This window comes from Passer domesticus, chromosome 1 (genome assembly GCF_036417665.1).
Source record: "Passer domesticus isolate bPasDom1 chromosome 1, bPasDom1.hap1, whole genome shotgun sequence".
NCBI lineage: Eukaryota > Metazoa > Chordata > Aves > Passeriformes > Passeridae > Passer > Passer domesticus.
Window position 1 is genome coordinate 46,253,630 of NC_087474.1, and position 234,624 is coordinate 46,488,253.

A 234,624-nucleotide genomic window follows, 5' to 3' on the forward strand; every position below is an offset into this window, starting at 1 on the left:
GGCCTCGCTCGCTCTGCCCATCCCGGTGCCGCTCTCCCACCGGCCTCTCCCTGTGCCGCCTGTGTGGGCGGCCGCAGGGCCCCGCTCCGGGCACGGCCCGGCGCAAGGCGGGGGCGGCGCGACCGCCGCGCCCCGCGCGTCAAGCCCGGCGGACATCTTTGATGCGGGCAGAGCCCGGCCCGCCCGCCGTGCGGCTTCGCGCTCCCGCAGCGGGCGCCCGGTTCCAAAATGGCCTCCGAGCGGCGCCTCAGTTCTCCGGCGCGGCGCGGGAGGAAATAACAGCGTGACCGACCCCGGGCTGGGAGGGGCGGGGGAGAGACGTGGGGACAGCGCCGGGCGGAGGGGCTGAGCCGGAAGCCGCCGTGTGCTCGGAGAGGCGGGCGGGGAGCGTGTGAGGAGCTGGGCGGAGGCGGCGAGGGAGAAGGAGGAGGAGCAGGCAGAGGCGGCGGCGGGAGCGGAGCCGCTAAGTCCGTCCGGCCGCGGGAGCGCGTAGGCGCTGTGTGCGGAAGGGCCGCGGCCTCTCGGCGGAATCGGCGTAGGGGGCGTTGGAGAATCGCCGCCGGGTTGGCTGGCGGGAGGCGCTCGGGGAGGAGGGGGCGGCCCGCTCGGTGCCGCCGCGGCTGAGGGAGGCAGGGCGGGAGGACGAGCAGCCAGCCGGAGCCCAGCGTCAGCAGCGGCAGCCGCACCGCCGCCGGCCAGCGCCATGGGTGAGTCTCTAGCCCGGGGCCGAGGCGTGGCGGGGGGGCCGTGACAGTGCGAGCCTGCGGCCGTGGGGTCTCCGCGATGGGTGGGCTGAGAGGCGGCGCGGGGGGGATGCAGAGGGCACCGCCGAGGCTCCCATCGCCGCGGCCCCGCCGCGGGGCCCCCCGTCCCTCTGGCCGCCCCCCGCCTTCCTCGTCCTCCTGCTCAGATGCGGCTCCAGCCCCCCTCACCGCCGCCTCTCCCTCCCACCCCCCCCAGTCACTTCCTGCCTCGCCGAAATTGTATAATGCCTGCGCGGGGCTGGGGGAGCCGGGCGGCCAGAATGCCGGAGATATTTCTTCTCCCTCGCTTTTCTCCCCTTCCCCCTCCATCCCGGTCCCTCCTCCCCTTTTTTTCCTTTTGCGCCCAAATTTGGGAGGGAGGAATTTGCTGCTGCAGGAATTAAAGCAGCCTTTCAAATATGCGGGAGAGGAGCGGGTGGGACTGGAATCGCGGGAGGAGGGGGAAGGAAGGAAGGGGGCGCCCGTGCGCGGGTGGGAGCGAGTGTGGCAGCGGGAGCCCGCCAGCCGCCTGCCCGCCTCGCTCGCTGCCTTCTGCCCCTTTCCCCCCCACTTTTTTCCTTTTTTTTTTTTTTTTTTTTTTTTTCCCTTCTTCTGTAGGGCATTTTTGGAGGGCTGTATCTCGCTTGGGTCTGGCTTTTGTGGGCGCGCTGCCCCGCCGTGCCCCTGCAGCCCCAGGGCTCCTCGGCCGGGCGTTTGTATAAAGGGAGAAAAAGTAGAAATTGCAATTTTCGCACAGCTGCCCCGGGGGTCTGTGTGAAACGCCTTCTTGAGCGGTTTCTGTTTGATCCGCTCGCTTAGCGAACCAGTATTGCAGAATAAATTGGAGGGGTGCTTAGTGTTTCAGGAGGGTGGCTGGGAAAAGGGGCGATTATGCACGAAGGTTGTTTTAATGGGCGACTTAAGGAAAAGCAGCTAAACTTATTTCAGCGTGGAGTTGTTGGCTTCATGCTGAACCAGTTATGTGCAAATGTAATTCCAAGAAAAGACAGCGTTCAGGAATCTTCTGCGTGCAGTTTGTGTGCCGCCTCCTGCAGATGAAATATCGCTGAACAGAAGACTGTCAGAACTACCCATTCACTGAATGTTTTTCGTGGCCATTGTGATCTCCCTCTGACTGACAGTGGTTTCAGGTTGTGCTCAGTGAAAGGAATGCTTCTATATGCAGAAATACCTATGGTCTGTATTAATATCATGACCAAAAAAATGTCAGTTTATGTAAAATATGCAGGTTTAGTTCCCATGAAAGTTAGATGGGCCACTGCTGTATATCTGGGCTTAAAAGGTAGACCATACCTTCTTATGGAAGTGAGATTTTTTTTTTGGTAGTAATAGCTCTTCAGTGCTAAATGATAATTTATGTCTAGAACTTTCACTGAGGTATCAAACTGGTATTATTTCTTGTTATGATTCTATATCTATAATACAGTTTTTACTTGCTGAAATGTTAGGAAATATGGGAAGATGTATTTTTGTGTAGTGTTTAGCATCTTTCACTTGATACCTTCTTAGTTTGTGGGATTACTAGCATTTTTAGCTGTTGATTTGTGAACACAAGAGCAGTAATTAAATCTGACTTTGGATGACTGCATTTTTTTTTAAGCTGACTCGTGAAAAACAAAAATCAATAAATAGAAATTTTTACCTTAGGAGTATGGGTTTCAAGAAGCCATTGATTTAAATGTTAATTACTACCTTGTCTGTGTTGAAACCTGAATTGGAATCCAAGAGTGTCACCTGTTCTGTGTTTGCTACTATGGAAGAAAGGGTTGTTACTTAAGTCATTTTGAAATTGAAGCAAATGTAACAAGAACTGTGCATGCCATCCATGCACTGCTAATAACTCACAGCATTTCCTTCTGCTTACCCATAAGGACAAGTAACTGGTCTCAGTTAAAACAGTTCTTTAGATACTGCTCAGTGCATGTGTGTTTCTGTGTATGTGGATACAAACCTGATTGTTTATCTTGTGCAGAAATTAAAGGTCAGTTTTGTCTGCTTTGTAGGCTAAAATACAAGAGGTTTTGCTTTTTTCTTGCATAGAAGTATTTAAATGTGTGCAGCAGAATTTTTTTTCTTTAACTGGCTGTCAAGTTAGTGGTATTTGGTCTCTTTTGTAGGGCAGGCTCATACTTCATGTGCTTTATTTTCTTCAGTTCTAGTAACTCAGTGCTGCTGTGGTAGTTTTTATTATTACTACCTTAAAATACCCATTAAGACAACAAATAGTTACAAAATACAATGGCTGCAGTTTCAAAACCTCAATTTAAGCATAAAGTCAGTGAAGGAAAATGTGGCTCAGAGAGAAAGTGTAGGAGAGAGGACTGTAGTATGACACACATTTTTAGCTTCAGTTTATTGCTAGACTACTCACTTAACCTGTCTAGACCAGAGATGTATGTGTATGTATGAGTGACGTTCTGTTTTCTGTAAGTTGATGCTCCAGCTCCTGAAATGAGCTAGTTAATTGCAAATGTGCGCTCTGTAATTAGGATGGCATTTAGTCACCATTTAAGTAGTTTAGTTAAGCCTCGTTTAAATTAGTAATTCAAATTTGGGGTAGTGTTAAACTGTAGGCGGTCACAAACTATTCCCTGGGAGGGTTTGAGCGTCTTGAGCTGATGTTTGTGGAGTAGTTGTCTTGCAGAGGTGGGGATGGTGGCACAAGTGAGGTGAAGGCATTTCTCAACTGCAGGGGCCAGGAACTCAGCTCTCAGAAACCAGGGATTTCCTGTTCACCTTGCCAGAGTGAGTTTCATGCATGTCAGGGATGAGTCAATTTTTTTTTTCAGCTCTGGTTTAATGGCTGCATACTGATGCCTCTGTAATGTCATCACGTGGCTCCTTTCTATTCTGTGGGGTTTTTACATAGGAAACAATTAGGTCAGTATTTACTTTCATAACTTTAGTTTAATGAAGCAGCCATGTGAAATCAGGTATTGGTTTCATGGCGTGGACGTGGCTGTGAAATTCCATGGCCTCCTTACTTGGCGTTAAAAGTCAAAAAGTAGCTGGTAGATTCATAAGCACTTCAGAAGCCAGTATGTATCCACTTACCTTTTGACACAGTTTGAGTTAGAGCAATGTAAAACACCCGCCTGACTAAACCTTGTTCTGGTGCATTTCCTGGACTTCCTTCTCCCAAAAGCCACTTAATCTTCTGCTTCTTGTGCATCAGTGCAATTCCATGCTTCAGATGTGCCTCACAGGAACCTGCTGGTCTCACGGGCTGGCAGGGCTGCTGCTCACAGTCACTGCCCAGCAGCCCTTCTTAAAGCCACTCACGGGGAACAGAATACTTCTGTATCTTATGTTCAAATGGCTCTTTGTGTGGCTGTTTTCATGCCACGTTTCTGTCATTTAACGCAGTGATAGCTCAGTATGCATTTGAAAATAATTTTGGAAGCAGTATTGCTGAACAATATCACTGGGTGTTACATTCAGAAGCACTTAAACTAAAATGGAACTGAATTATTTCTTAGTGGCACAGAAGATTTAGACATTTTTTTGGTCAGCATTGAAAATAACATCTCCAGATACAAATTTTCTTAATTGCCTTTTTTCTTTTTTTGGTTATTATTATTACTGTTCTTATTACTTAAAGCTATTAATAATTGTGTGCTTCGTATTTTTTAATCTGAATACTTAAGGTATTGACTTACAAACCAGGGGTAGGGTTGATTAAAACGTTAGGTAGATTGCTTCCTCCCATGACCCATTGTCCTCTGGGGGATTGATATTAAGATACAGCACATAGTTTTGGTCTGACACTTTTAGAGCTTTTTAAATGGAAAGATTGCATCATACTCACAAAACATGTGAGACCCGAAGAAAAATTGCTTTAGACTGCTCTTTTATTTGACGAAAAGGATCAAAGGATGGCAGTGGTCTTTAGAAGTGTGCTCTTAAAGTAGAGAATAGCCCATATGAGGCTTCTTTACAGTGCTGTGGGGTAAAGCACAACAGGAGAATGACCAGAAAAATAGAAATACAAACTAGGTTTATGAGATGTGCTCTTCAACATTGTTGGTGAATGTTGAACTATGAAGTAGTAGTTTATCAAATTCTAATCAAAGCAATCTCAGTATATGCAGAAATCAGCCTATCATGCTTACATGATGTTATTGCAAAGAAACCTTTCAGAAAGGCAGCTGAAGTCCTTGATGGCAGAATTTCTGGAGTGACATTTGTCTGAAAAAGCATTGTAGGTCATCAGAGTTGATTCTGAGAAAAATGTAAGATGGTATGAAGTTTGGTACTATTACCAATGATTGTCACTGAATTATGGGCAGGTAGATTCTTGGAAGAATAGTGCATTAAATATTGCCTCATATTGTAATTGTACATTTAAAAGACCACTCATGTAATAATTCATACTGAATTTTAAATAAAATGAAACTTGACCTAGTGAGGTGGTCAAAATTGCCAAGACTATTTAACATAAAGCTTAAATCAAACCTTTTCCAGTGTTGGCCAGTTGCAGTTTATGAATTTCGTTTATGTGTAATTCTGTTACAGTGTGCAGGAAGTTCTAGTGTGCCCAGCAGTGTCCTCTGCTTTCCTTTTTGTTCTTTTGTAAGAACCTTACCATATGATTCTGTAGCCTAGGCTAATATGTAACTGCACTGCAGTTGAAAAATCCTGGCTTGATTGTATGTGTTTTCTGTGCACAGCGTAGGAAAACTTAGTGTTCATGTGGTGGTGTGATTAGATGAGCTTGCTGATGTAATGGAAAGTTAACCTTACAGTAGTTTTCAGCTGGGTGTGTGAGCTATCTCACTTGTTCGATGTGCAGTTATCAGAACTGATATGAGGGCAGCCTGGTGGTGCAGTTCCTGGTGAATCCTGGCCAGCTGCTTGAAAGGAGGCAGTTCTGCTGCTCTGCCCAACCTGGTGCCTCTTCAACCCGATAGTGAGTCAGTTCAGGGAGCTCAGATCACAGGGTCTGCCTGTTTTTTCTTCCTCAAGATGGTTTTTCTTTCTTTTAGTTGAGCTCCCTGAACCTTTCATACCAGGTGATCACAGAAGTGTTGGCATGTAAAAAGAAATGCTAGTGAGGTTGAGGCAAGAGCTGGAACTTCAGCCGAGCACTTGGGCAGTAGAGAGCTACGTGCAGCCTTGGTTTGGTGTGTGCTTTAGGCTGGTGTAACACGGCGCTGCTGCAAAGAGAAGAGAGCTTGATTTGCTGTTCCCACCCAAACACTGAATCTTAACGTAGGCCAGCAGTTGCTGTGTTAGTGTGCCCAAGGCAGCAGAGATACGTGCTAGTTGATCTAGTTGTACAACTTGTTTATTTCCACTCTGCCCGTGGTTGAGATAGGGAAGGAGGAAGACTGTATCCTGTTGGAGGAATTAGTGCTAGTGGTTGAGAATGTAGTACCCTCCCTTTGGTGAGAGCTGGTGACTTAACCTGAGGATAAACACAAGTGGGCAAAGTTTAATGGCTTTTGTTTCAGATCCTGTCGCTCACTCCTTGATCACTGAATGGGTGAGGTGAGGCTTTTTATTACAGGCTGTTGAATCATTGCCTGTGACATTTATGGTAATGTTATATTAGCATCAGGACTTTTCTAGAGTGATTGGCAAAACTAAGGCCCTCATTAATGATGGCTGCAGAAATTTCACAGGGCAGAGGGTCTTGTAGTCATGACCAGATCCTGACTGTGTGGTATCGCAGTTTTAGCTGGCTTCCTGTTATAAAAGAAAAAAAAAAAAAGGCAGTTTTGAGGCATTAAAAGCTGTTGCTGGAGAAGTGTAATTCTTTGGAAGCTTTCTGACAGCAGAGGCTTTTCTGAATGTGTGATCTTACCAATATGCACTGTAGTGAAATTCCAGATGCTGGTTTAAATGTAATTTAATGTTTTCACATTTGGGACAGCATTTTTGAAATGAAATTTGAAAATTTCTAAAGTAGAGATGCCAAGAAACCCATCCCGTTATTTCTCTCCATTCCTTGCTTCTGGGAACAAACATGTCCCAATTGTAGTTAGTAAAGGTGTATTAACAAACCAAAAGATTCAAGATTATCTGTTTGTTCTTGGGAGGCTTTGCCAGATGGTGTGAAATCAAGGTCTGAGTAATCCCTTGATGGTGGGTAAAGGGAAGCCATCCTGTTGCCTTCTGTGGTCTTTATTTTTGTAGCACTTAGTTGAGGGAGAACTTAGAGGTGAATAGACTGCAAACTGCTGCAGAATGGTACTGAAGTTTGGAGTCACCTCCTACTGTGCAGCTGTGCCAAATATTGACCTTCAGTGCTCTTATTTGCAATTCTGTGGGCATCTGCAAACCAGTAAGTTCTCAGAGCAATGGAAAGAACCTGCAGTTTCTGTCTGAGAGACTGAAACAATGAGGAACAAGACCTTAAAGAGACTGGGGCAAAAACCATCATATGTGGTTGTTGTACAGTTGAGGATTGTGAATAAAAAGAATCTCCTTTTCAATCAGTTAAAGAAGAAATGGCTAAATGTTACAAGTTCAAAACAATGCTGAAGACTAGGTGCTTGAAGGGAGGAGAAGGTAGGGGTTATGAGCCCCCATCCCATAAAAATTTGGAAAAAGGAAAGCTAGGAATTTCAGCAGGGAGTTTTTCCTTACCAGTGTTTTCAAATTTAGCAAGTTAATTTTTGTGCTGGGTAGTGGTGTTCCTTGTCATGTCTTTAATAACAGGGACTCTGTAAAAGGTCTTTCGAGGTTCATTCTGTTCAGAATTCTTGAACAGTTGAAATTTTCAGCTGGGGAGGTCAAAATCATATTGGCACGCAGTATTTTGTGCAGACCAAGTTAAGTTATTTGAATGTCAGTATATTAGGAGTGAAGCGTCGCTGATGTGTTGTTTGTCCAAATGCATGCAAGAGTTAATTTGAAGAAGACTTTGATAGTGATTAAGACACAGCTTCTGCAAAGAAGTATTAATCGATGGCCTCTAACCTGGTTGCTGCATGATTTTCACTTGCTCCTGGCCTTGTGATCTGCCTGCAAGGCATCCAGTGTACCCCCAGGTAAAAGTGACTGTTTTTGGTATGTTCAATTCTGATGTTCAATGCTGTGGGCATCAGGAATGATCCTGGGTTTCCTGTGCTTTGAATTGTGTTTCTGGCTGTGCATCTTGCCTGCTGAGTACTCTGGTGTGGCAGCAAGGTGTGGGGAGGATTTAACTCCCACTTGAAAATTTGTCAGAGCTAATCATGCAGGATAGCTGCTCAGCTGGTGTACATGTTGGACCATGTAGTGCAGGCTCTTCACAGCCAGCTTCCTCCCTAAAGCCAAAACCAAAAGGGTTTGGAAAGTTGAGAAACCAACAGCTTTGGTGCTGTTAATCACTGGGATGGTTTACAATCCAGCTGTGGCTTCACTCCTTAGTCTTTAGTTTTGTCATCCAAAGCAGTTTGACTGCTGGTGATTTGGTTGCTCTCAGATGTGTTGCCTTCCTCTTTGAAAAACATGTGCAGAAAACACCAAGTTAAAAATTAAATCTTTGAGGTAGAGTAAATGAAATAAATCTTTAGGATTTTAAAATGCCAAACTATTTTACAGATGAATGGTAGTTTTATCAACTATATATTTTCATAGTCTTAATATTAAACATGGATGGTAAATTTTACTGTAGACATGGACCATTCTTTGTATCAGTTGCCATTGCAACTCACAGAGAAACAATCTTAACTTTTTCTTATTATCTTCCTTATACAGTAATTATAATGGGAGCTATCTTTCTGTGGTATCTCTCTAGCTTAAAAATAAACATAATTAAAAACAATGCAGCCAGCCAGCTGTGTTTCATAACATCTAAATTTAACACATGGAGTGGTTTTTAATACTTGACTTGGCATAATTCTTTGAAATAGCACCTGGGTCTTTTTTAAATCATCTTGGTCTCATTAGAATTCTTTATATTCTAAATAGAGAACTCAGTGTGGAAATAGTTAAAAGGTAAAATTCTCCAAGTATTAGTAATGTAACAATATCCCTATGGATCCCTTTCAAGGTTTGATGAACCTTGTAGTAGTAGTATTGAAACACAAAAATATGATTTGATGAAATAATGAAAATTGTTATTAAAAAGCATAAATTCTGTGTTTTGGTATCATGAAAATATGCTCTTATAGGGGGAACAGGGACATGTGCCTTAAAATTTTAGCTCAAAATATCTGTCATGGTGAAACCAGCAGGACTTTGGAAAGCTTCTCTGTGGCAGAGGGTAAGGAGTTCAGCATAGAAACTAGTACAGGAAAATATGAATATACAGAAAACCTGATGACTTCCATACTGGAATGATTTGTATCCACCATACAGAAATGGATGGTAAAAGCCCTTCACCCTAGTTACTTTTCAAATGAGAATTGTCCACGTTAACAGAAGAATCAGGATGAAATAGTGTAATTTCTCTCTTTAAGGGGAGCACACTTCATTTAGACTGTGTTGAATGTGCTTGAGTATTTTTGCATGAATGATTCACCTCTCATTAGCATTTCTGCACCTACATGTTCAAGAAATTTTACTAGATCTGATAGTAACCCTTTGGGCTAGAACTGTAGTAATGCTATTTCTTGTCCTGCTATCCTTACAGCTGCTTGATGAGGAGGCAGAATGGGATGTGCTGCTGGGGAGTTCACTTCTGTGGGGATTCCAGGCATGGAACAGAAGGAAGTGCAAAGTGCACACCTGCAAATGCCTTTTTCACAGTCCCTTGGCTGAAATACTGCCAGCTGGATGGCAGCAATCTATTCTGCTTGAGAAATTGACTTTTGTGCTTGGGTGCTGTTGCTGCTGCTTCACCCAGAGATTTGGTGTGGGAATCAGTTGGCTTGGGTTTGTTCTTGGGGGTTTTTTTTAGTTTGTGGTTTTTTGGGGTTTTTTTAAATTTTGGGATTTTTTTTTAATCATCTCCAGCTGAATCTTTCAGTTAACTCATCAGTCTGTATGCAAATTTGGAAGGAATATGCAATGTTAGAGTGAAAATGAAGGAACTGAAAAAGGATATGACAAAGGAATGAAATGATACATTGCAGCATGACATGTTAGTTTGTTTCTTAATACTTACTGAGCTTTTTTCCTTTTCAGTGCTAAGTGAGACTCTGGAAATGGACGCCACTTCGAGGCACTGACCTACATGGGGGAGAATTTCCATTTCCCTAAAACAGTCTCTTTTCAAACCCATAGTGTTGTTGATGTCATAGGAGATGAAAGTAGTGTGAGATAAAACTGTCTGAAAGATGCCTCCATTTTGGTATTGGTTGGTAGGGGTTTTTTGGGCATTTAAAAAATTATTTAAAAATCTTTTATTTACATGTCTTTTGAGAAATATCCACAAGGTAAATAGACATGAGGCATGTTAAATATGAAGTGGAATAACAGATAGTTTGTTTTCATTCTTGTTTGAGTTGTTTGTTTGTGTTTAGTGGTTTTTTTTTTCCCTTGGAGGCTTTGTATCCAGGGATCTTCCATACTTGGGTTTGATTTTTTTGATGTTTAATTTTTTTTTTTTTTCTTTTGTATCTTTCATCTTCAGCCCTTGGTTCAGTGTTTGTATTGGAATAAACATTCAAGGGCAGCCAAACTGAGGAAGAAGAGTTAGGGAGGTTAATGGTGGTGATCGACACACCAAGTGATGTGTGGTTGATGCTGCTCTTGACACGAGGTCCCCAGCTGCCATTTCATTTCGACCCTGACTTTATAGAGTGGAAGATAATCGGTCACTTCACTGTCAAATGTGATTTCTAGTTGGTCATTTTGGTTGGATGCAAGTTGCTATGTGATGGTGGTTTGTGTGCTGCTCTCTGCAGGCAGACTAAGGGGTTTTTAAAAGCCAGAATAAAGGGGGAAATGCACAAACACTCAAGCAGCTTTAAAATAGTATTCTTGTCCTTTAAAATTTCATCTAAAATGCAAAACATGTTTACTTTGTTGTTAATTAGGAATTAATTGGCTAGCTAATTCTAGTGGAGGTTGAACTAATACAAAAAATTGTCAATGTGTGTGGCTGGCCTGAATTATTCTGTAGAGTCATCATGGGTAGAACTTTTTAATATTGTATGTTTTAGTTATACAGGCCTGCTTTTATAGTTTGACAACTTTCCTCCCTCTCTGCCCCTTCTGTAACTATAATTAGTTACTACTTAACTGGCTTCGTTTTCCTGTAGTTGTCTGCTTTCTTGCACTGTGGCTGCTCGAAGAAGTGCAGCAGTGGCTGTGTTGGCTATAGCTGCTGTGTGTATTTACTGTACACTGGCTCTGAAGTCTCTCAGATTTCTTTTTACTAGAGAACTTAAGCTTAGTAGTGTGCCTACTACATCCTGTTTGTTTTTCTTTGGAGTTTTCTGCTTTCCTCCTGGACATGCTTCCTGTAGCTTAACAGACAGATTATGTTGTCTACTCTTTCTAGTAGAGTCCTTTTGCTCTTTGACATCACATGTATTTCAGCACTATTTTTAATAAGCCAGACAATGGTGTCTGGTATGGGAAAAAAGAGGGAAAGCCTAAAGCTGATTCTCCACCTGCTCACTCACTATGCCTAGTGTGATTTTGAGGAATTAGTACATACACTGGATCAGTGTTTGAAATTAGCACTTATTGACTTCTTCAGCTTGCTATTAGAGACTGAAAAAAGATCCTAATTTCTTAGGATCTTTCTTCTTTCAATGCATAATTGTGGTTATGCATAGAAAGGATTTTCTTTTTTTTCAATCCTTTATGAAAATATTGTTTATTTTTCTAATGTAGGCCATACCTTCAGTCCTTCAGTTCACGCTTGGAAATAAAGTTGTTGTCTTGTCTTCCAAGCAAAGAAAGGCTGAAGCTGATGTCTGTTTGAGGGAAGAGAAGTGCTCATTTCCTGTCCATCAGTGCAAGACTTCTGTCATGCAGATTACAGCAGATGTTACTGACCCAGCAAATATTTTTACTTTACTTTGAATAGTGAAAGGACAAATGTGTTCAGAGATGCTCAGCTTAAGTTTAACTTCGTAAATGGATCTGAGGAGTTTCCCTTTTATGTTATTTCCATACTTTGTTGTTTTGTTCTTTGTTTTTTTTCCTGTTTGTTTTTTTTTAATATGCATTGTGTTTATCTTAAGAGGTTTTGCAGAGAAAAAAGTCAATGCTGAGGTACTGCATATTATCTTAACACATGCTCATGGATTGTAGAAGCATTATTACACTAAATACTGCTACCTGAAGCATCTATTTTAAGAATGGAGTAACAAAAACTCTTAAGTTGCAAGATGTGCAGTTGTGTCTCTGAGATGTGGGAAGACAAGATGGGGAGATGTCTTACTTGTTTTCTTTATGTATTGCCTCTCAATTGACAAGTTGAAAAAATGCAAGATTAGATAAACTGTAGAAAATTTAAAGGGATTTTGAAGATGTTGATAAGGTCTTCTTGCAAGTTTTGGAGGCTTCTCTGTATTGATGCGGAGACTTCAAATAACTAGCAGTGTTCAGAAAGAAGAAAATAAAAAGTTGCCAGTCAGGGATAATGGATGAAATAGAAGTAAACAGTGCTTATAGACCAGTTGTTATGCACAGAACCAGCAACTGTCAAACTTGTCATACTCGCAGCATGGGGGTAGGATATTGCATGGCTAAAGGGTTTTGCAGAAATACAGCTAAAAGTTCTAAAAATGCTATGTTAATTATTGAAATAATTGTTAGAGCAGGAGCAAATTCTTGAGTTTTAGCAGCACTGAGTAAAGTAAATTGTGTATAAAGAACATTTGCCCTGTGTCTGGTTACTTTACCAAAGTAAATTGAGACCATAGCAAATGCAGATTGTAGAAAAAAAATACTGTGCTCAGAGGGTGCTCCTGGTTCCAGCTGTGTGAAATACATGAAGAATGATCAGCTTTTCATTGTTGATGACAACAAGCATTGCTATCATATGCCAAATGCAGAGGGTATCTGCCCTTTCTAGTATCACTTTGTGTTGTGGTCAGATTTCAACAACTTTTGGGTTTTCTGTGATATTACTGGGTACTTTTAAAAGCAGTATTTCCTAGGAGGTGACTAGAGGAAAAATAAGTATTTCTTTCTCTTAGAGTAAGTTTGATTGAGAAGCGCTAAAACCAACTTTGATTGGAAAGGACAGTGACTCCTTGATGTCACACTGCTTTTCTGTTTGGTCTTCTATTTTCTCTCCAGCTGTCTTCATTGATATTTGCTGCTAGTTTGGCTATGTCATAAATCTCCAAAGAGTTTTCATAACCTCATATTACAGGCTGTTGGTTGGTACCAGTGCACAGAAGCTGCACTTACCCGTGTTCAGTGTGAGCTGAACTCTCAGGTTGCACATCGTAGAGGTAAAAAATGGCTTTAGGTCACCTTGGACTTCTGTCTTCTTTTAGTCAGAGGGATAAGATGTGCCCTTTTGTCAGGCACTAGACCTTAGGCCAGAGACTCATCTTTTGGCTCAGATGGTAATATCTGAAGAATGACTTCAAATTTCATTCCTGAACACAGTCATCCCAGAATAAAGGAGAAATGTGAATTACAGTGTCTGGGCAATAACAAAGATGATAGACTTATTTAAAAAGAAACTACTTTTTTTTTTTTTAATCGGTGATCTTAGAGCTTTAGAACTGCTTGGGAAGCCACTAGTGCCTCGTTTCTCTTTTCACTCATTTGCATAGTTAAAGCAGTTTGCTGCTGGCTATTAATTCATTGATTCAGATGATGGATCCAAAAACACAAGCTCTGCAGCTGGTTTATGTGGGCTGTGACATTTTGCTTGAGGGAGATGTACATTAAAGCAACATTGAGTACGCAGAGTGGATGCACTGAAAGTCATCTAAGGCCAGACTTATAATTGTATGGCTTGCCTTCATTTGTGCCGAGTTAGATTGGAGATAGCTGACAACTACAAGAACATGAAAATATTAGAAGGCTTGATATGCAGTGATAACTGGAATGCATCATGGGTGAATGTAAAGTGATACACGTGGACTGCTGTGCTGTAGGCTCAGTGACAAGCTGTGAACATTTTTTAGAGCTCAGGAGTGAGGTCTTGTGTACAGTTCACAGTGTCATCAGCTCACTGCTTGAAAGGAATCACATAAGTTGCATGTTGGGAATTGGTAAAAGGATGAGAGAGTAGGAAGTAGCACATGGTCAGACTTTGGATCGGTGTTTTGCTTCTTGGATACTGTGTAGCTCTTGCCCTGGCTTCTTCAGAAGAGTACAGAGCTAGAGCAGAATTGTGTAAGAGCATCAGGAGCAATCAGAGACATGAAATGGCTTTTTTGAATGCAGTATGTTAGATGATTGGGGCTGTTTTCCAATGAAGATACTACTGTGCTAACAGGAGGTAATTTTGAAATTATAAAGTCATCCTTTTAACAATGTACAGAGGGAGTCCTTCCTACAGGGACTTTTGTGGATGCTGTTTTTGTGGTTATAAGAAGAGTGTGTGGGGAAGAGAAATTGTTCAAATGCTGTTTAAGTGAAGAAATACCCCATCCTAAATGCTTGGGAGGTGGGTCTTTGGTGACTGTGGAGGTGTTAAGAGAAACACTGCTCTGTTTATTCTGCTGTAAGTGCTACCTATGGATGTATGTTTCCAGCCACTGGTGAAGGCAGGAGCTTTGGTGTGGCCCATGTGGCTGTTCTTGCTGGATGATAGGATTTGAAATAGTACTGCTTTTGTCCTGGGAAGGAAGCCCCTGTGTGCGCTTGGTGAACTAGTGCTGATGATGTCAACTTCTTTCACAGTTGAAAGCAGTGATGTGCAACATGATACCTGATAGTAATGTAGTACTTAAGGTGGTTGATATTAAAATCTTGGAGTACTGGGACTGCTGTGGGATCTGCAGTATTAGTTATGTTCCAGCCTGCACTCTGGTTCTGCTGCATATGCATCTGTCTTCCTCCCAAAACAAAGGGAGCTTCCTCCCAGAGCATCTTGTGCCACCTTTCTGCAAGGCACAGAGAAGGGCTGGCATTGATCAGCAGTGCTTTGCATTTTTGTCCTCTCAGAAGAGTACAGAGCAGCGTACCCAGTGTGCTGAGCTGGTATGGCTCTGGATGCTGATAGAACATGAAGGGGGTTGTAGAAACAGAAAGCTCATATTGCATTAGGTAGAAAAGCCAAAGGAGACTTCAGTGCCACTTTGAACTGCAGTTTCCATCACAGTGTAAAGTTTCTAAAAATAAATACAGACTCTGGAACTATGGGATTGATTAAAAATTAGATATTAAGGTGCAGAAGCATCTTAACTGCTGGCCTAGAATTTGCAATTAAGATTTTTTTTTTTACTTTTTTGGTATCAATATATTGAAATACTCAAGCATGGGAAGACGTTTAGTGACAAACAGGACCTTTGTGATACAGCTTTTAGTGAAGGTATTGTAAGTGGTGTGTTGGAGAGCTGTTGTAGACCTCTTGTCGCGCACAGAGTTAGATGTTGTTGAACAGACACTTAGCTTGTGCTCCCTGCTTTGTTCTTTATTTTCTGGCTGTTGAACCATGACAGTTGTGCCCAAGGTTGCAGCAGTGCTCTAATGCTCAGTGTTGCAAATGAAGTGAATTGAGACTGTTCACTGAATGTGTAAAGTGACTTAGAAATACAGAATCCTGGGAGACATTTGGGGGATGATGGCTTTGATCCTTGTACCTTTTCCACACTAATAAAGATGCTGTGCAGTAGTGTGGTGAAATGAGATTGCATATTCTAGTGAACACCTCAGAAGAAGAAACACCCCTGAACCCAGTACAGGTTTAGGTAGCATATGGCAAACAAAAAACATGCTGAATAACTGAAGTAAAAAGGGCTAGTGTATAGCCATCTGTATTGATCATTAAATGGCTGGAGTTCATGAAATTAGGTTGTCTTATGTATAATCCAAACTAAATTAAGGTTACTAACAAAGTAAATTAAGGAAGCCTTCGAGAAAGGTGAAGAGGGAATTTTAACAAGGGTGTGAAGTGAGAGGGCAAGGGGAAATGGCCTTCAACTCACAGAGGATAGGTGCAGATTAGCTATTAGGAAGAAGTTCTTTATTGTGAGGGTGGTGAGGGATTGGAACCAATTGTCCGGAGAAGTTGTGAATGCTGCATCCCTGGAAGTGTCCAAGTTCAGGTTCGATGGGGCTTAGAGCAAACTCACCTAGTGGAAGGTGTCCATGCCCATGACAGGGGGTTTAGAAGTTCCTCAGTACCCCTTCCATCCCAAACCATTCTGTGATTCTGCTTAAAGTGCTGCATCCTGAGCATACCAGATGGGAAATACTGTGAGTTACTTTGATCAAATGTAAGTAACTTTTTCTACTTTTCTTTTCTTTCTCACATTTCCCCTGTTCCTCTCTCTGGATTGCGGCTGCACCTGTATGGACTCGTTACTGCAATGGTTGAAATTCATCTTTTTACTGGACTACTTCTGGATGTGTTCTCCTGATATCTTCAATCGTGAAAATGATGGAAATGTGTTGTTTACAAAGTAGCTGTAAGTATTACCTTGATGCAGATGTTTTACAGCTAATGTAGGAAGAGAAGCAGCATTATGTTTTTAGTAGATGAACTAAAATTTAGCTTAGATAACAGCTAGTTGAAAATCAGGAAGGGATGAAAATTAAGGGGAAGGTATCGTAAGCATTAGAAACATGAGATCTCATTTGGCACCATGTTGAAGACAGTGGAAGTCAACTCTTTTACAAAAAAAGTACTAAATTCTTTTAAAAGCTATTGCAGGAATTAAAGAAACTCAATTCCTAATTTGTTTTGGTCTCTTTAGATGTGGCAAGTTATGAACAAAGGCAACCATTAAAAAAACCAGTATGTTGAAATCTTCAGTTTTAATTGGTATACCAGAAATCTGAACCTGGCATCCAGCTGCAGTTTTTTAAAAGGCTCTTTCCCATTGAGGGCAAATGCTCACATTAAACACAACATTAATGACCATTGTAACATTTCATACATCTTCCTCTTTCTGGTTACTACCATTTTTATTTCATTAACTAAAATTGTAGGTGTAATTAATGTAGACCCACTTAATAAATCAAACAACCCAAAATTTGCCATCTATTCTTTTTTAGCATTTCATACTCGGTGATCTAAAAGTTCATAGGAGTAAAACTATCTGAAGTGTGGAGCTCTTTAAAAAGGGAAAGGGAAAAGAAATAACTTTAGTTCAAAACAAAAATTATACGGAAACCCTTTTAATTAAATTTGCTTAAATTTTTTTAAGCAAAAGAATTAGCTTATGGCAGGGTGAGCTGTTTCTGGTAAGCATAACACACATGAAAAGGTATGTAGATACTAAAAAATGCAGGTGACTGACAAGAAGAACTATTAGGAGTGTGTGACTGTGATTAGATATTTCATATCTGGCAGGATGAGTAGAGTTCCATGTCCTTAATGGTTACTAAGGACCTGCACTGTTAAGGAGCCCTTTAATATCTTAAACAGCACTGACCTGTGTGTCATGTAATATCTCTGAAGCATTGGCTCCAGCTCAGGGTTTCAGATTGTGATAAATTCCATTCCTTACATGTAGTAATAGATTGGAAAATGAAAACAAATATTTGGATTTTAAATTCCTGGCTGATTTTTAACATGCTTTAAAACTTTTCAGATGAGATTATAGCTGCACCAAAGGCTATATTGAAACAAAAAGCTTCTTTAAAGGAGTTCCTTGATAACACAGTGCAAAGATTCCTAAGTTTAGGGAAGTAATAATGTTTGTTGTGTTATGAGTATTGAAACTTGAGCCTCTAACTTAGTCTTTGCAATGGTGTAGTTTCATTTGAGATTATTAATAGTTTGTTTGCCAAATGGAGAAATCAGTTGGGCGACTTAAAACTGAGAGTCCATTTATTGACTAGTGCTGTTGGACTGCCAAGAAGTTAGTTCTTCTTGCATTCAGTACTTTAAAGGTGATAGTGGTTTTATAGCCTTGCTTCAATTAAAGAAATATTTTTAATTTTAAAATTCTGAATTATTACTGCATTGAACTTATTCTGCCAGTTTTAGAAAGAAAAAATGTCAAAATAAATGAGTCAACCACATACCAAACTTGAATTAACTGTACTGTATCCCATACAGAGAAGTTCTGACCAAGAGTGACTGCAGTAGAAAATTTTTTTACAAATTATTTTTTAGTGTTCCTCTCTGCTCACAAAGATAATTTTAGGGAGTAGAATTTGAACTTGTAGACAGCACTTGAGCTCTGTGGGTATATACAGCTCTCAGACCCTGAAAGTGAGGCAGTACCACCATCACATGACATCCTCTCAACTTTGCATGGACATAATGCCTAAAGACTGGAATCATTGCTCCATGACAAGCAGTGCCTTGTGTTGCTTTTAGAAGACTGTTGTCTCAAAGTGTTTTGAGAATCTTTATAAAATATCTAAATTATCCAGTCTCACAAGACAATCCTCAGAGCTGCTGCGTTAATAAACAAACAGTTGTAGGATTGTGCTGGAAGAGTAGTGTAAAGGTAGCACAGTTGAGCTTTGAAAGATTGCTGGATCTAGTACAATGAGGAGGAGGCATTTTAAGCACCTCCAGCATTTTCATTAATGTGGTGACAAGAAGTAATGGCTAACATCCAGAATTCTTCTCTTGTTTCACAGTAGGCACTATTTTGGGTACAAGAGTACAAGGCAACTGTAGTTTTGCCTATATGGAAAATTTATGCAAGGTGTGCTGCATTAGTGTAAATCTGGGTTTACCATGAAGGCCTCCAGTTGAGTGACACAGAAGCAGAGGTGTCAAGTTGGTCCCCATCATGTTGAGGCAGTACCACCATGACTTGGAAGTATAGGAAGGGTGCATTCATACTGCTGGCCTGTGTTTCAAATGGGCATTGGTACCAAGCTGATCATGTTTTAATTTGTTTGCACATGCTCACTGTTGTGTTTGTACAGTCATAATATGGCAATTGCATTTGCCCAAAATACTCCTAGTATGCCTGTGTTTCTGTGCCAGTTCTTTGGCCATCTAGTCAAAACAAATTTTTTTTTGCAATTTTTTTCTGTAGTCATTATACTGTCTTGAATGTAGACAGCTTGGGTTGTTGAGAGGTTGGGTAGATAGCACTTTTCTACAAAGGTCAAAATGAAGTGAACATTTCAATAACTAAGAAGACAAGTCTATTAAGAAATTACTTGCTTTCCTTTTAACTTTTTTTTCCTAAATATCTCTTGCTTTAGCAACAGAAGAACCTTGAAGGATATGTGGGGTTTGCAAATCTTCCAAATCAAGTTTACCGGAAGTCTGTGAAGAGAGGATTTGAGTTCACGCTCATGGTAGTAGGTAAGTTTCTTTGTTTTGAACGTTGATAGTTAGAAGTATTTTGATGTAGTTCTTAAAATCTGTGATGGTGATGTAAGTATGTTTTGCATGATCTCAGGAGAAAACATGGATCTTCTACTGCTGGACTGATAAATTTAGGTTGGTTAAAAAGAACATATCTGGTCCACAAGTTAATGAGGAGACAAATAAATGATGAGAACTGGGTAGTTATATCATCTTAGGAAAACAGTTTGGTGTGGATCTGGTCTAAAATGCTACTTGCAAGTATGACTGAAGTAATTTGAACTTGATTTTCATTTGAATAAAAAAGAAATTTTTATGGTTGAGTGCAACACGGCAAACCTTGTACATAACCAGGCAATAGGATCTTGTCTATCCTGCACTTCTGTGGCCACAAAACTATGCTGCAAAATCAAAGCTTTAATTTAAACAAACCTTTCTAGTTTGTATGGTTGCAAAGAAAACCAAATGTAAACAGTTTGTTCCCTGTGGACTACAGTAAATGGGAAATTATCGTTAGTTTGAATGAATAATTCCATTCAGAACAGTTCATTTAGTCTTCAGTCATGACCCAAATTTGTCATCTTTCCTGCTAGGGAATCTCATTTCTTTTTTTTTTTTTTTTGTCTCACTCTTGAGTACTTTTATCATAATAGACTGTTACTAAAGTTGGTTACATTGGTGTGTAACTGATGCTACTGGATATGTGACCCTGTTTTGGCATGCTAATCAGAAAAATAATAATAATAATTTAGAAATGTTTTATAATAGCCATCTGTCACTTTGTTATCTAGTTCTATCATATGTAATTTGGCTAGCTTGATAGTGCTTTGTTTTGTCATCAACACAATGGATTTCTTGAGCAGGCTTTATGTGCATGTAGCATGTAACATAACAGTATTATTGACAGAGTTAGAAATCAAGGGCAAATTGGTGCAAACTCATTGCATATATATATCATCTATGTTTTTCTTTTGATTACAAAAGTGAGCTAGAATTTTTCAAATTTGAGGGTTGTTTTTTTCTTTTGGAACTTGATGGCTGGTTCCTTTATAGTCTAGCATCCAAGTACATAATTATTTAGTACAAAACTGTTAAGTCTAAAGTAAAATTGGTTTTCTGCTATCTGCTGGTAATAAAAAGGAGGAAGGGATGAAACCATCCTCATAAGTGGTAGATGTAGGAATGTGATACAACTGGAGAATGAGGCAACTTTGCAGCCTGTGTTCTCTTGTTTCCTGGTAGTATAGTTTAAAGCAATTACATTTAGGAAAGCTGTAGAAGATGGAAGACTCTCAAGAAGAAAAATTGGTCCAAAATTAGATTGAAAATGAGATGTTGACTAGTTTTCTTATTTTTGTGCTTACTACTAAGACTTCATTTGTTTGCATGGAAATATGTGCCACTGTCTGGAAGCTTACTAGGAGAGGTGGCAGTATTTTGCTAAATTAAAAATGCCTCTGATTCTATTCTTTTGACTCCCAAGTATAGAAATCAGATACTTGATAGTGAGTGTTTAAACAAAATGATGGTTGATCTTTTAGTGTTCTGGGGACATTTGGGGAGGGGTGGGGTAGAGAAATTATTTTGTTTCAAAGTTGAGTGCCTGCTAATAGTATGCCCTGAAAAAATGTGTTTGTTTTTAAATATGAAGATGAAATCATTTGTGTATTACTGATCACTTGTGTTGGTAAACACTGTAATGCAATCTGCAAGTAAATTGTTAGGATTGTAATTATTTGTTGCTGTATTCATCCTGTGAGGTAGTGTACTGTAACTTGGTTTGAGGTCTTTAGCTGACATAATGATACAAATCTGTAATAGTAAATGGAATTATCTATAATCTACTTGGTAAAGTTTAAAAGTTAGAATGTAGTATTTATCTGTGTATGGTTAATGCTGGAAAAATAAGAATACTGGATGTATTATGTCTTGGAGATTATCTAAAATATTCTTTTGCTCTTTCTACTATTAAGAGTCATGTGTGCATGGCTACATTTTACTGCAGATTGCACAACTACTGATTTGCTGACTGCTTTATTTGGAGATAGTCAGTGTCAGTGTGTTACCCATTTGTTCTGAAAGGCAAAAAGAGAAAAACAATGCTTGTGGTTACTAAACAGGTATAACAAAGAAAACAAATCATATCTGGGATCCATGTCCAGCTATTTTCAGGTGTCCATGAAGTTTGATATCACAGCTAAGGCATTTGTGTAGAAACTGTTTTCCTGTTGTACATTAGTGTGGAATTACCAGTTAGACTTAATAGATGTGCATAGTGTTGTATATGGCTTTTTTGTCTTTGGAATGTGTAGTATGAAAATTGACCAGTGTTTGGGGGGAATGTAACACTATGGTTGTACTATTGTGTGTGCTTCTACTGCTGTAGAAACAATTCTGTTTTCAGTTTAACAGTGTAAGATTTTTGTGATTGAGCAAGTAGTAAGTACAGCACCAAACAGATCTGATGTTTCACTAAGAATTTTGCAGGGAAGTAGATTAATTTTGCTGAACATTTCCTGTGCCTGAAGTGTGAATGCGAGTACAGAAAATGCGTATTTCCCCAGTTATTATTGCCCTGGAATGATGGAGCTGCCCATAGCAGTGTGTGGTGGCTTCCTGCTCTTCTTTGTGCCAGTGAAGTTGGCCAGTGGGGTTGCATAAGGCCGAGTAGTTGTTGAAAAGCCTAGAGAATGGTTTCTGGAGCAGGTTTTCTCCTCCTGAGCTAAGTTGGTTGGTGGCATTGGTTTGGACCCATGTGGACAGTTTTCTGTCTGTAACTTGCTTTTTTGAGTCAGGACATGGTAGGATTGATGTATCTGATACTTATAATGTTAGTGAGCTGTTTTCTGTAAAGTATAGCTGCTGATTTCCAGGTGTTATGGTGTTTACATTAAACACAACTAATGGGTGAAGTAATTATGAACTACACACATACAAGTATAAAAAGAGGATGTCAAAATAACTTTTTTATATCAAATGTTTTAAGAATCATTGAAAAGTAAACTTTAATAGAAACTGGTGTTACTCTATAATATTTCGCCATAATACACATTTTGACATTTCTATCTCTGTTTCTTTTCTCCAAATTGTATTGATTTTTTTGTTAGTGTTTATAAACTTTTTTGAGAAACTGAAGACTGAGAAAGCCCTTTGTTTTCCTTATTAATCAGTTTTCATTGATTTGTCTTTCATCTTCATGAGAATTTCATATTAGTTATATTCTCAAAGCAGTAGTTTTCATCATGCTGCTTCTGCAGCAAGTTGATTTTGCAGAGTAAAAACTCACAAGCACCTCCTCTGAGGATATGACATAAAGTGAGCAGAAATACACATTTAACTGAGTTCCATTCTTGATGCTTTCAAAGTAAGACATATAAGTAGTGGTTTAAAGCAACTGATTCTACATCTGAAGCATTAAAGCTCAGCAGTGGAAAAAATGTCAAGTTTGCCTTGGTAGCCTGCTTCCTTCATAATCTTGTGTAATCTCTTCAAGTATAAGACATTTATTGAAACACTTGAGAACCCGACATAAATATTTAGTCTGTCTGAAATCCAAAGAGAATTCTCTGTACTTCTCTGCTGTATGGGTTTTTTTGGACTAAAGTATATGTTTAAGTCAGATGATTAAAAAAAGAAAACTTCCAGAAGTAATACCACTGTGGTTAGTAACTCCCAATTAAAGAAAGTCTTAATTGTGGAATTGTAGTTCTGTCTGTTTGTTAATATAATTACACTTGCTTAAGTAGTGGGTGTGTGTTTTTGCTTTAGTGTATGTGAGGTGTGGAACAAATAGTTATTTTTCAGTGTGTCTTCCTTCTAAACACTGAGTCAGGAAATCCCTCTTTTGTTGTATTGAAATGACGCTGGTAACGGGATTTAAACCAACACCCAAGTAGATGCAAAGTCATGATTCTTAAAAATTCCTTTCTTCTATAGACCTTATGTACTTAAGAACATGTGTTTGTGGTAACTTTTTGCTAGAGCTGTATATTTCAAAGTGTTCAGGCTTCATGAGTCACATTAGAAGTTGGACTTTCAAGTTTGGGGGTTTTTTAAGTCATCTGATTTCCAAATTACAGAACACTTGAGTTGTTTCCACAAGACCTTTCTAGTTCTTGAGCAACTGTTTGGTAGCTTTGATTTTGAAAGCTGTTTTGAAACCTCTCCCATAGTAAATTGCCTGTTTTGTTTCCAAATTGTTCCTTTAGCCTTGTAGATCACCTGTAGATTACAACTGGAAGGAAAATGCCATGCAATATTGTTGGAGTCCTTCATTTGTAATTATATGCACACTCAAGGGGTTTGTTTAAACATGGTTTTTTGGCATGGGTGCAAAGAGAAGGACTGTATTTTGTAAGACTTGAAGTTACATTAAAGAAGCAGCACACCCTGATTTTAAAATGCTTTTATTGTTCACTGAAGAAAGCTTGGACCAGTTTAATACTTGTATCTTCTGATCATGTTCTGACTGAAATTACCCCCTTCACTTGTTCCCTTTCTGAAGCAATTTATTTATCAAACCAGTCAGTGGTACTAAGACACTTAGCTACTCACAGATTAAAGATACTCTTTACTTGCTGTCAGTTTCAATGCCAGGAACAAAATCATTTATCACAGGATAGGAAGAATAATTAAATGAAAAGTAACCTGTGTGTGGGCAGTGCAACTAAGTAGGAGGAGTTTTGGGATGTTGCCAGTTCTTGTTGATCTGCTGTGATTTGAAATGCTCCTAGTTAAGGTTTCAGTCGTGTCTCTACCACAGTATCTGAGTAGGTGTTTGGCCTTTGGTGTGACCTTCATTGCCTGGCTGGTGAGGATCCTGCACTGCCATTGCTGAGTGTGCAGTGCCTGGTGCATGCGGTCAGGGGAGTGCAGGACTGGGGTAGAGTCCTGTTGTTTTTACAAAGAAGAAGCACTTGATGGAAAAGAACTAGCAAGATTTCTTGCAAGTATCCTGCCTCCATTCCCCCTGAAAGTTCTTTCTTCAGAATACCTGAATTCCTCTAGTTCTCTCACCCTCTGAAAACTGCCCTGTGTGCCATAGGACATCTTTGGCTGCAGCCCCTTTTGGGCTACTTGCATGGTGACTGCCTGGTAACAGCTGGATCTGGGTTAATAATCTTCCAGTTCTCAGGGTACTATTTCTATAAAGAAATGTTGAAGTCTGGGTTCAACTGTTGTGGTATGATGGAAATAGATCCTTTAGAAAACTAGATAAAAATAAAGTTAAGTTTCAGGGCTTTTGTTCACAGGATTACAAGGTTTCCCTGAAGAATAAATATAGCAAAGGTTGTTTTTAAGGTTACAGAATTCTTTAAAGAAGTAATTTATTGTATTCCACTGATGATGCCTACAAAGTATAAGAATGGATGGCTAAATACGTTAACATGTACCTGATGGGGGTGCTAAAGCAAAATAGGTTGAATGTAGGAGAGCTGGCAGAGGTAAAACCAAAGGAAATTGGTGAACTCAGAATGGAGCCAGGGTATGCCCACAGGTGACATGCTCCTCTGGAGAAACCTCTGTTTTGGAGTAATGCCTCATCAGTTGCCTGTTATTCCTTTTTGTGGAAAGAGGTTGATAAACATTTTTTGGGAGGGCAGAATAGATGAATTCTGAAAATATTTCATGGAGAAATAAGTGTCTCTTCAAGATGTGAAAGATCAGCAACTTAACAGTGAGTTCACTGGCTTGCATGATTTTCCAGTGAGTTACTTTCAGATGGGAGCTTGAAGTGCATATTCATGTGAGTACTTGGCTTCAGTTAGAAAATCTTCTCTCATACTTTTTTTTGGTTTATGGATGTGTTTTCTCTTATTTTTCCCCCTCTTTCTTTTGTAATGCAGTGAACTACAGCTGCCAACATACTTGCTGCTTTTGCCTCTTTTGTAGTATTTTGCTATTTCTTTTTTTGTTGCTGGGGAAAAAAAACCTGCACAAAGTGTACAACCTGATGGAAACTTTACGGTGGGTTATTGTGAAACTTATTGTCAGGGAAATTCAGTTAATCTACCTATTTGAGCTTATCTTAGAAACCATAGCTTTTCAAATACTTTCACAAGTTTCTTATAGCATAATGGCTTTTAATCGCTCAATAGGAAAAAGAAATTCTTAATTTTTGTTAAGCTCATTTTAAACATTTTCCTCTCTGTGCAGTAGCTTAAAGGTTCTAATGAACAGAACTAAAGTTGGCATTTAATAGGATTGGTCTTCAATTCTCATTTTTTAATTGTTTGCAATTACAACATTAATTGGAATTGAAGTGCTTACTGGATAACTTCTAAAGAGCCTTTGGATTTTTGTTTTCTTATTAAGTGTTTGGATGCAAAGCTTCTTGAGTAGATTATATGAAAGCCAACTGCAGTAAGGTCCTTCTTATTGGATGCTTACTATTACATGGCTCAAGTTCTGACAACTAACCTTAAGTACTAAGTATTAGTATATTAAGATATTACTTGGAAAAATAAAGAAAATGTTTTTGCAAAGCTTTGGTGATTGTGAGCATAACTGATCTATTTCTCATGTGACAGTATTTTGGTCAGATCCTAATTTTTCTATTCAAATTCTTTGTTTACTGGCAAAGTTTTTTATGGGAAGAGACTTGTATTTCCAAGTGTGTGGATGTGAACCCATAATTTGGCAAAAATCTGCCTGTAATCTAAATGGCTTTTACCTTTTTTTTAAAAAAGTGATGATTCTGGGGTTTTTTTTCTATTCCATAATTTTTCCAATTTTTTTTTTCTCTTCCATAAATTGTTTTCTTGTCAGTCTTATAAAAATTCTGTGAATTATTTCACTGGATCTTTAATAGATGAATTCAGAAAATTTCATAAAAACATCTAATGAGAGATTGTGCTCTGTATTGTTAGGTGTCATTTTCACTTTTGAAGCTTTGAGGATTGTTTTGGTGGTTCCCTGCATAATCAATCCTGTCACATTACTAGCTGTCTTCAGGCCATCTTTGCTGTATTTCTAACTGCATAAATATTTTTCCAGGTGTTTTTTTCTTTTCCTACCTTACCATTTTTTGTTTTATTTCTAAATAAAAATGTGTTTGCTGATTTTACACATCCAAATATGTGTGCACATGCACACAAACACACAATTACTCTGTTGATATTTAGGGTTTTGTAGTAAGCTTGTTCATTATGGTGAGATCAGCATTTGAACCTGGTCCTTGTTAGTGTTGATGACAGGTTTGTAGGTCACAATTTAGCTGCAATGAATGCAGTCTGGCATTTTGGTATTAGAATAAGGATAAATAGTAATGTGTGAACTTGAGCGCATCTTAGAGAAGGTACCAAACTAATGGATGTTTTATTTCTTAAACTGATTATCAGATGGCCAACACTTATTTTGTTGCTAGTCGACAGATTGTCCTGAGCTGTCACATGTATGAGCTGGGTGTGAATGAAATGTTGCCCATCTTGTAAGCAGTGACGTGTTAGAAGTCACATGAATACTGTTTCCAGTTCCTTAGCCCGGATAATCAGGTAACACCGTACTGCAGCACTGCTTTTTGAAGCTATCATTGCTACAAGCCCAGAGTGAGATTCAAAGTATGAGCCAGTTTTTTGTGCAGATAAATGTGCAGTATGAATTTAAAACTGCTTCTCATTTCTTGTTGGCTGAAAATGTTAGTCTTGCCTGCCGTATCAAGAAAAGCTGAAGACTTTTTTAAGGAATAGGTTCATTCTATCACCAAAGTGATATTCTTGGATGGAGTATTTGTGGTCTAAATATCCAGTTAGGATAGGTAGGAAAGCCCATATGACCCATTAAATGTGATTCAATATGATTGTTTTCCCTCTGGCTGATTTTACAACAGTCAGTTCACATCTTCCTTGTCAATCCATTTGAAACAGTTAGTTTTTCTTCCTTTTCCAGTATTTTTCTTTATGTAGTATGGCTGTTACGTGCAACTGTTTTGTTTTGGGGTTGGGATATTTTTCTGTTGAGGTTCTGAGCACATTTAAGAGTTTATACCATACTCTTGTCTTGAATTTCTGTTATTAAAGAGAATGAGCATCTTCTAATAATATTTTTTCTCACTTCTTATGGTGTATCTGTTGGTATTTTCCAGTAATTTTTGCCATAATGCAATTCTTAAGGCAGACTATTTAGATTTATCAGTGGCTGGAGGGGAGAAAGGCTGCTGAAGCTGACTGTTTAATCAAATAACTTTTTTCTGTTTGAGTTCCTGTCATCCTTTACTTTCATTCTGATTTTTCTCTATAGGTAGTTTACCAAGAGCATAAATTTGAGAACTCTCACACTCTGTCTTGGAATAGTGCTGATTTTCTGTCAGTGTTGATTTCAGCTATCTTAAATTTGTAATGCCATTTGATATAGTTCCTTCCCTCTGTTAAACTTGAAAGGTTTTTTTTGAGGTTTCCTGGTTTCCTAATTACACAGTTACTTCTAGCTTTTTGTCAGTGAAACTTTGGTTTGGGTCATAGATGGAACCTTAAGCCAGAATTGTTCTGTTATCTTCAGAGTGGAACCACGTGTCTGTCAGAGTTAATGCAAAATGCATCATTCTGGTTCTTCTCATGAAACTTCTGTGAAAACTAAACAAATTTGTTTCGTGGGACAGAGGCTTCCTCAGAAGGGCAGAAATGGTCTGTGATTCAAGGGGATTAAACTCAGCCTTCTGTGGAGAAGGAGGCAATGCAATGGAAGGACACAGATAAATGTGGGCTGAATAAAAACATCAAGTGTCAGTTCTAACAGCATCTGGCCATGCTGTTTTACTGCTTGGGATATGTGAAGTGGTGTTGCTTTCTCTATAAGGTGACAGCTTGTGTTTTTGAAAAGAATCTGGAGCATTCCCAGGTGACATCTTAGCTGCAAGCAGCAGTGCCTTTTAAAATAGCAGTCTGAGGTCATTATATGTTGAGTTTTGAATTTATGGGCAAATCTAGAATCGTGGGTCCCTTGTCTGTTGCTCAGATAGTGAAAAAATAGTAATTCAGTGGTCTGAAGTGGGAAGAAGTTATTGGATGTCTGTGGAACACTTTTCAGTGCAGGATCATGAGCACTGTGTTAAACTGAACAACTGTGAAACAAACCACTGCTGAAGTATATAATTATCAGATAAGCAGTTGCTGATGCTTGATCAGATCAAATGGCATGGAGGAGCAAAAGGCATTTTCTGCACAATTCCATCAGTTGTTCTTGCCTTCATGCACGTTGCCTGTGTCATCTGTCTTTCAAGACAGAAATATTATGTGCTGTATTCACAAGTATGGTAGGGAAGAATCTCGGGAATATTCCAAGTTTGGCTCATGAACCACTCATATGAGTGGTTCAACTGTGGTGTAATAATCTGGTAAAGAGCTGGCTGATATTTCATCTATAACTGTCTCCTTGGACCCTGTGATGTAAATCTGTAAAACATTTACTTTCTCTCTGTGTTAAACTCTGATCCATTAATTTGTCTTCACATCTACATGACTTTTCTGATGACAAGATATTGTTGAAGTTTCTGTCCCACGCTGCAGAGTTTAAAGGGAGCTGTAGGTTTTTGGGGAGACAATTTCTTTGTCTCAAAAGTCAGCAATTCTTTTACCATCTGTTCTTCCTTGGTTTGATGGATGGAGACAGTTTATTGTCAGTTTCCGGTTATTTTTTGCTCTGCTGTTTTCGTTATTAGCTATTTTCATCTGACATTGATGAAGATTATTTGGTTTGTTTTATTTTTGTCATCCAAGAAAATGCCTTACATGACGTTGGCACAGTCTGTCAAAGAAGCCTTTGAGCAATTAATGTAATACCCTGCAGTAAAAATACTCTCTCTTCACGTAGGACTGAATAACACAAATAACACAAGGGGGTTTTTAAGGACCTGAAGATGAGTTTTCTTGGCTCTCGGATGACGTGTGATGGTGCTTTGCTTGATAGGTTAGCAACATAATGTTCAAGTTTATTGCAATTATTTTAAAGAGGATGTCCCTTCCGAACATTTTGGTCATCAGATTCTAACCTTGTATCTCCAGACTTCTGGCCAAAAACTTGGGGAATGTGAAAACCTTTTTGATGTTTGTTCAGGTTTATGACTAACCATTCTTCAGTGCTCTCAGCAATGGTAGTTATGGAAAGAAATAATATAATTGCTTTGTATAGGTCAGTGTATGACACTCCCAGCTCTGAAAAAGCTGGAGGTAACCTTGTTAGTACAAATCTTCCAGTGCAGAAAAAAGTAGCTTCCAACAAAAACACAGCCACCTTGTTTCCATGTACTCTGAAGCCTGTGAGGGAACTGGTGCAGAGGTTGGTTTGAGCAGGATAAAAGAAGCCATTTGTCCCACACCCCACCTATGTTCCATGGCAGCATTTGTGATGCACTGGGTAACTTGAGTGAAACTCCAGCCAAGTCAAACCTTGAAGAGTATGATCTTAGTTGCTCTGTCAAAACTCCTCCTCTGTGTAGGTTACTGTATCAATAAAAATAGCATTTCACATTTGCTTATTCTGTAAAGGTGTGCCAGAATTTTTCGATTTTTATTCTATTACTATCTTAGAGTAAGTAAAATTTTTATTTGAATTATTATTTCAAGTATTTATATTGTCTCCTGTTTCTGAGTAACTGAAATAAAAAAACTGAACCAATTACTACGGCAGGGCAATGTCTTCTGTCAGTGATTTTGCAATGCCCACTTGTGCTTCAATACAGGTAGACCTTAATCCAATAATGCACGGTGTTTACTAATCCACTTAATAGACTAATACTGTCTAGTGGTTAAAAAACTGAATCCATGTTCTTAAGAAGAAAAACATGCTGTGTTTCTGAAATACTGTTCTTGATCTGTACAATTTGATCCTTTTAGCCACTGTTGTTTATTAGTAAAGTCATTCCCATCAGATATTTTTAGTGACTGAATGCAGAGAAATTAGTTGAGACTTGGATGATTTTAGCTTTAAATATTTGTCAGATTGAAACAGTTTGACTTGAATTATCACAGCTATTTCAGTCTACAATAAGTAAAAGAATGTGATTTTTATATACTGTTTGGCTGTGGTTTGAACTGAGAACAGTGTCCAGATTTTTATTTCACTGTGAATTTATCTGCTGTGGTTGATTTATGTCAAATGGCAAGCATTCAGATGGCTGAATAAAATAAGTGACTCAGAGGAAGTATTTTATGAGCTTTGCAGATACTTGGACGGTTTGAGGTTCTACTCAAAAACAGCTTCTGCTTTAAGTAACAGTAAATGCATTTATTCCACAACTAGTTGCATAACATTTTTATATACCTGCCTTATTAGAAAGGAGTTGAGACCTACCATTCAAGGCAGCAGCTGTGCTATGTAATCAACAGACAAACTTGTAGGCATTGTGTGTGTGTGTATGTATATATATATATATATATATATTCATTCTTGTTTCCTATTTTTGGCACTCAACTGAAGTTTTCTATTTGGTCTTTTTTTTCTATAAATAAACTTCATTTATAAGACGTAATTTGCTATTAGGACACAATGTAGAGTGCTCTAATTGTATTTCTAGTGCCTATTAAATGGTGTTGAGTGGCTAACTAAGACCAGGCAAAGATAGACACAGCAGGATAAGTAGGAAATCTGAAGGAGAATCATCATAATGACAGTAGCTGAAATCATGTCATGGTACTAATTTGGAGAAAACAGCTCTCGGCAGAGATGAAGACTTCTCCAATTTCGTGCCTCCTGCAGTTTCTTGAGTCTTCATCTATAGAGCTCTTTTAAAAGGCTGCAGAATAGCCCTCCTGCAAGTAAATGTTAAGCAGCCATTTTGTGCTTGAAGTTTGTGCCTTGCTGAACTCCATGCCTTTGGTTTTTGAGAAACAAATTTTGAATTTAATAGTGTGTGGGCCTGGCTGTTGATAGTTTCTTGTTTACTATTTATAACTTTTCAAAAACACATGTTGTGAAGAGGTCAAAATAAAGATTACTGTCAACTAGCACCATAAACTTTGGGAGGTAAGTGATATTTCAAGGAAGCACCACTGTTTGTTTGCATGACTTTTTACAGAATCATGGAATAGTTTGTTTGGATGGAATCTCTCAGAAATCATGTGGTCCAACCACTGTTCAAGGCACTTTCATGTGGTTTCTCTTGAACATCTGCTTTTGTCCTCTCTCAGGAAAAGGATGCTGGGTTGGATAAAATTAAGCACGATTCCATTTTGGAGTCACACTTGATGATAGTGGTCTGCTGTCAGTTGCCTTCTTGAACTTGTGGTGAAATGTAGGCCCTCTAGTCTGATTATTAAAATTACTTGACAAATGTTTCTCTCAAATCAGTTTAAGAACTCAGTAGTCCAAGCCTTTCCAGAGACAGCATTGTCATGTAGAGATCCATCATGATGGATGAGATGCTGCAAAGGTATCTTTGCCATTCACATTTTACCATTGAGGTGGTTTGTTTTGGCTCAAAAAGGCTGAACTGTGAAAATGCTTTTATACCATTTCAACCAGATACAGAGCTCAGGAAGATGGAAGATGTTGATAGTTTGATAGGACTCTAAAGTCTTTGTGAATCTAATACCTTTTAGAATCGGTCTGTGGTTCAATTTGTGTCCTGACATGCTTTGCAGGTGAAGTTAGGCTTCTCACAGTATTGGGTTAATGAGAAAGTGAAAATAGTTTAGCCAGAGAGTTGAGTTGCCTCAAAATAGATGGAAATTAATAACATTTGATTAAATGGCATAAAATGGCAGTTCTTATTTGAATTACACTAATTTCAGTATGCAGATTGTGAAGATCTTGGTGTTTGTCTTTTTTAATAAACTGCTACAGAAAAGATAATGCAGTTAGTGAGTAAAGCCATAGTTGATTATCTTATTCTTCTAGCATCTTAAAACTGACATGTTATTGCATCTTATCTTGGATTTTTTTTGTGTTGCTGAAAAGCAGGGAGACAAAGACTACCCTGTTTCTAGCAAGATTAACTGCTGGCAGATACAGAGAACTTTTTCTGCTTACTCAAATAAGGCTGTGTTTGTCAATATGTGTGCTTACCAGTTTCCTTAAAACTCCTGCTGTCAGCTTAAAAAAAAAAGTTTGATGCATGTTGAATGTGATTAATATTTAAATAAATAAATTATTACAATGAAATACTAATAATAGTGAAGCAGTGGCCATGCTTCACTACTTCACTAAACATGTTGTGTTTTTTTACTTGTTTACGTATTTCTTAGTGTTTTTTTACAGATATATCACACTAAGGTCATGATATCCTTAAGTTGCCAAATGCAAAAATAAGCACTCAGGTTAGACCTCTTGCCACAGTAAAGGTGATTTTTTTTATTACTGCATTTGATGGTTTTGGGGAGACTTTTCATAACTTCTATGTGCTCTTCATATTTGTGCTTTACAGAACACTTTTATGGATTGTGCTCCTTCTTGAGAAAGTACCATATCCAAACACTATTAAAGTGATGGGATTTTTTTTCTTTGCTTTTTTCATGTTGTTATTTGTAGATTTTTAATGTGGAGTGGGATACTGCTTCCTAATTCTCCAGCTGCTGGGAACTACACCTTTGCAAGTAAAGTAGAAGAGTCACATCCTAGAATTGTGTCACATCTTAACCTGCTTGTTTTTGTTCATGCAAAAAACCCCAAATGGTTCTAACAAACCTACTCTCCGTGCACTTCCGATGGAGCTTGAGGCTGGCTCTTCTTGGGTAAGAGGAGAGAGCCTCTTAGCACTTTTAACTCAACAGAAAGATAAAAGGTAAACTTTGACACAGAAATACTGCACATTGCAGTGTCTTTAAGAGAGGTGGGTGTATATGCCCAATTTAGATTGGCAGTAATTGCCTCATATTTCCCCATAAAGTATCTATCCTGTTAAACACCAGGGTTTTCCATGTCAGATATTGTTGTCACATATATGAATAGTATTATCTGAGTGACATGGACATCTCAGTTAATGTTACCTATTTATTACAAAGAAGCATAAACGTGCAGTTTCTTTTACTTGTAATAATCTGCAGACTCAATTTGCTGATTTGCCTTTTTTGGATTTTGTATAAGGCCTCTTTGTAGATGAAGTTCTATGTTAAATTCTGCTACGTGGAAGTGCAAAAAGATGTGAACTCAGATGGGTTTTCTCGATACAGTGAGAAGCTTTTAAATGAAGTGTCATTGAAATAATTATTAAAAATAAATGTAAAAAAACCCAGGAACTTTTATTTTTTAGCTAAGACTAAGATAAGTAGAAAGACTGGTTTTGTTTCTGTAGATATTCACGTGTGACTTCTTGATTAAATTGTATCTTGAATATGTTTGTGCTTCTGAGAGTTGAAGATGAAGGGCTGTCTCTTGTGTGCCTTTCTACCTGTTTAGTTCAAGCTGCTGTGTCATAGCAGTACTGTTGAGTATTTAGCATTCTTTCATGCCAAATAAATTGTAGTGCTCTTGTCTCTGATGTTTCTGGCTGCAGCTTTTTTGTTGATGCACTTTGAACCTTTTCTGGAAGGCTTTTTATTACTTACTGTTCAAAAACCATTTTTAGCTTTTTCCACATATTCTGGCAAAGTGACTGCATATGTCAAAACATATGTGTAGCTTCAGAGCTATCTGCTTCTAGCAGCAAGCAAAAGCTGTGGTTCTTTGAGCTATTCTTGGAGAAGGTGAGGACTTTTTATGCTGGGGGTGAAGGTGGGAATGTACCAAGGGGGAAGGTAAAAACAGGAGACATAGGAAACTTTTTGTATTGTTCTTAGTGTTGAGGTGTAAATTTTGATTTGCAAAAATAATTAGTAATCGAATTTCTATGGATAAAAAGGTGGAAAAATGTGACTGGGACAGATATACCTGCTGTGTGTTGCTCTCTTGTTTTGAATCCTGTGATTCAAATTTAGCACTGGGTGCTGCTGAAGAACTGGAAACCATGTGAGTGGCTGGTGATAAGGTGGGCAGGAGCAGCAGAGAGCTGTGGCTCATGGAGAGCCTTCTTCCTTGGCTGAATATGCTAACAGGTGAATTTCTGTTCAGCCTCTGGCAAAATGAGGTTGCCAGATGGTACCCCATGCCCCACAAGGATTTCTCTTATTTGAATCTGCTGAATACCACAGCATTTTTTCATCAGACTTTGAGGTGAGATTGCTTTGGAATCTCAAAATGGTGTGAAGTAGAGGTGGTATGTTCCATGTTTCCCTGAAAGATTAGGATAAGTGAGTTGCCACTTAACAGGTTGTTACAAAGCATATTTGTAAGGGGAGGCTCGTGACATCTTCAGTCAGGTGTGCCTGGGACATTGTGCGTAGACTGTTCAGAATTAATGCAATTCCCTATATTCTACTTGAGCTTTTTGGGAATGCTCTCAATATTGTATCACAGGGAATTTTTGAAAGCATGAATACTCTTTACCTCTTTTATCAGAAGCTTTTTTACTGTTTTTGTTACATGCAAGCTGGTGGGTGTTTGCTGTTGAAACCTTAGATGAGTTTTGGTCCTGCCCTTACTGCCATCAAGTACCACTAAATCCACGCAGTAATCCTCGAGGTAACTCTTCATCTGACTCGTGTGATTCATGTCCTACAAAGACAGGCACTGTAAAAGGTTAAGTGCAGAATTGTTTCTTGCACAGTGATCCATTGGCTCACGGCAATTCTGTGGGTGTGTTGGCCACTGCTGTTCTGAAGGGTTTTCTCACTTTTTGCCTTGTAACTCACTGAGAAGTTGATTCAGTTTACTGCTTCCAAAGGGTGCTTGAATCTGAAGTCTGTCTAAATCTACAGATGGCTGAAAAGAATGCAAAAGAATATATAGAAGCTATTCTGAAGCTCTTTGCCCTCATTAGCTCTCTTGACACGTGTAATCCCAATCTCATTTAGTTATAGAGACCTTTAGAGCAGGATCTGGATTTTGTATTTTTTTTAAATAAACAAAACCTGGATATGGAAATTATGGTTGTGTGTTTTGGCTGTTTTTTAAGAGTCTAATGAAGTAGCAAAGAAAATTTAGAATACTTGGTTGGTAAACCTTTTTAATACAAAGTATAAGTTTTGCTAAAATGCAGTAAAACTTTCCCTTTTTTACTTGCTTATATAAGTTGTTGTGTAATGCTGTTTTTGGGTGGTTTTTAGGATTTTTTTCAGCATGTCTCCATTTGCTCTTGGGCATATTTGAGTTTATGCATAATGACTATGACTTGTACTATGTTGATAATTTATCTACTCAAGCTTGTCGAAACTACTCTAGCTTGCCTTTCAGAACAGGCTTTTTAATATCTCTGTTCTAATCCTGCTAATTAGTAGTCAGCGTTGACCATAAATCAAAGCACTATTGTGTATGCTCTTAACAGGATGAAGTAAAAAAGCTTTCTGCCTTGTTAAAGGCATGTTTTTCTTGGCACTTTTTGTTTGAGGATATACAAAATGTAGTAGTTGTCTAATGTTGATCCTTCTCAGTTAAATGCACTGAAGTTGTAAAACAGTGTTTCTCCTGTGCTCTAAGTCCAACAGTGATCATGGAAAAAAGTAAGTGAAAAAGATAGATGACTTAATAGCTGCAATGTTGTGGGATTTTTTTTTTCAGTAGTACTGATGTATTTACTTTCATATAAAACTTGCATGCAAAAGGGTGCTCAAATATGTTGTTTTTTATGAAGTTTCCTGAGATCTGTTATATAACGACGCATTTCTTGTAGGAGTATGTTTGCTGTATACTCTGTCATCCTTCTTTTTCAGAATTTTATTATCCAGAGGTACTAAATTCAGTTTCTTTTAAGACACTCATGTATACTTGCCAAAATACTACTGAAAATAGTCTAACCATATTCTGCAGCATATTGCTGCCTGGGTCAATGGACTAATGTTAGAATTGTAAATAAAATGTATTCTGTAGACTATGAGATCTCTGAGGGTAGAAGTGTGGTTGCAAAAATTGCATAATTTTATGTAGACTCTTTCAGGTTTATTTTCTTGAGTGAGATTCATTAATAGAATGGAATATAACTAATTTCTCATCCCTCCCTAACAGCTGAATCAATTGGTTGCTCCCAGTAATTGCATTCCAAGGCACTAATGTTAGAGTTCTCAGCTTTGGCTCTGGAAGGGAGAACATCTCTGCTATTTTGTGTGAATGGTGCTGCTTAGTTTGGCAAACCAGCACTGTCTTTTGATGGGGTCAGTAAAGTATCTTTGGACTCACTGGTGGCTGCTTTAGGCTGTCTCTGAGGGGTTGAGGACTAAAAAGTACTGTTCTGCTGTAAATGAAACAATGCTTCTGAACCTGTAGGGAAAAGAAGTCAACAGCAACAGCAAGGCTCCATGTAAGGAAGCTGGAGTCAAAAGCATTAATACAGATATATATGAAATAGAATATAAGGAAAAAACTGTTTTGGGTGTGTTCCTGTTTGGTTGAATAAAGCTTACTTCCTCACTCCCAAGTCTGGGTGTGGGAAGACAGACCCTAAAGTTTTGCGGAAGAGGGGAGAAGGAAGGTTTGTTTCCTTTTTGGTTTGTATATAAATTATGCCCCTATAATTAGATACTTTATCTATGAAAAACTTTGAGATAGCTAAGGCCAGCAACAGTGGTCATGTAAAAAGCTCCTTGAGACTGGGGAAGTATTCTGCATTCAGGTTTTAAAATTACTGCTTTGATCACCAAATTCAGGATTAAAGATGTTTGTATGAAGTATTGGAGCTGTTTTCTCCCTATACCTTTTGTCTGGTACCAGAATACTTTTATTCCTTGTGGATGGAAGTCACTGGTCAAGCTGCCTGTTCTCAGATCCCTTCTATTCTACCACCTCTTGATGACTCTTAGTATTTAAAAAGGTGCTGAAGATTAGAAATGTCAGGTAATTCCACAGATGCTGTTACTGCACAGTTTTTTGTAGAATTGTGTGACTTTCTCTCTCTGGGAGAGAATATAAATAAGCTTTTTCTATTCTACATTTGGTGTTAGTTGGACAATTAGCACAAGTGTTACTGGCAAGTCTCACTCACGTGCTAGATGGTTCCGTGTGCAATTCATTTATAGCTAAGATTTAAATTTATTTTTTAAGTAGATCTCTCAGTTGTCCCCATTTACTGGGTTTTCATTCATATCATGGGGCAGCCTGGCAGCATGTGAACTAGATTTCTTTCAGAAAAAAAAAAAGTTAAATCAGAAGATCCCATCAAGGATTACAGGTAATAGTGTCAATTTGCTGGTTAGCATTCAGTCCATCTGCCTTGAGGCTTTCATCCAGAAAGAGAAAGAGTCAAGAGGGCTAAAAGAGGAACCTGGGCTAACTGCCTGGGAGGAAGGGATGGCCACTGGTGTCTAGAAAACCAAACTTGGTTTTGCAGCTGTGGAATAGCGTGAGCAATAATAGAATTTATAAACCTTTTTATAAGTCTATATTTGCAGTTAAGCCCATAATAACTGCTTACAAATGAGGGCAATTTTTCTGGGCATAGCTGTTTCCAGTAAAAGTGTAAGTGTGGCCTTAGGTGTAGTAGTAAAGTCTTAGTTCCTGTAGTACAACTTTCTATGCAAATATTGCAGTGTTTGGCTTTTCTTGTATGTAGGAAGTAGTTTGTATTTTCTGTTAGGTGAGGCTGATTTCTTTGAAAGTTTATGAGGAAATAAGATGTCTAGTACAAGCTTTAGAAGTCTGAGGGATTTTTATGTGTAAAAACTCTGAGAAACCATAAAAGCACATGACATGTTTACATGCAGGGTGTAAGCTACTTGAACAGTTCAAGTTAGATTGAATTGGCCAAAGCAGTTCTAATTGCATTTTATTGATAGATTACTTTGTCAAGTGTTGCAAATGTCTCAGTGGTAAAAGCTTCAAGCTTGTTCATCTTAATTCAATAAATGTCAAGGTGCTTAGCATAAAACAGGTTAACATTTCGAGGTTTGCTGGGGGTTTGCTGCAGGTTTGCTGCATTTGCTTTTCCTAGTGAGGAAATTAGCAGATAGTCTCCTCCAGATGGGTGGTTGGATTTTAATGATTCCCCCAATCCCAGGTTGTTCCCATTTGTGACAGTTGAGTAAGCATGAAGACGGATGCAGGAACATAGGTGTGGTGTGTCTGTAATAGACTAGAGAAGCTTACAAATATTTGTTAAGTAATATTTGTGTAGTCATAATGATCTTTAAGATAAGGAAATTGATTTTGACAGTAAAAAAAGCCAGTGACAAGCTCTTAAAAATGTAGTGGGTATTAAAAATAAGACCTGTTTTTTTGTGCTACTGTACAAGTGCTGTGAAATGAATGTCGCTTGGAGCAGATCAGACTTGCTTTGAAATAACAAATTTAATGCTAAAAGAGTATCTTGTATCAGAGTCACTATAGCAGAAAATGGCTTTTCTATTTCTTCCTGTGCTGCAGACATCACTGTTGTTTATCACATTAGAGATCTTAATGTAGCTCTTTGTGGGCTATTTATACTTAAATGAGAAGTTGAAAAAAGAGATGCTTTGGAACTGAAAGATGCCATCCAGGTCACTTTGTGGTTTCCCCCTGTCATGGTAATTATCTCTTTTAATCACTGAAATTAAGCTTTTCAAGTTAAAAAACACTGTGGACCCCTCTAACCAAGAAAAAAAACCAAAAAACAAAATACCCAGCCTGAGAAAGTGTATTTTGTTGGAGTACCTTTAGTATACTTGGTACAAGGACTTCAGGAGTGGTAGTTGAAGTATTTTATTTTTCAAGAAACATTTCTGTTTAAATCTCTATTATTTATCTTTGAAATGGCTCCTTTCAGAATGAGAGCTGGGTAAGTTTTAGGAAAAATTTTGACTCAGGAATATGCCAACATTGCATCCAGTCCTTCAGGACTGTTTCAAGCAGCAGAAAAGGCACAGCTTGTTGTCATGGTGGCAAGGACAGGAATACACATCTCATAGTGTTTTTACAGGGAGCTAGGGACCCCCTGAATACTTCTTTTCCAGTAATTGGGCAGTCAACTAACAGAGAAGGATAATTTTTACTTCTTTTTGAGTTAACTGGTATGGTTGAAAGAAACTGCAGCACCCTGGTAGAGATTACAGCCCTACATCTCCATTTGAAGGGGGTAGAACGTGTTGTGAAATGTAACTCTGGTGTGCAAGTAGCAAGTTGGGTCCAATTACAAAACTTCTGCCGGTCATTCAGTACCTGAATTTAGGCCTATAATTCAAATGAAGCATTATTACAGATGAGTGGGGAGGAAAAAATAAATCCTAATGGAAATTTGGAAAAAAAGATTGTTTTGCAGGGGTGATAGCGCCAACCTTGGTCTATATTTGACAGAATAGAAGAATTATGTTCAAACTGTGACAAGTAGTTAACCTGAAACACATTAGAGAAAGATTAAGTTTGTTGTGGTTGTTTATGGTGAATTTATTTTTGGAAAGAAAGCTATTGGGAGCAGAGGGCTTATTGATGTACACTGGTGTACACAGCTCAGCACAACATATTTTTGCTGAAGTTTGAATCTTGCCTAAAACCATTTTCCACAGCTTTCCAATTGATTTTTCTGCAGGACTGCCTCACTGCAGCGTATCACTGGCTGCTGGGTGACTGATGCTCATCTCCCAGTATTATATTCAATCTGGGACTCTGTCCATGTTTTTCCTCTGACCACTGTGCGTGACTTAGATGCTTCACTGTTGAGAAGTCTTGCTCAGAAGCAAATAGATTTGGGCTGCCTATGTGTAACTGCTGTTCTCAGATATATTTAACAGTTTATTTTTCAGTTTTATTCAAACTGTCTTGTACATTTTGGACACCTACCAACTTTCTCTTCTCATAGTTCTCCTCATTCCAGCCCCACGTTTTCTGTTGATTCTGGTATTTGCCTGCATGCTGGTTTACCTTTGGATGGGTATTGATGTTTGAGACACCTTGCAGTGCAGCATAATGATTGAATCTGCTGGCTTCATCCTTTTAATTGCCTATCCTTTAGGGTGCTTAGTTATATTTTCATTTTTGTTATGCTGACTTGGCAGTTGTTTTGCCTGGACTTTTGAGAACGGAGTTCCCAATAGCACTATAGGTATTCCAGTACAAAAAACCACACTATTGTTTTCATCATAGTAAATTTGAACAGTAGCTGATGTTACTGAAATTGTAAAAGCCTCTCTACTCCCCACTCTTTCTAAAAGGCTGTTATACTACTAGTTGATAGCATTTGGAAATGGCTAGGAAAACCCTAGAACTGGATCTTCCTTTTCAAAAGTATTAAATTCAGCAGAAAGTCCTTGTCAGTCAGTGCCTTAGATACAACTCTCTTTTGGAGTTCTATACGCCATCTGGCTGCTTTTTTATTTTTAATATCAATACCTGTGGATTTCTTTGACATGGCTGTTTTTTCCACCAGCTAATGGAATGGTGGCAAACTGTCTTTTTCTAGGCTTCCTTCAATCACTTCAACGTTGATAGATCTGTAATGTGACCAGCATAAAGTTACCACTGGAAAATAACCAGAGCTGCTGTCTCCAAGACTGCTAGGTCCTTTGAGAGGTTTCCCATCAGAACATGGCAAGGATGACGAACATCACAGATGTTAATGGATAAAACACTGTGAAAAAAGAAAACTATTTTATTGTGGCACTGGGCTTACTGTTAGACTTGTTTATTTCAAGGTCTGTGTTCTTCTCATTTTCTTCTAGCTTTTCAATAATTGCACATCTTAAAAACCTATAAAACCTGGATCCATATTTTTATTTAAGTATCATGTGCTTGTCAGCTGCTTTTCCTAGACCAGGTTATGGTGGCTTTTAGGAAAATGAGACTTGAGTACTTTCCCTTGCCAAAAGAACTACAAAACCAAAATGCAAACACAAAAAAATACAAACACACACAAAACAAAAACAAACGAACCCACATAAAACCACCCCAAAACATAAAAGGTTTGCTTGTTTAATGAAAAACAGAACAAAGTGAAGGGGGAAAAGATTTTACTGTGCATTCCATATGTGGTCAGCCTCCATTTGACTAGTTTTTCTGTAGAGCTTTTTCTTTAAAGTCCCTGATTTTTTTTACAGATGCTGGAATTCTCTTTTTGTGCCGTTTATTAATGTAGTGGGCAACTGTTTAAAGATGCTTGGATGGGAAAATTTAGTTGATGTAGAGGGTGTCAGTGGCATGAGTAAGAGAATGGAAATGATTCTTCATAATTTTTAAGTACTGGAAAAATCATAATATCCTCAGTGGCATTTATAGAGTGTCCTTCTGGTTTAATTAGAAAAACTGTGATCCAGCGATAGCAGCTGTTCCTCTAGGCTGAAGTTCAGATTTTAACCTGGCCTAAGTCTGTGCTGCTGCTGAAAGAACTAATAGCACTTGGCCTGAATTGGATTAGTGTGCAAATCCAGCTGGAGTGTTTTCTGGGAGCTGCAGGGAACGTTAGTCTTCAGTCTGCTTGCAGCACAGCAAAGGAAAATCTTGTGTCAGCACGAAGGAGGAATGCCTTAGAGGCTAAGATTTAATTTTTTTTTTTTGGTGGCAGTACTGGTTGATATGACAGTCATGAGGCATTTGTTTCAGAAAGTTGTCAAACTGAGACTTGGTTGCATTGAACTAATGTTTTGACTAAAAATCTTGAGCATTATGCAATGTTGTGGTTATAATGAAGGATCTGTGTTTATGTCTGAGATATTTTTCCTTGAAGAATTTTGACTTCTCTAATTGGAATAGTAGTGTATCCTATGGATAATGTCCTACTGAAAACACTTAAGTGAGGCTATGCAGAAGTCAGTCTTGTAGGGTGGAATTGGAAAATATTACTAGATACCTGTTTAAAAACTGTATTTTGTGAATTCTGTATGCATCTGAAATTTTTGAGATCTGAGGGGAAGAGCACAACCTGTAGCACTGCTCAGCTTAAGTCACACATAGATCAGCTGATATTAGTGGATGTACATAAGTTTGGCAACATCCTTTTGATTTGACACTTCTTTTAAGCGCTGGTTGTTGCAGCTGCTGCCCAGTGTGGTGTAGGATAAAGGCAAATATTTGTTCTTGGTTTTAAAAGTACAACTTGAATGTTTGTAAATGACACATCCTTTAGCATAGTGCAGTCTTGGCTTCAAATCAGTTGCCTGTTTCCAAATCAGGATGTATGTTTCCAAATGAAACATTTGTGGAATATGGAAATCTTAGTAGTATGCATTTTCAGATGGCTCCCCAAATGGGGAGCTTTCTCATATAAACTGTATGAGAAATAAATAAATAATAAATATAAACTGTAATTAAGTAGCTACATGTTTATCAGGTCTATCTCACTTGGACTTCCATGCCTCACTGAAGCTTAATTTCGTTTCCTTTTTTTTTTTTTAAGTCTCATTACTAAAATTACTATTTCAGGGGAAATGTGTATCTGATATAACATTTTGGACAACAAACTTGAATAGGAATATGATAATTGTTCAAATGAATTTTTAAGGATGGCACGTGAGGTGAGGGAAAACTTTTGCTGTGTGAGAGCTACATTAGACTTCAATTCAGATTTTGAAGTTCGGATAAAACAAATGCATAGCACTGCAAGGTTGGTATCTTATTATAATTTAAGGAATATAGAAATTATGAGACTGTTTCATGTCTTTCTAGTCCTATAGAGGCAAATAACTTTGAAATCCACAGTGCAGCTCAGCCTTAGTGTAGCATAAATATTGAAATAAAAGATGAGGTGAACTGATGTTTTATATAAAAAAGGGTAATTTAGAGAGATACCACTACAATGTGGTAAAGAAGAAATTGCAAGATTTCTTTATTTTTGAGGTCTTGGAGACATATAGTGCTGGTAAAAGTGTGGAATATATATGAAGTTGCTAACTTAAAGGAAATTGACTATTGACAAGTATTTGTTCGCCACTTTCCTGCTACATCAGTGCCAGGCAGAGCAGAAAACAATAACTGCAACTCAGCAGGCATTGAGACAGAAAAGAGTATGTCAGATTTTCACTTTCTTACATGTTAGGGGTTTTTTTGCATTGTATTTGACTGAATGATTTAATAATTTATGTGAAAAATATTTTAAGAATGATGATTTGTATCTCTTTTGACTAAACTCAATGTGTATCATTCTCACCTTCTGTAAAGGACAAGCCTATCACCAGATTCAGCGTCCTTGGCTCTGAGCTGTGTCCTCTGTAACTGGCAGGAATTCCAGAAGGATTCCTGGTCCACCTCCCATGTGTGTCCTTCAGACTTATCCACTGCAAAACATAGCAAGCATTCTAGACAGGTCCTAGGATATGACCTTATCAGACCTGTCTGTTTTCCTTTCCACTTTGTAAATGGATGCTTCTGTTGGCTACAAAAGCAGCTCAGTTTTCTTCTAAGTCATTATTGGAAAACTGAACAGTGGCGGCAGCAGTTTGGAAACAGTGGCTTAGCACTTAAGCAGAACAGTTACCATACTAAAAGGGGTGTTGTCTTGACAGCACAAGCTTATTCCACACCCTTTTTTAGAGCTAAAATACCCATTTTTACAATTCCAGAGGGGGCTGTCTTATGGAAACAAAAGCACATTTTGCCAAGCTTGCTTAAATGCAGCAGCAGTGTATCCAGGAGAGTGCATCTCTATGATCCTCTTGCTCCAGACCAAAGAAGCAGAATTACCCTAATTTGCAAACAACATTGCCCTAATTTCTCCTTCCTTATTGCCACAACAATCATATCACAGGGGAGTATTATCAGAATTCTATCTAGCTCTCTGTATCTTCCTCTGGCCACTTGTGCCAGTTAAGGGGTTTGTCGTAACATAGTTTCCTGCTATAAAAAGTCCTTCCAAGGATAATAAAGAGAGAAGGCATCAAGAGGGAAGGTATAAGGTATTGGAAGAATTTTTTCCTATCACAAGAAATGTTCTAAGTTAAGTCCTCTGACAAAGTTTTGTGAGTTTACTTAATAGCAGAGTGTCTCATTTCGGATATTTTGAGAGCACTCAATATACTTCCAGGAGCTTTCATTCTGTTATAGTGTAAATTTTCAGGGGAAGATATGGTGAAGAATTGAGTGAGTCAATCTAAGTGCTCTTTGTACCCTTCTGTAGAGACTCATTAGGTTCCATGTAAGTAAAAATAATTTTGGTCTTTTGTCCTTCTGAAATTTTCAGTGATAGTCATGCATTAGATATATCAGTTGGGTGGCGTTTGGAGGAAGATGCCTGAAGTGCTTCACCTTTCTCTCCTTTTGCTCAGGTTGATGTGTAGAGCTTCTTATGCATGCCACACTCAGATGTTGACCCTGTATCTGTACCAGGTGTTTTAATCTTAAAAATTAAGTGAACCCCGTCACTCTCTTATTTTTTCATTAGCATTTTGATAGCTGTGACAGTTTTGTTTCTGTCCAAGTAATGAAAGAGCCTACTGTGACTAATCTGCCATCTCTGTTCATTAATATACTGTTTATTCTTTAGTCAGCAAATGTAAGCAGTTATGTACTGGAAATGCTGTACAATTGTTGTCAGCAGCAATGTAGAGATGACAAATTTCATGTTCCTATAATCTTCTCTCTTTTTTTTTTTAATAATTCATATCATCAGGGAATTCAATTCTATTTATCCCTGTATTTGCCTCCAGAGAGTAAGTCCAGCTCTGCAGCAGTGGTGATCTCAGATGTTTGCTTTCTTGCCTTAAATAGAGCATTCTGCTTTATCATTTTTCACAACAGTTTCTGTTCCTCTTGATTTGATTTTTGAAGCAATAAGGTTTTTTTCTTCTCTTATGAAGGCTCTTTATTTTTGCTTTGTCAAAGCCTGTGAAAATTGAAGGTATATCCTTGTTATGAGGTTTCACTATAGAAGATTTGTCCTGTAACTCTGCAGCTTCTGTCATTTCCAGTTGAATTCTTTAACCCAGTTACTTCACAGAGAGCTTGTGTATTGACATTGCTCATGTAGGTCAGTTTTTACAACTTCGTGTTGCTTGTAGTGTCTCTAAAGCTGCATTGCAGTATGACTACAGCTTATTCAGATATAGGAGTTCTATTTCACCTAACACAGTAAACAAAGCAAGGTAAGCTTTGGTGAGCCTGGACTGCGGCTGTTAATGGTGGGCTTGTAACTCTGAAGCTCACATTGTTACATTTCAGCTGTTCTTGGTACTAGATAAGAGTGGACCAATGCCATGCTGTGTTTTTGTCATCTGCAGTAATGTTGAAGAACTGGAAGTGAAAAGAAACTTGTGGTTTTGGTTCCTTGGATTTACTGGGCTGCAAATTTTTGTCCAAAATGCTGAAAGATTGCTTTCCATGCCTCATGTTAAATTAGGTAACATGTCCTATTTTAAACGGCTGCTTTGCAGACATGCTGTTTATCAGGAACAAAGCCTGTATATGCAATTATAGCAAATAAAGCTTTCTTCAGGAAGTGCCGCAAATTCTTTGACTTGTGAATTGTTGATGATTCTTTTGTGAGAGAAGTCTGGTTTTAAATGCAGATTTTTAGACTTATCCTTGTTTCCAAAAAGAGAGGAGAATATTTGACTTGGCTCATCTATCTGGTGTCATCTCCCCCTCATTTTCCCATCCTGAAGCCCTGTGTGCCCTTGTTTGCTGGATTGCTTCTTGCTTCACATGCTGCATTGTGAATTCTGGTGCAAGAGTTGGATTGGGAGTCGGGGACCGTTTTTCTTGGTAGTAGCCAAAATTTCACCTTTGAAGTTAACCCACTGTTTCATGGCAGCTTTAATCTGTCAGTTGTAGACAGATTAAACCTGCTTCTGCTTTGAGAGGAAACAATAGTACTTGGAAAATGCCGTGTAGAATCTGTTGCAATATTCTTCTGAGGTATTTCCCATCCCTGCTAATGGCTTTTCTGAGTTATTTAAATGCCATCTCTGACAAGAATGATATACTAAGAGTCTGCCCTCCGTTATTGCACTTTAAATTCTGCTCTAAGAAAATTGATTAAGTTGTCTTGCTGTATCCTAAATGCTGAAATTATGCTGCTGTTGATGCAGTTGCTGACAGGCAGAAATGGATTTATTACTGCTAGACTTCCCTGTTCTTCTGTTTTGCTAGGAGCATCTTTATGCCTCTAACATATGTTGCTTCCATAATTTATGCTTCACATTCAAGTTATGAAATGGTGGAGCTTTGACTTTCTCCCCTTTATAAAAATCTGCAAAAGACAGTTGATGATTTGCAAGATTTCACATGACACCATCCTACATGGAAAAGTAGACTTGTGGTAGCAGCACGGTCCTGCTCCCATCCTTCTCCTGATGGGTTTCATTTGGATGTTCTTACGTGTTTATTGGACTGTTGGTTTGTATTTTGTAGAGCACTGAAGGCAGGAACTAGCCTTTACGAAAACTTCTAAAATCAGACTTGAAATTAAAAGCATCTTGTAGTCTCCATTTTTGTGGTTGTCTATAATGACATGGCAGAGCATCATTTCCCCTTGGCAAGAGGATGGCTCTGTCATACCACTCGCAGTAGTTCAGGCTCTCTGATTATTCCTGTAGCTTCCCTTCTGTATGAAAGCAAAAGCCTGCATGCTACAGTGCCATCAAAGCCATTGCACATTTGCATAAAGCTGCAGGTGCTGTCGTGCACATAAACTGTGAATTGTACAAGGATGAAAGAAGATTAAATGCATTATTTTTATGCCTTCTGACAAGCTTTTTACCCTTCTTTGAGTCATCAGCATCAAACTAATGGGATTATACTTTAAACAAGAACTTTCACAATAATTAGAATTTATAAAATTGAAAAAATCCATGAAAAAACTTGCTCACCAGCTAAAAATAAAATATGCTTTGATGTAAACATTCTGTGTAAGTAGGTTGTGGAGAAGTACAGCATTTTTCTGTTGAATTTGATCTCCTTGTAATAACTCTTTGTGGCTATCAAATGTGCTATCAAATGCACTTCATCACAGAAGAAATGTGTTGTTGGATATCTTCATTCTGAAAAATCAGTGAAGCATCTGCAGCTTATGCTTGACTGTATCAAGGAACTCGAAATACAAATGTCTACTTAAAATACTGTGGAAGCTTCCAAAAACCCTGTGCAAATTGTAGAAACCTGGCTACTACGAGACTTACTGGCAGCTTTTGTCTAATGAGCTACAAGTCCCACTGAGATGAGTTACCTTCTCTCAGCCATCAGAGCTAGCAGTTAATGCTTCTTTTCAATCTGCAGTTCTTGCTGTGTCTGGTTAATAGAGACAGTGGCAGAGAGACTGGGCCATCTTCTTGGTGATGGTATATGAAGCAAATCACTTTGAGCAGTTTAACTGAAGTCTTGGCTTCCAGTGCTGCAGAACATTTTTCTTGCTGGTGGGTGGTTCCTTGGCAGTCTTGTAGTCCCACCTGGAGCTTGGCAAAGCAACTTGAAATTCCTAAATACACGTAGTACTTGTGGTCATGTTCCCAGTGGTGCAGTTGACTGTCACAGGGCATAAGCATGAAATACTGTCTCACTGGTAGGTAGCCAAGTAATTGTTAGTGAAGAGTAGAAAACTTCTGGTTATTTCTGCAAGAGTAACTTATAATGAAGAGGTAGGAAGTCATGCAGAGAGCACGCTGAGCATGTTCAAGATTGGTTACTCACCTTGATCACTTGATCTGTTTAATGAGCTCTCTCACATGAGGTCATAAATCTAAGAAGGCAAGTCATGCTTTTTTGGGGCTTGAGTTATAGAAAACAAGATCCTAAGAATATAGAAGGAAACTGATCCTGGATTTTTAGAATGATGTTGTATCTAGAAGATGTAGTGTGATGCATTATTGAGAGGAGCAATATATGAATGAGAAAATGGAGGTCTCCACCAGAAATTACAAATAAAGCTGGAAGAAAGAAAGCTAGGTTGGACTTCTTGTCCATTTTTTTTTCATAGATACTTGAATATGAATGGCAGAGGCTAGAAAGTTGGAGGAGATTGGAAATATGCTACATTCTCAATGTGCCACAGCAATGAATGGTGAAAAAACATCATTAAGGGTAACAATTCACTTCTGTTATCACAGGGAGCAGATGCTGGCAATTTGAGGCTTTTTGTGGTAATAAAGTCATAGCAAGAACTGATGGAAACAAGCTAGCTGTGAGTAGATTTTCTAGCTGATTGTCACAGATTAAGATTTCTGGTTCATTTATAAGGAGGGATTTGGAAATTAAGGTGAAAGACTTATGTAGCTCAGTTGAGCTAGTTACTTTTTTTTTTTCCTGAGCACTGCTTTCCTCTAGTCACATACATTGTACACCATGGTTCCGGTTTTTTAGTTGTTAATTTCCTTTGCTTACTTGCTTTAGTACTATTTTAGAGACTATTTACATGGTTTGCAAACCATCCCAGTGGTGGCCAGTGGTCTCCTCTGACCCGCAGAAGTATGTTTGAGATCTATATTGTTGATATATAAAAGACGAGACTGAATGTGTTGTTTTTTGGTTTTTTTCCTTGGTGTTTCTTCTCATGTTTACAGCTAGTCTTAGATGTGTAGGAAAAAAGGAAGGTACTTGATCAATATTTTGTTCACAGAAGAAAATATTTTGCTATCAGAGGTTAGAGTGATGAGCTGTCTTTATAAATATGCTAATGGTCAAGAGGTAATCATTAACCCAAGTGTGGATAAGAAGAGTTCCTCTCTATTTGTACAGCCATTTAGAAATTCATGGACTTGAAAAGAGTTGGAACTTTTGCTAGTCCTCTGAGGGCTCACAGAAGGTATTCCTTCACAAAAGTATGTTAGTAAAAGTATGTTCTTATTTCTACCAGCAAGGGTGGCCAGCTCCATGTGTTTGAATGTGACTATAAAAACAGCTTGATAAAATGTTAGCATTTGGAAATGGTAAGTTGCTCATAAATATGGGACACAAAATGAAGAAAAAACCCAATATTCAGTAGAATTTGAAGCCTATGTGAAATATTTAGTGGGAGAGCAAGGGCAAGGTAAAAACAGTACCTGGATACCAGAAATAATTAGCATTGTGGATTAGGATTACCTTGCTAAATAAATGTTTTCTTTTACTTCTTCTTTTTAAAACAAATTTCTAAAAATTGCTCACTCTAAATTAGGCACCTAGGTCTAACCACATCATAATTAATTAAGTGATTAGAAGTTATTTCTGTTAAAGAGTTTCTATTACATTGCATCGTTTTGTCAGTTCATGCAATGGTCAAAGGGCAAAATCTCATCAGAAGTGCTCACTGAAAATGGGAAGATGCATTTTATTTGGGATGTATCATTTTGTTTCTGTAAAGGCAAATAAAATTGTTTTCCCTTCTCCCTTGCAGTTTTTTCAGTTGTATTCATAGCCTGTTGCATCCTTGCAAGCTAATTTCCCAGCCTTTACAGCAGGCAATCCTTTTTGGTAGTTCTGGGAAGGACAGAGGGTTTTGTTTGGCTGTGTAGTTAAGGGAGTTTTGTGTGTGTTTGGGGTGATTGTTTTGGTTGGGGTTTGGATTTTTTTTTTTTTTTTTACTTATCATATTTCTAATGAAAATCAGAATATTTTAGTGTGTCCACAAAGGCTGCTAAAATGTTCACTTACACTTGATCTCTCTAATTTTGCTTTCACTGTAATCATCAGAGAAAATCTTGTTTTATTACAGTGGAAGCAGCATGACTTCCTATAGTATAATACTAAATGTTCCAGTTAGATTTTTTACCCACAGTTTCAGTGTGATTGTTTTATTTGATATTATAGCCTCTTACTGCTGTTACAAATGTTGACCCTTACATGGTCTTAGGCACAACTGCATCGAGGGTTGGTGCATTGATGCAGACTCTTACATGTGATACCCCAATTACTGCTAGCAGTTAAGCAGTTTAAACTGTTGTAATCTGCACTGGCTGATTAAAGTTAGCATGATGGGTAAGGATATCCAGGATGCTGGGCACCTTTGGGAACAAGATTGAGCATAAATATCCTTAGCATACTTTCTTTTCACTAATTGCATCTCAAAATTGTCTTCACATCCTCGCAGCTGTGAGGGTGGTGAAGGGTGAGGAGGGGAACAAACCTCATCTCTCTCAGGGTGTAATGCTTCAGCAGTTCAGGGACTGCTTGGTATGGAGTGCCACAGCTGCCCAAGACGTCCAGGGGAAGATGCTGGTTTTCCATTACTCTCTTCTGAAGCTGAAAATCTTATTTCCATATGTTGAATTTCAATGACAACTTGACAGGTACTCATTTTCAGGAGAAGTGGTTGTTTTCAGTGTTTTTTCACCTGAAATTCCTCAGCATATTAAGACTGGCAGTAACCATAATAGAAAGAGGGAGAAAGAAGGGGCAAGCAACCCTTTTTGTATACTCAAGTAGAATCTGATGCTAATATCTGTCTTCAATACTGTAATAGGGCACCGTTTACAAGATTATGGTCAAGTTAAAAAGTGAAGGTCACTGAAAGGATATGAACTGTACATTTCAAAACCAGAGCCACCCTCTTGAGGGCTTCAGTAGGGTGGATAAAAACCTTCAGTTTAACTGGAATGCTGTCTATCTCTTGAGCAGGGTTGTGAGATGGAGGTTAAGCTTTAACCAGGATGAGATTTCTATGAGATTGGAAAGTTGGGCATTTCAGAAGCTTCTCTCTGTTGCTGAATTGGTGGGGAGGCCCCTCAGCTGCAGCTGACCCTGCCCTTTAAGTCTTGCAGATGCAGAGTAGAAAACCTGTGTCTTGTATGACCAGACTCGGAGGCATAGTTCGTAGGTGTCTCATGCATCTGACCATGGAAAAAGGCAAAATGTGGACAGCAGGGATGAAATCTTGTCAGCAAGCATGTCCCTGATTGCTTGCCTAAACCTGTCCTGGTGGGGTTAGTGTTCGTTCCCTTTTGACACCCATACCTTGAGTTCCTATCTCCCTTTCCATCAGCCTGGCCGTGGGCAGCTCCTGCAGCGCGGGTTAGCTCATCTGTCCGAGGCTGGGGTTTGAAGAGCAAGCCCTGCTGAGGGCGCAGACAGCCGGCAGGAGCTCTGGTTGCAGTGTTTCATCAGCTGCTAATCCGTTTCCAGTGCCGCTAATGAGATTGCTCTGCTCGGCGCTGCAGACACTCTGCTACACCACTGTAATCGAGATGGCTGCTGTGCGTGAGCCAGCTCGAGTAGGAAATCCAGATACCTATTACAGGGGGGACAGCTCCAAGCTGCTTTCTGCTACATAACTCTCTTGTATTAACCCAGGACATTTATCTCAAAACAGGGTTGGAAATTTTCTCAGTTCAGTCTCTAAATCAACACAATGTTTGTTGGGGCTGGAGTGATCAGTGCTTTAGTTAAGTTTTGCCTTTCAGTTATGGGCCCAGTTCAGCTCATTTTCCTCCCTCAGTGAAAGTACATGGTTTGCCTTTAAATTTGTTCGCTTGAAAGCAAATTTATCTGTGTTTGTTTCTGTTTAGGTCAAGGTACTGACAGACAGACTGCATATGAAACCTAAACAGAAAGAAAGCAGCATTTTTTAATACCTTTTTCCTTAGCTCTCATGCCAGTGTGAATTGTCATGTTGAAGTAGTTTCTTAACAAAAAAAAACCCAAAAACTAAGCAAAGGATTTTTCTTTTAAAATAATAAATAATTGATCTGAAATTCTTGCTCTTGTCTCTGTAGAACTGTAAATGGAGGGTAATCTTTGTTGTGGTGTGTATAGCTGTATTTGCTTGGATTGTCATGGCAGTAGTGGCTCCAGATTCTTCAGCAAAACTGATTTACTGTTGCTTGTGAAGAAATTATCAAAAAAAGCCTAATAAAATCCAGCCCCCTTCTGTACCCCAACAACAACAAAATTCCCAGGAAAATCCTGTAGTTTGAAACTTCATTTTATCTCTTTTGGCTTTAATAGTTACAGCAAGCTAATCTCAGTCTTTCTTCCTCCCCCTGCCCCCACTTCTTTTTTCCCTCCCTGATAATAAAAGACTCTCAAATAAATAATATTTGAAATAAAGGAGACAACTTAATCTACTTTGGCATTATGATGAGTTATACCAGGAAGATAGCTTGTGTATAAAATCCAATGTAATATCGTGTTGTAATGGGAGAAATGGACAGAAGTGCTGAACTCACTCAATACTTAATATGATCACAAAAATTAGTGTGTATAGAGCCCAACAGTGACAGTTGGGTTTGAAAAGTTTTCCTTGAAATTGGAAAAGATAGATTCTCAAAGTCTTAGAGTGCAGTGCATGTTTTCAGGTACTATGGTTAAAGAGTGTTTGAAATGTGGATCTAAATGTTTGTATTTGACATGATGGTCCTGGTTTTACTGAAACTGTTCTGTTTTCTTCTAGGTGAATCTGGACTGGGAAAATCAACATTAATCAACTCATTATTCTTAACAGAATTGTATTCCCCAGAGTATCCAGGTCCTTCACACAGAATTAAAAAGACCGTACAGGTATGTCTGGGGAAAAAAAGGTACAGCCTGAATATTGTAGCTTGCAATTTAGGTGATGTAAGTTGTCACATAAGATACATTTAGTCATGATATGAACCACTGAGAAATATTCAGCGTGTCTGAATAGCAAAACTTTCAGGTTATCAAACCTGTAGCCTGTTGAAATTTGAGAGCCCTGAATTGTTTTGTGTTTTGCCTGTATATTAAAAAGCACATATATGTGCAGAACGTTTTGAAAATGCAGTGTTTATTATCAGTTAAAATAGTGAGTAAATCTATAGAAATACATAGATGTGCAGTAAAACCTTTCTGTTAGGCTTTTAGAGATCAAATAGTAAATGATTTGGCAGAAGTGCAGGGACCTGGGTATAAAAGTATCTGCGAGTCTTCTGCTGGCAGTATCCTTAGTGGTACCTTGTTTACCTGTTACAAGTTGTTATTCTAAAACATCAGGGACTAGGGTGAACCTGCCTGACTTTAAGCACTAGATTTAGGCAAAGATGGTGTTCCTGCAAGTGCATGATGCAACTGAAGTATTAAAAGACTGGAAAGACTGGAAAACTTCTGCTGATCTTTTTTTTTGGTGCAATAACTTGCTACTTGCTACTTTCTCTTAAGAAAAGGAGCGTGTTTTCTGTGTTATAAAAAGATTGCTAAAAATAACAGCTACCTAATGCTAAGGAATAATAATGCTATGTGTAGTTTAGGAAATCATTGTGTTTTTGAGGTACTTCCTGCCTCCAGAGCTGTGCAGCTGAATAAGGATGCATGAGCTCTGCTTACCTCTCTTGATGTGCACTTGCTTAAGAATTTGGTGAAGATAGCTTGTGATAATCTAACTTTGTACAGGTGAGGACCAAGGGTGATCACCATTGCTTCTTTTGTCCAACGGAGTTCTCCAGCAGCAAAATTCCAACTGTGGCTGAAGGGACTGGGCAATTGCAGAGTTACTATAAAGTGATTAAACTGTGTTCAGTTAGGAGGGTGTGCAAGGTGCTAAACAGAAACTGTAAAATAGAGTGCTTTTTTACTCATTGGAATCAAGTAATTAAGCTCCAGTGTCATGAACCACTGTCCTTATTGCTTTGTGGGACCTCGGGGGTTTTTTTGTTTGGGGTTTTTCTTAAGACATTTTTTTTTATTCCAATGTCAGAATAATTAACCACAGTAGAAGAAAAAACTTAGTTACTATGTCCCTGTCAAGAAGCTTAAATTGCATTGCTAATCAGTTAGCTCAATATTAAAGTTTGAACACTATTACAAAATTAATTCATTGCAGAATATCACTTTTTCTTATTGGAGGAAAGCTTTTGAACATCCAGAGTTTGATTAACACTATATTAATAGTGTCTAAGCTTTGTTCATATCTGTTATGCTGCTTTATCGGTTTAATGTAAAACCAGTGACAAAATTGACTTGAAAGCTTGTTATCAGGAACATCAGACCATTTTTGAATAAGGTCATGAAATGGCTTACTTGTTTCAGAGATGTTAAGTGGGATGGAAGAGGAGTGCAGAGAGTTAAACTCTCATATAATATACTTATTACTGAGCCAGTCAGTGACTGTTGGAAAACTGAATAGATGGGTGACTTTTTTATTGGAAGAAAGATATAGCATGATTTCATTACTGATGATTACATTTTAGTTTAGCAGAAGCTAAACCAACTCAGGTTATGTTCATTGAATTTTAGTTTAAATAACTGTGGGATGGATTCCCTGTCATTGGAAGATTTTTGGTTTTTTCAGTTGGGAAAAATCTTTGGAAGAATTTGTATACAAGCTAACAGAAAAACCCAAAGCAAGACATCTTCCAGAGAAGTCACCCTCCCCCTAGTTAAAGGTGCATCAGTGTAAGAAAAAATATGAAAATATGTGTGGAATTTCTGGAATTTGAGTTAAGTACTTTCATCTGTTAGGGGGCAAGATTAGATCATCTGCTGTTAATTCTGACCATTGGAGTGGTTTGATTTGTATTGATTTACTAGTTTAAGAAAAAGACATACTTTGCAGAAATCCTCACTTAATGATTTTTTTTTCCTATGTAAAGCTGGAGAGGGAAAGAAAAGGGCTTGAACAGAGCTCAGGCTGAAAACCATTACATTTTTTTCTTACTTTTCCACTATGCGGGCTAAGCTTGAGGCCAAGAGTTTGCCAAAGCTATTTTCTATACTGAATTGGGATCTGACATGACTTAGAAAATAATATGGTGGAATGAAATAGATTTAAAGACTGTCTTCCCCTCTAGAAACAAATTTTGACTTTATCTAGTAAGTACTGCTTTTTAAATATACTTAAAATGCAGCTTTGCTTTCAGTTTCTTGGGATGAATGAAAAGTCAGTGTAGCATTTTAAGAAAGAAACTGAAACGATCTTATTTCATTGTCAGTGTAAGTAAGGATAAAATTGTTTCCCCCTACAAGCTTGAAAATTGTGTGTGGTAGCAACGTGTAAAATGTGGAGGTGTTTCCTGTCAAATATTAAAGAATAAGCAGTGGGAGTTGCTGTTTGGATCCACTGGATTTGTACTCCCTGCCAGTAAAAACCTTTTTAAGGATTGATAAAAGGGTTTTGTAGGGTAGGGATGAGAGACCACCTCACTTGAGCATCCTCAGATCTTGGTTGTAATAATCACCTTTTCTTATATGGTGGGGTCAACTTACTGGTCAGGAATTGTGTAGCAGGCTCTCAGATAAACTCAAACTGTGGTTTGGGCTTGAAAACCATTGCAGTTTGGAGTTGCTTTGTGAGGCAGCTCCTTTGCATTTCTCTCATAGAAAATGCAGAAGAATGGTTAAGAGTAAGTGATTTGGTGTCAGATGAATTCAAAGGAAACATATCAGAAATGAGAGGGTATTAAATGTGTTTTCTCTGATCATTACGTGATTGCCTTAAATGCAGGATGGCAAAGACATGTTTCATCCAATAAAAAGCAGTCGAGCTGTAACAAGCACCAAGTGATGAACACTGTGTAGTAACTGCCAAGGAGACCCGTGTGACCCAGCTGACTGGAGTGCATGGGAAAATGGCTGTTTGGAGGAGACTTTTCTTAAAAAGTCTTAAATTCCAAGACTTGAACTAATGTTTTCCATGAATCCCTTGGGAATACTTGTAAATCAGATGATGGGATGCAGTTGGATGCTTAACTGTGAATGACACTAGTTTACAGTGATTTTCTGGATCTTTTCCAGATGTTGCTGCTTTCTGTGCCTTTGACCATGTATGGACACATCCATTTAGGTTAGAAAAATGCAACTTTGTGGAGGCTTTGTGGCAGGGTCTTCGTCTACAGTTTCCTACCAGTAGAAACTACTGCTTACAGTATATCCTGCATGTGGTCTGATTGTCCACAGCACAAGCCTAGGACTTTTAATTCATCAGCTAATGTCTCTTGTTCTGTAGGTTTGTGAAAACCCTGCTCTGATAGCAGATACCTACATTAATTTATGAAAAGTAAGAAAAAAAATTAAATCCTCACAACCCCGTAATGTATTAGCACTGTCTGCAGATTCAGTTGCTGCAGACCATTTGTCTGAAGGTGACTTCACAAATTCAGTCACACTTAGATTTTTACAAGCATGCAGAATCAGAGAAAATGCTTGGCTTGACATTTCTGAGATCTCCTGACCTTTCTTTTCTTTTGTTATAAACAGATGTTCAAGATAATGTTTTATTAATTGCTTCTTTTGTAAAGGCATTCCACCATGAGCCCATAACAATTTAATGGTTCTTGCTGGGAATTTTTGTGCTGGAGAATAAAGCTGATACCTTATAGCTCTTGGCTAGAGTACATCTCTTAACATTATCATCTCTAGTATTTTGCAAGTGTTGTGGGTTTTGTATACTTGCAGAGAGCTTAGTAATAGGAGGGCTGTGTAATTACTATCTGCAAGATAGCCAAAAGAATGCAAGGAATCAGAAGTTAATCTCTTGTGTGCTAAAGCTTGTGAGTAGTAAACTCTTGGCTGAGTTGACTATGGCAAGGGATTACTGTCTTAAGTTCTGGTATCAACTGTGTACAATAAAATTTCTTGATAGAACTCTAGAGGCGGGGGGAAATACACTCACCATAATTAAAATGTACATTTCTGAAGCAGTGCATGTATTCCTAGGTTCTCATGGCTTTCAGCTGCACACTTTTGGAAGGATGAGAGTTGTATAGTTTGTGAAAGAGTAACTTGGTGGTGGTTTAGACTGTGTGTGTACAGTTTTGTTTGTTTGGTTTTGATTCCTGTTTTTTTTTTTTCACACCTTCCTACCCTTGCAGTTAGGCCTGTTCATGTTGGAGTTGGAATTGGGTGGTCTTGAAGTCCAGCCCAACCTGGATACTTCTGTGGCCAGTATCCTGGTAGCCATTAACTGTTTGAGAACTAGCAACAAAAGGGACTGATCCAACTTGGGTGGGATCCCTGCTGATGAGTAGATAAAAACAGCATCCTGCACATTCAGAGGTTAAATATGAAGCTTTCTTTATAGGTAGTTACTGTTTTCTGTGATTCTGGATAGTCTCTTCTGAATTGGAATCAGTGTTACACTTGTGCAAAAGGGATTTAGTTCAACTTTCTGTAGTGTTAGTTTATCTTGTGGGTTTACAGTGCATCACATAAGAATTGATTGCAGAGCATTTGCAACAATGTTCAGGTGTGGCTGTGAGAGTCTAGTTCACTTGCATAACAATTAGAGATGTGCAAGAGCTTAAGAAGCATTAATATATTTCTCAAATCTTGAACTGGTCAAGAGACCATCCAGGTAGGGTTTATTATAACTAGAACTTTCTTTTCTCTCCTGAGTTAGGGTTTGTGAGACTTAAGGAATGTTAAGCAATGAGCAACAAGGTGCTCATTCACCTTGAGTCTTCTGGCACTCGTGTGGTTCTGGATAAATTACTTACATGGGTGATAACTTGAATCCATATCAAGAAAACAGTGTCACTAGTGATTTAATAGCAATTGTTTTTATATCAAGGAAGAAAAGGTTGATTAAATGTCTGGGCAAGTGGAAAGAAGCCAAGCTGAGTTTGTCATTTCATACTGCTGTGCATCTCACTGATAGGACAGTGGTGTACAGCACCTTCTCAGGCAGATGGGCCTGACACTGGCAATATCAATAGTTACTGAAGTATTAGCAGGCAGAAGGGGTAGCAGTCCATGTGCTGCTTAGCCTGGTTCTTCTGTCATGACATGCCTGATCTGTTGGATGACATGTTCACTGCAAGCTGCCTGAGCTGTGCTGCAGATGGGTGGTCACAACTGGTGGCATGAAGTCCCACGCCCCAGTCTTGCATCATTCCTTGTGCTGATGCAGTTGCCTTCTGAGGCGGGTTTCCATCAGTGACTTGAGCTAACAGGAACCCAGTCCATTACAGTCACATGAAGTCTACTCAGCAGATTGCAGCCAGATTGTATCACTTTCCAGTATAATTCTGTTTGTAATAGTAAACCATCACTTTGTGATTCCATTCCCAACCATTATCCTAGCTGAAGTATAAATGTATTCTTAAAAATACATTGACAGGAGTAGAACTGTCTAAGGTGCTTGGGGGGAGGACTAGTTTTGAAAAGTGTCGTTTTCTTTGAAGTGACCAAGTTTGCAACTTTATCAAGTTTAATGCCTGGTTAAGGTTTTTCCTGTTTAATCAGGAATTTAAGTATTAAAATATCCCACATACTTAGAGGGTTCTTTTATGACTGACTTTATTTAAATAATGACCTTTTTCTTAAAAAAATTACTAATGGTTGTAAAATTAGTTGGATTTTATAAGCAAAACACAGACACGGTGTATTTTTCTGAAGCAGAAAAGGTAGCAATTCTTTGTCAGGCTTCTCAGTCATTGAATGCTTTTCCCAGTGTTTAAGACAGGTGACTAAACTGCTAAAAATTTAATCTTACTGTATTCATTTTGCAGGTTGAGCAGTCAAAAGTTTTAATCAAAGAGGGTGGTGTTCAGTTACTACTCACAATAGTTGATACACCAGGATTTGGAGATGCTGTGGATAATAGTAATTGGTAAGACTTTCTTTGTATGTTCTCCCAAGATAATTCTGCATTATGTTTTGTGTGTGAGACATACCTTGTGGCATATTTTAAAACGCAGGCTTCAATATTCAGTTAAAATATTAACACTTGTAAACTTTTCATTTAGCTGAAAACTTGTAACTACTGTAATTCCAAGTACCTGCATAACTTGACTGAAATGCTGTCAGCCTTTCCCCTTAAACTGAGTGGTGCATTTGGCTCTTTGTCCACACATGCAGTGTGCAGAACCATCTTCTGTGCTGTCACAAGATGTGATCAGTGAAGCATATTACTTTAGCTACAGTTCTTAAGTATTCTCTTTAATGCTTTTACAATGAAAGTGATTGTGTTAGAAAGGTTTTTTTCAGTGGACTCACACACTGTATCTTCAGAACTATGTAACTCAATTTTAGGTTGAGGAGTTGGTCAGTTGCAGTGTTGAAGTACCTTAATTTTAAAAAGGAAATGAAAAGCAAAAAAAGCCACCCCAAGCTGTGGGGAAATTGTGAACACCTATTTCTTAGCAGAACCAGGTTTCTTTATGTAAATAATGTAACTTACAGGTTTTTATTCATGTGATCTCTGCAGCTGGCAGCCAGTTATTGACTACATTGACAGTAAATTTGAGGACTACCTGAATGCAGAATCTCGAGTGAACAGACGCCAGATGCCAGATAATAGAGTGCAGTGTTGTTTATACTTCATTGCTCCTTCAGGACATGGGTTTGTATTAGTGTATTTTGTGTTTTCATTCTCTTATCTCGGATGAATATCCAGATTTGCCAATCTGAGTTCCAAATTGGATTTTCTCAATGGTCTGCAGATCATGCTTAATTTCAAAGATGAGTTTACTTTGGCTTGTCAAGCATTAACAAGCCAAACACCAGAAAATATGATTGCACATTAATTGCATGACAAAAGAAATAGAGTTCTAGCAATGAAAAATACAGAGATGTTCACAGGTGCCAGGTCTGTTTGTGATCTATATCTCTTTAGATCTTATTAGGAGAAACTGGTTCACATGTTAAGCAACAGGATTTTTCCTTTCCATTCTTCCTCCCTCCCATTAATGTAAAGTGAAGGTGGGAAGTTTCATGCATTGTTGTAAGCATACCATAATTCACTTGGTGTGTGGTATTTTGTCTGGTGGCAATTCCAGTATAGGCATTGCAGATGTTTTTTTAGTTATTAAATTGTCTTCCATCCCTGCTTAGTTTTTACTTGATCAGACTTCTATCTAGTGGTAGATAGGGAGAACTGCATTTCCAGGGTGTATTAGGTACAGATTAACTATCTGAAACTGGTTGTATTTCTTTTTATCATGGTATCATGATTAAATTTGTCAGAGACTCTTCAGTTATACTTTGAAAACCAGAAGGAGGCGAAGATAAGTATAAGCCTGTTCTATTATGTAGGTCAAAAGTAGTAAAACTTGTTGAAGGGAGTGATGAAGCAATTTAAAGAGTATTCCTCAGGCAGTAAAAAATGCCAGCTATTATACTTAGCTTCTGTAGCTAGAATTGGAATGGGTCTAATAATTTTGAACTGTACAGATACTTCCAAATATGGAAAGAAATGTCAGGGGGTGGAGGTTTTTTTATGTAGACTTGCCTTTATTAAGTATTTTATTGTCATTCAACAGGCACATTTGTAATGCCAGTTTTGCTCAAGATGCATGTCAGTTTTAAATGCAAAAACTTGAATTCTTGACGTACTGTTTTACTAGCATGCAAAATCCAAAATGTAATTTAAATAAAGGGAAGATGATTCCTTGTGTTAGTCAATTGTTTCTGAGCTAATTTTCCCATTTTTCAAAAAACAGTCTTCCCTGCACACCCCCATGTCTGTTAGAACTTCCTAAATCAGTGGGAGGTACAAGTTGTTCTTAAGGAAAAAGAAAAATATTGTTTCCAATGGATTAAGATTTGGTCGCTAAATTTGTGAGGCTAAAAGCTGTAAAAGTACATTCCTTGTACAGGTATTTCATGGTTTTTTTAGGGGAGAAAAAGGTGTACAGTTATGCTAGGTTTTCATAATGTTTTTCAATTATGGAATAAATGCTTAAAATTGTCATCTCAGTAAGGAAGTTAATGAAGCAAATTGGTGCTGCTTTTAGCATTCGTTTCCTCTTTTAAGATGCTGCCCTCTCTGAAAGGACAGAGCTCACTTCCTACCTGGTTTTTGTGGTGATGCAGTCTTTACTCCTGTTTCCTGTGCAGACAGCAGCACATCTAACCACCAAGTAGTGTCCTCTTTACTCTTAATACATGATTATATTTACGTTGAATTAAAGCATTTGTGGGTGAGCTTACTTCTACTTGTCTTTTTAATACATCTGTAAAAGCCTGCTTTAGAAATTTAGAAATTATAAAAAAACCATCAGTTAAAGCCCTTCCATGTAATGCATCCCACTGTTTTTAGCTAGTATTCCCATAAACACCTGAAATGATTGAATTGGTTTCTATGGAAGCAGGGGGAGAGAGTGGAGGGGCAGGAGGAGCCTTCCAGGTAAGTGAATGGGATGATGATGGAATTCACAATCTTTCTGCAATTTTGGAATCTTTATGTAAAGCTTTCCTGCTTCAGTCTCCACTGTAAACACTCAAGTCCTTAGGTGAGAAGACCTTTTGAATAACTCTGCTTTGGCAGCTGCCCTTCAACCCAGTGTTGCTGCCCTAGGTAGCTTTTTGAAGCAAGTAGGGGGAAAGCATAGTAAGGTGAATGGATAATCAAAAAAGTGCTTATAATACAGATGTGCTTTAATGTTAGCTATTTAATGGACAGATTTTGAGAACTGATGAAGTCAGTGACAGGTAGAAAATGTTAAAATGAAGTTAAATATGTCTTCTTGAACATTTTCTTCCTTCTTTTATGTATGGTTTTCAGAAATTTCAGTACCAAATTAATCTGTTTTTAATATTCCTAATACTAATTTAAGATGAAAAATAATCTTTTTAAAACCTCTAAGTGAATCCTTTAAGCCTAACTAAACTTGCTATCATTAATGCATCAAAACCTCTCTAGTTTTACTTCAGGAAACAGGAAATACTGACCACTTTGATCCACAAAGACAGTGAATATATTACCACACAGCCACTCTACCCATATGATGATTTAGTTTTTGTCACTGTCATCCACCTTCATAACTGTCTTTTTGTTTTACGTACCAATTTAGAGGTGAGATATTTCTAATTCATTTGTACATAGGCTACAGAGGTTGCCATCTTCAGCAACCTTAAGATCTTAAAAGAAAAGGTCTCCTAGCCCACTCTCAAGAGGAAGCATACTGAGACATGATTTTTTGAACCTGCAACTGTGTGTGTGAACAGAGCATAATCAGTATGTGTATGTGTGGACAGAGCTCTTATCAGTCAGGCTTTAATGTCTTCCAGCTAATAGCACAAACTTTATTACCTTCATAGAGTTCTTACGTCTTGCTTAAATGAGTGTACTTTCAGCTAGCAGAAGACTCATGACTGCTAGAAATACTAACTTACCACTTATTCCTCTTGTATTATACAATTTAGGGGATTTGCTGTAATAATTGCAGGTAACCTTTTCATTTTCAGTCATCTGTCACTCATAAATCAGTGTCTTAAGAGTAGTTGTCAGGACAAATCTCATCATTTGTACGATCTTGTTTAATTAATATAAATTGCAAAGCTCTAATGCTGTATTTCAGACTTAAGCCTTTGGATATAGAGTTTATGAAGCGCCTGCATGAAAAAGTGAATATTATTCCACTTATTGCCAAAGCAGACACACTTACACCCGAGGAATGCCAACAATTTAAAAAACAGGTGAGTTGAAAAATTAATATTTACAACATAGGATGATTTAGTAAGTTGGTCCCTATGGAAATGGTGAGATTTAACTTACATGCAGAGTTTAAACCCTGAAGCAATAACTTGAGACAGCAAAGCTAAGTAATTTATATCTCTAGATTTAATTATAATTCTTGGTGAAATAATCTTGTTTCTGTCCTCAGGGGAAGAGGTTTCAAGTATAGTATGTTTCTTGGCAAGTAAAATAATTCACTGCTGAGATAAAAATCAGTAAGGGAGGAAAGAAGCTTTCAGGATTTAGGTACCTAACAGAAGTGTGTTAAAAAAAATAAGGTGTTCAACTGATTCAACAGTATCACAGTTTTACAGATTGCATTGAGGTATCCACTTCTATGTTGATGCACTGTAATTATTAAAGATAGCTCAGGTATTATATGAGAATCAGTAAACTTGTTCACACTTGGGTGTGGTAATGCATTTTAAAGATGGTGAGATAATTCTAACATTGATACAACTGATACAATGTCTTTGTATTTGTAGAATGTATTTGCTGTGAGTGTCTACAAGTGGTTTATGTTTTATTTTCAGCTGCATTATCAGAGTAGAACAGTTAAGCTTTGTAGTCTTGTATAAAGAGGACAAGGAGGACCCAGAACAAGACAAGACTCAAAGTTTTTTTTATCAAACTCTGTCCAATCCTAGTTTAGAAGAACACCGAGTTCTGAAAAGAAGGTGGCATTAAGAGGTGTTGTGTGTAAAACTCTTGATTTAATTAGATAAGATTAAAAATTAGATGACAAAAAGAAAGGAAAAAATGGTAGAACACAGAATATTTCTAAATATATAAGCAGCTTTATCAATGAGTGGATATTAAAGAGGGGAGACTTTCCCAAACCAAACTTTGAAAATAAGTCCTTGCATGATTTGGAAATGTAACTTCTGTTAAGACGGGAAACCTGTGAGCCAGAAATATTCCCCAGGGCTCTGCAGTGCAGCTGTCAGCTAAATGGTCTGATGTTTTTCCATCCCAAAATTCTGCAAAACTAATCAGCTTGTTTTTAAAAATACCCTTCAGACAAATATAGCATCAAAACAGGACAGTCACTTTATTTTCATTATTGCTTGTGAGTGTTTTTCAGCAGTGCTAACTACTAGAGTTAGTCCATCAGTCACAAGCTCTATTAAAAGAGGCAGGTGATCCTGCTTCAAGCGAGTGATGCTCAGGTAAGATGGAAACAGAAAAGAATAGGAGTGACAGCAGTAGCTGTTGTGGGAACTCAAAGGGATAAAGTGTACTTGCAATTATTTGTTCAAGTACCTGGTTTTATAAAGAACCCAATTGCAAAACTGGTCTGACAGTTTGTTGTATTAAGTTTTGCACCTAATTCTACGCAGGCAGAATTACCATTAGAGTAAACCTCTTGTTTGTCCTGTTGTAGAAAACTAGTATTAATTTTTGCTGTCTTGTGTTGGTGGATAATATTCTGGTAGCTGGGAGGTTCTAGGAGAGATGGTCACACTCTGAACCCTTTGGGGGTTACCTGATGGTGTTAAATGTGCAAGTTGTGTTACAATTTAAGTCAGGGTAATCTAAAGGATTTTATGTATCTAACAAAAGGAGGAGAATCAGACTGTAGCAAAAAAAAAAAAAATCAGGCTGTTATAAAGTATGAAATCCACAAACAAATAATTATTTTGTTTCTAGATAATGAAAGAAATCCAAGAACACAAAATTAAAATATATGAATTTCCAGAAACAGATGATGAAGAAGAAAATAAGATTGTTAAAAAGATAAAGGTAAACTCATTTTCTTTTGAAAAAGTGCTTATGGAGGGGCAAGGGGGGATGTGATTAAAAAGCATTTTGTCATTAATGAAGAGCCCACCAAAGTGCTTAGAATATAGAAACCAGATGTAAAGCTCTCCTAAGGGTCAGTGTTCCTTATCAGAAGCAATTGAATGACATTATTAAGTCATCTAAATCCTTCAATGGCTAAAATTTGGAATGAGGGCACTAGATCACATGCTCATTAATAAACTCTTAAAGATCACCTTTTTAAAATTCATCCTTATTTGACTTCTATCCACCCTCCACAGCCTACCACTTTTTTTTTTTTTTTGTTCTGAGTTTTGAAGGAGTCAAGGGGTTTCTTTCAGACAGAGGTATGCTGTGGCATAAAGTGTGTGCATTACAGCTAATAGCTCTCTGGCTGATTGATACACTGAAACCCTAATGGAGATAAATGGCCAAAGAAAATCAAAAGCACTGTCAGGCTGTTGAAAGGCTTTTTCTTAGTTTACTCATGTTTTCAGATTGTTCTTTCATGTTGGAGTCCATCTTGTGTATGTTTCTTGAGCCTTGCTTCTGTTTGTTCAGTAGCTGTAACAGCTTGTAAGAGCTTTTAATTTTTTTTTTTACTGGGGAAGTCTCCTAGGATAGATAAACACAAATTGGACAAAAAATGGAAGACATTCTGGGACTAAGCCTAGAGAAGAACAGAATAAAAGCAAAGACAAAAGTGCAAAATACTGAGCTTGGTACTCTGTCCCTTTCTGCCCCTTGAAGCTGCTCTTGGCTCCTTTGTTGCTTGTTACACTGGAGGCATTCTCAGTTCAGCTGAAAACAAGAACTTGACGTAGTTCTTTGCCAAACCTTTGAAAATTGGGTACAAGATCCAGTCAAAGTAACAGCCCTTGTAGCCAGTGGGTATATGACTGGGTAAATAATTGTGCAGTTGAATAAATAGGAAATGGTTTGCCTCTTGCATAGCTTACTAAGTAACAGTAGTGTCTGTTCCTTAACTAGATTTACAGAATGCAGCAGCATAAGGAATTCAGAAGGAGTGTGTGTATATTTAAGTCATTAAACTGGGCAGAGGTCAATAAACATCACCATTCTTGCACTTTTTTTTTTTTGGGTTAGCTGCATTGCAGTGTTACAGCACTGACCTAGCTTATGTCAAGTTGATACATGGGCATGCTTTCAAGTATCTTTTGACAGCAGATTTTGATTTTTAAAGTCATACTTTATCTTGTAGGACCGTTTACCTCTTGCTGTGGTAGGTAGTAATACGATCATTGAAGTCAATGGCAAGAGAGTTAGAGGAAGGCAGTACCCATGGGGTGTTGCAGAAGGTAAGGCTTTCTTGTGATTTTTTAATCCATTTAAAACTTACTAGACATGAGTCTGTATTTGAAATGTTTGAAATGCTTAATTTCAACGATCTTTGGTCTGGATATTAATTGAATATATAATTTTGTTATTCTGACAATATTGGAACAAGGTAAAGGTTTTGGCAACATGTAACTTGGCAAGCAGATTTCTCTTTAAGCCTCAGTGAGAAATTGTAAAACCTGTGGTAATTTATTGCAGGTAATCATGTGACTTAAATTACAGTTGTTTTCTACCTTTTTTTCCTTAATTATCTTAATCTAAAACCTTTGTACTAAATTCTTCTTTCTAGAGCACTTACATTATAAATATTAATTTGATCAGTTGAATTGTCATAAATACAATTTTTCCCAAAACATTGAAGTGCTGGGGTATAGCAACGGAAAGGTACCTAGTAATGAATAGAGTACTTTTAAATTTTTTTAAAATTTATTTAAAACTTACTGTTTACTGCTATAGAGACTTGAAGATAACTGCATGTTCTTCTGGCAGCCATTTCTTGTGCTTTAATGCCTTTCATATATTTCAAATGCCACATGGCCTGACTTGCACCACACTTTGTAGTAAAGCAATCACTATTAGACTGTTTTTCCACATCACTGAGTTTTTTCCTTTGGTGTGCATGTATTGAATAAAGAGTAATTTTTTTTTCCCCTCACTATTTCTGCCTTCCGAGGGCAATGGACTATAAATTGGATGCAGTGTAAAACAGACAAAAAAACCCCAGCCAACAAGCAGTGTATAGACCAATACTTTAAAAAGGAATGCTGTAACACTTTGAAGTGCATGTCTGGCAGGAAATGAGGTTTGGCAGAAAGTAAAAACCAGCTGTATCAGAGAAGATCAAGCTTTATTTCAGGCTCTTCTGTTGGCATTTGGAGATGTGCAAAATCGTGCTGATTTTCTTTATTTTAAAACAAATTTCTGAACGGTTTCATCTTCGCAATTGTATGACTTTTGGAAAGGAAGAGCTAGCCTGACTAAAAGATGCCTCTTGGAGTGGCTTTCAGTCTGTTAGGACAGAGATGATGCTTTTTTGAGAGTATGACTTCATGTACCATCTGAGTGGAATTTACCAGTCTGTCTAAAACCATGGAATAAAATAATGCAGGAGTGCAGATACAAGAATCAACACACAAAGTGGCAATGTTCTGCATTTTTCTGTGGGATTCACTGAATTTACTTGGGCTATTTAATTCTGGCATCTTGGCTTTTTCCCTCCTTGCCATGACAATGTCTGTGTTTACTTCAGAGGCACATTGGAACCTGCCCTATGCCTTTATTTTGTGTGTGCTAAGAGCTTTGTGTGTTGCCTTCTCTGTCTGCACATCAGAGAGGTCTGGAGTATGCATTTTTCTCCAGTGTCATTTCATGATCTCTCAGGGAGATGCCACTCACAGCGTCAGCTACTTTAGCGGGGTGATAGGCACAGTGGAATAGGTGGCATTTATAATGACATCATAATGACAGCTGCCAGCTCTCTGATCTGTAGGTTGGTGCATCAAATTCATTGCGCAACCTTCCTTTACCTCATTAATGAAGAACTCAATCTATATTAAAATTAAAATGGAGATTTCTGCAACTTATTGGGCAGGGACAAACAGGTTGAGTCTGTCTTTGAAAGGTTTTTGGATATAGCTGGATCTAGACTGAAGTCTTCCCTTAGTGTCTGATCCTTACACAACTGTGCTATCAGGCAGCCAAAGGATGAAACAGTTAAACTGGCAAAACTGTGCTTCTGTTGTGGTAGTTTATTCTGCTGCACTGACTCAGTACAGTTTGCCAGTATGGCTTGGGGGAGCATAGGAACTCTGCAAGTAAGATGCATTATTATAGTTATGTTAATACTTTCCTTCTGCTAACACACATGTTGTTTGAGTAAGGAAAGGCTGTGGGAGTAATGTGTTGGAATGAATGTAGATGGGTGACATCTTACCTCTCTGTAAAGCACACATTTTGGTTGACATCTCAACAAAAGCTTACTTCTTCTTGCAGTTGAAAATGGTGAACACTGTGACTTCACAATTCTGAGGAACATGTTGATAAGGTAAGTAACTGATAGGTAACGTTAAGTTTTCTGGTATATCTGAGGGATTGGAAAGTCCTATATTGGAGAAGAAGAAATTTGAGATAGTGAGTTCATATGAATTTCCATATTTTTAATTGTAAGCAGTTATCTTGTTTAACCACATAGTTAGCAAGCAGTGGTGTTGGTAGTGAATTTTTTGTGATTACTTTTTCTGTTACTTGTTACTAGTCCATAGGAGCCTGAGTTATCTCTTAGTGCTGATGTCTGTGTAGTTGTAGGCATTTTCTAAAAACTTCATCACTGAAAATTTACCTAAAACAAGACTGCCTGTGCTTTGTTGTGTTAGGTGCTGAGTCCTGTGCTCCTAGCAGTCCACTAGCTGCCATCTGCTGTAAAAACTGTTAGTTTGATTCCTAAGCTTTGCTTTTCTCCCAGCTGACAATGGACAATTATGAAAAGAAGTGAATGCTTTCAGCTTAGTCTTCAACTTAACATTTAGCTTTTGTAGAATTAAAAGATAGAAACTGGGAAGTTTTGGCTTGTTGTTTCTTGCCTGACATGCTTTTTCTCACCTACTACAGTAATAATATATAGTTTCTTTATCTGCCTATCAAATACCTGCAAGTTTATCCAGAGAACTCAAACTTTCCAAAGACTGATCCTGTAAGTTAGTGTTTGGAATATTGCAAGCTTTAGATAGTTTGGTGCAAAATAACCTGGTGTTTCTGTGCCTTTGCTGTCTTGAGAGCTCCAGTTTCAATGGCAGAGTAAAAACATTGTGGGAAATGGAACATTGATGGAGGGATATAATTAAATTCAAGTCAATCTAAAAAATCAACAGGGACTGATTTTTCAGATAGTACATTGTATTTATCCACTAAGCTGATAAATTACACTTATTGACAGAACTCATATGCAGGACCTGAAGGATGTTACTAACAATGTACATTATGAGAACTACAGAAGCAGAAAACTGGCAGCTGTTACATACAACGGTGTTGACAACAACAAAAATAAAGGGCAGCTAACAAAGTAAGTTCCTGTTAAGGCTGTATTGCACTATAATCTTTTTACTTTCCTTTTTTTGGTTGACTGGTTTGGTGAATGTGTGGTGATATTTTCAGTTTTGGGTTTCTTGGGGAGGGATGCCGGTGGGTTTGTATGTACATAGCCTTCAGTCAGTTGTCTCATTGCTGTGTCTGAAAGGAGACAGCCTCTTGTTCACTTGTAATTTGGGATTTTTTCCTCTTTCACTAAGATTGACACCAGTTTCACTGAACATGCTAAATAGTAGATTCAGTTTTGAAGAGAATTGTTACATTTACTCAGTGTTCTATTTCACTGATACTGCAAAGTTCTCGTGCATTAATTTCTATTTTAGGTTAGAAGTTATTTGTGGAATTTTTGGTTCTTCTGCATGAATGATCAATACTACTGTGTCAGAGATGTTTTTGAGAAGAATGGGTTTATATTTATTTAGAAACTCTGAAAAAGCAGACCTGCTACTGTCATCTTTGAAATGCTGCTCTAGCAACTCATATGGCTGCTTATCGTGGCAGGGGGATTATTGCAACATCATTATCTTTTGTGAGAAGGGAGTTGCAATGCAGTGTTTGGGGGCTTTTGTAACTGGTTTTTTTGAACTCTGATATGTCATTTTTATTACCTCTGACAAGAAATTATTTGCCAACCTGATGAAGTTACTGAAAGATTTAAAACTAGGCTCTACTGTATTCTGAATTGTATAATGCAGTTTAAGAATAGCTACATTCAGATATTTGGCTCTGCATGTAGCAACTGCATCAACAGTAATTAGTGATTAAATAATTATTAATTAATGGTGCTCTTTTTTTGTACTATATTTAAGTACAAATTTCTCAATCAAAATATAGGGTACTGTTCTTTTCAGCTAATGGTATGCAAAACTACAGCTGTTCTTCCTGAAAAAGATCCCTGAAAATAGTTGGAAATACCTGCTATTTGCATCCATATGAGACCTACAAAGCCATTTTTCACTAAAGAAATGTCTATTCTACGTTCTCTTAATGGTTTAAAAGTTGTGAGGGAATGATTTACGTGGACATGATTTAGTTTCATCTAGTGTGAGTCTACATGAGACTTCCCTGCTCATAACTGACAAAAAATGTGATAGTTTATGTCAGTTATAGCAACTCTTTAGAAGTGTACTTGCACTTAAGATGTGTTTCTAATGAGGTCAAGTCTTGAAAATACTAGTTTTCAAATATATGTGTCCATAACACTGTGGTTACTTCTTCTCACTGTCATGTTTCTTGCCATCTTGTAATCCCTGACTCAAGGCTTCTGAGTGCACATTGCAAGTATGTCAGATGAAAATGTAGTAAGAGGAGTGCAGAAGAGAAAATTGTGAAATTGTGCATTTTCTCCAGGACTTCTAACTTGTTATTAGTGTGCTTTTTACTGTATTATTTGCTATTACTCTACTGAAAAGTGAAACTTTTCCCCCCTCCATTGTTATTTGGACTATCAAAGGAAGTTGTTCACATTTTTTTGTGTGTGTTGTTAAATGCTGGGGTTTCTTATATACCTTTCAAAATCTTAGTATGTTTTCCTTAGATTTGGAAAATTGAATTTTAGTGACAGCACTTTTACCATTTTTGTTTTGTGCCTGCTTAGATTTGTGTTAGTCTGCACCTACAAACTCAGTCTGTTACCTCATCCATGTAAGAGGACTGGTTATTCTGCATTCTTAAAAATAACAACAGAGTCACTATTTAAAATTATTTTTTGTTCCCATATTGCAGACACAGTAAGATGTTACTTTATACAAAAATACATATATGAGTAGGTTTCAAAACTCTTTGTGAACTTCATTCACCCCTCCATCCCACTCAGTTTCTGTTAGCATTCTTGATACTTCTCTTTGAGCCAGAACCTACACTACGAGGGTCTGGAATTACTTTGCTTTCTGAAGCATGCTCACTTTGCATCTCCTGTCACTTCAGATCACTGTGCTGTCCCACCTGACTATTTCCAGGTGAATGTGCCTTCTAGAACTATTTTCTCCTTTAGAAATCTGTTACTTGGAGCACTGCAGTACTGCAGCTCAGAGATGAATAAATACAATTGGTGCTCTTTGTTATCAGGGTTTTTTTTGTTCAAGAGAATGAGTAAATAATTGCAGTTTGATTCAGCCATCTGAAAGATGGCAAAGTATATTGCAAAGTTACTGCAAAGACTATTTTGGACATTTTGTTCCCCAGAGCACAGGGTGACTTAGTAAGTAAATGCATGAAATTTTTGATTGCATGTGCTGGTTATGAAGCAGCTGATGCTATTTTTCTGTTTTTACCTTAACCATATGTTGAGTTGCAGTTAGTTGTTTTTTGGGGTTTTTTTAAGCTTTAACATGCATTTTTTACTTCAGTGTGTTTTTGTAGCTTTTGGTTTTTTAATCTAGTGTAGTTCAAGCAGCATAGAAGAAATCTTCCTAATAACCATGTGCCTCCTGGAAACTGAGGGGGAGGAACAGATATTAACAGTTTATCTGTGCCTCCCTTAGGAATTTTATGCTTGCCTGCTGGCCTTTTGAAAGAAGTGTCTGTGTCTCAAATGGGGGCAACATCGATTCTTGCACGGGAGACAGATCCTGTATCTCTGTGTGAGAATGGAGACGTGCTCTGATGCTCTCTGGTGGTATTACAAACATATGGTTAAACACAGATACACCCCCTGGCTCTGGAAACTCCTAAGCTGCTGGTTTTTTGAGACTAGGAGGGCAGACATACCAGGGGACATGCAGTGGTGCTTGTACTTTTCCAAAAGTATCTCCTGCTGGCAGCTGCTGGAGCTGTTGGACTGACCTTTTGTAGCTTTAAAACAGCTGTATTTTTATGATCCTAGCAGATCTCAGTTTTTCATGCAGCTGTTAACATATTTCTTTAGACAAAAATGCTAAGTGAAAACAAATAGAAGTATGTGCTACAAGTTTTAATAATACTGTGCAGATTAATTGAAGCATTTTTCTGTCCAGTTAATAATCTTAACTCTGATTTGGTGAAACTTGACTGTTCTGTATCTCTGTGTGAGATACAGAAACTTTTGACTGTTCTGTAAGTAACTTGTTAACTTAGGAACAATCCAAAGCATGTATGGTTATGGAGGATTTTTTTGTATTTTAGGTTTAGTCTGATTTGTCAAAGTTTCAATATCATGCTAACCATTAAAAAATGAAATGTCAAGGTGGTCTTCATATATGTAGATAACTTCTCTTTAAATCACGTGGTAATTGGAGTTTTGCATGTGCACTATGTGACATGCGAGAAAATTGGCATTTGCTCTGAAATTCAGATGTTGTAAGTCGAGAAATCTTTTTGGTTTGCTGTATGAAGCTGCTATCTTCAGTGAATTTAAAAGTAAAATCTTATTTTTATTGAAAGTCATATTGTACATCGTAAAGATGGGTCTTATCCATCATTGATCCAGGGTAACAAAACACACAGTGCTCGAGTCCCTCTGACTGCTAAGCCTGGCCACTTCCAGCTCCTTTTGCTTGTATTCTTGGCGGGTTCTGTGACACAGCCCTGACGGCCTGAAGGCCATGTGAGAGGATGGTGAGCTCAGAGCTGGTTTCCAGCCCGTTTTCCGCTCGGCTGCAGCATCCCGGTGCCCGGGGAGGTGACGCTGCAGCCGGGCCGCCGCCGAGACCTCTGCTGGCCGTGGGAGCCAAGCGCTCCTCCTGCGGCCTCGGAGCGTTCCCGGCCCTTCCGTACTCGGGTCTCTGCTGGCTGACAAATTCTAAACGAGGAGATGAGCCTCCAGGTGGCATTGGTTTCCGAATGCTTGTATAGAGCAAGTGGTGGTTCGTGTCACTAAAATATATCAAATCTATTTAAAAGCATAGATGTTGTAGGAAAAGTGTTCCTGAAAGCATCTGCACATCAAACCTGCGTTAATACTGACATGATGTAGTGATGGACTAACTGAATTTGAAATCAATATAACAAGCTTTAACTAACAATTTTTTCCCTTTAGTAGGAAAAAATTTGCTTTTGGGGAGCACATAATTAGCTTTAGGAATCTAATAATATTGAATTTACTTTTTTAAATTATTGCTTTTTGGTTTTGTGGTTTTATTTAAGCATGCTAAGCTAAGCCTCTGTATTTTTTGTTTTTTAGATTTGACACAGTTGAAGGCATGTAAGTGGTGATTTAAATTTTTCCAAAAAATTTAAGACAAAAATTCTATAAACACAAAAAGGATTTCACTGTTTGATGTTTCAAATTTAAAACAGTTTCCTGGTGTCCCACTCTTGGCATTGTTTTTTCCACTAGCAGTTGGTTTGGGTTTTTTTTTTCCTAAAGCTGTGCTACTGTAAAGTTTAGGAATTTATAAATGCTTACAGTGATAAATACCTCTGTAAAAAGCCATCCTCTTTAGAAACCTTTTGGCTAAGATTCAAGTCAAATTTGGTCAAATTTCAAAAATCAGTAGAAGTGCATAAATTATGGAATTCCCCCAGTTTCTATCCATAGCTCAGTCATCTTTATATAGATGCTTATAAAGAATTAGTGGAATTTTTATCCTTACCTGTAAATTTGCAATTCTTCATTGAATTGGAGATTTAGTAACTTTAATAATTTTTGACCACAATTTTATCTTATTCCCTGCTTGCAGAGATTCTGTGCACATATCTAGAATAATTTTTAATTTTTGCAGAATAACTTAGAGGACTTATTAGAGCACATGTCCTCTGAAATCAGTTAAATGTTTTACATCTTTGTTTAGTGGTTTGTGGGGTTTTTTTTTCCTTCAGCTATTTTTTTTGTGTTTGTGTCTGGTTTTTTGTTTGTTTGTTTTTGTTTAAATCCCTTGTATCATTTTGTCCTGAAATACAGAGTGATGTGCTTTTATCTGTGTCACATACTTAGGACCTAATAAAACCAGTTGTGACCTATGTTGTAAAGTTCTCAGCTGTAGATGCTCACTTGTCAGTTAATCAGATTTTTTGTGCAGACTGATTTTTACCACTTTCTCAAAATACAGCTTGCATGGCATCCCCATTGGATTTACTGAGTTTTCAATCAAAGGACAGTTCTGCACCTCTTTCAAGTTAAAACTGCAGCAATGATTCCTCAATATTTATTCTCATTTGTAGATTGATTTTTGAAGAGCAGATGCATTTGAGAACTTTACATCTCTAGAAGAAAATAGTATTGTTTTGACAGATGCTTAGCTTCCACAAGTACTGCTACTCACCTCTTCTTTCACTTCCTTAGTAATTTTCTGCATTATTGTACCTCACCTGTGTTTAACCATTAATTTTTTCCTTGTAAAAGATTGCTAGCAGTTGGGCTTTTGAAGGACTAAAGTAAAAATTAAACTGAAGATCAATTTCAGTTCTGTATATTATACAGCATTTTACTCACAAGTCCAAGTGTTGCAACTATTAATTCACATTCAGTTTAATATATACATTAGATATCCTCTGCTGATTAATTGTAACCATTCTAAATATAGTCAGTTTTTTCCCCAACACAATAGCTAAAACTTTGTCCTTTTAAGCCATAGATACTCAAAACTGAAATAAGAGGCCAGTGATTTGGTATGATTGCTCTTTGTGGATCAGCAGAGTCTTAAGAAAACTGTATAGCAATCATCACTAGATCTCAATCATCCTGTTTTATTAGATGTTTACAGTGAAACTTACTGTTTAAAACCCGTATCACCACAACATGGATAGCAGGCTTATACAGCTTTAAAAATTCAATACAATCCAGGAAAGTATACCATGAAGTATACGGAAAAAATAAAAATAATGTACATTATTTTTGTACATTACATTTATTAGTAGCTTTCTAAAGGAAAACCTTCTAACTAACACTTTGAAATATTGATTTTCAGTTGCCCAGACTTTTTTTGCAAAGCTGATCTCTCTTTAAAAGTATGACCACAGCATTCAACACAGTTGCAATGTAAAGTGTTTCTTGGTCTCACTTGAGAATAATGAAGATCTAGAGAGAAAATAGAGCTTTAGTCTGCAGTGCTCCTAATTTTCTTATTATATCCATTAATTTTTTATATATTTGAATTATGGGGAAGAAAAAGATGCCTGAAGATAACTTGGAAGATGCTAATTTTCTTTTTCTTGTTTTAACATTGATTTCCTCTCTTCCCATGACCAGGTGGTTCTACATATAGAAAATCAAGAGTTTCTGTTAACCTAAATGTAGTATAAATCAATCATGGGGGAGGAAAAGACATTGTATGAAATATCTTTTTTGAGTAAAGCTTATCTAAACAGTTAGTATAATAATGTAAATTGAATTTAAGCTAGCAGTGCCTACAGCAGTGTGTTTATGTTACTGCTTCAGCATTTTTATCTTGCTTTTTCCAGATGTCCTAACGTAACAGACAGGGAAAAAAGTTCTTACTAGCTAACTGCTTCTTCTGGATTTATGGCAGGAGCCCATTGGCACAGATGGAGGAGGAAAGGAGGGAGCACGTAGCCAAAATGAAGAAAATGGAAATGGAAATGGAACAGGTGTTTGAGATGAAAGTCAAAGAAAAAGTTCAGAAACTGAAGGACTCTGAAGCTGAGGTAATCAAAATGTTTTAAACACCAATATAACTTGAGGCTGAACAAGTGTAGAGATGGGACTTTTTGCCAATACTTTGCAACATAATTGATTCCATAGTTGGTTTTTATGTGTAAATACAACACCGTTCTTCCTTCTCAGCTTTTTGCCTTTGCTGAAATGGTATCAGTCTAAACTTAAAATGTAATTTTAATGTTCACATGCATTCTATTTTTATTTTTAGTCATAGCATGTTAAAATACTCCTTAACTTCCTTTACCCTCTTCTTCTCCCTTTTCTTTGGAATATTTTGTGCTTATTCTTCCATGTGATTTTAAAAGTTCCTGAGACTTGTATGGCTTACATAAGCTAATGGAATAATGATTATTTGTTGTGTGTATTGAAAAAGCATTTCAGGAAGTGGACACAATGCCTATAGGCATCTCACCTAAATGAGAATTACTAGGCTAAGGAAGAGTCAGGGATTTGGTTTTGTCACTGTTCTGGTACCATTTGAACAAATTCTGTGGATACTTAACTCTAATTATTTCTGTCATCTCCAGGTGAAGTCCTCACAGTCAAACCAGTTCTTTTACAGGCTTCAGGGGGCTATGAAAATGATCTTTTAAAGGGACTGTTACAATTAGAGGTTTAGGTAAAACTTCTTAAGCAAAAAATTAAGTAATTTTTTAAGTTTTGGGAAAGCAGTTTCTCACAAGAAGCCTAATAGAGAAATTCAGAACTGTCGAAGTTCCTTAAGAAAGTTTGTCTCCAAATGTGAGGAAAAATGAGGATACTTGGAAGGGTAGCTGAAATGCTTGGCAGCCTAGGCTCTGTAAGGTGCCAAGGCATACTGGATCAAAGAAAAAAAATTAATCTAGATTTTTTATTTTTTTTTTGGAGAAGTGAATAGATAGGGATGTGAATAGTAAGATGTGCCAGTCAGCAGTTTGAGGATTTTAAAGCTTTATGTTCTATCTGGATCATGGTTTTTGTAGCCACTTGATTTATCCTTCCTTTGATTTCTGTCTTGAATCTTTTTGAATCCTTTAATACTTTTGGTGTCCACATTCTCCTTGTTATATGAAATAAAAAAATACTTCTGGATTTCTTATGATTTTTTGGCTGAATGTATCCTGTGATACCAGTTTTTTTATGTTCATGCAATTCATTCTTCTTTTTTCTTCACCATTCATGGCTTTGTAACTTCTGTTGTATTTATGTAAATGTAGAAAAGTAGGCAACAGACAGTGCCATATAAAAATGTGTAAAAGGAAATAGGTTTTCAAGGGCTGTGTAAAACAGGGTTATGCAAGAGAGTAAGGAAAGAGGAAGTTTTATATCACTTTCTCTGAAGTGTGGACATCGGGTTGAGGAGGGGAGGGGATTCTGCCTCTCTACTCTACTGTGGTGAGACCCCACCTGCAGGGCTGCATCCAGCTCTGGAGTCTCAGCACAGGAAGGACATGGACCTGTTGCAGTGAGTCCAGAGGAGGCCACCAAGACAATTAGAGGGATGGAGCACCTCTTCTAAGAGTGAAGGCTAAGAGAATTGGGGTTGTTCAGCCTGGAAAAGAGGAGGCTTTGTGGTGGCCTAATCGTGGCCTTCCAGGATTGAAGGGACCCAACAAGAAAGATGGAGAGGGATTATTTACAGGGGTATGGAGTGACAGTACTAGGGGAATGGCTCTAAATGGAAAGAAAGTAGGTTTAGATCAGATATTAGGAGAAAGTTCTTTATTATGAAAGTGGTGAGGCACTGGAACAGGTTGTCCAGAGAAGCTGTGGGTACCCCAATCCTGGACATGTTCAAGGCCAGGCCAGATGGGACTTTGAGCATCCAGGTCCCTGCCTTTGGCAAGAGGGATAAAGTTAAATGATCTTAAAGATCCCTTCCAGCCCAAACCATTCTATGATTTAACTCAATTCAAAAAAACACTACACCACACTAAAGGAATCACTTCTAACAACTGTTTCAATCCTCACATACAACACATTTGATTATCAGTCTGTCCCAACAACTTGCAGGAGAGAATTCTCATTCTGTTTTGAAATGTAGACAATTCACTTCCTCAATAATACTAATTCATTTAATTAGTGAATAAATTAATCTCCTTAATATTTTTTTTCTAAATAGATCCATTATATAGTTAATGCTGTAGGATGAAATCAATATTTTGGGATTTCCCCCCCCCCCCCCCCCCCCCAGAAAGTCAAAGATGCTGCTGTTTTATGCATTAGTGATACTGAAATGCTCTGCAATTTGCTGCTTAGTGTTTGTGTCAAATACCAAAGTATTTTTTTATTTTCTTTCATTTGCCAAGCATAGCTGCTTGCAAATTGTGTTTGTAAACTGGGTAGCATTTGGGGTATTTTCTGTTAACTGTAAAATGAAGCTATGGGATTAATAACCTTTTGGTTTCTGTTACTGGCAGTATATATCACCTTAGAGCTTTTAGCCTGAGCTACTTTCTCTAAAGAAAGATAGAATACATAATTTTGTTATATTAGTAAGTTTGGTTGCTGAGCTGATGTTTGTTAGTACAGTTCCAAAAGTTGCTGTGTTTTCTGCACCTACTGAATCTGTTCATAATCTTCTACAGCTGCAGCGACGCCATGAGCAAATGAAAAAGAATTTGGAGGCACAGCACAAAGAATTGGAGGAAAAGCGTCGTCAATTTGAGGATGAGAAAGCGAACTGGGAGGCTCAACAACGTATTTTGGAACAACAGAATTCTTCCAGGTAAATTGGATCTTGTCCTGCAGTTCACAGTAAAAATTCTGTAGCTTTTTGAGACAGTAATGGTCCATCCATGGTTGTTGAGCGCTATGGAGGTGTCACTTTAAAAGCAGTTCAAGATTTTTTTGGCTTTTGTTACAAATGACCATATTTCAGCAATTGTGGGAAGATTATTAGCCTCTGAAGCAGGTTTTAGCCTGCAAAAACATGGTACCTACACCTAGATATATTTATGTAAATAAATAAATGTTTATATTGATAGATTGCATCAGACTTCTGGGGGATGAGGAATTAAGGTTCTGAGAATTAAAATATTTAATTTCCTCAGTCCTCGGGAGGGGAAATCTAGTGATAACTGCACTGCTTGATTCACACAGTACAAGTACTGTGTACTCAGTAACTTTCATCCTTTGTGTTGTAACCAGTAAAAGCCTTGTTAAAATGTTGTTTTAAAAGGTGTATATAATTAAAAAAACCAAAACAACTTGTATGCATTATTTAACAAACTTTTTTAATGTCATTTTAGAACCTTGGAAAAGAATAAGAAGAAAGGGAAGATATTTTAAATGCATCTTTTTGGCCACCAGTTATGTATTAGTTGCCAATATGCCAGCCTGGACATCAGTGTTTGTTGGATCCGTTTGACCAATTTTGCACCAGTCGTATCCATAGTAATGGATTTAACAGCATGACAAATTTTTGTTAATTTTGATGGAGAATGAGATGCCTTGAATTGTCTAGGGTGTTGTGTACTTGGAAAAATAACAGCTCTAAGTACCTTTTTTCATTCTTTTTTTTTTAAACAGGTGTCATTTTAATGCAAAAGAAAACATTTTACTGTTGTACAATCATGTTCTGGTGGTTTGACGGTTTACAGGATATCAAAAAATGCAGGACTCTAGACGGTTTTTAGTGAGGATGAATTGCCATAATATGATGCAAACAATGCTTCTCTATTATTATAATAAAAATTCCATTCAGTGCAGCATATACAATAATGTAATTTAGTCTAACACAGTTGACCCTATTTTTGACACTTCCATTGTTTAAAAGGACACATGGAAAAACAAAAGTTGTAAGCTTACAGTGCACCTAAGCTTTTTATAACAACCCTTTTATGTTTTGGATTCTTTAAATATATGCTATTCTCATTTAGTAACTTCTTTAGCCAGAAGGATCTCATTACTGCTTCATTTTTTGTAATAACATTTAATTTAGATATTTTTCCATATATTGGCCCTCCTAAATAGAATATAGCTTCTTTCATATGGTAGGAACCAGTGAGTAAAACTTTCCTTTAACTCCCTTTTTACATTTTATGGTAAGTAGCAGGAAAACGCATTTATAGGTCATTTCTAGGCAAAATTGTGGAGTTAACTACCAACCTGTTTCTACCTGTGTGCAGTCTTTCTTTATTTTACTAGAAATGGGAATATGGCCTCGAGAAAAACATCACCATTTTGCATTTAGCTGTATTCATATACTGCATTTCTGTATTTTTGTTTGTATTGTAAAAAGTTACATAATAAACAATGTTGTGATGTAACATGCTGCTGTGTCAGGAATTGTGATGGAGTTGAACAGCTGAGTACTTCTCTGGAAATGTGTGAACTTTCTCTCTGTGCCTTTTATTTCATCTGAAGAATCAGTTTAAGATGTAGAAGACCCCATTTCCGTGGCCATGCTCTGAACTGGCTGTACAAGGATCTTTCTGTCGTGCCCAGGAGAGGGCACCAAGTGCCTGCAGAGCCTGTGCTGTTCCCACCAGCTCCCCTTCCGGCAGTCCTGCTTCTCCTGCTGTTCTTACTGCTTTCTGCAAGCTTTTAGGAGGATCTGGTGAATGGGTGGGAAACAGCACATTTGTAGGTTGTTAAAAATTTATGGGGATTTCTTATATTAGTTTGCCTATGGAATAATGAAGAATATCTTTGTTTTGCAGATGTTCCCTGTATTATCCCTGTTACCACTCTGTTTCTGCTCAATTTTTTTTTAACATGAGTTATGATTACAGAAATATGATTTATTCAGCTAGCTTCTCAAAGAAATTGCATTTTCAGTAGCCTGCCTAAAGGCCTCTTTGTAACTCATTTCAGATATTCTGTCTATCTCTTTTAGAGAAGACAACTGAGTATCAGTAAGTGGGCATTTCTTTCCCTTGCAAGTAAACAGAAATGTAAAATCTGGTCTGTGATACTTCTCAGAGGATGTACACTGCCTGCATCTGCCCCTCAAGTTTCAGTCTAATTCAATAAATTGAATAATTTAATAACTAGGTAAGAGTTACCATCTGGGACAGAATTCTGAACTGCTGTTTAGACTCATCAAAACTGAGGATGCACTCTATGTGGGTATATGCTGGTACTTCAACATCCCCATTTGCTCTGAAATAGAGATGTCATTCATCAGGAAACTTGGTTTCACTATGCTGGTCTTCATTCTCCTCACTGTTACACTCTAGCCTCTCACACTCGCGGTGATCTGAAACTTGTATAAGCTTGTTAGATCTTCTGTATTAATCGTAGAATCATGGAATGATTTGGGTTGGAAGGGTTCTTTAGGTTTAGTTCCAGCTCCCACATCATGGATTGGGACACCTTCCACTATACCAGGTTGCTCAAAGCTCCATCCAGTCTGGCCTTGAGCACTGCCAGGGATGGGGTATCCACAGCTTCTCTGGGCAATGTAATCCATTACACAACATTTGTATTTGAATGAAAAAGCAGAGCATGTGTTTGGTGTTCTCTTCTGAAACAGAGTATTGCCCTTTTGGGGAAGATTTCTGTCACCTCACCTTTTTTTTTTTAAATGCTTTGGCTTTTCTTGGTGAGTTTGGGCTGCACTAGGGCTTTTGTATCAAAAAAGTAAAATTGAGAATGATGTGTCAACCTCTGTAGTACAGTAGCTGTGTAGCCAGTACAAAATCTGTAAGCTAAAGAAGCACTATGAGACAGCCCAAGTTTGTAATTTTTTTTCTTCCACTGAACAAAACATAATTTAAATGTGATTTCTGCACAGCCAAAGCTCATTTTACTTGCTAATATCTGGGTACTAAAATTTCCCTGAATTAGTGTCAGAACTCCGAGCACATGCAGCAGAGGTTTTGTGGTGTGTATGTGGATCAGCCAGAAACCTGTAGCATCCAGGTGTCACTGGATAATACTGGACTTGTCTCCTGTTTCTTTTAAAGTGTGCAGGAAACACCACCTGCTCTGCAGAGGCACAGAACAAGAGCTGTTAAGGAGCAGTTCTGTGCATGTGTTGGATGTTTTGTATCAGGAGTTGCTTCAATAACAGTCTCAGGTAATTGTGGGACTGGAAATTTTGCTGCTTTCATATGAGAATGAAGATCTCCATTCAGCTTAATGTATGTTCTGTGAAAGAGGTAGTGAGGGAGAGAAAATAATCCTGCTCGTGCCAAGAGTGGCACTGGAAACTGCCCTGTTGAATGTGCAATTGCACTTAAATATGGGGGATAGGTATATTTCATTTTAGATAAATAGAGGTATGAAAATGCATTTATATTTTTATATATGAAGAAGTGAGTAAAGACTTCAAACTTAGGATTTTATTCTGGTATAAAATACATTCCCACATTGGGTAACTTATCTGGCTGACTGCAATGGATGGTTTTTTTTGTGCATTGCTGCTTCCAGCATGAAATACAAAGTTTTGAGGGAATGTTGTAGTTCTTTTGGCTTTCACTGCAGTTTTCCCATTTGATAGGCAGTGAGCTGCTGATGCCCTGACTCCTTGAAAGACCACATATTGTACTTCTTTGGTTCAGGTGACACTGTTTCACCAGAGTACTCTTGTAGTCAGGCTGCCAAAACCATTCCTCAATTGGGCACCTCAGGGAATGAGGCAAATCTACATTTCCTCTTTGTAATTTCCACAGGAAGCATAAGAGATTCATAATTGTTAGAGGATTGCTTTTGTCTTCATTGATTCAAGAAACCCCTCAATCCGATTGAAATATAAATGGCTTAAAATAATGCTTTTAAAGTTTCAATACAGATAAATCAATATAGAAGTCAAGAATTGGGCTGGATCACTGGTTCATGCTTTGACAATAAGGAGAAAATGTAGTTGAAGTTGTGGAGCAAGCCAATACATGAAGGGTTCATTTTCCTGTTTGTGCAACATGGTCAGGCCAATTTAGCTGTGGGTAGTAAGGGCAGGCTGTTAGTGCCCAAGGGAAGGATGTACTTTTCCCTGTGGACTACCTGATGAGGCTGGTTTTGCACACAGTTCTTGGGTTTCCAAGCCTTTCTCCATGCAGTTGATTTTTCTCCAGTGCCAACATCTCTGTTTCCTGACATTAAGCTGTTCAAGCCTCAGCAAAGGCAGTTGCTCCCTTCCCCACAACCCACACCCAACTCATCCCACATTCTGGTGAGTATCCTGTTCTGCTGGGTGCTGGTGGGTTTGGTGGCCAGCCATCAGGATAGCGTGCTCCTCACACCAGGTTCCGCTGTGCTACTCTTCCTGAAAATAGGCTGCCCCTGCCAGCACCTTCAGGAATGGAGCACTTCTGGAGCTTTGCTCCACGCTGTGGGTTTGCCCACCCTGCCTTCCCGTTGCCACATGGTTACTTCTCCCAGGATCTACTCAGCTTGTTCCTCTTGGCAGCTTCCCTTGCTTCTAACTAGTCACAAGTGTTCATCGTTAGAAGTGTGTGTTATATCCTGGTAAAAATGGCACAGGTCACCTTCAGTGGGATTCCTCCCCCACACCCAGATCTAACCGCCTTCTGGTGCTGGAAAGAAACATTGTTCCCATCCTATTGGCTTGATGGAGGTTATTGGCTGTCTTTGGCTCTGGGCTGCAGAGAGGAAGCCCAGTGAACAGAAGGCTTTCCCTTGCCGTGGTCCCAGGAATGTATAGCTGTGAGCCTGGAGAGTTTGGTCTGTTCATTGGGCATCCACAGCTGCCTGGGGTGTCTGCATGAGCAGGAGGGGATGCAGGAGGGCATCTGAGACCACAGGTGGGGACCCAGCAGCAGCACTGGGGGACCTGCAAGTGGCCTGGGGTGCCAGGCAGTGCTGCTGTGGTGGCTGCAGCTGCAGATAATTCCTTCATGCTGCACCTTGTTCTCTTCCCTTGCACTATTAAAAGGGGATGACCAGTGGAACAGATTTTTGAGCAGTATCATAAGGAACTGCTGACTGACCGGAATACAAGTCAAAATTTTTATCTATTCCCCTCCTGGTTGAAAAAGCAGCTCTGGTTCTGTAACATATCACTTCTGCACTGTCATCTGGAGAGGTTTCTGAGGCAGCCAAGATGTTTGCTTTGTGCAGACAGGGCAGTTTTTTAATGAAGGCGATCATATTTCTGCTCGCCCTGGGACAGCTCGACCACATAGGTCGAGATAAAACTCACGCTTTTGCTTTACTAAGGGAATATAATTCCTCTGGCTTCTCAGATACCCCCTGCCCCAGTCTGCCTTTCACAATGAAAGGAAATGGAAAAAGCAGTCATGTCACAGTGACCAGATTTTTGTAGTGTAGCAAAATTACAGAGGCAAGAGGAATCCTTTTTCTGCTCTCAAGACTTTCTCATTTGGAAATCTTAAGGATTTCCTTCTCTCCTTGGGGAGCTGCTGAATTACCTCTCCCCAGACTTGACTCATCTGAGGTCCTGCATGTGTTGCAGCAGTCCTAAGCAAAATACAGGCTGGGCAGATGAGCATCCCTAAGGAGAAGGATTTGGGGGTGCTGATGGATGAGGAGCTGGGTGTGATCCAGCAAAATGTGCCTTTGCAACCCAGAAAACAAGATGCAGATTTGGGCTGCATCCAAAGCAGCGTGGCCAGCAGGGAGAGGGAGAGGATTCTGACCCTTTGCTCTGGTGAGACCCCACCTGCAGTGCTGCATCCAGCTCTGGGGTGCCAGCAGAGGAAGGACATGGACCTGTTGGAGCGAGTCCAGAGGAGGCCACCAAGATGATTAGAGGGATGGAGCACCTCTCCTGTGAAGACAGGCTGAGGGAGTTGGGGATGCTGAGCCTGGAGGAGGTTCCAGGGAGACCTTAAGATCAACTTGCAGTACCCATGAGGGCCCTACAAGAGAGCTGGAGAGAGACTTTCAACAAGGACATGAAGGAGAAGGGAGAATAATGTTTTTTAACTGACAGTAAGTTTAGTTGAGGTATTAGGAAGAAATTCTTTGCTGTGAGGGTGGTGAGGCACTGGAGCAGGTTGCCCAGAAAAGTGCTCCATCTCTGGAAGTGTTCAAGGCCAGGCTGGATGGGGTTCTGAGCAACTTGGCCTAGTGGAAGGTGGCCCTTCCTGTGGAAGGCGGATGGAGCTAGATGGGCTTTAAGTTTCCTTCCAACCCAAACCATTCTACAGTTCCTGGTGAAGAGGAAGGCTTGCTTTGCATGTGCCAGGCCTGGGAACTGTGTTGACAGAATTCAGGCCTTCACATGACCAGTAAAGGCCTCTGAGAACTTTGGAAAGTCACCTAAAGTTGGCATTCTCCCTCTGGAAACAGAGATTTGTGCCTCCCTGCAGTAGCAAAGTTTTCTTTACTTGCAGGAGATGCAGGCAGGGCAATGGGTCTTGGCAAAGTAGATGAAGCTAATTTGGCCAGCTCCAGTGAATGAGTGTTGGGGTCACCTGGCATGGCATGAGCTCCCTTCCCTTTCTGCTGCTGTGTTGGTGATTTTAGATCCTGCATGGAACTGATTGAGCCCCCAGAAAACGAACCAATTGCAGAGTAATTTAATCATGTCTGGAAACCTTACAGAAATTAAATTCAGATTAAAACAGCATGGTTCCTGAGGCTTTGCATCTCAATTCCTGTGCACCGGACCCTGGTGGGGTTTCTCCCCTGTCCCCACAGATGGTGTAGCATAGTTCCTGCTGTTCCTTCCTGGACACGGCCACTGGTCTGGCTGCTCAGCCCTGTCCCCAGTATCCCAACTGCATCTGCAGCTGAGGCTCCCTTCCAGATGGTTGTGATTAATAGATTTTTCCCCAGAGGCATTTTACCAGGGGGAATAGAAATTCAGTGCTGCTGTTTCATCAGCTCTGACTGCAGAGCAACCCGGGCTCATTTTATTTCACTTCTCATTGTCTGCCAAGCTACTGTCTCACAGAAACATCAGCATTTTTATTTAATCCTGCACAAAGAATGTATGCTCTAATTCTCAATGTTACAACCTAATTCTTTGAATTGCAAATAAGGGCAGCAGTTTCACTCCTATTCCTAGTGTGTGTTGACCATACACTTTTTAACAGTTCTTTGAAAATAATTTTAGAAGTCCCTTCTGTCTTTAATTTGCTTTTGGGTGCTCAAGATTTGGCTCTCTCCAAAGGTTTGCACCAGGGAAAAAGTGGCAGCTAAGTACACAGCTGGGCTCATCTGAAGGCTTTTCAGGTGATATTTGCTTGCTGTGGTAACCCACCTGATGTGCAAACCTGATTACAGTGTAGAGTGCAGAGAAAGGAGTGTTTTGTGGTCTCTTGTGTTTGCCAGTAGTACAGTGAGCACCTGAGTTATGAGCAGAGAAAAATAACCCATTAGTCCCTGCACAAAATTAAAACCCCAGGAATGACCCAAACCGTAGGGAACTGATGTCTGCCCTTATTTAAGCAGCAGGTGGCAACATCCTCTGCCTGATGAAATTCATCTTAGGTATTTATGAAGGGTTGAATTTTCCTTCTTTTGGAACAAGAAAAACCTCAGGCTCTGTTTGCAGCCTCTGCCTTTCTTGGGAGCACCTTGCCAGTATCTCCAGAGGAAAACATCCAGAAACACAGTAGGAAAGTGTCTTGACTTTTGTGCTATAGTTCCTGTTTAGAGAAGGTGTTTCTTCCCCTGTGGGTTGAATGGCCTTCACTGAGCATAACCTGAAGTCAATCAGTGATGTGTGCAAGGGCAGACAGGAATGACTCCATGTGTACTGATAAATGCTTTCCCTACATGCTGGCTTTAGTAGGTTTGGGAAAGATGCAGAAAAAAAGATTTCCCTAAATACAAGGGTGTGAGCAGATATGTGTTTTTGTGGCTTCTCAAATCAGCAACCGAGAAAAACATCTCTACTTTCCTGTTCCCAGCATTTCCCTGCAGAGAAGCTTCGTGAGCCCCAGGACTTTTCCTCATCCTGCCCTTTTTTTCCCAGCCTCCTGCTGCCTTTCCTGTGGTCATGCCCTGATTCTCCTGCCCCAGCCTCTTCTTCTCCTGCTCCTACAGTGACTCTGTCTGTGGAAAAAGACCCCACTGAGCTGCCTCCTCCCCACCCGCTCTTCTCCTCCACCTCCCCACTGTCCTCTCCTGCCATTACCTCATCTTTCCTCAGTGTGCCTGCAAGAGCTCCTTGTACTGGGGGTTTTGTTGCTCCAGTGAGCAAGGGGATAATGAGGGAAAGCCACTTGGGAAAGGACTGCTGTGCTGGGCAAGCAGCACTCAGCCCTCATGTGCTCCTGTTCATGGCTCCTCATGCACTCCAGCTCTCCACCTCCTTTTTCCAGCTGCTGGACACAGGGACTGCTCAGCTGTCCCAAGGCTGGCCCTGGCCTGCAGGGAGAGGTGTCCTGAAGCTGAGATGGGAGGTAGCAGAGCTGTAGTCCCATGTGTTTGGGATGCATCTGATTGCAAGCTGGGCACCCATCCTGGATGATGTTTTAAAGCATGACTCCATGTGCCTTGTTCATACTGCCTTTAATGAGGCATCAAGTCTCTTGTTTAAAGGGTCTTGCTGCTGCTGCTGCTGTTCTTTCTGCTCCCACTGCTAAATCCCAGTATGCTCCTGAAGCCTTGTGTGGGCTTTAGTGGGCCACAAACAAAACACTTGTAAATATGAATTCAAGCCCTAACTTGAAATATCCTGGCACCACTCTGATATCACAGTGGTTAGGTCTGAGATATGGTGGCTTTATTGCAATCCTTGGAACCACAAACTCATAAATAGTTTACAGCCTAACTCAGGCACCTTTGAACTTCAGCTTCTGAAAAAAAGCTTCTGTAGACCCACTGACCCAATTCACTGTTTGTTTCTGTGAGCTTCATCCACCGCCTTGCTCAGTCTCAGTCTGGTGGGATGGGAAAGACATTTGGGGTTTATCTCCAAGTGGGGAAGGCTTAAGCTAATTTTTAAATGAAAGCTGCTTGAAGAAGCCTAAAATTATGATATTCCTGGAATAGGAGGGCCCAGAGTCCAGACCAAGTGGTTTAATTGTATGATTTCTAATGAATCAAAGAGAACCCCATTAATTTCTTCTATGTGATATCTTCATCTTACATCTGTGTTGTTATGAAGCATACTTAGTCTCTGCTCTCAAACTCTTCTTATTGACAGAGAATCTTGAGGGCCAGAGGTAAGGTTATATATTGTTTTAAACACAGAGGAGCTAACAAATGAAGTGAGTCTATTATGGAGAAAGAAGCAGCCAGAAAATTATGTCAGATCACAAGACTGTGGTACAACAAAGATTATGTCTGTAACTGTGCAGACAGTAAAGGCAGCCCAGAAATTCCTGGAAATTGCAGAAGAGACACACATGACACTGATTTAAGAGATACTAAAATATTTCTGTCTGTAAAGACAGATGATCAACAATAAATGCCTGGAAGCTCATGGGATTTCATTTGATCTGGGTGAGGAGGCCAGCTTATGAAGTCACAGAGTGATTGTAAGCAGTGAGGATTGCTATGGGCATTGGCAATAGACCTGCTTCCACTTTCTATTTCACCTTCTGCTCTTATTGTGGTTGCATTTCTGGTGTGTGATTCATACTGCTCTTTTCCATTTGCCTTAAACTTTTCCTTTCAGAAGCCTCTTCTAACCATTGTTCTTCCTAAATTCCAGGTTTATATGTCTTCCTGTCTTTCCATTTACAGGGACAATCCCTAGCCACATGAAGCTAGAGAAATGCAGTTGCATGGAGAAAGCATGCAAAAAAGTGGTCTTGTGTGCTTGGAAATCTAATTTTCACATTCAGAAAAGACAGCAGCAGGTGTTAAACCTCCTCCTTCCTACTTGCTGCAAGGGGGAAGGACCAACCCTTGAGAGCACACCTGGGGTGGGACTGGCCAGGGAGCAGCGCTGTGGAAAGTGCTGGGGGTGGGACAGGAGCTGAGTGTGAGCTCCCAGCGTGCCCTGGCAGCGATGGAGAGCAGCACCTATGGCCTGTAGGTCGAGAGAAGGGGTTCTCTGCCTCTGCTTGGCACTTTGTTAGACCACATGTGGATACCACATTTCACATTTTACTGATACCTGATGGGGGTCAATGAACTGCAGCAGGTTCAGGGAGGCCCCACTGTGGCTGTGCAGGTGCCCAGGGGACTGGGAGGGCTCCATTCCTGGAGGTTTTACAGCCCAGCTGGATGAGACCATCCCCAGTTCCCTGCTCTGAGCTTTGAGCAGGGGGTTGAAATACAATTATGATCCTTCTAACTCTGTGCCCCTCAGGGTGCTCCAATAGAAGTGGCAAAGACAAAACCCTGAACTAAACTGGCCACAGCCACACAGAGCAGCCCAAGCTGGCAAGAGCATTGCAGAATATCAAGAAGGGACCACACAGAAAACCTAATTGCCTTCTCATGGCTGAGAAACAAGGAAATTTGATGCTGCTTAAAATGTGAATCAAGAGCAATGTCCTCTATGTCTTTATTCATGTGAGTTTACATAGAGACACTGTGTTTATATACGGGATATAAAAAATTGGCCCTGATTTTGCATGGTGGATGGGAATGTCCCTCAGCAGCTGGTGTCCCCCCTGCCCATGGCCTTGTCCCATGACTAAGCCGGGTTTCCTGAGTTCCTGGGTAGCTCTTTTGGACAATGCCTCCTTTCTGGCAGTTTCTCCGCGTTTCCCGGGAATGTTTGCTCACGTTTGCAGCTCCTCCCATGCGCTGCGGTGGCTCGCAGGTGACTGACCCAGTGCCTCCGAGCAGCCGGGACAGCACAGGATCGTGGGACGGACGGACGCAGTCTGCCTGCTGGGAGGGAGCCCACAGCGGGGGCACAGATGTCAGAGCCCCGCAAATCTCGGGGTATTTGTGTCGCAGGGCCTGCGTGCAACTAATCCTGCGGGGCCAGATGTTTCATCTCCCCTGACCTAATTCGGGACCTGGGCTGGCGCCTGCCCTTGCTGCCACCCCTCCCAGCCTCCCGGACAGCGGCTGCCGGAGCAGGAGCGATCACCGCAGGCTCAGGGCCCTCAGGGCGCCTCGGCCCGGGGCAGCGCTGCTGGGCCCATCCCGGCCGCGGAGGACGGGCACACGCCGTGGTGTTCAGCGCCCTGAGCCGATTTGTGTGTGCCGTGGAAGGATGGATGGCCTGCTGGGCTTTCATTGAAGGCTGATTTCCCAGAGGAGGGATTTCTGTCAGGGATATTAACTCCCTGCTGCTTCAAGCTGAGTGCTTCAAGTGGCTCTCGCTGATGCCTTAGAAATAGAGATATCCTTATTAATATATCCCAAAGACGGAAATTTTCCAGCACAATATGTAGTCACTCTTGCATCAAGCGTTATCCTTCCTGCCACAGCCTTGCTGGCCTTTGGCTTTGTCCAAATGAGAGTCAGGAGGCTGCATCCTTTTCCTCAGGATCATTGCTTTGTCAAAGAAGGGTTTGGGCTCATTGAAACCCCAGGGGTTTTCACAGACCTTGGCTTTATTTTGATGCCTCTCAAGAAAGCCAGTGAGTTACACCCTTCTGCTCCCCCACATAGTCTGAATGAACTAGCATGCAGCGTGGGCTGGGCAGCACCTACCAGGAATAGGTGTGCAGAGAGACTCTCCCAGAATCACAGAATCATCACTGAGGTTGGAAGAGACCTTTAGGATCATCCAGTCCATGTGTCCATCCAGCACTGCCACTGTAACACCTAACCCACATCACCCAGAGCCAGATCCAGGTGCCCTGTAAACACCCCAGGGATGGTGACCCACCATCTCCCTGGGCAGCCTGTTTCAATGCCTGACCACACTAACACTGATTTTTTTTTTTTCTTTTTTTTTTTTTTTCCTAATATGTGACCTGAATCTCCCCTGTCTCATTTTAGGGCCATTCTCTCTCACCCTCTCACTGTAGGCCCAGTAGAAGAGACCAGTCCCAGCTGGCCACAGGCTCCTTCCAGGGGCTTGTAGAGAGCGATGAGCTGCCCCCTGAGCCTCCTCCTCTTGACACTACAGAAGCCCAGCTCCCTCAGCTCTTCCTCACAGACATATTTTCTAAACCTTTCAGAGCCTTCTTGCCCTTTACTGGACACGCTCCAGCCCCTCAGTGTCCTTTTTAAAGTGCGAGGCCCAGAAATGGACACAATGGTCGAGGTGTGGCTTCACCAGGTGGTGATTGCTGCCCTGGTCCTGCTGGCCTCACTATTCTGATTTTTCTGTGAGGAATTATCCTTGCAGGGACCCTTGCAATGCATGGCTTTCACTGTCACACCAAGGGCAGCAGCAGGGAGGCTGGATTTGCAGGATTTGGGGCGCTGAGTGCTGGCTGAGGTCTATCCCTCTGCCTCTCATTTGCTGTTTTATTGGCCAGCACTGCATCTGGAGGGGTCCATAAGAGCCCAGCTCTGGGTACAGGAGCTCAGGAATGTATGGGAAAGGGCTCTGCACAGCAGGAGAGCTGTGGCCAGCCTTCACCTACTGTTTGTCTGAAAAAAACCCACTCAATTTTGCACTGTTTTTGTCCTTAATTCACATTTGCCGTTCCTCCTAATCTTCTCTGGTGTTGTTTACAGAAGCACTGGGGAAGGATTTGAAGCACTGCCGTGCCTCTGACCCCAAAGGGGGTCATTTCCATGGGGAAATGGGGTGGTTGTTCAGCTGCAGGGTCCCGGGCTGCTGGGAGCTGCAAGTCTGCAATCCTGGCAGCGGGCCCAGCTGCTGGTCCTGGCTCACAGCAGCCACCATGACTGGCTCTCACTGCAGAGGCACCAGCTGTCCTGCCTGGAATGCCGAGGGAGGAAGGTAAAAATACCTCCTCAGTCACACGCTTGCGAGATTCTTGGATGGAAGATGCTAAAAACAGCACAATGGTTTTGGACATGTTGGGTTTCTTGGCAATGCTGTCAGCAATTAGTCTTCCTCCTGGCTTTGCACCGAAAGGGAGATGTGGGGGATTAGGGCTGGGAGAAAGCAGCGCTGCCCTGGGGTTGAGTGCTGGAGGATGCATGGGTGGAGCAGCCTTTTCTCAGCTTTCTTTCTGCCTTAATACATCCTGACAGAAGGCCTTCATGGCCAGAAAAAGGGTGCCCTGAAATCATAAGGCTAGCTGGAGCAGAACAGAGGCAGGGCTGGACCATCCCATACTGGTTTAGAGCATCATAGGAGAAAAGGCATTGTAATGGTCAGACATGGGCTGAACGGATTTGCCCCATGACTGTAGCAAAAGGAAATTCTCAAGGACATAACATAATGGGGAAAAAGCTGGGGTTTTTCTCCACAGCCCTGAAAACTCTGCCTGTGGCTGCTCACAGCCCTTCAGCTGGGATTCCCCACAGTACAAATACAAGCAGATTTGGTAGGTGTGCAGCCAAATAAGCCCTGAAGAAGCTGGGTTGTGCTGAGACCCCAGTGGCTGGGCCATGGGCTAGAGGGACCTCTTGACAGTGCTGCCCCACACCAGTGATGGCTGTTGAAGCCCTGCTGTGGTCACTTCCCAGGCTTGACAGGGAGCAGTGAGAAGTACTGGAAGGCTGAGCTATTAGTAGGCAGCTTCTCATCAGCTCCTGGAAGAGGAGTGTGTCCCTCTCCCCAGCCAGCAGGGCTGCAGCCAAAGGAATAATGTGGTGAATGCCATTTTCTTGGCAGCTCCGAATGCTGAGTTACTACCTCAGGGAGAAAACAGCCTGTGTAAAATGTCTTTGAAAACCAGTTGCTAGATAATCATGTGAAGCAAAATGTAGCTTGAGTCACCTGCCTTTGGGCTGAGTACCAGAGCTGCTCTCCACTGCTCATCCTCACCCAGAGGTGCACAGCTCCCCTTCCAATGAGCAGGGGACACAGCTGGCACTGCTGCGGGGTGTCCAGCTCCCAGCAGTGCTGCTTCTGCCCTCCATCAGCTCCTCAGGAGCCCAGCTCCCTGCTCCTCATGCAGGGAAAAGGGTCTCTTTGCCCAGTGGAGGCAGCTGAGATACCATCATGGATAAGAACACCACAGCCTTGCTCTGTGCTTATATATGAAGTTTCTCAGCAGTGCTCACCCTGGTTCTTTTAACTAGCAGGCATGGGCAGGGGAAGCCAAAGAGCTTTAAAAACATCCATCTACAGGCTGTGCAATGTCAGCTGGCTGCTGCCTTGGAACAGCTGCTACGGAAAGTTGTCCATCCCAGCTCTCACAGTGCAGGAATGAGCCTGGTGGATGGGAAGTCACAGGAAGGAATAATAAATCAGGAACCAGCACCATTCCCATCTATTTTTAGCAGCAGTATCCAGTACTGTTTATGGGAATTTCCTCCTCTTCCTCTTTGTTCCTGTTGACTTCCTTCTTGGTGGTGTTACAGCTTCAGTCAGTGTGACCTAAAAGCAGATGGAAAGCAATCAACAAGCCCTTGCCTGGCCATGGGGGGTGTGGGATGAGGGGTTCTGCCGTGGTTACTGCTGTGGGATGCTTCCATCTTTTATATGCCCATGCTTAGCCTGAATATCTGAATCCTTGGTGATGTTTTCCTCAAGTCAGATCTTGCTAAGGGTTCAAATCATCCCTCTGGAACTGTACATGTTCCCAAATTTCCATCCCCACCTGCCTGTAAGAGGGAGTGGGCCAAAGCAGTGCTGGTGGCAGGAGCTGCTCCTGCGCTGGCCCTCAGTCACTGGTGGCAGGTGGCCACAGGGAATGCTCCATAAAGGCGCTATTTCCAGGCAGAAATGGGAAAGCAATTGCAATTTTATGATGTGTTTGGCCCTGCTGGGTGTCTGTCATGCTGATCCAGATTGTGCAACTTCAGTACCATTTAGCAGCACAGCCTGTTTAATCAGCCCACCTGCTCAGCAGTGGGGAAGGGATGGCATTCACAAGCCTTGCACATCACCTCTTCTGGGCTCCACAAAGCCTTTGCACCCAAGAGCTGGCAGGGAGCACAGCAGCCAGCAGGATGATGTTCCTCTTTCCCTACACTGGCAGGCAATAGCCAGCCTTGCCTTCCCTCTCTACCAGCCCTTTCTGCTTCCCCTCTCCCTTTCTGGCAGGGCTTAGAAAATCCACGAACACCCATCCCTGGCATGACAAGACATTCAAATCCCTCCTCAACCCATGAGAGCAGCAGTAGGGCAGCCAGGCTCCCAGCCTAGCACACAGGTCTTTCAGAATATGATGTTAGTCATGACTTGCCCTTTTACCATCTACCTGGTTTTACAGATCAGGTAACACAGGCTGACCTTGCCTCCTGGTGGGCTTTGCTCTAGGGGCTACAGAGGGAATAGACAGACTTAGGGCACAGAGAAACCCAACCCCATTCCATCCTGGTGGAGCCAGGGTGTTCTCCTGCTGCTTTCTGGCTTAGTGCATCCATCCTCTCCTGGCACAGAGATCCCAGCACCTTCCTGGAGTGGTAATAGTGAGTTACTGCTGATCTCCTTCAGCTGGGGTTTAATCCCCAGCAGCTGCCAGTTGTGGGGCCAAGTTATACAGGGATCTTTCCCACGTAAGGAGTTTGAGAGGGTTTTTTTTTGTTGCTGTGTTTCTGGTCTTTTCCACATGCTGTTGTACCAGGGACCTGAGAAGCCATTTCAGCATTTGAGAGCAGCGATGGCAGGTAAGCCAGGCTCCGGAGAGGAAAAAAAATTAAGGTTTTAAACAAAGCATACTGTTTCCCATTTTTGTTTCCTATAGATTAAACCCTAAAATTTTAGGTGCTCATGCTCTTACTGTAAGTGCTTATTTGTAAGATAAGCTGTTATGTTAGAGCTCTTCTCACAGCATGCTTTACCTTCTAATTATGCCTGTGGGTTGTTATCGCTGCAGTGGAAGCAGTGATGGTTAAAGAAGAAGAAGGCTGGTGGAAAAATGAAGCAGTGAGGGTTAAGGTTTTAAATCCCCTCTGCTGTGGGTTAGGTGGCACATGGCTTAGAAGGGTTTGTTTGGGCAGGTATTGGGAGAGAGGACAGGATGGTGTGGTGAGATGCTTTGTGGCTCACCTGGAAAACATTTCAGAAAGATGTAAAGGGTGACAATTTTCTGCATGCAAAAGGGGTTGAAAATAACTTTTCAGAAAGCAGCCTTGGAAGATGTGTGGAACCCTAGGTATGCAGTTTGACTGGAGGAGCACTTGAAGGGTGCAGCACTCCTGAGTGAGGGGTGTGCAAGAGCTGTGTACCTGTGTGCTTAATTCTGTGCAGCTGAACTCAGGAAGCCACCACTTCACCTGAATTTGGCCCAGCTGATTCACGCAGCTGTGCAAACTCTTGGTGGCTTTTTGGCCTCTGAAGGCTTCATTATTCCCTTCTTTGTTTCTTTCCTCACATTAAACCAGTAAAAGAACATCTTCCAGCATAGTATTTTGAGTGGTGAAGTTGAGTTGATGGCTGTGACTCTGACTACTGAAGTTTTTGCTTACTAGCCTTGTGCACAGCACAGCTCCTAGACTTGGCTTGGGGTGATGGTTTTAAGCTGCTTTTGGAACAGCAACAGCTACCAGCTGCTTGGGGTGTTGTGCACAAGAGGAAAAAGTCCAGTCTTCATGGAGAGAAAAGGAAGCAGCAGTTTCTCTATTCAAACATTGCCATGGCAAAGCTTGGTGCTGCAGTAGGTGATGTCCGTGTGCCTGCCCATGGGGAACAAGGGCACATACACATTGTTTCATACATTTTTGGAGATGCTGGCCAGGTTACTGGCCCTTTCCTTCAAGTAATTTGGGATCACTGTATGGAAAGTTGTTACTGATTTGAGGACAAGGGACTTTGAAAGACCCCGTGTTGAGGTGAGTCACTTCCTGACTTGAGAGGGTGATGAAATGAGCTGCCCTCAAATCTGCTCAGGGAAACTCTGATCAAACATTGCCTCACCTGCTATGCCCACAGGATTTCTGCTGCTCTCCTCCCTACAAACACATGCAGGGCCCCAGAGGACCTTGCACCTGTTCTTAGGAGCAATAACAGTAAAATCAGCCCCCACTCCAAAAAGTTTTGTCTGGGCAAGAACCAGAGTCCTTTCACATCTGCCCTGCCCACTGGCTCCTGGCATCTTGTTGCCTCTCTCACAAGCGAGCTGCACAGCCTTGCTTTTCAGAAAACACTGGTGTTTTGTAATTTTTTTGGCAGCTGGGACAAGTTCTTTGCAACCATCTGAACTTTGCATTTGTTTAAGTAATTTACTGCCCTGTCGCTCAGAGGGGTCATTTGTTCAAAGCTGAATAGCTGCGGGGCTGGAGAATAAACATCAGTCTCCCCACTCTTGCCTCCACAGGGTATTGGCCAGCTGTGGGTGATGCAAGATGAGCTTAGCTTCACCCTGTTTAATGAGTCAATGAACCCTGTATCTCTCCTGACATACGGGGTGACTTCTAAAAAGAAAGCTGGTCGCTCTGTCCTGCCCATTCCCCAGGCATCAGGAGCTGTGCCTCCATGCCTGCCCTGCAGTAATGGGGCAGAGAGTTTGGCCTTGGGGTGCCAGGGAAGGACAATGGTTTTGTGGTGGTCTCCAGAAGCTCTGTAACAGTTGGGTGTTTTTATCCTAAATAAAGCTGCTTTAGAGATGGTGACAGCACCACTGGGAACTTGCAGGCAGGAGTGGCTCGTGCCAGAACCACAACTGGAGGATCTCTCTTCTTGTTCCCTAGCTGAGACTGATTCCTTCTGGGTCTTGTGGCTCTCCTTGTCTCACTCAGCAGCCTTTAAAATCTGGAGGAAGTCTCTCTTATCCCATTCTCCAGGACAGAAATAAAACCTCTGCTCAGGTCAGGGCTTTTTCTGAGACACAGGGTGAGAGACCAGATGAAACATCTTAATCCATGCAATGGAAATGTCCAACATGTTCACTCTATAGATGTATGATGTTGATGAGAACTCTTAACACTTCCTGGAGGTCAGGCAGCTTTAGGACTGGTGAGGTGTCCTGGTGTTTCACCCCAAAAAGAGCACAACAGCATCTCTCAGAGCACACAGTCCAGACTTCTGTTTGTTTCCAGTTTATAACTAGCAGAGCCCTGGTGATGATGACTTCTGGGATTCACCTGAAGCTAGCAGGCTCTGCTGGGCAGCCATCCCCACAGCTTTGCTGGTGCAGTAGAACTTGCTGGCTGACAAGAGGTGTTTGCCAGGTTGGCAGCCCCTGTGCACCCCAGCCACACTGCAGAGTCCAAACTTGGAGTTATGCTCCATGGCTGAAAAGTGAGACACTACCTGCCCTGACCACTGCCAGGCTGCTCAACTGATTTGCGTGACAAGAGAATGTTGGGCTTCCCAAAATTATCTTCAGTGCATCTCTAAGGTTTCATTTCCTTGTGGTGGCTGCTTTCTGAGACGCCTACACTTCCACATGCACACAAACACATCTGATGCAACAGTGAGCACCCCAGCAGCCTGGGCTCTTGAGGCCTGGAGCCAGACCTCTGGCTTTTGTTAGAGCAAGCCAAAATTTCTGCTTTGCACTGTGCCAGGTAGCACTGCTCTGCTGTCCTGCTCAGGGACCCAAAACGTGCAGTGCACAGCAAGGGAGGAACAAACCCAAAGCCTGTACAGCCCTCCTGGCTGGCCAATACTCTTTGCTCACAGCTTCCTTTTGGGCTCATGAAGCGGTGGAATGACAGCATCTTTGCAGGCACCTCTTTGTACCATCTGCAGTATTAGGGCCTATGTGATTTTAGGTTTTCCACATGGTGCAACACAAAAGCAGGGGCACAACTTTCTTAAGGATGTGTCAAAACAGGGCAGAAAATGCACAGGCCACTTTGGTCCCTGGAAGTGCCTGTAAGATGACTGTTATGGGCAAAGAAAAATTTGGGAGATGTTGCTGGCTCCTGTGGGATGGCCTTGACAGAGCTGGGGTGTGCACAGATCTCCCTATGCCGCCAGCGGCAGGATGAGAGCCCCCACCATAACCTGGGGCTGTGGAAAGAGTCCAGACCACTGGCTGGGTGGGAGCTCAGGCTGCACTGAGTCTTGCTAGGGCAAGAAGGAATCGACCTGAACACTCACCTCATGGAAAACCCCAGAAAAAGTCCGGGATTTTTTTTCTAGCAAGACTGAAACCCTAACATGCATAGCACAGCCCCAGCCTGGCACATTGCCCAGCACTGAACAGGCAGGGGAGCCCCTATCCCCGAGAGCATCCCTCCATGCAAGTTAGTCCAGCCAGCTTTCCTGCTGTCTCCATAGCATGTGCATGTACCTGCAGCACTTGACTCCAGACCTTCAGCCTCCCACATGCCAAGAACAGGACCACACTTGAGGAACCCTTGGCTTTGCCAAAGAAAGGATGTTCTGCTCTTGCATGTGGTAAACTGGGGTTTCTGTTCCAGCCTTGATGGGGCTGGTGACTCATGATCCTGCTTTGAAAACTATGGCTGGATTAGCAGCAATAGGCTAGTTGTAGTTCTCCCCTGGCCTTTGTGCCTCATTTACCAATTTATTGCCTGATCTGAGGCTTTCTCTTTATTCCCACAAAGACCTTTGTTCCTGTCTTCCTGGCTTGTCTTTTCTTTGACAAATCTCACTTACTTGTTTTGTTCACATTGACTCACATCATACCCTCAATCTTCCAGACAAAACTGAATTTGGGGGCTTCTAAAAACCTTTCTAGGAAAGGAGAGAGGGAGCTGGAGTGCACTTGTCTACCTCCAGGGAGTGTGGGGAGATGTATGGGGCAATGCACTGGCAGGGCTGTCAGCAAGGCTGCTTTGATTGTGTGGGGCTTAGCAGCAACCATCACCAGGCTGGCTGTGCTGAGGAAAACTTGCTATTTTTGTTTCCACCTGTCCCTCTCGTCACCGCCTCTGTGGCCGTGGTGGTGAAGTGAACCGTCATTGGATCCTTCAAATTTTCCTGTGTGTAAGGATATGGCAAACCCAAGTTACGATGTGGTTTGGGAAGAGGAATAAGGCATTTCTCAAGGGAGTATTGCAGCCCCTCTTCAAGAGCAGAGCTGCTTGTGTCCAGCCAAAATCATGGTGTGGTTTACTACTTCTGCAGAGTAGGAAAGGGAACAGCATCCCAAAGTGCTGCTTCAGAGAGGAAAAACTCGCATGACTTTAAGAGAGTAATAAAAGAAATTAAGTGCAATGATTCATCCGGGGGGTCTGGTTCCTGCAGAGACAGCAGCAAAAGCCAGCCCATGCTGTCCCCTCTCTCCAGGACCAGACTCCAGGTGTTGGGACTTGTTCCCCATCAATGGCTGAGTCAGGGAGCATGGAGGTGGTTGCTCAGGCTATCATTAGCACCCCAGGGCTTGCCAGGGATGTGCTTCCTACCTCCTACATACCCACACTTGAGGTACCCTACAGTGAACAGAGAGCTGGTGCTCTTGCAGTACCTCTTGCAGGGAGGTTGTTGTCCTTGGTCTGGAGCGTTGCCAGTGTTCAGCTGCAGCTGATGAATGAGCTGCTAGGGAGATAAATGTGCCATTTGGTGACTGGCCAGAGCATTATTTACCATTTATGCAGGGAAAGTTTAGCCCTGCACAAGGTGGTGCATGACTGGCATAACCAAAAGTGCAGGGACAGCCAGACCCAAAAGGCAGAGCTGCTGCCTTTGCCTGTAGGAAGTTTCTTTCTGAGCACAGCTGGCAGGGCTGGGACAGCTTGTGCTTCCCAACAGACTGGATCAGAAGCAATGGGATGCTAGATTTGCAAACATGATGCAGGGAAGCAAAGGCCCTTCTGAGCTGGCTTAAAGCTATGAGAGAAGCCAGATGCCCGTGGCAAGGTTTATCAAGATTGTGTTTCAGGTATCCTTATTTCAAAAAATGTATACTGTCTGAGAAATAAGCTAGGAACTCACCAGACCTACCTGTACTGTTGCTGCTACTACGGTGATCCTCCAGAGTTGCCAGCTCTGTGTAGCTCTGCAGCAGCTGAGCTCAGCGGTGCTGCAGCACACAGGAGCATCTCACAGATGGGAAGGCTGAAGCAAGCAGGAGTGCTGGTGCTCAAGGGCCACTAAACTCGTCCCTCCTGTGTCTCTCTACTCCACTGGGTGGGCTCCTCTGCTGGCTGCTGCTCTAGAGCCAGAGCAGCTGTTGCCTGTCATGGGAGCAAGAGAGTGGAGTTGGGTATTGATATTTCTTAATTAACAGGATTGTCTGAGTTTCTTTACTGGCATCAAAATGTATTCCTCGCATAGCTGTGCTCTCTGCATTGCAAAATGGACACTGCTGCTATTTTTATATGTGTTTTCCCAACTGTTTTTCATTTTTCTGTGCATCTGTTCCTTGCATGATCTTCTGGGTAGCCAGGAGTGAAGATGAAGTAAGAAAAGAGAAAACACTGCAGTTTCTCATTTGGGCAGCCATCTGGAGGCTTTCTCAAAACATTAAGAACCCCCTGAAACTTTGATCTTTTTGCAGTGTTTATGCTGGGCATCCCCTAAAACAGCATCGTCTTAAATCACAGCTCTCTTTGAAACATGCAGGCCAAGCTGTGGTGGTTGGCAGAGACAGCAGGCACAGTAACCAGCACCAGCCTTCCTCCAGAGCCCCTCTGTTTGTCCCACTTTCTCCTTGCTCTTCTCCACCAGCTTCTGCAGGGTGGTATGGAGGCAGGCAGAATTGGATGGGATCCATTTAATATTTTGTCCTTGCTCAGAGTGACTCTCTGAAGTGACAATTTGCTCCTGGCAAAAGGAAGAGCTGTGCAATGCAGGGCCTTTCTGTCCATGCACCATGTCCCTGTCCCACACCCCTGCACCCTATCCCAGCATGGATAGAACTGGGCTTTTGCTGGGCACAAGGTGCTGCAAAGCCCTTAAGTTGCCTCTTGTGGGGAAAAGCAACCCCGGCAAGGCTGTGCTACCTCTTTCTGGAAAGAATGGCAAAATTCAGAGGCCTTCTCCCTCCCTCTATGTTATTTTTCCCTTGTGAGGGATTTAGATAACAAACAGTATATATGGTATTCCTTCAGCGTGGTGGTGTTTTGTGGCTGGCAGATCTTGACCCCTTGGATGTGTGAGTGAATTGAGCTGCTCCTCATTCCATGCAAGCATTTACCAGAGAAATGGTTTTGTCTCAGGTTCCCTTCAGGTACAGGGCATTATTGAGGTGATCTCAGCAGCTGATGGAGAAATGTTCCCACTGAACATGATTCCTGCTCAAAATCACATTCTGGTCTATTTTCTATTCAGAAATTATGATCTTTAATAAATATAATGCTTAAAACCAATCTCTAGCAAGAGTGATTAAATCATTGCCTTGGTCTCCTTGACTGAATTCAGCCTCCATATATTCAGGAGGCTCCTCTCAGTAATTCCATCCTGGTGATGTGCTGGTGGGGAGCCATTGCAGCAGAGGATGTGGCACAGAGAGGAGCCACTTGGCTCCTTTGGTATGGGGTGGCAGAGATGCTGTTGTGCAGATAAAACTGCATGGCAAGAAAGGCTGAAGAAGCTGTAGGTGGAGATACAGGTTGTATGGCAGTAAACTCTGAAAACTGTGGAGTGCAGGGAAGTTTTGTTTTTAGGCACCAGTGATGACAGCTGGAGAGAAAGTGCTGGACTTTCTCTACAATTCTGTCACCCTCTGACATCTGGTAGAAAGCTATTTCTTCATTCTGTGTTGCTATACAGGCTTGGACTTCCAACTTAATTTAGAGTGAGTAGGAAACCTAGACAAAATGCTGAGAGGCGCCTTAGCAGAACCCCCATCACAGTAAGATCAGAGATGGACTTTTTCTCCCTGCTCTGCTTGATGTTTTTTGGGTTTTTTTGGCGTTTTTTGGGGTTTTTTTTTTGCATTCCCTGTGTGAAGAACACTGTTATGGAGTATGGAGCATGCTCAGGTTGCTTTCTTCCCTTGTCCCTTCAGAGCAGTGCACTAAGTCTGGCTTATTCCTTTAAGACGAAAGGACAAAGGAAGTAAAGTTCCTCAGCCACAGATCAGGTATAGTGTCTGTCAAACTCGGTTTTTCCCTTGCTGGTATTTCTAGTGCTGGGTTTGGGCTGGTTCATAAGCCAAAGCTTCAATCTAGGCTTTGGTCCCAGAGGAATTCAGCAGTTTAACTTCTTCCTGCCTTGGAGGGCAGGAATAAATCCCATCCTCTGAGTGCCATGCTGTGCAGAGTTCCCCATATTTGGGGTGTTAAGGCAGGAGGATAGCATGTTTCTAACCTCAAGGAAAGAGTTTGGAAAGCACAAGCCATTGGCAGGTTCCACCAGAGTCAGGCGAGTAACTCCAGCTGGAGACAGTGCTAGGCCAGTGCCCAGCAGTTTTTGGAAAATCCCGCTCCTTTAAAACTATCTCAGTTGTGGGTGTCTCTGTTCATAATGGAAAATCCTCCAAGCCTTCCCAATCTAAGAGCAGTGAGAAAGCTGTGGTCCCATGGTACAGGAATGCTTAAGGCTGGTGGGGTATGTGCTCCTCTCCATGAAGCATGGCAAGAGCTCAGCTCTGGATGCTGCAAGGCTGCTGGGGGTGAATAGGCTCTGCCAAAACTTCTGCTGAGGCTCTCTGTGTCCAAAAGAGCATGGAAGGCTTGCTGTTTGGCCGAAATCTTTTCAGTTAACATCAGGCTGTCATGGGCTGCTCTATAAGGTTGTTGAACATGCCCACCTTCATGTGGGCTGAGGAGGGTTTGAAGGTGTCCTTGAGCACGGCACTCCTGTTGGTAGGAAAGCAACCCAACTGTGCAACGTTTAAAGCAGGAAGGAGAAAAGGGGAAACCCTGCTGCTTTGCAAGGAAGGCAGGCTTTCACTGGGCTTTATTTAATTGGACATGATTAATATTCCCTTGTTGCTATAGCTCCTCTGGGGCTCTTCCTCCCTGTCAGGATTTTCATTTAACATGTTTTTAATGCACTCTTTGCATATCTGCTATCACATCTGAAAGTCACCTCTGCAATATAAAACAGGCAGGTGGAGGAGGAGGATGGAGAGGAATGAGCACAGATGCTTTTTCAGCATGCACTGAGTGCTGTCTCTGGAGAAGACCTGCTGGCAGGTATTGCTGGGAAGCTGGGAAGGCTGTGCCACAAGCCAGCAGGCAGGCAGTTGGGAGGATGGCAGGCGCTTCAGCATGTAGCAGTTGGCATCTGGTGCAGGGAATGAGTGGGAGGGGAGGAGGGGAAAAGGCAGCCTGATTTCTCAGAGTTAGCTGCCAGCTTCTTCACCCTCACCACCTTGCCAGCTCTTGGAGTTCAAAGTCGTGAGGCAGCCCATCCTTTGCCTGAAACTATGAGTTGTTGTTACACTATAAAAACATCCTAGTCTCCTCAGCAAGAAAGCAATACTAAATGCCTGGCTCTTTTTGGGGTGGGGGTAAGAGCAGGGTTTCAAGCACTGCTCTGCAAGCAGGTGGGTCAGAAATACAGGGCTGATGAGTGAGAACTGATGCCCTCCCACAGTGGTCATGGGGACTGAGCTGCCACTGCTGGGATGCTGCCTGTCAGCTGTGGAGGCAGCAGAAATTTCAGGCAGTATGTGTTCCATATGGATGTTTTGGTTTGGATGACCCCAACCCAAAAGTCTGGCATGGTGCTCCAAGCAGGGATTGAGTGGGAGAAATGTGGCCTCGCTTCTGTGTTAGTAACACCAACACAAGTTCTGACTGGGTTGTAGGTTTGTTTTTACATTAAAATTTGTCTTTGTTCTCAATGAAAGTTAAAGAGAAGACAATTAGGGTTTTCAAGTGTTTAGGCCTACCTACCCTATTGTATTTTGTTTCTAAGCAGTAAATACCACTTGATCAACTGTTCCTGACTGCTGCCACCTCCTCATCTTATGTTCCTAGCACCTGTCAGCTCGGCCAAAATCTGTCAGCAGAAGTCCAAGTGCACTTCCTGACTTGCCAGCCCACCCAAAACATCCTAGCCATCCCAGCTGGCTTTCCTTAACTTTCACACAGTGCTTACCAGATCAGATAAATCTTTCTCTATTGATGACAGGGTGTCTATGTCTATATGGCTCATCTGTGCACTCCTTCAAATTATTAGGAAAAACCCATAAACCCCTGTTGGCCACTGGGAGAAAAGGGGTTTCTTGGTAATTTTGGGAACAGTCGAGCATTGCAGCAGTCCCCAGTTGGAAGAGATGTGGATGGTCAAAATTGTGACCCCAGCACAGGGTTGTTAACAGTGTCTGTCATCACCCCTTCCCACTCCCTGCCAGCAGAGACAAGTCAGGAGGGTTCTCAACCCCCAAATGGAATGCGTCCCACTTGCACTTCTAAAACTTTTTTGATGTTATAACTGTTTCTGTGTGGATCTTTTCACCTTCGTCAATGTGTGCTGTATTTTAGCAGATGCATTTGCATGTTACAAACCACTCTTGCATACGGAACCAAGCAGCACACAATAAAACAGATCTGTTGAGCAGACCCTTGTACCACTAGAGTCCAAGGCAGATTTAGAGAGAGACCAAGAATATCTCAGTGATAAATCTCTTGTCAAAGGATTTGCAGCCACCTGTAAGAAAATCAGTGATAGCCTTATATTTGTCATCGATTTCTGGGCTGAAATACAGAGAGCAAAGACTTGGTTCAAGGGACCATGATGATTACAGTTGTTGACTACATACTGAAAAACAAGCCTATTTGGTCAGTCATTAACCAGAAAGAAGAAAACAGAAGATGGTTCGTTCAAGAGGCAGTTTGTGCTCACTGAGTTGAAACAAATGCCTTTATTTAATTTTGTGAAGTAATTTTCCAAGTAATTAGTTTCATCCTTACCCCTTGTAGTTGTGATATGCTGACAAATATTTTTCCACAGCCAAGGAAATTGCAAATGACTTTTCCATAAAAACTCAGCTGGTCTTCTGGAAATTTTGTTTTGAGAAGAGATGGCAGTCAAGTGAAATGGGTTTCCCCAACCCCTTTCTCCAGCTTTAGCTTGGTTGGACACCACTGCTGGAGACCAGAAGTTTGGTCATTGTGGTTTTAAGAATCTCTGCAGACTTGAGCTTGTGGGATAATGAGTCAGTTTAAGATGGTTGCACCCATAAGAACTACCTAATGCTATTTTTGTCAGAACGTTGAGGTGTAGGAAAATATTTGGGGTTTTCAACCTGAGTGTAACTCCTGCACTGAATAAGGCCTTCTAGTACTGAAGCACTTGAGCATACTCATAGACCCAAGTCTTATTAGTCAAAATATGTAAGGTTGTGTTTAGAGTCAAGGCTCCAAGAACTATTTATTTCTAAGAAACCTGATTATGGGGCTTTGGAAACCCAGAGTCCCTGTCACAGGGAGGCCACTTGCAGTCCTCTTGGTTGCAGTCTCTCAATAGAGCATTCTTAAAGGTAGCCTTGTGTTGAACTGTAGTCTTGCATCAGGGCTCAGGAAAACACAAAGGAAATAACATTTTTGTTACTGAAGACCGTTGCAGGAGGTGATGTGGGGAAGCTGCTTTCACTGAGAAATGTGTGTTGTATGAAAATCATGATTACGGCAAGGAAAATGTTAGTTCTTGCAGGCCAAGTGCTGGTGCCACCTTGTCACAGGCAGTCTGTTGAATATTGATTGTCTATTAGCTGAGGCTTCCTATTGATCCCACATATCTGTCTTTTAAAGAAGATTAGATGTGAGCAGCTTTCAATGGAGGAGAGAGCAGAAAAGAAAGGCTGGTTCCAGCACTAGCAGCATTTCTCTGTAAAGATTTTAATGTCCATGATTCTAGGAAACTATTAGTGCTTTAACACTGCCTCACCTAGAGGCTGGCAAAGACAGGATCTGTGTGTGAGGGGTTTGTAAGATTCCTGTCTTTTTAATTTTTTTTAAGGAGAAAAATTTACAAACAAGACAGTCTCTATTTCTTAAGTCTGTACCAATGTGAAAAACAGTCAAACATCTTGATCTCTTCCTGACATTTGTGGTGGGGAGTTCAAGGAACAAATCCAGCCCCATGTCAGCTAACCCTGCAGGGGTGGGCAACTGCTGGTAGCCAGCCAGGATGGATTTGTTCCAATTGCATGATGAGAGAAGGTAGCATGGACAGTGAAGTTTGGGCTCCTTGCTGAGGAAACCCTCCTGCACAGCTTGGCTATGGATGTGTCCCCCACCTCATTCCCCAGCCTTTCCCGCTGGCCACACTAACTGCAACCACTGAGTTACCCATCCCCACGTTCCTCCATGCCTGGGGATCTGTAATTAGACAATGACGGCTCTGTAAGGGTGATGAAGATCTATTTTGGGGAAGCAGGTCAGATCTGAGTGTGAGTGTGTTGGATCTCTGTGTGTGTCTGCCACAGCAGAGCCCACGGATGGGCTGACATTTCAGTGCATCCTGTTTACACTGCAGCCCAGACAGCAGGAGAAGTATTTTTAAACAAAAATGCAGATTGCATTGTAATCAGCCCATGTTAAGGAAACAAACATTTTTGCCACAATGCAAAACCAAACATTTGCTCAAGATTTAGGATTCCTTTCCCTTAAGCTATCTGCAAAACATAAACTCTGACTTTTTCTCCTTTCTTCCATTGATTTCCTCACCACTGTCCTGTGATACATTAAATGGAGAAATGTTTGTCATAGGTAACAGTTTCACATTTTTGCATTTCATAGCATGCCAGGAATTTGGTTGCTGAGCATTTTGTGTTTTGAAATGTCAGGCGTGTCTGTCTGAATCAACTGACTGCAGCTTGCACTGCGAGCAATGCCTGTATTTTGACAACATCTTTACACTGAAAGAGAGGGGGGAAAAAAACCAACAGAAAAGCACAGGCTAAAAATTACCCTGGTTGCTAAAAATACTGAGGACAGGAATAGAGAATACACCACACTGTTTTTCAGACTCACGTGTGCTTTGAGTTTATTACAGGATTAGAGCTTCCAAACTATGCCAAAGGCTGCGGTTGAGTTTCTATTATAAGTCTGCTTTTTTAGCTTCTCCCCGAGACTGTGAAAGGCTTCATATAAGGATGCACATTCCATAGGTAGGAAGCCTTTAGGATGAAGGGGTAGATATAAGGGAGTTGCTTTGCTTTCTCCAGCAAATTTTGAAGTAGGGTGTCTGGAGCAGCCTGGGAGCATCACCCTGCTGTGTGCTCTCCTGGTGGCCACTGGAATGGGGAGCAGCTGCTGTTGGCCACCTTGGCTTGGAAAGAGCTCGTTGTCACTGCAATGAAGGGTGGGTCTTTCCTGTCCCACATTACACCCATGGCTGTGCAGAGCCTCGATGGCAGAAACACTTGTCTGAAAACTGGGCTTTGTCCTAGTAAATCTTTTTGTCCTACCTTTGTCTTCCTACTGCTGGTGAAGAGGATTGAGAGGCAGGTGGGACAAAAGATGCTTTTGTAGAAGACACTTAATGAGGCATAGAAGTTTATGACAGCATTAGCATTTAACAAAAATCATATAGCAAAAAAACTCCACCCAATCCATTGCTGCTTTTTCATGTGATAGGAATTTGAAAGAATAAAAATTTCAATATGGGTTCCAAGCAGGAATCCTCTTGAGGTACTGCATTGGGCTGATGCTGCCTCATCATACATTCCTGCTTTCCCTTCTTTTTTAATTCTTTCATGTGGTTTTATTCTTCAACATGCAGAATACATTATTTTGGAGAGCTCAATCTATAAAAAGCAACAAGTAAGTTGGAGCCTTGACTCAGCTGGGAGCAGCTCTGCCACTCTGAGTTATCAAGCTCCGTTTGCAGTGTGTGCTGGGAAGGAGCAATACCTGAGGGGACTAACCCAGATAATTTAAACAGCACCAGTTCTTTTGCTTCTAGCAACAAGGAATGGCTGCTGCAGGTTGTTACTGTAAAGAACCAAGCAGGCAGACAGGTCCCAAAGCTGCACACAGGGGCCAGCTCGTCACCTGTGCTGGCACCATCATGTCTCTTGGTCAGGCCACATCTGCTACGCATGACAGAGTCGAAACACCTTGCAGCTGGCAGTAATGATAATAAGGCTAATAAATAGACTGGTTGCTTGTGAAATGATAATTTGTTCCAAAACAGCCCTTATTAATAGCCCACGGATGGCAGTGGCCATCTGGGGCCTAAGCTATGCAAACTGCTACAAGAATTTGCTCTGCAGCTGATGGGGAGCCACAACTGCTGCTGGTTCAGTCCTAGGTAAAATGAGTGTGAAAATGGGGAAATGTTTCTTTGGGGAAATCTATTTCCAGTCAAAATATCTATTTGTTGCCTTGAATATTTCATAACACAGTTACAAAATATGCAGAAAGAATATTGACCCCTAGAGTACAATATGGCTGACTTTGTGAGACTTACTCCCTTCACAAACTTGGCCTGCTTTATTTCTTAATGACATTTTTGAGCTAATTAAAACTCTCCCATGCAGATAGCTTGCTTTCCAAGCAAGAAGGAAAAAAAAAAAAAGGAAAGACAGTTCTTTGAAGCCTCCCCCAAAGGTCAAGCAATGCCACAAGCTGTGATGAATGTGTCCATTTATCGCCTCGGGTGTGAGGCTATCCAGAGCTGTGACATTTCCCTGGTAGAAGTCAATAGCAAGTCCTCAGTTTGTAGCACAGTGTGAAATTTGCTGGTTTTTCCTTTTTCCTTCTCCCATTTCTGTTTAAATGATGTGATGGTCTGTAGCAATGCCCATCTCTGTACCAGTGATACCAGCTGGTCTCAGGCATGCAAGAAGCTGCAGAACCATCCCAACAAGACCTGCTCTAGCTGGGAGATGATGGGACTGAGGGACCAGGTCCTGGGAGAGAGCAGATCCAAGTCTGCAGGAACTTTTATCTGCCCAAGCTGCATATTAGCAACAGTCCAGAGCCAGGCCTGCTGTCTTTGTACTCGACCCTCCTTTTCCTCCAGCACAGAGATGCAAATCTGAGTTTGTGCCTGTTGGCCTCCTGCTCACCTGGAACAGTTGTGTGCTGGGATGTCAGGGCTGGATGCACCTGCAGGGGACTTTGGCTTATTTGACCCAGGTGCCTGGGAAGGAAGCCAAACCAGAAGCTGCCTTCATGTGCACATCAAAACTGGTCTGGCTCCATCTGGGGTGGCCCAGACCAATTCTAAGTCCTTGTGACAGGGACACTGTTGGGGGGACCAGACTTCCTCTGAAATAACACCTTTGAACTGCTTATAGTGCAAGGGCAGCAGCTGCTTTGGTCCACTGATCCATTCCTAGCATGCTGAATGATTGCTAATTATAGCCAGGAGGCAGACCTTTCCCCCTGCCCTGCTGAGCTGTGCTGGCCTCCCAGTGAGCTGCAGGGAAGTTTTACCCCTATCTGTTACCATCAAGTGCCAGGACTTCATCCTAGCACACAGCTGGCTCTGGCTGCTCTCTGCCAGCAAGGGCCTGCTACATTGAAAGTTCTAGTTGCCAAGTTTTAGTTTTAGAAGCAAAGGCTGAAGCTGTGGTGTCCTCCTACACACCCTGCTTCTTCCTGGCTTGTGGCTTTTGGCATGTCTGAAGAGAATCACAGGGAAGCGATGGCAGAAGGGGAGACCATGTATCCCCACAGCACTGGTGCAGGCGAGGGAGAGGGGAAATTCAGTGGCAAGTGAGTCATGTGGAAGCTAATCCAGAGCTGTTTCACTGCCCTCCCCCCTTCTCTGTACTCTCAGTGACTTTTTTGGGAGATGTTAAAAGATACAAGCTCTTCTATAGCTAAAGTCAAACTGTCTGCCAATAATAGACATGTTCTTTCCCTTTACTTCACCCACGCAGGTTGATCTGTGTTTTTTATTAAAATTTTATGGAAGGCATTCAAACTTATAATGATTGAAAAAAAAACCCAAAAAAACAAACCCCGTTCCTTATGATGTTGTTGTTATATTTGGGAGTTTATTTGGTTCAACTGTATTTTTGGCTTGGCTTAGAAATTTCATGCTTGCCTGGTCTGCTTTTGTTGGCCTTTCTGTGAATATATGCTTTGTAGATAGGGAGAAAAAATAATAACAAAATGTAGTTTCCCCTAAGGGTTCTGAACCAGGTGGAAGAGCCTGTGTTTTGTTCCTAGCAGTGAGAAGTGGGTTAGCTGCTGCAGTGAGCTGGCAGGAGGCAATATCTTGATTTTCCCTTTCTTCTGTGGCTGCTGCCTGTGCCACAGGTGTAGAGAACTGCTTTGGGACCACACAGCACCCCTGGGAGTTGTATTCAGAGGGGTGTGAGAGGTGCCTAGGCAGGGAGGACAGGAATGAGAGAAACTGGGGAATGAGGATAGGCAGGTGAAGCAAAAGGGAAGAAGATGTGGGTAGGAGGATAAACAAAGAAAAAAAAAAAAGGGGAAGCTGGAGCTGCATACCATGCTTCTAAGGTGAGGCTAATGGAGGTGCCAAGTAGACAAATATATGCAGAGAACTACATATAGACACACCTGCAGATGCACACAGATAAAAATGTCTCTTAGGAGTTTAGAAATTATTTGAGCAAAATGTAGCTCTGTGTGTGTACATCATCTAAGAACAATTGTCTTCTGAATTTGGTACTCTTCACTGCTCATATCAGTAGTGATCTATAAACCCAGCACAACAGATCCATTGTTCTCTAAATAGACTCTTATTTTGAGTCTGCATAAGGTCTGCAAAAAACAGGAGGCAAAATGTAATGCATGTTAAGTGAAGTGAACAGAAAGAGAGGTAAATGGTGTCCTCTAGGGCATGCGCTGGAAGAAACTTGACACTTGCAACTCCTTTTAACTCTGGACATTCTGAGGATGAGGTTTCTAATTGCAATGACCACTTTGTAAGGAAAGGACCTATTGGGACATTAACTGGGCATTATTTTAGTCTTCCCTTCTGAAGTCTGTTCTCTAGCAGCACACCTTGTTCACCTGAGCATCCCTAGTACCTTTGAATTAGATAAATTAAAATCACTGGGGGAGAAAAATAGGAAAAAAAGGAAGTGTTAGCCACTTTTCAGATATTCTCTGGTGTTTGCTGACAAGGAGTTATGTTAGAAAAAGGGGAAACAAGGAGCACCAACACTGGTGTGGGGCACAGACTCTGCAGAGGGCCCTACAGTAGAGGCAAAGGCATCCCTCATGGGATGGGCATGCTACAGCTGACATCCATTCATAATCAAACAACTGCCAGTTCAGTAGCATTTGAGTCCTTTTCATAGGACCTGAGGAATCTCCCAAGCCAGTACTAAATTACCCCTTAAATTTTAAAGGTTTACTATTTATTTCATGTGTCACAGTAGGATGTGGGAACTGCACCAGAGCCCTCAGCAAGCAGGAAAAAAAAGATGGCTTGTACCTTATATCAAGATCTTATCTGGGGGTAAAAATTGATTGGTATATGCAGTGTGACCTGCAGAGAGCTATGAATGCCCTGAGAAGTTTGATCCCAGTAATTGCAGAGTAAATGCTATAGGAAATGGAAAAATTTTCTGTAAGTTTTCTTCAAGTACTGTGTTCTGGAGTACAGAAATTATGTGTCTTGGGGACTTGGTGGGTTCTTGGTTCTGGACAAATGGTTTCACAGCAGTTCCTGAAGCAAGGACTGGGGCTTAGGGCATACCCCACATCAAGATCCCCTACAGAGAGGGAAGTCAGTATGGAGGTAGAGGTATCATCTGCAGTCGAGTTTGCACTAAAAATTGCTTTGGTTTTCTTTTGTCAGCTTTCTTTCTTTGCAAAGAAACACTCAGATTGAGGACATTCTGTTTTGTTTTGTTTTGTTTTGTTACAAACCTGAGTTCTGATTCAATACCCACTTCTGTAGAGAAGGAACACAATTCTTGGATGATGCCTTTATCTCTTTACCAGCTGAAGGCAGGAGTAAAACACGAAATTAGACTGGAAATCACAGGGTATTCCTGACGCAGCAGCTGCCTGTTTATCACAAGAAAATATATTTAGAGTTTCAAATAAATATGAAAGACCCTAGTATCTCTAATACTGTACTTTAGGGCTTTTAATGTATTCTTTAAAAATGCTTTTTAATGCCTGTCCAACTCAATCTGTCCCTCTTGGTTTTTTTTTGGCCATGGGTCAGCATTTTCCTTTGGGCTTGAAAGACTGATGTCAAAAGCTGGGCTGCAGCCAGGTGATCAGGTCAGCAAGGCAAAATTCAATCAAGTGGTTTTTTGGCCGGTGTCACTGTGGCCTGGACAGCCCCTGGAGCCACAGCTGCCTGGCAGCCCTTGTCCCCTGATAAGCTCAGAGCTGATCTGCACACTGTTTTCAGCACCTGTTTAACTCTTTACATGAACTGTGTTCATCTTGGGGATGGGCTTGCCTTGCTCTCTTTGTGCCCACACCAGTGGCTGGCTACCCCCAGTGTGGTGCCCATTTTTGTGCCACCCTTCCCTGGTGTGAGTGCCTGCCAACAGGTATAAGGATGGGGCACTCACTGGTGTTTTCTGGGTAGGTCCTGGCTCTCAGGTGCTCTGTCTCCTGGGCTATCTCACCATCCTTGCCATCCTTGCCGTCCTTGTGAACTGATGGGGTTGGTGCCATGAGGTGACACAGCTTGATGAGGCTTTGCACAAAGGGCTACTTCTTTTTCTTCATTTTAAACCTGCCACCTTCACTTTATATCCAGAAAAGGTAGCAAAGGGGCTGCGAGGGTCCTGTGGCTCAACAGGTTTCAAAGCAATGCTTTCTTCTGCTGTCAGTGACCAAGCTTTGCTCTCCAGGCTGGCCCTATTGGGAAAATTAGCTTCTCCTGTTAGTGTCTAAGCCAAAGCTGAAAGATGAGACAAGTCGATTTTCCACTGGGTGCATCTTAATATTTCATTGCCAGCACTGCACAAGCAGCACTTCCCCTCCATTATAAAATGGCATAAGAAGGATGCAGAATCCCAGAAACAGGCATTGTTAATTTACATTTTACAAGTGTTGTTTGTCAAAGACAACCATTGTAATTGCTTGCTTTCCATTTCTAAAATGTGCTAGCAATAAACTGGAAAAAAATAATGGGATACACGTATTTGGCAAGCTCTTTTCGGGGTTTTATATCAGTCCACTGCTGGATTCAATTATAAGCGATTTGAATTTTTCACACAGTGTCTTTCTTCTTAAAAATGTCTCCTTTCAAATCAAAACCCTCAACATAATTTGTGAAAATGTTCAAGTTGTTTTAAGTTTTCATCCAAAATTTTTCCTGTAGTGTGAAATTGGATTTTTGTGTTATGTGGAAAACGTTGTTGTTCTTGAAATAAAACTTCTCCAGCAATTCTGTGTAAATGGGTATGTACTGAGCCAGAGCAAAACAGAATTAATTTTTTTAACATCTTTCTCCTCTGATGCATTGGGATAAAACTGCCAGTCTATATCCAACGGCCCTGTTCTTTGCAGCTTGAGCACTGTCCAGATTCCCCAAATTAATTCCTATGGTTCCCAACAGTGACACTAGAAAGCCAGGAACCTGTGGTGTAGGAAAGCTTCTCTAAGGTTTCAGGATCTTTCACTTACCAAAAACCCCAGTGGCTGCTGGGATTCTCAGAAGTATTATAGCTTCTTTTACTGAAATAGATGGCACCACTGGAATTGTGCAGTGGGCCACGTGGCTGTTTATCCCAATTCCCTGGGTGTGTCTTGGAGGACATCAGAAGCATTGCGATCTGCTTATCCTTCTGTTTTCCCTTCTTGGGCAGACTTTAAGTTCTTTTCCTAAAAAATGTGTTTCAATTGAATGAAGCAGCTGTTGCTCATCCTAATTGATTTTAGCTGAAGTTAACAGTGCTAATTATCTTACACTTCCTTCCTATTTTTATCCTCTGCTGCTGAAAACAGAGGAGAAGGCATTGGTGAAAATCCTGCAAGACGGTGAATTTCTGTTCCGTGCGACCAGGGGATTAATAGTATATGGTGTTATTAACTGTAAATCTCGGTCCCCAGGCTGGCTCCACTTCAGCACATGATTGAATGTTCCCTCTTCCCGCTCAATATTTTCTGCCTAATGCCACCCCACCCGTGTCTGATCCTCTTTTGTACCGGGCTCTCAGGCACAGCAGATGTGTCCAGCAGGCTGCAGGGTTGGGAATGCAGCCAGGCTGCTCCCCTCTGCCCCCGCAGGGCCAGTGCCAGGGTGTCCCTCCAGCCCTGGGCACACAGCACAGCTGCTCTTACCACTCGCCTTGGTAGCCCCTCCATGCAGGTGTGCCCCACAAGGCTGTGCTGCTGTGAAAGCCTGTGCTTCAAGCTGAGCACATTCCTGCTTTACCTTTTTCCTGTCACTGGCAGGTTATATTTTTAAAGGTCACAGAGGCACAGAGTGAAATACGAGCATCCTGCCTGTTGCAGCTCTGGGCAGGAGACCTGTAATTTCTCTCTGGGGAAGGGGAGGAGAAGGGAGAGTTGCAAACTTCCCTTGTAGAAGTGGAACTGCCTGGGAGAGAAAATGCAAGGAAAAGAGAAGAAAAATAACATAGCAAGATTGCAAAATATAGCAGTCCTGCAGAGGCAGTCAGTTCTTGTTCAGCCTTCATTTGCTGATTGATAGCACTAGTGCCTCCCAATGGGATATTTCAGTTTCCTACAGCTCTCCCTGCTCATATGCCATGTGTTTCTTCACAATTTATCTTCACAGATGTGGACGCAGAGCAGTAAAAGGTGAAATACCTTTGCTAAGGTCATGGAGCAGATGTAGGAATTGGGAACAGGTGTTTTCCCTGTTACTTTCTCCTCTTAAGCAGGACAAGGCAATGAATTTTGACCAGAGTCCTCTAGATGGTTTTAGTGGGGCCCACAAAGCAGCTACAGCTCTGTTAGATTCTTCTTGCTTCCATTGTGCAGCTTTCTGAGACATTGAAAGAAAGGGTAAGAATAAGGACAGTCCCACAGGCACTAAAAGGACTATCATGTGCACCTGGAAAATACAACCTTGGGCCAAGTGTTGCAGGGCTTCCTGCTCCCTCCTGAGCCTCATGCCAAGCAGGACACAGGATCCCATGCAGTACCTGGGGGCTCTGGGCATGGGACATATCCAGCATGGACCAAAATATTCTAATGAACAGATTTGGAGGAAAAAAGCTTTGAGTTTTCAGCCTCACAACAGCAGCAGTTTGCAATGTCACAGGCTTGGTCCTTTAACTTAGTCTGCAATAATTTAGGAATAATGTTTCAGGGAGTAAAATATATATGTCTGGGGGGAAGGATCACTCCATCAGCTCAAAGGGGATGGCCCATAAACCATGGGTTGTTCTGAAACACATAAAATAAGTGTTCTTTTACGGAAATAGGAGTAAAATGTCTATCATTAAATTAAGCATATTTAATAGAAGTGGCAAAACTTACTCAGAGAGATCAGCCCTTGGTGTAATTCTTCCCTGACCCTGTCCCTCAGTTTTGGGGTTTTTTGTGTGTATGATATTTTTGGTGGTGTTTTCTTTTTAATTCAAAGCTGACACATGTTTTGGGCCACCAGCAAAAAAGAAGGTGAAAAGAAGGACAACATGGAGAAACCCGGTTATCAAACTGACCTTTTTTGGCAGAGATTTGGAGTGACAGAGGCTGTAAGAACTGACCCCGTGACTTTGACCAGCTAACCTAAATAACTTGAAACTAGACTTTGTGCACCAGTTAGGGGAGTAAACTTCAGGTCAGCAAAGCCAGCAGGTACTTTTCAGTTCTGATGTCAAAGCAGCATTCAGGCATCTCATTAAGCACTGGAATATTTTTTGTGTAGTTTCTGGCAGATGTAAGGGAATTTTAAAAATCTAGTTCACAGATACATGGGGAAGTACTCAGGACATTAAACTTAAAAAAAAAAAATTAGAGTAGTTTTCTTGTCCTGTATCCCTTGTGATTACAAAATTGTGCATGGAAGAGCAGGAAGAAAGTTGACATAGGCACCCAGGGCTGTGAGGTTGGTTCCACAGTATCTTTTCCACGGTGTTGACATCAATGACTAAATTACTTTCCCCTTTCTTGTCTGGCTCCTAGTAGTACAAAGGGACCAATATCTGTCTTGAGAGGTCACTTGATGTGGCTTCATAGAAAAAAGGGCTGTAAAGACATCAGCAGTGTAGAGGTTTCCACCTTTTGGCATATTTCTGAGTCTGGTTCTTGGAGTTGCAGGAGGGAGAAATGCATGGTTGGAAATTTTGACCAACTCAGTATCTCTGGGTTGTCTTTCATCCCCTCATACTTCACCCTGAGGTTAAAGTCTGTGATTCCACAGTTTGTTGATCAGGTTCTCTTCAAAACAGTGTAAGCTGTAAAGAGTTTAAAAAGGAGAGAATCTGCCAAGTTGGGCAATGCCTGCAAAGATTTATTTCCTTTTGTCCCTATGTTAAATATTTTCCCTTTCAGTCACTTTCACTGGACTACCAGTGAAAGTGACTGAAATAATAGGAACAAAAATAATAGGAACACTGCAGGGAAATAACTGGCAATAGTTTGAGTCTTCCTTTACCTTGCACGTGCTGAGCTTAAGAAGTGGTGACTTTCCATCATGGACCTGCTGGCTCTTTCAGTTGGGTTCAGAAACTCATGTAAAGCTCAAAGAAGAATGCATGTCTGGAAGATATAAAACAAGCTGTGGAAAAATGGGAGTGAGGTGGATCATACCCAGCTCTCTATATTTAGAAGTCCAAGTATGTGTGCTCCCCCAGCAGCTGTGAGAAATAGTATTGTATGGGAGAAAACCTGGCCTGATGCGTTCCAGCCTGCCTGTGGTGGCATTTTGCTTTTGAACAGCTATGGTATAAATTACAGCAGTCCCAAAATTCCATCTATAACCCAGGGACCAGCTGGAAAATAGCAGGATGTACTGAAAATGTATAGCCATACATTACCAAACCCTAGTCACAGAGGAATGGCTCTGGGGTGGGGGGTAAAGGAACTTAAAAAACCCACAGAGAAGATCACTGATGGCAACAAGTCATCAAATTTCATAACTCTCTGTAAATGAGAATTTTTTATAACATGATAAATTGTATTTGACTAGGCTCCTTGGGGCTAAAGCAGCATCAGGAGCCCTTGTGCCTGCATAAGGATATGGGTTTCTGCAGGATTTAGCCATCAGAGCACCATGGGTCATTAGAAAAGACACCGTAGGTCTTCAAATATAGTGAAGCACAAATGTTGAGTGGCTTAAAATTAAAAGGGGTAAGCCCTGGGGAAATGAACTGTGTGATAAGGGAGGAATTTAAGACAGTCAGTGCTGGGAAGAGACCTGGAGAGGAGAATTTCCTACCTGCTTGAATGACACTTTACACAGTGACATCTGCCCAGGTAGACCCGTATTTCAGGCAAGTGTTAGAGCACAGATCTCCCTTTTAACTTCAATTTCTTTCATCAGAAACACAAGGCTCTAACAAAATATATTTTGGAGAAAAAGATTTCTGTCATGGAAGAACTGAAGCAAAATTACTTCAATCTTTTATGCCCTCTATTTCTAAAAATATAGATGACTAATCGAAATAATAAAATATTCACATAGTCAGGAATCTGTGTTTACAGTTAATGCTGAATTACATCCAAAGACATTTTAAAATGGGAATTTAATGTGTATCTTTGAACAGAATGAGATTTTTTTTTCTCCATTCACTCCTCAGAGGAGGCGCTTTGGGAAGTCACTTTGGAAAGCCCATCATTGGCAGCCTTGCCAAAAGCCACCTTGCAATCCTGGGCAGCACATCCCTCTGTGTCTGCAGAGCACTTCCCATGACAGGAGCAGGCTGCCTCCTGGGATGGCGCTGTACCATAGCAGTGATTTTGGCAGCATGCTCGTTTCCTGCTATCCAAGAACATAAAATAGCATTTTTGGTTTGTTTTTGTTTTTTTTGTAGATGAGAAGGGTTTTGTGCCAGGGACTCACCAGAGGAGAGACTGGGAGAAAGAAGTAGATCTGGGGTCCCTCTCCATCCTGTGTGGCCCCAGGATTGGTGTGAGATGGGAAGGGCTGTGCTGCTGAAGGGTCCCAAGCAGAAGGATGAGTACAGCTGGCTCTCCTGAATCAAGTTCCATTTTGGAGCAGAAAACACTGACCTGGTCTTGAAAAGCCTGGGATTTGACATCCACTTCTGTCCCTGACTAGCTGAATATCCTTAAGCAAAATGTTTCAGTTCCCCACAACTCAGTTTTCTACCTGAAAAACCTATCTGCCTGAGTTTTGCATTCCCTTGTCGGGGTGAAGGACTGCCCAGAAAGTACATGTGACTTTAGAGCAGCTAGGCAGGCAGCACTGCCATGGGTCAGCACACCCTGAGGGAGCAAGCTGGCCCAGGACTGCAGATATTGGTGAGCAATAGTCTCAGGAGGACTCTAAAAAATAACATCAATAAAAGGAAAAAAAGGAGTGAGTCTTCTGTGGTGAAAGCATGGTGTCATTTGCTGCGGTTTCCCAAAATTCTGGTACCAAAAGTAGATACTGAGGAACACAGAGCTTTACAAGCTGCTCAGTATGCTTTTTGAAGAGGTTTGCAAATCTACCCACCTTTCAAAATGTTACATTAGGGTTTCTAGGGTGGTCCATTAATCTAGATTGAAAGTGTGCTCTAGCTAGGGAGCAGATGATGATCCAAGGATGAAGTAATCTTCCCTCTTCCGAGATCCAATATATTTTCTATGAGACACAGCCTGCTAGGGACTTACTGAACTTTCTCTTTCCCATCTCAGCTTCTAATTTCATAATAATTTTTATATTGTTGGCATCATAGGCTGACTACCATTCCCTCCCTGCATTATTTTCTTCCCATTTACCTTTTTTTATTCCACCCCTAGAAATGCATGAATCTAAGACAAACGTTCCAATCCATAATACCTGAGGAGATCTGAAATGAGGTCAGAGAAATTCACCCATCCCTATAGGATAATCCTGATGCTCTACAGCGTTGTTTGATGTACTGCAAATGCTGCAGACACACTTGCAGGACTGATAAGAGAGCTGGGGGTGTATTAAATGGAGACAGTCCATGCACAGGAAAATCAGCAGAAGTCCTGTCTGGCCATCCCCTCTCTGCAAAGAATGGGGTGTTGGACTTCTCTGATTTCCTTGCAGTAAACCTGGAAATGACATTGCTGTAGCAGACCAGTCAGCTGGGTTGTCACACTGCTGCAGGCCAAGGTCATTTAGAAAGTCACCAGTGACTTTCTGGGAATAGCAGCTCTCACCACTTCAAAGGCTCAGGCAGCTGCCACCAGACCTAGTTTCCCTTCTTTATGCCGGGCCTTGGTGCTTGCTGCCAAGCATGAAGGAAAATCTGCAAAGTAAGTCAATGTTTGCAGTCTCAGAACATGAAGAATAATTTCCCTCACTGTTGCCAAGGCAGGACTGAAGGCAAGGAGCGGAACAGACTCCCCCCCCATCCCAAGGACAGCAGCAGGCATCCATCCCTCTTCATCCTTTGTCAGATGAGCCATCCCCATTCCTGATGATGGGTGCTCAAACCTTCTGGAAACACGATGTTAAAGGACATTTATTAGTATGCTAACATGGTCCTGTGCATCCCTTAAGAAAAAACATGGCACTGAGGAGAACTTCACATTGCACCCAAGGACGTGCACTGGCTGAAACAGACTTTGATCTTGGATTCAGACACAGAGTTAGGCCTGAGGCTGTCTCAGAGGACCCTGGTAGTTTCCAAAAACTTTCTGAAGGAGACATTTCCATCCACCTTTCGTCATCCCTCCTGGTGACTCAGCCTGACTTAAGTCAAGCTCAGCAGAATCCACCACCCCCTCTTCCTCTTCTGGGTCATGCTTTATCCATATCCTCTTGCTGGGGCAGGTAACACTTCTTGCAAGGATATGGGTTATCCATTCATAACTGTGGTGGGACTCTAAAATAATCCCCCAGAAAAGCCTCTGAGGAGAGGGAGGCTAAAGGAAGATCTGGCTTTGAGAACAGTTGTTATAAGTCAGTTCTTAATCACTCTTGGGAGCTGGAGAGTTCTCCCAGGCTTATTTTGGGAAAGTTAAAAAAATCTTTTTCTTCATTTTTTTCTTCCTCCATCCATTTGGATCTGGAGTGTTCACAAGAGGTAAGGCCATTTGGCCAACGAAAAAGCCCTGATGGGGTATACAAATGCATGTTGTTCCCATCCAAGAGACATCACTGGGATCAGGTAGGATGTTCCCCCTTCTCACGCAGGTCCCAAAACATCCTGGCTTCCCTGAGAAGGGGCATGGTTATGAACAAGACAAATGCATAGACACTACATGCAGCTCCTCTGGGTGAAACCAGAGATATTTTCCCCATTTTTGGAGCTGATCTGTGGAGCATGATGCTTCATCTGCTCTGGTGCATGGCCCTGCACAGGTCCAATCTCAGCCCCTGGCTGTTGAGGTGGGATCTGGCACACACAGATGTCACTGGAGCTTGCCAAACCTAAGTGGCACAGACTTGAACGCCAAGCAGAGGAAGGATGGTGGCTGCCATTTGGTTTAGAAAGCAGGATTCTGGTGCAGCAGCTCCACACAGTTGCTCTGATGAGCTATGTGGGAGTGCGTGTGTCAGGAGGAGGAATATACCACTCTTCCCCAAGTAAGGAAAGCTCTTAAGCTCTGAAATGCAGTTCTATGTCAAGCAGTGAAAAGATTAATCATTTTTGCTTTACAGCTGGGCTCAAGATACAATTCTAAACCAGTTTGGTCCAGCATACACTGACTGAGGAAATTACATCAACCAAGTTAAGCCTGAGGTTTGCTTTTTTAAAAAGGAGCTGTGCTTAAACACCACATCCTCAACCCCCTTCTAGTAGCAGGTTAGAGTCACTTTTCTTCAACTCAATCTGTTCTTGGATCTGTCAGCAAAAGAAGACCCTTTAACAAATGAACTGGGTGACAGTCTTTGGATATGATCCAACTTGCTTGTGAAGTTGAATGGAGAACAAATGACACCCTCTTGAGCCAGGGAATGCTGTGGGTGACAGAAAAACACCCTGTGGTAGATGACAACAGTGTTTTCATAACCAAGCCATAGCCTTGGGGTCACAGGAGAGGGAAGATGAGACGCTGCAGTGAAACCACAGGGAGGAAGAGCTCTGTGCCCTTGCCCTCAGAGATGCCACTGTGGCTGCACCTCTGGTCACAACAAACCCAAGAAGATGACAGTGATGTTCAGCACAAAACACTGCACCTCCACAGAGCACCCAGACTCACAGTGAATTTTTGCCCCAGACAGAAGGAAGATGGTCCCATGTGGAAACTCCAGCCTTACCTGACTATTTTGCATCATTCATCCTTCTGGTAGGAATAGTTCTGTACCTGGGACCTGTATTTGTGCCCCCTACTTCCACTGCTACAGGAAAGAGCATCAAAAGCTGGTTTCTACTTCAAAGCATTTGCTCTGACACTGTTTTGAGTCATCATAGATTTGGGTATTAAAGCATCATAGTTTCCAGTAATAGGTCACAACATATTTGCCAATTTTATTAATTTGGACAAAAATAAGATAAAACTTATTTAGCTTTCAGAGTGTATGCACCATGCAAATGCCAAGTGATCTGGGTTTTAAAACAATCTAAAGCTACAAAAAGAAAGGAAGATCATTATTTTTAGCTCTGATTCAATGCACAGCAGCAAGCCCCCTGAATATCATAACAAAGATCGTGGAATGATGCAGAGGCAGAGAAAAACAGCCTTAGAGAACAAAGCAAAACGAAAAAAAAAAAAAGAGAACAGGAAACTTCTTAAGCTATTATTGCCTTTGCAGTCTTCTTATCTGGAACTGAGTACAAGAAATAATTGAATTACAGTGTAATAATTACTCGGTTAATGAGGGCAGACAGGCAATTGCAATATTCCTAGTTTTCTTCCTTCCCTTTCCTGAAAATACTTAAAATAATTGGTAAACAAAGTGGGTTATTTATAAATACAGACAGACTATACATCCCAAACCAGTACAGCTAAGCAGGGAGAATGGAAAAAATTGTTTGCCTGAGATTTGGAGACATTTAAAGGAAAAGCTTCCCTTAAGGAAACAGCCAGCTGTGTACATTCAGAGCTAACTTCACAGCTGGCTGTTAAACACCCAAGCTGCTTTAAAACTCGACTTAGAGATGCTGAATACATAGTTTTAACTCCTAATGAGGTGTTAAGTGGCTCAGTAATTTATTTCCTTCCCAGGGGCTAATGATCATGTCAGAAGGGAAAGGGCAGCTATCAGCCTTGACATTTCGGTGATCCCCATCAGGACTGGTTGAATTATTATCGCCTCGTTCGCCACAAGGCACTGAGCTCTCCCGGAGTCAGCAGCCCAGTGGGATATATTTTTTTTCCTTATTCACGTTATAGCAGCCTGTGCTATTCCTGGCCAAGGGTAAACACCGCAGGAAGGATGACAAAGAAGTAGCCTGTGCCTGGGGAAGTTTGTCAGGCAATCTCGGGAAGATGAGGAGCTCCCACTGAAAGCCAGAGCTGTGCCAGCTCATTAGCGCTCTGTGGGGAAAGCATCTCCTAATGACATGGGATGCAGCTATTGCTGCCTTTTTTAAGCTTCAGGTTTTCTAACTCAGCACAGGTCAGCTCTAATCAGTGTGGGTTTCAAGCCTCAGCTGCCAGCTGCTTTTGAGCAGACCCTCTCAGAGCAAAACTGGGAATGGTTTGCAAAGGTTTCCTTTTCTGCTTTTTCAGACCAGCTAAAATCAGGAGGAAGTAAATATTTCATTTCATTTTGATTACTTTATGCCCCTGTAGGTGCTGCTTTGCTAAGGCACAGTCTATTGTGCCAAGCAGCAGTGTTTGTGGCCTTGTGTGGCTGCAGAGGTCTCACTTAAATATTCTGCTAGAATTGCTCATTGAGTGAAATGAGGCTAAATCTTAACAATTTCCGTGATGAGGCCAATGCAAGAAGTCAGTCGGTCTGCAAGTTGGGAAGCACTGTGAAAAAGTTACTATTTAAGCATACTAATAATGATGAAGTCCAGACAAATTCTTGCTCTTCTGGGGTATTGTTTGGCTCAGTAAAGATGAGCTGTGTGGGCTAACATAGAATCAGAGAATGGTTTGGGTGGGAAGGGACCTAAAAGATCAACTAATTCCAGTCCCCTGCTAAACTAAAGGCAGGGACACTTTTCACTAGACCAGGTTGCTCAAAAATCCCTACCTTGAACAGTGCCATGGTTGGGGCATCCACAACTTCTCTGGCCAACTTCATACATGTGGTAAGGTAAAGGAATGAAGGAATCCTATTGGGCTGACATGACATGTGCTGTGTATGGTCAGGTCTGCAGGTGGACTTTGAAGGTAAATGTGCAAACAAAAGCCAGCTGCCTGGGTCAAGAGCTTGCAGAAAGATGAATATTTAGATAAAAATATATTTTATTATATTTTCTCTTATTATTTTTTTTCTTCTCCTCTTTCTTCGTCCCTATTGCTCATGTCTTGTGTTTATAACTGTTTTTCAGGAAATGTCCAGTATGAAACATCACTACAGTTCTTGTCTTACAATAAGGTAGCTCTGGTGGAACTGGTGTTAGCTTCAGAGAAAGAAAAATGTGACCCCCTGATTGCCATGGATGAGGTAGGTAGGCTTGCTTTGTGCTGGGTTGTTTGTCAGAGACCTGTGTTTCAACTTCTCCTACAACAAAATTTCTGGCTCGGTGAAGATAAGATCACAGTAAAGGCTTGTCGTACCTGTTGTCCAATTATGTCAGTCTACAAAAACAGCTCCAAGTGAATAAAAATAGCTTTGACAGTGTGAATTACAGTGTTCTGTGGTGTGACTAATTTCAGTGCTTGGTGTGATAACTTAGTCGCTGTAACAAGACTATACAATGCCTTGGTAACAGATGTGAAACTCGGAGTTAGGCCCATCATTACTCTTTGTCTTAGCATGTTTTTGAAGTGGACTTTGCCAAATGTCTTTTCCACCCTCCAGTGTAAGCTAGGAGGAGGAATAACATTTTTCCTGCTCTACTATCATGGCCATTTTAAAGTTTTAATTTATATATTTCAATCCACCTGTCCTCCTGCTCCCGCTGCCTTTTGTAGCTGCAGCATAGAGCATCTTTTCCAGAGGACAGGGCCAACTGCTGAATGCATTGCTGGGCTTAAAGGACACTGCTGACAATCCCAGTTCCTGTAAGTCTGTAGGTCATGTTCCTGAGGTCAAGCAGCCTCTTAGAAGCCAGGCAAATGGGACATGGGAAGGGGACCTTTTCCAGCCAAAGAAATACAAGCATGCACGCAGGACCATTAGGCCACTAAAGGCAGCGGGGTTATGCACACACTGCAAAATGAGCAACTCTTGGAAACTTTATTGCATGGAGAGGGAGGTCTCAGCACAGGCAAGATCTTCCAGCTTACTCAGCTATACTGCATGATTTTGAATGAATTCATGAATAATGGCACAGGAAGGGAAGGGTGGTGTGTAGGGTGACCCTTTTTTCTTCTACAGAAAAACAAGCACTGCCACAGAACCAGACCAAAGTTCTCCTTGTTTGGACTTCTTCCCCTCACATTCTGCTGGATGGTTAGATGTGAGCACAAATGTTACTGAAGATTCAGCTTAGCTACTTAATCATGGGTTTGCAGCATGCCAGCTTCCAGGGGTATATTCCATTTTTAATTGCCTCTGCACTACTCCTTTGTACTCTGTAATTTGTCACACTGCAGGAGACTGTTTTGCAGTGTCTGTGCTCCATTCTGTTGCATGTCATCTCATCTAAAGTTAAACTCCAAAACAAAATAAATGTTATCCTATCTGTTGAGCATTAGATATTGAATAGGGGGTTTAGCTGAAGTTAGATGCTACAATTCATTCTGACATGGCAAAGGATAAAAGGGATAATGAGAAGTCCTTGCACAGCTAAGCTTTTTATCTAAGAAACCTTGTGGTATATAATTTTATCTTGTTAATATATTAATCTAAGAGTCAGGTGGCCAAGATTTCACAGTCCAGAAATAAAACCATCATGAGCAAGGATTCAAATGCAATATACGTCCATGCCACAAGCCATTACAGTACAGTGACACTTATTTTCACTGCATACAGAAATACCTTTCTAGTGATATTGTCTTAAAAATTGGTGAGCTGGCAGGAGAGGGTATTGAAGGAAGAAAATATTTGCTTTGACTCATGCAGGATAAATGCAGTGCCTAAATAGTGTTTCTCAAAACAAATTGCTGTTCCAATTTTCTGTTCTGCCCAGCTTGACTTCACAGGGTTGTCTGTATGTTGCGTATGTTCAGGGGCAAGGGGAAAACCTGGGACAGATCAGGCTCTGAGACTTCAGGCATTTTATTTTATTCTCCAGTTTTTCAGTGGTAAAAAGAGCTTAATGGCACTTCCATTGTAACAAAGGTGCTATGAGGAAAGATTTCTGTGATGTTCTTGGAGCATACAGATTAAAAAGTTTGGGGAAAGGACCTCAGCAAATTATTTCCAATCCCACATGGTTAGTTTTTCATTTTTCAGATCTGCTTCTTTTGCATCATGAAGAACAATTGCATCTGAGCAGTTTGTTAATGTGGCTTGGGATCATCAGAATCCTCCAGGAAAATAGCTTCACTGGTCATTTCCCAAAAGGTTTCTCCCTGCATGTCCTATCCTGGACATACAGGATATCCAAATATAATGTGTGAACCTTGCTGTTAGAAGAGAGGAGAGATTAAATGCTCTGTGCTGTGGCATTCACATTCTCTGAAAAATCCCTTCACCCAGGATTTTTCTCCTGGAAACAGAAAGAAGCCTCAGAGAAAAGGAACACAATTCTTATCTCATTTGCTTCTCCTGTGTGTGCTCATGTGTGGAATGTGTTTGGAGATTGTTTACCCACAGGTGATTGTGTCATTGGATTCTGGTGTGAGTTGTTTTGACTCATTGGCCAACCAGTGCCAAGCTGTGTCGGGACTATGGAGAGAGTCACGAGTTTTCATTATTATCTTCTTAGCCTTCTGTAACTATCCTTTCTGTATTCTTTAGTATAGTACAGTTTAGTATTCTTTAATAGAATATAGTATCATAAAATAATAAATTAGCCTTCTGAGAACATGGAGTCAGATTCATCATTCCTCCCTGCCACGAGGGTCCCTGCAAATACAACACTCTGTGATGCTCTACAACCCCTCTGGCTGTATTCAGAGATTCATGATCCTTTGCTTCATTTGCCTCAGACCTCAGGCTACTGCCCTGCTTGCCACAGTCTGAGAGAGAACCTCCTTAGGGTTTTATGTATGGTGAGAAGAATCATGACCCATACAGTCCTTGGCCCCACTCAGAAACATTTATGCTCAAATCTTTCAGGCAGTTTACTTTCATTATTATCCATTAGTGTAAAGTAATTTCTTAAATGAAGAGATCAAAACCCTGAAATCTCACCAGCAAAGAGACACTGAGGCATCTTTCTTCTTCACATACCTAGCCTTGGGATTATTCCAGTGGCAGTAGGCTGGGCACAGAAGTGAGGAGACAAAGCTCTGAGTGGTTTTTTAATGTTTTCATTAAAAATGAACATATTTTGTTAGCATTCTCTTTTAATGTGTATTTTCACTTTGCTATGAAGTCCCAAGTTCTTGGCAATGTGATCCCACTGGAGTATCATTCAGCAAATAACACAAAGTACAGGCTTCTACTGAACTTTCTAGGACTGCACAACTTATACTTTATAGGAATCCTCACTAATATTTAAGGGGATGAAAACTAAAAAAAAAACTGAAACAACAGCAAACAAAAAATCTCAAGTTACTCCTCAATAAGAGCTTGAAAAATACTCCATCTGGCTTTTATGAAGTAGATAACCAGGATCAGTCTGCTGTACAGCTGCTGATAGGAGAAATGTCACGACTGAAAGAATGGCAGCACAGAATCTCTTCCATTATCAGGGACTGTCCCTGTGTGCAGCTTGTGTACTCTCTCAGCTGGATGCACTGACTGTGTTCTCAGTCTCCCCTGAGTCTGACAGGCCACCAGCCTGCCAAAGGCACAAGGTTCTGAGCTACATGGCTCAAGAAACAAGGTGCTGAACAAGAGCAGCAGCTTTCTGGACTCACTCCTTGTTATGCAGGCACAGCATCAGTTGCCAAGTCAGCTCTGAGCACATCTACTCCCTGCAAAAACGATTGAAGCTCCTGCTCAGATGACTGCTAAAGTTAAATGGAGCATGGCTGATAGCCCTGAGACCTCAGAAGAGCATGATCTGTTTTATCCCCATCACAATTTTCATTATGAAACAACATTTCAGGGAACAAAATTATTTTGAAGTGGTAGTTCAATTTGATTAGCTTCAACTAGCTTAGCAAGCGGGAGGTGGGGGCATTTCAAGATTAAACACACTAAATTTTTGTTTACATTTTGGCATGAGGCAAAAATAATGGTAACAGTTCCTTGTTGGGAATCCAAATCCAGCATTTAAACTTGTGTGCATCTCATCTGTATCTGTCTCTGAATTCTGATTTGGTTTTCCCCCCTAGTCCTTTCCTGACATTTTTAAGCATTAAATGTTAATGTAATTAAGCTCTAATGTGACTGCAGCCTCTAAGAAACACAGCATGCATTTTTGTCATACTCAGAAAGTCTCACAGTAGTGTGGGAATTTCTTCTTTTCCTTCAATTTCCTCAAGTTTTGGAACCTCTGTTTCCAAAAGTGATGCCAGCAACCAGTGCCTGTGGCCCCAGCACATGATGAGAGTGTGACTATGGAATAAACATTAAAATAAACATTTTAAGCCTGAACACTTGACCAGAGTGGTATATATCATATCATATCAATCATCGTATCATATCATATCCACTGAGACCTGGGCTATCCTACTAATGCAACTAGTCATAATAAATACAACAAAAAAGAATTTTTTTTAGATGCTAACAAATGTAATGACCATGAGCTAGCAAGGACTGTTTCATGCAGTACTGGGCAGAGCTATAATGTGACTTAAGTGTTTGATATATTTCTTCTGAGGGATGGGAAATCCCATTTGTTGCTGCAGATGGAGATCCTTTTGTGCTGCTTCTCCTCTGGGCCATGCTCTCCAATGAAGAAAGTGTTTCTCTCCCAATCCCAGAGGTATCTGTCCCTTTCTGTTCCAATGTAATACAATCACACATCATGGTATTTGTGTCTGTAAGAGCAGTAAGTTACGGGAAAACATTCCCCTTGTCAATTATGGTAACTGCTACAAAGTAGTTGGCTGAAGTTAAACCTTCATATAATTGCTAGGGCTTCTAAGCACAAACATCCCCTTCACATAGTAATCATAGCAACAAAAAGCCCTCCAACTTTTTAGTAAGGAAATGTCCTATTGTTTCAATTTGCTGTAATTAAAGCCTGCTCTTCGCATTAGAAAATCAAATTCCATTTACAAGATGAATAATTCCCTTGAGTTCTCTTTGCTTCCATTGTTCTGAAGCGATCGAACTTCTCCCTCTTTGGCTAAGGAAGCCCTGCAGGTTTTTTTTCTCTCTTAAAATCAACCCCATATAACATGCAGAGTGAGAGCAGAATAAGAGCTCTGTGACGTTGCTGGTTGCAAGCTGCCTTGTTTCTCCTTTTCCAGAGAAGTACCTCTCCTGCCACAGAAGGTTGCCACAGAGATTCCCTTGACTAGAGAGTCTCTATGCTGGACCATTTCAACAGAGCTTTGGTTCAGAACTTGTGGATTTTATTCTTACAGTATTAACACTATATCTGTTCCTACAGAATAAGAAACAAATCTTAATTATTTGAGAGCAGATGGATGAGGATCTTTTGTTTGTTTCTTTTTTTTTTTTTGATCCAGCTTAGATCACATGTCTTCTTTAACTAAAAATCCCCCAAACCATAGAGCTGTAAGCTACTTTATAGTTGAAAATGGGATGGTAATCCCCATGAATCTGCAAAGAATGGATATGAAACTATCAGTGCCATACAACCCTTGCTCTACTCCCTTTTCTCTCTCTCAGCATCTGTGCTCTCTGCAGCTCACCAAATCCTCCCTCAGCTCCTATTTATCACGCCAACAAGTCCAAGACCACCATTTTCTACAAAGCTGCAGAATAGTTTAGGTTGAAAGGCAGATCATCTGGTCTGACCTGCTGGTCCAAGTTACTTTGAAGTGTGCTTCAAATATCTCCAGGGATGGCTATTACTCTGGACTCCTGCTCTTGGGCTGCACCACTGTCATGGGCACATTTGCAGGGGAAAGATCACTCAGAATTTTCTGCTGAAATTTAATACATTTCAAGAGTTTAATGCTATTAAAATTACTTCTATTACTCTTAATAGCCAGGCCAGGGTTAGCAGTAATGGATTTTCTACTCTTGTATCCAGGCATTAGGGACTCTCCTCCATCTTAGTAATCCAAGCACTGAATTTGAATCTTAACACAGCTTTAATGCTTCAGAGGCATAGGCAGGAGTCTCTTCCTTGTCAGGGAGAGCAAAAACGCTACAGCAGTGAGCTGGCACAGCCTTATGAGCAGAGATGAAGAGGAGATGAAAGTGGGAGCGTGCTGGGGTGTCCAGAGAAATCCTTATGCCATCCAATGCTTCCTCATGCAGCTCAGGCTTTGCTGCTGCTCCTCTGCCACTGCTAGCTCCAAGGCATAAACAGCTCTGAGGATTGGGGTGGATGCCAAGAGAAAGGTGAGTTGGTGGCACAGAAGGTGGGAAGCAAAGCAAATGGTTTCTCCTGGATAATTTACTCTTTGATATTAAATGGACCTAAGTATAAGTCTCTTGTGTTGACAACATATGAGTCAAGGTGTAAAATTAAGTCAGAGGCACATGGGAAGACATTCTGGAGAGTGTTGGATATCTTATCTGTGAGCAGTCTCTGGGCTTCGTCCAGAGATTAAAATATGTAAGCATTAAATATCTGACCATACAAAGTGACACACTATGATGAGTGAAGACCCTTACAGTTGATTCCTTTAACAAAATAAATCAGTCAAATATTACAAGTTTTTCATGCTGTTTTGAAAAAAAAAATCCTTAAAAGTTTGGGGTTTGTTTTTAACAATGAGCTTAGAGCAATTGTTTGGCATCACAAATGTCCAAAACTTTGAGCAAGAACAACAATGCTAATCAAGGAATTTTTGTTGGGATATTCCAATTTTCTAATGTGTTTGTTTGTTTGTTTTAAAGCTTAATTTAACATTTAAAACCATGATTATAGTTGATTTTTTATTGCATGTTCTAGCTCTGGAATTTGAAACTTTTTGATGCAATATTTTGGAACATTTTGGTTTAAAAATGTGAGTTAGAGGAAGCACTGTGAAATTCCTGAATCATGTGAAAGAAACCTGTCCTGACCTTTATATAAACAGATGGTTTTTACAGTTTTCTGTTTGGGTGGGGTTTTTCTTGTTTGTTTGTTTGTTTTGTGGTTGTGGTGGTTTTTCTCCATTTGGTTAATGCTAACACAAATTCTTGTCTTGCCTTTTTGTTTTCATGCACCACGCCTGGCCTGATCTCCTGGGAATTTCTAACCCTTCCTGAAATCCAAGGGGAAGAATGTCCCTGCCACTGCTGAGGGACTTGCAAACACTGCAGAGAATTTGTCTCTGGTATCCACTTTGACTTATGATCCTGCAGTGTGTTGGTGGAATGTTTTTGCTGGGCAGTGCATCCAACATTGTCCCTGCCACAGCCTCCACCCAGCAAAACCACATGAAATTCAGAGCTTAATGAAGGACAAAACACAGTGCCTTTCTGATTTGAAGGATTTCTTCTCTAACAATGTTTCTTTCATGACTTTTTCTTGTGATACAGAGTTATCATTGTGCCTTAAACAATGACTAGCTTGAATCCAAAGGAATCTGCAAGTTTGTGTCACCTTATCTAAAAGTATTGAGAAAAGAGAATACAGACAGAGCAAAACTCCTTCCCCACTTCTTTTCAACCTATTGCAAAGGTGGTGAGAAGCCTTGAGTGTTTGTCTTTGGAAGAATCAGCCCTTTCAGAATGAGCTGGTGTCAAGATCGATAGATGTGAATGCAGTGTAGTGTCCTTGCCAGCTCTCAGTGTGCATGGCTGCCTGTCCCAAACAGCCCCTGTGAAGGCCACATGCTGATACCCTTTCTCAGAGTGGGCAATCCCCCATCTCCAGCTAGTCACAATCACACTAGAGAGGGCTGGACTCAACAAGGGCAGTGCAGATGGCAGATCCTCATGCACAGAGTGCAAACTGCAGGCTCAGATCCAAAGATCTTGCAGAGCTTCACCAGCAGCCATTAGAAACCTGCAAACTCTGATTGGCATGATGGATAATTATTGTATTGAAATTCTCTAAAATACATGGAGACCATTGTTGGTTCTCTTTTAACCCGCCTTTCTAAAACCCTTCTGTCCTATATTAGTAGGAGTAACAATGGCAAGCAGTGAGACACCATGAAAAATGTTGCAGGTGAAAAAAATAAATAGTAGGAGTGATTACTTGGTTTGGTGAAAATCAGTCTCCCCATCCCTGTGCAGCATGGAGGAGACAGTGCATGTAAAAACAACTGCTTGCTTGGTTAGAGTAAGTCTTACCTGGCAAATCTAATGGTCTAAGAGGTGAACTGTGTGTGGGCAGCCTCGTGACTTTGCCAAGGCAATGCTGGATGTCAGGCAGACCAAGGGAATCGGCACATCCAAAGTAGGTACCTGACACTGGGAAGCCCAAGTCACTAGCCAATGAACCATGCAGTCAGCCCTAAGTGTCAATCCTAAGTGTGGAGTGAGTTCTCATCCAGTTTGAGATGGCAGTATGGTATATAAACTGAAGGAGCAGCAGCTGTCTTCCCAAAGGTATTTGATTGCAGCAGTTTGCATGTGTTCACTCTGCACAGTCAGAAACAGTCAGAGTCAGCAACAGGCACTTTTGGGATGGGCCTTAGTCAGCTTAAGTGAGTCATTCATCCAACCATTTCTTCGAGTTTGAACCCATGGAGTGTCCCATCTTCCTTCTGTCCTGTTTTAGGAGTCATGCTGGTGGGTTACCAGCATTCCCTGATGTCACTTGGTAGGTATCAGGATAGGGATACCCAGCACCTTTCAGTGTCAGGTGACAAGAACGTCCCCTGAATCATGGGAGGAGCACCCCACATGCCACAGCTGCAAGTGCACAGGTTAAAGGAGACGTGATCCATGACTAACACAGGAAGAATGTGGCTCGTTTACTGGCTGGCAAGAATGTGTGTGTGTGACATGGCTATACGTGATGTGAAGTCAGAATTAATCAACTGCATGCTTCGATCAACTGCATGCTTCGGGACACTTGGGAGAAGGATTAGAACCTGATTTCAGGATATACCTGGTGAGATTACTTTTGAAGCAGGAGGTGCTGGAGCCACTCCTGAACCACAGCAAAGTCTGAGAATCCATCACAGGAAAAACGGACATCCCACAACACCCAGAACAGTGTCTGCATAGAAATGACAGCCAACCAATATGTGCTGTGTTGTTTTTGTGGTGAGTCATGGTGGTGAGAACACACCAGGTGAGCAGGAATGAACAGCCTGCAGAGTGTGGGGAGCTCGTGCTCTGACATAATGCAAAAGCTTGTGTAACATGGTGACAGCTATTTTTCCTCACATCTCTTCAAACTTTGAAAAAGTCTCTCCAAAACGTGTTATTTGGCTGGAACAAAGTTTGGAGCTGTGGATGTGACCTCAGCCAAAACTTCACACAGAGTAAAAAGAATACTCTAACATCTTACCTACTTTAAGCCTTTATCTAGGCAGCAAACTCCTCACCCCAGGATATGCAAGCTTTATTCCTGTCCAACAGAATTTCAAAGTTCCTGTGTTTCCAATTATTAGAGTACATATTATTTGGGATAAGCAAGGAGTAGGATCTAGCCTTGAAATAGTAAGCTCTTCAGGGCTGTGGGATTTGTTTTGGGAGAACTCTGGTTTTTGCAATGTGTATAACATCTGGCAGCAATTCACCAATACTTTGGCATGGTGGTTCTAAGCACCATGTTCTTGAGTGCAGCTGTGTCAATGCCCAGCTATCTTGCTAATCATGCTGTTGGGATTAGTGAGATAAGCTAGAAACAGACTTTGGTCTCTACTTAATGGGCCACCCTGATGACTCTTATTTACGTTTTTGAGCCTTTCCTGCCCTATCTGTGACTCAAGTATTCTCAATTTGAATGGATGATGTTGATTTCTCCTCCCTAGGTCTCTACCAAAATTCATCTTATCAATTTTGGAATGTCTCTCTGACCTGTATAGACTTTTGAATTTTGATCCTACCCAACCAAGTCCTTGCAGGCTTTCTGACTCCACCCACAAGCTTTGTAAATATATGCTCTTCCATGCCCTCTGTCATTAATCAGCTTTTTCTGTCCTAACCTTCAGGTCGGCCATCCCATCAAAGAAAAAAGTGAGTTTGGTACAGCCATGCTGGTGGGGTTTTTTGAACAGATAATTACCTTCCAATGACTTAAAATCCTGGGCCAGGGTCCTTCCAGTGATCAAAGCTAGGTTTAGTGGGTCCTGCAGTTTGGTTTTAATTAGCTCAGTGCTGTTCAATTCCAGGTGCTCAGGGCTTGCTTGCGCTCGGGGCTTGCTTGTCCTCTACTGGTCCAGTATTGCTCTGCTGCCCATTCCCCAGATGCTGCTGACCTGAGCTCACCTGTCTCCTCCAAGCAGCCATCCTACAGGACCTGTTCCTAGAGGAAGACCTCTATACTGTCTTGCTGCTCTTCCTCCTGCATGCCTTCATTTCAATAAAACCTGGCTCTCAGATGGAGAATCACACAAGTCAATCCACCAACAGTGCAGGCCCTTCTGCTTGGCTAAATCCGCAGAGCAGCCTTTTGAATCTTTTTGGGCATTTTCCTTTGTCTTCATGGGAATTGGATCAAGCCTTCACTGAAGGTGTTGTAACAACTAGACAACTTGTGCTGCTTGTCAGGGAGGCTCCTCAGAGAAGTTCAAAGTCTGCTGGGAGTGGCTGAAGCCATTAAACCATTTTAATTGTTGGTACAGGACTTGAAATGTGAGAGACAGATTTTCTCAGGAGAGCATTGCAGAGATGCTAATTTATGCAGTGTGCTATGTTTTGTGTGAAAAGTCTTAATCAAAACATTTTCAAAGTTTGATTAAGAAAATTCTTAATCAAAACATTGTTTCATAAACCAATGACATGATCCTCAACAGAGCTCTGGTTTTATACTGGGGCTCTATCCTCTGCAGATGTCTGAGAATTTGGGAAATTGGGAATCTGGGACTAAGGGAAAGTTTGACTCTACTTTGTGGTTTATTTTCTTCTCAGAAAACAGAATTCTGTACATGAAGGGAAAAAGACAGGAAACAAACATGGCACAAGTAAACCACACAGAGACCAGACTGACCCCTCCTTATATCTGAGAAAATTAGGAGAACTAAGAGTCCAGGTTTTACCTATCTGAATAATTTTAGGGTCTGAAACACAACTGTTCAACGAGTAGAGACTAGCCCCTTGTGTTTTTATAACAAAAAACTCCCAACCAAACCCAAAAAAACAAACCAAAAGCAAACCCCCCAAACAGCAGAAGTTGTAAGTAATACATAAGTCTGGGCAGAATTGCAGTGGCTGCTACAGCAACTGCAGAATCATGAGTTAAAAAGCTGTATGCATGAGTTAACTAATGGTCATTAAACTCTTTGAAAAGTAAAAGGTAAACATAAAATGGATTTCTTGCACATTTCTCTAAAATGTGTTAACAAGAAAATTAATTGTGGTAACCTAGTAACTACAGGTAAAGAATAAAATTACAAATTATGCAAGATAGTAATTTATTCAGTTGAGAGGTCAGCGGTCCAACTGCTGATGACCAAAGTGCTGTGTGAAGTGCTGAAAGCTATACTGAACAACCCTTTCCAGCACATTGGTTTATTTCTCCTCTTCTCCTGCTTGGCTCTCGAGGTGCCTAAAATCTCATTGCCTGTATCTTTTCCACAAAAACCCACTTGATGCTTGCCTTTGGGTGGAACCACAGAAAGCTTGCCCCAGGTGAGAGCTTAGGCAGCTGGCTCACAAGTCACCAATTCTGACTCTCCTCCATGCCAGATTCACACAGCAGTGATTTGTGGGCATTTTTACTAGAGGCTTGATGGACTAGGCCTCAAAAAAAACATTAGCTGGGTCACAGCTCCACCACATCCCATGTTTCTCATCTGGGAAGTTCAGGAGATACCACCACTGGAGGCCTGGAGTAGGCAAGCTTCTATAAGCGTGGCCTCAATGAGTCTGCCTGGGGTCAAGGAAGGACCAGAATTTTTAGTTATTTTCTATCCTTGTGCCCCAAGGAGTATCTGAGTCACTTCAGATGTGGGGCATGAGAATCAAATCCCTACTGCTGTCAATCAAAACTGGAAAATGCATCCCACGCTCTGCTGGAGATTGTGTTCTCTAGCTTGGGTTCCTTTTATTTCCCTCCAGGATGAGCTGTCCTACTGGTGAGCCAGTGGTTGAGATCTCTGGAAGGGAGAGGTCTGCGTTTCAGACTCAAGCCCAAGCCAAGTCAAGCCCTAATCAAGGTATGAGGATGACTCAGTTTTGCTCACTCTTCTGACTGTATTTCTCTGTAGGATGTGACACCCGTAACCTGGCAACACAGCGCTGGTGACATCACTTTTTTTGCAACAAGTTTGGCAGCTGTATAGAATGCCTTACAGGAAAAAGAGCTCACATCATAGACATTGGATTCCCAAGAAAAAACTCATGTGATTGTGCACTCTGCTGCTCTACCCCTCATCCCTTCCCCAGGGATTTTATTAGAGAGTGGGCTAATTTCAAGTGAATTTGATAGAGGTTAAATGTCTCAAAAACAGAGTTTCTAAAAGAGCCACAAATATTGATGGCCATGTAGAACAGAGATATCCAGATTAGTGACCCCACTGACAGCTAATGGAGACTCAGTTTTATTAATAAAGACCAGAAAATCAAAAAAGAAAAGAGCCACCAAGAATCAGACTTTGTAAGTCCCAGCGCTTATGAAATTGCTAACTCCTACTTGTTATTACTTGTCTTCATAAAAACACTGCCTGTCTTCTCCCTCGGGCATCTGTTACAAGTGTTACTGAAGATGTCCTTGCAGAAAGAAAACAATTATTTTAATAGCTCCCTTTAATAAGAAGGCACTGCAGTTAATCAGCTGCCTTTTCGAGCCCTTGCCCGTTAAGAGCCCAATGCAGCAGGTCTAAAACACAGGGTGTAAAAGCATGATTGCCAAGCCCCCCAAGGCTGTGTGAGAGCTGGAAAAGGCACTGATATCACATGGTGGGCTGGTAGGAACTGCAACTGCTGCCTGATCACTGAAGGCAAACTCTGTGTTTTTCTGTTGAGTAACATCTTCTGGCTCCTTCTATCCCTCACCATAAAACCCAGTTTATTTGTTTAGCACCTCTGCAGTGTAGATGAGGGATGTTAAAAGTGTAACAATAGATTAATAGATTCTTTTAAGACAAACTTTAAATGCTAAGAAGTAAGGCTTTAAAATCCATTGGCCTGTAGGCTGATTTTTTGCATCAATTATGCCAAAAGGCATTGTTCACCATTACCTGCTCGCACTCCATCAGGGTCAAGCACTTTCACATCATCCTTAAACATTGCATTTATAGGCCTGAAGTACTGCAGAACCTCCTTCAGATGGAAAAGGTTTAGTTTTGTTCTTTCCTCTTTGAAGAATTCCTGCAAGAGGCGTTTGAGACCTCCAGTGCTGGCAAGCAGGTGACACAACCCTTCCCCTGCATTTCTCATGTGGCCAGCTGCTTGCTCTGGTGCCACTCAGCTGTCCAAAAACCTCTTTCCCTACCAGTTTGGGGGGCAGGATGTGAGACGTTCAATTGAGGAGGTCTTTAGACAGTGGCAAAGCAAGTCCAAGATCAAAAAATGGCCACTGGGCAATGACAAAACCATTGTTCTCCAGCTCCTTGCTTGGCAACACTGTCCAGTGAAACACAAAAAGACTCTGAGGGAAGTGTGATGGCTGCTCCCAGGGGCCTTTTGAGGATGTCCCCCCACACCTCTCACTGAGGGAGCCTGCCTGGCCCTGTGAGGTCCTCCCCAGATTCACACCCTCAGAGCAGTGAAACTCAATTTTGCTGTCACTGAGAGGTTTCTAAGCCAGGCCTGGCCAGCAGCCAGCCAGTCAGCAGGCAGCGAGCTGCGGATCCTGAGGAATAAGCCACCCACGGTGTCTCAGAGCCCTCTAAACCTGTTGGGGCTCACAGAGATTCAGGAATCCTGGATTCATGGCCAGGATAGGTGCCAAGCAGACCAGGGAGGCTACCTGCCAGCCAGTGGTCACCAGGAGACCCTGATCAATCCATCTCTTCTTGAATAAATTTACATACACTGAGCTCAGGATTGGATCAAAGATAAAATCTAGTATCTACCTGGGTTTCACAAGATTTATTTTCTGTTGCCTGCACTGGCTATCAATAATATTGCCATTGTTTTTTCAATAATTTACTGACTGAACCTCATTTTAATGGATTGCCTCAAATTAATGGATTGCCTAACACTGATGTCAGGCCAGTTGATTGATCTTTCTTTCCTTTGTTTTCCGTTTAACTTTTCAAGACCTTTTCACATCTTTTGGTGCTTTCCTGAAATGTGCCAAAGGTTGACTCAGATCTCAGCAAGCTTCCTGTAACTGCCAACAACAACAAAAAATATGGGTATGGGACTAATGGAATGATAATCTCCTCATTCTCCCCCCCAGCCCACATTTCACATTAGCATGAGGTCATACTCAGGATTAGGTGATGGGACACTTGTTGCATCCCTCAGCTGCATCCAGTCTCACAGGTTATTTTGGTGCTGCAGATTCAAGAAATGTTGAGTAGTTGCTGTCAACAGAAAGTGCTGGACAAAAGGGACATCTGTTTTCCTTCTGAAGATGCTCCTGCCTTTTTTTCTGAAACACAGAAAACCTAGTGCTGCCTGCAACGTAGATGATGCCTCAGATGGATTTTGGGGCTTTTCAGCTTCAAAACTTAGTTAATGAGCCTGGATCAATGCAAAACAACGTGCTGTAGAAAGCCAAAGAGTGTGTTCTCCATTGAGATAACAGCTTGTGGAGCTATTACTGTAATAATACTGCCTCGCAAAGAATACTCATTTCAATGGTTAATTGTTTCCAGCTCTGTGCTGGTATCGTCCCAGCAGGAACAGGCCCAGCATGACTTCTGCTGCATTGGCCGCTGCTATCACAGCGCACAGAGCGCTTTCCAGCAGACGTGGAAGCATTTAATCACCTAAGCGAGCACTTGCTGCGCTCCAGCAGCCACAGAGAGCCAATGCCCTAATGCAGCCCGTGCCCTGATGCAGCCAGCACCATTCCCGTAATGATAATTTGCTAACTCCGCTGCTGGGGCGAGCAGAAGGGAAATGCGTGATGCGCAGCCGAGCATCCGGAGCCAGGGTTAAAGCACCCGTGTCTCTGTGCGGTCTGAGAGCCTGGTAAAGCCTGGTGCAGCCTGTGCTCCCTTAAGCACATCACATTCTCCTCGCCAAGAAGCTGAATAAATGTAACTTTTTGTTTCAGGTGGATCCAAATAATTTCCATTAGCTTGCCATGAAAAATACATGTACAAGCTGCTATTGGAAGTGGTTTCATTTTCATTAGAGGGCAAACCAAGAGTCTTGGTGTTGAAAATACATATGTACCACATTCTGTGCAGCTAAAACAAACACACAGAGAGACTGTCAGCACCAGGCAGCATCAGGGCACATAGCTGGCATCTGCAATCATATGTTTGCTCTTTCTTTCAATTCCCCCTTCCTTTCAATTACACCCACCGATTATATTTCGATTCATTGACATTGCAGTCACTCCTGTGTGGGCACAGTCAAGCTAGTTTCAAATGAGCTAATTTGGCTACAGATAACATTGCAGACAGTGCAGCATGGGACTGGATGCAGTAGAAACTGGGTAAATATTTCAATGGCTTCACCAAAATGGGCTGTGGTGGGTTGCTGTGGCTCTTAGTGCTTGAACAAACTATGTTAAAGCCAGCTGAGGCACATGGGCAATACACAGCCACGATTTCGGTGCAGAATGAGATTACTCTCAGGCAAGGGCTAGGCATGCTGCAGACCACTACCCTGGCTGAGGCAGATCTAGTATACAGATCTAATGCATCCAAAAGCATCATTCTGTGGGGAGTTTCAGTTTGTTCAGCACTCTTGTAATTGTTTGCAATGTTAAAAAACCCAAAAAAACAAAACAAAAAAAAAAAAAAAAAAAAAAAAAAGGAAAGGAAAAAATGCAGGCTTTACCCCGATGTATAAAAAGCATAGTGCCTGCAGGAGCACAAAACCAGTGGATATGATTGATGAAGCTTTCATGAGGTCTAAAAACACACGTATGCCCCACGAGAGGCAGCGACGAGCCCAGGGAACTTCTGGGACAGTAATGCTGCAAGGAGCGTCTAAGCAAACACCTGAGAGCTCAGCGTCCTTTCACCTAGGGACGGAAAAAGCACTGGGGACGCTCTTAGTCCCCCTGTGCCCACGCGGGAAGCAGGAGGAGGAGGTCAGCCTTCCTTCCTCCTTCTCCTCCTCCTCCTCCGCGCCGCCGCGGGCGCTGGGGCCGTGTCCCCCCGCCGGGAGCCCCGGTGCCGCTCCCGCCCGCCCGGCCGGTGCCCGCGGTGCCCGGGCGGGGGCGGGCGCGGCGCGGGTGACGCCCGGGGGGCGGCGGCGGCCCCGCCTCGCCCGGCCGAGGGGCGGGGGCTCCCGCAGAGCTACTACTGCCGCCCGCGGGGAGCGGCGGCTGCGAGCGCCGGGGGCCGGAGCGGGGCCGGGCGGGCAGCGGCTGCGGAGGCTCCTCCTGCGCCGGAGAGCGGCAGTGCCCGAGGAGAAGGAGGAGAAGAAGGAGGAAAGGCGCGGGGGCCTCTGGGCGGGGAGCAGGGTTCCGCCGAGCGGGCGAGCGCGGCGGAGCGGGGTCTGTCCGCAGCTGCCCCGCCGCCGGCCGCCCGCGGAGGTCCATGAGTCGCGGGCGGGCAGCGCCCCGCGCCCGCTCCCCCGGCTCCGGCAGCGGCCCGAGGCGGCGGTGAGATGGGGGGCAGCCTGGGCTGCCACCGCTCCATCCCCCGCGACCCGGCCGACCTGTGCCACAGCCGCAAGTTCAGCGCGGCGTGCAACTTCAGCAACATCCTCGTCAACCAGGAGAGGCTCAACATCAACACGGCCACGGAGGAGGAGCTGATGACCCTGCCCGGGGTCACCCGAGTGGTGGCCCAGAACATCGTGGAGTACCGCGAGTACATCGGCGGCTTCAAGAAAGTGGAGGACCTGGCGCTGGTGAGCGGGGTGGGGGCGGCCAAGCTGGAGCAGGTGAAGTTCGAGATCTGCGTGAGCAGCAAGGGCAGCTCGGCGCAGCACTCGCCCAGCTCCGTGCGCAAGGACCCGGCCTCTGAGCACCACCTGTCCGCCACCAAGATCAACATCAATACAGCCACCCCGGCACAGCTCATGAGCATCCGTGGCATCACTGAGAAGATCGCCAACAGCATCGTGGACTACCGTAAAGAGCATGGGCCCTTCAAAAGTATCGAGGACCTGGTGAGGATGGACTGCATCAATTCTTCCTTTCTGGACAAAATCAGGCACCAGATTTTTGCAGAGCGCTCCAGGCCCCCTTCAACAAATACCAATGGTGGCCTCAACTTCACGGCCAAGCCTCACCCCAGCCCCACCTCTCTAAGCCTCCAGAGTGAGGACTTGGACTTTCCTCCCGGGGGTCCAACCCAGATCATATCCACTCGCCCCTCTGTGGAGATGTTTGGGGGGGTGAGAGATGGCAGACCCGTCTTCAGGGTGGCGACGTGGAACCTGCAGAGCTGCTCCATCGAGAAGGCCAACAACCCAGGCGTGCGGGAGGTCGTGTGCATGACGCTGCTGGAGAACAGGTAAGAGGAAGCACCCGGCCTGCAGGCCCAGCTCCACGCAGGATTGTAGGCTCGTGCCTTTGAGGTTTGGGCACTGTAGAGTTTTGTTGTGATCCTAGTGGGACTCACTGCTTCCCAGGATTACTAAATGTTTCCCACTTCTTGCATGAAACCGTGTTTGAGTCATAACGCTGGGACTGTAGAGGCTGTCCCTGCATAGAGCTGCTGTGACCCTGGATAGCACTGGAGCTCCTGAGGAGGGTGTGTGTGTACACACAGCTGTGCAGGGAGGACTGGGCTGTTGCAGTCACCTTAGGCCTGTTAATGGTTGGTCAAGGATTGTTTCTCCATTAAGAGCCTTTTGAACGTGTCATGGAGAGCTGTTCCTGCCAGAAGCTGGGGGGCAGTAGCAGAAGGGCTGTGTAACAGGTGTGGAATGCCACAGCTCGTCCCACAACGGTGACACAGTTTGTTAATGAGTGGTCATGGGGCATCTCCTGAGCTTGAGGGACTGCTCATCCTTGGGGATGTGAGACATGGAGCACCTGCCTGGGGAGGCTGTGCTGTCCTTGTGCCAGGCTTTGTGCCCTGACTGCACTGAGCACTTGGTGCTGTGGCAGACAGGGTGGTACTTCAGGTGTTAATGCAAAGCTGAGAGTTTGGGTTTTGTTTTTTGTGTGTAATTGGGCAAGAGTGCTGGGGATATCTGTCATGGTAAACTTTCTGCTGGACACAGAAATGTAGATTGCAATAAGTCATGTGTCAAATCTGTCCCAGCTGATCTGGCATTTAGTTTACAACAGAGGTAACGTTACTTTTCTCTCTGGCTGTGACTCAGACTTCCAGCAGGAAATGAATATGGGCAGGGGACTCTTGGGCTTCTGCAAAAGGGATGTTGTGGTGAGGGGAAGTGCTCATCAGCTGTTATCTCTGTCCTTTTCCAATAATATGCTGAATAACAGCTCTTGTCGGTGTGGTTGCAGAGGTCAGGCATGCGAGCAGGATGGTGACAGTGATATGCAATCCTGTGCTGCACTACAGTATTTGTGGCCAGGGGTACCTCTGCTGTGCACTGCTTGGGAGCCCGATGGTCCCTCATAGGAAACATCTGTCATCTCACAGCCATCACTGTTTGATCCCCAAAATGAAGATGGTAGACCAGCAGGGTTATTGAGATGTTACACCGATGGCTTCAGCCTAACATCTGTCAGTGTTCTGCTTCACTAGTTCAGGTGTCCTGTGCTTTCCTGTGCTTCCCTCTTTGTCTTTACTCTGTCTTGCTCTTTTTTTTTCTTAGTTTTTTTTTTTTTAATTTTTTTTTTGTGTGTGTGTTTTGTTTTTTCTTTGTTTGTTTGTTTTGGTAAGGAGGCTTGGAAGAAAAGTGACTTTAGTGATTTATTTATGTTCTTTATATATGTATATAAGGAATTTTTAAGGACCTCCTCCAGTAAAGTGCTAACTGTCACTTCCACAACTTCAACATTTTGGGGGAAAAAGCTCCAAACAAGATGGCCCACCTATTACAAACACCAGGAAGATGTAGTGGCTTATAAAATAAAGCTGCCTTAGCCCAAGCTGGCCATTGTGTGTGTGGAATGTGGCCCTAGAAATTTGTTTAATTTTTGCCTTTAGACTGCATGGTGCTCAGTTTCTGTGCAGCTTAGCCAACAGGCACTTAGTTGTGCTGGGTGCTGTAAAATGTCTCCTGGATACTTTGAAGTTTCAAGGGAGCCTGGTAGAGTACTTGTTTTTGTTCTGTTTTATTGCACATATCTGTGTCATCAATCACACAGGGTGAGTACGATGCAATTGTTTTCTGTACTTGATCCAATTTGTGATAATGTGAGAAGCTGGAAAGAATTGAGAGCAATGTGCATCCACAGACAAGCCTGCAAAACTTTCCTGGGAAAATAAATGTGGGAACAGAAAAAAAGCAACACTATGCAGGAAAAATATATACATGGGGAAAAGCCATACTCAGCAACTCGGGGAGAAATTTCCTCTTGCTTGTGTGAGCACTACTGGGGTCAGTGGAGCTTTGCAGCTGTAAAACAGCCTCAGCTGAGGCCAGAAATTGCCTTCATTCTGCTTTTGGGCTCCATGGTCTCACTCCCAGCTCAGGTTGTGTACCCTGGGAATGGACAGACTGCCTTGCAAGCTAATCTTTGCCCAGGTAAATCAACTTCAGTAGACAGTCAGCTGGAGAAATTCACCTCTTGCTTTTCCAAGCAAGAATATATCACTGGGGCTCACCAGCTCTTCAGCCTCACAAAATCCATGGGTGTGTTTTCAAGGTGCTCTGTGGGTGTCCCACATGTGTTGCTCAAGTCCCCAGCTGTGACCCACGCTGGAGGTTTGTCTGGAGGCTCTTTGGCCTGACAGTAGGGGCTCTCATGAGCTGTGCTACTGGGCACCTGCTTGCTGCTGCCCTGATGTGCAGGAATAAGTGTGCTCCTTCATGCTGGTTCCTTACAGTCAGGGCTGGTCTCAGGTAGTCCAGGATACTCTCAGGAGCTGGAGTACTCTCTTGTTGCAGTACATACAGCTGGAAGAGCTGCCTCATCTGGTTTCTTAAGTCCAGAAATAAAGCACAGCAAGTCAAGATTAGTAAAACTGTGATTAGAAGAAGATTAGTAAAACTGCAAAGAATCTAAATTTTATGTATTGGGGACTTTTATGCCAGTTAAAAGGCTTGCTTTGGGCCTTGCCTTGGGGTTTGCTTTTTAAAATTTTGTTGGTTGGTTGGGGTTTTTTGTGTTTTAACGACGTGGTCACACCAAGTAGCTTTAAAACCTCTTGGGGTTGTTCTTTCAGGTGTTAACAACAGGGAAAAGTACTGCTTCTTGCCAGGTGAGGCTAGAGGCTATGCTCCTCCTGTCTTCCAGCCCTTTGCATTGAGGGAACAGTTGTGCAGGAAGGAAAGAAGGCCGGACTTTCATTCAAGCTAAACAAAAAGCAAGAAAATGTCATATTGTAACCTACTGAAGGGAGGAGAGGAAAAAAAAAACCCAAACCTAATTTAAAGTCTCATACTTGTTCCCAGAAGTGCTAAATTTCTGAAGAGCAGTGAAGGGAATGTACACTAAATCAGTAAGCATGACTACTACTGCTAAGCTATTTTGAAATTCATTGCTGTAGTGCAAAAATAATGAAATACAGCAAGGTCCTCACCCTCTTTTCTCATATTACAAGGATCTATGTTTATCACAGTGTTTGAAGTGAAGGAGCGAGGTGTTTTCATTCAGAGGACTAGAGGGTAATTTTAGAAGAGCTTAACATGATGAACGAGGAGGCGAGCATGACACATAATTGGATTGAAGTATCAAGTCTGGGGTGAGTTTGCCCAACCCTGCAGTGTTTCTTGCAGGTGTTGTTCCGAAAATCTGGGATTTATTGACAAAGAGTTGGTCTGCCTTGGGGATGCAGGTCATCCCCTCTATCTGACCTCCATGTCCTCCCCATTCTCAGGGGGAATGAGGGAACTGACTGCTTCTTGTCACCAAAAAAATAAAGAAAAATGTAGGGTAAGAGCAGCATGACTAAAAGGGGCAAGTTCAGGTCAAAGGCAGCAAGTGTTTTTGTGGAGAATATGTAACCCCATGTTCCCAACCCCAGAGGATGTTTCCTCTGGACAAGGATGGTGGAAGCACCCTAGAACTGTCTCATACCCCAGGTCCATAGGGAAGGCTACTTTTGCCACTCCTTATTGACACCTGCCTCAGGCCTGTCCCTCTTTGTAATAAACTGAGCTCGTGGCTCCTATGACACCCTGTGACTGCTTTCCGTGGCTGTCAGGGTGACAGCTGGATGATCAGTGTGGGGCAGGCATGAGCAGCACTGACAGACAGGGCACTGTAAAGGTGTGGCTTTGTGCTTCAAAGGCTGCAAGTAGCCAAGGCAGCCATCAGCTGTGCACCTTCCCCAGCATGGTTGCCTGTGGAGGTTTTCCAGCTGGTTTTCATGATGCTTTATAATGCTGAGCAGCAACTTTGTGAAGACCTCTTAACTTTTTTTTTTTTTTTTCTTGGAAGCACACTTTGCAGTTGACTGAATGAAAACTGATAGAGGGTGTGAAGGCCAGAATTTGTATTCTGTCTAAAGGAGGGGGACCATGTGTCAAGATGATGGTGGGTCCAAAGGTCCACAGAGCCCAGCTCCTCTTCCTTTCAGATGTCAAGCAGTTCAAGCTGTTGTTTCCTGCTGCTGTTTTCTTTGGGCAGCTTCTTGGTGTGGTTACATCTTCTACATGCAAAAAGTGTAAGTAATAAAGCCTTAACACTTGTCACAAAAACTGCCAAACTACAGAAGAGCTCAGGTTGAAAGTGACCTCAGAATACCATCTGACCCAGCCTTTCCTGGGGAGGGGAGCCTGGATGAAATTATCTATCCCTGTGTCCAATCACACAGGCTAGAGGTTTGAAAACCTCTAGCAATGTGGTTCTTCTGCATCCCTAGGAGGTTGTTCCAGTGATTGACTCTTTTCACTTTAAAAAAAAGTTATAACTTGCATGTCCGTAGAGTGACAAACACAAATAGCAGTATAAGGTTTGTACTTAGCACTGTTTTTTTTTCTTGGCACGGACAGCAAGCCTTAGGAACATGTCAGTCCTTTTTTCTTCTCAAGGTTTGAGGAGAAAACCTTGAGAAGTTGAGCTGTTTTCAGTTTGGTTAGACAGAAACATAGAGGTCTCTCAAAGGCAAGAAATTAATCTCAATTTCTGTGTCTGGGACTTAAATCAGTGTTCCAGCTGGGGGAACAGTAGGTAAACCTCAGCCCAAAATTGCTTCCTGGGAGGCAGTGGGTGGACAGGTAAGCCCTGGGTAACCTTTGCTGTGCCACTATGCTTGAAAGTTCCTCTTCTTAGCCTTACCTGCCCCAGGAGACCTTAAGCACATCCTCTTGTCACCTAATAAAACAAGAGCTTACTGAGCTAACCTCTGAAGCAGCCTCTTCCTATTAAGACAGGAGGAAAAGTTAATCTTGCTCCGGCCTCTGCACTAGGTGCTGGAGGCAGGAGAACCACTTTTCCCATTGTTCCCCTCCACTAAATAACAGGGTGGGACTTTTACTTTCCAGTCTCTTGGTCTGGGCTGAGAGGTGTGGTTTTACAAGGGGCAGTTCTTTGCTACTGGGCCTTGTTAACTTACTTGTGAAGGGGTATGGTGTGGTACTTTGCCTCCAGGGAAGTATTGGGTTTCCCATCAGGACAATGGAAAAAGGTTACACCCTCATAGAACAGACATCATTTAATTTATCATGGTTGTAGTGATGGGTGTACTTGCACACTTCAGAGGCTCATCACCAGCTTGTATTTGTTGTTTCTGTGCTGTTGCTGAAGCTCCCAGTGGTTGGTAAAAGCCCTGAGGTGCATCTGTTTTATATCTCTTTCTTTGTAAAGCTACGTGGTTTTTCCTCCATTGGGTTAGCCTGGAGCCTTGCCAAGAATAATTCCCCTGCAAGAAAAGATCAGGAAAGAGGGCCTGGCTCGAGTAACCCGACCATGCTAATAAGTCTTAAACAGCAGAAGAACAAATACACCCTCTTCTCCTTATGTAATAGAGAGGAAATCCTGCCTTCTCTAACTTCAGAGAAAACTTAAGAAAAAAAGGAATTGTTAGGTGATATCATTTATGTGCACTTCACAAAGGATTTGAATGAGCAGTAGAAAAAATGAAGCATATGAAGCCACCATTAATTTACACTTTCTGATACCTCAGAGGACAAAAAAGTGGGGTGATGGAAGAGCTGTTGTTTTGGGGATTGGCTTTTTTGTTGTTTTTTTTTTTTGGCCTTCACCTGCATGAGACCAATGATATTTTACCTACTGGAGACTAGTGGGAGCCTTGAACTGCCTTCTGCATACCATCTGGCATGGGAAAGCAGCAGATCACACCCCGAGATATGTATTTTCCAGTGAAATAAAACTCGACTGATTTACTCCTGTTCAGGATTGGGCCCATTCCTTTGCCTGTGTAAAAGCAGATTAATCTGCCAAGCTTAATGCTGAAGAGCACTGCCTTCTCCCTGGGGATTAGGGCTCCTCTGAGGTACTGCTCCCATCTTGGATAGGGATTCCAGCCCCTTCAGGAGGACTGCTGCTGGGGGACCAGGTGATATCAGTTTCAAATTAATAAAATAAAATTAATTTAATTCAATTTCCAAACTTTTGCTTCATGTGGATGCAGTGCTGAGCCCCTCTACGAGGTACAAGGGCACCACCTGCTCCTCCTGAAGGAGGTGGGTTGCTTGTTCCAGATACTTTGCAACTCACGGGTTTTTGCCGGAGAGATCAAAAGCAGTGGGTGGACTTGCAGCAAGACTGTGGAGGGTGTACGCCATCCCTGTGGCCAGACACTTGGAGAAGGCATCTGGAGCCACGTGCTCTGCAGGAGATCTCAGGGGTGAATGCACTGAGCTAGCTGCTTGATCTCTGTTGCCACAGCCCCCACAGCTTTCCTTCCTCAGACATGACATAGGAATGTAGGACAGGCCCTTGAAATTACCCCCGAGTAGCCTTTCGAGGGATTTTCTGTTTTAAAGGGAGATCTGGGCATTGTTTTAACTTTGCACAACTTCAGTTTCAGTGTATTTCCTGAACATTCAAGAGCTGTATCCAACCAGTCATTTTTATCTGCTTTAAAGTTGAGAATGTGGCTGAAAAAAAAAGTATAGTTAAAGGCTGGTTTATCCATATAAAATAAACATTATTCTTCTCCTTTTTAAAATTATAACCATGCCCTGCCACTGTTACTTGTGCCATAAAGCTTGACTAAAATGAAACAGATTAGTGGGGAAAGAGTTTACTCATATGTTTTTCTTTTCTCCCAACATGTCTAATTGATACATCTGGCAGCACTTAATGGCCACATAGTTTCAATCCATGCCTGCTTGACAATTTTGCACATGTTATTTTGTGTCACTGGATTCATGTTTCACAGTGCAGGTATTTTGGTAAACCAGAGCTGCCAGCTTATTCCTGTAGATCCTTCAATGTTTACTTTATTCCATGTGGCAAAGATTAAACGGGTTGGCTGATTTATGGTAATAAATTGGTGAATTATTAAGTGATGTTGTACTGCCTGTTCCCGAATCACAAGCAGAGGCCACAAGGCTATAGCCTCATTCTGCTTGACTTCTCAGAAATCTTGTGCCACATGGCTGTAGGAGACAAACTAGGCACCTACATGGCTTTGTCCTCTAAGCAGAAATATTTAATGCTTCGTGATTTTTTTTCTGTGGTTTGGGAACTTGCAGTACAGCTGCAGGAAGGGTGGTTTTCTAACTTTGTCTTTGAAAAGAGCAATAGGACCATTTCCATTTCTTACTGGGAAAGAAGAACCAAGGGACTGCTAAGTTCCTGACAAGGTGCAAGCAAAAACTTGGTCATTTGCTGTTAACTAGAGGAAAACACTGTCTCTCAACCAAGTGTTGGTCTAGCTCACTGTGAACATGGGTCTCCAGCAGTGTTAAACAGGGACACAATCTGAGACACAATCAGGTTTTTTTTCAGATTTAGCTGTATCCTTCTTGATGGAGTTGAGCTTCAGTGTGTTTCCTACAGCTTTGTTGTTAGGAGGACCCTGCTTCTTTAGCCTTTAATTAATGTTTCTTTGGGAACATGATTTCAAGAGTTGGCTGGATGAGCAGAGAAGAGGTGATAGGTCATAGATTACAGTGTGCATGTAACTTTATTTTTAATTCACATTGTTCTTTATTGTAATGCAAGTGTAAGCTGACAGATGGAAGCACAGTGTCCTTACTGAAATAATTACAATATGCTGCAGTAATTTCTTAACACTATTATATGGTGTGGTGATGGAGACAAGAACCATGGCACATTAATAATAACAGTGCTTAAAAATAGGAACACAATAGCTTCTTCACTTCCAGATTTTTTTTCCATTATTATTTTGCAGAGGTACTGTGCTTTGTTTGAATAATAGCTGGCGATGCCCATTGATTTATCAAAGAGTAAAAGTGCATGATGGCTTTGGTGAGGGGAGGGGGAGACCTACCAGAGACCTCCTTTCTCCTTCATCTCAGCCCTGGGTGCTCCACAGTGGATTCCAAGATGCCTTGTAAGGTGCCAAGAGCATAGTGGGCATCATATCAGTGGTAGATAAATATGAAGGGAGTACATAGCTGTGGTAAAAAAGGAAATTTTCTGTCAATAAACTGTTTAATCTCACCCCTGGCATATAGAGCATATCCATGTCCTGGTCAGACCATGTGACATTTTCAAATGGCACCGAGTGTTTTAAACTGCTCGGTCACCGGCGGGGAGGCTCCGTGCCGCTGACCTCCTTTCCCTCCCTGCTGCTGGGGGTTTGTGCAGGAAGGAGCCTGGTGTCAGCACCAAGCTGTTATTTTCAGTGCCTCTGGTAAAATTATTAGAGGCCATTGAGCAGGAGAGAAATAAGTTTACCCTGCATGTGCCCCATATGCGTGCGTGTTCCAAAAGTTCAACTGTGTATAGAAGTATAATTTAAAAAACGATTGATTCCTATGGAAAAATACATCTGGGGTTACACTGTCGTGTGTGCTAGGGATGGCTGAGAACACTGTGGATGCTGGGTGTGCACTGTGAGTGCGGTGGAATTAATGCAGCCTGCTTGTGCAGAATGGATTGGAAGCCCTCTGACTGAGGCCGTCTGGAAGGGAGCCTCATGGCTATGCAGGCTGTCTGTCTGTCTGTTCTGTCCCTGTGTCTGTCACGGAGCTGGGGGGAGAGCGCAGTAATGCCCTTATGCTCTTTGTGGTGAAAATCCCAATGGGCAAGGCTGTACCTGGGAGCAGCTCTCCCCGTAGGCTTATGGATACGGGTAATGAGGAGAAACCAGAAAATTTCCTTTTCCTTCTGCGTGACTATTTTGCTCCCTGTTTTTAGAGGTGTTTCAGGTAATGTGATTAATCTCCTGTGCAAATTTAGCTACAACAGCTGTCCGAGCCATTCACAGCTGAGCGGGTTTTTAATGGGTTACTGAAGAGCTAATTGATCAGCTCTGCTCCGGCTGCGTGAGGCAGTGCCAGCCTTCCTGCCCTCAATCCCCCGTGCTTGCTGCACGCCGGTCCTGCAGAGCCGCCCTTCCCTCCGCTTCACGAGGCGGGAGAATAAAGAAGCTGCTGCTTTTGCCTTCAGACTTATCCTCCACTCCTCGGTATTTATAGCTCCGCCGCTCCCCTGCGCTGCCGTGCCGCTGTGTCGGTCACAGCCCTGCGGCGCGGAGGCGCTCGGCTGCCCGGGGCTTGCTCCAGGCTCCCTTGAGGTAATTGCCGGTCAGTGCCCGCTCTCCAGCTCAGGCTTGGCTGGAGTAAAGATTAGCCACCTTTCTGCCAAAGTGGAAGCAGCATGCTGTTGGATACGCGCTGGATGTTAACTTAGAAACCTTATATTTGGTTTCTTTATTTATTCTATTTAAACAAATAAGACCAAGTGTGGTTCCGTCTCAATGCCTCTGAGTTGCAGGGTGTTGTGTCAAAAGCAGGTCTTAATTAGGTGTTGAAAAATGAACTGTCAGGCAAGTTTTCCTTTCATACATGCAAGGCAAGTTCTTCGGGTTTGCCGTCAAACCTACTGCCTGTAGAATGTTAAATGACTGCCTTACTCCTCCTTTTTTCTCCTTCTAAGCAGGCAGAAACATGGAACAGTGTGAACCCCTGTCAGGGAGGATAGTCTTAGCTGGGAACAACCCATATGACTTATTTTAAAACAGTCTGCTTTTCTAACAGGGCAGGAAATTTCCAGTGGTAATCCCATTTTAAGCTAATATGGGCATATACTGCTCTTCCACTGGACACAGTGATGGGGTCCCTTTCTGTAAGGATTGCCTTAGGAAATCCTTGAGTTATTCCCTCTTGTGATGTGTGGGGCTGGTGTGGCACATATCAGCACCACAATACACAGGAGGGGAAGTACACTGTGTCTGCAAGAGATTCTGCCCCCATACACAAAACACCAGAGCTGCTGGTGAATTAAGAGCTAAAATAAGTGCTATTACCAAGAAAATGCTGCAGTGATACCTGACTACCCTTTGCAACCTTTATTCTGCCTGGCCCAACTTTTCCTATGATTCTGGCAGCAATGACAGTGCAAATTTTGGCTATCTGTCTATATCTTCCTGCTAGTCCTTTGTACAGCTCTTTCCAGTATCTCTAGCTGTGTTTACAGTCCCCTTTCATAATTCATGGAGACTACCAGCTGCCCACTGCCATCCCTGTCGGCTGCTCTCCTGAGAACATGGCATCGAGCAATAAGCAGCGTGTGGCCTGGGTGAGAGCAAAGGGGTCAGTACTGCTGGCAGATAGCACAGAGGTACTTCCAGCACATCCCAGAGGGATCTCCTGGTGAAGATTACCCATTGGTTACCAAGAAACCCCTACAATGTCTTGTTTTTATTGCTTCTGAGTTCTCTAGTGCAAAGCAGCGCTGCACGAAAGGAAGGCACAACTTAAAGGACTAGATATGGTTTCAGTCATCAGCTCCTGGATATAGATACAGATAGATATTTCAACAATGTTGACTCTGGGCTGTTGTCAGGAAAAGTTCTGAAAGCATTGCTGCTGGATGGAAGCTGTGCAAAAGCCACCTCCAAGGATGTGGTGTTTTCCATTTCTATTTTAAACTGAGAGCACTTGGACTTGGCTGAATTTTGACTTGCTTCTCTATCAATTTTTCCGGCTTTTTTTTTTTGTTTTCTGTGTGTGTGTGTGTGCAGCAGATCTTTTGAGGAGCTGGATGCAAGGATGATGGTGACCTATATTGCCCAGCTGAGCTCTGAAATCTGGCAAAAAGAAACTGAAAGTAAGAAACTGGGCAGATATCTATAGGTTGAAAAGAAGTTGCCTCATAAACTTGCTTCTGTCTTTGACCTTATATATGAAGCTTGCTCTTGCAACCTGAACATGAGTCCCCTTTCCATGTCCTCTTTCCACCCCTCCTGAATCTAAAGCCTTTTCACTGGTTTTACTTGGCTTTTTGGTATGTTAAAGTCTTGCCATACCTTGAACACTTCCAGTTATCTCAAATGCTGCTTGATCAACGCTTTGCTTTCACACCCTGAGGGTTGAATGAAATCATCTCTCACCTACAAGGCTGAGGACTTCAGTTTCCTTGGATCATCTGTAATACTTTCCCCAAATCATTCCAATGCCATCTTTTTGCTCCAAGATGTGCTGCAGCATTTCTTTCTCTGCTGAGGCCTCTTGCCAGGCAGTTTGAAAATCAGTGCCTTTTAAGATATATCAAGTTTCAGGCAAAAGCTGCCTGAAAACTGCAGCCTCGCCTTTTATGTCTCGGGCTGTTAGGAATTCTTGCAATTAGAGGAGGCTCTTGTACCATTGCTTTAAAGGAAAAAAGTATTTATGTTTTCTATTTCTGTTCCTCAGAGGTACTAAAAGCTCTGCAGAGAAATAGTTAGCTTCCTGACGTGTTGGATGTGGTATAATTTTTAACTTCTTAAAGAGTTTTAAAGGAGTTTGTATGTACATTAGGCACTTGGCAGTGTGAGTACTCAGTGTTTTTTCCTATCTGATTATGCTGTGGGGGTGCATCCTGCACTGACAGTTTATGGTTCCTCTTCCATATGCATCCTATCTTCCTGAAGATAGTGTTGGAGATGTCAGCTCTGTGAGGAGAGACTGATGAATTTATATCAAAAGAATCTTTTTTGTCTAGCAGCTCTTCAGCACAGCACTCTGCTCAGAATATCTCTTAAAAATAGAAAGTACTGGGGGAATATCAGCTTTGTCATGGTGGTGTCGTTTATCAAATTGATTTGGCTAATCCCTGGTATTAGTGGGAGAAAGCCTGAGTTGCCCACACAAAGTTCCCTGTGCCCCAGTTTTTAGAGTGCTTAGTGATAGATTTTGGATTATTGTTTTGGAGTCTACAGCCAGACCAGCACAAAGTGTGTGTACTCACTTAACTCGTACCTAAGTGTGTTTTTCAGTAGGAATGTAACTGTGATGGTCTAAAAACTTCAGTTCTTCTGGAGATGAGATTTCCTTGTGTATTTATCTGCTACAGGCCAATTTCATGTTATCAAGGAGCAAGGGTCATACAACAGCATAAATACAGCATCCAAAAAAAGCACAGAGATTGTTGCTTCCCTTTTTTGTTACTCCCTGTGCTTGGCTCAAGTTTCATCTCCCAGGTCTGCTCCTCAAAACTGGGATGTTCTTGGAAATGCTGTCATATCTAGAAGTTTTTTCTCACTGAATTGGTGGTTAAATTTTGCCCTTTTTTTCATCCTCCTGAGCGCTTCATCCAATCAAACACTTCTGCATGTTTCCCTGTCACCCTATTTTTATGTCTTGTTTTCCATACTGGCATTTTGCCTTATGGGTGCAATGAAAAATGGAAAGATATATTTTAGTACCGTGTTATTGCCCATAGGTATTAAATTACTGGGTTGATTGTTTTTATAGGCTGTTTTTATAGCACAACTTTAGGAGGCAGGCAGTCAGTCATGCTAACAAAGTCTGTGTGAGGCACACCTCTTCAAATAATCTGGAATGATTTCCATGGAGCAATGATTACTTCCTCCTCAGAATAATCAAGAAACAGGAGTGGGATCAGCATTGTTAAAGGTTTATAATTTCTCCTCCATGGCCTTTGTAAACCTGCAGGTTGTAAACACCATTGAGAAGAATCACTGGTGCCTTCTTTGTGTTGCCTTGTGTCCAGGGCTCAGCATTCAATGTTCTTGCTCCTTTTCTCTGGTGGTGTCTGCTGTCAGCTTCACCATTTCCCCAAAACAGTTTTTGGAGTGTTACCACCTGCTCAAGCTTGAGAAGATCAGTGGCAAGCTGGAGGCATGTGTGGCATGGCAGTGGGGGCCAGGGCATCAGGGAGAACCCATGGGGAACATCTTCATGAGCATCCACATAATCCTATTTCATGCCCTGCATGTAGTTTGTTAAGAGCTTGTTTGACTTGGAGCTTGTTAAGAGTTTGCCTTGGATCTTGTTACAAAACATGCAAATCATATCAAAAGCTGCACAAGACATAATTTTGTACCAGTATGTGCATCCAATCAAGCACTATTTCCTCCTGTTTTCCCTTTCCAAGATACGTTTGCACTTCAGCTCCAATGTTTGGAGAGCTCTGGGTCTGCATAAAGCAGACTTTCTCATTCCCACAGAAGTCTGGTACTTCTAAGACTGTTTTGTGCCGAAGCCCCTGACCTAAATAAGGTTAAGGATCTGGGCTACACAATTAGCACCCAATGCCAAGAAAGGAAAAGCTAAGCTTGAGCCACCATTCTCCACTTGGCCAGGGCTGGTCTGCATAGAGGGCTCTGTAGTCCTCTTGCATCCTTATGCTGTAAAGGCCATTCTTATGTCCAGACGTCTCCGAGCCTGGCACGCAGGGGTCTGCTGTGACTGAGAAGCTTTCAAAACTCCTTCCTGCATGTCATTGTGCAGCTAGAAGCTGGGATTGCATCCAGCTCACTGAAGACACTCCGACATTGTTCCCTCCTAATCCCCTCCTTCTCACAGAGCATGGTTTTTCGGAAGGCTAGCATGTTCCCTTGCTGGCTTTCCATGCGGGAACACAAGCGGCGGTTCCTGGGAATAACGTAACCCTGAATTAGCGATGAGCCAAGGCAGGGGGTGGCTGCATGGTGTGATGGTGGGATGAGCCTTTGGCTCTGTGGTGCATTAGGGAGGATGCCTGGCTAGCCAGGCTGGCTTGTGGCCGTGTTCCATTTATCTGCTTGCTGGCTTGCCAACAAGAAGCACAAATGTTTAGCAGTGGTGGGGCTGGGTTTCAGCAGGAAGAAATGCCATCCCCCCCATCCCCCTTCTTGCAGCCTCTCAGAGGTTGATCCACACCTGGTTTGCTGTTTCTTTTTGTGTGCTGGTAGCCTGGGGAAATAAAAGCAGGTTAATGGGACAGGGAGGAGGGTGCTTTCTACTGAACTGGCTTTTTTTTCCCCCAAACCCAGATACAAGCAGAGAGAGAGAGAACAAGGTAATGAATAAATAGATATATTCAGATGTCTTCACAAGGGCATCTTTCAGTGCAGGGATTTGACCTTGGTGATTTGGATTGTGTCATTTATAAGATGGTGGCCACAAGGTGCGGCTCCAGAAGACTTTGCACATCTCTCAAGCCATTCACAGATCCAAAGGGAAAGAAGAGTAAGGAAGATTTATTCCAGCTAAGTTTTATCACTTTTCCTGCCTTCTAGCAGGTCAGGAGCCCAGGTGAAATTAGAACTTATGGTACATCTGGCTGTGCTACTGTTCTCTCTGCTGCTCCTTCCAGTGTTATTAGTTGTGTGTATTTGGAGTGCTGAAGGAGATATTTAAGGAGAGGGAAGCTGGGATTGAAGCTGGGATTTTTTCAGGGTTTTTTGTAATGGTGAGAACCTGGAAATATCTATAACCATGAGCACCAGCCAGCATGACTGGGATGCCTAAATCAATGGTGGATCTATAGTGGGTCTTATCTATTCCCTAAATAGATGTTGGAGACTTCTTTGAAGCGTCAGGCTCTAACTTTCAAGCTTTACCTCTTAGGAATATTCAATAATGGTGAAGATAGTTTCTGAAAAAATAGCAGAATTAACTTAGAGCTGCACTTAACAATTTTGCAGGTCTGTTGTGATCTGTAATCTCACACTTTTTGCTTTTGTCCCTCAGAGCACGTCCTGTACAAAAGGCTGTGTTCCTGGGGGATAGGACAGCTAAAGTGGGAGGTGGATAGTCAGTCAAATCCCACAATGATATGCATGATGTTAGATTGGATATTAGGAAAAATGTCTTTGCTGAAAGGTTTGCCATGTATTGGAATAGGCTGCCAAGGGAAGAGGTTGAGTTGCCAGCCCTGGTGGTATTTAAAAGATGTGTAAATGTGGTGCTTAGGGACAGGGTTTAGTGGTGGACTGGGTGCTGTCAGGTGGTTGGAGCTGGTGATCTTGCAGCTCTTTTCTAGTTGAAATATTTCTGATTCTATGGGTCACATCCTGGTGTGACGTACAGGGCACAGCAGTTGGAGACACATTGCTCCACCTCCTCCAGCTAACCACATCCCTTTCACCTCACATCCTGTAGACACGATGGGTATTTCCCTTCTTGAAAGAGGGCTTTAAAGCAGTATTGTGTTTTGGGATGGGGGTAGGGCAGAGAGGAAATCAAAAGCCCAGCATGCTGGCTTTGCTGACTTAGGAAATCAGATGGTTTGCCTTGTGAGAGATTTCTCCAGTGCAGAGCTGGTTGTGAGGTGGTGGTTTGTGGCAGTGTTGATTAATTCATGTTTTCCTGCCAGAGCGGGGGTAGATTGATCCCAACAAAGTGTTGGTTCTGCCTCATGGTGTAACGAAACTCCCTTTGCACGCTGTCTTTGTATCTGTGCCCGCACGAGTTGCCCCTGCTTGCTCATCAGAACAGGCTGTCTCTCTGCTTCTGGTTGTGGTCAGCAAACTTCAGCTGGTGGGAGGTTTTGTAGAGACCCAGAGCACCCTGCCATCCTTTTAAATGAAGGGAGGAGCATCACTGCTGAAGATCTGTTCCAGTGTTAGCTCAGCCTCTTTTTCTGCCCATGCTGACTACTAAAATGTGTAATTTTTTTTGCCGGAACTATTTGTGCTTTTCTCTGAAGAGTTGAAGGGCAATTTAAAATTCTCCTTTCTGCTCCCTTCTTCTATCCCACTTTTCTGGGAAAGCTGTCCTTGGCATTTTCCCCTGTGCTTATGTCATGATATATATAATGTATGTTGGTCATCTCCTCCCGATGTTCTCCTAAAAGAGGAAGGCACAGCTGCCGCCTCTGTAGCCTTTCTTCACCAAGGGTACCTCTTCTTTCCTCATCCTCCCGTGTCACTACATGGTCATTTGTACATCTGGTATTGTCCGAGTGAGACCACCCAATCTTGTCATCGTTGCCTTGCTGACCATCCTGTGGACTTGGTAAAAGGTTGGCACCTATGGTGTCACCCAGACACCCATCCTTCCTCTTTGCTCCATTAGGGCTCAGTTTTTTATTACCTCATGCTCCTTTCCCAAAGGATGGTGCTGCCTCATGGTGACCTTACTGAGATGCCAAAATTGCCATCTTGCACTCAGCTTTTTTATTCAGTGAAGTGAATGAATGCTGCTTTCTTTTCATCATCTGTGACATGGCCAGTCTTTTCCTGAATATTGAGGAATCAGGCACTGGGAAGCATTGTGATTTTCCTTACTGGCTTATAAGTAATATGCCACAGTAGGGTTATCACTTGCTTAGTATTTTATTGATTAAGCTAGTGAAGCTGGTGAGCCTCTAAGGGACCACAGGCAGTTCAGCTGTAGATTAAGCTTCAGGAAGCCCCAAGTGCCTGATTGGCATTGTGCATGAGAGGAGCCAGCCTGATGGGGGACTGTGCCTTCCAAGCTGCTGTTCCATGGACTCCCCTTCATCAGGAGATCATGTGGAGGCTTTCCTTCTCACTGGGTATCCTGGCCACCTGGACTGCAAACCAACATCACTCCCACTGAAGTGATTAATGTGTCTGGAAGCTTCAGTACCCTTAACGTGTGCTGTACATTTGCAAAAAACTGGAATGCATAGACAAGGTGAATGGAAAGGAGAAATGCCTTCTGCCTCCAACACCTTTTCCTTTCTAAGCCTTTAGTCATTGAGCAATAAACAGGAAAAGGAATGAAATCACCTTTTTGATGCAGTGCAGGTATGCTACAGCCCTATTAAAAGCTCAGTAAACTCTATTAACCTTTCTTACACTGCTAGGACTTGCATAACATCAGGAACTTCTTTCCCTTACAGTAGTACAGAGGCTGTGTGGCGTGTGTGCTATATTTCTCTTTTCTCTGTAAAGCAAAAAAGACATGCTGTTTTTGCTTAACCAAGGGAGATTAGAGAACTTCCTCTTATTCAGTCCTGTGGCAAATGCAATCCCAACCAAATTACTATCCAGCTGAATTTAAGCATGTGGAGACATCTGCCTTTGGCAATTTTATTTTTTATTAGTGAGAGAGAGTGAGAGTCAGTGTTTCTCCTCTTTCAGTGTGAATCCTAGTAACCCCTAAGATGTCTGGCTGGATCCCTGCCTGTGCAGGGTTATTTCAGTTCAGGCAATGCACACTGCTGCAGCTCGTGGCAGGCTGCATCCACTCACAGGCAAAGCGCCTTAAATCTTTGCCCTACACACACTGTGTAGCACAAATAAGAAGATGCTGAGAATCATGTGTTTAGCAAAATCTCCTTTCCATGGCTCTTTGAAGAGCTTTAAAAAGATTTTATTTTTTTTTAAATCCCCAACAAGCTCACAGCCTTTTAAAATTAGAAGGATTCGGGATTTTACTTTTAAGTTTACCTGTATCCTCTCTAAAGAAAAACCTTCGGTGACAGAGCTGACACAGCAGAATCGTGTTTATTGTCCACTATTATGCATCTGGTAAAGCAGATATGACAAGTCCTTTCTTTAGACCTTAAATCTTTCCTTTTTTTCTTAGTGGATACTAGCAGGCTGGTTAAATACAATTCCTCCATAGATGCAGTCCTCTGCAATTTATGTGATAGTCATTTCTACAACTTTGTATTGTTACTGGTGACATACCTACACGCTGGTTAAGCACTGCAGCAGCTGTGATAGTTTGGAGGCATCAGTGTTTATTAAGGGCTTTAAAATAAAATTAATGACCCTTTCCATCCTCCCAGCCTTTGTGATTTCTTAGGTGTTCTGTTTTTGATTTGAATTTTTGTTTATTTTGGCTTATTTTTTAAACAGCATATGGCCATTTAGGATTAAGCTGCAGCTGTTCACTGTTTGGGGATTTATTTGATGTCCTTTGATAAAGAGGCAGTCTCAGACTTCTGTTGCTTAACAGGGCCTTGCTGAGAAGAAGACTCTGACACTTCCTGTTGCTGTCCTGTGCTTCTAAACTACCACTTGTCATGCACCAGGACTTTCCTCTGACTCCATAATTAATTCTCTAAAAACCAGGGCTTGCAATTTGTAATCAAGATTATAGCTAGGAGCCATTTGACTAAATTGGGGAGGCGGGGGGAGGAGGAGGAAGGGGGGCTACTACAAAAATCAGAGGAATGATCCAAATAGTGAAGAGTAAATGCTGAAGTAATGAATAATGCATTAATGCTGTCCTTAAGTTGGAAGTAGGAGCCCTGTACACTATATAATTAACACTTATATAACATGTATGCATTCCTGCACTGTAAAATGTCTAAATGAGGCACTAAAACATGAGGTGGCCTAAATGGAGTACACTGGCTGGGAACTGTAGCCACTCTGGGTCTGTCCCACCTCCTCTCTGACACGGTGCTGGATGAGGGTCGTCACTTTTCTGTGGCTTCAAGCACATTCTGATCAGTGAAGAAGAAGCAGCACATGTCCCTGAGCTCTCCTGCTGGCTTCTTGTTACTCTTTCTCAGCACCCAGAGCTGATCCAGGTTAATCTGGGAGCTTCTTTGTCTGCCAAGTAAATTGGCTTCACTTAAACAGCTGCTGAGTACAGCTTGCTGAGCAGGAGTGGTGACTGCTCAGACCATGCTGTCTGCAGTTGCAAAGACAGCCAGACTACGCCCTGGCTATTTGGGCCATCACCCCTTGCTGCCTCTGTAAAGCATGTGGAAGTCCACAGGGAATGGTGTGTGGAGACATGAACTTTAAATTACAAAGGCAGGAGATCTCCTGTGTGGTGGGAACAAGGCACGGGGCGAGGTTTTCTGGGTGGTGACCTCTGACATTTGATCAGTCCTGCTGCCCAGTGAGAGAGACAGAGCTCTGCCATACAGTCACCCCAGGAGGGTGGACCTGGCCAGTGTGGTCCTGGTGCTGGCACTGGGAGCAGGGTGCCTGGGCAGTGCTGTTGTGTTTCAGCATGATGCTGCTCTGCCTGGCCTTGTTCAGCTGTGCTGTACTATTCCTTATCAAATTTGGGCACTTGGAGACTGACACTAATTCTCATTTGTTTGCTTTTTATTTGTTTGAACACTCTGACAAATGCAGGGGTTCTGTTTGCTATAAAGTCATGACTCATGCTCCTGGAATTGTAGGAATTGCTCTAGAAATTACATGGGGTTCTGTCTTTGTTGCTGTTCTGCCCATTCACCTGGAGTTTCAGGAGGCTCTGCTTTGATGGCATTCCTCTTGAGCTTCCACAGGACATGGCTTTTCCTTAGGACCAAGGGGAAACTGTGAGCCGTCATGCTTCCGTGCACAGACCTCTGCTGCAGGGAAGCATTTACTAGGCAGGCTGCTGTGCACAGTGTTTCTGCAGACATTGACCAAAAGATCTGCTTTTGTAATAGTGCCAATTATTGCAGGCAGTATAAGCTTCTCTGTGTGTACGCATATAACACTCTTGATTTGAAACCTGCGATTCCACATACAAATATTCCACTATTTAAAACTCTCAGTTATAACTTCCATCACAGAAATCACGTAAGATTTTTCCTCTTCTCTGGGACAAATAGATTAATGAGGCTCCTTAACTGATGGAGTTTGCCCTGATCTCAAAGTCATAAGATACTAGAACAAAGAGGCTGCTGTGATAAGTGAATGTAAGTAACTCAACTGTGCTATTTGCTAAGCACATTATATAACAAGGGGAAAAACCTTCTACTGTTCTTCAAGGGAACCTTTAACATGGCACATTAATAAACCCATGCCAGAAAATGCCACACAGTTTAGGACCTAGGCAGAAGCTCAAATAAAGGATTAGTTGCCCTCCACCTACCTCATTCCTGGGGTGTGACTGATTTGACTGTGGTCTGGCCGTTGGTGAGACATCCCTTTTGTGTATCTTTTGGTCAAATATTTCACAACAGCATGTCATCTGCTGTGGAGGGCAGCTTCAATCTTGACAGCAGCCTGCAGCCCAGAAAGCCTGAGAACCACCAGATGAAATGCTTATATGAACAGTGGTGGCATCCTGTTATGAGAGATGAGAGCAGCAGGGAAAGTGGAAAAACCCTTTGCCTTCCTTACCATGTGTCTCGAAAGAATCTGGCTCAAGCTACTGTTGGGGCAGGGGAAAGAAAACATTACTTGACCCCTGTATTTGGTCAGATAAGCCTCTTCCTTTGTCAACAAAGACCGTTTGTGGCAATAGATATTTGCCATGCAGGATAATTATCCTTTATGGTGAGTAATAAGTTATTATGCTCTATAACAGTGTGTAATTTGAGGGAGTGGCCACTGTGGCAGATGGTAGCACTTGAATCCAGAAGATCCTGAAGAAACTCAGCTGGGTCAATGAAGCCTTGTGAAGCTCAAATGGAAGCCCATAGCCCAGCACTGCAGGTAAATTAACTCCCTGCTTTAGTACAAGTGGGCTTTAGTACAAGTTGGTCGGTTTGGGATCTTTAAAATACACATTAAAAGAAGCTTCCTCACTCAGAAGCTGGTGCAGCACTGGAAGATGTTATCTCAAGGTCATAGGGTCTTAGAGGTTTTCAAGACTACAGCTGACCTCATGACAGCCCTATGTTGAGGACACTGCTGCATCAAATGGTCTCTTTTGACCAATGTTCCTGTGTTTGTGGCTCTGCAGTACTGCTAGAGACTGTCTCAAGGAATTTTCTGAGATTCAGTAGAAAAAGTGAAAGGTAGCAGCCTGTGGAAGTAGGCCATAGTCTGCCTGGCTGCATGTTTGCATTGCTTCTACTTTCTTTTTGAGTGGTCTGTCCCTTCTGCTTGGTGTACCTCTGCCAGCAAACTGAGCAGAGGCTGGTTTGAGGACAGCTGTTGGCCAGGAGAGTGTCGACTCAGCCGGTTTTTCTGACTTTGAGAACTGAGGACGGATTACATTTGCTCCCGGATTAGAGTTACAGCTATGTGATGCATCCACTGGAGGTTTAAATCCAAACCTTTCCGTGTTACTCTGATACTCAGAGCAAAGGCTATATGCGGTTGTGGCTTTTGGCTAACCAGAGGCTTAAGCTTCACATAACCCTCATCACACTTCAAAGTCATTACTGAAGTACAAAACAATTGGACTGATAGAAAGACCGTCTGGTCTGTTATTTGGGTTAAAGTTATATAAATGGCACTTCAAATGCCCCATAAGCTAAATTCGCTTTTCTAATGCAGTATCATGTGATGTTATAGATGAAGCTGATAGGATACTTTTGTAATTAGCTCTTGGAAAGAAGGCTTTTAACTTCTTACCCTTATTTGACAGGTAGTTTTCTTATTTAATTTGTGCTTTCTGTGGGCTCTTGCAGATGCAACCTCAATATTGGCTGACTGTTGTTTTCTGACTACGATATTCTTTGCATTTCTGGCAACCTAAGAGCATAGCATCAGTGTAAACAAAATTCTTTATGGCTTAACATCAACACCACTTGTAAATAGTAGTCAACACTGACAGAAGGCTGAAATGTTTTCTGTGGCTTTTCTGACGTTTAAAGGCTTGTGTGGATGCAAGATGGAGGAGTGTCATCTTCACTGGTATGCAAAACTTGGGTTTTCTGCCTTTGCTGCCTTTGGCCTGCTCCTCTTCACAGTTTTCCATTTCTTCACTTTTTGTTTTGGACTGTGCAATTGACCTCTGTTCTAGGAGGATGAATGTTCATGTTCATTCAAAGTTTGGGTTGCTCTGTTTTCAGGAACCTTTGCGTGGGTTAGCTGAGTGACAGTTTTGAGGAATTCTCATCTATTGTGACCTTTCCTTCACTATCTGGGATAGATGCTGTAAGGAGAGCACCCCAGTTGTTGGCAGTGGGTCCTGATGCCATTCCTGTGTGAGGAGCAGCAGATGGCTGTGCTGACTGACGCTCCACTGTGTTGACATGCAGACTTGATAGTGTTAGGCTAGGCCTGCACTGGAGACTTTTGTTGGAGTAGTAATGCATGAGTGTTATCTTGCTAAACCCACACTTTCCCCCATCTCACGATGACAAGGTCTCAGTCCCCTTGGCAAAGTCTTTGGATGCCTGCCCCTTGCCCTTGCAGAACACTGGTGTTAAGGTCTTGTCACCAGCTTCCCAAGCTCCACTCTACGAATACAGGTGGGCTGGCTTTTGGCCACAAAGTGGTAAGTCCTTAAAACATACGGGCTGTCTGCTAATACAGTTTCTGCTTTGTTTCCCACATGTTATAATGATGCACTTCATTTTAGCCTTTTTGTCAAAATGTCCTTGAATTTGTAAAGTAACATATGCCGCTCATGAAAGAGCCATGGAGAAAAGTGCACTTGACCAAAGCACTTCTCTTGGTTTCTGAAGTGCTCCTTTTCCCTCATCACAATGCCTCTCCTCAGTAATTTTGTAGGGTCTCTTGGAGCATTTCTTGTGCACATTCTTGTGTTTTAATACCCAGTGTTTAGTGTCTTCCACCATTTAAACAATTCCAGTTTGGCACGAAGTCTTCTGCAAAAGATGCACATATGAGATGCACAATGGCTGTGGCCCTTCGCCAGCCTCTACGAACTAGCAGCCAGCTCTTGAGGGTCAACCTCTTTCTTAAGAGTGTGCTGTAAAAAACTGCGGAGTTCTGTATCCAGATTCAGCCAGGAAGCTTCAATACTCTGTAAAACATCAGGATAAATCTTAGTGGCACTCGGATGTCACCAGCTAATTGTAGTTGTACTGCCATAAAGCTGCACCGTTGCTCTTGAGTAAGTATTTCCCAAAGCAAACTGACTTTCATTGTATTAATTTGTAATGATTTTAACTGTGTAAACTCATTTCTCTGAGATAAGGCTGTGCATGTATGGCAAAGTAATACTGCCTTAAGTTTCTGAGGCTGAATAAATGGCCATGACGAGCTTTCACATGACAGCTTGATAGCATATGGTTCATATACCTAATGGAGAAAGGGACGTGGGCTATTTCAAATCACATTTTATTTTGCTGGGACACAGAAGCATATTTTTAAAGTAGAGTCCCAATTAACCACTTTGCCTCCCAAAACCTTGTAATTTTGCTGAAAGCTTTGTAATTCATGGTAGAATGGTAGTGTGGTGGTGTGCCCTTTCCCAAGCATATCCATTTATTTAACTAGAGACTACTCAGTTTTTCCACTGCTGCTCTAGGGCAGGATTGGGTGGGAGAAGGCGCTGTTTCTGGAACTAGGAGATTCTCCCCCAGCAGGGAATGATTCAGAAAATCCAGAAAAAGAGCCAAATGTCAGAGACTGCGTACACTATAACATAATGCCTATATTTGGAAGCTCTAAGTCACCTTTGGTTTTTATGACCTTCTAAATTTTTGTTTTCAGTGTTGGTCTCCTCCCTTATTGGACAGATTTGAATAATTCAGTGCAAGTTAAATAAGCTGTTCATGTCCAGTTTAATGACTCAGAAGAAATCAATGTTGCCACAGACACAACATTCTCTGTGAGTCTTTCTTTTCCTGTGGAATTATAAGGAAACAGGCATCTTGTGAAAAATTAAAAAATAAAACCCTGTGATTGTGGACATTATACAGAGGATTTTGCCCAACTTCAAAACAATTGAGCATAAGGTGAACTGGTTTGGATGAAGACGTTATTTCTCTTAGCTAAGTATAATAAGAAATTAAAAACTGAGGAGGAAAAGTGCATTTTATAATTATATGAATTAAACCAAAAGGCAACTACCCCCCTTTTTTAATGCAGGCAACTGATTTTGGTTTGTTGTCTGTCAGAAGGGAGTTGCAACAACTGGTGTAATTTTTTTGTGCATAAATATAACACACATACAAACAGACGTGCCACTTGCAGTATTACTCTCTTCTGTTGCCTGAATTATCACGTAGTGAAGTGTTTGTCACAGAAGCAGTCAGTGAAGGTGGAGGTGGTGACAAAGAAGCCTGCTGGATTTGGCACCCTGAGTTTTGAATGATTTTGGGAGTTCGGCTGCATTGCCACTGCATGTACTTGGTTCCTGTTAGTATTTATGTATGGACAAGATTGCTGTGTTTTGTATAATTTAACATAGGTATTTGATATACTGTTTCTTTATTCATTAGGTTACTATTTTGTAGTCATTATGTTCCTGGCAGTCTCAGGCCTTTTGTGGTTTCATTTCATGCATTTGGGAATTTGGGACATATTTTCAGCTGCCTAGTCTATTTTAAACTCTTTTAAAATTAAAAAAAAAATCAACAAATAATGGTTTAGAAGAGATTGATCCTTTTGAGCCATTTGCCTAATTAACCTTTGCCTCTCAGGAATCAGCTTTGATTCTGTTCAATCAAGTGCAATGTATCCCAGCCCTTAATAACCAGCATTTCTTCTGAGGACCTTGGAACTCTTCCCTGACTTATACTTTTCTAACTGCTCCCACTCTTTTGGCATTGCACCAGTTTGCAGAGACCGAATTGGAGAAGGACAGGAAAGAATAATAACAGGATATCAAGAGAAAAGGCCATAGGATGGCCTCTAACTTAATCAAGTGTTTCTGAAAAGTTCTGTTAGCACAGTGCTTGAGTCTTCAGTACTCTGTACCTAAAATGCAGATTTATGAACCTAATAATGAAAGAAAGGACAGTATTTACATGTGCATTGCATGCACCCAAAGGATGACCCTTCTGTGACTTCCTCTAGTGTAAAAGTTTGAGGGAATCTTCAGAGAGACTGTATACAAGCAGAAATTATGTCCTCTCTTCTTCCCCCTTACCTGAAAAAAGGAAAGAATTAGGCCCAAGATCTGATCCTCTATGTGGAGAAAGAGGTGAATAGGACTCTTCCCAGTTGCTCCTAACCTACTCTCTCTGATAGAACCCCCCAGAATTTGCACCAGTGTCCTGAAAAAGCATCACCGCCTCACAACTCAGGAGATGCCTTTTCTGGGTAGATGGATAAGAGTGATGTTTCTTTACCCTCACAGAGGTTCTCTGAGCTTTGAGCAGCTCCCCTCTTAATTTTGCTGAGTGTGACCTGCTCTGCTTACTGATGTAGTGGAAGTCTGTATGCACAGCAGCATGGATTTCATCCATTTGAAAATAGCTTGGGTTGGGTGTTTCCAAGGAGGTGGTCAAGAAGGCCTCCAGGTTTCATTATACATGGACATTCACGTGTTTCCTGCAGTTGGTTGTGGTTTGGGTCATTGTGAGCATGTTTTATTCCCTTCCAGAATTCTAGGAAGAAGTTTGCTGTTCTTGCAGCCTTTTTGGTTTTTCTCTCATGCGTTGGGAATACACAATGCTCAGAGTTTATGAATCATCGTTCAGTTCCTGCAATGATACAGCTGCACTGAAACCACAGCATCAGCTGAACATAAATCAGATCCTCAGTGCAAAGTTCATAGATCCTGCAAAGTGATGGCTTTGCAGCAAGTTTAGAGCAGAGAACAGCAAGTAGAGAGCATCCCTGAACCCAGGGAACCACTGAAATAGGAAAGAAATGAACTATTTCAATTGTCTCCTGCCTTGTAATGATGCTGTTCTCCCCCTTCAACTCTCCGTAGTAACCATCCATAATTCATGTCTTCTTTCTTCTAGTTCCATTACAGTTTCCTTTCTCCCCGTGACAAATACTTCAATCACTCACATAATGTAATAGGATCCATGAATGCAAACATCAGAGTGGGAGTGTTTGTGTGGCCTGCACTACATTGCCAATTTGCTTGATGGATTTTGGCTTCTCTGCTCCTTCCATTTACTCCTGGTTCCCTTTCCAGCTGCAGTGCTTTGATCTGCTTTTTGGTTTCAGACCATGCTGCAGGCAAATCAGCAATGACTAGACATTGAAGAATATCTGCTTTCATCCCAATGAGGGAGCTGAAAAAAAAAGTAGCCGTAAATAAATTCGCCTATATATAGTTGTGTAAATATATGAATGTTTCAAAAATTATATATAACATGTATATGATCTGTTTTATGTGTATCTATAGTATAGGTAGATATAAATACATTTAATATGTAGGAAATGCAGCTCCCTGATTTTATCATTATTTCTTCTTACTGTGGACACATTTTTTTCCTGAGAATTTTCCAACATATTTTGTTGTGTCATTAGCTGGCAGTTAGTCCCAAAGCAATATGGCATGGTATTCCCATCCAAGCCCTTAAGCTTACTTCAGAAACTCTCTGGTGGCTTCCAGCAGCCGTTAAAATGTGGCACTGGACACAGTTTTTCCTTCCATTTAAGGAGTGATTGAGAAGATGCAGATGCTTTTATTGGAAAAGGAGAAACTGGGTTTTTTTCCTCATCCAACTTCACAGGAGTAGATGAAGGAAGTGTACAAGGCTGAAAGTCATTGAGCATGCTTTTCTTTCCTCTTTCTGCTTTTGTTTTTATGGGGGTGTGAGCAAACAGGGTCTTGGGGGTGGGGGGAAAGACAACTTTGTAAATGGGATATGCCAGCAAAAATAAGATATATTTTTATAGTGCGTGCATTAATGAAAGCCTTAAATTTGATCCTTCACTGTGAAGGCGCCCCACTTAGAAGACCTATTGCCCTGGTCAGTGTGGGCAGCCCTAAAAAAGGCGTATCACAGATCCCTTCGTAGCCCCAGGGTGCTTAGACTTGCTCCCCATCATCTCACTGTGTTAAACTTAGTCTGCTAAGTGCTATTGGTGCTATTGGTGGGAGCCTGCTGTTCTTCCACCTATCCTTGTGCAAGGTAATCATCACAGGGGCAGGCAGAGTCAGGAAGAGAAGCCTGAGGCCCATTAGGTGTTAGCAGCAAGGTCCAGCTGCAGGTCTATATTTAAAAGAAACAGCCAAACAAAAGAAAAAACCAAAACACTTCCACCCCCTCTATACACACCACCCCCCATATCCCCCTGCACTTGTTTAACCACAAGATCTGTGTTTGACACTTTTGGGCTGTTAGCTTTCCCTGCTCTCCATGTATTTCTCTAAGCACCTTGTTATCCTTAAAGCAATCAGAAAAGAGTTAATCAAAACTCTTAACCTCAGGCTGGTGACAGCTGGGGCAGCAAGAACCACCACAGCCTCACAGGGAACTCATACATGCATGGGGTGTTTCCCCATCCTTATTGTTACTCACCTTGTCATCCAGCAAATGCCAAAGGAAAAACAGGGGCTGTGATGTGAATAGATTTATGAGCAAGGCTGGTTTGGATAGGTTTGCAGATACAAATTTGGTGGCCCAAGTGGTTTTGTCCTGTTCTTTTTGTTAACTAATTCACATATGTGTCTGTCAGTAAACATTGCAGTTACATGCATTCATGCTCTACTCTTAGATATGTAAGTGTTCCATAAAATTTCACCATGGGCCATAATATGTTTGTGGGATCTTATCTCGAGAGCAAAGAGGAAGAGTTTGTAGACTAAAAGGACAGGAGAAAGGAATTATTTAATGTTGCTCGAAGTGGTTTGGGATTGAGTGTTTTTTGCATGGGCTATTTATAATAATATCTGTGAGTCTAGCTGAAGCAAGATTTGGTGCAGCTGTATGCTGAAGAAGGTGACAGAAAAGCAGGAGAAGTCAAATGGCATTTCTCAATGTTATTAACTTTAGGCTTATGCACTGGCTGCTAAAAAGCATGAAGGTTTTTGAAGAACTCAGGCCTCGAGCAAAAGTATGTAATTGAGCTTTTGTAGGGCACGGTCATGATGCCAAGTGTTTGCTTAAGCACTTCACTGAGTCCCTGATTGCTGAACTTAATGCTTCACATTTTCCTCACTTTCTCCTCTTTCCCCTTTCCTCAAAATTATCCATTCTGCACTGAATGGAAGCCTCAGCTCTCTGCTGTGCTCAGCTCAGCAGAAATAGGTCACTGTGCTCACTGATGCTCTGCTCTGGGGACCCTCTCTCTTGACAGTGGCAGCCAGGTGACCTGTGTCTGTAATGGCTGCAGTTCTAGTTCTGTGCAGGGGTGGTCCAGAAACTGACTGTAATTCTAAAAACCTTCCTTCCCCTAAAGCACCCTTCAAGCTGATTTTGGAGGAACCAGCTTTTCTTCCTCAGGTGAAGACCTGAGGTGCATTCTGCATGGATGGAGCTGGGATCTGCCTTGTGCAGCAGTCTCAGACTATCCCATCTGCCTTGCTGCAGAGCCATAGGCTCACTGGTTTGTAGGCAGATGACCCTCTAGTGGTTCTTAGGAGAGCCCCAATATTTCCCACTGCAAGAGCAGATGGGATTTTGCGGGCAATGTGAATTCAAGCTGGGAAGTGAAGCTCAGTGCAAATGAAACACAGTCATGATGGCTCAGGGTGAACAGGAAGCCATCAGCAGGCAAGGGACCTATCTGCAAGTTTGCAGCGTTGCAAAAGACTGCCAAAAAGACTTAAATTACTCCTGGGTATGTGGGATTAAAAAGAGAAACCCAATGCTACTTGTTTTTGAGTAGGAAGACTTTGAGGAAAGGATTGCAATGATACCCTGAGGTGCAGAAATGTGTTGAAGCTATAGGCATTTGCTCAGCACTGTGACTAATCTTCTGGAAACCAAAAGGAATTCCCTTAGAGGAGAATGCTGTGCGTCACCCATGGCCAAAAAAAGAGGGAGTCATGTTTCCTTGACAGCACATCATGTTTGCATATTTTCAGTGCTGGAGGAGAGTCCTTCATCCTGATCACTGCATGTTTTCAAGTATTTTGAGTGTGCCTGGGGTGCCAGGATATTAATTTCAATAGCTTTGTTTAAATAGCTCCTGTAAGTAATTCAGTCAGTGAGTATTTATAATAGAGTTTCAGATTCAAGCAGAGGCCTTTTCAGTATAGTTACTCATATTACAGCTTTCTTAGCCAATATATTTTAAAGCTGGTAAGTTAGAGCAGTCTCTCCAGGAGCCATAAGGTTTCTTTGGGAAATACAACTTTTCTACAACTTTATTAATGAGTTAGTGTTTGCACAACATGGGTGAGGATGAAAGAAATAGTGCCAAGGATATACATAAACAGAGTAGTACTTAGGTGTTGTATTGTAGACTGCCAGAGCTTGGGCTTCAGCATTGGCTTTTGGTAACTCTTTGCATTTCATTTGAGATTTTTTTAATTGGAGACTTCCTCCCCCTCTCTCCCCCCAGTTACTGTCTGTATTCCCATCTACTTTGAAATCCTTGGTGAACCAAAAAGCTGCAAACAACAAATGAAGTTATGAGCTGCTCTCAGTGGTTGTAAGATTGCTGATGTAGTGCCTAAATAAGCAGCCTGGTTTCTTTCTGAAGCATCAAATGCCCAAAGCAACAGCCTTGAAAGCAGCTGCATTTCCAAGCTGACATTGAAGTAGCACATACTAATGTTGTTTGGAACTGCTGGGAGAAGCAGTCAATAACTGGTTATCAAGAGCAATTTTCCAGGTAGTGGTCTGTGATCCGATGGACAGAGACACAGTCTGTGAAGCTGCTTTAAGGAAAGAAGGATCTGGTTGTATAAAGGCTGATACTTGTGTTTGCAGATTCCTTTTGACCAAGAAAAAATGCCTGAGGTATTTTCAGGTGTCACCTGAGGAGAGGAGAGTAAAGTACTGGGCAAACACTGATCTCCTAATTTGTAACAGCAGAGGAAGTCTTTTTCTCTCCAGGAATCAAACCAATTTGCTGCAAATCATGTAGCAACTTTGAATTGACATTTGATTCTGACCCTGCATATGCAGTATCTCTGCAAGATGTAAACCCTTTGTATGGTTTCTTCACCTCTGAACAAGGGTACAGCGTCTCCATTATATGATGAAATAAAGTAAAAAGATTCCTGTTTCCTGTTTTGTTTCTTGCTTCTGTGTGACTGGATACTTTTTAAAAAAACCATACTAATTGAAAAAGTTCTTGTGGGGCTTTGCAGGTGTAAATAGGAGGGAAGGTAGGTTTTTACAGTGAGATGATGATTGTTAATGAAAGTGGTACTTGCTTTTAGGGCAATCTACATCTTTCTTCTGTAGCTATTGAGTCAGATAAGTCACATATAACATTCTAGAAATAAATCAGTCAATTGGTAGAAGCATCTGCAGCCTTGACTGATTTGATTAAGTAATCAAAAGTCTAGCTTCAAAAAGAAAAATACAACAGCAATTTGCATACCCCCAACCCATGTATGCATAGACTTGAAGCCACCTTTGCAGCAGCCTAGGTGGCTGTGAGCACCGTGAGTGCATCCACAGGAGTGTCAGCCTACCTCCCTCTCACCCACCCGGGGTTTTCTCAAGAGATGAGTCATCCAAAATGAAGAGGTGACTCCTGAACTCACAGACAGGTTTTGACTGTGGCTGCACTGCTCCTGCCTGGGTTATTGGACTTTGTTCTCCAGGGTGCGTTAGCTAAGGCTCTTTCTGAGTTGGACACAGCACAGCACAGTTTTAAATGGAACTGCCTTCTTTGCTTGTGCCCAGCCCATCTTTATTTTGCATGCTGGCTATATTGCAAGGAAAATGATGTTTAAAAATACCTTGTATTGGTTTTGTACTTTCCCTAACTGCCTTCCAGTTCAGCTGAATTTTTGTGTGTGCAACCTAGTGTGTTCACCAAACAGTAACCCCAAATCACATGTCCCCTGCTACCACAGTGGTTGGGCTTTAATGGAATACCTTTTTCATTTTTCTGATTATCCCACTTTTTTCTGAACCATCTCCACCCTCTTTGTCTTAGCAGTAATAGTCTCTGCAGACTAGCAATGCATTGTCTGTGGCTATTTTATAATTCATTGGGTATAGGCTTTTTATGATACCTTGAAGACACTGAAAGGTAGAAGTCCATTAAAGTGAAAGCACATTGGTGTTTAGGGATTAGGCTGTGAATACCTGCAGTGGAAAGCCATAGTAAGACAGGACTAGAACTATGCTTTGCCAGCTGCTGATGCAGGATGGATGTACATAATTAGCATACAAGGTGCCAGTGGATGCTCAGGAGTTATGCAATATTGCTCTGAGGTTTTGAAAGGCTAATAAAACTTTTTGTATTATATCCTTTGGCAGGCTTCTGTGTTGACTATTCACACCTTCTTGGATATGAGCTTTTAACTATACTGGCTTTTTACTGTGTCTGTGTGCAGGGTGGTGAGAATAATTTAAACAATATTTATATGCATCATTTGATTCTTCTATTGCCATGCAAATGTTTTTGTATCCCTGGGTAAAGGAAATTACCCTCTGGAGTTCAAGCATAATATATTAAGTGACTGGGTTTAAGGCTGGGTAAGGGAAGTGAGCCTGTGGAGTTGCAATACAGCTGTAGAATCCTGCTTGAGTGAATCTCATAACCTTGTTCAAGTGAATGAAATCCAGTGTGCAGGATTTAGCCCATAGAGGTAAACTTAAAAAAAGATTCAGTAGGTGAAGATATTTGGGATTGGTTAGCAAAGGGCATCACAAGAATAATAATTGGGGATTGCCTTTCTACCATAATTTTAAATAGTGGTGCACATTTCCCTCATTTCCCTCTCAAATTTCTTGAGCTGGGTTGTCTTGGTTACTGCACCTCATATATAATATTGTAAATCCATGGAAATGGCTTTTTGGTGCTTGTAGAAACCTGTTGACACCGAGGAAGAAAGTTGACTACAACTGATAGAAATGTCTAGAATATTTTTCTGTGCTTGTCATTCAGAAGATCATTTGGTGTTAATTTGGGATATTACAAAAGTAATGATTGATGCAGTTTCTCTGTAAGGCAAATTCAGATACACTTGTAACTTGGAAACAAAAAAAATCTGCTTGTGATAGCTAATTCAGGGCAAAAAAGTGACATTGTCTCTCTTGCTTTATTTTGTTTCATCATGAGCATTTCTTGTGTTTCTTTTGCAAGAGAGACAATAAAAACAGTGCTTCAGGTCTGCTTTCTTCAATTTCTGTAATGCTTGCAGTACAGTGATTAATTCTCTTTTTCTCTCTCTGTTTTTTTCTTACAGTATCAAGCTTTTGGCTGTGCAGGAGCTGGCTGACAGAGAAGCATTGGAAAAGGTATTAAAAAATACATCTAATGCAATTATTGTGACAGATTTAAGCTCTTAAAGCCCTCTGTGTTAGTTGTGCTTCCTAACTTCATGGAATACCATGCTGCATAAAATAGGACATCTTCCTAGCTACACAGTGCTTGAAGGCAGAGGGTTGATGTTTTGTCTAAGCTGACCATGTGCTTTTGGTGTTTTCTGATTTTACAGCAAGCTTGGGGTAGGCAATTATTAATAATAAGCAGTAACTAATAAAATCCAGCGTTGCTCTTCATCCAAGGGCATTGCAAGCACAGCAGGCTCAGGTCAGGTACACGGAAGAAATTCTTTACTGTAGGGGTGAGAAGGGACTTGAATAGGTCCCTCAGGGCTGTGGATGCCTCATCCCAAGAAGTGTTCAAGGCCAGGTTGGATGGGGCTCTGAGCTACCTGGTCTGGTGAAAGGTGTCCCTGCCCATGGCAGGGGTGTTGGAACCAGATGATCTTTCAAGGTCCCTTCCAACCCAAACTGTGGCCTGCTTCTGAATGAAAAACCAAATTTTTTCTGCTTTATGATTCTTCTGGCCTGGCAAGTAGGACTGGACTCCAGTGCCCAAACTGGGACCAGTGGCTTCCCTTCACTTTCTACACTAACTCCTTCACCTCAGGAGCAAGGAGCCAGCTGTGAGGCAGCATGGGAGACGTTTTAGGATGCAAAGAAAACAAGTGGATTCTGAGCCCTGTTGGAAAAACTGCTGTCTTAGAGCAGGCATTGAGCTGGTCCTGATCCAAGCAGCCCTTCTGTACCTACAAGTGGTGTGGCAAGGCTCGGGGAGGAAGGAGCAACCCTTCTCCTGCCTGAACACATCCTTGTCTGTGAGAAGGAGAATGTCCTGCAGCGCTGTGTTCAGGCTGCATCAGCCGGGTACTCTAGAAATAATGAGTAAAACAAGATACAGCAGCAGTGGATGCTTCAGCCTTGGCTTTGCCACTGACTGGAGATGCATTTCACAGAGTTCCTCCACACACCCAGTTAATTCACATGGGGCATCTCTTCACTGGTGTTTGTGAATTCTGATTTTGACATGAAGAGGTAGATTTTGATAAAAGGCAGTGGCACAGGACTATGCAGAAGACATTGTTGTATTTTACACATGAACAAGACACAGTTCTCAAGCACTCATTGTGCAAATCAGGTTGATCTTGGCAAATGTTCATTGTTTGCAGCAGTCGGATTCTCTGGCCCCTCACACCCTGTACCTTTCCCACCTTTCCAACAGACCCATACCTCCCTTTGGACCAATGCCTCCAAAAACATGGCCTGGCAAGGTTAGGTGACCTCAGCCTGGTGGGAATGGCAGTTTGAGGCATTGTCTGGAGCGCTGCAGGAAGCTCTTCAGAAAGGCTCAGCCTCAGAAAAATGATCTTTCTAAATTGAGCTCTCTGAATATTTGATATCTGCTTTCATACAATGCCAAGATTAAAGAATTTAAGAGGCCAGTTTAGCCCTATGGAAAATAACAGGCTTGAATTATGTAAGTTCAAAGTAATTTGCTGTCTTTATTTTTTAAGTGCAGGAGGGGAAGAAGCCCACAGAATAGAACAAAATCCCTTGTCCAGCCTGCTTGCAGAGTCAGGTTTTGAGAACACTGTGCTGAGTTTTGTATTGTTAAGTCATTATTTGTCAGCATTATACTGTAGGAATACAGAATATTATTAAATTATAGTTTTCATATTTATTCTAAGATGGGTTTTTCTGGTTTTTGAAGTGAAGTTTCCTTTAAAGTAACTATGGACATGATAATTTAAAACTGTTTTTCCTGTAGAACACTTTCCAGTCTCTTGTAGATGGTTTTGAACTTTGGAAATTTTCTTTTTTCTAAAATTTGCTGCCCAGTTTTGAAAGTTCTTATATCTTTTTGACACTTGCATGGAATCCTGGAGTGAGCAGAAGCCCCTTGCTGACTTAGGGGCTACAGATTAGCTCTATGAAATCAAACCACACTGAAATTGGGTGCATGTGCAGCTAGGCCTGGTTCTCTTGAGAACCAGGGCCTCGAAGCAGTGTCATAAAATTATTCTGGCCATGAATAACACAGACAGACTGTGAGGTGAGGCACATGAAGCCAGTGGACTGTTGGAGCAGCCTGGGAGAACTTGTTTGAGCTGTTGGGGTCTTGCTTGCTGGAAAAGGATTTTTTGCTGTTCTGTCTTAGGTACTTAAGTGTCTTTAAATGTTTCTCCCACCTTGGCTATTGAAAATGAGCTAACACACTGTGAAAAACTTTGTGTCATGCAAAGACTATATTTGTTTAATTTCCTAAACCTCCAGCATTTTGGCAAACTGAGCCAAAACGGCCCTTTAAGCCGAAGATCTACCATACTGGTGGCATTTATGCCTGGTGTTGCCAAAACAGGAGGGATGATTGACAAGGTTTAATTACAGCCTGTCCTGGATTGGAACAAGCTGGGCTGACCCTTGGATGCTGCTCATGAGCTGGTTTGTTTTTCTGGGGTGCCACAGTCTCCTGAAAGCACCGCAGACAGGGTGCTGCTTGTGGAGCTGAGCCCCAACTCCATGCTTACTGCTGGTAGGAGGAATGGGAAAATAGTAATTTATTTCAGTGAACACGGTCACATTAGAAGAACAAGAGCCTCTACCTGGAGAAAATTCTGTGTCAGAGGTGGGTTTGTGTTTGCTTTGGCCATAGTCTGTCAGATCCATTCCAGCACAGGCTCCATGTGAGTGGTCTTGCAGGCAGCTTAAAACTAAGGCCATGCTTCCCTGTATTTTCTCCTACCTCGAGCCTTCAAATCAATGTGTTTACTTCCCCCTGCCCCCCTGCTGAGCTTCTCCTGCTGCTGTGGGATCGCATTACTTACATGCCTTCCCTTCAGAAGTGCTGCTGGCATTTGCCGAGGGCAGGGAAGAGCACAGATGGCGAGATGCCATGGGAGGGCTTCCAGCCATGCCAGCCTCGTCCCCACAAGGGTTCAAGGCTGCTCAGGCTTTAGAAAGAAGTATCACGGGCACGCAGGCTTGTTGGTGCCGAGTCCTGTATGGAACACCTCTTCCTCTTCCAGAAGCACAGCTCTGGGAGACGCTCCCAGCGACACTCTTGCCCCAGTGTGGTTTTGAGTGCTTTGCTTTATCTAATTTTGGCAAGTCCTTAATTGCAGAAGAAGAATTCTACTTGCCAAATGTTAATTGTATTTATTTGGGGAAGGGGAAAAAATAATTCTCCCAAGGAACATGCTGTTTTTATAGTTTAAAAATAAATCTGTGTAAGTAATTAGGTTAAACTGCCTAGCCAGGTGACATTTCTCATTGGTTACTGTTTTAGCATTTAAATTTGTAGCCCTTTTCCATAGGCATGTACACCAAAGCAATTGTTCTTATTGGTGCTTGATGCCAGTAAGTTATGCAGGAAGAGTCATCCATCTTACAAGGAAAATAAAAAAATTCTTTTCATTCTGAGCATTTCCTCCTGCATCTTTCAGGTGTTAACAGGGGCTCTTGAGCTCATTTCTGCTTCAGAGGTGGGTTATAAGGGAAAATAAATAATTTGTACAATTCAATAGTCCCCTGATAGCTTTTTAAAAGGTAAGTCTGCTTTGTGAGCAAGCAGCAGTGACCCATTATTTTCCTATTTGTGTATTAAAATGTAAATGCATTTGCTGTGACTCAAGATGACAAAGGACTGCCCACTTGACTCCACAGAGAAGTTTGTTGGGTTCTCATCTAGGAAATGAAGTTTGTGAAGTGTGGAATTCATTTGCAAAGTGATGATTGTTCTGCCTGCAGCTGGAAGAGATGTACTTAGGCTGCTATGAGACACACTAGGCGGGCTGAAGGACAATAGGAATTGGGGTGAGGATTTTGATTTTGTTTAGGGATGATGTGCTTGAAGTTGACAATAACTTGCAGGTTGAAAATTAGCGTAACATAAGTTTCACTACTAATGTCTGCCTATAACAGTGATGGCAAATTTTGGTGAGCTATGTCCAAGAGGTCAGTGAAAAGAAAGTGAAAAGAGCAAAACAATTATCAGGAGGCTTGCATTGTCTCTGTGGGGATTTTCACCTTCACTGGAGAAGTTTTAGAGATCACAAATCAAGAGGGATTGACAGGCTTTCACCTGGTGCCTCTGAAGCACAGAATGCATTCTCTGGACACGAAGGCAGGCAGCTGTGCACCTTCTCAATACAGGAAGGGATCTCTTCTGTCTGCTGGTCTAACCTTACTTGGTGTAATCCATTGGGAATTTCTGCTGGAGAAGATAGAATGAGAAAACTCTGACCAGCCTTCTCCTCCATGTAGATTCCCTCCCCATTCCATTTCTTCATATTTACCTTGCTGCATTAAATGGAAAACTTAGCTCTGTAGACAAACAATCTCTACAATCTGTGCTTATTTTTGGCTTTTCCCACCTCCATGAGCAGTACTATTGGCTGGACTTGTCTATCATGATGTGGAATCAGTTTCCTGGGTTTTCTCACCCAGAAAACTCAATAGGAAAGACCAGATGTCTGTATCTGGGAAATAATTGCTAAATTCAGCCCCTTCCCATCATGCAGAATTTTCACACTGTGCATGAGGAATCAGTGAAGCACAACTGAGGTGATACTGAAGAGGTGGCATTATTTTGCTAGAAGAAATTTAACATGCCTGCCATTGATCAGGAGTGGCTTTTGTATGAGGGGAAATTCAGTGATCACTGACTGTTGCACAGCTTTACAAGGTAAGATGAGGCAAAAAAGGGGGTGCCTGTTTATTTTTAGTAGCATTGCTCTGCTGGTGCAATTTCAGCTGCAGTCAAAAAGAGGTTTGTAAAATGCTGAGCTGCCCTGTGTGCTCCCTGCTGTAGCCGCCTTCTTTTTACACGGCACATGGAGAATTTTAACTAAAAATTTGCTTTTGTTTTCTTGATCCAGTGTACTGTTTCCTCCAGATATTATCAGAACATAAAAAGTATGACGTCAATTGAGGTTCCAGAATTTCCAGTATGAAATGCATCTGCTGGAGTTTTTTATTTATCTTTTGTCTGCTTTTGAGTAGATTGAGCCAGATCAGTGTTTAATCATGATTAAGCCCATTGTAATCTCTGTTCTTTATAAAATCCCTCTCTGAGCAGAGCAGGTTGTTTATTTGTGAAAGGTTATCCCTAGGAGCTTTTCAGTGTTTGAAAGAGAGGTGTTGGTTTTCATTTGCAGGGGGAAGCATAGGCACATTGCATCTTGCTTGCATGGATATAAATGTGGTTGTGTGTGCATTTGATGTGATTTTTTGGATTTTTTTTAATGCGGCCCAGAAATGAAGTTAGTCTGGAATTGAGTCTTTGTGTGCATATTTTAATTACCATAATCCTTCTGTACAGTGTGAGCCCTATCTTGCAATCTTGCTTTGGGCTGTTGGTTTTAAAAGATCATAAGGCGATTTGCAATGAATGAATTAGTTGCTGAAAAGAAGTTATATTTACTGCCTGTTCTTAGACCCATCCTTTCCAGAAAGCAGTTGACCCCTTTGAAAATTAGGTACCTTTGGATGTCCTCTAGAGTCAGATAAGGAAACAGCAGTCTCGCTTTCAGAGATCAGGAAAAGAAGATGTCAACTTGGCCAGTGACTCAATCAGGACATTTGATCAGTTTCTTCCAGCCCTGTCACTGCCTCATTTTTCTGCTTCCCATTTCTGGAGAGGATAGCTGGAGTCAAGTCTTTGAGCTGTGGGATGGGCTTCTGCAGAGGTCATGAGTTGATGCAGGTCCTTTGGCCCTGTTCCTTCAATGCCACCATAGAGTCAATGATTGACCACTTAGAGTAAAAGGAGATTATTCCAAATCATCCCACTGATTTTGCTTTTATTCTTTTTCTCACCTTATATTCTATTACTTTACCCTTTTGCTTTCCCACACCCTCCCTGTATTTCCCCCTCTCTCTGTTGTCTTGCTTGTTTACCTGAGTGCAGGTGATACTCAGGAATACAAAGTATTAATTTTTTCAGACTGCTCCCCATGGGGTCATGAAATCTCAGAGTGAAGGAAAGAATAGCTGTAATTGGAAAGCAATAATTTTTGGCTAAGTGGAGCTGCAAATGCCGTAGCATTTTTTACTACAATGGTTGCCTTTTTTGGCATTATCATATCTACTAAATTGTCTTAGGAACACTGCAGCTGTACTGTGTTTGCTTCTGGCCTTTCATTTTTCCTCCTTTCTGTCCTCTAGGAGGGAACTAGATGGCTGGAAGTTTAAGGACATGTATTGGTGGACCTTACAGTTCTGGCCAGGTCCATGATGATTTCAGTAGTGCTCTGCAGGAGGACCTGTGACTACTTTTGTCTTTCCAAGCCCCTCACCTGCAAACTATCACCATGTGGCCAGCATCATTGGAAGCACAGGCTTTCATCTACTAGGATTTCTGGTGTCTTTGATCTTGGCTGGATTCTTTTTCTCTGTAGTTGCATTGCCCATCTATTTTCTGATGATCAGTGGATTTCAATAAACAGAACACTAGAAACCATGCTATACACAGCACAAAGAGCTACAGAGAAAACAAATTCTATTAAAATGCTGTCCCTTATTAGGTGCCCACTTCTTCCCTAGAGGAAGCTTCCCACTGCTGAGCCTCTCTGAGGAGTGGTGGTATGGGGATTACTTGTTCCAATAGCTTGGCATTTTTTGCAAATCATCCGGTCTTATCCCTGAACATAAGCCAAACTCACCTAATAATGAAGTCATTCTCTACACTTCCAGAGCAGGGAGAAACAGAAAATATGTGTTTATAAGTGCTGGCAAGTGTTAAGGTTTGGTTGTGAGTAGTAGAAGTAAGAGGGGACTTACTCAGTCCTTTTTCCTTGATTTCTTCTAGAGGATGGCAGAAGGCAAAGCAAGTTCAAAGAACAGAAACAGTTTTGAATATTCAGCAATTTGAGGAAGAGTGTTTTTTGGCTTTGTTGCTTTTTTTTTTCCTTTTTAAAATATATTGGCATAGCAGCAAGGGTGTTTTAATGTCATCCCAAATAATTTTTGACAGTGATACATATGCTCTCTTTGGGAAGCCAGAATCCATGGCATCTGTTAGAGCAGAACTTTGGTCAAGGTTGAAGAATAGTCCTGTAGACTCCGTGGAGGGCATGCTAGTAAGGACAGACAGAAAACCATGTATTATTACTCATGGAAACTTATAAATAAAGAATGAGCTGTTTCAGAGAGGAATCAATATCAAATGTGGCTCTTTGAATTAAGGGCTAGAGCTGTAAAAACAAACAAGAAAGTAGTATATGATGTTTTAAAAAAATTTTAAAAGGTAAGATAACATGGCCTAGTGCTAGCAGCCTGGAAGAGATCCTCCAGATAATAAGCATTAAAAAAAAAATAGGAGGTGAGGCAGATTAAAATAACTTTACAGGAGATGGCACAGTGGTGTAGGGTGGTGTAATCAATGCCTGAAGGAAGAATAAATATTTGAGGCTGGCAATGGTTGTGAGTCATATTAGATGTTTCTTTCTTCCTTGTTTTTGTGTTCTTACCATGGGAAAGAATGCTTGCTCTAAGCAGAGATGTAAATCAGTAATATTAATCAGTAGGAAAGAAATGAAGCCACAAAATACCCAACTCATTCACTATTACCTCTAGATATTAGTGAATTTTATCATGAGATGGAGGGAGACCTGAGCTTACATGCTTAAGCAGCTTTCTTTGATTAATAACATTCAAATATTGCGATTTCCTTGTTCCCTTTCAGTTTTATTTGTTCTTCTTTTGCATTAGAACATTTCTCCCCCTTCCTCTTCTCCTCTGGCTGAAGGTGGCATGCAGATGAGGAGATTCAGATGATGGCAAATCAATAGAGCTCACCAGTCAGTTTGTTTGGGGCGCTCTTAGTCAGTGAATAATCTACTGTTCCTTATCACTTTTGTATCTCATGTTTCATAGGATGGTTCTCTATTTGCTTTCTGTATTGAGGGGTAGGTTCTGATAAACTCCTTGCCACCTCATGCGGTCCTGGTAGTTCCTGGGTGAGTAAGGTTGTATTCACAGTGGTGTCATTTTACACCACACCACAGAAATTGATTCCTGGGTTTCATGGGAAAATAATTTACCCAGGATTAAGCATAAAAAACCAAACCCCCAGGCCCTATGGAAAAATGAAAAAAACCTCCCAAACAAACAAAAAAACCCCAACAAAACCCCACAACCAGCAAACATCCAAAACCCACACAAACAAAAACCAAACCAAAATGATAAAAAGGTGTTCCCAGGAAGCCATTGACTCCTGGTTGCCCAGTACTTGATATCCAGTCCAAATGCACACATAATTTAGGTCTCCAGGCAACTGCTGCATGGATGCTCATGATTTTTGTGGTTCTGTGATTTTAGCACAGCTACTCAGTTGAACTGGGTACTGTTTGATGACAACACAGTGCAACCACTTGAACTCAAACATTCAGCTTTGGTAAAACCAGTGTGATAAAAAAGATATTCTCACAGTCATCAGGGCTTCTTTTTATTCCTTTTTATATCATGTCAATCCCCTTGGAATGCCATTATAGCTGTTAATGATTATAGTGCCTACTTATGAAGTATAAAACACTGTCTTGAAAAGACTTCAAGAATAAATTTGTGACTATCCTTGATGGCCTCCTGAGCCTTAATTTATGAATTATGTTTAAAATAAAAACGTCTTTAGGAGTAAGAAAAGAAGTAGTCAAGGAAACGTCTTCTGCCAAATGAGTCTATCCTGCAAAGTACAAGGAAAAAGCTCAGCTTGTGAATGGAAACATGAAAAATTAAGAACCCACAAATTTTCTACATAAAGGCCTGGTAGATATGGCTGTCCCCCTTCCACAGGGAAAGGACACATAGATTTCTACCAAGCATCTCTGTAGACATCTTCCCATTAAATGGCAAACTGGATGAAAGATAGTGGGTCTTCAATTTTGACGACAGGCAGCTGAACACCTCATAATTCTTCACTAGTGCCCCCAGCACTAAAAACATGTTAGTGGAGTTATTGTATTGCCTCTTTCAGTTGTTGTTTTGCTGCTCTGCACCAAAGGTTCTTCCTTGTCTTCCTTTTGAAGATCTATAAAAAGACACTGCTTATATAAATAATCACCTTTGTTTAGGATGAAGGTAGGAGAACAGGCCAGTGAATGCTCTGCATTGTTGTCCTGGGAACACAGTGTTTAAAGGTGAGCAAAGAACTGGGTTTATGGGCAACAATATGTTTTTTTTAATCATATATTCAAAGATTATGACAGTAATTTCCTCTTAGATAGTACAGAAAAGTAAGCATTTGGGTGGCTGTGGTGAGCTGTAATTCTTCTGGGAGGGCAGTGTAGAAACTCACTGTTTCTCATAAGTTTTTCCAAAGCAAGTAAAACTCATATGTTTTTCCAAAGTAAGTGCTTAAAAGGGAAAGCAAGTAACTTGGGAATGCAAACTTAGGCTCCTACCACTCCCCAATGGATTCTGTAAAGCCTGACTTAGGAAAAAGAAAAAGTAATCTGATTCCAAAAAGTTTGTATGTGGAAACAAACCATCACACACTTTTGATAACTGAGATAATGTTAAACTTAGCAGCATAATTATTTCCGGCACATTCCCAAAGCACAATGGCTGAGTAACACAGCAGCAGCAGGAGAGGGGCCCATGTCCAGCTGGATCCACATCCATGGGCTGGTTCAAAAGAGAGTCAAGCTCACAAAGGGGCTCAGATACCTGATGTGGGAAACAGTGCCTTCAGTTTGAAAAATGTTCCAATCCTGCCAAGCATTATTTAGCTGCTGCCTAACCCCAGAGTGCCTTAAATGATGGTCTCCTCTGGTGCTTTGTGAGCACTGCCTCTCTGCAGACATGGAACTACCCACCTCTGAAGCAGGCAGAGGGACTGGACCACTTAGTTTCTAGCCTATGTATAGTTGGGCTTGAAAAATTGTCCTTCCTCATCCTGTCTCCTCTGAGAAGCTCAGTCCTGAAGGTTTCCTTTTTTAAAAGTATAAAGCTTAGAAGTGGTTTTTGCAGCAAAGCTGGGAATTCAGGTCACCACAAGGCTAACGGGGGTGAGGCTGTGGTATGGTAAGTGTTTGCTCTGTGGTCCATAACATAGTGCCTGGAGCTATCATTCCAGAGCTGAGTGAGAATCTGATCTTCAAAGGAAAGAAATCCTTCCTCTGTGGGTGTCTGAATTACTGGTGTGCTCTTTAAGAAGCAGAAGCAGCACATTTTCCAGGAAAAAATGAGTCCTTCTTGAGTTGAGGAAAAAGCTATAGGTGCCTTCAGATGGACCAAGCTTTAGGACCCCAATTTGCACATTATCCCATCAAATGAGCTTTGTATGTCCATAGCACACAAAGGTATGTAGAGGTGGTGACTGCGCCTATGGGTCCCGTATTATTTCTGAAGAAAGACAAAGGGTGAATATTGGGCTGTGCTGAAGGGCTCTGCCTTGATTTCACCTCTTGAAATGAGTAAGTATAGCTTTTTGAAGATTGAATTAGGTAACGTGAAGAATGTGGAGGGCAGCAATAATTTATTTGGTCATGAATCTGGATGTTTTGATTTAGTTCTAGGAACAGCAAACCAGTACAGAAAGGATGGGAAGGTATTGCCCCAGGTCTCAATGACCCAGTACAAATAGGAGATGCTGGCATGGCCAAACGGGCAGATAAGCTTCCCAGGCGTGAATCTATGGCCTTTGCCTGTTGAGTGGATTGATTCCTTTTTTATTTTATTTCTTTGTTCTAGAGTTTTTCTCCCAAACTTTTATTTTTTTAAAAATTATTTCTTCAGCTCTAACATCATTGTAGAATTTTGTACAATATTGAGAAAGAGAAAACTTTTTCCATCACAAATGTATACATATGGCTAAGACTGAAACTGATTCCCTGAAGGAGGGGTTGTTCTGCTTTGAAAGCACTTATAATTACCTGCCTATCAGACCCCCATCTGCCTTTGTCTAATATCAATACAATGAACAACACAAGCAGTAAAGATGATGTAGTCTTTAATGAAGTCTTCCTGAAAGGAACTATTTGAATGGGCATGTGAAAAATGAACATATATTAGCTTAATATAGGGTCACCCCAGTTTTCCCACATGCTACTTGTATGCAATAGAGGCAGTGAGTGCATCCTGCATGGCAGGGGATGCATCTCCTTTTCATGTGTGTGTTTTTCAACTGTGTTGCAAACAGGAAAGGGATATGCTTGAGAGAAAGACAAACAAGCAGTGAAGGCCTGAGACAACATTATTGTCAGCTTCAGGCTTTAATCCTAATAAGGCTTCCTTCCATGCTGTGACATTTGGTTATAGGAGAATCCAGATGAAACTGAAACACCTGATGCCCCTCTGTGTCCCCTTCCTGAGTTGCTCCAGCCTGTGGGAAGTGCATTCAGTGTTACCCACCTGCGCAAGTGTGCGGAGCATCCTGGCCCCGCTGTGTCTTTGATCTCCTCTTGACTTTCCTTGCACCAGGGTGTGCCTACACCAGGGCTCTGACCTTTCCCTACCTCTATCTCAATCGTCAGCACAATAAAATACAGCACCCACAAGTCTCTTTAGCTCCCAACTCTGCTTTTCTTCCTCACAAACCTGATCTAACAAAACACTCATCTTCTGGAAGTCAAATCAGAAAGTTTTGCTTGAAAACCAAAGGTGTTGGTTTCAGGTTCTTGGAAATATTTGTAACATTACTGCTCCTGGCTTTCTGGGTCAGGCTTCCTTAGGGTGAGCCAGCTGTAGGTGTGTCCTGTGGTAGATTGGATTTGGATTACGGGTGTTCAAGTCTGCTTTATCAATTCAATTGTATTCAATCCAATTCAGAAATAAACATAAAGTCCAGTTGGATGGCTAAAGGAAGGATAATGTGCATTTAATTTTTAATTTATACAGTACATAGGGATAGAGCAGGGAAATCAAGTATGGATTAAAAATGAGCATTGCCAGATGGTCTCAAGAAACCACTGTCAATTTTGTTGTATCTTCTATCAGAAATAAACTAGATCATATTTCAGGATGGGATTTTTATTGGAGAGTGTTGTGGGCCTTCTCCTCAAGTGCCGCTGCTCAGTTTACCTTGGAGCTCTTCTGTTTACCCTTCCTGAGTGCACCAAGTCCATCATACTGGGAGATGCTCTGTAGCACAAAACAGCCCTTACCTCAAACTGCAAGTGTCTTTCCCCATGGAAAGAGAAATCTGTGCTAATATGACACCTATACATAACTGAGATGATAAGGAATTGATAGAAGTTTCTGCTCATCTCTGGTACTCATTAAAGCTGCTCCCTCTAGTGCTTATTAAAAAAAAAAGTAACTGTGCATATGTGACATCTAGAAAGGGAAAATTTATTCTGTTGTTCTCATCTCTCCTCTCAATTAAGAGGAACCAAAATCACATTTTCTTTGATGAAGCAAGTAGTTATTTACCTCAACTGCAGGGCCCTTTTGGCCTGACAGTTTCTGTGGTGGTGAATCAAAATGGATATTTAATTGTTTTGAGTGCCTTTCTGAAGTTCAGGTCATGATTACTGCACCTTGACATACCATGCCGCAACAGGCTCACTCTGCAATCTCTTCTTGACTGCTGTTTCTCCCCTTTCCCTTCTCACAGCCTCTGCTCCAACTCCAGGTCTGAAACAAAGGTATCCTCCAAAGAGCAAGCCCTGGTTAATAAGAAATGTGTAATTTATTAAACCCTAAGGGATTGTTTTCCTTGGTCACATTTAGTTTCCTCAGGGTTTGGGAGTAGCCCATCTTCTTTTTGAGCAAAAGACATTGACCACAAGGGAGGTCGCTGGCTCAGGGTGGTCCCCAGACCTGGCATTACAGGAGTAACTTGGCAGGCCAAGATGTTCAGCATGGAGTGGTGTTATCATCTGGGAAGGTTGACCCTGCTGCACAAATAGCACCCCGAAATAAAACACAGAGTAATCAGGGCATCCTGAAGAAGATGTGATGGGGCCTGCTTGTGTGCAGCATTGCAGAGCACTCACTGGCAGCTCTACTAGTGGGCAGAGTTACTGCCCTGGAAGACACTGAACTTCATTCCCAAGTTAGATGTTCTTGCAGTGCTTGGAATGCCCTGGGAAGGCAGGTAACTGCCTTATGGTCTTCAGCATGTGCCAGCCCAGCATATGTTTTTTTTCCCTGCTCCCAAATTAATCCAAGACCCCTTGCCTTTGCTTCTCCAGTCACTCCTCAAATGTGCATTTCTCCAGCGTCTTCCAGCTGCCCTCTGTTCTCTTCCTAAGTCAGCCATAAGTACCTGTCTCTGCTTCTGGACAGACAGGGAGGGACAGGTGCCAGCTCTTTATCATGGTGGACAAAGAGCAATTGCATCTTTGGATCCTCCCTTCTTGGAAAAATGACGTGTTGCTTATCAGCAATTGCAATTGCTTGTCCCAGTTCCTGGGGTAGTGGCTCTTACTGGTGCCTTGTATGCCAGACAGGGGCAATCATAGAACTGCTGACTAGTTTTTGGTTGGAGAAGACCTTAAAGATCATTGAATGCAATGGGCAGGTAGTTTCTTGGCACAAGGAGGCTGGCCACTCACAAGCACAGGCTTTCTTTTGTTTAGAGTATGCCTTGGAGCCTGGTGCTGCCATGTTCCTGTTCCCAGGCAGCGCTGCCTATCCCACAAAAGCCATCACTCAGCTGGAGGAAAGACCACAGGGCATCCGTGTAAATAAGCTGGGTGCTGTTGGTCTCACAGTGTGTGAGCTTTGACTTGGAATATGTAGGTTATCATGAATAAGCTGATTGAATTTCAGGAAACTTGCAGCTTGAAAGGTTCTAGATAAAAACAAAGCTAGAGCTTTTTTCCTTAGGAGGATTTTTTCTGGGGGGTTGGGGGGGGAATTGTTTTGATTGACTGAGACTTTAATTTTGGTTTTTCTTTACCACGTGAAGAATTGCCTCTCAAAGGGGTTGGCATAGCTCTAACTTAGCTTTGCAAAAGAGGAAAGGCTTTTTTTTCCCCTTTCCAGTGTGGACTGGGAGCTTGTCTGTATATTTTTGCTGCATGAGGGAAAGCGTAATGTTGGTTGATGTTGGGTTTTGCGGGCAGAACAACATGATTTGAAAAATGCCATTCTCACTTCAGGAAAAAAAAACATGACCTCAGCAAGTATGCTGTCACAGCTTCAAAATATGTGTGCCTGTAAGCCTTGGAAAATGAGTACAGATTGAAATCAGCTGCTGTAGGCCAAGTTCTCCATGGCTGCAGCCATATCCAAAATGGTTTTTTTTTCCTGAACAAACCATGTAATCTTATTTGCATATTTTTGTTTTCACAAAGTCAAATCAAGGCCTTAAAAAAAATCAATTTGAAGGAAACAAACGATTCAAACTAGTAGACCACAGATACTCTTTTTAATAAAATTATGGTTTCTGTAAGATTTTTCCAGTCCTGTCATATGCTTTATGCTGGCCGGACCTTCTAGGCAGCTGCAACCTAGAGATAAGTCTTTTGTCAGGTTACATTTAAACTTCTAATTTCAACAATATTTTTGTTTTTCTGATTCAAATTATTTAATTGTTAGAAAACTCATTGACCAAATCCACTTGGTTTGAAGACATCAGAATGGCATCAGGAGTGATTAATTATTGCTGCTGTGATTTATTGTATTAGCTGGGGTAGCACCTGGTGATCAGCTGAGAGCAGAGCTGTGTTCCCAGGCTGTGCAAACACCCTACCTGCCTCCGAGTTCCATAAATCAGCCCAGCCCCAGCACTGCCTGAAGGTACATAATGGGCAACAATGTGATATGTTACTATGGCATCTTGAATAAGAAGCCCCAGCCAACCTCTGCACGTCAGAAAACTGTTTTAAAGGCTGTGCCAAATGTTTTTGCTTCGGGTGTGCAACCAAAACAGCTCTTGGTCTTCTGAGGCAGATACAGGTGCCTGGGTTGTGTGTATCAAGAATCAATGCCTACAGCTTCAGCAGGATGCTGAACTTGCAGATGAGGGAGTCAGTGAAAGATCAGGACTTGATTTTAGTTTCTGAATCAAAAGACAAACATGAAAATAGCTATCCCATTATTATACTTATATCCATGTAGGAAATACTTATATCCATGCAGCTCTGTAGCTCTGCAAACTGTATTAGACACATCCCGCTGCAAAGAGTCACTGTGCACATGAGACTATTGTTTGCCTTACAAATCCTTTGTTAAATTCCTGCTTGATCTGGAGGGGTGTTCTGGATCCAAGATTTTGTCTGAGGATCCTTCTTCACTGTGAAAGCCTCTGCATTTCTACCCAGTTTCTCCAGTATCAGAACAAGATGATGCACAGAAGTCCCTGTTGCTCTTTCACAAGGATGACTTTTTCCCAGCCCCTTTCCCCACAGCCAGAACCTCTGCCACAGCCAGGACATCTGATTGCTGCCTATCCCTGCCAGCTTCCAGCCAGAGCTTGCCTGGATCTAACATCAGCCTTGCAAAGGACTCTGGCTCCTGTTGAGCCTGGTTTTAAAAAACTCCTAACAAAAAGTATTCCATATTGTCTGTACCAAGGAGTTTCAGATCCAGAAATTCCAGGGTGGTTTTCTTATTTATTTATTATTTATTTAGTTAGTTTTATTTAAATCTCAAGATGTTACACCGGCAGACTCAGGGGCTCTCCAGTGTCCGCAGTTCTGGTATCTCTGATCTGCTGGGCATTAGGCTGCAGCCTCTCTAGCTCTAAGCTTGGACGTGTAATGGTGTCTGAGTGCTGTGGCTGTTCAGCAGTGACCAAGGAGATGAGCACCTCTGGGAAGCATGAGAAGGACGTGCTAGAACTGCGTGCAAGTGTGCAGCTGCTTCCTTCATGCTCTGAGGAAATCGAGCACGTGTCCCTGGCATAAAGTCAGAGGAGCCTTAACCCCAAAATTCCAGCTACTGAGCTTGGCCTACACCCTTCCTCTCATGTCGTGCCCGTGGCTGTGTTGTTGGAGTGGGGCCAGCCACGCTATAGGGGCCTGCTGCCCCCAGGAGAATTCTGCAGCTGTTTGTGAAGCCCCAGGCAGGGGTGGGGTATGGTGCAGCCAGCATCCTCGGAGGCAGCACAGAGGAAACCCCTTTCCAATCCAGCTCTGGAGGAAAAGAAAAGGGTCTGAGGGATAAATGTTCTTCTTGCAGGATTTGCACTAAATAAAACTATTTTAGTTTTTATTTATCTCCAATTCGGAGGTGAGTCAGCCTGGGATGTGGCTCACACCACCTCCTCTGCAAACCTTCAGGGAAGGCAGAGAGCACAGCCTGTGCTCCTCTCTGCCTCTTACCAGTGCTTTACTACACACTTTATTTTGCAAGTTTTTTTAAAACTCTCCAAGCTGATGTTATTTTTTTTCCCCTTTCCTCTCTCTCTAGTTTTGTATGGAGCTGAACCAGCCGATGCTGCCAAACATCCGCAAGTGGAAGGGCCCTAGAGGATGTTGGAAGGGTGTTGTTTCCGAAAAACCCTCAGGCCAGCTACACAAGGTACATTAATCCCTAAGTCTGAACTTTGGCTTTGCTTTCTTTCCCCCTCTAACCAAGGACATATTTTGAATGTTCAAGGCAACACTTTTTGCAAATCCTTTTTGGCAAGGTTTGCATTTCTTGTTTTTTAAGCTGGCTGTTCCTATAGCTTTTAATTCGACTCTACATTTATGTTTTGGAAGAATTGTGGCACGCTTGTAAGGAGGAAGATGTGTGTGTGTGTATTTGGTGTGTGTGTTTTTGGGGGAGGTGGACAAAAGCAGTACAGATATTTAGATGAAAAGCCATACATTTGGACAAGGCAAGAGTCCTGAGTTTTTTCCCTAGCAGGCTGCAGTACTTTCGACATTTTTTGTGCATGTCATCTGAGCTTGCTCCCTGGTGCTGCACTGGCTGCATTTGGAAGGGCTTTCCATTTCCCTACCATTTTCCTAGTTTGCAAGTGAAGAGCCCTCAGAAGAGCCTTGCAGCCTGCCATCCTCACCTGGAAGAGTTTACCTTTTTTGTTCCCCAGAGTCCTTGGCACAGGTGTTTAAAATACTGTGGACTCCATTTGAAATCTGCACCGTGCTGTACTGTGCTTTTCCCTGCAGCATCTTCTACTCTGGGAATATATTCATATGTATGTTTAAATATGTACTGCAGGGAGGTACTGATTTATTAAGGTGGTGACAGCTGCACCTGCCTACCCTTGATAATATTCAAAGTGTAGCTGCACTGGACATCATTAACAGTGCCCAAAAGCAGTTTCTCCCAAGGGAAATCTCTCTTTTTCACCTTTAAGGGTGCTAATGAGTTTTCAGAGCAGTGCCCTCCTTGAGCTGGAGACTGTTGTTGCTGAGCAGGGTCATTCTCATGGTGCAGTTATTGCAGTGTGGATGTTGTTGTGGGTAGAAGCAGAATCCAAGACCTGTCAAGTCTTCAGCAATTTATTGATCCATAATGATCTATTCTGAGCCCTGTTGTTACTAAATACATGGCTGCAGCTGTGTCTTATAGCCAAGCTGCTTAGAGTCCACATTTCTTTATTTTGGCTTTTCCAAACCAGGTTGCATCAGCGTTCAGTGGTTTTGGACTCATGTTTTTGTATGTGCACCTCCTTTTATTGCCCTTCTGAGAAAAACTCAAGAATGAGGAGAAAATAAACCCAAACAAACCAAAAACCTTGAGCTGCACAAGGATTGTACCCCAGCTAGACTCAAGAAGGGTCTGGAAAGATACAGAGTGTCTGAATGTGTCTAAAGTTTAATACAATTCACACTTAATTGCAGTGCAGAATGTAAATGCCCTTCAGGACAGCTTTATTCGTGGCTGGAGTTTTCCTTTGGGATCTCCTGTTAGGCCAGATCATTAAAACACTGAATATAAATAGTTGTGCAAAGTTGTCAAAGTTGTTCCCTCCACTTTTTCTTTTTTTTTACCAAGAATTATTAATAAATATCTCAGAATTTCTATGTTAAATTCAGAGTCTTTAGTCAGTTCTTTCTTGAGCTGTACTTCCAAAGATAACAATGGCAGCTTTGACTACAGGGTGACTAAATAAAAAATTATAATCCACCTTGTTTTACAGACAGGGATATAAGGATGAACAGTTCCCAAAATTATGGGAGAAATGTGCAGCCAAACTAAGAATAGAAATTTTATCTACTTGACTCTTCCTTTTAGCTGCTTTAACAGGAATCTGGCTGAGCTGTAGAACCCTTCAGTAAGCCAAAAAGTCTCTTCTTTTTCTGGGACTAGTTAGTCCATCAGGTTTGGGCACCGTGTAGGGCTAAATAACACAAAATGGTGGATGGTGCTTCTGCCTTGTGCTTCCACACAGTCTGAGCATTTCAACCAGGCAATTACTTTTGACTGCCTTGTTGATATGAAGTCTGGAGCCTGGAAATAGCCAACAGCTGTTGACAGCAGTTTTATTATTTCACATCTTTTCCTGTATCTTTTTAGACCTTAGGCTTCTTACTGGTGGAATAATTTTGTCAGTATTTTAAAGGTGACTTATCAAAGGAGCTACCAAAGAGTCTGAACCAGCCTTAATCCTTTCAGGGCTCTTGGGAAGTCAGTGGAGCAGTTAACAGTTTTTTATTGCAGCTGAAATGGAGAAAACTCTTCCTTGCAGTAGATTTAATTGTGATTTGCTAAGGGAAGTGGGTTTGAATGGTGCCAAGGGAAATGGTGTCTGGGTGATGGGAGAAGAGGCTGACAGTGTTTGAATTAGATACTGCTGCTGGTGTGACCAGCGTAGACAGCTTTCTGAAAATGCCAATTCCATGTCACGAAGTGATAAAAAAAAAAATCCCATTCAGGATCATAAAGCAGAGCTGAAAGGAGAAGAGAGCTAAGCATGAAACATAAAAGCTGGAAGAGACAGAGAAATTGGCAGGGCTGAGAGGTCTAGACCAGATTTCACACTAAGAGACTGAAGGGGCCAGGATATTTATAGCTTTCAGGTGAAAAAAGGCTGAGATGGTGTGGAGCCTGGGGAGAAGGAACAACTGTGCACAGCATCATCTGCTGCAAGCCCTAGCAGTCACCCAGTGAGATCTCAGGGCACCAAACTCATGCCTAGACAATTAATCATGTGGGTGACAAACTGACCACGCTCAGAGGTGTCCAGTGCCTTGCCTGGAGCAGGAGGAAATGGGGATGCATCAGCCCAAACACACACACGAGGGGCAGCATCCTTCAGCCCTGCAGTGGTCCTGACCATGCTCTGCCTGTAGAAGGTAAAACAGACTATTAAATCCTTGGCTTTACTGGAGCAGTGCTGGAATTAGCTGGGTGTGCAATAGCCAGTGTGCAGGTGTGAGGGGCTGTGAGTAACAGAGTGATGAGTGTTTCAGCTTGGCACACTCACTCTTCAGTGAAGTCAGTGGAGCTTCCCAGGAAGCATTCCTCCCACATCTGGTGGGAGTTTTGGAAAGAGTAAACTGAAGAAGCCTATTTGTCCTCTGTATCTTCCACTGATAGCCCAGGAAGTTTTTTCTCCTTTATGCTTGGGCACAGCCAGTTGGGCTTCCTGCCCTCAGCAGGCACCAAGCCTAGATATAGATATATAAATATAGATGTAGAGATGGATGGATAGATGGATGGATGGATGGATGGATAGATAGATAGATAGATAGATAGATAGATAGATAGATAGATAGATAGATATGGGGCTACATTTGGGCAGAATGTTTTGTTTTTACCATCTTGTGACTGGCATTTCTCTTTTTCCTTTTTAGGGAGTTGAATATTCTGGCTTCCTCTGGGATACAACAGCTGGCATTGAGCTGAAAGATGCCTTGTCTCAGGAGACTGCACAGACTAATGGCAACGGGAGGCACTCATATCCTCATCCTTATCTTGCACATTTCAAGGTAACGGCCACAGTGCCAGTCCAACCTTGCAGATCATTTACTAAAAGAATTTGGCTACGATGAAAATAGACACAGCCTTCTCACAGATAAAAATTTGCATGAGCCTTCTTATCACTGTCCCATGGCTTGATTATGGATAGGTGCTTAATGCACCTTAATACATGTGGTAGTTCACTACAGTCAGTCCTTTCCCTTGCTCCTGTGAGAGCAAACCCTGCTGCAAAAGAGTATTTGAGAACCTGAGGGTCAATGGATCCTGAATAGCAGCCAGGCCACAGGGCTGGGATTCTTGTCAGTGCCACAAAGAGGGATGAGTGCAGGGAGAATGGAGATTAATTTTTATATATATATATACATCTATATACACACACATACAGACACACACACACACACATATATATATATATGTGTGAGTACGTGTGTGTATAAGGCACAGTGCTCCAGTAAGACTTGGGCTGGCCTATGTTATATTGCTGTCACACTTCAGAGTTTCCATTTTAAAGCTTTTTCACTAGGGCTAATCCTATCTAAAAGAACATCATCACTTCTGGAACCAGTTCTGGGGCATATGCTGGAGCAAACATATGGGCAGAGAGAGCCCATCTCCACACAGGAAGTGGTGAAAGAGTCCAGTTTAGGGAACTTGACATCTCTGGTAATGCTTTGTGAGAAGCATAATTAATTGAATAATTATTAATAAATTATTAGTAATTAATTGATCATACAAATAGGTCAAAGTAATTCTCAGAAGGTAAACAGGAGATTGCAGGGAGCCAACAACTCCTTTCAAGGTACATTAAGTTTCTTGGTTATTCTCTGTGACAAGCTGGGGCTAATCACAAGACAGTAGTAATTAGCCTCTGTAATGACCATGACATTATTTGTAGCTTATTAACAACTGGTTTTGCATAAACTGATTTTCATAAGCAGCTGACTTCTTTTCTGCTGACTTTTTCACCACAGTGGTGAAAGGAAGCTGTTTGCTAATGCAAACCAGTTTCCCCAGAACTGAGAGGGTATGAGGTTACTGCAAACAAAGCTGCAAAATGCAAATGCCTCCCTCCTCTTCCTCCCCACACTGAGACACACCAAGACACACCACAGACACAGCAGTGTGAGTCCTACTGCCCCAGATTTACTGAAAGTACTGGGAGCTGGCACGCGGTTTTGCACTGTGACCTTCCATTCCCCAGGTGCACGGCATTGATTTTTCCTCCTTGCCCCCCATTCCAGGTTGGAATGAATGATCTGACCGTGGTTAACCTTCACCTGGCCCTGCCGCCCTCCGCAGGAGAGAACACCGGGAAGAACCACGACAGCCACAAACTGGCAGCCTGTGCACAGAGTTTGCAGGAGACTCTGAAAGGTAAGGCGGGGATTTTTCCTGTCAGCTGTCACGTGCACGCTATCTAATTCAAAGGAATTTTTAAAAGAGTGAACTTGTCTCAGTGAGCATTTCAGAAATACCCTTGTCAGCCTCACAATATTCTTTGTCCATATTTGTGTGATGCATAGTGTGACATATGTGCTTTTCCCTTGCTCATTGTCTTAGTCTTTCCTAGTTAACACAAACAGCACAGGTGATCCTACTGGCTTTGACTCCATTTTTTCAAATTAAGTTCCTTCTGGTTTTGTGCTACTGTAACAGCAAGTTCTGCCAAAGGAAAGAAAAGTCACTAGAATTGAGACCCTATTTTAAGTGCTTTGTGGAAATGACACCTACCTGTTATCAGAGCAAAGCTTAATTTTTTTTTCCTTCCAAGAAAAATAAGTTCTATATATTTAATTTTTGGATAATTGGAAGCTCTTTGGAAAACCCAAGGCAAATTTGCAGATGGCTGCTAATGAGAAAAGAGACCAAATCCTGCTTTAGTACTTGAATGGAATATGTAGAATGATTTTGTTGATTTCAAATAAGTTGCTCTGGCTTTACATCAGGATGAAATGACACCAGAATGTAGACCCTGAGCTTGAAATGAAGGGACTGAAATAGGCAGCTGGATTTCTTTACTTCATTTCTGTGAATTTGCTTTTTACTTTGAAGCTTGCAAATTATGTTTAACTTCCTGCGAAGCAGAACAAAGCAGTTTACATTGTAAATGTTCCTGATCTTCTAACTGGAACACAAAAAGTCTAGCCCTTTGTTTACTGCTTAAGAAAGATGTGAAAGGGTTGCAAGGTTATTCGTGTGATGATTTTCAACTTGGCCCGGCTCAGCAAGTTTGGTCACTTGGAAGTGTTAATGTCCCTCTTGTATAACTCAAGAGTGTTTTTCTGTGTGTTCTATTGTAGTTCCTTTTGAGCTGCAGAAGCCAGTCAGAGCTATTTTGAGTGCTACTGATTTAAGTATTTGTCCACGTACTTTAAAATTGGAAAGGATGAAGGCAAACAAAAAGATCATTTGTTTAATCCCCAAAGGCTGAACTGAAACATGGGATAAATGTGTAGCTCTTCTGAAGTCAACTGAGCTGCACTTCTACTGCATCTAAATTTAGACTGTTGGTGTTCTCTTTATTTCATGTTTTAATTTTCATATGACAGGCACATTACTGGAGCATGCTTGTTCTTGGCTTAGTCTTTCACAAAAGAAGAAATTCAGATTCCTCCAAACTTGTGGGATGCAGGTGTGGTCTCCTAAGGAAATGGTAGTGCACACATGTGACTTTGAAGTACTGAATTACCCTGCCAAAATGAATTTCATGCTTAAAATTACCACCATCCTTCAGTTTCTTCCAAATTAGTCCACAAAATATGGGCAGTAAGGACTGGTTTGTCTGTGTGCACTGCAGTAAATGTGAATTTCTGTTCCCATTTTGCTAACAGATGCCTGCTCTATTATCTTTTATTCTTACTAAGAGGCAGGTGAGCATTTGAGGAACATTGTTTACTATGTACAGCCTCCCTTAACGCAGGGCATAGTATCCCCATATTTCTCCCATTTGATTGGTGGGTCCTGGTTCCTTTTTCCCTCTTTTTTTCCTTTCATCAGTACTGGAGAGATGCAGTGGCTCTTAGCTGCTCACAGCTAACTCTCTGCAGCAGCTCTTCTGTGTTCTCTCAAAGCCCCACCAGTTAATCTCCAGTGTGGTGACCGTGGGCAGCACACAGAGGTTATTCTATTCCCAGGAAGTCCTGGGAGTGACTGGACCCAGGGACCAGGGTGCTGGGTGGATTGAGAGAGTCCTGAGGAGAAGAGCTTGCAAGTGCTGGTGAATGAGTAGCTAGACATGACCCAGCCATGTGCACTTGCAGCCCAGAAAGTCAGCCTCATCCCTGGCTGCATCAAAGCAGCGTGGCCAGCAGGGTGAGGGAGGGGGTTCTGTCTCTCTAATCTGCTCCCCTGTGACCCCACCTGCAGTGCTGCATCCAGCTCTGGCATCCCCAGTGTAGGAAGGACATGGACCTGTGGGATCAAGTGCACAGGAGGGCCATGAAGATGATCAGAGGGCTAGAACACCTCTCCTGTGAAGAAAGGCTGAGGTATCTGGGGTTGTTCAGTCTGAAGAAGAGAAGATTTAGGGAATATCTTACAGCAGTCTTCCAGTACCTGAAAGGGGCCCACGAGAGAGCTGAAGAGGGACTTTTTATGAGGACATGTAGTGATGGAGCAAGGGGGAATGGCCTTAAACTGAAAGAGGGTCGTTTTAGATGAGATGTTAGGAAGAAATTCTTGATTGTGAGGGTGCTGAAGCACAAGTTGCCCAGAGCAGCTGTGGATGCTCCTCCTTTGCAGTATTCAAGGCCAAGTTGGATGGGGCTTTGAATAACCTGGTCTAGTAGGATGTGTCCCTGCCCATGGCAGGGAGTTCAAACTAGATGATCTTAAAAGGTCCCTTCCAATACAAACCATGCTGTGATTCTGTGATATCTTCTCCCATGTGGCTTGGCTGTATTCCATGGGTTTCCCATGCATCAGGCACTGGGCTTACAAGACTTCTGACAAGACTTCTTAGCAGCCAATGTAACAACACATCCATCTCATCATATATGTGTCACTCTGTCCAGGAAGGATTTGAGCAATTAAGAGTCTGTTTAATTCATGAGGGAAATCATCCAGGGCATGGTAAAATCAGGGAGTGTGTCCCACATATGTCCCCTTGCCCTGCCATGAAGCAAAGGAGGGTTTCCCAGTTCCTGCAGAGAGGCAGATTTCAACACTGCAGACCTTCTGCAGGCACTGTCAGTCCCTCAGCTGATTGCCTTGGCACACCAGAGCTCAGCCACTGCAGCAGAGGGCTGAGTTAAGCTTCTGCTTTGCTTTGCTGGCCAAGAGCCACCGCAGCCAGTGCCAAAATTTGTTGGTGCTTTAGTGAATTTGAAGATGCCTTTGCAAACAGACCAGACTTATTTTTTTCACCTGAGGAGTTCTCCATTGACAAGGGCACAGTTGCTTTGGGCCCAGAGGGTGTGAATGTGTGTGAGAGCACCACTGAGAGGTCATGAGCAGGACACGTGCCTGGCTGCTGTGGGCTTTATGCCACCATGTCCCAACAGATGGAGGCTCTGGGTCCTTGTGGACAGTACAGTCTGTGTCAGGGACCTTTGCAGCAAAAGATTGGTTGTTAAAAGAGCTCCTGCTGCTCTGACTGTTGGAGGAGGAGGAGGACCAGATTGCATCGGCCAAGGAGCCTCTGGCTCCTGAGGAGCAGAATCAAGCCCTGCCAATCTTAAACTCATTTCCTCCAAAAGAGGAAAATCACAGCACAGCACCAGTAGCATTGTCTTAATTTTCTATTTTTCTCTCTGTCTGATTGTAACTGTGGGCATCATGATTGCAGGTTTTGATCAGTTATCATCCCTCATTATGAGCAAGGGCGTGATTTCTTCCAGAACTTTTGCTAAGTTGGGCTGAGAGCCATTGGGGCTCATCCATGAGACCCCTGAGAGCTGCAGCTGCTGTGGGCAGCTCTGCTCCCTGCCTCTGCTGAGAGACCCGGGAGTGTCCAGTTAGACAGAGTCACACACTCAGGAGGATCCAGGCGGGTTCACTTCCTTCCCTCTCATGGCTGGATGTCTGTCAGGATCTTGGGAAGCAGACAAGACACAAAACTGCAGCGCTGGCATCCATGATGTTGTTGCAGGAGCTGGCAGAGGTAGGAGCAGAGCTGAGAGTGAGCCAGGACAAAGGGGAAATGAAGTTGGTGGTTGTCTAGAAAACTGGTTGCTTGCTCTTCCTTGCTTAGCACAGGGCTGCCTGATGTATTCCCCACCCTACTGCAGTCTGAGGAGCCCCAGAAGCTCCTCTCAGAGGGGAACCAAAAGCACTCCTTTGTCTCCCCAATGGCAAATGGGGTTTCAGCTCCTTTAACATGCTCCAGCCTATTCTGTCTGTCAACTTAACACTTCTGATGATTTTATGCTTAAGTATTCTGCACCCAAATTTTCAATGGGCAACAAATATAGTGATTCCCTCCCTGGGCAATCAGCTGCAGGCTGATTTCTTACCTCCTTCCAAGCATGCATCCAAGTGCTGGGTCTTTTATCCTCTGCTATTTCTAACCCCTCTAGAATGGAAAGGTTAAAATTTTCCATCAGTTAAAATTTTCACTTGTAAGTACAGTGGTGTTTTTTCATAGATTTTTCATGTAAGGGAGGTAGTCTTGAAGATTTGCTAAAAAAAAGCATGAGTAGTTTAGGATAGAATAGAACAGATTTTGTGTATAATCAAGATACTGCTTTTAAGATCCCAGCCTGTCTATCATTTTTAAATACCAAGGATGTGCTCCAGAGGTTTCTGTAATGGCCTTTTCCCATCTAGGTTGGAGATGAAAGCATGGAAGGAGCCAAGTGCTGTCTGGGCCATTAAGCAAGTGTTAGCTCTGAAGGACCAAAGTTACATTTCAGGCTTCCTGGTCCTGCCAAGCAAGAAATCTTGCAAGAGCTCTTTGTCACGAGATGCATGCACAACTACCAGCTCACAGCAGGCACGGTCATCCCATTAAACAAGGACTGATTTTTATTTTGGGTTCTGATGGAGCTTAAAATAACTCAGGTTCAGATTCAGGTGGGTTTTTTTTTTCCTTCAAAGGTGTGAAGACTGCTGTAATGAATGCTTTATAGAATAATATTTAAACTTCATGTTATTTGCAATATGATTTATAGTCACAAAGGGTAGTCTACAAAGGGAAACCACCAATAATTTCACTAACTATTCATTGCCGCTCTGCACCTTAGCAAGCACCATGTTTTGAAGTATTTGTAAGTAATATGCCTTCAATCTCGCTTGCTGTCTTCTTGCCTTTTCCCAATTCATCTTTCCTGCACTGCAAGACAGGAGTGGAATAGATTTTGTTGAGCTTGTGCTCCCTCTCCTGGATAGCGACTTCTACAGCAACAGCAAAAAATGAGGAGGTTTATCCAGAGCACTGAGTATGGTAGAGAAAGTCTGTCCACCCCATCCCCTCTCACACTTCAATCCCAGGAAAGAAAATGTTTATAGGCTATTTATAGATCTCTCCTCTGAAGTCAGCTTTGGGATATTTTTTTTTGCGCATTTGTGCCTCCATCAGTATCCTTCTCCAGTGGCAAGCAGTGACATGGAAGTGTCTCTGGTCAGGTCTCAGCATTCTTCTTCAGTTGTCTTGTCAGACATTTCTGGCAGTGGTTTGAGATGGGCATGGAGGCGTGTGCTTTGTCCTCTTATCCCAGGGCACAGGTGGGATGTCTGCATCCACATCTGTGGGGCTAGGAGAACACACATTGTGGATATGAGATTAGAGTCTGGAGTTTCTATTCTCACTCCTTAGGGTTGGAAACAAAATGTAACTGAAGTAATTTTCTGTTCCAAGTTGAGCAATATTCCTTCAGTCAGCCAGGCAAAAGAAAGTTGGTGTGGTCAGGGAGTGTCTGTGTGGTTTCTCAACTCATCTTCTGCCTTCAGGCTTGCAGACTGCTCCTTGGTCCTCTTCCTTGGGATTTTTTTAATGCAGAATTTAGAATGAGCACTGCACTTTTGGCACTGTGGTGTATACCAGCATAAGACTGCATCTTCCTGGGTGCCTCACAAAAGTGTCCTTGACTCTTAAAGAAAACCTATTTTAAAAAAATGTCTGCATAAGTTAAAGACAGAAGATATTTCTTGCAGAAAAACAAAACAAAAAGGTACAGATTTTTAAAAACCTGAGACTAAAACTGCTTGTCTTTTGAGTTTATCAGTAACAGGGAGTAGCAAGGAAAAGATGCTAATCTTTGGGTTTCAGTAAAGCCTGTCTCTCACAGTATCCTTGTAGACAAAATATCCAGCACACAGCTGGATAACTGTGTTACATGATGGGTAAGCAGCCAGGCCACAGATCAGGCACAAAAAATTACAGTGAATGGGGTGACATCAGGCTGGCATCCGGTCACTAGTGGGGTTCCACAGGGCTCCATCCTTGGCCCAATTCTCTTCAGCATCTTCAGTAATGGACATGGGACTTGAAGGAGTACTAAATTTGAAAACACTACATTGTGAGGAGCTGTCAGCTCCCTTGAGGGCAGACAGGTCGTGCAGAGAGACCTCAACAAACTAGAGAGGTGGAAAATCACCAACCATATGAAGATCAACAAGTTTCAGATTCTGCACCTGGGATGGGGCAATCCTGGTTGTGTGCACAGAATGGGGAATGAGAGGCTGAAGTGCAGCACTGTGGAAAAAAGACCTGGGGATCCTGGTTGATGGGAAATTGAACATGAGTCAGCAGTGCCCTGGCAGCCAGGAGGGCAAACCTGGGGAGCATCAGGCACAGCATGGCCAGCTGGGCAAGGGAGGGGATTGTCCTGCTCTGCTCTGGGGTGGCCTCACTTGGAATTCTGGGGGCAGTTTGGGGTGTCACAATATTAAAAAGACATTAAGCTGTTAGAGAGTGTCCAGAGGAATGCCATGAGGATGGTGAAGGGCCTTAAGGGGAAGTTTAATGAAGAGCAGCTGAGGTCACTTGGTCTCTTCAGCCTGGAGGAGAGGAGACTGAGGGAAGATCTCATTGTGATCTTGAACATCCTCAGGAAGGGAAGAGGAGGGGCACATGTTCCTGTGCACTCTTCACTTTTGTGCCCAGGGACAGGACCTGAGGGAATGGCCTGAAGCTGGGTTCAGAGGAGGTTTAGGCTGGGTATTAGGAAGAAGTTCCTCACCCAGAGAGTGGCTGAGGACAGGCTGCCAGAGAAGTGATCACAGCCCAAAGCCTGCTTGAGTTCAAGAAGTGTTTGGACAATGCTCTCAGGCACATGGTGTGACTTGGGGTGTCCTGTGCAGGACCAGGAGTTGGCCTCGATGACCTTTATGAGGCCCTTCCAACTCAGCATTTTCTATGATTCTATGACCCTATAATAAATGAGATTATATTTAAAAACGAGCATCAAATTTGTACTGGCTGATTTTATTGTCATGAAGAGAATGACCATGAGTCAACAGTAAGTGAAAAGGGCTTTAAACAGCATTCCTTTCAGGAGTTCAGAATACAATCATTTTGTTTATTCACTATTTGTATTTTTCCTCTTTCCATTAATTGTACTTGAGCGATGGATGTCCATTCCTCACATCTTTTTCTAATTTTTTTGTTTTCTAGGAGAAAAAGATGTAATAATCCTTGGAGATTTTAACCAGGCCCCAGACAGCAGTGACCATGACATCCTGAGGAAGGAGAAGTTTCACCACCTGGTCCCTTCCAGCACCTTCACCAACATCAGCACAAAGAATCCACAAGGGTCCAAGTCGCTGGATAACATCTGGATCAGTCGGAGCTTGAAAAAGGTTTTCACAGGTAGAGTTGCTTGAGTGAAGTTGTGTAACTTCAGTTAGGTTAGCCTTGCTTTGGGCAGTGTCTCCTAACGTTTTCCCTGTGACTCTCTTTGATGCAGGCCACTGGGCCGTCGTGCGAGAAGGGCTCACAAACCCATGGATCCCCGATAACTGGTCCTGGGGTGGGGTGGCTTCAGAGCACTGCCCCGTGCTCGCTGAGTTTTACCTGGAAAAGGACTGGAACAGGAAGGAGGTGACGCGGAATGGGAACGGGGTGACGGTTGAACGCAACGACTCCTACGCTAAGCACGAACGATGACGTGAACTTGAGGGTGCCTCTCCTGCCACCCAGGGAAGTCACTCACGACTCCATGGCAGAGCAGGACTGCCTTCCCCTCCCTCTCCTTCCTGCTCTCCTCCCTGCACCTAGAAAGCATCAGCACTTGATTTTGGTGGTCCTGGCTTTGTGCCCCTCCTGGACAGTTCTGGACGGAGCTTCATGGCAGCAGAATGATCTGCAACTTTATCCAGGGACACAGTGGACATTTCCACACCTGGAGATTTGGATGAGAATTGTACAGAAAATAAAGTGTACTTTTAATACTGGAAAAGCTCTTTGCTAAAATGCAACTGAACGGGGTTTTGCTGGGAGGGGGACAGGCAGATGTCCTTTACCTGCTTGTAAATGAGGTAATAAGAGAGGGACAAAATGAGGGACAAGGTGGACATTCTTGGCAAGTCTCAAATTCCATTCTACACCTGCAAAAGCTGCTGGAGCTGGTCCCTAGGTGACCCCTATGTGACCTGCAATGAGACCTGAGTGGTGCCTCTGCCCCAGCCTGGAGAGACACTGTTCCTCCACAGCCCCACATTGGCACACCCTCATCCTTTCTTTCCTTCTTCCTTATGCTCCTAGCAAGGTAATTTTGGCCCAGAAGAGCTTCCTGGAGCTTGACTTTGTATTTTTGTTTGGTGCAACATTCAGTGTTGGGTTTTCTTCCTGCTCAATAGTTTTCAGGAGCTAGCAAAGCACAACTTGTCCCTCTGCATAGCCAGGCCCACTTCTCCAGTGCTCTTTGCCTTGCTCCCTGTTGGGCATCTCACAGGAGCAGCCTGTGTCCTCTGGGCCTGCAGCTGGCATCAGTGAGATGTAGCCATGGGTCTTTGTCTAGGAGTTGGTGTTCTGCAGGCCATGCATCCTGGAGGTCTACAGATGAGCCCATATTCAGGTGATGCCTGCAGGGGGTGCCCACATGATGCACTGACCTCCAAAAGTCCATTGACTTTTTTAGGGTGTTTCAGTTTCTCCCTGTGGCACACCAGGCAATTATGCATCCCTTGCCTGAGCCTCGCTGCTGCATAAGCCTGGTTCACTCACCACAGCAAGCACAAATACAGCGTGTGGTCATCGTGCCTGTGGCAGGGATGGGGGCTGCTTCCAAGGAGGGTTGGGTTCTGTGCATGTCCTGGGTGGGGGCACTTCAGGCAGCGCCCTGCCCCGGCAGCGCCAGGAATGGAGGGTTGAATTTGCCACCCAGGTGAGATTTTTCATGCAGCAATTAATAACCAGTGCCCTAGAAGGGGAACATGTCAGCACTTCAGCACCTGCAAAAGAAATAGGTTGAGTGTGAAAGGCGCTGAGCTGCCCCCTAACCCAGCACCTGCTGCTCTGGGCTGCAGATGACCACACATTTTGCTGCTGAAAGGAAAGAAAAGTTCTCTGGCATGGCTCACTAGTCTTGACAGCAGTGCCACACCAAAGGAGATGTTGTAACTGAGGGTTTTAGAGAGAAACAGTAAAATATTCTTGCAGTATTTTTATTACTGTAATTTTCTGAGATATCACCTCATTTCTAACAACTCAATAATAACTAATTTCTCAACAACTAAATAAATTCCCATGCAAACACACACAGTTGAACAGCTTTTCTGTCTGTATGCAAAACTAAACCCAGAAAAAAGTGGGGTTGACTCTCAGACTGAGGGAGATTTCAATGATGTTTCAAGAAGTCAAGTGAATGACTAAGAACTCAGAACGTCAGACCAAAAATGTACCTTTAGTTGCTCAACATTCCCTGTTGAAAATGGAAGGTGCAGGCACTTATTTCTGGTCATTAAAGAAATTAGCTGAAGACCTTGGCTCCAGCTTTCATTCTCAATCCTTGCTGCAACTTTGTCCTTTTCAATCAGGCACAATTTTGCTGCCCTTTTTTAATTTGAGCAGCACCAGATTCCCCAAGAAACTCTCACTGGATAACTGCAAAATACAGGCAAAGATGCAACAGAGTTGCCTTAGTCAAATAAATATTACATGAGGTGAGAGGCAGTAGTATACCCAAGAACACACTCACTTTTTTGTACCAGCTAGTGTTTGCCTGCTATAAATATGTTTGGAGGCTGAAATTATTTCATAGCTCTAGAAAAAAAACTTGGAAAGGCCAGATTCCATTTATTCTGCTGCGGGCGTAAATAAGTGCAGAGGCACCAAACCCTAGAGAAGCACCCGCAGCCTCCTGAGCAGGTGATGGAGTCGCAGGTGCTGCAGGGGCCCTTGCTTTGGCTCATGAGTTCACAGGGGCTGCTGATGTGGGAAATGAGCTGAGCTCCCTTCATAACCCATGTGTGAGCTGTAGGGAAGTTAATGAGGCTGGTCTGTAGCCCAGAGGTTCCTCAGCTCATGGAGAGCTCTAGAAAGGTGATTACTTGGCAGATAAAAAGATGCATTGGGATAAGACTGGAGGAAGATGGAGGAATTGGATACCTACACATGGAATTCTGCCTTGCGTGGAGCATTTGTGTAGGCATGTGCCTGGTTACTTCATGTTGGCAATCAGCAGTGCCTCACTGTGCTCTCACCAGTTTTCAAATTCTGCTTTTTTTTGACAACCCTGGAAGAGGATGAGGTGGTTTTGAGTCTGATGGATTTTGGAGTTCCCAAGAACATCTGTTGTGGTATAGTTGTTCAGAAGCTGAAGTGGTGCTGTGTTCCTCCTGCCCCAGTGGGAGCAAACCTAAATAGCAGTTTTATTTCAAGATGCTCCTGGTGTAAGCTCTTCTGGCCCAGCTGGTAGTGCCTTTGTGCCCAGGCAGTGCCAAGGAAGGCAGCAACTAAGGAGAGGGTACAGAAGCAGTGAACAATTCTCACAGAAGGGTGGATACATTTTACACATCTTGGGGTCCTCTCAGAAGCCCAAATTTTGTGAGGCAGGGTCCTGCTTCATTAGTAATATCACCAGTGACTGATTTGGTCCAGATTTATTTCTTTGTAAGGACATTTATACCTGTGCAAAGTGAAGGATGGTGAAGCTCTTCCCTGCCCACTGCAGATGGAGCCTTGGCCACTTCCTCACAACAAAGTGCTGCCTCCTGTCTCCTGCTGACATGTGCCAGCCTCAGACCTCCCCTGGCCAGGGGACAGCACATGGTCCCTGTGGTGGCTGTGGCTGGTGAGACCTCACTGTGGTGGCTTCTGCAGGGAGCTCACTCCTCCTTCTGGCAGGAGAGGTGGCTCCTGGAAGGACATATTTGAGTTTCTACCTTTTAGCATCTTCTGGAAAAAGCTTAAAGCAGGACCCAGCTCACCAAGGCTGAGGGGGCCATGTCTAGCATTTGGCCTCTTTGCTCCTCACAATTAAAGCTTTTAAATTATTCTCAGCCAAATTATTCTCCTTCCCTATTGACTCTGACACATTTGCTTCATGGGAAAGCCTCTGCTTTGTCCCGTGGGCTTTTTAAAGGAACTTGACAAAGGTCCATTTGGTCACTTGGTTTTGCAGTGTTGTTGCACTGCAGTGTTGCAAACCATCTATAAAAGGAGGTGTGATATAGAAGGGTTTGGAGAGTTGATAAAAATCTCTGAGGAGCAAACACAAGGAAATAACTGTCCTGGAGATGAACTTCCAAGAACCAGGTTGTGGCAGCAGTGGGTTGATAATCCTGATGCAGCAGGCAGGATTTACAAGTTAATCAGCCTTGGTCTTGGCACTCTTAAACCCTAAGGGAAATCAGTGCTCAGTGTTCCTAGAAAATGACAGAAAAGGGTCAGTCCAGTGGACTTCAAGGTTTTCCTAGACATCTAAATGGTGCCTTCTGACATCAAGTTGATCTTTGGTTTTAAACCTGGTGTTTTGATGGAGCACACTGGCCACGGGCAGGAGCCAGCTGTGATGGTAAGCAGAGCTCCCAGGTCAGCAGCTGCTATTCACTGGGAGCACATCAGGTCATAAATTTAAGCACTCAGAAATTAGGTGGAAATGTCCCATATTTAGGTTCTGAGCTTTTCCTTAGCTGCAGGAAGCAAGGCTAAGTCATGCAGGCATTTCCTGGCTGCTGACTTTAACACTTTTGTACAGAGTTTCTAGAGGGGAAAAACTTTATAGGAGGCTTATGTTCTTTGTTTTTCCTAAGCAAATGTAAAATTCTTCCCCATGAGAGGAGTCACATTGACTATGAATCAGAGCTCTTGTGGGAAACAGCCTGCAGCAGCTTTTTTCATCCCCAGAAGAGATGCAACAGCAGGTTTCTGTGAGCAGGCTGCTCTCAGAGTGACTGGAGGGCCATGCCAGCAGACTGCACAGCTCTCACTGTCACCACTCAGCAATTCTGGGTTGCTTCCCACATTCCACAGAGCAGGACAAGACCACAATTACACACAGAGCCCTTGTCTGCTTACCTGTTCTTTAGGGTTTTAAGCCTTAAGCAATTTTTACCTCCATATCTGTAGGTAAAAAAGCTCCTTTGTAAAATCGAAGTAGCTAAAAGGATTTACTCTGAAGTACCTACAGGTTAGGTGTACACTTAGGAAATACGTTGCTGGATGACCCTTTGATGACCCATCCTTCTGGCCGTCTCATAACCCTGCACAAAGAGATGTTCCCAGTCTGAGGCATATCCAAATTTCTCCTTATCAGCTGTGTGAAAGGCCTCGTTTAAAGAGGGAAAAAAATGGAATGTTCACAGGCCTGCACTGCAACATTGCTCAAACTTCACGTGAAAACACAAGGAGCACCAGACTTTCAGAGCACTTTCCCACGAGATTTTAGGGAGTGGCCTTCAGGGAAGCTCTTCCTTCAGACCTCCTTATTTCCTTGTCTATAGACACGAGAGGCTGCCTTGCAGCTGTGTGGTCACTTTACCTGCCCCCATTCTTACTGCCTGAAGTTCTCAGCAGGCTCCCACAAAGGCCACTCATCCGTGCCTGGCTGGGCACCTCCGTACCCCTGCACATCCTCCTTTGGGGAGCCTTGATTCCTTCAACTGCACAGCTATTGCTCCTTTTACTGACCAAGGGTGCTGGGAGCTGGAGAGTGCACTAGAGACTGGGAAATGGGGAAGGACAGAGATCAGACAACAGATGGAGGAGTGAATCGCCATTGGAGGCTTCTCCACATGATCCTCTGGTGACATATCCTGCCCATGCCTGGAAAAGCTTCTTGGCTGAAAGTTATATAGGAAGATGAAAAATACAGGACAGCTTAGCTTTAAAATACTGCCAGGAGGAGAGGAAGAAGATGTTGACTTACAGATCACCTGTGGATTTTTTGGTGGGTGGGAGAGAATTTACTTACTTTCTAGGCTCAGAGATGCATGATATGGTAGTGAATATATTCCTTAGATAAAATGGAATGTGAAGGACTTGGATTAAAAAAAGCAGCCTGATGGATGAGTGCTAGAGACCAGGACAAAATTCAAACAAGACAGAAATAAGCCAGTAAGCTGCAGAAAACAGCCTGACAGGTCTCTTACTTGGAATGTGCCACAGGATGGAAATTGGGCCCTAAAATATAAATGTGAGACCCTCCAAGTGTCCTTTTCAGAGCACTCCTGGGACAGGGCCTGAACATGAGCCCAGCTCTGCTGTACTGGAGCAGCTGTGAAGTGGAATTGCACAGATCCAGTGAGAAGGTCCATCCCACTCTGACCCTGGGGGATGGCAGAGCTACTGTGGCTTCGTGCCAGCCCCTCCTGCGCCACCATCTGCATTTCTCCTGCCACCAACTTTTTTAGGAATTTTTTCCAGGACTATTTTCTTTTCAAAACTATGTCTATACAACCTGACCCTGCTCACTCATGAGAGCCCTATTTGTGGGCTCTCTACCCCTGCTCTTTCCTTCTTCACGCTGTGGCCAGTGCAGTTCCAACTTCAGCCTGTTTCTCCACTTCCTTCTTCTAAAGAGGTGAAGTAATGCTGTACTTCACCCTGCTTGTCCATACACCTCAGAAAAAGATGTTTAAGTGTCTCTTATCTCTGTGTGATAGGGGGAGATACAAAACATTTCAGAAGCAGCATAAAAAATTAATTTGGAGAACTGTAATGGGAAGCGTAAGGATATGCCTTGAAAGGTAATTCTGATGACATCTTTCTGCAATGGAATCAATATAAATGAAAGGGTTTAAAATTCAATATCCAGATTTTTCTGGATTTAATATAGACTGTGAGAAGTCTCTAATTGTTCATCAAAGCGAAAATAGATTCTCCCTTCTGTATCTCAGACACTCATTTTAAATTTCAGACTGAAAAAAAAACCCCTCTAACTTAATTTTGTTTTAATATTTTACAGAAGTTATTAGGACACTTTTAAATGACTATTCCCTTAAAAAAACCCCAAACTGAACAGACCAACAAAATAAATAAATAACAAAAATCTCCCCAAACAAATCCAGACAAAAGAATTGTTCCAGCTGTTTCCTTTTGCCTTTCTCTTTGCTTAGACAAGGTGTCTCTCAACTTCCACTCTGACTCATGGGTCCCCAGATTTCCATCCTGGTTTCCAGCATCAATGATTTCCATCTTTCCCTCCTTTCAGAGAACCTTGGTGCTTAAGTTGCTTCTCAAACTGCTGGCAGGACATCCAGCTTCACAAGCCTGGCAATTAAGTGCTGCAAAAAAACTTCAGAGCTGCATTGGTCCTGCAGATCTGTAACAAATGTGACATTTATTCAGTACTGAAATCCACTTGCCAGTGATGGCTGAGGGCTGTGTTACACCCTACTGATGCTGTACAAGAGGTGGCAGGGATGCATGGGGCAAGGAACAGCAGTGGTGGTTTGGGAGCCTTTGAAGGGAACAGATTTCAGGCTGTTTGCTCCAAACTTTCTAGCAAGGGAAAGGGAATATGGTGTGATAATACTTAGCAGTCTTGCAAGGCAAATTAGCAATTGACTTTGAAAATATTTCCATTAAAAAGAACCCACAACCCTTGAATGTTATCCGTACTTACACATGAGGGAGCTGAGCCATAAGGAGATGACGGAACTCCCTGGAGATAAGTAAGCACATTTTATAATGTGAGAAGGGATGGGGAGCACTGGAATGAAGGAGGGGGGTTGGAGGGGTGGATCAAAGTGTTAAAGTGGAACATTTGGAGTTGCCATTTCCCACATGGATGGTGCTGAGAATTGCATTGCAGCAAAGAGGCTCCAATTCTGCCTCAGACCATATCCTAGAAAAGAGGAGGATAATTTGCTCATGAGCAGGCAGGCCTTTGACTGAGCAGGGAGAGCCATACCCAGTGTAAGGCTTCAACAGACCCTTTGTGACTCCAACCCTAAGTGATGTTTTTGAAAAAGAGTCAGAAAGGCACCTCTTCCACACACAACACAGCACGTCCAAATTGCTGTAGAGCTGAGGCCATTGGAGAGAGTAACCCTCTGACACAACACGATGTAACACTCAGTACTCTCATCTCTGTCATTATTTTGTCTTTATTTGTAAAAGTTGTATAAAATGTCTTTCAAAATTGGTCTGGTAAAACAGGGAGGCTTTTCCAATGCCAGACAGGTTTCTGTATAGGAATGACATAGCAAGACATAGAAACACACCAAAGCAACCAAGCCAGACAGCCAGGAAAGGCTGCCAACATAGCACTGACACCATGAAACTGTGCAGTGACATGAGCTCACTGCTGTCCACACACTCCATCACCAAACTTCAGTAACCAGCCTCTTCACAGTGAAGAACAAAAATTCAGGAAAATTTACAAAAGCTGCACTTCAAAATTTGGAACATTTTTACAAAGGAGGAATGACATGATGCCAAAACCAGAAGCTGACAGCTTCGCCTATTGCTACATATTGATACTGACCACTTCCAGACTCCAAACTTTGCACCAGGCAAATTTATTTCTAGAATAATGAAGAATGGAAGTTTAATGGCACCTACTGCTTTGCAAAAGAAGTGATGCAGGTCTTCAAGTAAAGCAAAAAGGCCTGCAGTAGTGTATAGGGCTACAGAGTGGTAAAAGAGTTTGGCCTGCAGGCATGGCATTTTGTGGCAAAAGTGTGACTAGCACAGCCTTCTGGTTTTGAGGACACATTATGCACGTGTGTGCACTTAGATTACAAGATGCTACTTCTGTGGGAGGAGGAAAGCCACTTTGCTTATGTAAAAGTCATGGGAGAAAGGCAGAGATCTCTCCTGTCAGCATAAAATCAGTTCAAAATTGTTCCTTTCTTAAAGGACTGTCCCTTCTGCATACCCCAGGGTCAGCAAAGTGAGCCAGATTTTTCCACAGTGTAGCTCAAATGATCTCTGCCCAGTTTACTCCAAAGACAGCTTTTGACTGTAATCCTTGGCTTGACTTCAGTCATGTGTGACTTTCTTGCTGTTTCTGGCAAAGGAGCCAAAACCTGGAGCACACGTGCGGGACTGACTGCAAATGGCTCCTGTCAGGCAGCTCTGTGTCTGCTCTGCACAGCTCTAAAACAAAGCTGGGCAGGTGAAGTCACCAGTGATCAAACTAGACAGCCTGAAGGAGGAAAGGAGAGAAAACAGCATACAGAAGCTGAATGGCTTTCAGCTCCTGAACAATACTGACAACACAAAATTAAGGCTGCTGCAAGCAGTTCTCAGTCCCTGCCTTGAAAACAACTAAATTTAGTAAATTTATGCTTGTTGAATGCATTTTCTTTTTTGCAGCAGTCTGCCAGCCACTGCAAACAATCTGCAATATTATCTGAAAGGCAGCTGCTTTTATGGAATTGTTCATAAACCTTCAGACCTCTTAGACAGCCGTCACCTTTTCCTCACAGATTTTCCTATGGATCAGGAAACGTTCTCAAGATTTTACTGTAATGTCTGGTAATGTCCTGGTACAAAACAAGGTGGGAGAGTTATTGCATTTGTTACATTAAAGAACAGATAAGAGGGGAGGGATACTGTGGTCAGGTCCATGCAAATGTGGAGTGGAGGAAACCTTGGCTGCATCTATTCACCTTATCCCATGCCAGGCCTGTTACCAGTGGGCAAGAGCAGCAGGATAAGAAAGGGCAGAAACCCTATCCAAGGCTCCCACTAGTTTCTGCCCAGCCTCTCTGACCACAGCTGCTTCCCAGGAGCTCAGAGGAGCCCTTGTAAAATTCTGTCTACTAAAACAAAACCCTTTGTCAGAATACTTTGCCTCACCAACTCCACAACACTCCACAGTCAGAAAATGTAGCTTATGTAGCAAGTCCTCCTGCATCATCTAAGTTATTCATCATGTGACTAGAGAAAGCTCTTTGCTGCAAGGAGCTTTCTTTCCTTGGTCCTGGATATAGCACCAGCAGTTAAAACAGAGGTAAAGTTGCTCCAGTGTGGTGCAGCACTTCTGTTGGAACACAGGAATAGGGCACTTGAGAGTTGTCTTCTATCCCCAAGTCACACCTTGTTTCTGAAACGAGCTCTGCAAGCTCAAGCTTGCTGTAGTGTGGGGGTACTGCTCAAAAATGTGACCTGATCCTCTGTAGGCTCAGGTGATCCAAAGAAGAAGAGAATGTTGCCTGCTGTGCTGGATCATGGCCCTGTGTTCCTGAATTTACTTAGAACCATAGGTCATGAAATCACAGTTTTGCTCGATCCTCCTTCCAAAACACTGCCATGCTGAATTTCCTGGACATGCTATGCTTGTCCTCAAAGGAGGGAGGCCCTTCCCAGAATTCAGCTTCCTGAAACACGTACTATAGGCATAAAGATGTAGAACAGTGTAACTTTTGGGGGGAATGAAGGGGAAAGCTTTGCTACCTGCTTACAATCATTAAAACAGCACTACCCACCTTTTCCCTCTTTTTTAAACACTAATCCTCTCACTAAAAAAAAAAACCCCTGAAACATTTTGTAATGTTATGGACTTTGATCCTGCGGCACAAAGACCTGCTTCTGTGCACTTTTTTTTAAACTTTCTGTTTTCATTGCAGTGATGACTAAATGGGGAAGTTATGCAGACAGCAATGCAGCATAATCTACAGCAGTTCTATTGCTATGAACCGTGACAGCTATGACCAAAGATAAGGCAAACAAAAGTGAACTAAGGGGGAATTTCTCCTCTGTCTCCTTTCCTCCACCTCTAAACCTGGAAGGGAAAAGGCAATATATTACAAGAGACAGCACTGAGCACTATACCAGGCACACAAAACAGAGTAGATGATTGGACAGATCACTGCAGAGGAATTTCTAAGCCAAATTTTACAAAAATGCACAATCCCTTTAAAAAATAATCAGTATACAATCACAATGCAAAAGGACATAAAGGGCCTCTTTCTGAATTCCACATATTCTGGCCACTCTTCCCTCCATTCCTCATAAGTCCCTTTTTGCAAGCTCTGGGAAGTCCAGTTCTACATCCTCACACACTAAGTGAATGGAGGTCTAATACTGTTAATTTATGAGATCCTGGAGCTCCTCATCAGTTAGCTCATTGACCTCCATGATCTTTTTCAAGTGTTCCATGTACCGGGCGTGGTCTTGCAAAAAGTGTGGCACCCTCATGTTCTCAATCACAGCTAATCCCTTCAGGCGATCCACGTCCTCATATGAGATCTGCAAGGAAGGACAGGGGTCAATTTAGCAGTACAGTCCCATTGCCTCTCTGCTGCTGCTGCTATAAATTCCCTCCTGTAAATGAGAAAATATTTCAGAGCCGGAGAATTTAAAACCTTGGAGAAGCGTTTGAAAACATGAGCAACTGTGTGCTTCAGTGGAAGATGCAAAAGAAGTGTAAATTTAGCAAATGCCTTCGTAATTCCTGATTCTGCTTTTGATTCAATCAGTGAACAGACTTGTAGGAATGTGAATGAGAATCATCTAGAGCAGCTGCAGGAATAGAGAGGAAAAGGATGGAGCACATGTGAGTCCTGGAATGTCTTCGCAACAAGGCAGAAAGATTTACATGAGAATGGGAAAAACACTGAGCAAAAGGCTAAGGAACTAGAAAGGGAGGGCAGCACAAACATGGCACAGAAAACAGTTTGGGAAATGCATGGTGCCAGCTGACCTGAACTCTGCTGTTTCATTTTCACTAGTAAATGTGCTTATGCAAAGCTAAATTAAAATGCACCTCTAGTAACTAACTACAGCGTGAACAATACCTAAGCATCCAGATTTTAGGGGTTTTTTTTGTTTTCTAAATTCAATAGCAGAGTGCAGACTGGGTTTGCCTCATGGAATCAGAGCCTTCTGGGTATTGGTGTTGAACCCTCATGTTGCAGCTATTAGAGGATTTCCCTAAGGAAAATGGATATTGTCTTATGATTCTAAAAGTTAGGACTTCTAATCACAGTAGCTCAAGATGCTGTGAATGATAGTCCAGAAAGGATGATTGCTTTGGCTGGGCACAAGCTGCCATGGAAGCACTGAGCAGGAGTCCTTGGGCAGCTGTCCAGTGTGATGAAATTTGTGTGGTTGTCGCTTTGTCTCCAAGCTGTGTGTTCTGGGCACCCTGCAGACAGCAGCATATGCTCTGGCAAAGCCCACCAGCCTCGCTGTGCTTCACAGGAGGTTTTTGCCAGGTGGTTTGAGTAGAGCCTGCTCCTTCCAACCTTTTTGCCTTATGTTTCCCCTAAGGAGCTGAGCCCAGTAGGGTCTGGTTTCCCTGGAAGCAGCCTGCCCTCTTGGCAGGTGATGGTTTCTACTCAGCAGCGATTAAAGTGCGCATGAAGGATTCACCAGCTCGCAAGGAGCATGGAAGGGCTTTCTGGAAAGACAGGACAGTGCAACCCACATTGCTAAACCCCATCCATAGCGACAGGTGCATAGCTCAGCAATAATAATTGGAGCAAAGCCCACAAGGGGAATCAATTTGCATCTGAGTACACAAGTGTGCTTTTCTAGTTGCAAGGACAAGATGCACCCAATTAAGAAAACAAACAGACACCCATGCCCAGGCTTATTCAAGTCACTAAGATACTGCTGTTTGAAGATTGTGTGGCATTACACCTAATTAACTTACTTAGAAGTGGATAGAGAGGAGCTCCACAAAACCATACCATCTCTCAGTTTGGAGACACAGCACAACAATTAAATTCTACCTCTTTTCCTGCCTAAAGAAAGAAAAAGGATCCTTCTCCCCTCCTATTTATGCTCAGAGGTTTCTGTTACTGCTGCAAACAAGAAACATGTATCTATAATCTGAGATATGGTTTGAATGGGATGCATTTCCCCAGTCCTTGCAATTGCTAAAAAATTACAAAGTTGACATTCTGAGGAGATCAAAACAATAATCCCATCCTATGGTGGAAACAGGTTGTTTTCCTTACCAGATTTTATTAGTCATTGCACTAGATTAAAAAGACTGAGGCTAAAACAGGCTTACTTATGCACTTCATAACGTGCTCATCTGTTTCTTGGGAAACACAACAATAGGTGATATTTTGCTGCTTTTACTTTTTCAAACTCTGGTAGTTATGCTGAACTTAAGTGCACCCAATATCTGCATTCTATTTCTCTTTGGCAATATTTGCATGCAATTACCACATGAATATTTTGCAGTGCTTCCTGTATTTGATTCTTTCCTGTGAAGTTTTAAAACTTCTCCTTTTAAGAAGCACCTTTTCTCAGGTTTCAAGTGTTTTCCTTAGTCACTTTTAGGTATGTTGAACAGCTTGCATGTATCCACACCACACTCTTCTCCACTGTAATGTCAGAAGCAACAGGAAGGCAAGACCTGGAAAATGTGCCAGCCAAGCTTAATACTCCCTTTGGAACAACCTGATCTTCCCATTCCACCCTAAAAAAACCCAAGTAAATCCCCCATTTAAAGTGGTGATAAATCACTAGGCTAGATCCCAGTGCAAGTTTTATGCTTCTCTCTTTCATGAGAAAATATATTGGAGTGGGCCCAGTGAAGGGTCACTAAGATGATTAAGGCACTGGAGCATCCCTCCTGTGAGGAAAGGCTGAGAGAGCTGGAACTGTTTAGCCTGGAGAAAAGCAAGCTCACAGGAATCATCAGTGTATATAAACATGGGAATGGGGCTCTTCTCACCAGCACACACTGGCAGGGCAAGGGACAGTGAGCACCAGTTAAAATGTATAAAATGCCTCTGAACAAAAAACTCTTTTGTACAATGAGGGTGGAAAAACACTGGCACCGGCCACCTAGAGGGGTTATGGAGTCACCATCAGTGGAGATATTCAAAGCCCAGCTGGACATGGTGCAGGGCAAACTGCTCTAGCTGACACTGCTTAAGCATGGAAGTTGGACTAGACGATGTCGAGAGATCTCTGCAGACCTCAACTAATCTGTGACGCTGAGAGCAGACGTGGGTCTGATACACAAATTTCCAGCTTGACTGCAGATGTCTGAAGCTAAACCATTCAGAATATATTTTAAGATCCCTTGATTTTAAAAGTTGTAAAATCAAGCACTTATAAATTATCATACTGCTAGAAATAAACTGCTTGCAGACCCTTAATCTGGGTGCCATGGATCATAGTGGAACCTGTAATTTTTTGAGGAATGAATTAGTGTGTTTTTCAAGTGGCCTGACAACCTGCAGATTCCCTGAATAGAGACAGGCATAAAGCAGTAAGGAACTGTGTGTTCAGTGGTTTAGCAGGCAGAAGCTGTGTGGGGTTAAGCAGGCTTAAAGCAAAAGGAAATTTCAGAAAGAAACTTGCAGACTTATTTGACAGTGTGATTTTATTTGCAAAGCTTCCTAATTTGGTTCAGTTACCTAAATAGCACTTGCTTATCAATAAGGATGATTCTGACAGTAAAGGCAAAACTCAAATGTGGACCAAAACCCTCTCTCATAGTATGCCCATTCTGTTTATCACCCGTTGATTGCCAAGTAGGCAGAAATGTTGGTATTCCAGCTCTAAATTCAAGCTCAAGTCAATGTGACTCCCTGTTTATGTGAGTATGAACCCTGCTTAATGAACTGTGAAGGCTTAGCAACCCAAGGATTTGGTTCAGGAAGTGTGACAAAATTTCTGCACTTTTTAGGGTGAACTGAGAACAAACAAGCCATGACAGTTAGAATGGACCTAAAATTCATTCCTATTCTGTGAATATAGAGATACTATTATTCTGGGGGAAAAAAACCCTCATTTTTTAAAAACATCTGCCATCAGTGAGAGAACTTTGAGATGAAATGCTTTTTGTGGTGGAAGGGGGGTGTATTCATGTCAAATGAATTTGGATCCTTTTGTTATCTTCTAGGACCACTGCCTTATCTAGTACCTGTCTTGTTTGGCCAAGGCAGTCTGTTGTACTGCAAGTCAGGTAGTATCCCATAAAGGTAGGAAAGTCTGAGATATATGACCATCAAATCTTAATATGATAAGTGAAGAATGAGGTCAAGCTGGTAGAAATTTTTAGGACCTCAAAATACTTGCAACTTGCACAGTATAATTGAAGGTGCTGTACAGAGCAGAGAATTCTAGATCAAAGTAAAAGCACCATGACTCATAGCTCATTACAGGCAGGCTTGCTGAAATGATAAAACTGTACCCTTGGGAATAATGAGTTCAATCACCTTTCCAAGGGCTGTCAGAAGATGGAAATCAATGGACTCCCTGTATCTCAGGATTCGGAGGATGCCATCCAAGTACACCTGGTCCTTATTGAAACAGCCTGAAAGGAATGGAGATACATTGCACTCTATCAGTGTTTCGTCAAGGCATGTTCTCAGAAGCCATTATAAGCAGAACAATTTTAATTTTAAAAAACAGATATTTATATCCGTGACTTTGAACACCTTTCTGAAAACTAGCTAGAAGGCAAAACTCACTAGCCAGAAAAAGAAATCAAACATAGAAGATAGGGCCTGTGAATAACCAGAGGCAATATTCCATTTGTAGAAAGCAGGTCAAACTGTGAGTATGAATTTTTTCAGAGTTTCACATTTATGTTCCACTTCTACCAAAAAAAAATCCTTTACTGATTCAGCTTGAAGGTGTCACTCACAAGTATTTTCAGCCTTGTTTTCCATAGCAGAATTCCTGAGACCCCATTTCAGGAAGTGTGGAGTCGGATTTCTCCCTTTTGCAAAGGTTTTACTGTGCGACATGATTAAGGAGCTCTGTGCATGTTCTGCAAACCCCCCTGAAGTACAAAAGAGAAGACAAATAGGGAACTCACCTGGTTGTGAGGTGTCAGTCCACCCTCTCTTGGCCCGTACGCAGTAATCCCACCTGGTGTTGGGGTCCTTGACAAATTTCCCCACATCGTGGAAAAGCTGACTGAAGGACATTTGGCTGGCCTGGTACACCGTGTAGTAGAGCAGGGCGGCTCTCCAAAGGAAAGGGTCTTTGCGGAACAGGACGCTGTGGATGCTCGCCAGCCCCTCTTCTGTAGGGTTGATTGGTTTTAACCCATGTTTTCTACGGCCATTACGGTTGCACCAGGGCTGGCTGTTGTTGTTAAAACCCCGAAAGTAATGAGTTCCTGGGGAAAAAAATAAAAATAAAAGGAATCTGGCACTTAGAACAGTAGCATCCAATGATTAACAAAAAATTATAAAATATATAAGGAGATAACCCATTTCAGAACTCTGAGCTGGTAGGACTGGGCACTGGGAAAAGCGGTGAGTTTAACCTTGTCTACAACAGAGAATTTTGTCAGAGATATATATACCATGCAAATATTCACCTGCTCACTTTAAGTGAGAGTCCTGAAAATGCTTAAGGAATGCAACTATCAGGAGGACTTGACTTGCTAAATCTGTGACAAGAAATTTTCGGAAGTCTTACAAGCTGAATTGTATCTGGCATAGGCTAGGCATTGTAGGGAACAGCAAGAAGGAAAATCAAAATTAAAGAGCAGAAATGTTGCCTTCTGAAGGTGATTAAACAGCACTGCTGCATCCTTGGAGGATGCTATGTCCCCTAAAATGTGAGTAGCAGTGGTTCTAGGCAATTGCAAGGCTTATTTTTCAGCTGCTATTTAGGCACTAGCCAAGTTTATCAATATTTTATGTACTTAGTTGAAACAGATGCACTGAAAAATTTGTAGAAATTTTCCACAGGGTTGGGCTAACCCTGTGTAATGCAAAACCACAGCAATTTTACACCACTTTAGGGAACACTGGGTAAATTCTTCATACCTAAAGCATGCCTACATTTGCAAGCAGTGCAGCGTGACAGATGCAGGTTTGTAAAGTGACATGGCTGGAACCAAGGTTGAACTGTCACACTATTTTTATTTCCTTTTTCTTTTTTTTTTTTTAAACTCCAGAGTAGTTAAAAAAATTGGTCTAATGAGCAAAATGTCCCTAAGCAGTGACTGCACAGAAGGTATGCCCTGGAGCAGAGCCTCTGGGCTAGCATCATCTGAAAGGATTACTCTCTGCCTGCTTCAAGATTCCTTTGGCGTGGGAGCCTCAGTGCTCTAAGTGGGACTGGCTGGTGGGCTTACTTCAAAAGCTTGTTCTGGATCTGACCTAAAATGCTGATATCTATGAACCCTAGGAATCCTTTTACTGCATGCTGCAGTAACAAAATGGTTTCTCCTTCCATTTAACATATCTCCAGAACAGGTTCTTTGGATAGGGATGTTCCCTCTTTCTGTACCTGTCCAGTGCCTGGCCCACCACTGCACCATAAGTAAGAATGCATGCAAGTACTCCCCTTTGCCTGCAGAAGGGATGGGATGCTCATACCAATTTCGTGCCTCAGCATCCCCTCCAGCCAGTGCTCTCGCGCGGTGGAGACATTGATGGTGAGAGTGGGGCGGCCGTTCACCACGGTCATGGAGGCTCGCGACAGCAGGTCCTCCGTGAGATGGACCACAATCTGAAGAGGAGAGAGTTCAGGCAGAACTGAAAGAGCTCTCTTCTCACTCCTGACCCTGCTTTTTCCTCTGGCTCTTCCATTATTTCATTTCTCTTTGGTCCCTTGTCCTCCACAACTCTGTCTTGTGGTCAGCAATCACCTGAGAGAGCCTTCTGAATGAGTTTATCCTGCTCACCTGTGCTACTGACAGAAGCTCAGACTTTACGGGGTGAGTGAGGGTGAAGACAGACCAACGTGAGACTGAAAAACTTAGTATGGTAACACTGAGTAGACTCAGAGGGCAGGGAGCAATTGCATGCACAATAAATTAGAGAAAACACCAGTTTTTGAAGTGTGCTGAATTACCTTAGTATTACTGAACTGAAAAATACTAGATAAGAATATGTAAATTGACTAGGTATCTACATATCTAGCTGCCTGAAAGTATTTTGGTTGCAATTCTAAAGCCACTTGAATGAGAGGGGGAAGTACTGTGTACTTTTTCTCCTTTCCACGATGTCAACTTGAAATATTGAAATACAGTATTGTTCTGTTCTACACAGCAAAAGAGTTCTCACTTTCCTGTCTCTCTTGGAAAACTGGTAATCAAAACAAAAACTGGCAGAGAAGGAAAGTAATGCATATTGATATATTGTATTATTTGACTTCCAAAGACCTTTTTAAACAAGTGACTGAAAGGGAAAAGTGAAACTCTTTGTTAAAGACTAAGCACCTTTCCCACTTTGTGTAAAGACTAATGAAACAATACTGCTCAGAAGAGTACAAGAGAGACTACTTTAAAGAAAGATAACTTTTTTAGTATCCAAAAAAAGGGATCAAAGGCATGAATACAACACTTCCCTGTACTCAAAACTCACCCTCAGCTTCAAGTTCAACAGCAAACCATCAGTCCCATAAAACTTGCATTTACAAGGCAGTAAAAAAAAGGCAAATTCCAAAACATTTAGACTTAAAGGACAGGTGCCACTTAGCTTTATTAACGCCTCTCCAGCTGGAGAGAGTATTTTCATATTTTAGACCATCCTAAGCATGATCTATTAACCCTATTTTCACAGAAAAAGTGAAACATTTAATTAAGAAGGACATGGGTTGCTGGATGAGGATGTAGGATCCAGCTGTCATGAAGTCAAACCAAGCCAAAAATGAAGAGCGAGATAAAAGCACAGGAAAAGACAAAACACACACATTTTTTTCTGCTTGCTCTAAACTGTAGTTTATTAATCCCACCCTTAGATGTGAAGTCTGGACATCACTGTCAAATCATAGTCTCACAAAAATGTGTGATGAGTTTAGCAGTTTCTTCTAATAATATTATGTTTACCAATTAAACCTAGTTTCTGAGAAATTAATTTTTGCCTCAAGATTCCAGACTCCTCTTGCTCACTGCCAGTGATCTCATCCAAGACTTTGACTCTGTCATCTGGTGATTTAATTTGGATTAATCCCTTTTTTATACATTCAATTTCATCTGTCTTTTCCAAGCAATTTCATGTAACTTCATCAAACTGGTCTTTTAAGATTCTGAATACAGAAAATAAGTTTTTTTCACAGGGCTCTAAAAATTAGATGGTTAAAGCCAGGAAAAAACAGCACTCAAACCAACTCAACAAGCTCTTTCAGACATTTTTATTCACTTATGTCACTCTCATTTGTGTTGCTTCTTATAAATCACTCTCTTGGGCTGCTGCTTATTTTTGTTGGCCTTTTCTTAACTCTTTCCTTTGGTGTAAATAATTTGATACAGGAGAACAGATGGCAGAACTGATGAATAAATGGAAATGTGCCGGTCTCCAAGTAGCTGAAAAAAGGAGGGAAGGAAGGGTGTCGTTCTTGGGTACTCCCAAAAGAAGAGAATTTAAGAACAAGCATATATGAGTCAGGAAACAGGCTCAGAGAGATGACTGAAGCGCTCACAATGAATGTGTGTCGTTTCAATTGTTCAGGCATTAGACTGGGCTCAGCTATGAGAAAAGTATGATGTAAGGAATATTCTGGTAATTATGGAGGAAAGGCCTCCCAGATGGTCTCTTGCCTCCATCCAGTGTCTAAGGTGTTTCTTTCCTGATCCAGTGCAGGACTTACCTCACCAAGACAGCCTTCTTTCACCATGTACTTCCTGACGTGATTCCAGATACGACTTTTGGTCAGCAAGCTGCCTCCAGTGGCCTGTTCAAATTTTTCATAGCTTCCATATTTCTGCAACGTCCGCTTCATAATGTTAATTGACTATAAAATGAAAAAACATAGCAAATATCAGTGCAGTAAGATCCCCATGTCAGGCTGACACTTGTATTCTTCCTCTCCCTCTCAATCTCTTTTCCTTAGTTTAAAATCCTCCTTTTCTTAACTCACTGGCAGTCACAAACAGGCTGCACTCATTTAATACATGCTGACACGCTCTGCAATGAATCTATACCATCTTCAGATGTACATTAATGCCAAAGTACTGAAAAAAGATTCTGACCAACTCACCTTAGACCCACATACATCAGCGTGATGATTAGATGATTATCAGTTTAGGGAAATAATACCCATTTTCTCTTTAATTTTGGCAATGTTGTACAACTGCGTTGTAAAACAGATGTAACAGGTCTCCAGGACATTTGCAGTTTGACAGCATGTTTCTTTTTATGTTTTTCCAAAGAATTTGAAAAAGATCAACTATTACTGTCATCTTGCTTCATTTCGTGGCATGTTCTAATTTAGGAACACTGATTAAGCAGACGTGTAACTATAATTTTAACAATAATACCTCTACCAAAAACGTCTCCTTACAATAAAATCGCTTGTACCACAGGTGTCTGTGTGAGAAAGGAGAAGAGAGAGTAGGAACTTTTATTTACAGAAAAGAAAATTTATTTATTTCATTTAAACTTTTCATTTAAACCATAGTACTTCTTTAAAACCCCCCAAAATGAAGGCCTATTTCCTGAGATAAACAGAGTAGTATCAACAATTCTCCTATGAATTGCTGCGAGAAGTCTCTTGAGCAAAGCTCAGCACAATGCCCATAACCATGATCTGAACTATGCATATTGAAGGTTTTATTGCTGGGGTGTGAAATGCTCATCCCTAGTTATCTTCTTTCCAGCATGTCATTACACACCCTTAAAAGAAAATGTGGTATGGAATTACTTCTTTCCCAGCCAACAGTCCAGCTACAGGGAATAGCTTTTTCTCATAGATTTTTGATAACAGAAGGTCCTGGCACTACCTTAAAAAATTAATGCTCTTGCTAAGAAAATACCACTAACAATAAAAGGTGAAAATCTTGCAGACTGAATCTCTTTTTACATTATACACTTATATCCCTTCATGAACACATTTGTCTCCAGCTATGTAATTCTGACATTGGCAGGTAGACTGATTTTCCACAAAAATTGGATTAATTTTTTATCTCTCATAGCTACCAACAATCCTTCTCTAATGCTTTTCAAGTTGAAACTAAGCAACCTTGAGTAATTGCTACTGAAACCCATAAATGACAGTTAGACATATCCTTAAAGTCTAACAGCTCTTTGATGAAGGAAATGTCACTTACCTGAATGCCAAAGAAATATTGCACCTAATGTTCAGTATTTTTTTATCTTGTATATTTTCCAAACCATTTTTTTTTCCTTTTTAAAAATTACCTATGAAATTTAACTTCTAAAAATATTATCTGTTTTATAATATTTTTAGTGTCTGCACATTCTGAGGCATTTGCCTGTCTTATACAAAATCCTTGGTTAAAGAAGCAACCTTAATATTCCCACCCTTTTCCCAGGAAGTTAATTGTCAGCCAGCAGCCTGAACAATTCACAATAACAGTTCTCAGTCTCCTTTGCCAGGTACCAGATCCTGAAGATATTTATGTCACCTACTAGTTGTTTGGTATATTTGGATTCTATCAATTAATTAACTTTATTTGTTCACTCTGGAAGAAGTCATCTGTCAATCAATCTTCCAGCATGAAATTTGTCTTCACAACTTGCTGATATTAAATTTCAATTAAATCTATAAGACTAAACACTCAGTACCCACTTAAATTCTAGGATGCCTAAGTTCATTTGAAATGAAATCCCAGAGGATTCTCTGACTTCAGCTGGAGTGCAGGCATTTTCTAAAACCACCTCATCACAATGAACAGTGAGAAAATGAGCACTGAACACATCAAACCTCCTGTCTGGCTGGCTGTATCAGCAAACTCCCTGGAGCTGAGACCTCCAGGCTACAGAAGGCAGCATGATTTTGGGAGTCAGGAGGCCCAAGTTCTAGCTCTTCCTGCCTGCCTGCAGGCACCTTCCTGGGCTGTTGAAACTTTCCTAAATGCTGTGAGACACTTGAATCAACAGCACAGTACAAGAGCAGGTTTTCAGACATAGACCCACTCCTACCTCAGCCTGACAGAGTTCACAGCTTCAAGGGGAAATTTCTTTATGTGCCACTCTAGGTAACCCACATCCTGGCATTCCTCCCACATCCAGACTGGTGTTGCAAGTTTGAGCTCCTGCATACTGGGAAAGTTGCTAAGCTTAAGCCTCCTCATTGCTGAACAGATATTCAGAAATTACTAAGAAGGGTGCTCACCCCTATCACCTTCTCTCTTGACTCTTGTTTGAAGTGAAACAGGAAAAAGTCCTGAAAATTCTTTCCAAGTGGGCAGGTGTGGCTCTGGAAGCACCGAAACAACAGGGAGAGTCATCACACACAGACACATTGCACACAAATCCCTAGGGAGTGGCAGATGGCCTGGACACTGGGGTGAGCCCCATCCCCAGTGATGTTCCTGGTTTGGACATTTCTTGCCACAACCACTCTTGTTGGGGGTGGTTCCTGAAGGGAAAAGGTCTGGGAAATGTTTGGTTTCCAGGCACTGACTACAACACCAAGCCCAGAATTTGGAATTCTGCACCTGCCTCCAAGGTGAGATGACTCAGTCAGCTGTTGCAAGAACTTGCTGGTAAAGGGGAAAATCCAGACCAGCATGCCAGCTGCTGCCTAGTGCAGCATCCAACTGTGAGCTTATTTTCCAGCCTCTGGGCCAGCAGAACATTGGTACTACTGCAGTTCCTAAGGCCAAACTGTAAACTATTCAGCAACAAGTAAAAAAATGGTAGAGAAGAAGAACTATGTGGAACAGGTTGCTAGCTAGGAGAAATAATGCCTGTTCTTTTCAATATTAGCTAAAATGTCTCGTTATCCCTCTGATCACTACCAAAGAGTGCCAAAAGTAGTAGCAATCCCAAGACGAGCCCCCTTGCACAGCAAACTCTGCTGATGCTCAAGAAAGCAATGACACAGAAGCACTAACAAGAGCAAGGTAAGGCTGTTTAACTGGCTGGATTAGGTTATGGTGCTGTTGGCTTTTTAAAACAAATTATTTACAGCCAAGTACGTTAGGTCTCTGAATCTCAAGTCACCCATGTCCAGCAACTCAGCTCAGTGGCTGAGAGTTATTGTAGAAATATGTACTGGGACTTCGTAAGAGTAGTGTGAGGCAAGCAAGTCAGAGAAGGGTCTCAGTGATCTAGGAGTCAGCCCTCTATTTGAGTCAGCTCATCCTACATTCAGAAGCAGCTCTGCTGAGATTTGTAAGACAGACAAGGTAGACACACAACATTGTGCTTCTTCCTGCAAAACTTATCTGCTGGGGGGAAAAAGCCTCCAAGGTGCATCATTAGGTAACACTTAGTACCAGGCTGAGCTTGTTAGTGTAATCAACAGCCATAACATGGTGGCTGAGTCAAGAGGAATGTGGGAAGGAAGGTAAGTATACATTTCTAGGCCACTCGGACTATAGTATTTGGGGTTTTATTTAGTGTTTATAGGGGCTTTTCTTCTGCATGCTTGTTCTTAGTGGTATAAAGGTTGCATTTAAGGAATTTAGACCTGATAGAAATATTTTTAATTAAAAACTTTTAAATTACTTTGTAAAGAATTTGAAGTTGATACTCATTGGGTTTTTGTATGAGACTGTGCTCTGAAGTAAAGCAATCTTCCTACTGTGATATTACCAGGAGTGATCTATTAGTCTCTTCTTGGGGAAGAGAGACATCTGTGTCAGACCGTGAGAACCTGTGCCACTTGGATGGCCTGACATGCTTTGTGTTATGGATTAGCACACCTTATCTGTAAATCCTAGTTAGCAAGGGAATTTGTTACTAGTGCAGAATGAAGTGTTTTACAATTATGTGCTTCAGACAGACAGTGTCATGTCCTTGAATCTTCCACATGCCTAAGCTGTGACATCACTTGGACATAGCAAAGGATTACTCAGTGTTGAATGCCATGTTGTTCAGCCTCCCAGCTCCACCTAATTTTTTCCCCAACATCTGATAAATTTGCTAATTGTAGGCTACTTTTGTTATTGCCTTAAAAGGTGTCACACAAACGTGGTATAACTGGTTTATTTATGAACTCAAAACTGCTATAATCTTATGAGTACAAGGGAAAAGGATGTATAACTCTTTAGTGGGAGGATCACTCATTTGATTAAATGGTTGGGGGTTTTTTGTTGTTTTTTTAATGTATACAGAAATAAAATTCTTGCTGCCTTTTACAATTCAAAGAAACAGAGTACCTAAAATTGCAACTTGCTGACTTTGGTTCAGCAAATGGCAACTGTTAAGTTCATATGCTCTGCAAACACTGGGAACAACTATTTCTAAGCAAATATTGCCACCTCTAGCATCTGAGCAAAAATAACAAACACTTTGAGTGCTAAGAAACTTCACAATGAGGGATAAGTAGTTTGAGCCAGAAAACTTTGAGCATAGAGCTGCTGCAGTGACCTTGAAACACAGTGGTAAGAAAATTAACTTCTGTAATATCAAATATGTTGATCTTTGTGAAAAGTGCAAATCTGCATGCTGTTTTCTGTTCTCCAGTTTACTTCCTTAAAGGCACTGTATTGTGTGACTCATAAAAAAACATTATTATGAAGAAAATATCATAATGTAGACATGAAGTGAGAAACAAACAGAACACAGCACGAGAAGGAAGACACTAAAATTAGCATTTTTCAAATGCATTAATAACTCAAAAATGTTTTGTCTACGTCTGTGAAAAGTCAATCAATAAAAGTGTTGGGCTGTGCCCAAGGTTTAAAAGCTCTGATTTAAGTAGAGCATGGGGTAAAGTGGGTGGTCACAAGCCTGTGTGTTCCCCACTACAGCATTGCTGGGTTAATGGTTTGCAAACCTTCAGTGCTCTTTGCCTCTAAAATAGTAAATGGGGCAGAGTGTGATTTGTCTTCCAGACATATTTCAGTAATGCTATATTAACCAATTTCATAGACATGCACAAATGCAGACAGGACAATAGGAAAACACAATCTGTTTTAATGTCCTAGCAGGCTGTGCACAGCTGTGGGTAAAAAGATTCTTGACATGACTGAAAAATTCTCTAAAATTCTGAAATGTCAGGTTTTAAGCTCATTTCACTTAAGTATCCTAAAAGCCCCCTATAAGCATGGTGGGTTCAGTCAGTAAGAACTGGGTTTACAGCTTTTTACTCATAAAAGAGCAAGCAAGTATAAGTTATCATGAGCACCTTTTGTAGAAAAAATAGGAAAAACTGTTCACAGTTACCAAGACTTTCTAAAATAAGTGGAGCAATAAACAGAAGCCAAATATGCTTCCAAAAAAAACCCCCAACAAAACTGAACTGAACCTTCTTGTAGCAAAAAGGATGACTACACACAGTTGCATTTTTACTGCAGACCCAGCTCTTGATACTGTGAGTACTTTTTTTGCAACTAAAGTCATCCTTTCTGAACTGCCTGTAAGATACCTACGTGTTTCTTCTGACAAGTAAAATCTGCGTGAAAAAAAAAATAGCAGTGAGGAAAAGCAAGTGCTCCCACAATACTTCCTGATTAAAATTTTTGATTAATGTTGCTTTTTCTGGATAGTAAATTTGCATGAAATTAAATTCAAATTTGCGTGGAGATGAAAATTTCTAAAGCTAATTGTAGATAAAAGAGAGAGAGTGACACCTGCTGGGCTTGGAGCTGTGTTAAAGCTGCCTGGATTGGGCATTTTTAAGTGCAAGGTATTTTTGTTTGGCATTTTTAGGAGATGAAGTTTGAATACATGCTTTTCTAGTGACTCAAACTAAATCTTCTGAAACAATTTACATATTCCTTGTTAATTGCCAGAAATATATTTCCTTGAATATTAAATCCTCTGCTGCCTTTATAGAAGTTTTTACAGGGCCTTTATTTTTCCCATACTTTTTATGGACAGGGAAAAAGGTAGAGTTACAAATAAAAAAAATATCGAGGAATCATTCATTATTAAAATATTCAGTATTTACACTTATGGGTTTTGTTAAAAGAAGGGTAAACCAAAGACAGGTTTGCTCCAGAAAATCATCAGGCATAAAAGGAGTTTTAAGGCTCTGCCAGCCCATGCTAAAAGGGATAATTTGTATTAAATTTGGTTTCTCAAATCAGTAGTTGTTGATTTGCTGTCATCTATGTTGCTAATATTGCTAAAAACATCAAAGGAAAACCTATTAAAGAGCTATAGTCAAGGAGCAGTTTTGTTTGGTGTCATTACTATTTAGTTCGTTGTTCAGAAGTATGGGAGAATATTTTAAGAACAGAACAGCTGTTCCCTTTTCTCATAAAGAAAATAAATTTTTAATGAAAACCCAGAAACTGAGACATTAAAATATACAGATGTTTTCAGTGTGAAAATGGAGACTGTCAGTACAATGATGTAATGGGTAATAATACTTTTGTACATTCTTGGATTTAGATAAAGAAAAAAAAACCAGTCTGTTCAGAAGTCAGGGATCAGTTCTTACAATGCCTAGTCCTTTTAATTCATGTATCATTGCCAACAGGAATTTTAGTTTTAGGTGAAATATTCATATCGCAAGAAGTGAAACTCTTTGCAGGAATGGCAGGATGTCTTCCCAAGTTAAATATCACTTGAATACGTAAGAGTCTCTGTTTAGAAAAGCTTGTCAGACCTAAATAAGGTCTAAACCATAAAAAAAACTTCTAAACCATGTAAAATAAAAAAAATCTTGTAAACCATTTAAAAATAGGCAAAAGTGGGAAGAATACTGCTTCTGCTACTGTACAGATAAGCACTGGGTTTTGTCACTTAGGCCAAAGTTGAAAGCAGGGCTTTTTTTGTGTAATTCAGGTAGGAAGCCAAGGCAGCTACACAGAATGGGAATGTCTGTAGCTGTGTTAGCAGTATGGCTGCAAGTTATGAAAAACAAAAATTGTCTTCTTTAAATTTACCTCTCTCTGGAATGGAATTTGGCTGCTGCTTGATTGAGTCTAATGTATATCCAAATACCCTTTCAAAGTTGATTAAAACAAGGAACATCAACATATGCTTATCCAATAACTATGACCTCAAATAATTGCTATCCCCTCCAATCTGTGTCACCAAGAGGGTTGGCAGGATTTCTCTGCTGCCTCATTCCTCTGCCTGTTTAGGCACTGTATTTTTCCTCTACTGGATCCTGCTTCATTGCCTACAAAACTTTCTTGCTTTAAATTATGTTTCATGTAAACCCATTTAGCAGGAACTGTGCCTTTATCCCTTAAAATCCTGTAAATTTCAGAAAGGTTATATTTTGTTTTATAAAACAGATTTTATTTCAGTTCTCTAATGCATTCTCATCTTTGATGTATTTTTCAAACAGCAGGGGAGAATAAGGAGAAATTACTTGCTACAAACAAAGCCAAATACCACGTAGGTGTAGGAAGAAATAATCACTGGAAATGGAGAGGAATAAAAGCAACTCTACCTGCTTAAGAAATCTGTCGGACGCATGGCTGTGCTTAGCTAACACATTGGGCAGAGCAGGGTTTTCATATTCAAACTGAGGATTGTACGTGAAATCGGAGCTGAAAAACTTAACCTTCTCTTTCTCCACGTTGGACGGCTTGATGGCAGTCAGCAAACAGAGCTTCTGCCCGGCTCCGTCGCCTTCCTGCCCACGGCTCCTCGAGGACGGCGACTGCTTTGGCTTCGCCAGCCCGGAGTGCTTTTTCGCCCTGCTGCGGGGCCGGGCGGGCGCAGCCGGGGCGCTGCCCGCGGCGGGCGCGGGGCCGGCCCCGAGCGGCGGCGGCTGCCGGGCCCCGCAGCGCCGCCCGCCCGGCAGCGGCAGCGGCAGCGGCGCCTTGCCCCGGCGGTGCTCGCTGCCCCGCGGGCTGGAGGAGCGCCTGGCGGCGGCTCGCCTGTGCTTCTTGTGGTGGGAGGACGGCTGCTTCTGAGCGTGGTGTTTTTTCTCCTCTTTGCTCTGCAGAAGGACGTTGTAGCTGCTGGTTCCTGTTGTGAAAATGTCCTTGAGGATCCCAGAAGGCGGATGCTGGAGGCTGTTTTCATTATTAATGTTCAGCTTATGTACTTCCAGACTCAGGACCGACTTCCTAGAAAGCTCTGTCTTAGGCCAGTGAAGTTTTTCTGCATTTAGGGGGGAAAAAAAGGAACTAGTGAGGACAAACTTGATTTTCACACAGTGATGCTAATCTTAAGGACTCAAAACTGCAACATGAAGGAAACACAAAATTTCTTAACTGCAGTCACATCACATTAATCTTGACTTCTAGGCATAGGGGAGAACTGAGTGTGTACATCACTTTTGAACAATTAGACTGGGACTTGTAAGATCCAGCTAAACAAGTTTTATGCCTGCATCTCCATGCACAACTACACTACTGGTAGGTAAGAACTTAGTTGTAAAAAAAAAAGACTCTGCAGGACTTCAGGGACATTTACTGCTACATTAACAAATGTATAGGTTTGAGCTGGTTGATCTTTATCATGCAATGAAGGCTTTCTGTAAGGATAAAGAATAACTTAAAAATTAGGAAACTGCACAGGAGCATGTGAGCAGTGTTTACAGTGAAGTCCCACAGGGATCTGTGCTGCGATACAAGCAGTCTGGTGTGATCTCATCTGCAAAATCTGATTCACAGAATTTACTCTCAGAAAAGGGTGAGAACACTGGAAAGGGCCAGCCACTGTGAACAGTTTACAACAGCATGTGGATAGTAATGTATGTTTGAAAGACTTCAGTTTCACTTGTTCAGTCTTAATACAGACAATAAGCTATATTTGAAGAGGTAAGAGATTAGCTAGTTACACTCCTGAAAAGCCTTAAGACAACAGTGGGTATTTCATCTAATCAAAGTTGTTCTACCATGACAGCTGGCTTAAAAAAAACACTTGAGAACAAACATTATAAATCAAACTAAGTGCAAGAAGCAAATAAAGTTTCTTTAAGGAGTGAGCCCTCCTTTCTTGCTCTGACCCCTGGCATAGCCTTTGGGGGAGCCTGGTCCCTGGTGCAGAGCAGCTGCATGGAAAAGTCACTGAGGATTAAAACTGAATTTAGCATTTGTGCTGGCTTGTTAGAGAGAAGTGACCTCGCTTCACTGGTTCTAACCATTCCCTCCTCTTGACAACCAGTTCCTCCTAGAACATTAGGTGAGCTGATACTACACGTACAAATAAATTGTGCCACAGAGAAATGTTTCCTACTTCTGTACCTAAAATAAAAGGATTCGCAGGAGATATGGCTGAAGCACTATTAAAGCCTGCAAAAGGGATTTGAGCTTCATCCCAGTCAGATGTAGTTGAGCTGTAATTACTTTACATACAGTAATTATACTCTGAATATAACAGCAGAAAGGGATCATTACATGCCTCCAAGACAGAAAAAAAATCAACAGTGGCTTAATTTTGGATTTATTTTCACAGTAAAAGTCAGGTTTGCTCCCAATATAAGCACCATGACAACATATTTCATGCTGTTGGACCTCTGTCAGTTCCATATCAACCTGTGTTCCTCAGTTCTCCTCAGAACATCCTGCCCTAAAAACCAAAAAGACCAGAGGTCCTATTTGCATGAACATGTGATGAGTGATCTGCAGCCAGGGTGTTTTCTCCACTGGAAAGAAGAGAGGTAGAAGCATGAGATTATTCCCCTTCACTAAAGCCCGTGTATCCTATGCAAACTTAGATTTCTTCCATCATAAGTCTGTGAATCCTCTTTCTGTGCTTGGCACAGGAGCATGCTCCTTGGAATTCCTGTTCAAATTCTGTCAGATCATTCTCATCACATACATGACAACCTGCCTACATGGCTTATCTTGCTCTCCCATGAGCTGTCGTGTTGAGAAACCACAGTTCCCCATCACAAGGAGAACAACATCAAACTAAATACATAAGAGAGATGCATTTTTTGGACAACAGAATAGGATGACCACTCTCATATTTCTGGTATTTGAGACTGACTTCGGACCTGTATCAACTACTATGGTATGAGAATCTTTACTTTTAAGAAGGGCAAGTGAAAATGGAGGTTTCCAGAATGTCTGAACACATATTAAGTTTCTGAGGATATGACTTTGCTTAAGTAGGCGAAATTGGAGTTGGAAATGACACAGCTACTCTTAAAATACAGACAAAGAAATAACATGATACTAGGGGCATTAATGCTTCACCTTCTCTACTAAACAGCTCTTAAAAGCCACAAAGAATATAGAAGTCTTAAACTGCTGCTACAATGGAACAATTAGAACTAACATTACACATGTATCTAAGAAGTGATAAACAGAAAAGAAAAAACCCAGAAATTTAATTCAAGAAAACAACTCAAAATGACCTTAAACCACCCTCCCCCAATGGCTGTATCAATCTAATACCAAAAACCCATGACAGCAAGCTGTTAGAGCTAAGAGGTACAGCTGGCCAGTAATAAATGCTTTTATATGGAGACAATAGCTGAACACCATAAGTCAGAATTCTCCTGGAAGTGTCACAAATGGTGGCTGAGTGCTGAACATGCACTGGCAGGTTTCACACGCACATGGCTGATATCAAAAATAGTTGTTCCCAATCTGTAGTTACTTTATAAGTGCAATCTCATAGCAAAGTGATTTTTTAGCTGCCAAACTAAGTGTGGCTGTCCTTAATTTTCTTCTGACTAAAGGATACTGTTCCATGCCTATTTGTGCTGGAAACCTAGAATCAACAGGTAATCTGGCACATTTGAAATATTATAATAGATAACAAAGCAGTTTTCACAGAAGTAATTTAACTGCTATTCTAAAAATTTGTATAAGTCTTCTGAACATCATTACTAAATAAACTAGAAAATAATATTTGAGACTATGTCAAAATCATGTTGCAAAGCATCAAATTTAAAATTCTTTCTCTAGTACATTTGTTTAAGCTATAACATATTTTAAGCTCACATCTGTAAATCAGACCACATCAACCAAATTAAGAATATACTGTCTTCTAGGAAACTTGTCTTACTACATCCAAGAGTCTCCAGTGATTAGCAATGCCTGGTGATTGAAAAAGAGGTCTAGTATTCTGAATATAAAAAAAATTCATTGCACAGCCTGCCTCCTGAAAACCTTCTTCAGTATCTCAAAAAGTACTGAGATAATGTACTACTATAAAGTAGCCAGTTGGAATGGATTATCAACCCAGATTAATTGCATGGATTGCTTAGTAGTGATTCCCAGCTTTTAAATTCTGGATACCATTGGACAGATTAATTCTGAAAAAAAATTGAAAACCACCATGCTATGGTGTAATGCTGCCCTGCATATCAGAATACAGATATCATGCTACAGATCCCACAGGTTTTATCTTTTGTATCTCATCCACATGTGTTCTGAGAAGTACAAATCTGAATTTCATTACTTGACTTATTTCTGTTTTTCCAGTAGAAAACTACCAAAGAACATATGCCCAGGGCTCCACTTACCTTTGAGAACCCCCATTGTGTGATTTATGTACCGGGATTCTTTTCATTGTTTTCACTTCCAAACACTCAATAGTGACAAAGCCACAAGCCCTTCAGCAATTTAAAAAAACCCAAAACCCACAACAAAACTAATACAGTCTCTTCCTAAAAGATTCTCTCCATCATGTTTACTTCCATTTATTTGTATCTTGTTCCTTTCTGCAACAACACTAATAAAAACATGGTCCTAGAGACACAGGTGAAATATTACATGCAACAAACTGCCACACTGGGAGTGCAAGGTGATGATGGCAAGGCATAAGCAAGGAGGGGACAGAAGGGCTGCCTGTCCCAGTTTTGTCATAATTAGGGTACCAAAGAACAGAAAATCCTCCTATTAATGGCAACTTGGTCTATCTTGGGCCAGAGTAGAGCTCTACCACTCTTGAGCGCAATGGTGTTCAACGTTGGCTGTCCCATAAGCTGGGCTAGCAGGGCAGCCAGCCAGCCAAAGGCAACCACCCCTGTGAGTCTACAGAATCTCACAAGAGAGCAGGTTGTGCCCTAGCCAGAATCCCATCATTGTCAAGACATCAACTGGACTTACTCCATCCTGCAGACACAAGTGCAGTACGTGTCACAGAACAATTCAAAATACCACAGGCTTGATTTTGCAGAAAGAGAAATTTTAACTGTAACTTCATTTATACACAGGTAGCTATTCCAGTGTCACAGCAGTACTGGAAAAGGGATGGAGTCCATGAGTGCTAACAGAGAATATGTGGGAACCACAAATTTCATGACGATTCTGCACTAATGAAACATGTTCCATGTATAAATTGCATCCCAGTCACTAGCCTGGAGCCTTGCACCACTGCAGACACTGCATAATCTTGTCAGAGGTTATTTGTTGCAAAACAAAATGTTAGATTTTATGTTATATTTAGGAGCCAGATCATATTATTGGTCTCTGTCCTTTAGCAACTGATGGATTGAGCTAATAAGTCAATAATACGTGTGGTAAAATCCCACTGTAAGCATTTTTCTAGCCTTTGGAGTGTGTTGTGTAAATAATACCTTCCTCTAGACTACAGGGCAGCTACTGTCCAAGCAGCTTCTTAAATACCTGTTCCATAGGTGGAATGAGGTTAATGACAGGTATTTGTGGGCACGGATATCTTTGTCTGGCTGGCCTTGCTCTAAAATAGCAGAGAGCTTCTGCAGTTTTCAAGCAGCTGTCACTCAGGTTATATATGCACAATGAGCAAATCCTGTCCAAACTGCACGTGTGACTAAGGTGCTTAGCAAACATGTTCATGGAGCACTCCCTCCTGTCCTAGGGATGTAATGGTCTGAGCCACTACTTTTGTTTTTAAGATTACTATAACCATGTTAGAATGTGGCTGAGTTTCTTTTTGCTCAAAATCAGAAATCATTTCAAGGCTGGCTTCAATTTTCAAATTTATAGGAATGCAAATAATGTATGTGATCTGTCTACAAGCAATAGTTAAGTTTGAAACTGTGAGATGAGAAGGAACTACACAGATGTGACAAGTAAGAGCCTTCCTTTGACACACTGTGCAAAGGTACAATTACATTACAAAGACATGTTTATCTCCAATATTCAGAAAATTTGAATAGATTCACAACCCCCTGTAGTTTATGGGCTCTAGACTGTATGGTTTGTGTGTGCAGAAGGCTATAGAAAGAGTATTTTGAAAAAAAGCAGGCAACATAAAGTGTTGTATATGAACCTGTAATGTTCCACTGCCTCTCAAACACTACAGGCTTGTATTAGTGGCATAACTGAATCTGACCACAATCCTGTATTATTTTTTCACTGGAAACCCCTTTAAAGTTTAAAAACACTCCAGTTTCGAACAGAAGCTGTCAGGCAACTTGAACTAGAATGCACTGGAAGCTCTGTCTATGACTGAACATGCAGAATTTAACAGCAGAATTAGGCAATGAGTTTCTGTAAAAACACTGACATCGAGTTACTCTCTATTTTCACAAGCATCTTAGTTATTAACTACAGCTTGTATGATATTGGGAACTTTTACATTTACCCTAAGACTCTTTTTCTCCCCCCCCAAAAAATCCACCTATTTACTTTTCTCCTGGAAAGGTGTTAGCTGTCATCCAGCTTTTAATTCTGAGCTTCAAAACCAAGGAGAGGTTTCAGCTATCAGCCAACCTGGATATCTGATTCATTAGCTGCCAGTATTCATAAGTAACTCTGCCTTTTTAAAGATGATTGGCAGTTTGGATTTTCTTCTTTAAAATGACAATGCTATTTGAGATGTACTCTTTCTACCCTAAAAAAAAAAGGTATGGACTCTGACTGACTTGCAAGCAGATTCCTGTACATTTACTTCTATATTGAAATACAGTATTATGTAACTGACTCCAAATTCGGGCCCTTCAAAGTAAATTACATGGGCACAGTAATAATCAATAAAAGTGAAGACTTGGCTCTAATGAAATCAAGCAACAAACTCCTACTGATGTAATAAACTCAGGATATAATCACAGAACACTGATTTATAGGCAGACCTGCACAGGATGAAACTCTCATCCAAGCAGGTCTCTGGCTTCTACTGCAACACAGGTGCAGTCAGGAATATTTGATGGAGGGATATAGACTCAAAATAACTATTTTTCACAAAATCACATCCTTTAAGATTGCAGTGGCATTGCACATCTCCAGCATTGCTCTGATCAATCCCAAAAACTTTACTTCTGTTCCCATTATCAGAAGCAATACTCAAGTCATATCCATGCACAGATGGCACAGCATATCAATTATGCAGAGCAAGAGTAGCTGTAAGAGATCTTAGTTATGATTGCAAAGGTATTGAATGAGGGCACACCAAAACACCTCCAGCAGATTTCTTGTAGATAGATTTCCCCCTGGAAAAGTAACACTGGCTTGAGCAGCTGAAATAATGACACATGAAAGGATGTCACATTTAAACAAGGAGAACATCTGTTTTCAAGCAGCAACTGTATTGTACAGGGCAGAAGAAGACAGTTTTGTGTGGCACCAAGTACCTGTCTATATTATCACTATATAGTCATAATACACGTTTTTCTACACACGTACTATAAAGATCTGTTAACTTCCCTGAGAACACAGCAAAGGGTAGAGCCAAAACGTGTAAGCACCAGACATAACCAGCTTTCCTGGCATTCTTCCTTGCACGCTCTGTCCCTCGCTCCAGCGGAGCGGTGTCACCTCGGCACCCCCCGTGTCCCGGGGCAGGCCCCGCCGGTGACAGGCTCGGTCCCCCCTCACCGGGGGCTCCTGCTCCTGGAGCCAGGCAGGAGCGGAGCCCCGTTCCCCGTCCCCAGGGGACACCCCACCGACAGCCGCGGCTCCGCCCGGGCGCTGCCTCCTCGCTCGGCGGGGAAGCGCTGGCGGCCCGCCGGCTGCCGCCCCCGCTCCCGCTCCTCACCGGTGACACAGATGGACTCCAGCATGGTGCTCCGCCGGGCAGCGCCGCCGCCTGCCCCGCCGGCTGCCCCCTGCGCGGCGGGCTGCGGCCCGGGGCGGGGAGCCCAGAGGGGAGGCGGCGGGGAGGCAGCGCCCGGCGCCGCGGGATGCGCCCGGCTCGCCGGCTCGGCGGATCCGGGGAGCGCGGCTGGCCCCGCGCCGGCAGGCGGGAGCCGCGCCGGCAGAGCCCCCGCCCGCCCGCCTCTGCGGACTACAAGTCCCGGCGGGCTCCGCGGGGCCCGAGCGCTTGAGGGGGCGGGGCGCGGGGGCGCTGCACTCTGGGATCTGTAGTGTGGCTGTCGGTGTCCCGGGGTGCCACCCCGCCGGCCCCACCCGGGAACATCAGGCCGCTGTATCCCACCGGCACGGCTGGTCCCAGGTGTCGGCAGCATAGGCGAGGCTTTAGTGTCATCCTTTGCAGGAATCTAGCGAGCATAACTCACGCAGAGACAAGTGCTGCAGTCCTCTGATAATCATCAGCGACCATCATTGCTGCAATTGGTAATAGTTGGAGTGATTGGTAATGATCTGCTGGATCTGTGGCAGGCAGAGGAAGGACTGCATGGGACAAGGGTGCTGAGCTGGATATGTGCCACCCTGGGAGATGGATCTTGTGCTTGGGGATGTCCCATGTAAAGAGAATGGAGGAATTGCATCAGGGCAACGGTTTAGGGCAGTAACTGATGGTTATCATACACCGAGATGTAGTAAATAGAATTTAAAGTAGAAGACAGACTTTATATTACACCCTTCTGTCGCCTTACTTGTTGTGCAATCTGTTGCTTTGCTTGTGAAACCTTTCACTCCTTGAAATACAATCTGCGTGTTTTAAAAATGAACATCAAATAGGAACAAGTTATTTTATCTTAGCAATCATGGTTGTGTAACCCATTAATGTAGGCATGGTGTAGGAAGATTCTGTACTTTTCATGCAGACTTAAG

The 234,624-nt window shown here is 42.1% G+C and overlaps 3 protein-coding genes and 3 long non-coding RNA genes across 8 annotated transcripts; 5 read left to right on the forward strand and 1 right to left on the reverse strand.

Moving 5' to 3' along the window:
- The first annotated feature begins 16,173 nt into the window (after window positions 1-16,173).
- On the forward strand, window positions 16,174-79,105 carry SEPTIN7 (septin 7). 2 transcript variants are annotated; one of them, XM_064418152.1, is made up of 14 exons: window positions 16,174-16,192; window positions 18,903-19,005; window positions 52,157-52,263; window positions 58,167-58,267; window positions 58,865-58,999; window positions 61,959-62,076; window positions 63,767-63,859; window positions 65,100-65,196; window positions 67,229-67,280; window positions 68,169-68,294; window positions 72,420-72,440; window positions 74,707-74,842; window positions 77,423-77,562; window positions 78,086-78,362. In XM_064418152.1, exons 2-14 carry the CDS (start codon window positions 18,996-18,998, stop codon window positions 78,123-78,125), a joined length of 1,176 nt encoding a protein of 391 aa, XP_064274222.1. In that variant the 5' UTR covers window positions 16,174-16,192; window positions 18,903-18,995; the 3' UTR covers window positions 78,126-78,362. The 2 variants fall into 2 exon arrangements, with proteins under 2 accessions (XP_064274222.1, XP_064274233.1); XM_064418163.1 differs by lacking the exon at window positions 72,420-72,440 and having other exon boundaries at window positions 78,086-79,105.
- An 8,153-nt stretch (window positions 79,106-87,258) lies between these two features.
- LOC135287935 (uncharacterized) lies at window positions 87,259-88,126 on the forward strand. The gene is made up of 3 exons (XR_010351365.1): window positions 87,259-87,285; window positions 87,405-87,520; window positions 87,976-88,126. It is a non-coding gene; the product is annotated as an uncharacterized LOC135287935 (long non-coding RNA).
- Window positions 88,127-93,173: 5,047 nt separating this feature from the next.
- On the forward strand, window positions 93,174-134,290 carry LOC135299309 (uncharacterized). Its single transcript, XR_010361304.1, has 5 exons — window positions 93,174-93,272; window positions 119,038-121,073; window positions 121,826-121,941; window positions 131,502-131,620; window positions 133,750-134,290. It is a non-coding gene; the product is annotated as an uncharacterized LOC135299309 (long non-coding RNA).
- Window positions 134,291-138,046: 3,756 nt separating this feature from the next.
- On the forward strand, window positions 138,047-200,091 carry EEPD1 (endonuclease/exonuclease/phosphatase family domain containing 1). The gene is made up of 7 exons (XM_064418181.1): window positions 138,047-139,226; window positions 170,911-170,962; window positions 187,289-187,399; window positions 190,627-190,761; window positions 191,995-192,127; window positions 199,308-199,502; window positions 199,600-200,091. The coding sequence occupies exons 1-7, from the start codon at window positions 138,373-138,375 to the stop codon at window positions 199,797-199,799; spliced, it is 1,680 nt and encodes a 559-aa protein (XP_064274251.1). The 5' UTR covers window positions 138,047-138,372; the 3' UTR covers window positions 199,800-200,091.
- Window positions 200,092-207,166: 7,075 nt separating this feature from the next.
- Window positions 207,167-234,174, reverse strand: MATCAP2 (microtubule associated tyrosine carboxypeptidase 2). Of its 2 annotated transcripts, none has more exons than XM_064418205.1 (7): window positions 234,126-234,174; window positions 226,227-226,885; window positions 218,553-218,696; window positions 216,338-216,470; window positions 214,819-215,124; window positions 214,214-214,311; window positions 207,167-210,275 (listed from the first exon to the last, which is right to left on the reverse strand). In XM_064418205.1, the coding sequence occupies exons 1-7, from the start codon at window positions 234,157-234,159 to the stop codon at window positions 210,114-210,116; spliced, it is 1,536 nt and encodes a 511-aa protein (XP_064274275.1). In that variant the 5' UTR covers window positions 234,160-234,174; the 3' UTR covers window positions 207,167-210,113. The 2 variants fall into 2 exon arrangements, with proteins under 2 accessions (XP_064274275.1, XP_064274264.1); XM_064418194.1 differs by lacking the exon at window positions 234,126-234,174 and adding an exon at window positions 233,645-233,878.
- On the forward strand, window positions 221,824-226,321 carry LOC135299326 (uncharacterized). The gene is made up of 2 exons (XR_010361306.1): window positions 221,824-222,218; window positions 226,122-226,321. It is a non-coding gene; the product is annotated as an uncharacterized LOC135299326 (long non-coding RNA).
- Window positions 234,175-234,624: the final 450 nt, after the last annotated feature.

Bases quoted from the DNA above. Each gene is read 5' to 3' on its own strand.
- SEPTIN7 (XM_064418152.1), top strand. The intron at 59,000-61,958 runs GTTTGTATTAGT...GCTGTATTTCAG, and splicing joins ATTGCTCCTTCAGGACATGG to ACTTAAGCCTTTGGATATAG. The intron at 62,077-63,766 runs GTGAGTTGAAAA...TTTTGTTTCTAG, and splicing joins GCCAACAATTTAAAAAACAG to ATAATGAAAGAAATCCAAGA.
- EEPD1 (XM_064418181.1), top strand. From the start codon at position 138,373: ATGGGGGGCAGCCTGGGCTGCCACCGCTCCATCCCCCGCGACCCGGCC. The intron at 139,227-170,910 runs GTAAGAGGAAGC...TTTTTCTTACAG, and splicing joins ATGACGCTGCTGGAGAACAG to TATCAAGCTTTTGGCTGTGC. The intron at 187,400-190,626 runs GTACATTAATCC...TTTCCTTTTTAG, and splicing joins CCTCAGGCCAGCTACACAAG to GGAGTTGAATATTCTGGCTT.
- MATCAP2 (XM_064418205.1), bottom strand. From the start codon at position 234,159: ATGATTATCAGAGGACTGCAGCACTTGTCTCTGC. The intron at 215,125-216,337 runs GTATGAGCATCC...TTTTTTCCCCAG, and splicing joins GATGCTGAGGCACGAAATTG to GAACTCATTACTTTCGGGGT. The intron at 210,276-214,213 runs GTGATTGAACTC...CCTTCCTTGCAG, and splicing joins TTCTGACAGCCCTTGGAAAG to ATCTCATATGAGGACGTGGA.